The sequence below is a fragment of the Saimiri boliviensis genome, chromosome 17, assembly GCF_048565385.1.
Source record: "Saimiri boliviensis isolate mSaiBol1 chromosome 17, mSaiBol1.pri, whole genome shotgun sequence".
In the NCBI taxonomy this organism is placed as follows: Eukaryota; Metazoa; Chordata; class Mammalia; order Primates; family Cebidae; genus Saimiri; species Saimiri boliviensis.
In genome coordinates, this window is record NC_133465.1 from 49,600,953 (window position 1) to 49,809,878 (window position 208,926).

At 46.3% G+C, this 208,926-nt stretch overlaps 7 protein-coding genes, 1 non-coding gene and 1 pseudogene across 29 annotated transcripts; 4 read left to right on the forward strand and 5 right to left on the reverse strand.

Moving 5' to 3' along the window:
* Positions 1–2,997: 2,997 nt before the first annotated feature.
* On the reverse strand, positions 2,998–3,805 carry LOC120366910 (small ribosomal subunit protein uS5). Its single transcript, XM_039476954.2, has one exon. The coding sequence runs from the start codon at positions 3,750–3,752 to the stop codon at positions 3,051–3,053; it is 702 nt and encodes a 233-aa protein (XP_039332888.1). The 5' UTR covers positions 3,753–3,805; the 3' UTR covers positions 2,998–3,050.
* A 4,250-nt stretch (positions 3,806–8,055) lies between these two features.
* LOC120366931 (small nucleolar RNA U3) lies at positions 8,056–8,248 on the forward strand (annotated as a pseudogene).
* A 2,210-nt stretch (positions 8,249–10,458) lies between these two features.
* Positions 10,459–10,563, forward strand: LOC120366991 (U6 spliceosomal RNA). The gene has a single exon (XR_005581498.1). It is a non-coding gene; the product is annotated as a U6 spliceosomal RNA (small nuclear RNA).
* Positions 10,564–12,559: 1,996 nt separating this feature from the next.
* RUNDC3A (RUN domain containing 3A) lies at positions 12,560–22,343 on the forward strand. 5 transcript variants are annotated; one of them, XM_039476955.2, is made up of 11 exons: positions 12,560–12,937; positions 16,629–16,744; positions 17,098–17,246; positions 17,409–17,494; positions 18,392–18,481; positions 18,586–18,666; positions 18,812–18,977; positions 19,110–19,267; positions 20,043–20,180; positions 20,276–20,382; positions 21,760–22,343. In XM_039476955.2, exons 1-11 carry the CDS (start codon positions 12,831–12,833, stop codon positions 21,900–21,902), a joined length of 1,341 nt encoding a protein of 446 aa, XP_039332889.1. In that variant the 5' UTR covers positions 12,560–12,830; the 3' UTR covers positions 21,903–22,343. The 5 variants fall into 5 exon arrangements, with proteins under 5 accessions (XP_039332889.1, XP_039332892.1, XP_039332893.1 ...); XM_039476958.2 differs by lacking the exon at positions 21,760–22,343 and adding an exon at positions 21,138–21,522 and having other exon boundaries at positions 12,602–12,937; XM_039476959.2 differs by lacking the exon at positions 21,760–22,343 and adding an exon at positions 21,138–21,522 and having other exon boundaries at positions 12,602–12,937; positions 17,113–17,246.
* Positions 22,344–22,985: 642 nt separating this feature from the next.
* On the reverse strand, positions 22,986–28,090 carry SLC25A39 (solute carrier family 25 member 39). Of its 4 annotated transcripts, none has more exons than XM_003943622.4 (12): positions 27,958–28,090; positions 26,739–26,838; positions 26,560–26,619; positions 26,083–26,127; positions 25,696–25,805; positions 24,995–25,062; positions 24,729–24,853; positions 24,397–24,570; positions 23,986–24,095; positions 23,718–23,799; positions 23,559–23,639; positions 22,986–23,472 (listed from the first exon to the last, which is right to left on the reverse strand). In XM_003943622.4, the coding sequence occupies exons 2-12, from the start codon at positions 26,821–26,823 to the stop codon at positions 23,357–23,359; spliced, it is 1,056 nt and encodes a 351-aa protein (XP_003943671.1). In that variant the 5' UTR covers positions 26,824–26,838; positions 27,958–28,090; the 3' UTR covers positions 22,986–23,356. The 4 variants fall into 4 exon arrangements, with proteins under 4 accessions (XP_003943671.1, XP_003943672.1, XP_074244847.1 ...); XM_003943623.4 differs by having other exon boundaries at positions 25,696–25,829; XM_074388746.1 differs by having other exon boundaries at positions 25,696–25,829; positions 26,739–26,884.
* Positions 28,091–47,472: 19,382 nt separating this feature from the next.
* Positions 47,473–55,108, forward strand: GRN (granulin precursor). 4 transcript variants are annotated; one of them, XM_010331484.2, is made up of 13 exons: positions 47,473–47,570; positions 51,190–51,334; positions 51,458–51,583; positions 51,699–51,783; positions 52,254–52,366; positions 52,469–52,604; positions 52,717–52,826; positions 53,051–53,183; positions 53,372–53,469; positions 53,557–53,802; positions 54,019–54,252; positions 54,343–54,573; positions 54,663–55,108. In XM_010331484.2, the coding sequence occupies exons 2-13, from the start codon at positions 51,197–51,199 to the stop codon at positions 54,798–54,800; spliced, it is 1,788 nt and encodes a 595-aa protein (XP_010329786.1). In that variant the 5' UTR covers positions 47,473–47,570; positions 51,190–51,196; the 3' UTR covers positions 54,801–55,108. The 4 variants fall into 4 exon arrangements, with proteins under 4 accessions (XP_010329786.1, XP_003943670.1, XP_074244849.1 ...); XM_003943621.4 differs by having other exon boundaries at positions 53,051–53,174; XM_074388748.1 differs by lacking the exon at positions 47,473–47,570 and adding an exon at positions 47,598–47,861.
* A 107-nt stretch (positions 55,109–55,215) lies between these two features.
* On the reverse strand, positions 55,216–65,544 carry FAM171A2 (family with sequence similarity 171 member A2). Of its 2 annotated transcripts, XM_039476961.2 has the most exons (8): positions 65,286–65,544; positions 61,620–61,847; positions 61,295–61,387; positions 58,406–58,564; positions 58,149–58,328; positions 57,934–58,050; positions 57,692–57,818; positions 55,216–57,173 (listed from the first exon to the last, which is right to left on the reverse strand). In XM_039476961.2, exons 1-8 carry the CDS (start codon positions 65,401–65,403, stop codon positions 55,715–55,717), a joined length of 2,481 nt encoding a protein of 826 aa, XP_039332895.1. In that variant the 5' UTR covers positions 65,404–65,544; the 3' UTR covers positions 55,216–55,714. The 2 variants fall into 2 exon arrangements, with proteins under 2 accessions (XP_039332895.1, XP_074244848.1); XM_074388747.1 differs by lacking the exon at positions 65,286–65,544 and having other exon boundaries at positions 61,620–64,791.
* Positions 65,545–72,859: 7,315 nt separating this feature from the next.
* On the reverse strand, positions 72,860–91,090 carry ITGA2B (integrin subunit alpha 2b). The gene is made up of 30 exons (XM_003943620.4): positions 88,894–91,090; positions 86,102–86,223; positions 85,916–86,013; positions 85,641–85,806; positions 85,367–85,416; positions 85,245–85,290; positions 85,024–85,152; positions 84,650–84,697; positions 84,420–84,463; positions 84,242–84,295; positions 84,051–84,103; positions 83,659–83,870; positions 81,341–81,523; positions 81,060–81,105; positions 80,848–80,952; positions 80,708–80,763; positions 80,469–80,620; positions 80,157–80,282; positions 79,394–79,461; positions 79,112–79,259; positions 78,453–78,545; positions 77,768–77,847; positions 77,087–77,167; positions 76,868–76,964; positions 76,618–76,770; positions 76,379–76,504; positions 75,782–75,895; positions 75,433–75,534; positions 75,136–75,252; positions 72,860–73,098 (listed from the first exon to the last, which is right to left on the reverse strand). Exons 1-30 carry the CDS (start codon positions 89,286–89,288, stop codon positions 73,039–73,041), a joined length of 3,324 nt encoding a protein of 1,107 aa, XP_003943669.4. The 5' UTR covers positions 89,289–91,090; the 3' UTR covers positions 72,860–73,038.
* A 5,695-nt stretch (positions 91,091–96,785) lies between these two features.
* Positions 96,786–204,658, reverse strand: GPATCH8 (G-patch domain containing 8). Of its 11 annotated transcripts, XM_074388754.1 has the most exons (11): positions 204,423–204,438; positions 175,393–175,467; positions 174,299–174,333; positions 168,770–168,787; positions 140,701–166,222; positions 139,637–139,723; positions 127,589–127,732; positions 122,909–122,945; positions 109,511–109,560; positions 108,244–108,374; positions 96,786–103,027 (listed from the first exon to the last, which is right to left on the reverse strand). In XM_074388754.1, exons 5-11 carry the CDS (start codon positions 140,725–140,727, stop codon positions 99,142–99,144), a joined length of 4,362 nt encoding a protein of 1,453 aa, XP_074244855.1. In that variant the 5' UTR covers positions 140,728–166,222; positions 168,770–168,787; positions 174,299–174,333; positions 175,393–175,467; positions 204,423–204,438; the 3' UTR covers positions 96,786–99,141. The 11 variants fall into 11 exon arrangements, with proteins under 11 accessions (XP_074244855.1, XP_074244851.1, XP_074244853.1 ...); XM_074388750.1 differs by lacking the exons at positions 168,770–168,787; positions 174,299–174,333 and having other exon boundaries at positions 140,701–140,768; positions 166,150–166,222; positions 204,423–204,658; XM_074388752.1 differs by having other exon boundaries at positions 168,770–174,333.
* Positions 204,659–208,926: the final 4,268 nt, after the last annotated feature.

Genomic DNA, 208,926 nt, shown 5'->3' on the forward strand with positions numbered 1-208,926 from the left:
GAGCCCAAGTGGCAGAGAACTTTGCATTTCGGCCTGGACCAAAAAAACCTCTCGTTGTGGGCCCCACTCAAAACCACCAGCTTTTGGAGTTCCCTGAAAATCACTGGAGCAGTATTTCCAAGTGTGTAGTGTGCCATCTTCCGTATCTGAAGGGGTCTGCCAGGCTTTGTGCATATTTCCTAGGGATACGACACACATGGGGGTGCCAGCGCACTGGATCCCAACACATTTTGCAAAGATCCTTGAGTCTTTGTAGGATTTGTCCTCCAACCTCTGGCAAGCAGGTGCCTTGCCACTTTCTGTTCACCAGGTTCCATTAGCTCAATGTCATCAGTACAGAGGATCATGGGATGTTGTGTGGAATCCAAGATGATCAAGGTCCCCCGTTCTACCGTGACAGAAAGCAGGAGAGTTAACATAGCCCTGGGGAAAGGGGAAAGACTGTGAATGTGCACTTTTGTCTGTCCCCAGGGAAAGGAATCCTTTTTTTTTTTTTCGAGGGTGTGTTTCACTCTATTGCCTAGGCTGGAGTGCAGTGGCGCGATCTTCGCTCACCGCAACCTCCACCTTCCCGAGTGAAGTGATTCTCCTGCCTCAGCCTTCTGAGTAGCTGGGACTACAGGCATGCATCACTCCTGGCTAATTTTATATTTTTAGTAGAGACAGGGTTTTTCCATGTTGGTCAGGCTGGTCTCAAACTCCCGACCTCAGGTGATCTGCCCACTTCGGCCTCCCAAAGTGCTGGGATTACATAGGTGAGCCACTGTGCCTGGCCTTTTTTTTTTTTTTTTTTTTTTTTTTGACACTGAGTCTTACTCTATCACCCAGGCTGGAGTGCAGTCACATAATCTCAGCTTCCTGGGTTGAAGTGATTCTTGTGCCTCAGCCTCCCAAGTAGCTGGGATTACAGGTGCCCACCACCACACCTGGCTAATTTCTGTATTTTTAGTAGAGATGGGGTTCACTATCTTGGTCAGGCTGGCCTTGAACTCCTGACCTCAAGTGATCTGCCTGCCTCAACCTCTCAAAGTGCCGGGATTACAGCTCACCCGGCAGGAATCTGCTTCTAATCTTACTTCCTTCATCAAACTAACAGCCATGGACTAACTGGTGGGGATTTGCTCTAAGAAAGCTAGCACGTCTGGCACAGCACTCAATTAGGGCGCCTCTTGGTTACGTTCACCCTCATTTACAATGATCCGTCTGGTTTTTGCAAGAGCCAGATTGATGAGTTAAATGGGGAGATCCCGGGAACCACCACGCCTGTATCCTTTACGATTGATTCCAACCACTGCCACTCCACCTGGGCTGGGGAATTGCTTCGGATTTACTCTCTTGGGAGGGGGATGAGGAAGCAGTTTCTATTTGGCTTTTCCTATCCTAATTACTCTTATTTCATTCTTTTTTTGGAGACGGGTTCATTCTGTCACGTAAGCTGGAATGCAGTGGTACAAGCTCAGCTCACTGCAATCTTAACTTGCCGGGTTCAAGCAAACCTCCCCTCTCAGCGTCCTGAGTAGCTGGAACTACAGGAGTGTGCCATGATACCCAGCTAATTTTAAAAGAAAATTGTAGAGATGAGGTTTCACTATGTTGCCCAGGCTGGTCTCAAAGTCCTGGGCTCAAGCAATCCTCCCACCTTGACCTCCTAAAGGGCTGGGATTACAGGTTTGGCAATGGCTCTCATTTCAGGAAACCAATTGAGAGATCTGCTATCTGCTAAGTACATCTGTTCCACTGTGTATTCAGGGACCCTGGCAATAACCATCAGGCAGACCCACAGGCCAGATCCTTTTCTCTCCTGGCCTCTGTATGTCCCACCCTAATACATGTCCCTAATATTAGTGTCAGCTCCGACTCTGTATCCAAAAGCCTTAAAAGATCTGAGTATTTTCCTTTCCCCAGGATGCCGTTGCTCTGATAAGCAGCTGTAAGTACCTTTGGGGGAATTCAAGACCAGCCTGATTAATACGGAGAAACTCCATCTCTACTAAAAAATACAAAATTAGCCAGGTGTAGTGGCACGTGCCTGTAATCTCAGCTACTCGGGAGGCTGAGGCAATTGCTTGAACCCAGGAGGCAGAGGTTGCGGTGAGCTCGCGGTGAGCTGAGATCTCGCCACTGCACTCCAGCCTGGGCAACAAGAGCGAAACTCCATCTTTAGTAAAAGGCGATAGATTTATACTATTTGAAGAGAAACCAGAATATCGAAACTCCATCTTTTTTTTTTTTTTTTGAGATGGAATGTCTCAGTGGAGTTTAGGAAACTGGTTTGCAGAGTCCCAGCCCACTTCCAACATCCCATTGCTGTAGAGACTTCGCATCTCCGCTTTTGGGGGAGGGGCCCCGCGCGTCTTCTTTTGAGCAAAGGATGATTGCATTTATTAGGCAAAGGCATGAAGCTGTTATTATTAAAATATGATAGAAAGATGTGTAACTGCTGAGTAGAAAAAAGTGGTAGGCTCTGCCATTTATTTGCTTATTGACTTTCAGCTTCAAATTCACTCGTTTTCTCTGCTCTCTGACGTTGGAAGGGGGCTGGCACTCTGCAAACTCCTAAACTCCATTGCTGTCCTTCTGTTAGGTTCTGCTCATAGGGGCACTTGACGGAGACTGGGAGGCCAGAAGAAGGGAATAACTTCCCATTATTTTTGGATTTGTTCAGAGTCACTCTATCATGAGAATTTGGCTCCAGCCTTCAGCTTTTTTCTGCATTCGAAGAACCTGCCTTGAAGATGGCTCTTCAGAGGAATGAGCAGCATTCCCGGTGGCGCTTCACTGAGTCTGAGCCTCAACTCTGCAGGGCCCCACCTCCCGGCTCACAGGTCAAGGTAATCCCAGCTCTTCCCTTTTGTCCCTCAGCCCTCCTTGCTTCTTGTTACTAGTTCTGCCTTGTCTCAGGGTTCTCTTTCCCTTTTTCCTCTTTTGGTCCTCCAACTCCCGTGTAACCAAGTTCCTGTATGAAATTTCCTCCATTTGTTAGTGTTTTTGTTTTTGTTTTGTTTTTGTTTTTGCAATGTAATTCACTTTATTTTTCTTGTATAAAAACCCTATGTTGTAGCCACAACTGGAGCTTGGGTCCTCTGTATGGAGACTCTGGTGTGGGTCTTGATGAGGTGGTCCGTGAATTCCTGGTAGGGAGACTTGGTGAATACAGTCTCCTTCCAGAGATCAGGGGTCAGGTAGCTGTAAGTCTTAGAGATGGCATCAAACGTAGCCTTGGCAAAGTTGCCCAAGGTGGCAGTGCAACCCCTAGCTGAGGTGTAGCAGTCATCGATACCAGCCATCATGAGCAGCTTCTTGGGCACAGGTGCTGAGACGATGCCAGTGCCCCTGGGCGCAGGGATGAGGCGCACCAGCACAGAACCACAGCGGCCTGTCACCTTGCAAGGGACGGTGTGGGGCTTGCCAATCTTGTTCCCCCAGTAGCCTCTGCGCACAGGGACAATGGAGAGCTTGGCTAGGATGATGGCCCCACGGATGGCAGTGGCCACCTCCTTGGAACACTTAACACCCAGACCGATGTGACCATTATAGTCCCCAATAGCAACACACGCCTTGAACCTGGTGTGCTGGCCAGCACGGGTCTGCTTCTGCACCGGCATAATCTTCAAAATCTCATCCTTGAGAGAGGCCCCCAGGAAAAAGTCAATGATCTCAGATTCCTTAATGGGCAGAGAGAAGAGATAGATCTCTTCCAGAGATTTGATCTTCATGTCTTTGACCAGGCGGCCCAACTTGGTGACAGGCATCCACTCCTTATCCTCGGCTTTGCCTCCACGAGCTCCGTGGCCTCGGCCCCTGCCCCGTCCACGGCTGCGACCCCGGCCCCGGATACCACTGCCGAAACCTCTCTGTTGCCAAGGCTGGAGTGCTGCGGTGTGATCTTGGCTCACTGCAGCCTCTGTCTCCTGGGTTTAAATTGTTCTCCTGCCTCAGCCTCCCGAGTAGCTAGGATTACAGGTGCATGCCACCATGCCCAGCTAATTTTTGTATTTTTTTAGTAGAGACAGGGTTACACCATGTTGGCCACGCTGGTCTCAAACTCCTGACCTCAAGTGATCCACCCTCCTCGGCCTCCCAAATTGCTGGTATTACAGGCATGAGTCACTGAACCACACCCTAATTTTTGTATTCTTAGTAGAGATGGGGTTTCACGTTGGTCAGGCTGGTCTTGAACTCCTGACCTCAGATGATCTACCTGCCTCGGCCTCTCAAAATGCTGGAACTACAGGTGTGAGCCACCACACCTGGCCAGCCACTGCAACTGGCCTCTATTTGAAATATATAATGTGGTTTCTGTTTTCTTGACTAAGCCCTATCTGATCCACAAAATTATCATCAGTGGTAGAACAGATAAACTATGATATAGACGTACATTGAGATAGTATACAAAGAAAAGGAATCTCCAAATGTAATAGTGAATTCACATCTGAATTCATGCAGCATGACTTCACTTCTATAAAGCTTAAACACTGGCAACATTAACGTATATTTGTACACATTGGTGATAAAAATATTTTAAAAAGCAAGGAAATTATTATCACAAAAGTTGAAACATGAACAAGGAACAAAGCTGTAGGACTTATACTTCCTGATTTTAAAACTTACTACAAAGCTACAGTCATCAAACTAGAATGGTACTGGCATAAAAACAGACTTATTGACCAATGAAATAGAACAGAGGCCCAGATATAAATTCTCACTCTCTATAAACTCTCACATATATGAGCATGATTTCTTACTTTCTTTTTCTTTTCTTTCTTTCTTTCTTTCTTTTTTTTGAGAAGGGGGTCTCATTCTGTCATCCAGGCTGGAGTGAAGCGATGCAATCTCAGCTCACTGCAATCTCTGCCTCCTGGACTCAAGCAATCCTCCCACTTCGGCCTCCTGAGTAGCTGGGGCCACAGGTGCAACCCACGACCACGTCTGTCTAATTTTTTGTATTCTTGGTAGAGATGGGGTTTCACCATGTTGCCCAGGCTGGTCTCGAACTCCTGAGTTCAAAATAGCTGCCCACGCCGGGCGCGGTGGCTCAAGCCTGTAATCCCAGCACTTTGGGAGGCCGAGGCGGGTGGATCACAAGGTCGAGAGATCGAGACCAACCTGGTCGACATGGTGAAACCCCGTCTCTACTAAAAATACAAAAAATTAGCTGGGCATGGTGGCACGTGCCTGTAATCCCAGCTACTCAGGAGGCTGAGGCAGGAGAATTGCCTGAACCCGGGAGGCGGAGGTTGCGGTGAGCCGAGATCGTGCCATTGCACTCCAGCCTGGGTAACAAGAGCGAAACTCCGTCTCAAAAAAAAAAAAAAAAAAAAATAGCTGCCCACCTCGGCCTCTCAAAGGGCTGGGATTACAGGCGTGAGTCACTGTGCCTGATCTGCAAGTGATTTCTTAAATTTTTTTTTTTTTTTTTTTTTTGAGATGGAGTTTCACTCTTGTTGCCCAGGCTGGAGTGCAATGGCACCATCATGGCTGACTGCAACCTCCATCTCCCAGGTTCAAGCAATTCTCTGCCTCAGCCTCCCAAGTAGCTGGGATTATAGGCATGTGCCACCATGCCCGGCTAATTTTTGTATTTTTAGTAGAGATGGAGTTTCACTATGTTGGCCAGAATTGTCTCGATCTCCTGACCTTGTGATCTGCCCGCCTCGGCCTCCCAAAGTGCTTGGATTACAGATGTGAGCCACCGCGCCCGGCCTCAATTTTTAAATTTATCTTATTTTCTTAGAGATCGGTCTTGCTATGTTGCCCAGGATGGACTCAAATTCCTGGACTCAAGTGATCTTCCCACCACACCTTCCTGAGTAGCTGATATCACAAGCACATACCATCATGCCTGGCCTATAATCACATTATTATTATTATTTTTTGAGGTGGAGTTTCGCTCTTGTTTTCCAGGCTGGAGTGCAATGGCGTGATCTTGGCTCACCACAACCTCCGCCTCCCAGGTTCCAGTGATTCTCTTGCCTCACTCTCCAGATTAGCTGGGATTATAGGGGTGCACCATCACACCCAGCTAATTTTGTCTTTTTAATAGAGACGGGGTTTCTCCATGCCGGTCAGGCTGGTCTCAAGCTCCTGACCGTAGGTGATCCACCTACCTTGGCCTCCCAAAGTGCTGGGATTACAGGCATAAGCCACGTCGCCAAGCGATTTTCTTTTCTTTTCTTTTTTTTTTTTAATAGATAGGGTCTTGCTCTGTTGTCAAGTCTGTAGTGCTGTAGTGCAATGCAGCCTTAAACTTGATCAGGTTGGGTGTAGTGACTCATGCCTGTAATCACAGCACTTTGGGAGGCTGAGGCATGTGGATCACCTGAGGTCAGGAGTTTGAGACCAGCTTGGTCAACAGGGTGAAACTCCATCTCTACTAAAAATACAAAAATTAGCCGGGCATGGTGGCACACACCTGTAGTCCGTCTACTTGGGAGACTGAGGCAGGAGAATAGCTTGAACCCAGGAGGCGGAGGTTGTAGTGAGCTGAGATTGTGCTAATGCACTCCAGCCTCGGTGACAGCAAGACTCCATGTCAAAAAAACAAAACAAAACAAAACACTTGATCAAATGATCTTTGCCAAGAGTGCTAAGATCATTTAATGGGGAAAGGACAGGTTTTTGTTTGTTTGATTGATTTTTGCTTTTTAAACAAATAGTGCTGGGAAAACTGGATATCCACATGTAAGAGAATAAAGAGAATAAAGTTATATATAATATATATATTATATATATAATACTATATCTAAAAATTAACTCAAAATGGATCAAAATACTAAATGTAAGATCTAAACCTTTAAAACTCTTAGAAGAAAGCATGCAGTAACAGCTTCCCAACATTGGATTTGAAAATAATATTTTTGAATTTGACACCAAAGGCAAGGGCACCACCACCACCAACAAAACAGACAAATTAACCTTGATGAAAATTTAAGAATTTTGTGCATCAAGAAACAATATCAGCAAATTCAAAAGGAAATTGACAGAATGGGAGAAAACATTTGCAAGTCATATGTCTGATAAGGGATTGATATCCAGGATATATAGAGAGCTCCTAAAACTCAACACCAACAACAAAAACCGAGCAACCCAGAGATGAACAAAGGACCTGAATATGTGTTTCTCAAAAAAAAAAAAAAAAAAAAAAAAAAAAGACAAGCACACGCAAAGGTTTTCAACATTACTAATCATTAGCAAAATGCCAATAAAAACTACAATGAAAGAGTATACTTTCAGGGATCATTTCCCTTTTTCTGTTTTTTGAGACTGAATCTCACTCTTGCTCAAACTGGAATATGGTGGCGTGATCTCGGCTCACTGCAACCTCCGACTCCCAGGTTCAAGTGATTCTCCCCTCAGTCTCCTGAGTAGCTGGGATTACAGGTGGCCACCATCACACTTGGCTCATTTTTATATTTTTGGTAGAGATGGGGTTTCATCATATTGGCCAGGCTGGTCTCAAACTCCTGACCTCAAGCAATCCACCTGCCTCGGCCTCCCAAAGTGCTGGGATTACAGACATGAACCACCGTGCCCAGCCCATTTCTCTTCTTTTTTTGAAACAGGATCTCACTTTGTCTCTGGGGCTGGAGTACAGTGGTGTGATCACAGCTCACTGTAGCCTCAACCTCTGGAGCGCAAGTGATCTTCCCATCTCAGCCTTCCCAGTGGTTGGGGACTGCAGGTGTGCACCACCTGCTATTTTTTTTTTTTTTTTTTTTTTTTTTTTTTTTTTTTTTGAGATGGAGTTTTGCTCTTGTTGCCCAGGCTGGAGTAAAATGGCGTGATCTTGGCTCACCACAACCTCTGCCTCCTGGGTTCAAGCAATTCTTCTGCCTCAGCCTCCCTAGTAGCTGGGATTACAGGCATGTGCCACCACGCCTGGCTGATTTTTGTATTTTTAGTAGAGACGGGGTTTCACTATGTTGGCCTGGTTGGTCTTGAACCCCTGATCTCGTGATCCGCCTGCCTTGGCTTCCCCATGTGCTGGGATTACAGGCATGAGCCACCACGCCTGGCCAATTTTTGTATGTTTTGTAGACACAGGGTCTCGCCATGTTGCCCAGTCTCATTGTTTCTATAGTTAATTTTAAGAAAAGTTTCTCTGAATGTGTAGAGCACAGGAAACCATGAAGAGATGGCACAGCATTCTCCCCTGGGCATCAAGCTGGCTGTTGGTGGTGCTTCGCTATAACCGCTATTTGCCATTGTCTTCCTCTAGGAGAGTGAGAGAGGACACAGTCTGGGTGGTTTCCCTGGAAAAAAAACAAAACAAAACTACAATGAGATACCACCTCCCACTTGTTCACACTTGGGATGACTACCATCAAACAAGCAAACAGAAAATAACAAGGGTTGACAAGGCTGTAGAGAAACTGGAACCCTTGTGCTCTGTTGGCAGGAATGTAAAATGCTGCAGCCGTCATGCAAAACGGGATGGCAGCTCCTCAAAAAATTAAAACAGAATTACCATGCAATCCAGCAATTCCACCTCTGGGTATATACCCCAAAGAATTGAAAACAAGGTCTCAAAGAGATATTTGTACACCATGTGCATAGCAGCATTATTGGAAACAGTGCAAGTGTCCACGGATGGACGAATGGATAAGTGTCTTGATTGCTTTGTGCTGCTCTAACAGAATACCTGGGACTGGATAATTTATAAAGAAGAGAGATTTATCTCTTACAGTTCTGGGGGCTAGCTGGGAAGTCCAAGATTGAGGGACCCACCTCTGGCAAGGGTCTTCTTGCTGCATCATCTGATGGTGGTAGGCAGAAGGGCCGGAGAGCATGAGGGAGAGAGAAAGGGGCCTGATCCTCATCCTCTTATTAGGAACCCACTATCAAAACAATAGTATTCATCCATTCATGCAGGCGGAGCTCTTATGATCTAATCATCTCTTGAAGGTCCCTCCTTTCAACACCATTGAATTGGGGATTAAGTTTCTTATACATGGCCATATGTGGTGGCTCACATCCATAATCCCAACATTTTGTGAGGCTAAGGAGGAAGGATCATTTGTGCCCTGGAGTTCAAGGTCAGCCTGGGTAACATAGTGATACCTCATCTCTACAAAATAAATGAATAAATAATAAACTAATAAAAACAAAAATTAGCCAGGCATGGTAGCATGTGACTGTAGTTCCAGCTGCCTGGGAAGTTGAGGTGGGAGGATCGCCTGAGCCTAGGAGATCGAAGCTGCAGTGAGCCATGAATGAACCACTGCTCTCCAGCCTGAGCAACAGAGCGAGATCGTGTCTCAAAAAGTAAGAAAGAGCTGGGCATGATGATTTACGCCTGTAATCCCAGCATTTTGGGAGGCCAAGGCAGGTGGATTGCCTGAGGCCAGGAGTTCCAGACCAGCCTGGCCAACATAGCCAAACCCTATCTCTACTAAAAATATAAAATTTAGCTATACATGTGGGCACCTGTAATCCCAGCTACTCAGGATGTTGAGGCACAAGAATCACTTCAACCTGGGAGGCAGAGTTTGCAGTGAGCCAAGATCACGCCACTGCACTCCAGTCTGGGCAACAGAGCAAGACTTTGTCTAAAAAATTAATTAATTAATTAATTAATTAAACAGAAAAGTTTCCAACACATGAACTTTGGGGGACACAGTCAAGCCACAGCAATAAGCAAAATGTGGCAAACCCCTACAAAAGAATATTAGTCTGTCTTTAAAAGGAGAGAAATTCTGCAATGTGTTAAAACATGGATGAACTTTAAGGACTTTATGCTAAGTGAAATAAGTCAGTTACATAAAAAATAAACACTATATGACTCCACTTATATGAAGTACTTAGAGTAGTCAAAATCATAGAGACAAAAAGTAGAGTAGTAGCTGCCAGGGGGTTAAGGGAGTAGGGGATGGGTAATAATTGTTTAATGAATAGTTTCAGTTTTTCAAGATGAAGAGTTAAGAAGTTGGATAATGGTGATAATTGCACAAAATTATGAATGTATTTAGTACTACTACATTGTACACTTAAGAATGGTTAAGATAGGCCAGGTGTGGTGGCTCACACCAGTAACCCCAGCACTTTGGGAGGCCAAGGTGGGTGGATCACTTGAGGTCAGGAGTTCAAGACCAGCGTTGCCAACATGGTGAAACACCTGTCTACTAAAAATACAAAAATTAGCCAGGTGTGGTGGTGCACACCTGTAATCCCAGCTGCTTGGGAGGGTGAGGCAGAAGAATTGCTTGAACCCAAGAGGCAGAGGTTGCAGTAAGCCAAGATTGTGCCACAGCACTCAAGTGTGAGCGACAGAGCACAACTCCGTCTCAAGAACATAAACCCCTGAAGAACATCATCTGCCCTAATTTGGAAAAAGAGCAAAAAACCCATCATGACTGCCCCTGGCAGCCTGGAGGCAGAAGAATGGTAAGCAGGACGGCTACATGTGAGGCAAGAGCAAGATGACGGAGGAGGGACTGAAAAGCCCGAGGTTATACTAGAATTGGAATATGCTAATATGCTAAAAACTTGAAACAATACAGAGAAGATTAGCATGGCCACTGCGTAAGGATGACACACACACACACACACGCACACACACACACACACACACACACACACACAAATAGTAGGCCGGGCGCAGTGGCTCACGCCTGTAATCCCAGCACTTTGGGAGGCCGAGGCGGGTGGATCACGAGGTCGAGAGATCGAGACCATCCTGGTCAACATGGTGAAACCCCGTCTCTACTAAAAATACAAAAAAGTAGCTGGGCATGGTGGCACGTGCCTGTAATCCCAGCTACTCAGGAGGCTGAGGCAGGAGAATTGCCTGAACCCAGGAAGCGGCGGTTGCGGTGAGCCGAGATCGCGCCATTGCACTCCAGCCTCGGTAACAAGAGCAAAACTCCGTCTCAAAAAAAAAAAAAAAAAAAAAAAATTAGTAAAAATAAAAAGACCAAGGTTGAGGTCCCAGCGGCCAGTAGCTGAGGCTGAGGCTGTGTAAACATGACATCCCATGCTAGGATTCAGGACCTCTCACCGGTCTCCAGGGAGTCAGACCCTGCTCTTTTTTGTTGTTTTTTAGATGGAGTTTCGCTTTTGTCACCCAGGCTGGAGTGCAATGGTGAGATCTCAGTTCACTGCAACCGTTGCCTCCTGGGTTCAAACGATTCTTCTGCTTCAGCCTCCCGAGCAGCTGGGATTACAGGTGCTCAGCACCATATCAGGCTAATTTTTTATATTTGTAGTAGAGATGGGGTTTCCCTTCCCCAGGTTGGCCAGGCTGGTCTCGAACCCCTGGCCTCAGGTGATCCACCTGCCTCGGCCTCCCAAAGTGCTGGGATTACAGGCATGAGCCACCATGCCCAGCAGACCAGCATCTTTCATCTCCTCCTCCTCCACTTGTGCTAACAGAGGGTTCCTGCCTGCTGATCATTTTCAGATGTGGGTGCAAATCTGAATCAATGTAGAGACATCAGCAATCCACTGGCAGAGGTGAATTGAGAGGGTAGGCAGAGTTGGAGAATAGGTGCGGTGAGTCCTGGAAGGGACGTTCCTAAGGGCAGGTGGAGAAATTGGGTAGAGGCCCTTTAATAAACACAAAAAGGCTTTATGTGGGAGTTGCAGATTGCAGCGGGTGAAGGGGAACCCCCGCTGAAAATCCTGGAACAGGTTGAATAGAGGAACTGAGCAGGTGGGAGCAGGGATGTGAGAGAGGAATAGGAGGCCAAGGGCAGGAGGGACATCACACTGCCTGCATTTCCCCCCATCCCTGTGGAGCGCTGCAACCAGTTTTACAGGACACTCCTGGCTTTGCCTGAGATCAATGACCCCATTCAGAGAGGTTTGATGGCACCATGCGGCAATGCTGGCAGCCAAGGGGTTAACCTTAGGCCAGCTGGCTCTGGGGTGGTGTGAGGGGGTGGGCCGCCACCCCCTCCGGTTGCCTTGGCACCAGTGTAGGCGCCTGCTCTGCTGCTGGGAACCTCCGCAGAGCCCAGGGCCCTTCGTTGCCAGTCTGCTCCCCGCTCTCGGTCCCGAGTGGTTCCAGGCGCCGGGCCCTTAGGCTTGGTCTGGATTCCCATCCTCCACCCCAGGAGAGGTTGGCTCAGCCCGGCTGGTGCAGGCGAGTCCAGCCCAGGCACAGACAGACACGCAGATGCGCAGTCTCTAGGGCTGCTCCTTAGCCTCCTGGGTTAGCAGCCGGGGGCCACCTGCGCTCTCTGCACGCAGCCCTCGCCTCCCGGAGAAAGCCGAGGCTGAATGGGTGGGGGGCGGGGCAGGGACGAGGGTCCCTGAAGTGAGAACCTCCTTTCTTCAGGCGGCAGGGGAGATCAGAGACCCCACGGAGCTCAGGTCAGAAACAAGGGAGTAGAGAGGTCGGAGCCAGACTCGAGGCCAGGCGAGGCGAAGCGAGGAATCTCGGGCCCTGAGTGTGGGGGTGGAGGACAGGCCCCCTGCTTCTCCTTCCAATCTCTGCTTCTCCTGGGGACCCCCTCCGCCCTCCCGGGGACCCCGGCTCTTCCCCCTCCCCCAAGACGCTGCACCCTCTGCGGATTGGTCCTCAGATAGCTGGGGGCGGGGCCCGGGGCCCTGACGTCACTGGCTGAGGTGGGGCGGGCGGCTGGAGGAGGGGGTGACGGGGCCCGGCTCAGCACCTCGGAGAGCTCCCTCCCCGGCCTTGTTTTGCTCTGGCATCGCCGCCGGGGGAGGGAACGAGGGGACTGGACACCGGGCGCAGAGGCAGAGGGATGGCCATGGAAGGGTCGAGGGGCACCGGTGGGCAGAGGGCCCAGCCGTGATCCAGCGACGGGTTTGGGGCTCCGGGCGGGGTGGGGGGCAGCGGGCGGCGGCAGCAGTGGCCGCACATCTGGATGGAAGCGAGCTTTGTCCAGACCACCATGGCTCTGGGGCTGTCCTCCAAGAAAGCGTCCTCCCGCAACGTGGCCGTGGAGCGTAAGAACCTGATCACCGTGTGCAGGTGGGCACCGCTGGCGGGAGGGGGCTGGGTGGTCAGGGAGCGGGGTTGGGGTGGACTGCGGAAACCCAGACTGAGCGCTGCCGCGGAGAAAAGGGAGGGGAGCAAAGGGTCCAGAAGAATGCGTCCACTGTCCCTCCCAGGCCCAGAACCCAAAGTGGGGCTGCAGTCTGGTCCCTACCCTTCTAGGCCAAGCCAGGCCTACGTTGGGGCCTGGCCCTTGGCGGGGGAGGTGGTGAGGGGTGTTTAATTGGCACTGCAGCTTCCTGTGAGAACCAGGAAGTGACACTGTGTGAAGGGGGAGGGGTGGGGATGCCTGGCTCCCTTGTTGGGAGTGGAGCAGGATGGGCACAGGGGACCCAGTGGGGGGATAAATGTCCTCCAAGCATACCCTCATTGCTACCCCTGTCAAACTGGCCTCTTTGGGGTGGGGCTCTCCAATGCTCAGATTCTGGAGCAGGGATGGCTCGGGTCAACTGGGTATGAGGGCAGAGCCCATGAATCCCTCCAGGGAAGGGTGAGGGGCACCACCCAAGACATGGGAAGGACAAGAGCCTGGGTTCCAGGTTCAAGGGGAGAATATTGGGAGGGCAGGCCCATTGATCTTTGAGGGTGGAACGGTTGAAGGGTTGGAAAGATTCTCCACGTTTATGGGGCCCAGGAAGTGATCCTGTCCACTTCAGCCCTGCAGTGACTCACCCTCCCTGCCCTGCCCCAAAACCTGGGCATGGCCAGCTGCTCAGCCACTCCCCCTGCAGCCCACACCTGCACTCTTCTCTGGCGCTGGGATCATTTGCAAGCTGCAGCCTTACCTGGCCCCCATGCCTACCAGGTATTGCCCTCTCAGGGCAGGGTGCTTCTGGGGGCAGGGCTCAGTCTTCTCTCACCAGCCCTACCTGCCTACACATAGGCCTCAGCAGAGCTGAAGCCCACCTAATGCCCTGAGGCCCATTAGTGCCCACCTGATATCCTGACTCCTGGCTCCCATAGCTCCTTCCAGGTTCCTGGGCACACACCCAGCCATGCTGCATCTGTCTCCCAGCATCTTATTCCTAGTGCCCAGCACAGTGCTGGGCACATCAGACCCCCTGCAGAAATGCCTGGAACATTAAGGAAGGAGAGAGTGCAGCAATGGCCCAGCCCACAGTGCAGGGCACTGCCGTACCCCTGATTCCTCACAACCCCTGCCAGTGTGCTGTAAAACAAAGATTTCTGTCTTTGGGGCCACATGGTCCTAAGTTCAAGCTCTTACTCTGTCAGCTTTAGCTGTGCAACCTTGGGGAGGTCTCTTAACCACTCTGGGCCTCGGGTGCCCTGTTATCCCCATTTTAGATGTCACAGCCACACCAAAGAATGGTAACGGCATCATCCATGTAAAGCCTAGCTCAGTGTCTGGCACACAGAAAGAGCCCTGTCCTAATGACATGCTTCCTGTCCCTCTCTGCTCTTCACTTGCTAGGCTCCTCTTTTTTCTCTTGCCTGTCAAGGTAGCTGAGCCTCTTGAGTACGTGGGGAGAATGAGGGAACTCTCCTTGGCCTAGACGGGAGAAGTTTGAGTGGGCTGAAGATGGCTTAGGGCTGGGGGAAGGATAGAGTTTTGGGGGATCAGGGATGTGACAAAGACTCAGCAATCCCCAGGCCCCTCCTGCCTCATCACCGTCACATGGTTTGCCTCCAGCTCCCAGAACAGTTCCCTTTAGCAGGCCGTGGGCTCCCCTGGGCCCTGGCCTCCCTGTCTCCATGGTAACCTGCAGCAGCCACTGCATCTTCTATCAGAAAGCATGCCATGGGGCTCCCAGGGCCAATGACCACCTCTGTGGCACCCCTGAAGACAGATACCAGATGGCTGCCACACTGAACCCAGTCCAGGCCCCATCAAGGTCTGACCCAGATGACCAGGAGAAATCAAGCTGCAGGAGGGTGGGCATAGTGAAGCTGGGATAATGCCCCAAACACAGGCTGGCTCTCAGCAGGGCCAACCTTCCCAGCCACGGCCCTGTTCCTCACCATCTCTGCCCAGCAGCCTGTAGGCGCCTACCTACCTTCTCCCAGCCCTGCCTGGGCTCTCAACCAAAATTCAACAAGGCAGGTATGATTGTTCCCATTTGCATTTGGCAAGAGGGGCCTCAGAGAGGGGCCCAAGGCCATGTCAGTGTCACAGGGGAACAGGATTTGAATCCAGCAGGCTGCCTCCCTTCAGTGCAACCCCAAGACTGACCTGGCTCTGATCTGAGGCCAGATCAACTCCAAGTCCAACAGGAAGGAGGGCAAGGGCTCAGCTTTGCAATTGGCCTGATAGCTGCAGAGGTCAGTGCTCGGGGGCTGGAGACTTGCAGAGTAGAGGATGAAGGGCAGTGGATCAGGGGCTGTTCCAGGCCTTGGTCATCATGACAGCTGCCAAGAGGCCACAGATGTAGCAGAAAGAGCAGGGGCTTCAGAATCAGAATCAGACATACCTGCTTGAGTCCTCATAAGCCTGAACAGATCAGTGAACCTCTTGGACCATCAGTTTCATGTGACTCTGAACAGATCAGTCAACCTCTTGGACCGTCAGTTTCTTTACCTGTAAAATGGGGATGAGAGTGATAATAACGGGACCTACCTCTCAGGGCTGTGGTGAGCATGGGCAAGGTAATGCATGCAAAGTACTGTGCTTGGCATATTATAGGGCTTGATAAATATAAGAAGAAAAAGCCATTTCCAAGCAGCTCCCATATCCCTGGACACCCCACCCCTGCTCTGCCACCCACAACAGGGAAGTCATGGGATGTTAGAAACTGTGTCCTCTTCCCTGCTCCACTCCACTGCAGGGATGGCAGGTGGAGATTGCAGGGGTAGTAACTGCAGAGGGAGTCTGAGGTTTAGACAGGATTGGAGAAGGGGGCGCTGCATGGCTTCAGTCCTTCAGCCCCACAGGCTTCCCTTGGCTCCCTTCCTCCCTGAGAAGCCAGGCCCCCAAGCCCCTTCCAGGGATCTGCTGCCAGTGCCCCCTCCTGCCCAGTGTCTGTGTCAGGCCCACACCCTGCACCTCCCTGCCCCGCCCCCGCCCAGCTCTGCACTGCCTGGTTCTGGGCAGCTGGTGTGTGGGAGGCCAAGCTGGGAAGGAAAAGGGGGAAGGGGGTATCTGTGTGCTGGGAGCCCACCTGGCCACCTGCACATGCCCACACTCCACGTGCACAGTGCCAACTCACATGCCCTGGCACAGGTGACCCCATCCCCAAAAGGGACTGAAGGTTGTTCCAGCAATCACAGAAGACAGCTCAGGGTGGGGCACACACTGGCTTCTAACATGTAGTTGACCCTGGCCTCAAACACACAGACTCTGAAGGGCAGTCCAGGGGCAAGGGGCTCGGGGACTGCCCCCAGCTTGTGGTACCTCCTCTTCCTATTGTTTCAGCCCCTCTCACCCCTTGCTCCTGAAGCTTCCTTTCTCTGGCTGTCACCTCTCCTGTCACTCATTTTGTCACTCAGTCTCCCACCTGTCACCCTCCCTCCCCACCAGCCACCCTCTCACTCCACATGACCCAGTACCTCTGCGGTCACTGTAGCCTCACCTGTCTCCCCGCTCCCTCTACCCACCCCCACATCCATGCCCTTCCTGACCTCTGCTTTGCTGATGCTCCCTTCCTCTGCCTCCATCACCTGTCTCCTCACCTGATGCCCCACTGCCCTGTCTCCCTACCTTGCCACCCAGGTTCTCTGTGAAAACACTGCTGGAGAAGTACACAGCGGAGCCCATCGATGACTCATCAGAGGAGTTTGTCAATTTTGCAGCCATTTTAGAGCAGATCCTCAGCCACCGCTTCAAAGGTGGGTCCAGGTTCCCTCCCCCTGTGGTCCAGCCCCCCCAACTCCCAGCCTTTAGCTCCCAGCTGCCCCACTCTGATATACTCCATGGACTCTGAACCCCCTGATTGACCCTGGCCCCCACCTGGGCCATGCAGAGAAGCTCATGTACAGATGTGGGAAGAGGGAGAGGCCTTTGGCCTACAATCCCCATCAGTGGGCAAGCTATGTGCTGGGGTGCCCGCTGCATATACGCATGTGAGTGTATATACCTTTGTGCGGGGAGGCTGCTTATACTTATGCATGGGAGTCCCCCAATACACGGACCCTCTCCAAACTCCCTGGTCTTGCTGAGCCCCCTCCCTGCCCTGGCTCAGCCTGTGCCCCAGCAGGTCCAGTGAGCTGGTTCAGCTCAGATGGGCAGCGGGGCTTCTGGGACTATATCCGGCTGGCCTGCAGCAAAGTGCCCAACAACTGTGTGAGCAGCATCGAGAACATGGAGAACATCAGCACAGCCCGGGCCAAGGTGAGGGGCCTGGAGCAGGCAGCTGCTATCTGCTCTGGACACGGGGCCTGCCTGTTTCTTGGTCTTCACCCTCTGTCCACAGCCCAGGGGAGAAGGGCCACACCTGAGGCTGGATACACGAGTCCCTCTGGGGCAGCAAGTAAAGGTGAACATACTTTCTAGGGCCGGGCATGGATCCGGGTGGCACTGATGGAGAAACGCATGTCAGAATACATCACCACGGCTCTGCGGGACACCCGGACCACCAGGTCAGATTTCCCAGGCAGCTCGGACCACAGGTCTCAGGGTGCATCTGCATTGCCCAAACACAGCTGATCCTTAAGTTCCTGCAGCATCCTTCAGTTCCTGGACTACAAGTCCCAGCACCAGCCTGTACAGCTGATTTCCCTCTTCCAGGCTGGCCTGCAGTCCCAGGGCAAACTTTACTCACCACCACCATCACTTGCAAGTCAAATCTGGTGGCCATTATCCACCATCACTGCCCAGAACACTCCACCCTGGCATGCCTCTGGATTAGCCTCAGCCATGCGCCATCACATGCGCTGGCTTGCTCCATGACCTACAACACAGCCCTTCTGGCTCTCTGAACAATGGCAGCAGTTCTGTACTTGCTATCCACCGACATGGAGTCCCTGCGTGGGGAGTTCAACTCCTGCATTGTGGGTTCAAAGGGAGGTTGAGTGCCTGAGGCAGGGGTGAAATGTGCCTGTGTGTCCAGGTGCATCTGAAGCTGTCTGGGTATGGCGAGGGGCCCCTCCCAACTGGCCACACCCAGCCTGAAGTTTTTGCTGCATTTGATTCCTCAGTCTACACATTTCAGGGCTCAAGTCAACACGTTTTTTTTAGGTACCTACTATATACCAAGCACTAAGATTAAGACTCACTTCCAGATGTGAAGGGTCTGGGTAACCCTGTACTTGATGAGGACAAGGTAGCTCAGGGGGAGGAGTAGACTCAGGGAACACCCATTCTAGGTGATGGGGCCACAGCTGGAGCCCCAGGCTGAGTGGGGAGAGAGGCTCCAGGCTTGCAGGCTGATCAGGAAGGAGAATCAGCCTTCCTTCAAGAGGGGGTGGCAGTAAGCCAACAGCAGCAGCCCTGAGGGGGCTCCAGTGCCTGCTGCACCATCCTCTGCCTCCCCACAGACGGTTCTATGACTCTGGAGCCATCATGCTGCGGGACGAAGCCACCATCCTCACGGGAATGCTGATCGGACTCAGCGCCATCGACTTCAGGTGGGGTCTGCCTGGCGGCGGTGGTGGAGGGGGCTGTTTCCCCCGCAAATCTCCTACCCCAACCCCTCATACCCACTTCCAATCCTGTGGCTCCTCTGCCCCAGCTTCTGTCTAAAGGGGGAAGTCCTGGACGGGAAGACCCCGGTAGTTATCGATTACACACCCTACCTGAAGTTCACACAGAGGTGAGCGGCTCCACGACTGCGACGGGGCGGGAACGGGCCCCCGGGGACATCCTGGGGACGTCCTGGTCCCACCGCCCTCGGGGACCAGCGCGGATGCGCGGGGGGAGGGGAGGGACCGCCCGTGCCCACTGCTCCCTCCCCCAAGCTACGACTACCTGACCGACGAGGAGGAGCGGCAGAGCGCGGAGAGCAGCACGAGCGAGGACAACTCGCCCGAGCACCCGTACCTGCCGCTCGTCACCGACGAGGACAGCTGGTACAGCAAGTGGCACAAGATGGAACAGAAGTTCCGCATCGTCTACGCGCAGAAGGTGCGCGACGCCGGCGGGCCTTGGGGGTTGGCGGGGCGGGGCGGGGGAGCCGGGCGGCCCAGGGCGGGGCGGGGACGAGGGCCGCGGCCGGGACGTCCTCCCAGCCGCCCGAGCTGAGCCGGCGCCTCGCAGGGCTACTTGGAAGAGCTGGTGCGTCTGCGCGAGTCGCAGCTGAAGGACCTGGAGGCGGAGAACCGGCGGCTGCAGCTGCAGCTGGAGGAGGCGGCGGCGCAGAACCAGCGCGAGAAGCGGGAGCTGGAAGGAGTGATCCTGGAGCTGCAGGAGCAGCTGTGAGCTCACCGCCTGCCCTGACCCCTGACCCCTGATCCCGGCCGCCCCGACCACAGCACCGGGTGAACCCCATCTTCATCTCCATCGACTCTAACGTCACCCGACACAAGCACCCACCTCTTCAGCATCGACCCACTGATCCAGCCAGCTCCACCCCGAGATGCCCACAATGACTTAACATTGCCCATAGCATAAGATCCAGTGACACCAACAGCCAGCGTTCCATTTCACCCTCAGTTACCCTTTAGCTAGAGTGGCCATCTACCCTTACTGCAGGGATCCCGACGTCACTCACCAGGACTTGCAGTGTTGCTCTGCAACCTTCAACGCGACTGCACACTGCACACGTCCCGGAGTTAGCGCTTCACTCACCTGCACCACAGGCTCACTGATCGTCATCACCCACTGTGACCCCCGGCCTCACTTCTCCTCTAAGCCTTTCTATCACCCTGATCTTGTGGCATGATCCCCAAGGCAACCTTACCCTTCAGGGATTCCCACACTATTCAACACTGACACCCGCAGCACCCCAACTGACCCTACAACACTGCACCATTCCCTCCAACTCCCAATATTTGTGCAAGAATCCTTGTTATCCCTCCACTCCAGTACCACCTCCACTTCCTCCCAGGATCTGCCCCACTGACCCCAACACTGTATTCCCATTTTTGCCACTCAGAATTCATTCCTTACCCCTCTTTCATCCCCTTGCTGAATCTCCCTTCCTCACTTCTCCTACTTCCAGCCAGGCCTGACTCCTCCTCCCCCTCCCAGGACAGGTCTGATCCCCAGTGACCACGCCCCCCTGGCTCAGGGTTCCAAGGAGCTCACTACACCCCTGGTCAACCAATGGCCTTCACTGGGAACACTCAATGGGGCCGAGGGTGCCAGCAACTCCAAGCCCTACCGGAGGTAAGCCCCAGTCAGGTGCAATAGGGCCTGAGAGCGGGTCGGCCCCGGGAGGAAGGGCTTCCTCTACCAGTGCACCAGCTCTCCCTCTGCCGCAGACACAGCTTCATGAGCACGGAGCCGCTGTCAGCTGAAGCCAGTCTGAGCTCGGACTCCCAGCGCCTGGGAGAGGGCACGCGGGACGAAGAGCCCTGGGGTCCCATCGGTGAGCTCCCCAACCCAACACCCAGTACTTCTCCAGGAAGGGCTAAGGCAAGGCCCTGGGGCCTGGAGGCAGGTCCTAGCCCATTCCCTCATTCACTCTCTCAGCCTTACTTTTCTTTTTTTGAGATGGCATTTCACTGTTGTCCAGGCTGGAGTGCAGTGGCACAATCTCAGTTCATTCCAACCTCCACCTCCTGGGTTCAAGCAATTCCCTTGCCTCAGCCTCCCAAGTAGCTGGGATTAAAAGTGCTCACCACCACACCCAGCTAATTTTTATAATTTTAGTAGAGGCATTTCACCATGTTGGCCAGGCTGGTCTCAAACTCCCGACCTCAAGTGATCCACCCATTCAGGGTGATCACTTCCCAAAGTGCCTCAGCTTCCCAAAGTGCTGGGATTGATTACAGGTGTGAGCCACTGCACCCAGCCTCACTGAGCCGTTCTTGAGGGATTAGCACAGCAATTAAGAGCTTGCTTTGGGGTGTCATGCAGAACCCAGCACAAATCCTGGCTGTGCCTCCTTTGACCATGTGAGCTTGGTCAATCACTTTACCTCAATGAGTCCATTCTTTGTAAAATGGGGATGTTGGTAATCACCAGTGTTGTATGATGAGGGCTCAGTGGCTTTTTGGTGTCATGACATCCTCAGGGGGCTCATAAACTCTTGGGGAACTCCTCAGACTAATTTGCTCTTATCTCATGCACACTGTGAACTACTTGCCTGACCCTTGTTTCCCCCTTCTCTTTGGCTGCCAGGAAGCTCAGAGCCAAATTAGTGGCTTCCTTCGAGCGAATGCCCAGGACTTCAACGCATGCACTTTGTGTTGACCTCATCCCTGGCTTCACCTTGGTTTTTCCCATCCTAGTTTTCTCTGTGCCTGAATTGCCCGTCTTTTCTTTTTTTTTTTTTTTTTATAAGCAACCACACTGTATTGGATGACCCTAGATCTTCTTTGAGACAAGGCAGGCTGTGGCCATGTAGCCCCATCACACTGTGTTTGTGATTGTCTGTGTGTCTGTCTCCCCCACCAGACTGTGAGCTCCATGAGGGCAGGGACCGTGTCTTGTCCGTTCTCTGTATCCCCAGTGCTTGGAACAGAGCAAGTGCTCACTGCGTATTTAATAAATGGACAAAGAGAGAGGATGACCCTCAGGGGGAGACAGAGACATCCAGTGACAATTGCAATACAGTGTCCCCAGCACCACCCCTGGTACAGGCAGGTGCTTAACCATGATGTACCTGAAAATGGCAAATGCTCCGGAATAGATCAAGGCTTCTTGGGGGGTGACTTGAGGGCTGCCCCTCCACTGCCCATCCCTCTACCAACTCGCACACATGCAGACTGGCTGCCCGGCCTCACCCGCCCTCTCTCCCCAGGAAAGGACCCCACGCCCTCCATGCTGGGCCTCTGCGGCTCCCTGGCCTCCATCCCCAGCTGCAAGTCCCTGGCGAGCTTCAAATCCAACGAGTGCCTGGTGAGCGACAGTCCTGAGGGCAGTCCAGCACTGAGCCCCAGCTGAGGAACGGCATGGGCAGTGCCAGCCCCACCTGCCAGGGGCCATGGACACCTGCCACCTTTCTTCAACAAGAGTCCCCCAGTCCAGGCTACCCTTCCCGAGAACGCTGCCCGCCCAGCCAGGGCTCTCGGGGAATATCCCCTCTGCTTGCCTTAGCTTCCTGCCTGTGGTGGCAGGGGCTGCGGAGGGAAGCCAGCTGGGCTAGGAGGCAGGGGTGCCCAAGCCACAGAAAGCCCCTGGGGAAGTCTGCTCCATTCTTCTGGTGACCCTGGCACTCCTTCACTCTCCTCCCCAACCCCTCGGCCCCAAGTCTGGTTGACCAGCTTCCACACCCCCGTCTCCCAGTCCCTAGCCTCTCCGTCTGTGTATGCTCTGGAGTCACTCCTTCCTAGCCCCCTGGCAAGAGCTCTTCGGGGATCAGGCAAATAAAAACCAGAGGACTGAGGGCAGCCTTGTATGTGGGGGGCTGAGGCTGGGGCAGGGCCCAGTCCTGAGTTCCGAAGGAAGTACAGCCACTGCCTGGCCCACAAGCAAGGTCAGGCAGCATAGCATGTCCTGTGGGGGCAGGCAGGCCAGCACTCAGGGAGTGGGTGGCTTCTGTGTTGTGTCTGAAATATTAGATCTGCCCAGGGCAGGCCCAAGACATGCAAGTGCCCCAAAACCCAACAGCCTTTAAGAAATCAATTAACCCCAGGCTGAGAAGAGACAGAGCCCACCAGGGGCAGGATGGAGGCACACCCTGGTGGCGCCAGTGCCCTGTGCTGGCCTCAGCAACGGCACTTTGGCCCAAAGCTGCAGACCCCTTGGTTAAGCCAGAGCCTGGCAGTTAAGCAACACTCACTCCTCTGCTGTCGCTTAAGGTTCCCTTAAGGAGAGGTGCCATCATCCCCCATTCTAACCCTAACATGGTCCCCAGGATGTCTACCTGTGGTCCCCCACACTCTAGGTCTTCACCCTGACTGACTCTCGTTACGTTGGAGGGGTCTTCTTTATGGGTGCCACCCTGGGCAGCCAAACCAGCACCAGGGTCCCTCCCAGGCCTCCCTCACCAGCCACCCCAGGCCCCAGAGGCACAGGCACCAGGCAGAAGTTCATCATCTTTAGACTTAGGAATTAACAAGGGTCAGGGAGACTACACCAGGCTGCGGGTTTCTTGGCTCCTGGAGACAGGCCCAGCTACAGCAAACACAGAGAAACATGAAGGGGGCAGCTGAAAGACTTGGTCTTGAACTTTCGGGGTGGGAAAGCCATGATCCCCACAACTGGAACAGCAGGAAGAAGCTGCATCTGAGGAAGGCCAGGGCCGCCCAGAGGGGCAGCCCTGCCCTTGGGCTTGTCGCCAGGAGGGAAGAGAAACAAGCCCACTCCCTCAGTGCTGGGGAAAAGGCACTTGGCTGGGTCTCCTCCTGCCCTCTCCCCATCCGTGGAAAGCTGGGGTCCTTGCTTCCCTGCCCCTTTCAGGCGCCCAGAAGCCGGTCCTGGTTGAGCCTCTGGAAGAAGCTTTTGCTGAACTCATAGGTGCTGATCATGATGGCGCAGGAGGGGGCAGCCTTGATGATCCGAGGAAGGAAGCCTGAGGTGGGAGGGAGCCCGGGTCAGGGGTCAGGTGACAGGGTCACAGCCCCTGCCCCACCCCCAACCCCAACCCCACACACTGACCTGCAAAGAGTCCCCTGGTGCCCGACTCGGCCCGGATCCTCCGCAGCAGCAGCCAGGTGGAGTCCATGCGCAGGGGTGTCACTGCAGACATGAGGCTGGCTCAGTGAGACGACATTCGGGACTCTGCCTACCCCCTGCCACACCAGCCTGGGCCCTCACCTCTCACAGCCTCCATCGCTCCCAGTGCAACCTGGCGTTGGGTCTTCACCACGTCAAAGGGTAGAGTCAGCACGGCAGCCACCTGGTCGGGGGGCAGGGGGAAGGCTCAGCTCCACTCCCAGGACCCCAGCCCTGCCTCCCAGGTGGCTCCTGCGGCTGGGAGGGACAAAGGCCTCATAGGGTCTGCTTCTGGCATCTCCAAAAACCCTCAGGCTCCCCCTCCCAAGAGAGACCTCTGCTGCCCTCACCTCCAGCCCAGTTCACTCACCGTCCCTGAGATGCCACCAGCCACAAAGCTCATGCCTACAGAAGTCTGGTCCTTTGGCCTGAGCCCATTCAGCCATCTCTTCACCAGCTCATAGTTGAACCAGTATAGGGCTTGGGGTGGGGGTGCATTGATTAGAGATAGGGAGGGCAAGGAGGTGGGCCCAGACCTTCCATATTCCACTGCCACCACTCCCTCCCAGCTGAGTCTCGTCTGCTACATGCAGCTTGGGAGCAGGCTCTCTGTAGGAATTGCCTCCTCACAGCCTGGGCAAATACTCACAGATAAGAAATGCACAGCTCAGAAAAGCTAAGTGACTTCACGGTCACCAGTCACAAAGCTGGGACTTGGCCGTAGACCCTCTGTGCCTCACTCCAGGGTTCCCTTACCCACCCGCTACACCCCGGTGCATACCTGAGAAGGGCACATCTCGAAGGGCAGTGGGGCCCCAGCCCAGCCACAGCGAGCGCCAGCCACCCTGAGCCACGGCAGTTCGAACACAGGCACCCAGCTCCCGGTATGACACGTGCTGAGCCTGCAGCTTTGTCCGCATGAGCTCCAGGGGGCTGATCACAGTCACAGTGCCCACTGTGGGGGGCATGGGAGTGACAGTGGGGAGAAGTCAGGTCACCTAGAATATTCCTCCCACCCCTAGGCTGGCAGAGGTTGGGGCTGAGAGCTGGGACTGACTGGGCTTGGGCAGAGGTGGGGACAGAGGGAGGTCAAAGGCCCAAGAGTATGCTTACAGCGGGCCAGCGCACCAGCCACCATGGGTGCGTAGAGGTCAGAGGTCAGGGCTCGACCACACAGGAGGGCCTTGAGTTGGTCATAAGCAGTGAAGTAGATGGCAGTAGCTGGCACAGTCATCACCCTGGGGATATGGAGAGAGGTTAGCAGGAACTCTCAAGGGGACCCAAACTTTTGAGGCATCGCCTGCCCCACCCAGCCATTCAGCAGGGAGCAAGGGGTCAGGAGCTACCAGAAGAGAGTGGTGTGGGACCCGGCTACTCACAGAGTGGCAGGGAGGCCGCTCCAGAGGGTCCGGGTGCCCTCGTGCCTCACGATCTTCACAAAGGCGTCCTGGCCAAGTAGGCACCAGCCCAGGGGAAGAGAAGGGACACAAGTGAGATGTCTGCGATGGGGCTGGCCTGGGCTGGGCCTCTGCCTGATGCCCTCAGCCTCTGCCCACAGCCCTCAGGCCTCCCTGCCTGTACACATGCAGTACCCCAGTTGGGTCCAGGTGGACACGTGGTCACTCTTCAAAAACCTCATGGAGCCCAGTGATGGTGGCTCACACAGGTAATCCCAGCCAGCACTTTGGGAGGTTACAGCGGATAGATCACTTCAGGCCAGGAGTTGGAGACCAGCCTGGCCAACATGGCAAAACCCTGTCTCTACTAAAAATACAAAAATTAGCAGTGGGTGGTGGTGCATGCCTGTAATCCCAGCTACTTGGGAGGCTGAGGCAGGAGAATCACTTGAACCTGGGAGGCGGAGGTTACAGTGAGCCGAGATTAAGCCACCGCACTCCAGCCTCGCTGACAGAGCGAGCCGCTGTTTAAAAAGGAAAAAAAAAACCTCACGGAGGTAACTGCCTTCTCCCGAAGCCCTTCCTGACTGACGGGCTACCTCTGTGTGCCTTGCCCTACCCCTTCTTTCCTGGGTCTGCTGCCCAGCCAGATTCAACTCCTCAGGGACCCAGCTGCTTCTCACCATGGTGCCAGTGAAGCGGGTAGGGTCTTGAAACCAGGTGGCACAGCGGGCACCATTTGGGCACAGGTACAAGGGCTCCAGGACACCATTGCAGTACAGGAGGCACTTCCCTGTGGATTGCAGAGAGGAGGGCACTGGGGAAAGGCAAGGGGGCATTACGAAAACAGGACCCTAGAACCTTGCAAGGAGGCGGTGGGCCCCCATCCCTGGAAGGCAGTAGACGCCAGGTCCCCGTGTGGATGTTCTGGTACAGGTCACAGGACTCGCTGGCATGACTTGGGGGTGTGTGTTAGTCCATGGCTCTGGAGCCCACTGGTGCCCTGGGGACAGGGACAGGAACTCTCTCCCTTGCACCCTCCCAGGCTCCCTGTGGCTTGGGGCACTCACATTTGGTATAGGAGAGGCTCCACAGTCTGGAGGAAGGCGTCAGCTCTAAAACACAAGGCAGTCCCTCAAGTCAGGAGAGCCCCCACCTATCCCAGGGGCCCCATCTCTGGGAGATCCTTTTATTTTTTTTGAGATGGAATCTTGTTCTGTCGCCCAGGCTGGAGCACAGTGGCACAATCTCAGCTCACTGCTATCTCCATCTCCTGGTCCAAGCAATTCTCCTGCCTCAGCCTCCCGAGTAGCTGGGACTACAGGTATATGCCACCATGCCCAGCTAATTTTTGTAGTTTTAGTAGTGACGGGGTTTCACCATGTTGGCCAGGCTGGTCTTGAACTCCTGACCTCTGGTGATCTGCCCGCCTCAGCCTCCCAGACACAGTGCTAGGATTACAGGCATGAGCTACCTCGCCGGGCCTCTGGGAGATCTTTCTTTTGCCTAGGCACCACCCCTCACTAGCTCTGGGTTCAGGTACTCACCGTTGGCCATGGAAGGCCGCTGAGACTGCAGGCGAACCTTCACCACGTCCAGGGGTGTCACTGAGGGAGGAAGTGGGTCTGAAGGCTCCTTTCAGGACCCCACCCCCAAGACCACACTGCCTCCAATCTCGGGTCTGCACCATCCCCACCTGCCCACACCCCACCTCCCCAGGTCTTACTGAAGAGGGAGGTGACCACCGCCCCAGCGCCTGAGGCCACCATTTGCTGGAAGGGGCTGATGCCCCCAGGATCCTGGTCAGTCATTTTGAAGCTTCAATCCTGAAAACCAAACCTTAGTCAAATGAAGCATCACTCCAGGGACGCCCTGGAAAGGAGACGGGACCACCATGAGACCTTTCTTTTCTTTTCTTTCTTTCTTTTTTTTTTTTTGAGACGGAGTCTCGCTCTGTCCCAGGCCAACCTCAGCCTCGTGGATTCAAGCGATTCTCCTGCCTCAGCCTCCTGAGTAGCTGGAACTATAAGCGCGCCACCATGCCCAGCTAATTTTTGTATTTTTAGTAGAGACGGGGTTTCACCATGTTGGCCAAGATCGTCTCAATCTCTCGACCTCGAGATCCGCCCGCCTCGGCCTCCCAAAGTGCTGGGATTACAGGCGCATGCCACTGCGCCCGGCCCACTACGAGACTTAAACCCGACTTTCACCCACCGCCCTCAGAACATGCGCTGCCTCAACAACCCTGGCAATGACCTCTAAAGCAGAGACTGTCTGCCCCCATCAGCAGGGAAAAAAACCAAGGCTCGGGGAGAGGAGGTGGCCTAGCCCAAGGTCACTCGGGGGTGGTTCCGAAGGAAGCTGGGGTTTCAGATCTATTACTCGAAGGCAATGGGGGCCAGGGACGTTCCCTGGTCCGCCTCGCACGTGTTCACTGCCCACCTCCTAAGTGCAGGGGCGGGTTGGGCCCTCGTGGCCCCAAAATTAAAGTACCTGGGCCGCCCCACTCCAGCACAAAGGCCCCGGGCGGGCACCTGCGAGCCGAAGTCACCGGGCGTGGAGGGACGGCCGGGCACCGAGAGTGACGTGTAAACAAATCTGATGATCACGAAGGGCCCGTCGCCTCCTCGGGACGGGGCTGGGGTGCTAGGCCCTCCCCGCACGGCCGGACGGGCCAGGCCCGGGGCCATGAAAAGAAGAGCAGTCTCCGGCCTTCCGCCACAAAATGCAGGCCGGAGGCGCAGCCGGGAGAACGGGAAGCAGGGTCAGGGAGCCAGGATCTCCCCTCGACCCTCAGCTACGCTCCCGGCCCTGGACCGCGCAGAGCCGCCGGGTGAGGAAAATCACCGCAGCCCGACAGCCCCCAGCACCCGCCCTGGCACGCAAGGCCGCCCAAAGACCCTCGCTCCCGTCTCCGCCCTCAGCCCCGGCCCAGCGCCGCCTACCTGGCTCTAGGCCGGTGCTCGTGAGGCGCGGCACCCAGGGCCGGGCGGGCCCATACCGGCTCCGCCGACTGTGCGGAGTCCGCGCGCGCTGGCCCGCACCGAAGTGGGCCCCGCCCCCACACCTTGCCGCGAGGCCCCGCCCCCCGCGGGCCGACCAGCCGCACGTCCGGAGTATCTCCGGCTCCTCCCATTCGCGCCTCCGCGGCAGTCCCGCCCCCTTGCTGGGGCCGCGCGGGCAGGTTCCAGCCTATCCAGCGCTGAGGCCTGCGGGCCAAGGTTGCGGTCTCCACGTCGCGCTTAACCAGGCAGCAGCAGGCACTTACAGCATCTTTTTTTAGACAGCATCTTTTTCAGCCTTACCCTGTCGCCCAGGCTGCAGTGCAGTGGCGCGATCTACGCTCACTGCAGCCTCGACCTCCCGGGTTCAAGCGATCCTCCCGGCTCAGCCTCCCGAGTAGCTGGGACCACAGGCGCGCGCCGCCATGCCCGGCTGATTTGTTAGTTTTATTTTTGTATCTCTATATTGTCCAGGCTGGTCTGGAACTCCTGGGATCCAGCGATCCGTCCACCTCGGCCTCGGAAAGTGCTGGGATTCCAGGCATTTTCATCAGCCCCGCCCCGGCCGCGCGCGGCACTGGGGACCCCAGCGCCTTCCGGACGGCGAGGGAAACGCACTAGCCCCTTCCTCGGGGTCTTCAGGTGCGTGGCGGCGGCAGTGAGGGTGAATTCTTCGAGATCGCAGGGAGAACGCACAGTAACGACGAAGTTACTTGCCGGGCTACCCGCCGAGACTTTACAGCTTCTCCCGCCCGCCTTCGCATCGCCCGCATTTTGCAGGTTAAGCCTGCAACTGCAAAACGGCGTTGTAAACCGCGGGGCCCCGCGCGCGTGTGGGCCCCTGGGTTGGCCGAGCTACAGCCCGGGCCGGGCGGGCCGGGACGGGAGCAGGTGCGGGGAGCCCAGGGAGCCGTGGGGAGCGGGGTCCCACCTCCGCGTGACCTTGGGCAAATCACAACCCGCCTCGGTCCGGGAAGACTCCTGCGCAGGATGAGCACAGAGAGGGCACCGACGTTTTGGTGTTGGTTGCTCTCGCGCTATGATTTCTTCTGAGCCTCAGAACTCTTTGCAGTAGGTTATTGTTGAAATAGATTACCCTAGGCCGGGCGCAGTGGCTCACGCCTGTAGTCCCAGAACTTTAGGAGGCAGAGGCGGGCGGATCACCTGAGGTCAGGAGTTCTAGACTAGCCTGGCCAACATGGTGAAACCCCGTCTTTATTAAAAATATAAAATTAGCCGGGCGTGGTGGCGCATGCCTGTAGTCCCAGCTACTCGGGAGGCTGAGGCAGGAGAGGAGAATCGCTTGAACCCGGGAGGCGGAGGTTGCGGTAAGCCGACATCGCGCCATTGCACTTCAGCCTGGGCAACACGAACGAAACTCCGTCTCAAAAAAGAAAAAAAGAAAGGAAGGAAAAAAAGAAAGGAAGACAGACTGACAGATTGCAGAAGGTGAAACTGAGGATCGACGTGAGGAGCCCGGGATTCGAACCGGCGGGTGCTTTTTCCACGGTCCCACACTGCCTCCCCGTGAGACAGACGGGCTTAAATCCAGCGCTGCCGTCTCCGGTCCCGCTTGTTAGGGAGACATTTTCTCCAGGCCAGCCCCGTACTCCAGGCCCTACCACACACCTCGTGTTTAGAACTTTTGCGCCACCGTGCTTACTTGTCCTAACAGAAAGCTGCACGGGGTCCTAGCCTGCGCCTTTAAGAAGGGTAGGCCGCGGCTTTGACGTCACCGCCTTCCCCGCCCCTCAGGCTCCCACTGGTCGCGTCCGGCGCTGGAACCGCCCAGTCAGCCTGCGCGGGCAGGGTTAGCACGTGGACGCCGAGGGGCCAACTATCAGCTTTCCCTGAGACAATGCCTTTGGCCTCCCCCACAGCTCGGAAACCCCAGCTTGGGGGCGGGGACAGTGCAATCTGTGGCGGGTAAAGGGGACGCTGGGCAAAAGGGCCCTAGAGCAGGCCTCCTTTCCATTCCCTTCCTACCTCAAACTGAGTTCAGAAATGACACGACATAGTTTTAAAAACTATAGATTAAGGCCGCGCGCCGTGGCTCACTCCAGCACTTTGTGAGGCCGAGGTGGGCGGATCACCTGAGGTCAGGAGTTCGAGACCAGCCTGACCAACATGGCGAAACCCCATCTCTACTAAATATACAAAAATTAGCCGGGCGTGGTAGTCTGTGCTTGTAATCCTAGTTACTCGAGAGACTGAGGCTGGAGAATCGCTTGAGCCGGAGAGGTCCAGGCTGCAGTGAGCAGAGAACGTACCACTGCACTCCAGCCTGCATGACAGAGGCAGACTCCGTCTCAAAAAATAATAAATATGTAAATAAATAGGTCGAGGTGAGAACCTACTCTCCACCAAGGCTCTTTACAACTTTGAAGTTTTGGTTTACTGAACAGAGGAGGAAACTGAGGGCCCTTGTGTGTAGTGACTTCTTGTGTAGAGTAGAACCCGGACCTTCCGCACCACAGTCTCCCGTTTTACACATGGGAAAAGAGAGGTCCCAGAGGTCAAATCGCCCCAAGGTCACTCAAAAAAAGAGTCAGCATTAGACTGCCCGGGTTCCTGAGCCAGATGGGCTTCCTCCCACCCTGTCCAGCCCAGATACTCTATCCCAGCAGCGCCCTAACCTGGCTTTCCATCTCGCCTGCCTCTTACTAGCAAATGTCTTAAGGCCTCTAAGCCTTAGTCTCCCCATTTACGAAACGAACTAACGGTGATGATAACCCACCTTCCTCTAGGGATTATCTGAGGATTTAATGCATTAATAGCTGTGAAGTGCATAGAGCCCTGACACGTGGCAAGCATTCTATGACGACTACTACTGTTGCTGTTACTGTATTGTTTTTGTTTTGAGACAGAGTTTCGCTCTTGTTGCCCAGGCTGGAGTGCAATGGCGCGATCTCGGCTCACCGCAACCTCCACCTCCTGGGTTCAGACAATTCTCCTGCCTCAGCCTCCGGAGTAGCTGGGATTACAAGTGCCTGTCACCATGCCCGACTAATTTTTATATTTTCAATAGAGATGAGGTTTCACCATATTGGCCAGACTGGTCTCAAACTACTAACCTCAGATGATCTGCCCACCTCGGCCTCCCAAAGTTCTGGAATTACAGCTGTAAGCCACAGTGCCTGTCCAATATTACTTGGACAGTGTTAAAATCTCTGGAGTGTCATAACTCCAATATTACTTGGTCAGTGTTAAAATCTCTGGAGTGTGATAACGATACCGTGATTTTGTAGGAGAATGCCCTGTTCTTAGGAAACACAGGAAACTGTAGTGTTTAGGAGTGAATAAAGTGTTATCATGTCTGTAACTTAGTCTTAAATGGCTCAGCAAAGAAAGAAGTCAGGCATAGTAGCTTACACGTGTAAGGGAGGCCGTGGCAGGAGGACTGCTTGAGCCCACAAGTTTGACACCAGCCTGGGCAACTTGGGGAGACCCTGTCTCTTACAAAAAATAAAAAAATTAGTTGGATGTGGTGTTAGGCACCTGTAGTCTCAGCTACTTAGGAGGCTGAGCTGGGAGGATTGCTAGAGCCCATGAGGTGGAGGCTGCAGTGAGCAGTGATTGTGCCACTGCACTCCATACTGGGTGACAAAGCAAGATCTTATCTCAAAAAAAAAAAAAAAAAAAAAAAAGAAAAGAAAAGAAAAGCCAATGTAGCAAAACGTTAAATCTGTCTCTACTAAAAATACAAAATTAGGCATGGTTGCGGGTGCCTGTAATCCCAGCTACTCAGGAGGCTGAGGCAGGAGAATCACTTGAACCTGGTAGGTGGTGGTCGCAGTGAGCTGAGATTGCAGCACCACTGCACTCCAGCTTGGGTGACAGATCGAGCCTCTGTCTCAAAAAAAAGAAAAAAAGAAAAAAAGAAGAGGGCCAGGCGCGGTGGCTCATGCCTGTAATCCCAGCACTTTGGGAGGCCGAGGCGGGCAGATCACCTGAAGTCAGGAGTTCAAGACCAGCCTGACCAACATGGTGAAACCCCCGTCTTTAAAAAAGAAAAAAGAAGAAGATATATATATATGCGCACGCGTGTGTGTATGTGTGTGCATGTATATATGTATATAGGATATGTGTGTGCATATACGTATATATATATATATATATAAAATAGCCAAGATTAGCCCAATTTTGGAAAGTCCTCCCTGTCTCCCCCTGCCTCTGTGGCCTGAGAAGATGGCCTGGGAGAGTCTGGACACCCAAGGCTTTATTAGGGGGGCCCTGGGTGTGGTCTGAGGAGGTGGGCCCCTAAAGGGAGAGGGTCCTGGCTAAGACTTTCCAGAATGTTACCCAGCCTGGGTCCCAGAGCTCTGCTCTGCTGGGGGAGCATGGATTAATATGGAAGGTAGTTTTAGCCATAGCTATGAAAATTCTAAACCCTTGACCCAGCCAGCCCACGCCTAAGCGTTTCTCTAGTCATCGGCTCGTACAAGTGCTAACCGATGGCATCAGCTCAGCCTTGATGGCAGCCTTGATTGTAACAGCAGAACAACCCTTGAAAGGGAACTGTTAAGTGCATGACAGTATCTCCATGTGACAAATCCACACAGCCTCAAAAGGGCAGCATTCCTTGACCTATCCGGGTGGGGTTGGGGTGAGGGCTGCAGATCTCTATATCATGATGTAAAACAATCTCAAAGATGGTTAAACAGCCAGCATGGACAGCGTGCCGGACAGTTGTCCAACCAGCAGCGTCACTGCCCCCTAGGGGACATTTTTTGAAATTTATGAGGCCACCGTCATTTCTGGTTGTCACAAGATTGGGGCTTCTGGCATTTGTTAGATGGCAGGTCAGGGACGATAAATGCCCTGGAAAGTGTAGGATGTTCTGATAGATACAACAGAGAATTTCCAACACGAAGACATCTCTCAATTTCCCTCTGCCTTTCTGGGCAGTTACATGCATGGCGAATGTTTGCAATTCTCAGACCTGGAAGATGGTTCTGTTTTACCCCACTACCCACACCGTTTGTTTGTTTTTGTTTGTTTGTTTGTTTGTTTCTGAGACAGAGTCTCTCACTCTGTCACTCAGGTTGGAGTGCAGTGGCACGATCATGGCTCACTGCAGCCTCAACTTCCCCAGCTCAAGAGATCCTCCCACCTCAGCCTCCCAAGTAGCACGCCACCACGCCCTACTAATTTGTTTGTATTTTTTGTAGAGTCAGGGCTTTTCTACATTGCCCCGGTTGTAACCATACCTCTTTGGAATACTGACATTCTGCTGTGGATTGAGTTTTCCAGGAATAAAACCACCCTGCAATCCTAGGGAAGACTGAGTTTTGTCTTTAAGAACTTTTCCAAACGTCATTTGCCATTCCATTTTTTGTTTTTTCTTGTTTTGTTTCTTTTTTTTTTTTTTTAGTTGTTCCTCCTCACATTTATTCAGTATAGCTTTAATAACAGAGGTTCCAAGCGAACACGCTTCTGGATAATTAACATGATTTAAAAAGTGGTTTTACAAATGATAAAAGCTCAGGTTCCAATACTGAAAGTAAATACCATTAACGGGTACTCTCCCTGGTTGAACTCTTTTTTTTTTTTTTTTGAGACCGAGTTTCGCTCTTGTTACCCAGGCTGGAGTGCAATGGCGCGATCTCGGCTCACCGCAACCTCCGCCTCCTGGGTTCAAGCAATTCTCCTGCCTCAGCCTCCCTAGTAGCTGGGATTACAGGCACGCACCACCACGCCTGGCTAACTTTTGTATTTTTAGTAAAGATGGGGTTTCACCATGTTGGCCAGGCAGGTCTCAAACTCCCAACCTCAGGTGATCCGACCTCCTCGGCCTCCCAAAGTGCAGGGATTATAGGCGTGAGCCCCTGCCCAGCCTGAGTGTATTTTCTTTTCTTTTCTTTTCTTTTTTTTGAGACGGAGTTTCGCTCTTGTTACCCAGGCTGGAGTGCAATGGCGCGATCTCGGCTCACCGCAACCTCCGCCTCCTGGGTTCAGGCAATTCTCCTGCCTCAGCCTCCTGAGTAGCTGGGATTACAGGCACACGCCACCATGCCCAGCTAATTTTTTGCACTTTTAGTAGAGACGGGGTTTCACCATGTTGACCAGGATGGTCTCGATCTCTTGACCTCGTGATCCACCCGCCTCGGCCTCCCAAAGTGCTGGGATTACAGGTGTAAGCCACTGCGCCCGGCCCCAGTGTATTTTCTTTTGTGTGGCTAAGCCTGACCTTTTGTATTCACATATATATTATTTTATTATAAATTACTTTCTTTTTATTCTTCCTCTACATGGCAGACTTAACTTTATACAGATGTCTAAAAATGTATGTAGGACAATTATATTACCTAGGAATTTCATTTTTGAATCTTAGAGGAGGGCTACAAAACAGGTATTACCGAAAGCACATCTTGAATCTGATCTTGTTAAGAATCTTGCAGAGGCCAGGTGTGGTGGCTCACACCTGTAATCCCAACACTTTGGGAGGCCAAGGCGGGCAGATCACTTGAGGTCAGGTGTTCGAGACCATCCGGCTAACACAGTGAAACCCTGTCTCTACTAAAAATACAAAAAATTAGCCGGGCGTGGTGGCGCACACATGTAGTCTCAGCTACTCAGCTGAGGCTAGAGGTTGATGGAGCCCACTGCACTCCAGCCTGGGTGTGATCTCACCTCACTGCAACCTCCACCTCCCAGGTTCTAGTAATTCTCCTGCCTCAGTCTCCCGAGTAGCTGGGACTACAGGCGTGTGCCACCACACCTGGGTAATTTTTTGTATTTTTAGTAGAGACAAGATTTCACCATGTTAGGCAGAATGGTTTTGATCTCCTGACCTCGTGATCCACCTGCCTTGGCCTCCCAAAGTGCTGGGATTACAGGCGTGAACCACCGCGCCTGGCCACCCAAAAAAATTTTTTTAAGTGTTTGTCATGAGCCAAATACTGTCGTTGGCCCTGGGACACAGCAGAAAGAAAGCCAAACAAGCCACATAAAGTCCACACTCACACTGTCTAGTGCAGGGACCCAAACAAATGAGTAAATAAAGAAGACAATTTCAGACAGCAAGACGTGTTGGGGCAATAAAACAGGGTCATGTGATAGAATATCTGTGGGGGGTGGTTAGAAAAGGGGCAGCTAGGGAGTCCAGGAACACAATGGAGATTAACCAGTGGTGAGGGCCAAGGGAGGGTGGAGCAGGCTGGGAGGAGGGGAGCACTCACCTTAGAGGTGGAGTATGTCACATGAGCTTACATTGGAAAAGCCTTCTGAGGCTGGGGAGATGGCTAACATCTGTAATCCCCACACAAGGCAGGAGGATAGCTTGAGCCCAGGAGGTGATGACCAGCCTGAGCAGCAATTAAGAGCCCCATCTCTACAAAAAATTTAAAATTTAGCCTGGTGAGGAGTCTGAGGCAGAGGATCACCTTGAGCGCAGGAGTCTGAGGTTACAGTGAGCTAATTTCACACCACTGCAGTCCAGCCAGTGACACAGCAAGACCTTGTCAAAAAGAAAAAGAAGAGAAATTTAAAAAAGGAAGGAAAGAGAAAGCATAAAGAAAGAGAGAGAGAAAGAAGAGAGGGAAAGAAAAAAATAAAGGAAATAAAGAGAAGGAAGGAAAGAAGAAACGGAAGGAAGAAAGAAAGAAGGAAATGAAATGAAAGGAAAAGTATGTGGTAGGTGGTGATTACAAATTCAGGATCTGGGCCAGACGTGGATTCATTTCAGCTGTGGGACCTGAGGTCACACAGGTTGCCTAACTTCCCTCAGGGGCTTTTTTTTTTTTTTTTCATATGGGGGTCTCACTGTTGCTCAGGCCGGGCTGCAGTGGTGTGATCATAGCTCACTGCAGCCTTGAATTCCTGGGCTTAAGTGATCCCCCTGCTTCAGCTTCTCAAGTAGCTGGGACTATAGGAGTGTGCCTGGCTAATACATACATATATATTTTGAGTTGGGGTCTCTTACTCTGTTGCCCAGGCTAGAGCGCAGTGGCACAATCACAGCTCACTGCAGCCTCTATCTCGTGGTAAAGCGATTCTCCCACCTTGGACACCTCCCCCACTCCCTGCTCCAGTCGCTGGGACTACAGTCATGAACCACCACGCCCAGCTAATTTTGTTTATTTTTTATAGAGATGGGGTGTCACTATATTGCCCAGGCTGATCTCAAACTCCTGGGCTCAAGTGATCCTCCTGCATCCACCTCCCGAAGTGCCAGGATTATACCACAGTGCTTAGCCTTAGTTACTTCACTGTAAGATGGGAATAAAAATTGTACCTACCTCAAAGGATTGTGTTAAAGATGAAAGAGCCTGGCACAATGCAAATCTCAATACAGAACCTGGTACAATATGAATCTCAATAAACATTAACAGGACCTACCTTTTAAAAACACTGAAACCAAGTATGCCAGCTATCAACCTAGCAGAAGAGATTAAATTAAAGTTTCCTGATATACATTTGAGTACAGGTTTCTCTGCTAATTCATCAGGGGACCTTGTCTCCATCCTGGGTCTCAGTTTCTTCATCTTTAAAACGGAAAGCTGGGTGTGGTAGCTCATGCTTGCAATCCCAGCACTTTGGGAGGCCAAGGTGGGTGGATCATGAGGTCAGGAGTTCAAGACCAGCCTGACCACCATGGTGAAACCCTCTCAAAATACAAAAATTAGCCGGGTGTGGTGGTGCGCCCTGTAATCCCAGCTACTTGGGAAGTGGAGGCATGAGAATTGCTTGAACCTGGGACACGGAGGTTGCCATGAGCTGAGATGGCACCACTGCACTCCAGCCCGGGTGACAGAGCGAGACTCTGTCTCAAAAATAAATAAATAACCAAATAAAAAATAAATGAATTAAATTAAATGGAAAGGATAGTACTCCTGGCCCCACTTCCTTCCTAGGGCTGCCAAAGTTTAAGGTGAGAGATGAGGAGTGTGACGACAGTGCGTGACAACAGCGGCCCGAGGCGGGCTGCTCCTTCTCCCTTCCTGTCCGCTGTGCAGCTGACTTCTCTCTGCCCTTCTCTGAGCTCTCGGGGATGACTCTGACCCGACCTCGCTGAGCTCCCTGGGCAGGGCTGTTTCATGTAACCCAGCCCTTTAATGTGCCAGTTTACAAGATGTTTTCACATCCATCATCCCGTTTGAACCTCACATGACTGTGTGAAGGGCGTGAGGGGGTTGTTGCGTACACATTTTACAGATGAGGAGACCGAGCCTTAGAGGAGTTGAGTAATCTATCCAGGTCAGTTGGAGCAGATACCTCCTGACTCACAAGGGGCCCACCTGGAGAAAGGCGAGGGGAGCTCAAGTGGGCTGGGAGGGAGGATGTGGGAAGTAGAAAAGTTCCTTTTTAAAGTTTCCTTTCTTGTTAAAAAATAAGTGTGCTAATAACTTTGTTAAGCCCTATCCTATGTAGCTGTTAGACATGCCGTGCTTACAGGCACATGGTACATTCTGTGTCCTTGTACTTTAACCAAGATATCTGTGCTGGATGTGCTCACAGGCATGTATATCCCAGCTCTCCGTTGCTTCTACCTGTTTAGAAAAGTTTTACGTTATTAGCCAATCGGGTTTTACTTTAAGTTGTGAGGTTTGGCTCCAGCCAACGGAGATCAGACATAGCAGCAAGGATGGCCCCAGATGTGTAAGGGCTACATTTGTCTGTTTTACTTTGTCCATTGTATTCTCGTGGCACGATGGCTAGTGAGAGTGCCCTTCCTGCCGTCCAGGAAGTAAAAATTGCATTGCTAAAAGAGCCTTTGTCTCAGTGCTGATTTTTCTTTGCGGCACAGCTGAGCTTCCATTTCCAACAGAGAATGAGGGCCATCAGCTGAGCTGGCATCGACATCCAGTTGAGCTGGTGAAGTGGACAAACTCTGGGCTCTGATTGATTTGCACTCAGACACCGACGCCACTGCTTCCTAGCTAATGACTCTGGATAAGACTTTAGCATCTCACATGCCTGTGAATGAGATCATTCTCCACGGTGTTATAGGAACTCTGCATCTGAAACACAGGCCTGATTCTTGTCGTCTCCACTCCTGCTCCCAGCTCTCACTGCCAAAGAGTCAACAGTGCCCACAACTCAAGCTGTTCTTCCATTGCCACCACCCAAACTGTCCACTTGCTGCCCTTGACAACAGCTGGGCTCCAACTCCTAGAGTCCCCAGGCAATTCAGGGACCACTCAGAGGTGAAACAACCCCAACCATCCTCAACCTCAGAAAAAGGAACAGCGTGGTGAAGGGTACTCCACATACCCAGGGACACAGGGCACTGGTCAGACCACCAAATGGGGCCTGGCCCCTCCTGGGCCTTCCTGACCCGGTAGCCACCCCCTCCCAGGGGAAGGACACAGTGTCCTTAGATGTGGGCTCAGGGGCTGTGTCATGGAGGAGCTGGGGACGGTTTAGGAGACCTGGGGTTCTGTCTTTGGTTTGCTCAGGGTTTTTTTCTTTCCACTCTAGTAGGAACAGATTTTATATCATTGTGAATTTGTGTTGAATAAATGCAATTTGCTTGTCAAAATTCATTCAAACATAGGAGTGAAAGAGAAGGAAGTAGCTGTTTATTGAGGAACTGTGATGTGCCAGGCAATTCACAAGGATGTTTTGCTACATCCAGGCCTCCTAAGCACCCTGGGAGGTAGGCATTCCAATAAGCCTTTTTCACAGATGAAGGCATTTAGGGTCAAAAAAATAAGCCAAAGTCACCCAACTGGCAAGAGGCCACACTGGAATCCAAGCTCAGTGGGCAGTGAAGAGGCCTGTCTACTCTGCTCCCGGACTGTCCTCTTGGCTTGCAGAAAAGCACTGACTCTTGTCCTCTGGCACCTGCCACCTGCCTGTCTGGGGTGGGAAAGGGGAGGACAAGGGTGCTGCTTTGGGTTATAATTTGATTAAAATGCATTTGTGGGTGGTATGGTGGCTCATGCCTGCAATCCCAGCACTTTGGGAGGCTGAGGCAGGTGGATCACTTAAGCTCAAGAGTTTGAGACCAGCCTGGTCTCAAACCACGGAGTGAAACTCTGTCTCTACCAAAAATACAAAAAATTAGTGGGGCATGGTGGCATGCACCTGTGGTCCCAGCTACTAAGGAAGCTGAGGCAGGAGGATCATTTGAACCTGGAAGGTGGAGGTTGCAGTGAGCTGAGATCACACCACTGCACTCCCAGCCTGGGTAAGTGAGACCTCTCAAAAAAAAAAAAAAAACATTTGCACATGACACTGTGTTAAAACAGTTATTGAGGCTGGGTGCCATGGCTCACGCTTGTAAGCCCAGCATCTTAGTAGGAGGATTGCTTGATCCCCTTTGATTTTTATAATGAAGAAGGAATTCTCTGTGAATTTGCATTGTATTTTATTTAGTTAATTAATTTATTTGTTTTGAGACAGAGTCTTGCTCTGTCACCCAGGCTGGAGTGCAGTGGCATGATCTCGGCTCACTGCAACCTCCGCCTCCTGGCTTAAGCAATTCCCATGCCTCAGCCTCTCAAGTAGCTGAGATTATAGGGGTATACCACCATGCCCAGCTAATTTTTTTATTTTTATTTATTTATTTATTTTGAGATGGAGTCTTGCTCTGTTGCCCAGGTTGGAGTGCAGTGGCAGTTTCTCGGTTTGCTGTAACCTCCGTCTCTTGGGTTCAAGTGATTCTCTCACCTCAACCTCCCAAGTAGCTGGGATTACAGGTCCTGACATTATACCTGGCTGATTTTTGTATTTTTAGTAGAGATGGGGTTTCACCATGTTGGCCAGGCTGGTCTCGAACGCCTCACCTCAAGTGATCTGCCTGCCTTGGTCTCCCTGCATTGCATTTTAAATCTGAGAGACAGGCTGACAGTGACCTGTGTCTAGAACCTGTCCTGACAGGGTATACAGTTTGGAGGTCCAGTGCAAATGAAAATTCTGAGTTCCTTGCTCAAAAAGTATTATGACTCTGGCAGGACAGGTGGTTCACACCTGTAATCCCAGTACTTTGTGAGGCTGAGGTGGTTGGATCACGTGAGGTCAGAAGTTCAAGACCAGCCTGAACAACATGGTGAAATCCCATCTTTACTAAAACTAAAAAATTAGGCCAGGCGTGGTGGCTCACGCCCGTAATCCCAGCAGTTTGGGAGGCCGAGATGGGTGGATCACCTGAGGTCAGGAATTTGAGACCAGCTTGGCCAACATGGCGAAACCCCATCTCTATTAAAAATAGAAAAATGAGCTGGGTGTGGTGGCAGTGCCTATAATCCCAGCTACTCAGGAGACTTAGGCAGGAGAATTGCTTGAACCCAGGAAGCAGAGGTTGCAGGGCTGCAGTGAGCCGAGATCATGCCACTGCACTCTAGCCTGGGTGACAGAGCAAGACCCTATCTCCAAAAAAAAAAAAAAAAAAAAAAAAAAAAATACTCTGGCCAGGCACAGTGGCTCACACCCGTAATCCCAGCACTTTGGGAGGCTGAATCAGGCAGGTCACCTGAGGTCTGGAGTTCAAGACTAGCCTGACCAATGTAGTGAAACCCTGTCTCTTCTAAAAATACAAAAATTAGTTGGGTGTGGTGGCAGGCACCTCTAATCCTAGCTACTTGGGAGGCTGAGGCAGGAGAATCACTTGAACCTGGGTGGCAGAGGTTGCAGTGAACCGAGATCATGCCATTGTACTGTAGCCTGGTGACAAGAGCAAAACTCGTCTCAAAAACAAAAGTATTAATAATTTCAAGACAGTGACATCAGAACTTAAAATTTTTTTTTTTTTCTAGAGGCAGAGCCTTGCTCTCTTGCCCAGGCTGGAGTGCAGTGTTGCAATCATAGATCACTGCAGGCTTGAGCTCCTGGGCTCACGTGATCATCCCACCTTGGCCTCCCAAAGTGCTGGGATTACAGGCATGAGTCACCGCGCCCAGCCTGTAGAGCTTTAAACAAAGCACAGGTCCCTCATCACGTGGCCATGAAGCCAGACCTGCCTGGAGCCAGAACCCTGGTGTGGGCACTATATAAGTCCTCCAGTCAGGAGGCCTCAGCCTGAGCCTCCCTGAGCCTCAGTTTCCTCTCCTGTAGTGTGTGAAAGCACTGAGTACCAATCTCCCTTCCAGGCTAGCTTTCTACAGCAACTGAAAGCTCCCATTGCAAGATCTCTCCAAGTGTCCTCTTTCCCAGTCCCTGCTCCCAGCCTGGCTTCCTGGTCCCCATCCCTCTGCCCTCTCCCCTCTCCCACCCTTCCAAAGCCCAGAAAGGACAGATGACTGAGTGACTGTCTCTGGGCTCTTACAGTGGGGGCGGTTTCCTGTGACAGGCTAGGGCTTCATGGTATGGCTCAGCCTATCCCTCACACCTCCTTGGGGCCTCCCTGGGGCAGAGCGCCCAGGCGGGCCCCAGCATGCACACCAATCAGGTGCCTGATGATGAGGGCAGGCACCTCGGAAACTGGTTCCACAGTCATTCACACAGAGATGACTCAGGCAGTGAGGGGAAGAAGAGGTGGGGGCGGGGAGGCAGCTGTTTCTGTGCCCTCGCTTTAGCCTCAGGCCTCAGGGTTGCCAGATTTATTTTTATTTTTAGTTTTGAGATGGAGTCTCACTCTGCCTCCCAGGCTGGAGTGCATTGGAACAATCTCAGCTCACTGCAAACTGTACCTTCCGGGTTCAAGCAATTCTTGTGCCTCAGCCTCCCAAGTAGCTGGGATTACAGATGTGCACCATCATGCCTGGCTAATTTTTGTATTTTTAGTAGAGACAGGGTTTCACCACGTTGCCCAGGCTGGTTTCCAACTTCCAACCTCAGGTGATCCACCCACCTCAGCCTCCCAAAGTGCTGGAATTACAGGCATGAGCCACTGTGCCTGGCCACCTTCAAATTTTTTGATGATTTTTTTTTAAGTGATGGGGTCTCCCTGTGTTGCCCAGGCTGGTCTCAAATTCCTAGGCTCAAGTAATCCTTTCACTTTGGCCTGGGCCTCCCAAAGTGCTGGGATTACAGGCATGAGCCACCGTGCCTGCCTGGTATGTAATCTTTTTTTTTTTGAGACATAGTCTCACTCTGTCACTCACGCTGGCGTGCAGTCGTGCCATCTTGGCTCACTGTAGTCTCTGCCTCCGAAGTTCAAGTGATTCTTGTGCCTTGGCCTCCCAAGTAGTTGGGATTACAGGTGCGCACCACCACAGAGAGCTAATTTTTGTATTTTTAGTAGAGACAGGGTTTTGCTATGTTGGCCAGGCTGGTCTTGAACTCCTGGCTTCAAGTGATTTGCCGGCCTTGGCCTCCCAAAGTTCTGGGATTACAGACGTAAGCCACTGTGCCTGTCTGGCCTGTAACTTCTTAAGCAAAGGAGGGGGTGATGGGAAGCAGAAGCCACAAAGGAAGATTGACCAATAGTTTTCAGATGACCTAACAACATGTAAGACAAATGAGAGACAGATTGGGAGGAAACAGCTGCAACATGGCAGCATATACAATACCCAAAATATATAAACAGCTCCCACAGTTCAACAAGAAGGATAACACTATCAAAAAATCAACAAATAGGGAGGCCGAGGCGGGTGGATCACGAGGTCAAGAGATCGAGATCATCCTGGTCAACATGGTGAAACCCCGTCTCTACTAAAAATACAAAAAATTAGCTGGGCATGGTGGCACACGCCTGTAATCCCAGCTACTCAGGAGGTTGAGGCAGGAGAATTGCCTGAACCCAGGAGGCGGAGGTTGCGGTGAGCCGAGATCGTGCCATTGCACTCCAGCCTGGGTAACAAGAGCGAAACTCCGTCTCAAAAAAAAAAAAAAAAAAAAAAATCAACAAATAATACTGTGATGGTAGAACAATGTATCTCCATTGGTGCTACAATGGATGGTGCTCTTGGATGAGATTAACATTTGAATCAGCGAACTTTGGGTAAAGCAAATTGCCCTCCATAATGCGGATGGGCCTGAATAAAACAGAAAGACAGGCCTTCCCAAGCTGGAGGAGATTCTCCAGCAGGCAGGCTATCCTCAGATTTCAACAATCAGCTCTCCTGGGTCTCCAGCCTGCTAGCCCACACTGAAGACTTAGGATGGTTATGATAAGGAAGTCAGGTGATAACAGAAGATAACTATGTGTGAAGCTGTAGCTTCTAGGGCTTCTGATAAAGAAAAGTAAAAAAGGGCCGGGCGCGGTGGTTTACACCTGTAATCCCAGCACTTTGGGAGGCTGAGGCGGGTGGATCACGAGGTCAAGAGATCGAGACCATCCTGGTTAACATGGTGAAACCCCGTCTCTACTAAAAATACAAAAAATTAGCTGGGCATGGTGGCACGTGCCTGTAATCCCAGCTACTCAGGAGGCTGAGGCAGGAGAATTGCCTGAACCCAGGAGGCGGAGGTTGCGGTGAGCTGAGATCACGCCATTGCACTCCAGCCTGGGTAACAAGAGCGGGTAACAAGAGCGAAACTCCGTCTCAAAAAAAAAAGTAAAAATAAATTTTCAAAAACTGTGGGTGAGGCTAAAGAGAAACTGAAGGCCTCATACATCACTGGTGGGAAATGTAAAATGGTGCAGGTGCTTTGGAAAACAGGCTGGTAGTTACACAAAAAACTAAACATAGAATTACTATAAAATCCACTAATTCCACTCCTAGGTATATACCCAAGAGAAATGAAAACATATGTCCACACAAAACCTTGTATAGGCCAGGCAAGGTGGCTCACTCCTGTAATCCCAGCACTTTGGGAGGGTGAGACGGGAGGATCTCTTGAGTTCAGAAGTTTGAGACCAGCCTGAGCAACATGGCAAGATCCTGTCTCTACAAAAACAATACAAAAATCAGCGGGCATGGTGATATATGCCTGTAGTCCCGGCTATTTGGGAGGCCAAGGTGGAAGGATCGCTTGAGGCTGGGAGGCAGAGGCAGAAATGGCACCACTGCACTTCAACCTGGGTGACAGAGCAAGACCCTGTCTCAAAAAAAATTAAAAAAAAAAAAAAAAAAAAAAAGGAATGATGAAGCCAGGCCCAGTGCTCAAGCCTGTAATCTGTAATCTCAGCATTTTGGGAGGCTGAGGCAGCAGGATTACTTGAGGCCAGATGCTCGAGACCACCCTAGGCAACATATTAATACAAAAAAAAAAAATTTAGCTGGGAATGGTGGCATGTGCCTGTAGCTTCAGCTACTCAGGAGGCTGAGTTAGGAGGGTCTGAGGCTACAGGACAAGCCAGCACCACTGTAATCCAGTTTGGGCAGCAGAGGAAGGCTCTGTCTCAAAAACAAAGAAACAAACAAAAAAAGGCCAGATGCTGTGGCTCACACTTGTAGTCCCAGAAATTTGGGAGGCTGAGGTGGGTGGATTACTTGAGGTCAGGAGTTTGAGACCAGACTGGTCAACATGGTAAAACCCTGTCTCTACTAAAAATATAAAAATTAGCTGGATGTCGTGACACATGCTTATAATCCCAGCTATCCAGGAGGCTGAGGCAGGAGAATTGCTTAAATCCAGGAAGGAGAGTTTGCTGTGAGCTGAGATTGTGCCACTGCACTCCAGCTTGAGTGTCGGAGTGAGACTGTCTCAAACAAACAAACAAAAAGAAGCAAATAAAAAAGAAATGAGATACTGATACATGCTATGTGATAAGCTCTGAAAACATTATGCTAAGTGAAAGAAGCCAGTTGCAGATCACATATTATAAAATTTCATTTATATGGAATGTCCAAAATAGGCAAATCTCTAGAGGTAGAGAGTAGATCCGTGGTTGTCTAGAGTTAGGGAGGGTGGGGGGAATAGTGACAGCTAAACGGTACAAGGCTGCGTTTTGCAGTGATAGAAATGGTCTTAAACTGATTGTAGCAATGCTGCATAACTCTGAAGACACTAAACACCACTGAGTTGTACACTTTATTTATCTTTAATTTTTTTTTTGTTCGATACAGAGTCTCGCTCTGTTGCCCAGGCTGGAGTGCAGTGGCATGATCTCAGCTCACTGCAACCTCCACCTCCTGGGTTCAAGTGATTCTCCTGCCTCCCGAGTAGGGATTACAGACCTTGTTATCATGGTAGCCCTCTGATGTTAAAAAAAAAATAAAATAAAAAAGAGAGAAAAACGTTTGTGAAGTAGGTTTCTGAGTCTCAGCACTATTGACCTTTCGAGCAGGAGACTTCTTTGTTGTGGGGGATTGTTCTGTGTTGAGTGATGTTTACAGGATTGCTGGCCCTACCCACCGGATGCCAATGCCCCTCCACCCTGAGTTGTGACAATCCAGATTGTCTCCAGACACTCCCAGATGTCCCTGGTCAGTAAAATCGCTGCTGCTCAAGAATCACTACTTTGACGATTAGACTTTGTAATATTTGTTTCAGTCAGTTTAGCTGTTTTATTTATTTATTTATTTATGAGACAGTCTTACACTGTTGCCCAGGCTGGAGTGCAGTGGCACAATCTCGGCTCACTGCAACCTCCGCCTCCCGGGTTCATGCAATTCTCTTGCCTCAGCTTCCCAAGTAGCTGGATTATAGGCGCCTGACACCACGTTCAGCTAATTTTTTATATTTTTAGTAGAGGTGAGGTTCCACTATGTTGGCCAGACAGGTCTCGAACTCCTGACCTTGTGTTCCACCCACCTCAGCCTCCCAAAGTGCTGGGACTACGGGTGTGAGCCACTGAGCCCAACTTTTTTTTTTCTACCTGTATCTTTTTCTGGTTCTGGGTGGTTATAATTAATAGGTTCACTGATTGGTTCACCTACTATTTCATGATAGTTTTTTGCGTATTTCAACAGAAGCATAAACTATACTCCCTTGCCTCAAGATACACAGTAAGGAAAATCAGCACAAAGGTGTCACCAGGGCACAGACTAGTCCTAGGTCCTCAGCAGGCCAGGTGTCATATTTGCCGTCTAGAACCATTCTAGCTCCAGGCTTAGAATCTCTGCCACAGGATTCCACAGCTCGGCCCCCTTTCCCTGCTCAGACTCCTGCCGCCTGGAGCTTGGCTAGCTGTGCCTCTGCCCCTGCCTCATCCTCAGCTCCAGTTCCTTGCTCAGGCTGCAGCAGTCTCCACCCCCTGTGCAGACGCTGGCCCTTCCTCCATGGCCCAGCACAGGCTTTCCCTAGTGCTCTCCTCTTTCCTGGCCCATCTCCCATCACCCATCTCTGCCTGGCCCAGGCCCTTTGGCACGGAGCAGCCTGACTCTTGTCGCTGGCTAATCCGTTCTGTGGTACATTTTCTCTCCTCACTCCTTCGTATCAATTCCTCGAAGACGGGACCATGGAGACTAGGAAGCCACTTCCCCTTTGACAGCCCCCGCTGCAACCCAGCCTGTGCCAGGCACCCAGCAGCGCCTCAAGCCCCTGGCATTGAACGTGGCATTCAATCCCTGCCAAGCCTGCCCTTCCCATCTGGTTTCCCAGGGCTCTTCCAAAAATCTCTCCCTCCACCTGCCAGTTAAAATCTTCCCAGACTCGGCTCAAGGAGACGACCCTAAAGTTGAATTAAACCTCTTCTTCCGGCCCGGCGCGGTGGCTCACGCTTGTAATCCCAGCACTTTGGGAGGCCGAGGTGGGTGGATCATGAGGTCAGAAGTTCGAGACCAGCTATGGCCAACATCGTGAAACCCTGTCTCTACTAAAAATAGCAATTAATCAATCAATCAATAAGCAAGCTGGGCGTGGTGGCAGGCGCCTGTAATCCCAGCTACTCGGGAGCCTGAGGCAGGAGTATAGCTTGCCGGGAAGCGGAGGTTGAAGTGAGTGGAGATCGAGCCACTGCACTCCAGCCTGGGCGACAGAGCTAGACTCTGTCTCAAAAAAAAAAAAAACAACAAACAAACAACAACAAAAAAAACCCACTTTTTCCTCACCTGGAGCCAACCTACTCCCTATACCTGGCACCTGCGCACAATGTTGCATCTTAAATTAGATCCAGCTTGAGCCTGTCTCCTACCAACCCCTGGCCCCGCTCCTGCGCCGCTGAGCACCTTGAGGAAAGGGCTTGGGGTCTGTTTATCTTTGTCTTCAAATCCATCCTTCAACTCCCTCTGGGGCCTGCCTAGCATGCCATCCAAGTTTGCAGAATAGGGCAGGACGGGACAGGGCAGGGCAGCGCAGGATAGGATAGGAGCGAGCGAGCCAGCCTGGTAGCTCAGGCCTGTAATCCCAGCGCCTTGAGGGGCTGCAGTAGGAAGATTGCTTTGGGATCAGGTGTTGCAGGCTGTAGTAAGCTAGGATCAGCTAGGGCAACCATCACTCTAAAAAATAGAAAAGGGAGCACAAACATTCCCAATGCCCCCCACACGCGCTATCATCTCTAGCAAACTCCCCCAGGCGCCTGCAGGATGGGTGAAGGAAGGCAGCAAGGCGAGCACCAGCTGCCCTCTTGAAGCTGGCCCGGCGTCACATGATTCTCCAATCACATGATCCCTAGACATGGGGTGTGGGGCGAAAGGAAGCCGGGAGGTGAGTGATTTGAGTAGAAAAGAAACACAGCTTTCCAGGCTGGCCTCGCCTCTAGTCGACAAGTAGCCAATGGGAGCGTGGCATCCCGGACCCCTGGCCAATGGAAACTGAGGTGGGCGGGTCATCGCGCTGGGGTTTGCAGTCCGCGAGCTGCCTGGCTGGCTGCTGCTACCCAGGGACCGCGGACCCGAACGCAGGTAGGAGGGCGGCCGCGCAGACCTCTCGCCTGCTCCTACCCAGGGGCCCGGCCAGGGCCATGTGGGCTTCAGGTTCCCCTGGAGCATGAGCCGGAGACAACAGAATACCCGCTTATTGAAACTCCTTCGGGGGTTCCTGTACACTGGAGGGAGCTCTATGGGGGAGAGGAAGCAGTAATTGCAGTGACCCCCGTTAGAAGGGGGCTCTCCCTCCCCAGCATTCCTCGAAGCTGAAGCCCTTCCCCTCAAAGCAGGGACCATGCCACTCTTGAGCCAGAGCTACCCCTATCGGTAGGTGCCGGCTTCTTCCCCTCTCGTGGTGGTGCTGGGTGGTCCCCGCGGCGGCCTGGAGCCAGAGGGGCACGCGACCCTGAGCTGGGAGCTCCGAGGGCGTGCGAACGGGACCTGAGACCTTGGCTTCTCTAAGGTAGTAGGGACTTGGGAGTGGTGACCGAACCTGGTCTGGCTCCTCCTTACTTCCTCTTGTAGAGGGTGGGACGAGCTAACTTCCGCCTCTCCCAGCCACTTTTTCCTGCTCATTTGTAGCGAGGTTGGTTCCCTTTTTGGGAATTTCCTCTCCCCTTGGCACTCGGAGTTGGGGGGTGCCACCTAGTGGAAGATAGCAGAGCTAGGGCTTGAAGAGGCTGCTGTCCCCTCTGTCTGTTTTGGCGGTGTAGGGTGTCGGTGAGAGGGTGTGTGTGGCCCGCCTCCTCATCCCTGCTTCTGTATGCGCGTGCCATGTCTTGAGTAGAAACATACACTATACTCCTTCAACTCAGTGTAAACAGGAGGGGACACATACACAGGTAACTCACCAGGGAGCCGAACAGTCCTGTGCAGACAGGCTCCCCTTCCCAGCAAGCCAGGGCTGCAGACAGCCTGCTGAGAACACCCAGGGAGCATGTGGTCCCAGCTGCAGGTGCTTTGCCCAGGAGCTGTGAGGCTGAGAGGGTTCCCTCTCCAGGACCAGTCAACTTTATCCTTATCCGGCCAGGAGGTGGCCTCTTGGGGATGTCGAGTTAGGGGAGGGGCACTTGAGGAAAGCCAGGTGGAGCAGAGAGTGTGAGTGACTGGGTGGGGAGATTTCCTGCCCCTCCCCCACAGTGGTGTCCACACATAGACTCGTGGGGGAACTGAGGCACAGACAGGGAGCAACTTCTCAGGCCATCACAGTTGGCAATTTTAGGATTAGGACCCAAGTGCGATTTCCAGGCAGTCCCTGTACCGTTTCTGTCCTACCTGATGCACCTATCCCCCTGGGGCTTAGGGCCCATTCCCAGGCACCGCCTATCGTGCCGATAATGATAGGAACCCAGGTCCAATATGTTCTGGGCCCATCAAAGCCTGTTGTCACAATGACCTGATGTGTGACATGTTATAGGTGTCCCTTCATGGAACTGGTTTCAGGACCCCAAAATCTGCAGATGCTCAAGTCCCTTATATAAAATGGTGTGGTAGCTGGGTGCAGTGGCTCATGCCTGTAATCCCAGCACTTTGGGAGGTTGAGGCAGGCAGATCACTGGGTCAAGAGATCGAGACCATCCTGGCTAACATGGTGAAACCCCATCTCTACTAAAAATACAAAAATTAGCTGTATATAGTGTCATGTGCCTATAGTCCTAGCTACTCGGGAGGCTGAGGCAGGAGAATCTCTTGAACCCAGGAGGCAGAGGTTGCAGTGAGCCGACATTGAGCCATTGCACTCTAGCCTGGGCAACAGAGCGAGTCCGTCTCCAAAAAAAAAAGAAAAAAAAAAATAGGCACAGTGGCTTATGTCTGTAATTCCAGCATTTTGGGAGGCCATGGCGGGCAGATCACCTGGGTTCAGGAGTTCGAGACCAGCCTGACCAACATGGCAAAACCCCATCTCTACTAAAAATATAAAAATTAGCCAGGCATGGTGACACATGCCTGTAATCCCAGCTACTCAGGAGGCTGAGGCAGGAGAATTGCTTGAACATGGGAGGCAGAGGTTGCTGTGAGCCAAGATCATGCCATTGCACTCCAGCCTGAGCAACAAGAGCAAAACTCTGTCTCCAAAATAAATGAATAAATAAATAATTAATTAAATAAAATGGTGTAGTATTTGCATATAACCTATGCATACTTTAAATAATCTCTAGATTACTTATACCAAAGTAATGTCAGCTGGGCACGGTGGCTCACTCCTGTAATCCCAGTACTTTGGGAGGCCATGGCGGGTGGATCACTTGAGGTCAGGAGTTCAAGACCAGCCTGGCCAACATGGTGAAACCCCATCTCTACTAAAAATACAAAAATTAGCCAGGTGTGGTAGTGCCTATAATCCCAGTTACTGGGAAGGGACTGAGGCAGTAGAATCACTTGAATCCAGAAGGCAGAGGTTGCAGTGAGCCGAGATCATGCCATTGCACTCCAGCATGGGTGACAGAGCAAAACTTCTCAAAAAAAAAAAAAGTGAGCAGGTGTGGTGGCATGCACCGGAACTCCCAGCTACTTGGGAGGCTGAGGTGGGAGGATTGCTTGATCCCAGGAGTTTGAGTCCAGCCTGGGTAACATAGCAATACCTCATCTCTAAAATAAAAGTAAAGATGTTAATTACTACTTTGGATGGTCATTGCACGAAGTAAAACATGGAGAGTCTTGTAACTAGCTTAGGAGCCAATTACAAGACTGTTTTCACTCCCTCAGGCTGTGTAACCTCTCTGGCCACCTCACTGAGCTAGCTGGGCTAGCTGAGCCTGGGAGAAAAGTTGTTTATGAAGTGATAGGCTGCTCCCCACAGAGACTCAAGGCTCAGTTCCTCCTGGTGACTCAGATGGGCAGCCCAGTGGGCACACATGGTCTCTCTCCACATGTGGCTGAGTTTCACTTCCAGAACAGAGTGAGAGGCAGGGGTGGGGGTTAGCATGCTTGGGGAATCTCAGAGGGCCCTAGAGGTGTGGGGGACCCTCAGAACACAGGTGTCTCAAAGGCTGACCCAGCCTCTGTGTTCCCTTCCCTGGGTGAGGAGGGGACATTAGTGGCAGGTGGTGACTGGCCTCTGGGGAGGGCAGCCCAGACTCTGCTAGCCATCATACTTCCTTTTTCACAACCTTCTCACCCCTGTGGTTTCTCATGTCCTCATGTGGCCACTTCCCACAAGCCTTAGTGGGGTGCAGATATGAACATGGTGTCAGGCAAGGAGGCATCTGGAGGGGAACCCTGGTTTTCTCTGGGGGGACTCCCTCCCTGCACTCCAGCCCTGTCCTCTCCTATGGCTACCGATGCCTTCCCTTCACCTCAGAAGCATCCCACATCTGCACAGATCAGACCCACAAAAATCACATCTTCCTGACTCGTAAGCCTGCCCAGCGAGGCTCAGCTGTTAGACCATGTGTTGGGGATTCAGATGCACATGTATACACGTCAGCATTCGTGCTCACGGGTCTGCATGCGCTGGGGCATGTGTCACACACAGGGCGCTGTAGTCAGCTGACTCAGCCCCTGCAGCTTTTTGCCTGCCTGGACAGGGAGGTGTTGAGGAGGCTCGGGCAGCCCCAGGCCAGGACCTTGGCCTGGGGCTGGGGGACTGAGTGGCCTCCGAATCAAGGGTGGCACGGGCTTAAGCAGTTGCCAGATGCTCCTTGGTACTTTGCAGGCAGACCATGTGGACCCTGGTGAGCTGGGTGGCCTTAACAGCAGGGCTGGTGGCTGGAACTCGGTGCCCAGATGGTCAGTTCTGCCCTGTGGCCTGCTGCCTGGACCCCGGAGGAGCCAGCTACAGCTGCTGCAGTCCCCTTCTGGTGAGTGCCCTTCAGCCTAGGCAAGAGCTGGCAGCCTGGATTTTCCCAAAGGGTCATCTTGGATTGGCCAGAGGAGGATGCCAGGCACCAGTCTGTGGTTTATCATCTCCCCTGTCTTTCCAGGACAAATGGCCCACAACACTGAGCAGGCCTCTGGGTGGCCCCTGCCAGGCTGATGCCCACTGCTCTGCCAGCCACTCTTGCCTCCTCACTGTCTCAGGGACTTCCAGTTGCTGCCCCTTCCCAGAGGTAAGTGTGCCATCAGCCTGATGGAGGGACTCATGTCTGCATTTATGCTTTTCCTGTACTCTCCCACCTGCAGATAAAAGGGACTTGCTAATGCAGGCTTCTCTGTGTCCCACAGGCCGTGGCATGCGGGGATGGCCATCACTGCTGCCCACGGGGCTTCCACTGCAGTGCAGATGGGCAATCCTGCTTCCAAAGATCAGGTGCAGCCAGGGTGCGGGTGCAGGGCAGACAGACGGGCAGCATGTAGAGCCTGGAACCCAGGAGCCCAGCTGGCCGGGCAGCCCCGATTCCTGTCCTTGTGCCTTCATTCATGTGGCATCTGTACTAAGCAACACCCCTGCTGTGGATAGAGGGGCAGCACTGGGGATAGGAGGGGGCAGGAGAAAGTGCAAGACTCCAGGCCTAGGCGTTATGGGGGTACAGGAGGTTGGGCTGGGCCGGTCTAATGCCAACATGGTCAATGGATGCCCCTGCCCCATGCCATCTTGCTGAGGGAGGGGCTGGATCATGAGGAGGGTGAGTTAGGCATGCCTAGGAGATCACTGAGCCCTAGTGTCACCTCCAAGCCCCTGTAGCTGGGCCTGCAGACTCTGGTGCCACTAGCTCTTGTTTGAAGGGGAGTCACCTTCCCTGAGTGGATTGGTAGAATCCTGGGTCATCTGGTCCACAGGTAACAACTCCGTGGGTGCTGTCCAGTGCCCTGATAGCCAGTTCGAATGCCCTGACTCCTCCACATGCTGCATTATGGTTGATGGCTCCTGGGGGTGCTGTCCCATGCCCCAGGTACAAATCTGGGGAGATGGGGGTATGTGGAGGGAGGTAGGGGCAGAGGGTGGGGGCTAGGGGCACGGGGGTGAAGACGGAGTCAGGACTATCTTTCCTCAGGCTTCCTGCTGTGAAGACAGGGTGCACTGCTGTCCGCATGGTGCCTCCTGCGACCTGGTTCACATCCGCTGCGTCACACCCACGGGCACCCATCCTCTGGCAAAGAAGATCCCTGCACAGAGGACTAATAGGGCAGGTGAGGAAGTGAGAGAGCATCAGTTTGGGGCTGGGATGGCACCTCACTGACTCCAAGTGTGGGAAAAAGTCCCCTCCACCCTGGGTGCCCCTCATGCTTGCTCCTCTTCCAGTGGCTTTGTCCAGCTCGGTCATGTGTCCGGATGCACGGTCCCAGTGCCCTGATGGTTCTACCTGCTGTGAGCTGCCCAGTGGGAAGTATGGCTGCTGCCCAATGCCCAATGTGAGTGAGGGGCTGGAGCCAGCTTGGCTGTGTGCTCCCAGCCACCTGGCCGTGACATGCACCTTACTGGGGCTCTGGGTCCTGGGGCTGGCTGGCTGCTTGCTGGGAGCCTGGCTGATGCTGGACTCATGCCACCCCCTAGTGGGGGATTGGGGCAGTGCCAGCCATCAGACTGGCTGCTCCCTGAGCCTGGAAGTGACAAAAACCCACCTCGTCCCACTTAGGCCACCTGCTGCTCCGACCACCTGCACTGTTGCCCCCAAAACACTGTGTGTGACCTGATCCAGAATAAGTGCCTCTCCAAGGAGCACACTACGGACCTCCTCACCAAGCTGCCTGCGCACACGGGTACCAGAGGCAGGCACAGATTCAGGGAAGGGGCCCATTTCCTCCATTTTGGGCCTGGCAGTAAGATCACTGCATGATGGCGTAAATGGTACCCTCCATCTTCAACACCGGGTTCCAGCTGTGGAGCTGGCAAAGGGTGGATACCCCTGAGGGTCCCCAGTGCCACTTCTGACCTGTCCTCTCTGCCTTCCTCACAGTGGGTGATGTGAAATGTGACATGGAGGTGAGCTGCCCAGATGGTTACACCTGCTGCCGCCTACAGTCGGGGGCCTGGGGCTGCTGCCCTTTTACGCAGGTACTCAGGGGTGGTGGGTGGGTGGGCTGAGCACTGTGGCAGCCAGCTGGACCCCAGTGCCCACTGGCCCTTCCCTATCCACCCTAGGCTGTGTGCTGTGAGGACCACATACACTGCTGCCCCTCGGGGTTTACGTGTGACACACAGAAGGGTACCTGTGAACAGGGGACCCACCAGGTACCCTGGATGGAGAAGGCCCCGGCTCACCTCAGCCTGCCAGACCCACAAGCCTTGAAGAGAGATGTCCCCTGTGATAACGTCACCAGCTGTCCCCCCTCCAATACCTGCTGCCAACTCATGTCTGGAGAGTGGGGCTGCTGTCCAGCCCCAGAGGTACATGGGAGGGGACAGCACCTTGGCCTGGGCAGGTGGTGGCCAGACTCCTATTGCTTTCTGCCCTCTGCTTCACCCATAGGTGGCACCCAGCTCTGTCAGATTCATCCCCAGCTGGAGGCGCTATGAGCAGGAGAGGTGGGCTGGAGGAGGTAGGGGCTCGGCGCTGTGCCCGACATGTTGCTACCTAGAACGACCTTTTCTGCCCACCCCCAGGCTGTCTGCTGCTCGGACCACCAGCACTGCTGCCCCCAGGGCTATATGTGTGTCGCTGAGGGGCGGTGTCAGCGGGGACCCAAGATCGTGGCTGGGCTGAAGAAGATGCCTGCCCGCCGGGCTTCCGGATCCCACCCCAGAGACATCGGCTGCGACCAGCACACCAGCTGCCCAGTTGGGCAGACCTGCTGCCCGAGCCTGGGCGGGGGCTGGGCCTGCTGCCAGCTGCCCCATGTGAGTGCCTCCCTGCCTGGCCCTGGATAAGGGAGCTAAGCCTGGCGACGGGCTGGAACATAATGCCATTCTGCACCCCCTTCCCGCCAGGCTGTGTGCTGTGAGGATCGCCAGCACTGCTGCCCAGCTGGCTACACCTGCAACGTGAAGGCCCGATCCTGCGAGAAGGAAGTGGTCTCTGCCCAGCCTGCCACTTTCCTGGCCCGTGGCCCTCACGTGAGCATGAGGGATGTGGAATGTGGGGCAGGGCACTTCTGCCATGATGACCAGACCTGCTGCAGAGACAGCCAAGGGGGCTGGGCCTGCTGTCCCTACCGCAAGGTCAGTGCCACCCCCCACCCTGGGGCTGGGTATGGCCAGGGACCCGGTCTCACCATGTCCAACCCTCTTGCCCCCCTCTGACCATCCAGGGCGTCTGTTGTGCCGATCAGCGTCACTGCTGTCCTGCCGGCTTCCGCTGCTCAGCCAAGGGCACCAAGTGTTTGCGCAGGGAGACCCTGCGCTGGGACACCCCTTTGAGGGACCCAGCCTTGAGACAGCTGCTGTGAGGGACAGGACTGAAGACTCTGCAGCCCTCGGGACCCCACTTGGAGGGTGCCCTCTGCTCAGGCCTCCCTAGCTCCTCTCCCCAACCAAATTCTCCCTGGCCCCCATTCTGAGCTCCTCATCACCACGGGAGGTGGGGCCTCAATCTAAGGCTTTGCCTGTTAGAAGGGGGTTGTGGCAAAAGCCACATTACAAGCTGCCATCCCCTCCCCGTTTCTGCGGACCCTGTGGCCAGGTGCTTTTCCCTATCCACAGGGGTGTGTGTGTGCGCGCGCGCGCGCGTTCCAGTAAAGTTTGTACACTTTCTTAACAGCGTCTGATTTGCCGCCCTGCCTGCCCTCTCCAGGGCCCCAGGGCAAGAGTTCGCTCCACTGCCAGCACTCCCCTCCCCTTCCCCACAGAAAGACACACACGGCCTTCACCTCACCAGTTTATATTTGCTGCTGCCCGCAACGGCCATATCACATTACCCCTAGTCCCCAGAGCTGCCCCAGCCACCAGCCCTGTGCCGTCGTAGCCCAGAGGTGGGCTAGTCAGCAAGCAGCACTCCCTCCCCTCCCAGGGGGCCATAGAGAACGCCCCCTCCCTTCCCAGCCCTCACACTAGTAGCTGAAGCTGGGTCACCCCTCCTGTTTTCCCACAATAGAACTTTCTATATACAGCCACGCTACACAGGCACTGCTTCCCCCCAGCCCTCCTCCCCGGCACCTCCCCGTGGGGGCTGGACCCCCCTCCTCCCCGGCTTGGAGGCAGACACAGGGTCCCTTGTAAGACACAACCCGGCACCTACCACGGAACCGTTCCGAGGCCCCTGGGCCCCTCTCCGGCCTAGGGCTGGGGGCAACGCAGGCCCCCAGGGTGCTCACACCGGGTGCGGGCCCGCGCAGGAGGGGCGGTGCCAGGCCCCGCGCGGGCGCTACTTGACATTGAATACCATCAACGGCCGCTCCTCCCGCCGCTGCCAAGGGCTCTTTTTGTCTCCCGCCTCGTCGCCCACCTCCGCCCCCAGCTCGTCCTCCGGGCTGGTGAGCGAGTCGCGCCGCAGCTCACTGGCGCTGCTGCGAGAGCTGTCCCCGCGGCTGCGGCCCCGCCCCCGGGGTACCGTGGCCGCCCGGCCCTCGGGCGCCGCCACCTCGTCCAGCAGCGGCGTCAGCGAGTTGTCTTCGGGAGAGCAGAGGCCCGTGCGACTCTCGCTGCTGCTGGGCTCCGTGTCCTCGCTGAGCGCCAGGCGCGGGGGCGCGGGCGGCGGCGGCGGCGCGGCGGGCGGGGCGCGCTCCCGCTCCTCCCTCGGGGGCCGGCGGCGCGCGGGCCGCGCGTCGTGCACGTCGACGCCCGAGTCCAGGCTGGCGTCGGTGCTGCGGCCCCCGCCGCCCGCTTGCAGGTCGATGTAAGAGTGACGCACTTGCGAGTTGGAGCGCCCGTCGAGGGACACGAACCAGGCTCGCGGGTGCGGCTTGACGCCCAGTTCCAGCAGCTTCTTCTCGGTCAGCGCCTGCAGCTCCCCGTTGAGCTGCGCCATGGTGGACTCGTTGAACAGCACCGGGATGGTGACCGAGCCGCTGACGGGCGCTGCGCGCCCGCCCCCCCAGCCCTCGCCGCCGCCCCCGCCGCCCTCGCCCCCCGCGCCCGAGTGGCCCTGCATCTGCGGGCGCTGGGGGTCGGGCTGGGGAAAAGCGCGCGCCGGGCCGGGGGCCGCGCCCTCAGGCGGGGCCGGCTCGTCGCCCAGGCCCGCGGCGCCCGCTTCGCCGCCGAGGCGCACATAGTGCGCGGGGATCACCAGTGTGGGCATGACGTTGCGGTAGACGTTGTCCTTGAGGTGGTCGATGGAGCCGCAGAAGATCAGCTGCCCCGCCTGGCCCAGCGACGGCGGCCGCGCTAGCTGGTCCACCGACTGCGACAGCAGGAAGTCGGGGGTCTTGCTCTCGGCCGCCCCCTTGTGGCCCAGGTAGTGGTCGAAGGGCGGCGGCGGCGAGGGCGGCTCCGGCAGGAAAGCGGCGGCCCCCGAGGGCCCCCGCCGGTACTCCTCCAGGCCGGGCTCCAGCCCGCCAGGGCCCTCGGCCGAGCGCGCGCCCTTGAGCCCGGCGCTCTCGCTCCCACGGGCACTCGAAGGCTCGGCGGCCGGGCGGCTGGCAGAGCGCGGCTTGGCGCGGAAGAAGTCGTCCCGGGAGGAGGCCAAGTCCCGGGAGCTGGAGAAGGCCGAGTGGAGGGGGCCTGGAGGCGGAGCCTCGGGGTCCCCCGACGGGGCGGGCTCCAGGGGTCCCCCACAGATGAGGTGGAGCTGGGACATCGAGGTGGCCTGGTCTCGTTTGTTACCGTCTGAGGGCCCCGAGAGTTGCAGCTTGCGGTGCTGTTGCCTCGGCTTCAGGCAGCGCCTCCTGGAAGAGAGGGAGCAGAGGGGGACTCAGGAAAGGGTGAGGGCCAGAGCAGGCCTCGAACCCCCTCAGATGCAAGACAAGGGATGAATAAGTGTAAGAGGTGGGGAGAATGCCTGGGTGCTCAGGAGAGATGGCGGGGGGGCGTGTCCGTTTGGGGTTCCCCTGGAGGTAAACTCTGCACTCCTTTGCATGTAGGACGTGCTGTGAGAACCGGGAGGAGCACCGAAGCTGTCTGTGGGTGTGTGCGGACTGGAGGCCTCTGGGAGCGAGAGCAGGGCTGGTAGGGGCAGTGGCAGATCTCTCTGGAGGGTCCATACCTCCCCTCCCACCTCCCCGCGGTCTTCAGCCACCAGCACCAGCCTTTCAGGTCCTTCATGTGCGCTGGAAGTTTTCCTAGCTGCCCTTTGAGGACCAGAAGTGGATGTTGTGCATTTTGGGGGCCCCAGGGCCTTGTGCAGGTGCAGGCCACAGTCAGAGGAAAAGAGAGGAGAGGAAGGTGGGGGAAGCCTGGTGCTCACCGGCAATAGTAGATGAGCAGACAGAGCAGGATGAGCACCAGCAGGGCCAGGGCTGCCAGGATGGTGAGCAGGAAGATGGTGTGGTAGGTGCCAATGTCCTGGATGCCCGACGTGATGGTGACCAGCCCTGTGCCAGGTGAGGGCTTAGCATCCAGGTGTGGATGCCCTTCCTGCCTTGCGGAAGTCCAGCCTCCCAGCCCTTTCCCCCATGGCTTGTACCCCCACTGCCCCACCACTCTTACCAGCCGTGGAGGAGGCCATGGCGGCCACCCAGTACCCCAGCTGGGGGGAGACGAAGGTCCAGTAGAGCTGCCGGCCTTCCTTCCGGATTACACCAGTGCCATTGCGCACCCACAGCCCTGGGAGAGGTAGGGGTTTTGTCACACTTGAGTCCCTCCCACTCAGGTCCCACTTTCCGCCCTCAGCTCCAGCACCTGCAACCCCCTGAGGCACTTACCACTCTTGGGGTCGAATCTCCAGGCTGGAATGCTGGTGCCCACGGTCAGGGCACGAGTCTCGGAGGGCACAGGCAGGGACAGGTGAATGGGGCCTGAGAGTGGCACCTCTGTCCCATTACCTGTCAGCAGGTGCACGCTCACAGCAGCCAGGGGCATCAGCTCCAGCCAGGAGCCATTGCCTGAGGGATGAGGGCACAGGGCTGAGGGCTGATCCTGGGCTCAGGGAGACCCCGTCCATGCTGGGCACCCAGGTTACCTGAGCTGGAGGCCTCAGTGCCCAGGAAGGCAGGGAAAGCCCGCATTTCCTGCTGGGTGCTGGCAGGCGTGAGCGAGGCCCAGAGCTGGCTGTAGGTGGAGCTGACAGGCAGGCGGGCAGCGCGGCGCTGGAACTGCACCAAGGGTTGGGAGCGGGCCCCTGGAGGGAGAGAAGGGCTGCAGTGACCTGACTAGGAACAGGGATCCCCAGGAACCAGAGCAGAAAGCCAGTATCCAAGGAGAAGGGGGACACTGGGTCAGGCCACTTCGGAAGGAATGCCAGGGAGGGAGATACCTTGGGGAGAAAGCTGGGCAGTCATAGAATGTTCACTTGGAAGGGACATGGACCTGAAATCTCTGTGTGACCCTCAGCAATTTACTTGCTTTCTCAGAAAGCTTCCTTACAGAACCTATAAAATGATGTGATCCAGATACTCATACAGTATGGTCTGCTATGTGGCAGGCACAAGGTTAGACACTGGGGGCCCAAAGATGAGTGACAGAATTCCCTGCCTTCAAGTTCACAGTCTAGTGGGATGCTTCCTTTAGGGTACCCACTGGAACTGTCTGCTGTGATGGGAATGTTTTCTAGCTGTGCTGCCCATTATGGTACCCACTGGACTCACGTGGCTGTTAAGCATTTGAAATGTGGCTAGTGTGACTAAGGAACTGGATTTTTAATTTTTAAAAACTTACTGAGGCCAGGCGCGGTGGCTCACGCCTGTAATTCCAGCACTTTGGGAGGCTGAGGCGGGCTGATCATCTGAGGTCAGGAGTTCGAGACCAGCCTGACCAACATGGAGAAACTCCGTCTTTACTACAAAATACAAAATTAGCTAGGCGCAGTGGCGCACACCTGTAATCCAAGCTACTAGGGAGGCTGAGGCAGAATCGCTTGAACCCAGGAGGTGGAGGTTATGGTGAGCCGAGATTGTGCCATTGCACTCCAGCCTGGGCAATGAGTGAAACTCCATCTCAAAAAAAAAAAATTAATTTTAAATTTAATTTACTTCAATTTAATATGTGGATAGCGGCTACTGGAGTAGACAGTTTAGGTTGTGTGTGTGTGTGTGTGTGTGTGTGTGTGTGTGTGTGTGTGTGTTGGGGTGGAGGGGACAGATGTATAAGCAATTCCAATACCATATGGCCACAGCTAACATTTATTAAGCTTTAAGCTATCCTGGGCACTGTTCTAAGCAGGTTACCTATATTAACCCCTTCAGTTAGGAAAATAGCCCCTGAGGGAGGTGGCTTTATTATCAGCCTCGTTTCAGAGGTGCAGAAATGGAGGCAGGCAGGGGTTCAGTAGCTTGCCGGAGGTCACAATCCTCAAGCCCGGATTGAAGCCCCAGCTCCAGGGTCCATCTGTTGACGTGCCATTCCTCCTGGGTTGCTATTCAAATAGAGGGATGCAGAGGACTAGGGGAGCTGGGCTCACCTCGCTCAGGGGAGGCCCTGTGGAGTCTTGCAGGATGTGGAAGACTGAGCCAGGCAAGAAAGAGGGAAAGGACACCCAGGAGGACAGGCATGGGAAAAGCCCGGGCTCTGGAGGGCGCTGTCAGCTCTGAGACGGCACCTGGGCTTTGTATTAAAAGCAGTGGGCGCCATGTGGGGACTTCAAGCTAGGGGGCCACAAAGGGTCCACTGGCATCTTAGAAACGTGCAGGGGTACTTGTAAGCCTCTGGTTTGGGATCAGAGTGACAAAGATGAGCAAAAGAGTAGCTCAGTGAGGCCAGGCGTGGTGGCTCATGCCTGTAATCCCAGTACTTTGGGAGGCCAAGGCAGGTGGATCACCTGAGGTCAGGAGTTTGAGACCAGCCTGGCCAACTTGGCAAAACTCCATCTCTACTAAAAATACAAAAATTAGCCAGCTGTGGTGACACGTGCCTGTAATCCCAACTACTTGGGAGGCTGAGGCAGGAGAATTGCTTGAACCCAGAAAGCAGAGATTGCAGTGAGCCAAGATTGTGCCACTTCAGTCTAACAGAGCGAGACTCTTAACTCAAAAAAAAAAAAGAAAAAAAGAACAAAAGGAGCTCAGTGACAAAGGCTCAAGCTGAGACTACAAACTGGGAAGGGGCTCCTCACACTCCGAAACCCACCTTGGCTAAGTGGAATGGAGCCCCCGCACCCTCACTGTCCTCTACTGCCCTGCACCCCGATGTTCCCCCCGGCCTTCCTCCCCAGTGGAGGAGCCTCTGCTTCCCCTTCACTCGAGTCCACAAGAGCCGACCACTCCATTCCACAAGCTCTCACCCAGCTGGGTCCCCTCGCAGGTTAGGGCCGTCTCAGCACTGAAAGCAGCTGCCCTCCACTCCACTGTCCTGCCTTCTCTGGAACTATTTCAGGGCTTGCAATGATCTGTCTTCCTACTTGTCTGTGAATGTCCAAAGGCAAGGAGCGGGTCTTCTTCCTCACCGTGGTTCCCAGCACCGGCCACAGTGCCTGGCATGGCCTAGGAGCTGAAGTAAGTACTAGCTGAGTGAGCCTGGGGGTAGGCAAGGACTGCTGCAGGCTCGCTCTGGGCCTTGCACTTCCTGTGCACCCGGGGCACCCAGCAGGTGCGCAACAAATCCGTGTAGACCCATGAATATAAAGGTGGCAGGGGAGGTAGGAATAGATGGAGAATAGAAACCACGAGAAGCCCCAATAACTAGAAACATTTATTGAACATCTTTGTACTGTTTTTGCGTGTTTGATGTGACTTAATTCTCACTCCAATTTGATGATGTAGGCACTATCTTTCCACGTCTTACAAAGGAACAAATTATGGCTCAGAGAGCTTATGTGACTTGCTCAAGGACACCCGGCTAATGAGGGAGCATGGAGGTCTGTACACCCAGGTCAGGGGAAGGAAGAAGAGTTGGCATGGGTGAGGGGAAGCCTTACCCGGAGAGCCTAGGAGGATGTGCACCAGGTCCTCATAGAGGATGAGTGTGGCCGGCCGCTCGGGGAGCAGGTAGAGGCTGACGGATGCGTACACTGTGGGAGGAGTAGCTGGTCAGCTCCAGGAAAGGCTGGCCCCCCACTCCCTGGCCAGGCGCCCGTTCCATCTGAGTCCCAGCGGCTTCACCCTCCCTCAGCCCCCTCTGCATACCCCAACCCAGGCAGCAGCTGCTGGAAAGCCTCCCCCTCCACCCCCAAGGAAACTATTTTGGGAAGGGGCTGATGGTGGGTCAGCTGCTGTCCCCACTCCACCTGCCCCTGCACTCACAGGGCAGCTTGTCAACACGCCAGGGCACAGAGTTGGTGAGAAAGCCAGGGCGGGCAGCAGTGACCAGCACCCAGGTGCCCAAGCGATAACTGAGGGGCAGGGTGGCTACGCCTTCTGAGTCTGTGGTGCCAGCTGCCAGCAGAGTCCGGTTCCCAAACACATCCACTGAGGCCCGGGCCAGGGGCACCAGCTCCCCGCTCACATACACCTGCACCTTGATCAGGATCTCTGTAGGCAAGATGGAATGAAGGGAGTGAGGATGAAGGAGGGAGAAAGAACTGGGGGGAGCCCCAAGATCAGAGGAAGGGGCTGTGTTTGTGAGAGTCCTTGGGGCTGAGGCTAGAGAAGGCATGATCGAAGAGCCAGCATTCACAGAGCACTCACTGAAACCTCCTATCAGCCCGTGAGGGAGGTGGGACTCTTCCCACATTTCATCGTCTAACACATGCGCTGTGTCACATTTTCACATTTCTAAGCTCAGGCTATGCCATCATCATAACTGGCAGCACTGTTTCCTTTCTTACTGGTACCTGAACTAATGGGGCATCTTACAGTCCGTGGTGTATTAGATTAGATAAAATATGCTCTTAGTCCATTTTACAGATAAGGAAACTGAGGCTTAAGAGTTTAGATACTTGGACTACAGTTAAGTGGAGATCTGGGATCCAAACCTGGCAGTCTGCCTCTAGAAGTGACATTCTTAACCCTGGGCCTGGAGAGAGGAGAACGGACGGGAGGGCTGGGAAAGGCTAAGTAAAGCTGGGTCCACAGGCAGAGAGGGGAAGGGGATTGAGCAGTTTGAAAGGGAGGATGGAGGCTAGGGCAGAGTTTGGGGTCTTGGGGAAAAAATTGAGGGGACACTAGGAAACTGGTCATTCCCATTATTCGTCCTTTTCCCAGAATCCTTTGCATAAGCCTATTTCCCTTCAGATTTAGGGATTCACCCCAACCCGATGCCCAGACAAATAACTCCTGCCCCCTCCCAGCTGGTCAGCTACAGTCAGTCACCATGACAACGCCCTCATTCCTCCTAGGAGATCAGGCAGGGAGCTGGGGCCCTGGCAAGGGGAAGGAGATCTGGGAGGGGGCAACCCAGGCCCAGGGGAAACTCTTGTGGAGGGGGCTGGGGAGGGAAGCCCCGGTCTTTTGCTTTCCAAGGATGCCTCTGCCCCCAGCCCCAGGAGAGTCTGGCCAGGCCATCAGGCAGGCATCCTACCCTCAGATGGGGTGATGGGGAGGAAGCAAGCCTCGAGTTGTTCACATGGATTTCCCAGGCAGTCTCTCTGATCCGGGGCACCCGTTCCCACGCAGCACAGCCCCTCACTCAAGAACACACATCTCGACCCTCCCTTCCTGCTAACAAGATGTGTCACGCTTGTGTGGACGCCTCAGTGGGGGGCCCGGGAGGCAGGTAGGGAGTGGGCTGAGTGCAGAAGGAAGAGGCTGACGCTGAGAGCAGCACGACCCGGGGAGGTCAGGGCGCTGCGGAGACGTCGAGACTTCGAGGAGAGAAAGACTTAAAGTGGAGCCCGACACTCGGCAGTGACAGGTGTCTTAGCTCAGGTTCCCAACCCAACGCCACGCCTGCCCTAGGCATCCCATCCAGCTGTTCCCCTGAGTCCCCCTCCCCTCCCAGGCCAGAGCCCAACCCTGCAGGGTGGGTGCACACACTCCACCCACTCTCACTCCGTGGTCCTCCAGGAGGCTGGCGCCCCTCTACTGTTTTTTTGCACATTTGCTATGATTTAATTCTTACTTCAGTTTGAATCCTATCCTTCCATGTCTTACAAAGGAGCAAATTATGGCTCAGAGAGGTTAAGTGACTTGCCCAAGGGAACCCAGCTAATACGGGAGAGTGGAGGTCTGTGTGCCCATGTAGGGGAAGGGAAGAGCCTCGGAGGAGGTGCCCAAAGTCTTCATCCACCTCCCCCACCACCGCCAAGTAGGAATTCTGAGAAGCCAGAAGGGCCTGGCTACTCCCACCCCCATCCTGGGCTTAGGAGCAGCTGGATAGAGCAGCTGGGGAGAGGGACCCCAGTCTGAGATAACGGTCATTTAAGGGAATGCCTTGGGTTCAAGAGTCAGAGCCTCAGAAGCGGGAGGGGGCTGGGGAAACAAAATTGGGTGGGCAGGTAAGGCCTGAAGGAAGCATCTGTGCCAACCTTGGGGGTGGTGGGGAAGGGGGCAGGTGCCTAGCAGATTCACTTCCTCCTTCCCCTCAACCTGGGCTCCCCGCCAGCTGCCCCAGAGAACCCCTTATCCTGGCTCTATTCCAGCCAATTCCCTGGGCCCTTTCCCCTGGGGTGCAGGGACTTGAGGGGAGGGGCGTCCTAAGAAACTAGGGCTTCTTCCTGCTAGGCAAAACCTCATCTCCTCCCCCAGAGAGCTGGGGAGACCGAGGCAGAGAGTGACCCCCCTCCCCATTCCTCAAAGCCTGACATTCCATACAGTATCCACTGTATCCAGTATCCAGCGCTGCCTCAACCCAAGAGGAAATCCGAACCCTCCCTTCATTGGGACCCCACTTCCCTCATCCAGACTCCCCCACCCTGCTTTTCCTGCCAGGTCCTTCGGGTCGGGGGTGAGGAGTGAATACTGCTTCAGGCGGAGATGGGGCCCACAGGCAGGGGAGGGAGAGCAGGAGCCGGGAGGTGGGCACAGGGCTGGAGTGGGTGGAGGCCCCTAAGCATCCAGGCCTGCCGGTGGGGTGCGGAGTCAGGGTCTCGCTCCCCCATCCTTTCCTGCTGCAGGAGCCAGCCCCACCCCCACCTCACACACCCACCTGGGCCTGGTGTGTGGCTGGGGAGGGTCTCCTCCACTGCGAAGGAGATGTGAGATGAGGAAGGGGTGATCTGGGGGTGGGCAGGGGACAGGAGTGCCAGGAGGCCTGCTGAACGGGGACCCAGGCACCTGCCCTCCCAGCCGGCACTGCCCAAAGCCAGCCAGCTCAGCATGGCTCCCCGACCGCAAGCCTGCCATGCGCCCTGAGCTGGGAATCACAATGTACCCCCTTTTCTCAGAGCCCCACAACTGCCGCTCGTCCTCCGTCATAGGCTTACCAGCATTTATTTGGTGTACCCCAAATTCTAAATCGGGGGGCTGGCTGGGAGCTGTCAGGCTCCAGGGCGAAGAACCCCATTAGCAGCAGTCAATCCCGCCCACAGCCTCACCCACTCCCCTTTCTCCCCTCCCCCCTTCAAACCCAGCTCCAGGCGCCCAGCCTCCGGTCCCGGCCTAGGGTGGCACCCGATGCGGGCGCCCCCACCCAGCCGGGGTCGGGAGCGACGAACCCGCAGGGGGCTGCGGAGCGGGCGCCCGCCCCAGCCCGCCCCTGGGCGGGTGACTTGGGTAGACAATGGCTCAGGCAGTAGCGCCTCGCGGACCAGGAGGGAGAAAAACAAATCGGGAGGGGGCGGTGGCGCCGAGCCTGGGGACCCTCGCCCTCCCCATTGTGTCTCCCCGAGACCCCCGCGCCGGCCAGCCTCCCTCTCCCCGCCTCCACTTTCCCCCAGAAGCGGCGACCCGAGATCGCTCAGCTCCCCCCACACGAATCCAGGGAACAGAATAGCCCCCAGTTCACTAGTGTCGCGAAGTGGGGGCTTACGGGAGGGAGCCTGATCAGGGGGCGCAGGCCCGCCATCGCGGCCCCTCCCGGCGGAGACTCACCCTGCGGGCTGGGGGGCTCCGGCGGCGACTTGCCCGGAGCCCGGGAGGCGCCGCCGAGCAGCAGCCCCAGCAGCGGCAACAGCCGCGCGAGGACGCTGGGGCCACTCGGCGGCGGCATCGCGGGGCTCGGCCGGGCCCTAGCGGTCCATGGCTCCCGCCTGGTCCCGCTCGCCCGGCCCCGCGCAGCCCCAGCTCTGCGCAGCTCCGGCTCCCGCTCCGGCTGCGGCGCCCGCTCAGCGCGATTGTCTCCGCCCGGAGCCGCCGCCGGCGCCCCCTGCAGGCCGCGCGCCACACCGCGGACCCCCTGGCACCGCCCCCTCCAGGCCCCGCTCCGCCCACCGCCCCCCAGTACTGCCTACCTTCGGCCCACCCAGTAGCCCCGGCTCTGTGCTCCCAGACTCTGGGCTGCAAGGGAGTGTTGGGATTAGGATCCCATCATTAGGGTTCTTGGGGTTCGAGAGTCCCCAGAATTTGGTGCAAAAAATTTTGTGTGTGTAGGTGGGGAGTGGCTATTGCTTACAACACACTCTCAAGGGGCACGGTCATGAAAGTCTCAGAAAAGTCTAAGAACTCCCTGCTCGATGGCCCCCTTCTCCGGGCAAAACACCCAGGCAGTGCTAAGGAGATAGCATGACCTCCTATTCCCCCTAAGTGTCTTCTTTCTTTCTATTTTTTTATTTTTTACCGCTACAGTAACCCTTTTTTTTTTTTTTTTTTTTTTTTTTTTTTTGCAGCGACAAGTGATCATTTATTTTTGGGCCTTTCTTCCTATGTGTATTTCAGGTCTTTTTCAGAACAAGGCCCCAGGAATCTCCAGATTCAATTATGTCCCTGGGCTTGGTCGACTGCTGCAGGAGTCTTAGGGGGCCATGTACAAATGCTAGAGTTACTCATTTATAAACATGAAACCCTAGGATAGAAAATGCAACAAAGCAGGACTCCTTCCTCCATGGAATGTGCTGATTTCAGATGAGGCGGCAGCCAATGTAGAAAAGGCTGTCCAGCCCGGCCAACATGGTGAAAACCTGTCTGTCCTAAAAATACAAAAATTAGCTGAGTGTGATGGTGGGTGCCTGTAATCCCAGCTACTTGGGAGGCTGAGGCAGGAGATTCACTTGAACCTGGGAGGTGGAGGTTGCAGTTGAGCTGGGATGCTGCCACTGCACTCCAGCCTGGAGACAGAGGGAGGAGATTCTGTCTCAAAAAAAAGAAAAGAAAAAACTGATATTTTTCCTTGGAACTGGACTGTGATGAGAGGTGCTTACTATAAACATAAGCTACTTTCTTTTCTTTTACCCTTTCCAGTTTTTGAAGATAAAGTAGGAAATAATCTTCTCTGAAGATACTTGATAAAAATTCCCCAGAAAACAAAAACATATGCTTCCACTTCATTGATAAAAACTTACTGCAGTTTGGCACCTGGATCTAGTTCAGCTGTCGGATGAGCTAATTGATGCGCTCACCTGGATCCCCAGGTGTGCCAATCTCCTTGAGGAAACCCACTCTATTTTTTGTAGCTTGATGGGCCACTGGAGGAGGAAAAGGTGCAAGAACCATGAGATCCCCTGGAAATGCTTCCCTGGGGAGGCAATTTCATGAATGAGGTCTTCCAAGCAAATGACACCAAACTTCCCTAGGTGGTGCTCCTCATCATTGTGTTATCTGTCAGAGGGATGGTCTCATTCTTGATCTTGGCTTGTCCACGTTTCAGAATGAGTCCCCGGACAGACTTTCGATTTGGAAATGGCCAGGTCATGTAAAGTTCCACGATACGCAGTGTTTTAGGTTCTGGGGGGTGACATTTACAAAGACACCACTAAAAAAAGTTTTTAGGCAAAGTCTTGCAAGGGTTCTCTGCACCAGAAAACTCTCGCCATCAATTTCGATGCAACAAAGGCCAAGGAATGTTCATCTGGCAATTCCAAGGCATGAGGTTTCACTTCTAGTCGTCTGAGTCATACCTTGTGATGTTTCTGCCTCCAGGAATCATGTAGGAATGATTCCAGTCACTTAAACCTGGGTCCTCCTCCTTTCCCCTGCTCCTTTGCCAAAAGTGCCTGCTTTGCCTGGGTGGCTTTGAGGGCTTGATGGGCCTTCCTCTTTGTCAGGAGATTTTCTGGAGCCAAAGAAATTTTTCTTTGCTCTTGGTCTGCTATCTTCCTAGTGTTGTAGCTACTCATCATCGAGATAGAATCTTTTGCTGTCAGCCAGGCTGGAGTGCAATGGTACGATCTTGGCTCACTGCAACCTCCACCTCCCAGGTTCAAGAGATTCTCATGCCTCTGCCTTCCAAGAAGCTGGGATTACAGGCGGCTGCCACCATGCTTGGCTAATTTTTGTATTTTTAGTAGAGACGGGGTTCCACTGTGTTGGCCAGGCTGATCTCGAACTTGTGACCTCAGGTGTTCCGAATGCCTCAGCCTCCTAAAGTGCTTGGATTATAGGCATGAGCCACTGTGCCTGGCCCTAAGTCTCTTATTAAGCCATTGGCAAGTTACTCAGCCTTCTGGTCCTCAGTCTTCCTTTAAAATGAGAGTTGTCATAATCTCTACCTCATAGGGTTGCTATAACGACTAAATGAGGTGTAATGACCAAATAATGATGTAAAGAGTCTAGCACAAGCCTGACAGGAGCAGGGGTGTAATAAAAGCTGCTACTGTTGGCCCAGGGTGAGGTGGGAATTCACCTGTGCCCAGGCAATGTGATCCATTGCTGGGCAGGACTAAGGGCTAAGGAGTGTTTCCAGGGCTGGCAGCAGCCTTTCTCTTCCACCAGTTGGTGATTCTCCATGGTTCTGGTTCTGGCTTCATGAATGATGAACTGGGTCTCTCCTTCATCCTCAGCCATTTAACCCCATATTTGAGGATGGCTATTGGCTTGCCCTAGTCCCAGCCAAGCTCTCTTTCCTTCCAGTTCAATATTTATGGTTATCATCAATCAGTTTCCACCTGGCCAAATCCTTATCTGGTGTCCCTTCCCTGGTTCTGTCTAGTTTGTCACCTTCTCTTTCTCACAGTATGGTGGCCAGGAGGGGACTGGATACTTAAGACAAGGACTTCATTTCCCAGAAAACAGCAGGCTCCCCTCCTGGTTGGGTCTTCTGATTTAGGGGGAAATGATTATAAGCTTTTGGACAGAATGAAAACTGCCAGTGTATCTGTCTCCTTTCTATCTTTCCCCCTTCCTTCTCCCTTTCATTTCTCTATTTCTCTCTTTTCAACAGAAAATTTCCATCTCGCCAGATTTCCCAGTATGATTCTTATGTAACCAATATTTTGGAACCTCAACACAGGACTTAGCACTCATCCCTGGTGAATTTCATGTTGCTGGTTTCCACCCAACTTTACAATCTGTCAAGGCTGCCTTGAATCTGCTCCAGTCACCCATTGTATCGGAGCTCCCTCCCAGGCAGTAGCCATCTGCCAGGTGAAGAGTGGCTTCCTCTGCCTCCATTCAAGGGACTCACGACAACGCTGGGCAGCCCAGGGCCAGGATGGAGCTTCCTAGAGATCTCCTTCAGCTTCATCAGAATTGTTCAGTTCTAAATCCGACTCTCTATGATCCAGCTCACATTTACGTCTTATCTATAAGGACAAATGCCAAACGCGTGGCTGGATCAAGATAAGTTGTCTGAAGCCACCCAATTGCAGTGACGGAACGAGGAGGCAATTTGACTGGTGTTCAAGGATCAAGGCTTAATCTTTTCTTAAATGCATACAATCACCCAAATAGAAACCTGTTCCTGAAACTTGCCACGCATGGATGTCAAAATATGCTTTTCAGAATTTGCTATTTACACCTTTGGGTAAAATCAAACACCAATGGCTCCTGCTGTTGTATTGTTCATCAATGGCTTCCCCCGGCACTTCGTGTCCAGTCCAAAGTCCTCCCCATGGCCTCAGGGTGTTCCTGCTCCCATTCCCCATCTCCTGGATCCTCACCCACCTGCTTCCAGCCACATGGGGCTTCTTGCTTTTTTTGAACACACTAAGCCAGCTCCTACCTCAGGGCCTTTTCACTGGCAGCTGCATGGCTCAGTCATTCATCTCCCTGCTTATCTCATCAGAGAGGCCTTCCCTGACCAACCTACCTAAAATGTCAGCACCCCTCCAAACACCCACATACTTTTTTTTTTTTTGAGATGGAGTCACGCTCTGTTGCCAAGCTGGAGTGCAGCGGTGTGATCTTGGCTCACTGCAGCCTTCACCTCCTGGGTTCAAGTGATTCTCTTGTCTCAGCCTCCCAAGAGCTGGGATTACAGGCATGTGCCACCACCATGCCCAGCTAATTTTTGTATTTTTAGTGGAGATGTGGTTTCTCCATGTTGGCTAGGTTGGTCTCCAACTCCTGACCTCAGGTGATCACATGCCTCAACCTCCCAGATGCTGCGATTACAGGCGTGAGCCACGGCGTCTGGCCACCACTTACAATCTATCACTCTCTCCTCACCTTTATTGTCACTCACAGCACTGACTGCCACTGACCATACATTTATTTATTTGTTCACTTTTTCCCTCTGAAATGTAAGTTCCGGGAGGACAGGGACTTTGCTCTGTCCACTGCTGCATCCCAGTACTGGAATAGGCACGTGGTAAGGTGCTCCATGAATATTTATCTCTTTTTTTAATTCTTTTTTTTTCTTTTTGAGACAAAGTCTCACACTGTCACCCAGGCTGGAGTCCAGTGGCACGATCTCGGCTCACTGCAACCTCCAACTCCTGGGTTCAAGTGATTCTCCTGCCTCAGCCTCCCAAGTAGCTGGGATTACAGGCACCTGCCACCATGCCCAGCTAATTTTTTTTTTTTTTTTTGGTAGAGACAAGGTTTCACCATGTTGGCCAGGATGTCTCAAACTCCTAACCTCATGATCCGCCAGGCTTGGCCTCCCAAAGTGCTGGGATTACAGCCATGAGCTACCGCACCCGGCCAAATGTTTATATATATATATATTTATATATATATAAATATATATATTTATTATAAATAATAAATATAAATAATTATAAAAATTATAAATAATAATATATATAAATAATATATATATATATATATATATTTTTTTTTAGGAGTTTCATTCTTGTTACCCAGGCTGGAGTGCAATGGTGCAATCTCAGCTCACCGAAACCTCCGCCTCCTGGCTTCAGGCAATTCTCCTGCCTCAGCCTCCTGAGTAGCTGGGATTACAGGCACACGCCACCATGCCCAGCTAATTTTTTTGTATTTTTAGTAGAGATGGGGTTTCAACATGTTGACCAGGATGGTCTTGATCTCTTGACCTCGTGATCCACCTGCCTTGGCCTCCCAAAATGCTGGGATTACAGGCGTGAATGTTTATATTTTTAATTAAAAAAAACTTGAGCCAGTGTCTCAGTCTGTCACCCAGGCTGGAGTATAGGTCAAGACTCTAGGCAGCCTGGACGTCCAGGTCTCCAGCGATCCACCTGCCTCAGCCTCCTGAGTACCTGGGTCTACAGGCACATACCGCCACACCTAGCTAGTAACTTTTAATTTTTAAGGCAGAGTTTGGCTCTTGTTCCCCAGGCTGGAGTGCAATGGCGCAATCACAGCTGACTGCAACCTCCACCTCCCGGGTTCAATTGATTCTCCTGTCTCAGCCTCCCGAGTAGCTGGGATTATAGGCACCTGCTACCACGTCCAGCTAATTTTTTGTATTTTTAGTAGAGAGGGGGTTTCACTATGTTGGCCAGGCTAGTCTCGAACTCCTGACTCAGGTGATCCGCCCACCTTGGCCTCCCAAAGTGCTGGGATTACAGGTGTGAGCTACTGTGCCCAGCCAATTTTTATTTTTTAGAGACAGGGTCTTTCTCTGTTGCTCAGGCTGGAGTGCAATGGTGTGATCACAGCTCAATGCAGCCAAAAACTCCTGGGCTCAAGCGATCCTCCTGCCTCAGCCTCCCAAAGTGCTAGGAATACAGGCATGAACCACCATGCCTGGCCAAAAAATATTTATTGAACCTGGGAATGAACAAACCCTGCAGGACCCCAGGGAGACCTCCGCACCTCCGCCGCTCAGCTCCACTCCCTCACCGCAGCTGGAGAGCTGTCCATCCTTATCCTCTTTCCTGGCTGAAGGCCCTTCTTGGTGGGGAGGAGGGGACATCAGCAACGAAGCATGCTTTCTCCTTCCTGGCATGACACTGCCTTCCTCAGGCAACAGCTGAGCCAGCCTCCCTCTGCCCCTCTCACTCCAAACAGCTTTAAAGGCTTTTTTTTTAAAAAAAAAAAAAAAAAAAAAAAAAAAAAAGAAGGCAGGGAGAACGTGTTATTTTTCCAAGCCTCAGGTCGTTGTGAAGTTTACCCCTCTGAAACTGTAACAAATATAATATTTAAAGCTGCCCTGGCCGGGCGGGGTGGCTCACACCTGTAATCCCAGCACTTTGGGAGGCTAAGGTGGGTGGATCACCTGAGGCCAGGAGTTCAAGACCAGCCTGGCCAACATGGTGAAACCCCATCTCTACTAAAAATACAAAAATTAGCTGGGCTTGGTGGTGTGCCTGTAATCCCAGCTACTCGGGAGGCTGAGGCAGGAGAATTGCTTGAAGCTGCGAGGTGGAGATTGCAGTGAGCCAATATTGCACCACAACACTCCAGCCTGGGCAAGAGTGAGACTCTGTCTCAGAAATAAATAAATAAGGCTGGGCATGGTGGGTGTAATCCCAGCACTTTGGGAGACTGAGGCGGATGGATCATCTGAGGTTAGTAGTTTGAGACCAGCCTGGCCAACGTGATCAAACCCTGTCTCTACTAAAAATCCAAAAATTGGTTGGGCAGGCTGGGCGTGGTGGCTCAAGCCTGTAATCCCAGCACTTTGGGAGGCTGAGGCAGGTGGATCACAAGGTCGAGAGATCGCGACCATCCTGGTCAACATGGTGAAACCCTGTCTCTACTAAAAATACAAAAAATTAGCTGGGCATGGTGGCACGTGCCTGTAATCCCAGCTACTCAGGAGGCTGAGGCAGGAGAATTGCCTGAACCCAGGAGGCGGAGGTTGCGGTGAGCCGAGATCGCGCCATTGCACTCCAGCCTGGGTAACAAGAGTGAAACTCCGTCTCAAAAAAAAAAAAAAAAAAAAAATTAGTTGGGCATGGTGGTGGGCACCTGTAATCCCAGCTACTTGGGAGGCTGAGGTAGGAGAATGTCTTGAACCTGGGAGGCAGAGGTTGTAGTGAGCCAAGATCGAGCCACTGCACTGCAGCCTGGGCGACAGAGCGAGACTCTGTCTCAGAAAATATAAACAATCAATCAATCAAGCTGCCCACCAGGGACACAGCCTGCCTTCTCTGACGCTCCTACCCCCATCTCACCCCCACCCCAGACATGTTCATCCCCGTCCCATCTTCCTTGAGGTCCTGCCACACTTTCTCCCTGTTTTCCCTTACACCTGCCACCTCAACTCCATATTCCCCGACACTCCCCAAACAGTGATTTGCAAACTTTTCTGTAGAAGAGACCCTCTCTGCTCATGCTTCCACCAGCCCTAGGTCCCTGTCCGAAACATTCCTTTGGTCCCCTCTCCTCTGGCCCCAAAAGGAAGCAGCCCTGCATCGGCAATGGGGCTCAGCCTCTTTATTAGGTAGCAGGAGGGGGTGGCCCAGCTTCGTTGGGAGTGGAATGACACCAAGGGGCCCTCCAGAACAGCTCCAACCGAAAGCTTGGAGGCAACTTATACGAGAAGCAGGGGTGCCGGTCGCACGCCCAGCCTTCCTGCCAGAACAGAGGGCAGGCTGCACAATCACTCCTCCTCTTCATCATCTTCTTCCAGGGGTGGCCGTTTCCGCTTGAAGAAGCCGACCTGGGGGTGCACGGGGCCAGGGTCAGGGTATAGAGATAATCTGTAGGCCCCAGAGCACGTGTGAGGAACTATGCTAGCCACAAGGACCTCCCTGGACCAGCGCAGAACACGAACCCCACTGTACTCACAAATGGATGCCTTTTGACATTTAGAGATAATGCATGGAACAAATTGTTCAATTTTTTTTCCCCCTGAGTTTTTTCTTTTTCTCTCTTTTTTTTTTAGACGTAGTCTCGCTCTGTTACCAATGCTGGGGTGCAGTGGTTCAATCTCGGCTCACTGCAGCCTCCACCTCCTGAGTTCAAACAATTCTCATGCCTCAGCCTCCTGAGGGTTTACAGGCGTGTGCCACCATGCCCGGCTAATTTTTAGTAAAGACAGAGTTTCAGGAGGTTTCACCATGTTGGCCAGGCTGGTCTCAAAACTCCTGACCTCAGGTGATCTGCCTGTCTTGGTCTCCCAAAGTGCTGGGATTACAGGCAGGAACAACTATGCCCGGCCTCTGAAATTTTATTTTTTATTTTATTTTTAGAGACAGGGTCTTGCTCTCTCGCCCAGGCAATTCTCTCACCCCTTAGCCTCCCAAGTGCTGGGACTACAGGTGTGGACTACCACACCTAATTAAAATTTTTTTTGTATAGATGGGGTCTCAGCTGGGCTCGGTGGCTCACGCCTATATCCCAGCACTTTGAGAGGCTGAGGCGGGTGGATCACCTGAGGTAAGGAGTTTGAAACCAGCCTGACCAATATAGTGAAACCCGGTCTTTAAAAAAAAAAAAAGAAAGCCGGGCGCGGTGGCTCAAGCCTGTAATCCCAGCATTTTGGAAGGTCGAGGCGGGTGGATCACGAGGTCAAGAGATTGAGACCATCCTGGTCAACATGGTGAAACCCCGTCTCTACTAAAAATACAAAAAATTAGCTGGGCATGGTGGCGCGTGCCTGTAATCCCAGCTACTCAGGAGGTTGAGGCAGGAGAATTGCCTGAACCCAGGAGGCAGAGGTTGCGGTGAGCCGAGATCGCACCATTGCACTCCAGCCTGGGTAACGAGTGAAACTCCGTCTCAAAAAACAAAAACGAAAAAAACAAAAAAAAAAAAAGAGGAAGAAAAGAGATGGGGTCTTGCTATATTGCCCAGACTGGTCCCAAACTCCTGGCCTCAAATGCTCCACTGCGCCTGGCCCCCACCTGGAATTTTTCTTATACTGAAGTTTGTGTCTCCATGGCTCAATCCTATGATGATGATATGCATTTGATTACTGTAGGTTCAGTATGTGATTTCCCTAAAAGCACCATGTCTCCCCAGGGCTTGAGCATGTCTCCAGGTGCAGAGGAGCAAGCGACCCTCCAGCGCCACATAGGAAGGGAGGAGTAGGGTCTAGACCAGTCCTTGGGCCTCTTGCCTCACTTAAGGGGAAGGACAGGGCTAGGAGGACATGTGTCTTGTCCTCGGGAGCAGCCAGATTTTCCTGAAGGCAGGACTTACACCCTCTCTATCCTCTAAACTCTCTGACTCTTCTTGGTGGTGGGGGTGTCTAAAGCCTTCAGAATTTCAGGTGCTATCCTTTCCAGGGGTATGTGTCTGTAAGGGTTCCCTGGAGAATGACATTTTTGTTTATTTTATCTTTTTTGGTCTTTTTTGTTGTTGTTGTTGAGATGGAGGCTTGCTCTGTCGCCCAGGCTGGAGTGCAGTCGAGTGATCTTGGCTCACTGTAACCTCCGCCTCTCAGGTTCATGTGATTCTACTGCCTCAGCCTATCAAGTAACTAAGATTTACAGGCATTTATTACCATGCTTGGCTAATTTTGGTATTTTTAGTAGAGACAGGGTTTAGCCATGTTGGCCAGGCTGGTCTCGAATTTCTGACCTCAGGTGATCTGCCCACCTCAGCCTCCCAACGTGCTGGGATTACAGATGTGGGCCACCGCACCCAGCCGAGACATAGATCCCTGGTCCCTGGATCATGCACTTCGGTGGGCCACCCTCTCTCCTTGACTCCCTGTGCCCCACTGGGGACTCCACCAGCCTTCACACCTCACCTTCCACATGGCCAGAACCAGGAGGGTGAGCAGCAGCAGGCCGCCCAGCACGCCCACCAGCACCCACCAGATCGGAATGGCCCTCTCCTCCAAGGCCCGGAGCAGCTGAGTCCGCACCTGGAGGCAAACCCACGAGTCTCCTCAGTCACCTTGACACCTGCCCTTGACAAAGACCCAAACCTTGGGCTAGTGACCTCCAGCCACACCCGACCACCCCTCAGACCCTCCTGGCTGGGCACTGACTAGGGGACAATCGGTCCTGCAGGTCTGGTCTCTGCTCCATACCCCCACACTCACCTGAGCTTCCCCTTGGGGCAGGCTGAGCGGGGGCACAGTGTAGGGGAGGGAGGACACGTTGAACCATGCGTGTGACTGCAGCACAAACTGATCCAGTGGCTTCTGGACGGGTTGGGGTTGAAAGCTGTTTACACCCACACGAGGCCTATTGGTTGCAGGAGTCCAGGCCCCAAATTCCCGGCGGGGAAGCCCTGCCTCTGGCCTAATCCCGCTGCAATCCCCCAGAGTAAAAACTCCCCAAAGTAAACCTTTGCTCTCCTCCTGCCCTCCCACACCAAGCCCCGCCCCTCCCCAGAGCAAAGTGGCCCCTACCCAGAAGGCCCGGCCGCGCCCCCCATGCATGCCCCACCTGGCGGAGGCTGGGGAGCCACAGGAAGGCCAGCATGGTGACCATGGCCCGCTGCCCGCGCACCATCTCCTGCAGGTCACACTCCACCACAGTACAGGGCACTGAGTCGCAGCTCTGAGGAGAGGCGTCGTCAGTCCCCAGCTTGTCCTGGCCCATCACCCCATTATCCCATCACCCCCTCATCCCCTTACCCCCTGGACCCAAAGCAGAGGGGGCTGGGGTTTCAGGAAGCGGTGGCCTTCCCATCAGGAAGGGCCTTGGATCCAAGCTTTGCATGCCATCTCTCCACGGGCTTGCTCAGGTAGTCCCAGAGATGCAGGGAGGGGTCATCCCCCCCTAGCGCAATGCCCAGATCTATGATGACCTCTCATTGTTTTTATTTTCCTTAACGTACTGGAAAGCTTTAAAAAAGTGCTGCTGTCTCCCAGCTCCCCGCAGACACAAGCCGGCATGCTCCTCCACTTTCACTTGAAGTGCTCCCTGGGACCAAGCATGACCCACAGAGGCTCACACATACCCGGACCCCTCGCCCTCCTCCCATCCCCTCTGCCCCTTGGCCCCGGGGAGGCCCTGCTGGAGACCAGAGAGCCTGCTCACCACGGTAACGGGATCCTGAAGCCTCGAGGGCTGCCCGGGCTCCGGCACGAGGATCTGTCTGCGATCCCGCTTGTGATGGGCCGGGTGGATGGGGGAGGGGCTGGCGGTGGGCAACCCCCAGTCCACCTGGTGGGGCAAAGGAGCGTCAGGCCCAGTTCTCCCCCAGACCCCAGCCCACAGAGGTGCCTGGTGGCTAGTCTGGGCCCCCCTCACAGCTCTTTCTTCCACCCAGCTCTCACCTGGAGGGGGTTGATGGGAGGCTGTGCGGAGCACTGAAGGCCCCCCTGGGGCTGTAGATCCACGACGTAGAGCAGGTCGGAGGGCTGGGACTGCCCGGGGAGGTGGATGCGGAGGTGAAGGCCGTTCACAGTCCCAGGGCCATTGTTGTGGAGCTGGCGGTTGGTGGTGACAGGGTGCAGGAGCTGGGCGCCTCACCCGAGGCTCTGAGGACCCGCGCAGCCCAGCCCAGGACGCGAGGCGCTTCCCTACCTCATAGGTGTGCTCCACTTTGGGTCCCCAGCTGACCAAGCTGTTCTGCTCCCTGTCACCTTCTGCTGCCACCACCAGGGAGGCTGGAAACGAGTTCCTACAGGTGCCCAAGACCCCCAGAGAGAGTGTGATGGCCTGACTGGCCTGTGGGGGACCCCAGCGCCCCCTGGAGTTTAGAGGCCTGTCTGCCACCTCCCTTCTCCACCCCTGGCCTCTCACCCTCGAAGCTCCACTTGGGCCTCTGCCCGGACTGGTACCTCTAGCAGCACCATCTTGCTGTTTGGATTCTGGCTGTTCTTGCTAGAGGGGAGGGGATGAGAAGAAACAGGGCCACGGACACCAGCCCAGTGACTCTCTGGGGATGAGGACAGAATTTTAGAGTTCAGAGAGAACTAATTATACAAACAGCATGCCACACTGAAATGAGACTTGACAAAGAACTTCCTGTAGGGCTCTAAGACTCAGACACAGTCTCTGAGGAAGAAAGGGAACCAGGCTTTCTCGAAAGACTTTTTTTTTTGAGATGGAGTCTCACTCTGTCACCCAGGCTGGAGTGCAGTAGCCCAGTCTTGGCTCACTGCAACCTCTGCCTCCTGGGTTCATTTCAAGTGATTCTCCTGCCTCAGCCTCCTGAGTAGCTGGGATTGTAGGCACACACCACCACGCCATGCTAATTTTTGTATTTTTAGTAGAGATGGGGTTCCACCATGTTGGCCAGGCTGGTCTCCAGCTCCTGATCTCCAGTGATCCAGCCTCGGCCTCTCAAAGTGCTGGGATTACAGGTGTGAGTCACTGCGCCCATCCTCAAAAGACCCTTCTGTATGGAAGGGACCTGAGGGGTCCTGCATGGGGGTCAGACAGGGGAAGGGTGGTGGGTAGACGTGCTCGCCAGGTCAGTACCTCCGGATCTGCAGCTGGAAGGACACAGACTCTCCAGCCTCTTCCAGATTCCCCACGCTCACCAACATCGCGATTCCTATCTGAGAGACAAGGAGGGCCAAGATCACTGCCCAAATGCCAACTTCAGGCAGCCCTGCACTGAACATGGACTCCAGTCCTCACCCTCCAACATCACCATGAGTATTTTTTTTTTTTCAAGATGGAGTCTCACACTGTCACCCAAGCTGGAGTGCAGTGGCGTGATCTTGGCTCACTGCAACCTCCACCTCCCAGGTTCAAGCGATTCTCTTGCCTCAGCCTCCCAAGTAGCTGGAATTACAGGCGCCTCCCACCACACCCAGTTAATTTTTGTATTTTTAGTAGAGACGGAGGGTTTCACCATATTGGCCAGGCTGGTCTCGAACTCCCGACCCCAGGTGATCCGCCCACCTCGGCCTCCCAAAGTGCTGGGATTACAGGAATGAGCCACTGCACCCAGCAGGTCACCATTATTTCTATTTTACTTGGAAGTGCACTGGGTAAAGGGGCTCAGAGAGGGAAAGTCACTCACCCAAGGACATGTGGCCAGGGAGTGTGAGGACCAAGGTTCTGGCCCAGAACTATGTGGCTCTAAAACCTCACCCCTAAAATCTGGTTGTTCACGAGTCCCCGGTGGAGACTTGGCACCATGATCCAGTGGCCTCACCTGAGCGTTCTTCTTCATGGGGTTGCCCAGCTCACACAGCACCACGCTGGTCTCATTCTCCTTCTTCTGATTACAAATGAGTCTCTCAAAGCCCTTCAGGGAGGCAGTCCCAAGAAAGAAGTTGGTTACAGAGCATCATATATATATTTAAGCTCCCTTGGAAGGCCTGGAGAGATTTGTATGCCAAGGTAGGGAGGCAGGTCTCTTGGGGTGAGATCTCAAGGGACTGTCACATGTTAGTGTGTGCATTGCTGTAGCACTATTATTTTCATGAATTTTCATTTTGGAAATGAAAAACACAAAACATTAGAGTATAACCCCACTATTATAAACTTCATTAACAAACATAAAAAATCAATATATCTTATGTGACTGCCAGTCAATATTGAGAAAAAGACTGGAAGGAAATCCACCACATGTGAACAGAGGTTCCTGTTAACATTTGGTTCCTAAGCCTTTTTTGTTTTTCTGGTTTTTATAGTAGAGTTTTGGAATTCTATGCCATTAGCAAGGATTCCTCTTCCAAATTAAAAAAATAATAATATATTACATCTTTGACAGCAAAGCAAGAGAGAAGAGGGACTCTCGGGGAGGGAGATGAGAGAGCCGAGGCGGCAGCACCCCCAGGTCCCGGGTACTGCTCAGGGTGAGGGCCTCACCTCCACGTTGCTGAGGGCCCGCATGTAGTGGGCCCCCTGGGGCAGGTGCACAGCGAGCTCTGCTTCGTAGGCCCCCTCGCCCTTGTTGGCTGTGTCCATTTGCAGCTCCAGGACATTATCTGCTCCAACTAGGAGCGGGGAGCCGGTCCTGTGGGGAAAGAGGAATGAAGCCAGGGACCCTGGGTCCGGGCCCAGGGCCTGGGAGGAGAGGGGGACTCAGGTGGGGAACGGGTATGACGGGCAGAAAGGGCCAGGGTCGGGCAGAGCGGGAGGCCTCCTCACACGTTGGCAGTGAGCTGAAGCTGCGGCACGCACACGTCATCTTCCCCGCAGTCCAGGATGATTCTCGTCTGGAGGGGCACGTTGGGGTGTGTGGGTGAACTGGGGACGTGTGAGGTTTGGGGATTACATCAGGATTAGGAAAACAGTGGGCTTGGGGGTTCACATAGGGGCTTAGGGAGTAAGAAGATCTGAGGCCGAAAAGGAGTTTGGAGATGATATCGGGGCTCTGGGGTTTATTTGGAGGTTTGGGATAATTTTGGCGTTCATCAGTTTACATCTGAGCTTAGGAGATACTGGGATTTTGAGGGTTTTTTTTCTTTTCTTTTTTTTTTGAGACCGCCTCACTCTGACACCTAGGCTGGAATGCAGTGGCGCAATCTCAGCTCACTGCAAGCCTCCCGGGTTCAAGCAATTCTCCTGCCTCAGCCTCCCAAGTAGCTGGAATTTCAGGCATGCATCACCACACCTGGCTATTTTTTTTTTTTTTTTTTTTTGTCTTTTTAGTAGAGATGGGGTTTCACCATGTTGGCCAGGCTGGTCTTGAACTTCTGACCTCAGGTGATCTGCCTTTCTCGGCCTCCTTAAGTTCTGGGATTACAGGTGTGAGCCACTGTGACTGGCTGGATTTTGAGGTTTTCATTAGGATTTGGAATGACATTGAGGTTTTGGGGTTCACAGTACGACATGGCACTAACCCTAATCCTGACTTGCTGTCAGGGGTCCTGCACCTCCCTTGCCTATCCCCACCTGTCCCTGTCCCTACCTGCTCCTGCACATGGGTGTGTCCATGTAGCATGACAGCAGGGGCTATTCCAGCCTCCTTGGGGGTCAGGGACACGTTGAGGCTGAGCACAATGGGGCTCAGCTTGTCCCGGAAGTCTGCCTCATCCTAGGATGGGAGCAAGAGTCAGGCCATTTTGCTGCCATGCACATCCCACCTTCTCCTGGCCAATAGGCGCGGTGTCCTGACCACCCCCGGACTCCCAGCACCCAGCTCAATGCCCCAGGGCTGGAAGAACAAGTCCAGCAGGCGACCTCTACACACCCAGCCCTGCCAATCCCTGCCTGGGCGTACTCGAAGGAAGGCCATGGTGGTTTGGCAGATGGGGCTGTGCCTTCCGCTCAGGTCCAGGTTCAGGGTGGTGCCCGCCTGCTGAGAGTCCAGCAGTAGCACCCGCCGGCCCTGGCGGGGCTTCTGCCGGTCCAGCTGCAGCTCAGCATTTAGGTCTGACCGGGCAAATGGAAGAGTCAGGAGCTCCCTGGCCAGCCTCTGGGGAAGTCCAAGCCCCCCTCCTCCCTCTCCACGCCACTCACACAGCTTCTGAGGAATGTTGTGTCCGGTGGCTCCAACACACATCTGGATGTTGAAGCTGCAAAGACGTAAGTGGGGCTCAGGGGCTGGGGCCTTTCTGAGGTCCCAGATCTGTCAAGGCCCACGCCCTCCGCCTCCTCACCAGCTCACGGGTGTCTTAGTCTGGGGTAGGACACAGCTCTTCACAGCAGGATTCAGCGAATCTTGCACCAGTAGCTGGACAGAGGCTTTCACCACTGGCTGGGCTCTGATGGGATGGGGTGGTGGGGTAGTCTTGGCACTGTGGCTCCTCCCGGCCTGGCCTCCTCTGATGGCATGGGCCTTCCCCATCCCGCCCCTGGAGCCAGCGCTCACCTGTACACAGCCACCTGGCTGACCCCGTAAGCTCCCACGATCAGGTCTACAGACATCAGGGAAGGGGTCAGAATTGGCCATTAGAGAGGACATGGGATCCTCATCTCCTTCCCAGGGGTTCCCCATGCCACCTCCCTCACTGGAGCTTTGACCTGGCTCCTCTGGCATCCTGTAGTGGGATGCCAGGCCAGGCATGAGCCCCCAGCCGTGTCTCTCAACACTTCCAGCGAATGTCCAAGGGCCTTTCTTGGGCATTTCTAGCTGGAGGCAGTCCAGGGTACCTGGGTATCCATTGTCATCGATGTCTACGGCACCTCGAAGGGAGAAGCCAAAGGCAGAGCCTGTGGGGAAGGGGCTGTCCAGGACCTGGGAGGGACGTGAGCTCAGCCCCTCACTCTGACCCAGGAACACCAGCACTTGGCCACGGCCCCTGGGACCTCCATAGGGGACAGCCACTGCAATGTCTGGAAACAGTAACAGAAAGGGAGTGGCTGCTTGTTATTCGGTCTCCCTAGATGACTGTAAAACTTTCCTGAGCTTTTCTGAGCACATCCCAGGAGACCAGGAAAGGGATGCAAAGTCTGGGTGAAGAAGACACTGCCCTGCCCTCCAGGAGGTAACAATCAGGTGGGAGAGAAACCTGCCAAGTAGGATTGTTATTAAAACAGCGACAACTCTCACTGTCTATTGAGGAACGTATATTCACAATATTTCATTTAATCCTGAAAATTAAGCATCATTATGCCCTTTTCTAATTTTTTTTTTTTTTTAATCGAGTCTCACTCTGTAGCCCAGGCTGGAGTGCAGTGGTGCGATCTCGGCTCACTACAACTTTTTTCTCCCCCGTTCAAGTGATTCTCCTGCCTCAGCCTCTCCAGTAGCTGGGATTACAGGTGTGAACCACCACATGCGGCTAATTTCTGTATTTTTAGCAGAGGCGGGGTTTTACCACGTTGGCCAGGCTGGTCTCGAACTCCTGACCGCAAGTGATTTGCCCACCTTGGCCTCCCAAAGTGCTGGGATTACAGGTGTGAGCCACCGTGCCTGGCCATCTAGTATCTATTTCTAACCTTCTCCATTCTGTCAAGCTCCCAGCCGCCCACTCCCTTCAGCAGGTGACATCATCTTACTTCAGGAAGAAAGGCAGCCCACTATTATGCTATAATCCCACACCGACTTTATTTCCCCTTTCCCCATTTGACCCTGGAAGAGGTTTCCTTCCTTAACCCTGACACCCGGCCAGTCACCCTCCCACCCCTGAGGCATCACAGGGACCCTCCGCCAGCTCAACCCCCCATTTCCCCACAATATCATTTTCCTCCACATTCAACCTACTCCACACTCTTCCACATTGAAATAATCTTCCTTTGACCTGCACCCCTTTTCTATGATCACCTTTTCTTTTTCCTCTCATAGTCAGACATGTTCTTTTTTTTCTTTCTATTCCTCAAATTCCTCTTTGCCACAAACCTGTTGAAAGAGCTGTCTACATTAGCTGCCTCCAAGTTTTCACTTCCATTCATACCTTAATCAGTTGCATTCTGGCTTCTGACCCTACCTTGGCCTGAATCAGTTTATGTCACTGTCACCAATACCTGCCCCTACCCCCCATTTTTTTCTTTCTTTTTTTTTTTTTTAGACAGAGTTTGGCTCTGTTGCTTTGTTGCCTAGGCTGGAGTGCAGTAGTGGCGTGATCTTGGCCACCTCCACCTCCCAGGTTCAAGCGATTCTCCTGCTTCAATTTCCCAAGTAGCTGGAATTACAGGCCTGACTCGTCTTGCCCAGCGTCCCCTCGCTAAAGCCCATGGACTCTTCTCCAGCCCCATCTAATTGCACCTTGCAGCAGCTGCAGGAGCCAAAGCACGCACTTCCTCCTGCGCATGCTCTTTAATGCACCTCTTTCTTGAGTCCCGGGACATCAGACCCCTGGGTTCCCTCCTCCCTCTCCAGATGCTCCTCCATCTCCTCAGACTCACCTCCAGTAGGAGTCACCTAAATGCTTTTGCTCCTTGGGCTCTATCCTGGGCCTCTTCTCATTTCGCAGGCTCCCAGGACCTCATCCACCCTCATCGACCCACCATCCAAACCCCTGCCTCCCATTTACATCTCTCTTGTGGAAGCGGGGGAGGCCACTCCCAACTGTTCTTTGGATATTTCTACCTAAAGCACCCAAGCCTTTCAAGCTCAACAAGTCCAGAGCTAAACTGCTGATCCCCCACCTCTCCTCAACACCGGCTGCACGGCCTGAGTTCCAGACAGTGGAGGGCATCACACGCACCCAACTCCAACCTCTCCCTCTGCCCCACATCCAGTCTCCCAGCAAGTCCTGAGAATCCAAGTTCTAAATATCTGTGAAGTCACTCCCATCTCTAACTCCACCACCAAAATAAATCCACATCCAGGTGGTGGTTGTCTCTTGCCTGGATTAAGTCTCCTTCATATCTCCCACATGCTCTCCCTCAGCGGGCCATGTGTCTAAGCCACATACATACTTATATGCTGAAAGCCCATCCTGATTCTGGCTGCCCTAGGCCAACTCCATGCTTTATGTGTGGCTGTTAATCCCTCTGCAGCAAGTATGCTTCCTCTCTTCCCTCACCATTGTAGCCATCCCGGTCGAGGTCGCCCAGGGGTGCGATGGCAGAGCCGAATCGCCCATAGAGCTGTGTGCCAGTCAGCAGGAGGCTGGGGGCACCCAGCGCGTGGGAGCCTCGGGGCTGCAGGTACAAATACACACGCCCCACTTCTGCCAGTTTTCGGTCTGCTCGGCTCTCCATGTACAGTGGAGCGCCCACCAGCAGGTCATGCCTCCTGTTGGCCAGATGGGTGGTTACATGGGACTGGACTAGGGCCATGTTGGGGCCAGGGCCAAGTCTCCCCCACCCTTGCTCTCCTGTTCCCCCGGTGGGCACGTGAGAGTAGGGGCTAGGAAAGGGCAGCTCTGGGAACTGACGACCCAACTGGGTTGTAGTGGGGCATGTCCCTCCTCACCCATCCCCGTTGACGTCAGTGACAGCCACTGAGTGCCCAAAATACGAAGCCATCTGCAAGATGAGGAGCACCATCATTCACGCCTCTGGACCAGCATCCTCTCTAAGAAATGGGCCCTCATCTCCTGTGAAATAGTCTGAAGTCTCAGTTCCCCCTCCACCCAGCCACTCCCACTGGGACCTGGCCCCCACCTGCTCGCCGTGCAGCAGGTGCAGCCTCTGGTAGTAGGAGTCCAAAATTTCCACCTGCAGGGACAGCGAAGGTGAGAGCATCATTCCTGTTCCCAAAGCAGCCTCCATTCCAGGTGAGACAGGGCGGTCAGGGGACTGGGATAAGGGGCTTCAGGATGCCCAGTGGGTGGGCACTCACGGCTCCCAGGGTCCAGCTTCTAGTAGGGGCACCGACGACATACTCTGGGGAGAGGGAGAGCCAGGCTCAGGGAATGAGAGCCTTAGAATCCACACCCTTCCCGCTCCCCGTTCTGCACCCAGGGAAGATTTATATGCAGGAAGATTTCCCTACACAGGGGAGATTTCAGGGAGGGGCTCTTCCCCGGGCTGGGCTCCCTAGCCCCCGCCCTGACTACGTGGATTTCTTGCCTGTAGTGTTGAGATCCCCGTCGAAGTCGCCCACGGCCACCGAGTACCCTGAGGACAAGGCCCAAATTAGTCTTTCCAGGGGGAGGAAGAAGGGAGGGGGCGGAGGGCAACGAAGGAGGAGGTTAAGGCCACTCAGCTCCAACTCTGCAACGTGCAGATGGAAAAACGGAGGCCAGCGAGCGAGCCAAGCCCGGCCCAGTCCGGGGCGGAAGCGGGCAGTGGGCGCAGGGGAAGAGGGCGGTCTGCGGGGAAGCGACCTAGGCGGTGGGCCAGCAAGCCGGGGTGGGCACGGAGACTCCCGCAGGGGCAGGACCTGACTGTCTGTGGTGGGCGGTGGCCCTTGGGGTGCTGGAAGTCTGGAAGGGCGGTGTTACCCCAGTAGCCGTCGAAGTACTCTGGGTTGCTGGAGTCGAAGGAGAAGCTCTGGGAGGACACGTGCCACAAAAGGGTCCCCGGGCGGTAACTCGAGAAAATATTCGCAATTGGAGCCTGGGCCAGGAGACCTGGTGCGGGAGGGACAGAGAGTGTGGGGCCCAGACACCGGGGGTCTCCTCGGGCCGCCAGAAGGGAGGGAGATGTACGGATGGGCACGTACCTAAGAAATAATAGCCGCCAGGAGCCCCAAGCACCAGCTCCCCAGCCTGGAAGGGAAGCCCTGACGGTGAGAGGGGGCCCTGTTTGCGGGCCACCCCCACTCCACTTTTGTTCCCTACTTGCCTGAGTGACCACCGAGCTGAAGCCCGCTTCACAGTAACGCCTGTCCCAGCCTGCGGGAGGCAAGGAGGAGGGGTCAGTCAGCGCAGGGGTGGAAGGAGGCGCGCGAGTCTGGAGGAGGGCGGGAGGGATCCTGCAGGGGCGGGGCCTGGAGCCGGCAGGGCCCCGGGGCGAGGCCAGATCCAAAGCCCGGGCTGCGGCGCCGGGGGCGGGATCCGATGGAGGGCGGGGCTAAGGCGCCGCGAGTGGGCGGGGCCAGGTCGTGGCGGGCGCTTACTAAAGTCGTTTTCCAAGTAAACGCGGCTCAGGGTGTTTCCGCGACACGGGGAGTACTCGGCGCGGCGGCCGCTCTGCGGCTGAGCCAGAAAGCAGCCGCCTACGGGCGTCTTTTCAGCTTCTTCGGTCTTTTCTAGGACGTTCCAGTGCTGCCAGGGGGCGCAGGCCTGGAGAAAGGCCACAGAAGAGTGGGGACGGGCGCGAGACTTGGGCTCATCCCGGCCCCACGTGTCCCTGCCCCCGACCGTTCCCTGTGCCCTGTACCGCGGGGCCCACCACAATGGTGTCGCTCCAGCTGACGACCGACGCCCCCAGTCCCTGGCGGGCCTTGAAGGTTTGTAAAGTCTGGGCGCCTACATATCGGGTCTCATCACCTGGAGGGCACAAGAAGGGGTGGGGCGCTGAAGCCAGACAGTCCACGTCCCTCTGGCTCCTCCCTTGCCCGCCTTGCCTGGGACTCACGGAGGTCAAAGAGCAGCGAGGAGCACTGGCCGCCCTCGGCCCTCCAGGGGCACAGGAACACGCCGCCCGTCTCCTCCTGGCTGGGGCCCAGGGTCCGCGGGGCGCCCACCACGATGGCCACTCTGCACAGGAAAGCTGGGTGAGCGCCGCGCAGATTCCGGCGTATCCCAGGCCCTGGTGCCTGCGCTGGGGGCACGGCCCTGAAGGCGATGTGGCATGGGGGCCACATCTTTCCTCAGTGACACTTCACAGACCACCGAGACATACTTCTTCATCTTATGGACAGTGAAACTGACTCTCAGCGAGGGTACTCACGTGCCTAAAGTAAGCCGTGAGTTGAGAGTAAAGCTGGGACTATTATATAACCGTTTGGTTTGAACACCGGGGGTTTGAGATCGTTGCTGAAAAAGACCTAAATTCTGTACACTATCTCCATCATTCCACCCACAAGAAGAACCAGGGGTTCACATGATCCCCTGAACGCCTGTCTAGCCTGTTACCAGATCCCCTCTTCAGAGCTGGTTTTAATGAGGGAAGGTAGAGTGTACCTCTAAAGTGGGGGTTACTTGTGTGTGTTGACAGAGATGAGGACTACCAGATCTAGGTTTAAATCACAATTCTGCCATACCTGAAATAGGAATACCAATTTCACAACCAATGACTGGTTTTCACAACCAATCAGTGCTGCCAGAAGTAAATGTAATAAATATGAGTGACGGCATGGTCCCAGACAAATACATAGCAAGCGCTCTTGAAACAATGTTATAATTTTTAAAAATAATTTTGTCGTTTTGTTTTGAGACAGGGTCTCATTCTGTTGCCCAGCTGGAGTGCAGTAGCATAATCATGGCTGATTGTGGCCTTGACTTTCAGGGCTCAAGCGATCCTTTCCCCTCAGCCACCCGAGTAGCTGGGCCTGCAGGTCTGTAACACCATGCTTGGCTAATTAAAAACAATATTTTTGTAGGCTGGGCACGGTGGCTCACGCCTGTAATCCTAGCACTTTGGGAGGCCAAGGTGGGCAGATCACTTGAGGCCAGGAGTTCGAGACCAGCCTGGCCAACATGGTGAAATCCTGTTTCTACGAAAAATATTTTTAAAATTAGCCTAGCATGCTAGAGACTTTATGGCAGGATGTTAAAAAAAAGAAAAGAAAAGAAAAGAAAAAAACCAAAATTAGTCTGGTGTGGTGGTGCATGCCTGTAGCCCCAGCCACTCAGGAGACTGAGGCAGGAGAACAGAGCAAGACTGTCTCAAAAAATATATATATATATATGTGTGTGTGTGTGTGTGTGTGTGTATATATATATTTTAGAAATAAGGTCTCACTGTGTCACCCAGGCTGGTCTTGAACTCCTGAGCTCAAGTGGTCCTCCTACCTTGCTCTCCTAATGTGTTGGGATTATAGGCGTGAGCCTCTGTGCCTGGCCTATGATATTTTTTTAGCCTGCAGGATGTTTAAGTAGTGCCAATGGGATCACTACTTACAGGAGGGGAAAGAAGCAGGAGTGGGCACAGGAAGAAGTTGAGCTGATTCAGGCCCAATGACAATATTCGCCAACACCCCGCGAGCTCTGGAGCTAGGATGATGCTTCAGAATTGTCAGAGTTGGCTGGGCATGGTGGCTCATGCCTGTAATCCCAGCACTTTGGGAGGCCAAGGTGGGCGGATCACCTGAGGTCAGGAGTTTGAGACCAGCCTGACCAACAGGATAAAACCCCATCTCTACTAAAAATATAAAAACTAGCCAGTCATGGTGGCACATGCCTGTAATCCTAGCTACTCAGGAGGCTGAGACAAGAGAATTGCTTGAATCTGGGAGGTGGAGGTTGCAGTGAGCTGAGATTGAGCCATTGCACTCCAGCCTGGGCAACAAGAGCAAAACTCTGCCTTAAAAAAAGAAAAGAAAACATGAAAAAAATAGTAAGAATAAAGAAGAAGGACTGGAAAATATAGTAAACCAATGAACGAGGAGAGATTTAAATAGTAGTTTCCTATTTATTACAGAAGGAGCAGAATTGAAAAAAAAAAGGATTGTCAGAGTTGATGAAAGAGGGCTGGACCCTTATCAAACGCCTCCCCCACCCCCGCCTCCACCCTCCCCACTCGCCCACTTCGCATTGATCAGTCATTGTATGTGGGCCAACTTGGGAGCCGACTTTGAGGGAACGGGCTCTCTTCAGCAGAGGAAATCTCCTAAGTGGCTGACACTTGAAGGCTATCTGCCATTGCCACTCCCTGAAGCTGGGCACAGTGTTTTCTACAGTAAGTAGCTCAGGATACATGCTGTGAAGAGGAGGAGCCAAGACTCTAATCTTGGCACTCTTGATTCTGAAGCCTGATCAATACTAACCATTAATGATCTATTGCTTCTTTTCAAATACCTATAACCTTGATGGAGATGAGGGAAATGGAATAGAAAAGCAAGGTGGGGGAGGGTAGACAACTTTGATTCTGCAAATTAATTTAGGACATGTGCTCCTCTCTGCATTTCAAGGTGCTGAAGGTGGAGTGGTTCATACAACTGACCCTTGGGGAAAATAAGGCATCTTGCCTTCCCTTTGTTCTTGCTGTAGTTTCAGTGCCCATTGCCCCACCTGTGTTCCGCCCTTACACCTTCACCTGAGCCAGTCCCCTCAACCCCATTATTCTTGACAAGAAATCAACCTGAATAGGCCCCAGAAGTCACCTGCCTCAACTGCTATCACAAATGGGAAAGTTGGAGACCCAGCAGAAGTGACGGAGAGGGGTCCTGCTCTATCCCAATACCCGAACTGCCCTCAACGGCTCACCTCCCATGGCTGTCCTTGTGGAAGTCCAGTGAAAATCCAAAGTGGCTGCCATTGGGGCCTGCATAGAAGGTGAGCTGCACTGGGTCCAGGTTCAAGGCCCAGGCTGGAGGGGCAGCACAAGGTCCCAAGAGCAGCAGCACCCACTCTAGAAGCCAGAGGGCTTGCAGTGGACACAAAGCCCTGGCCATCTTCCTTCTTCCACAACCTCCTAGGCAAGAATGGGCCAGCTCCTCCTTCTTCCTTTCAGATTCCTCCACAGGAAGTCTTTTCTTATCGAACTGGAACCTGAAGTAACTTGCTGAGAAGTGGGCAGAGCAAAGGGCTATAGCCGCTGGACTCATGGTTGCTAGGATCACCAGGAAGTGGGTGAGGCCACCCAGAGTGTGGGTGCCCATGGCTGAAAGCCATGACTCCTCCCTTTTCCTGAGAATAGTTTATTACCAAGTCCTATTGGTTCTGTCTCTCAATGATGTCTCTTGAGTCTTTACCCCATCTCTACCACCACCATGCTAGTCCAAGCCACCGTCACCTTCTGCTTGGAATAGCATGACTGAGAACTAGTCTGTATCTGTCTAGAATAGCCTACAGTTCTAATCTCTTCCCTTCCCCCATCTGGCTGTACAGCTGCGGTGCTTTGTGACTTGACCAGAGGTTGGGGAAGGAGCCGGAAACTGCTGCCCCTGATAAAACCTGAGGCTGCTGTATCTTTTTAGATACGGCGTTTACCCACTTCCTCCTTCTAGGACCTTGGGCAGCCCCAACTGGCCATTTTGGCACAGTAGCTTTCTCCTCCTCCATTTTGAGCCAAGCCTTAGTGCGGTCACAGCAGTGCAGTCAGTGCTGGGGACAGGGTGGTGAATGGACCTTGGTAGAGGCGGCAAGGAGACTGGGGATAAAGTGGAGTCATTCCAGGGAATTTTGACTCACAAGCTCTGAGATTATGCATTAGTTGTTCAGTAGGCCCTCTCTCCTTTTTGGGTGATGGAGTTCTTGTTCAACCATTAAGACTTGATTCTGGTTGGGGTCTTTGCCTAGGGGCGCCTTTCCTGACTCCTCAGGCTGGTCATGAGGGCCCACACACTTAGGCACAGCATTGAGCCACTGTTTACGCATAGTCTGTTCACAGGATTGTGTAAATGAGTCCCTTGAGAGCAAGGCTCCTTGCTACAGCCCTAGAGACTACCCAAGAGTCCAACCTGTCGTACGTGTATTGCTGAAATACTGGACAGAAACACGCACTAAGGATGGAAGATGCAAACATAGGGTGACAAAGAGAAGAGATGACTTTTGAGCAGAAAGGCAAAGTCATTTTCTATGGGTAAGCGGAAGAGGAGGAGTGCCAAGTCGTACTGGCACTCATGCCTTCCCAAAAAAGCAGGTTCTCAGGAAGATTTAAGAGGTCTGCTAGGGGTAAGGGACCATAGCCACATTTTCCTTTTGATTTCTATTTTCTGAACAAACTTAACCATTGCCATATCGTGCTCAACCAACCTGTGCCTTTTTTTTTTTTTTTTTTGAGATGGAGTTTTGCTCTTGTTACCCAGGCTGGAGTGCAATGGCGCGATCTCGGCTCACCACAACCTCCGCCTCCTGGGTTCAGGCAATTCTCCTGCCTCAGCCTCCTGAGTAGCTGGGATTACAGGCATGTGCCACCATGCCCAGCTAATGTTTTGTATTTTTAGTAGAGACGGGGTTTCACCACGTTGACCAGGATGGTCTCAATCTCTTGACCTCGTGATCCACCTGCCTCAGCCTCCCAAAGTGCTGGGATTACAGGCTTGAGCCACTGCACCCAGCCCAACCTGTGCCATTTTGAAGTCTCCTCATACTTCACTGCCTCAGCATAGAGCTAAGAATCTTTTTTTTTTTTTTTTTTTTTTTTTTGAGACGGGGTTTCGCTCTTGTTACCCAGGCTGGAGTGCAATGGCGCGATCTCGGCTCACCGCAACCTCCGCCTCCTGGGTTCAGGCAATTCTCCTGCCTCAGCCTCCTGAGTAGCTGGGATTACAGGCACACGCCACCATGCCCAGCTAATTTTTTGTATTTTTAGTAGAGACGGGGTTTCACCAAGTTGACCAGGATGGTCTCGATCTCTCGACCTTGTGATCCACCCGCCTCGGCCTCCCAGTGCTGGGATTACAGGCTTGAGCCACTATGCCTGGCCAGAGCTAAGAATCTTAACTTTTTTTTTTTTTTTTTTTTTTTTAGACGGAGTTCTGCTCTTGTTACCCAGGCTGGAGTGCAATGGCGCGATCTCGGCTCACCGCAACCTCCGCCTCCTGGGTTCAGGCAATTCCCCTGTCTCAGCCTCCTGAGTAGCTGGGATTACAGGCATGTGCCACCATGCCCAGCTAACTTTTTGTATTTTTAGTAGAGACGGGGTTTCACCATGTTGACCGGGACGGTCTCGATCTCTTGACCTCGTGATCCACCCGCCTTGGCCTCCCAAAGTGCTGAGATTACAGGCTTGAGCCACCACGCCCGGCCGAATCTTAACCTTTATAGGACAGGAAGCTAAAACCCTGAACTTTGGTCTGGGCCTTCTTCATTGCTGAGTACCCAGTGTCAAGTTCATGGCGGGCATGTAATGTATTTGCTAGACTATACCAGTCCTCTACTTATCCTCCATCCTCCCACTATCCTCAAGTGAGTAACTGCTGTATTACTGGTGTATTCTATGAGCCCATATATTAACTCACATGTCACTCAAGTTTTCAATCAGTATTTACTCTGTTTAAGGCACTGTGTAGATAAAGGATACAAAGATAACCATCAGGCCAGGTGCGGTGGCTCTTGCCTGTAATCTCAGCACTTTGGGAGGCTGAGGCGGGAGGATGGCTTGAGCTCAGCAATACAGTGAGACCTTGTATCTATTTTAAAATTGTAAAAATAAAATTAAAAAACTCTGGGCCAGGTGCAGTGGTTCATACCTGTAATCTCAGCCCTTTGGGAAGCCAAGGCAGACAGATCACGAGGTCAGGAATTTGAGACCAGTCTAACCAATATTGCAAAACTACGTCTCTACTAAAAATACAAAAATTAGCCGGGTGTGGTGGTGCATGTCTGTAATCCCAGCTACTCCAGAGGCTGAGGCAGGGGAATAACTTGAACCTGGGAGGCGGAGGTGGCAGTGAGCCGAGATCTCACCACTGCACTCCAGCCTGGGCAACAGAGCCAAACTCCATCTCAAAAACCAACCAACCAACCAAACAACCGAAAGATAACTATCAAGGAGTCTTAACAAATAACCCGGAAAGAGTTAAGACATGAACACACATAACTGCAGCAAAAGGACAGTAAAACATGCCTTGAAAAATATACAGATTACCAAAGTCACGTATCATTGTCCTCATAACAACCCTAGGAAAAAAGGACTATTTTGTCTATTTTATGACACAAAAACTGTGGCATAAGAGTTTTCTTTTTTTTTTTTTTTTTTTTTGAGACGGAGTTTCGCTCCTGTTACCCAGGCTAGAGTGCAATGGCGTGATCTCGGCTCACCGCAACCTCCACCTCCTGGGTTCAGGCAATTCTCCTGCCTCAGCCTCCCGAGTAGCTGGGATTACAGGCACGTGCCACCATGCCCAGCTGATTTTTTGTATTTTTAGTAGAGACGGGGTTTCACCATGTTGACCAGGATGGTCTCGATCTCTTGACCTTGTGATCCACCCGCCTCGGCCTCCCAAAGTGCTGGGATTATAGGCGTGAGCCACCGCGCCCAGCCCGGCACAAGAGTTTTTAGGTAAATTGCCCATGTTTACACAACCAACAGCTGGCAAAACTAGGATTCAAACCCGGGTTGCACTTGAACCCATGTTCAAGTTGCCTTTTGTCAGAGAATGAACAGGTTTTTAGGCATAGAGAATATATGAGAGCAGCAAAGGAACACAGAGGTCAATTATGGGGAAGGACAAGTAGTTGACTCAGTGTAGTAGAGTGCTTAAAGGGGTGGACTGAGGTGCAAGGGGGAAAGGAAGGCTTGGGAGTTCAAATCACTGGAGGTCCTTGAATGCCATATTAAGGAATCCGAACTTTAATCCATGGGAGCCGGGCGCGGTGGCTCAAGCCTGTAATCCCAGCACTTTGGGAGGCCGAGGCGGGTGGATCACGAGGTCAAGAGATCGAGACCATCCTGGTCAACATGGTGAAACCCCGTCTCTACTAAAAATACAAAAAAATCAACTGGGCATGGTGGCGCGTGCCTGTAATCCCAGCTACTCAGGAGGCTGAGGCAGAATTGCCTGAACCCAGGAGGTGGAGGTTGCGGTGAGCCGAGATCGCGCCATTGCACTCCAGCCTGGGTGACAAGAGCAAAACTCCGTCTCAAAAAAAAAAAAAAAAAAAAAAAAATCCATGGGAGATGGAAAATTATCATAAAGATTTTGGCTAGGCACGGTGGCTCATGCCTGTAATCCCAACACTTTCGGAGGCCAAGGCGGGCGGACCATGAGGTAAGGAGTTGAAGACCAACCTGGCCAACATAGTGAAACCCCGTTTCTACTAAAAATACAAAAATTAGCCAGGTGTGGTGGTGCCTGCCTGTAATCCCAGCTACTCCAGAGGCTGAGGCAGGGGAATCACTTGAACCCGGGAGATGGAGGTTACAGTGAGCCAAGATTAGGCCACTGCCCTCTAGCCTGAGCGACAGGCACTCGGTCTCAAAGAAAAAAAAAATTTTAATGTCACGGAGTAAGAGATTTAATGACCAATTACGCTCCAATGTGGAAGATTACAGTGGCTGCCTGTCTGTGGATAGAACAAACTAGAAAAGGAAGGACTTAGTGGGAAGACCAGATGGGTAATGACTGCAGTTCTCTGGTTTAAAGGTGATGAGGCCAGGGGTACTGGTGGCAAGAACAAGACAGCAGAGATTATGGAATCAGTAAATAGATTTAGAAGGAAGGTGGCAAAGGTAATTTGAAGCTTTGGTGCCTGGCTGGCAGGACAGTGGTACCATAAACAACAATTGGAAACAGGTGGAGGGAGGATCAGATTTGGGAAGGGAAACGAGTTTGCTACTCAATACGAATTGTGTTCTTTTGTTGTCAGAGCTGTGTTGATCTCCCTCCTGAGACTGGGCAGAGGAGTGCTGACAGAATCCTATAATTCTACAGTGAATTCAGGTAAGGCTTCATCCAGTCAACAATTAGTGAGCTTCTATGATATGCCTGGCACTGAGCTAAGTGATGTGAAGGTTAAATTTTTAAAAATAATTAAAAAATTTTTTTTGCCTCAATCCTGAAGCACAATCTTCAGTTAATGGTATTTGACTTGGCTTATGTTCTTTTTTTTTGAGACAGGGTCTCTGTCTGTCACCCAGGCTGCAATGCATTGACCTGATCACAGCTCACTACAGACATGACCCCTGGGCTTAAACAATCCTTCCACCTCAGCTTCATGAATAGCTGGGACCACAGGCATGCATCTCCATGCCTGGCTAATTTTTTTTTTTTTTTTTTTAAGACAGGCTTTCACCATGTTGGTCAGACTAGTCTTGAACTCCCGACCTCAGGTGATCCGCCTGCCTTGGCCTCCAAAGTGCTTGGATTGCAGGCGTGAGCCACCACACCCAGTTGCTAATTTTAAAAATTTTTTGTAGAGACGGGGTCTTGCTATGTTACCCAGGTTGGCCTCGAATTCCTGAGCTCTAATGATCCTCCCACCTTGGCCTCCCAAAGTCCTGGGATTATAGGCATGAGCCTGGCCACTTTGTTCATATTCTTGAACATACAATCAAATGTTTATCATTTACTCAGTGTGAGATACTCTGGGGAGGGTTTGGGGAGGAATATAAGAATCACTCCCAGCTGGGTTCGGTGGCTCAAGCCTGTAATCCCAGCACTTTGGGAGGCCAAGGCGGGAGGATCACAAGATCCGAGGTCAAGAGATGGAGACCATCATGGCCAACATGGTGAAACCCCCTCTCTACTAAAAATACAAAAAAAATTTAGCTGGGCGTGGTGGCGTGCGCCTGTTGTCCCAGCTACCCAGGAGACTGAGGCAGGAGAATTACTTGAACTCAGGAGGTGGAGGTTGCAGTGAGCCGAGATTGAACCACTGCACAGCCTGGCTCCTAGCGACAGAGCAAGACTCTGCCTCAAAAAAAAAAAAAAAAAAAAAAAAAAAAAAAAAAAACACACACACACACACACACACACACACACTCAAAAAAACACTCCCTATTCTCCGAGATCACAATTTTACTGGGAAGCAGTGAATACAAAATGAGTTGCATTCAGATTCTGAAAAGCCAGTAGGCTTACACAGAACAGGGAATTAGGTCCTAGTCAGGGAAGCCACCCAGAAAAATGCGGCAATCATTGAGATATGAGTTGGTAGAAGTGAGTGAAGCTATCTCTGGCAAATAAGAACGGAAATGGCTGACGAGGCCTGAATTAGTTAAGGATGTAGAAGAGGGAGTACTTCACGTTTCAGGCCAAGGTGGCTGAGGCCTTGTCAGAAGGCAATTGCACATACCTTCACATAACACTCTAATACAGTCCAGTCTGCCTCTGACTTGTCACCTCCCCTGCTCCCAATCATTCTTTTTTTTTGAGACAGAGTCTCACTCTGTCACCCAGGCTGGATGTGCAGTGGCATGATCTCAGCTAACTGTAACCTCCACCTCCCACATTCAAGTGATTCTCCTGCCTCAGCCTCCTGAGTAGCTGGAATTATAGGCATGCACCACCATGCCTGGTCAATTTCTTTTTTTAAAAATTTTTAGTAGAGACGTGGTTTCACCATGTTGGCCAGGCTGATCTCAAACTTCTGACCTCAAGTGATAAACCCGCCTTGGCCTTCCAAAGTGCTGGGATTAGTAGACATGAGCCACCACCACTGGCCTCATTTTTCATTTTCTATCATTTTGTGTGTATGTGTGTGTGTGTGTGTGAGAGAGAGAGAGAGAGAGACAGGGTCTTGCTCTGCTGCCCACGCTGGAGTTCAGTGGTGTGATCCTGGCTCAACCTCCGCCTCCTGGGTTCAAGCAATTCTCCTGCCTCAGCCTCTCAAGTAACTGGGATTACAGGTGTGCACCACCATGCCTGGCTAATTTTTGTATGTCTAACGTCACTTATTTCTGGGTAAGGATCTTTGCTATTTTAGGAATACAGGCAGATCTGAGCATTCAACCCCCAGGTTCAAGTTGGAGAACACAGGTGTAACAGAGAGTAGGAAAGAAATGTATCAAAATAGAGAAGGAAAGAAAGCCTTTCCTTCTTGAAAGGCTGAAGTTGAGAGGGAAAACTCATTTATCACTACAAATCTATGGTAGATTTCCACGCTAAATTTTCCCTCTTTTGTGATTTTTTTGATATGGAAGAGTAGGGGCTTTATCTTCTTAGTAACAATTAGGCCATATTTCTTCTCACCAGATAGAGGTGCTCTAACATTGTAGTGGTATTAAAAGGCTGAGGAGAGTAATTGAAGACTGGCTTACAGAACTCCACCTGGAGAACAAAATCCTGGCAGATGATTCTTGTAATCTCAGTGCTCTTAAAGTAGTCCAAAATTCTAAAATTCAAAGCCAGAAATTCCACACCCATTTAGTAAGCACCTATATATACACTACTACACACAGATTACATATCTAAAATGGAAGGAAATGGAAGAAAACTCTTGTGGGAAAGATGAAGCGGAAAGGAGGTGTACATTCCAATACATCTACCTACAACTGAGATAAATTAACTACTATTACCTCCTCCCACACCAAGGTCTTTCCTCTCTCTTTGCGTAGCCTGAGCTTTCAGAAGCACAACTGCAAACAACTCAAACTGGTTCACAGGATCTGTTCCTTGGTCACTTCAAACAAGATGTTATTTATGACCCACACTTCCAACCCTACCCAACGCTGAGTGGACGGCGCAACAATTACGATAGACACTGCCAAGTTTCCACAAATCATTGGTTTATTAGAAAGTTCATTTCCCTCATTTTACAGCATATATATCTCTATCATATGTGATAAAGTTAAATACAATCTGTTATGCTTGTAAGTAAGGATAGGTTATTTTGTTTGTTTTTTTAAGTTTTAAAATCACTATTCTGGAAGTTAAGGAAAATGCCCCTAGGAAGGCAAACAGGCAGCCAGAGTATGGCTCAATCTACAAGCTAATGGGAAGCAGCACAAAATGTTAATACTGTATTATTTAAATATTTACATGGGCTGAAAGCAAAGAAAAATGAGTCCCTTCACTTGCACAGATGATTTTGTTTTTCCAGTGCTAGTTATCCAAGAAGTGATGCTTCTGAATCAGACGAGGAGCACTGAATAGGTAGGAGGGTGGGAGGGCAGTCAAGAGTTGTGTTTGCCTGGCACTTTCTTCTCATAAACTCAAAACTTTTCTCTTTTGAGAATTTGAGAAGGCAGGAACACAGAGCCTTGGCCCAGTAAGTAAAGTTTTTCTTGTCAAGTGACCACCTAGCCAGGAATAGTTAGGAAAATGCCACAGAGGGAATTGTTAACCTCATCAAAGGAGACGGAACCTGCAATACAAGCACCTTTGGGTCAGTATGTTAATTAGGGCTGAGGGCCTGGATGAAAGGCAAGAAGAGGGGTGAAGGAGGCTTAGGTGGTAATTCCGCTGGTCAGTGTCATGGGAGAAAAGAAACAAGGAACGTTTACTGCTTAAACTGAACTGGGCAGAAAGTATGGAAACTATGAAGCAAAATAATTTGAAGTATCTATAAATGTGCTCACCTCCCAATAAACGACTGTCCCAACTCATCCTTCAGTCTACTTCTACTTCAGTTTCTAACAACCCGAAAGGCACATTTAAAAAAAAAAAAAACAAAAAAACAACAAAAAACTGTCAGAGGAGGCTAAGTACTAGGAAGGCAAACAGACTGACTGCCTGGAACAAGGTACCCAGGGAAACCCAGGATCCCCCCAGAAAATCGCTGCATGTCACTGCTTTGAGATTCAGTCAATAAAGCTGTTGAGTCCCCTCCTTCTCTTCTGTGGGGTCCACCAGTTTCTCTGTGTAAAACAACAAAAGTACCCAAGGGAGACTGTCAAAGATGAGCATCCCTCGGAAGCCCCGAGCTGACTGCTGCCCATTAGCTCAAAAATCCCAATACTGGGGGCACTACTTACTGCAAATTACTTAACATTTTGTCCCAGCAAAAAATGTTTTAACATTTTATAGTTCATAACTTCAAAAAATACAGGAGCTTGGTAAAATATACATGCTTAGTCAGTTTTGCACCTAGCAGAAAACAAATACTTTATTTTTTGTTTTCATTTTATAACCTTTAAAGTTTCTTAATTCAACTAAGGCAAACATATTTACACAAAGCCACCAGAACGAGGATCACTTAAAGAGCTGGATGTAAAAAATATTATTGCAGTATACTACAAATATGGAACCTTTTTTATGAGCTACAAAAAGCAGCATTTACGTTTAGAGAGTTCAGTGCAATTTTTTACATTTAAAAATCCTATAAATTAAAAAGGAAACATCAACACAACAGGAGAAAATATACCCTTCACTTCAGACACATGAACTCCTCTCTGGTAAAGCACATGGGCAACTGTATACTCCGCAGAGCTTCTATTCATGATAGGATCTTCTTTTCTGGGATATGGAGATGCCTCCTCTGGGGTGAGGGACATCAGGATAACAGAGCCAAGTGTGTGGCTCCGTTTATGTGGGGCCGGATTGAATTGCAGCCTGAGCTGCATCAGGTTCCAGGTCAGACTCCTTTTCCACCTCACCTGGGATAACATAAGGTCACCAAGGATGGTCAAAGATACTATCCCAAAGTGGTGGCACTTCCACCACGAGAACAGCTTGGCCTTCCTTGTGGCACTGAGAAGGCAAGACCAGATGGGCCCACAGCAAGTGCTTTGGTGACAACCCACTGCCCAGAGAGGAGGAAAATGTTTAAAAATTTATAGAAGGGAAGAGCAGAGGATAAAAAGCAGAGGGAGGAAGGAATTATCTAAACTTGACAGTTAGGAGATGTTGCTGCAGAGGGGTGGGTAGCACTTACTGGTGTTCCCTAGCTTAGAAACACAGGAGAGGGAGGGACAAATTGAGAGGAGGACAGGAAAAAAGAAATCCCTGATAGTAAACTCAAAGCAAACTTCAAATCTAAACCCACCCCTGCAAGCCAAAACTCAATTCTTTGGCTGCCAGACACTGCCCATCCCAGCTTCTATTTGCTGGTAATAATGGCTCAACACCCCCAAGGGAACATGTATGGTTCTCCTTCCCTGGCCCTACATAGGATCCCATCCCCAACTCATGTGCCATGGCTGGGAGGATGCTGCAGGTCCTGACCTGAGAAGATGGGGTGAAGTAGTGGGTGAAGGTGGAGGGCGGTGGCAGCTGCTGCAGCAGGCCGTGGGGCAAGTAGGGTGGGGTAGAGGGCAGCATGTGGGACAGGGTGAAAGGTGAACGGCCCAGGATGGATGGCTGAGGCAGGAATGATGTGGATGGGATGGCTAGTGAGAAAGGTGGCAGGGTGGCCAGGGATGATTGAGTGAGTGAGGTGAGACAAGGAAATGGGGGTCAGATGGGGCTGGGGAATATGATGCACCTGGGCAAGTGGCTGGGGATGGGGGTGGGGGTGAATGCCAATAGCGGCAGCAGCTGCTGCAGCATGATGCTGTAGGATGGCATGCTGAACAGTTGTGATGGAGGTGGCAGAGGCCGTAGCTGGCTGCTGAATGTGGATGGGCTGCAGGGCTGGTGTGGCTGGGGCCAGGGCAGCTGAGGCTGGAAAGGCCTTTACTTGCTTGGCCAGAAGCTGCTGCTGGATGTGTTGCTGTGCAGCCTGCTGGAGCTTGCTGTACTTCTCCATCTCCTCAGGGGTGAAGGTGATGGGCTGGCTCTCCAGGGGGGCCAGTGAAGCATCCTCAGCCCCATCTGTTGACTCAATACTAGGATCTCCACTGGGAGGCGCATAACTGGCAAAATGCTCAAGGTCTGGTGCTATAGGCAGCAAGCTGGATTCCACAGGGCCTGGTTGACTGCTGCTATCCAGGGACTCCAGGGTGTCCCCGTCACTGGGGTCGGGGAGGTAGTTATGGGAGATGGCTGGGTCCCCAGGGTAGCAGTCAGAGTGTGCCGGGGTGCCTAGCGGAGCCACAGGGTGATCAGCAGTAGCTTCTTCAGACTTTGGCTCTTCTGGGGGTGGCTCTGGTAAAGGGCCAGTTGTTTCCTCTGAAGGGAACTGATGCCCAAAAAGGGCATCACTACTCCCTGGGGGCCCTTCTTCCGTCTCTGACTGTTCTTGCTCTTCCCCCCTTTCCAAGCCAGACTCTTCACATTTCTTGTTGGGCTTTCGGGTAGCTGGGAGCTTCCCTATCAGTGGAAGGACAGGCTTATTGCCAAGAGATGGGGGGAGCTTGGGCCCAAAGTAACCTTGTGGGGGGTCTTTGAGCTTGGGCCCAGCTTTATTAGGGGTGGCCTGCACCTCCTCACTCACACTAGGTTTCCTCTCCACTTTCCTTGACTGGATCTTCTCCAGTAGCAGTTTGGCAGTGACAGAGTTCTTGTCTTCAGGACTGCAGTCGCTTTCTAACCCTCTTCCTGTGCCAATGTTGCTGTTCTGGGTAGGTGGACCTGTCCCTTTACTGTCATCTCCTCTGCCATCATCTTTCTTCCCGGGACCTTCTCCCCGGCCTGATCGGAAATAGTGGGGGGACTGGGAGCGGTAGATCTTAGAACGAATGAAGTCCCGACGCCCAGAATGCCTTTCCTCAGGGCTCTCGTGACCCCACGATCCCTTCCTGGAGCCTGATCTCTGGGAAGGGCTCCTGGTGCTGCGGCTGCGGTCCCGGCTATAGCTCCGGCTCCGTTGCCAGCTGTGGGCTGTAGTGCTACGGCTTCTCCGCTTGCTCCGACTACGACTACAACTGCTGCTGCGGCTGCGGCCCCGGGATCTTGAGCGCTCTCTGGTATGACTCCGAGATCGGCTTCGGGACTGGCTGCAACTGAGGCTATAGTCATCATCAGAAGATGAATATTTGTGCCGTTTGGATCGGTGTTTGGAGCTGGCATAGTCCGAGTCATCTGAGTCATGGGAACGTTTGGAGTGCCTTCGTGATCGGTCACTATAGTCACTGTAGCTGTCATCAGAGTAACTGCGCTGTCTACTATAGCAGCTCTGGTCTGACGAGGCATCTGAGCTACTTGAATAAGAACGCCGGGAGGAACGATGTGAGGAATGGCGCCGGCCAGACCTTGAGCGGCTGCGGGAATGCTCACTGCCTGAATCTTCCTCTTCTTCTTCCTCACTGTACTGTGATGGAGACTTCTGGTGTAGCCGGTGTGATGAAGCATCATCACTGTCCTCTTCTCCACTACTGGGTTGGCTCCGATGGCTAGATCGGCTGCTCCGTTTGGTGCCTGCTCTTCGTTGGCAGGATGAAGGTGGAAGTTCACCTTTGTGTTTCCTCCCACCATGGTCTTGGGAGCTGCTACCGCCCCCACCTTCATCCTTTTTGCCACTGCTCCCCTCTTCAGCTGGGAGGGATCTTCGCTGGGAGTCATCTTGAGCTCGCCGCCGTCTTCTTGGTGGTGCAGGACTGCCACTACCAGGGGGTTCTGGTTTGGGTCCTCGTTCAGAATCGGCTGGGGCTGATGACTTATTCTTCTTTCGTTTTCGTTTCTTGCGCTTCTTAGATTTCTCCCCTGACTCTGCCTTAGAGCTTTTCTCTTCTGTGTCAGCCTTGTGTTTACGTTTGTGCTTGCTGGATTTTTTGTGCTTCTTTTTCTTTTTGTGCCGGTGGGACTTCCCGGATCGTTCTTTCTTGCTGGGAAGGCTTCTCCCTGTGTCTTCTGTCTCAGACCCATGGCTACCCACAGGCTCCTGCTTGTTCAGGCTGCTACAGGAGGACCCTGAAGCAGGTGCATCCATTCTGCCTCCTGAGGAACGTACTATTTTCTCTCCACCCCCTTCCTTGTTTTTATTTGGCTCACCAGGATCTAGGCCTTGGAGATGATCCTTGGAGGAGCTTCCTATATCCTTTGGCTTTTCTGTCCCTTTAGTTCTGGCATCTTTGTTCCTTGAAAGTTTAAAGTCAAAATATAAAGGGTTACAACTGTATGAAATGGATGGTTCTGCCTTGGTGAAAATTAATAGTTCTGATGGCCATTGGAGGGCAGTGCTTTCATCTTTGCTCAAAACTGGGAAAAAGGGACCAGTAGGATGTTTGGGTCCTTCTTGGCTTTCTTTCCCTGCTGGGGTGGCCAGAGAAGTTTCTTTGGAAGAGTTGGACTCACACATTTGGGTCTCTGAAACCTTCTGACTATGACTCTCTGAACTCTGATCACTTACATCCCCTCCTAAGGCTTTCTTTGCCTCAGCTTTGCTTCCTGGTTCTGAGGGCTCAGTCATGTTGGCTTCCTTTGGCTGCTCAGAGACTTCACTAATAGTCTTTTCTGCTCCTTGGCTTGCTGCCACCTTGATGCAGCTTTTAGGCTTGGGAGAACTGCCTTTTTTACTCTCTGGGACATTCTTTGGGTGTGTACTATTATCACCTTCCATTTGTTCACTGGCTCTCATAAAAAGCAGGAAGGGAAAATTAGGTTTTACTTTGCAGTGTGCTGGGGGGATGTAGTGGTAATACTCGGGCTCTGTAGCCCCAGCTCCTTCTTCTCGCTTCATCCTTTTTAATTTAGATAATGTTGAGGCAAGGGACCCTCCATCCTGAGGGTCTTCATCCTCTTTTTTACCATCAAGATTACTGCTACCATCAGAGTCTCCTACCTTCTGCAGTCCTTGGTCAGAACCCTTCTCATCAGGTTTTGTTCCATCTTCAGAGGTCCCTTCCTCCGCGTGGTCCTTGAAAACTGATGCTATTGATTCAAGTTTGACAGGAGCCTTCTTGGCAAAAGAAAATGACACTCCCAGTTTTTGCAATGGGGTCCCCGGATTATTCTTAATGCCAAAGCTGATGCCTTGGGAGGCTGACCCAGGAGGCTGTGCCAGTCCAGTGGTATTAGTGATTTGTACTGCAGTGAAAGGGCCTCCTTTATCTGTGGAAAATTCAGATCCCAGGCCACAAGAGGCAGTGGCACCTGTGCCACTATTTGTAGCTGATTCATCCTTATCATCTTCTCCACCTTCTTCATCTACAGCCACTGTGGTTGGTCTGAACATGGGACCACTTCCAGGTGCACTACACGATGATTTATAAAAATAAAAAACAAACAAAAAACAGGCTTAGGAGTACATTTCATAAACCTTATAAAATACTCATCTCTAATATCCTTTTTTTTTTTTTTTTTTACGGAGTTTCGCTCTTGTTACCCAGGCTGGAGTGCAATGGCATGATCTCGGCTCACCGCAACCTCCGCCTCCTGGGTTCAGGCAATTCTCCTGCCTCAGCCTCCTGAGTAGCTGGGATTACAGACACGCACCACCATGCCCAGCTACTTTTTGTATTTTTAGTAGAGACGGGGTTTCACCATGTTGACCAGGATGGTCTCGATCCCTTGACCTCGTGATCCGCCTGCCTCGGCCTCCCAAAGTGCTGGGATTACAGGCTTGAGCCACCGCGCCCGGCTCTTATATCCTATCATTCATTAGAGGTAGATCTCAAAGACAGTGAGCGGTGGTTATATTCCCAAGCCCTATACTAACAAATGCGATTTTTCTCAGAGAAGGTTAGGCAAAGACTCATTCTGTTAATCTACCAAACTAAATTCCCAGGGCGAGCCAGTTATTGCTGTTTCATCTTAAGCTGTCGAATGTACAAAAAGCTGGGTTTAGTGGCTCACGCCTATAATCCCATTACTTTGGGAGGCCAAGGTGGGCAGATTGCTTGAGGTCAGGAGTTCGAGACCAGCATGGCCAACATAGTGAAACCCTGTTTCTACTAAAAATACAAAAATTAGGCCAGGAGCAGTGGCTCACGTTTGTAATCCCAGAACTTTGGGAGGCTCAGGTGGGCAGATCACTTGAGATCAGGAGTTTGTAATCAGACTGGTTAAAATGGTGAAACTCTGTCTTTACTAAATATACAGAATTGGCCGGGCGTGGTGGCACACACCTGTAATCCCAGCCACTCGGGAGGCTGAGGTAGGAGAACTGCTTGAACCTAGGAGATGGAAGTTGCATTGAGCCAAAAACATGCCACTGCACTCCAGGCTGGGCGACAGAGTGGGACTCTGTCTCAAAAAAAAAAAAAAAAGTACAAAAAGACTTACATCACGACTCAAATAGCCCATCATTACTATGTTTCTGATCTCATTTCTTATTCTATCGTCCTATCCATCAGTATGTTACCTAATGTATGGCTGTACATGTATTCACAAAGGTTTTATTTCATTCAATTAAGGAAAAAATGTTGCTGGGCAAGGGTGGCTCACATCTGTAATCTCTGATTTAGGAGCCTGAGGTGGGAGGATTGCCTCAGGCCAGGAGGTCAAGACCAATCTGGGCAACACAGTGAGATCCCACCTCTAAAAATAACAAAAATCAATAAAAATTTCTCTATACTTTCAAATTTCAGTTTTTAAAAATGTGCATATTTCTGAGTTAAGGGTAGAAATGTCCACTGTGCTACTTATGGCAGGTCTGTGTGTCTGTCAGAGAAACTAAAAAGTCCATGACTATCTCCTGGGTATCATAACAAGCATTTGGTTTGGTTTTGTGGCAGTTTCTGAGCATTCAGTACTGTGGTCACAATGTCACTGAGCACTTTCATCTTTGAAAAAAGGAACATCAAGGAGCCTCAATAGCTTTAAACTGCTGTTCTTGCCTGAAAGTTTTATTTTTTTGAGATGGAGTTTAACTGTGTTGCCCAGGCTGGAGTGAGGTGGCATGATCATAGCTCACTGTAATCTCAAACTCTTTATCCCATCTCAGCCTCTTGAGAAGCTAGGACTACAGGTGGACATCACCATACTGGCTAATTTTATTTATTTACAGATAGTATCACTCTGTTGTCCAGGCTGGAGTGCAGTGGTGAGATCTCAGCTCACTCCTACCTTTGCCTCCAGGGTTCAGGTGATTATTCTGCCTCAGCCTCCCAAGTAGCTGGGATTATAGGAGCCCATGCCACCATGCCTGGCTAATTTTTGTATTTTTTTTTTTTTTTTGAGACAGAGTTTCGCTCTTGTTACCCAGGCTGGAGTGCAATGGCGCGATCTTGGCTCACCGCAACCTCCGCCTCCTGGGCTCAGGCAATTCTCCTGCCTCAGCCTCCTAAGTAGCTGGGATTACAGGCACGCGCCACCACGCCCAGCTAGTTTTTTGTATTTTTAGTAGAGACGGGGTTTCACTATGTTGACTAGGATGGTCTCGATCTCTCGACCTCGTGATCCACCCGCCTCGGCCTCCCAAAGTGCTGGGATTACAGGCTTGAGCCACCGCGCCCGGCTAATTTTTGTATTTTAAGTAGAGATGGGGTTTTGTCATATTGGTCAGGCTGGTCTTGAACTCCTGGCTTCAAGTGATCTGCCCACCTCGTGCTCCCAAAGTGCTGGGATTACAGGTGTGAGCCATCGTGGCTGGACCATGGTGGCTAATTTAAAAAAATTTTTGGTAGAGACAGAGTCTTGCTATGTTGACCAGATTGGTCTTGAATACCTGGCCTCAAGAGATCCTCCTGCCTCTGCCTCCCAGAGTGCTGGGATTAGAGGTGTAAGTCACTGTCCATCTGGCCTACATTTCTTTCTTTCTTTTTTTTTTTTTTCCAGATGGAGTTTTGCTCTTGTTACCCAGGCTAGAGTGCAATGGTGCGATCTCGGCTCACCGCAATCTCTGCCTCCTAGGTTCCGGCAATTCTCCTGCCTCAGCCTCCTGAGTAGCTGGGATTACAGGCACGTGCCACCATGCCCAGCTAATTTTTCGTATTTTTAGTAGAGACGGGGTTTCACCTTGTTGACCAGGATGGTCTCGATCTCTTGACCTCATGATCCACCCGCCTCGGCCTCCCAAAGTGCTGGGATTACAGGCTTGAGCCACTGCGCCCGGCCTCTTTTGTTTTTTTGTTTTTTTTTAAAACAGTCTTGCCGGGCGCTATGGCTCAAGCCTGTAATCCCAGCACTTTGGGAGGCTGAGGCAGGTGGATCACGAGGTCAAGAGATCGAGACCATCCTGGTCAACATGGTGAAACCCCGTCTCTACCAAAAATACAAAAAAAAAAAAAAAATTAGCTGGGCATGGTAGCACGTGCCTGTAATCCCAGCTACTCAGGAGGCTGAGGCATGAGAATTGCCTGAACCCAAGAGGCGGAGGTTGCGGTGAGCCGAGATCGTGCCATTGCACTCCAGCCTGGGTAACGAGAGTGAAACTCCGCATCAAAAAAAAAAAAAAAAAAAAAACCAGTCTTGCTTTGTCACCAGGCTGAAGTACAGTGGCACGATCTTGGCTCACTGCAACCTCTGCCTCCCAGGTTCAAGCAATTCCCCTGTCTCAGCCTCCTGAGAGCTGGGACTAGAAGCACGCACCACCAAGCCCAGCTAATTTTTTATATTTTAGTCTAAGGGGTTTCACCATGTTGGCCAGGACAGTCTCGCTCTCCTGACCTCGTGTTCTGCCTGCCTTGGCCTCCCAAAGTACTGGGATTACAGATGTGAGACACTGTGCCAGGCCTTTATTGCAATTTTTATAGTGTGTACACTACACAATGCACACTATACCCTTAAATTCCAAATAAAGAACTAAATAGCATTAGATACCTATTTGTATGATGTCCTTGTTATCTGAACCCCAGCTACTAGCTGTCCTCAACTCAGGGAAAAGTATATTCAGACAATGTGTAATCTCTTGCTATCTAAACTGTTACTACTAGAAAATGGGAACTCAACAGATTTGGAGAGCAAGAGATACACTTATGAAACCTACTCCACAGCAAACAAACAAAAAACAACCCTTCCCTTAAACTGAATAAAAAGGGGATTCTGTTTTTTGAGACAGGGTCTTGCTCTATCAGGCTGGACTGCAATGGTGTGATCACAGCTCACTGCAGCCTTGATTTCCCAGGCTCAAGTGATTCTTCCACCTTAGCCTCCTCAGTAGCTGGGACTACAGGCATGTGCCACCATGCCCGGCTAATTTTTAAGATTTTGTTTTTAGAGATAGGGTCTTTCCTATGTTGGCCTGGCTGGTCTTGAGCTCCTGGATTCAAGTGATCCTCTTGCTTTGGCCTCCCAAAGTGCTGGGATTATAGGTGTGAGTCACTACGCCCAGCATGTGCTTTTTATTATAAATGTTAAAAAATGGGAATAATTGTAACAGTGTCTTTATTTATTTATTGAGTATCTCTGATGTGCTAGGCATTCCTTCAAGCATTTCCAAATTAATAACTCAATCACTCCTCACAACAACTGTTAAGTTGTTTTTATCTCTATCTTACAGACATGGAAACTGAGGCATAGTTTAGATATAACTTTATTAAGTCAAACAGTAAGAAGAAAATGGCCTCAAAAATATACATACTTAATCAGTACATTATACTGCAAGTATATAGATATGCTTTTAGTTTGAAAGAAGGATCAATTAAACATTTTAAGGAACTAGAGAACATTATTTTAAGTAAAATAACCCAGAAACAGAAAATTAAACACTGTAGGTTCTCACTCATATGTGGAAGCTTTAAAAAAAAAAAAAAAAAAAGGTTGATCTCATAGAAGTAAAAAGTAGAAGAAAGGATACTAGAAGCTGGGAAGGGTGGGAGAGGGAGAGATTTATTACAAAATTACAGCTAACTAGGAAGAGTAAGTTCTAGTGTTCTATACCACTGTAGGATGACTAGAGTTAACAATACTATGTCGTTTTGGCTGGAGGGTGGTGGCTCACGCCTCTAATCCCAGTACTTTGGGAGGCTGAGGAGTATGGATCAAGAAGTCAGGAATTCGAGACCAGCCTGACCAACATGGTGAAACCCTGTCTCTACTAAAAATACAAAATTTAGCCAGATGTGGCGGTATGCACCTATAATCCCAGCTACTTGGGAGGTTGAGAAAGGAGAATTGCTTGAACTCAGGAGGCAGAGGTTGCAGTGAGCTGAGATCGTACCATTTCACTCCAGCCTGGGAGACACAGTGAGACTGTCTCAAAAAAACAAAAACAAAAACAAACCCAAACAAACAATACTATGTAGTTTCAAATAGCTAGAAAGAGGATACTAAATGTTCCTGCACGAAGAAATGATAACTGTTTGAGGCGATGGATATGGTCATTACCCTGATCTGATCACTATACATTATATGTACTGAAACATTACTAGGTAACCTGTGAATATGTACAATTATTATTTGTCAATTAAAAAAAATTTAAGGTTTATAATTCTTAATCTTAATTTAATTCTTAAATTATAATCTTAAATCTATAAAATTTTAAGGATCATAATTATCTGTACAACTCTCTGAGAAAAAATACACTCACCATTCAGCTTGTTTTCTTTGCTCTGCCAGCTCATGGAGCCGCCGAAGGGCTTTTTCCTGTTTTTTCTCATCCTTGCGGGATCTTGAAGAGACATTTCGAGCAAACTCTCTCTGCTTGAGATCTTTTAATCTCTGGGTTAAAAGAAAGAAAGATATAGAGGGTGGATGATTTAGAGTAACTTAGGAATCTGAAAGCAAAGCCTTAGGACATGACCCTCAACCAATAGTTACAGTATTAGTGTAGAATACATTATCATATTCTCTTATGGCAATTGAAAACACAATGGCTGATTACTTTGGGTATAGCACTTGCAGTATCTGCATTTCTAATTAGGACAACGTATCATTTGCTTTATTAGGCAAAATAAAATGATCTCAAATGCAACAAGCAAATTTTAGAACACTGGGAGGAAAGAAAAGGGACTATTTAATCACCTGCTCCTCCAGGATGCAAAACTAGACAAACAGAACATGAGATAAATTGCAATACCACAAGCCAAAGAGAACAGAAAGGGGTTAGGCTAGTACAGAAAATTACCCAGGTGTAAGATCTTGAAAAGCAATGTACAGCTTACATGGGGGGTTATTAAAATTAGAACAAATAGAAAGCATACTTTTATTTCACCATAAAAAGGTGGTGTATTTTTTTTCAGCATGAATAGAGGTTTCCTGTAACTACTGAATAAACCCAAGAGAGGTCTTCCAGTGCTAGCATGTTTGGAGCTCACCAGTCTGACCACTTTTATCTGGTCAGCCTGCTGAAAGTAGTATGTGATCCTTCATGGCCCTGAGAGGAATGTCCAGGGGATGAGGAGGGAGAGCAGAGGTAAGTCAAAGATTTTATTACTTAAAATCCAGATAACAGAATGGGTCTTTTATTTTCAGAAGCTATTGTATAATTTTCCTTAAAACAAAACAAACTACAACCAAAAAAGAACAGTGTTATGACACACTGGTGACAGAACCCAGACATATCTATCTGCAATGAAGACACAACTAAAATTATTTTCAAGACATTAGATAACACAAGAAACAAACAAACATATACATTAGCCTATGCTTTTACAACAGCATTGGGAAAAGGAATTTGACCCAGTATAAAGTGGACATTGCTTTGTGGAAAGGCATGATGTTTAACAGACAGAGGAATTTTCTTACCTAATATTTATGAAATGTGTTTTGAATCTTTTTAAATTGGAAGAGGGGAAGGGTAGAAAGACACACACAATAAAAGATATACAGCTAAAGACACTAGTAGAAAAACTCACTCTTGTGATCTGGGCTCCCAAATTAGAAGGATTTGCTTTCAATACATCAGCTGAAAATGTCACATCACAAAGAAAAAAAAGTAAAAAATAAAACAAGAGTGGAAGAGAAAAAAAAAATAAAGCAAGCATTACTACACAAGCTCTCTTAGTGAATCTGTAAACTATTATACTGAACAATCAGGGACAAAGCCATCAACTCTAAAAGGGCTGGGGAGAAGGGAAGCACCTGTACAACATATATATGTGTACATACACACGGACTGACATAGTAAGCCCACCTAGAAAAATGAAACTCCCTGTATTTCTTCCAGAAAAATGGTTCCAGAACTTTGGAAAAGACCATTGTGGCATAAAAAGCAGTCTTGTTTCCATTAGCCCTTATTTTGGGGAAGTCGAAGCAATGAACAGCTGGCAAAACTATTAGTGCCCATAATTAAGATTTCTTTTTTCTTTTTTTTTGAGACACAGTCTCTCTCTGTCGCCCAGGCTGGAGTGCAGTGGCATGATCCTGGCTCATTGCAGCCTCCACCTCCCAGGTTCAAGCAATTCTCATGCCTCAGCTTCCCAAGTAGCTGGGATTACAGGCATGCACCCCCATGCCTGGCCCATTTTTGTATTTTTAGTAGAGATGGAGTTTCATTATGGTGGCCAGGGTGGTCTCAAACTCCTGGCCTCAAGTGATCTAACTGCCTCGGCCTCTCAAAGTGCTGGGATTAAAGGCATGAGCCACCATGCCTAGCCCACAAATAAGATTTTTATAATACCACTTCAAGTTAAAGGATCAACTATTTTAAATAAATATGAATTCCAATTTCCTCTTCCTGAGGTGAATGGGGCAGAAATAAAAGGCTTATCAGGCCTATTATATGATTACCTTTGGCCACAAACCTAGTTTTTTCTTCCCCAAACACATAACAGGCTCTCTAGCCAAGATTTGGATAGAATGTATCTTCTTCTCATATGTGCCATTTTCTCCCTCTCTCCTCTCAGCTCAATGCAACCTCCGCCTCCTGGGTCCAAGCAATTCTTCTGTCTCAGCCTCCTAAGTAGCTGAGACTACAGGTCCCCGTCACCATGTCTGGCTGATTTTCTGTATTTTTAGTAGAGACAGGGTTTCATCTGGCTGGCCAGGACAGTCTCGAATTCCTGACCTCAAGTGATCCACCCACCTTGGGTTCCCAAAGTGCTGGGATTACAGGCATGAACCACCGTGCCTGGCCTGCCATCTTCTCTCTAGCTACCTGCTAAGACTAGAAAATCTCCCCATGCCATTTCTCCCCCTCTTACAAATATTTCATTACTTTTAGGAAGCATTTTTCAAACTACATGACATTGTCCAAAAGAACAATCATTTTGTCAAAGTATGGAGTCTCCAGGTTGAGTTGAGATTAAGCTTTCCATTTAGCAGCCACTCTGTACAACCTCGAAGTTGAAGGAACAGAACCATGTCCACATCATGCTGAAGACATCCTATCTCAAATTCCCACCACAGAAATATGGTTGGAGGTAGAGAAGGAAGAAAATGGGATGATGTAATAAAAGAATCTAAATTGCAGGCTCCCTTTGGGCATATCTATCCTAATTAATACACCTATAAGGCTTAGAAAGGCTCCCAACATCATATTTTCACACTACAAACTTTACAGTTAAGTCTGCAGTCCCAAATGCAGAATTGAGAACCCCAGAATTCTAACCCCAACCTGAAGAGGCAGGACTTGGCAAACCCTTTCTAACTCAGTATGTATACTTGAGGTTTCTCTCAGATGAGGACATTTTGGTGACTTCTAAGAGAAAAGTCTCACTTTGTTGCCCAGGCTGAAGTGCTGGGGCTATTCACATGTGTGATTCCACTACTGATCGGCATGGGAGTTTTGACCTGCTCTGTTTCTGACCTGCACCAGTTCACTTCTCCTTAGGAAACTTGGGTTGGTCCCCTGCTCCTGGGAGTTTGATGTCTACTTAGTGCAGACACCCAGTCAGCATAGCACACTATAGCCCAGAACTCCTGGGCTCAAGTGATCCCCTAGTCTCAGCCTCCCTATAAGTCAGGACTACAGGATGCGCCACCAGACCTAGCCAAAACATGGGTTATAAGGTTCATATTTTCCTTTACCTAGAATGAATGCCTAACTCCAAGGGTCTCCTGCCTACTCAAGGTCAAACTAAATTCTCACAAAGTCTCTACTGATCCTTCAAAAGAGGGAACTGTTCTTTCTGAACTGTCCTTAGTTATGCTTTGTCATTATCACTCACCTAGCAGCTATGGTATTTTGTTCTTTGACCAGTTATTCTTCTCTTTTAAATCGGCAGTATGTGTAGAGCTTCAGAGTCAGGAAGCCTGGGTTCAAATCCATTAATTACTAGCCAATCCACTTATTACTAGGTGATTTCACCTGAGTTCCAGTTCCCTTACTAAAAAACAGAGCTATCCACCTATAGATTTACAAGATTAAATGTCAGAATAAATGTAAAGCATTAAATAAGTCACAACGGTTCAATACTGCTTTTCCTCTGTGTGGGGCAGGGACTACAGCTTATCTTTATAATCAACCTTGCAGTGCATCAAACAGTATTAAGTCTAGAGAGGACATACGATAAATGTCCAGTGAATAATTCAGTTTAAACATTAGATCCTTCATTTTCCCCCAAATAAATTTTTCTACCATTTGTAGGAAGGGTTGATATAAAGTATTCTTATATTTCTATTAGGGACATATTAAGGTTATACAGTACGGTCCACCTAGCTACCACTGTGGGTAGCCCTTATTTTTAGACAGAATTAGGCTAAATGACGAAAGATACTGGCCAGAAACTTCTCAGCTTCCTACCTAAAAAGTTAATTTTTATAAAGGCAAAAGGCCCTAATCAGAGTCAGGTTTTCCAAAATTGCCTATTTTATTTCAAAAGGCTACCAAGGTCTGGCTTATTTGCCACGGAATGCCCATGTGATATTCTGTGAATTATACCTGTACCTTTCTCTTAAATTCTTTTTTTTTTTTTTTTTTTTTTTTTTTTTTTTTTTTTTTTTTTGAGACAGAGTTTCGCTCTTGTTACCCAGGCTGGAGTGCAATGGCGCGATCTCGGCTCACCGCAACCTCCGCCTCCTGGGTTCAGGCAATTCTCCTGCCTCAGCCTCCTAAGTAGCTGGGATTACAGGCACGTGCCACCATGCCCAGCTAACTTTTTGTATTTTCAGTAGAGACGGGGTTTCACCTTGTTGACCAGGATGGTCTCGATCTCTCGACCTCGTGATCCACCCGCCTCGGCCTCCCAAAGTGCTGGGATTACAGGCTTGAGCCACCGCGCCCGGCTCTTTTCTCTTAAATTCTAAAGAGGAACACAACTTTAGATAATTTCTTCTGGTGAGACTAGAGCAACATGCCTGCCTACCAAAGTAAAGGCAGAGTTCACAAAAAGATAAAAAAATTGCAGATACGTTATCAATCTGTTGTGAAAGTCTGAGCAAATTTTCTATCATACACAAAAATTCAAGTTAGATTCCAAATTGGGACATTCTCATTTGAATGGATTTAATTATCCATTTAAGCTGACTCAAAAGCTATGAGACTATATCCTTATATCTGAAAATTATACAATATGCTTTCTGAAGAGCTGCTAATAAATTAGCTTATTTTATTGAACTACTAATGCCTAGTAACAAAAACTTAAGCCATGTAACACATTTTTAGTTGGGAAATATCTTGATTCAAGAAAAGGAGACTGAACCCCACTGAAAATAAAAAGATATGAAGATCCTGTTTTCCTGAAAAATCAATAGCATTTTCCCAAAACCACATACATTTGTAGCACAGCACAGAATGGAAGAAACATTTCCCACATATCCTTAATCACATGGTGGCTGGGATTTCCATTAAACTTTCCAGAAGACCAGAAGAAAGGCAATACCTTAACAAATGATCCAGTACTTGAAGTACCCATCCACATTAAACGCTGAAAGATTAAGCCAAAGAAATGAGAATCAGGTAAATCTGAAGGTAGACTATAAATGTGCAGAAAAGGTTCACCCCAACAGCCACCCACTTATCTTTAAATGTAGACTTCAAGAGCATAAACATTCTGCCTCACAGTGTCTATTAAAACAAGCTAACTATGGCAATCGGGCTTTGTAGAACATCCGTAAAGTGGCTGTCAAGAAATATGGCTTCTTCACACAGCAAAGAGCAATAGTGTTCCTGCTCAACACTGACTGAGTTTAATAAGACACATATTTCTGTACAGTGTTCCCTAACAACAAAATACAAAGGTTTAATAAAATCTTTTCTGTATATTTTAGTATTATGCTTCTTTCTTCTATCAAAATAAAATTTGACACTAGCAGTTTATATCTGGAGTATACTAAGAATAATTCTGACTACTATCTTTCTCAAGTATTTCAAATTGATTATCTAAATTTAAAGAACAAAACCTGTTTTTATCATGTGAAAGGAATTTCAGGCATCAGAAAACAGGCAGAATTTAAGGCAGAGTATTTCCTATTGCCACTAAAGACCCATGTTCTACATTTACTCAGCTCTGAAGAAACTTGATTTTGTCTCTTTAGGGTCAAAAAACTATCCACAGTTTCTTTCTCTCACCAGATAGCAACTCTGCTCTCCCAACAGGGACTGAGGCTTAGTCTTCCTTTGTAACTATGCAATGCAAACATAGTTGTCTATGGCACGAAAGAGATGCTCAGTATTTAACAAACTGGGTTGTGGCTTACACCTGTACTCCCAACATTTTGGGAGGCTGAGGTAGAAGGACTGCTTGAGGACAGGAGTTCAAGACCAGTCTGGGCAACATAGTAAGACTGTCTCTCAAAAAAAAATTTTTTAAAATTATCTGGGCACAGTGGTGTGCGCTTTGTAGTTCCAGCTATATGGGAGGCTGAGGTAGGAGGACTGCTTGAGTCCAGGAGTAAAAGGGCACAGTGAACTATGATTATGCCACTATACTCCAGCCTTGGTGACAGAGCAAGAATCTGTCCTTTTTCTTTTGAGACAGTCTCCCTCTGTCACCCAGGCTGAAGTGCAGTGGTGCAATTTTGGCTCAACACAACCTCTGTCTCCTGAGTTCAAGCGATTCTCATGCCTCAGCCTCCCAAGTAGCTGGGACTACAGATGCGTGCCACCATGCCTGGCTAATTTATATTTTTAGTAGAGACAGGGGTTTCACCATGTTAGCCAGGACGGTCTTGAACTCCTGACCTCAGATGATCTGCCTGCCTTGGCTTCCCAAAGTGCTGGGATTACAGGTATCAGCCACTGAACCAGGCTGAACCTGTCAAAAAACAACAACAAAAAAACAAACCCACAAGAATGTGTTGTATCTTGACCACTATTTCTGGCTAAGAATAATCTGGCCTTCTTCAAATCTCAACCACTTCTTTTCCTCTTATGTGAATGATCCTGTATACCAAAACCACAGCCTCTGTTGAAATCCCCACTGTTTAAAAAAAAAAAAAAAAAAAAAAAAAAAAACAAAACATTAACAAAACCTTAACGTGGGTCTCCTCTCCCCTTCCTAACTGAAGCAATCATGCTGTTGTTTTTGTTGCCTAGGTAAGCCTAATTCATGTCTCAGAGTTTGATGTTTATGGATAAGATCACCCAAGATATCACCAGGTGGTGGGTGAGAGAAAAGATCAGGAGGGACTATAGAATGTTTCAGTATTAAACTACCCAGGAAAGGAAGATTATATATGAATGGTTAGGAAAAGCCAAGTTACTGAACATTAGATGCAAATTATTCCGTTTAGCATATGCCTATTAGTGATGAAAATTAATTTTATTCAGTAACAGAGAAAAACAAATATTTGGTAATAAAGAAAACTAGATACTAATGCCAATTACAGATAGTAAAAAAAAATAAAAATTATTTTTATTTTTACTGAGATACAGTATCCCTCTGTCACCTAGGCTGGAGTGCAGTGATTTCGGCTCCCTGCAACCTCCACCTGCCACTTTCAAGCGATTCTCCTGCCTCAGCCTCCCAACAGCTGGGATTATAGGTGCCCACCACCTCGCCCACTAATTTTTTGTGTTGGGATTACAGGCATGAGCCACTGTACCTGGCCCCAATTTTTTTTCTTCTTGAGACAAGAGCCTCATTCTGTTGCCCAGGCTGGTGTACAGTGGTGTGATACTGGCTCACTGTAACCTCTGCCTCCCAGGTTGAAGCGATTCTACTGCCTCAGCCTCTTGAGGACCACAGGCCTGTGCCACCACACCGGGCTAATTATTTTTGAGATGGAATCTTGCTCTGTCCACCCAGGCTGGAGTGCAGTGGTGATCTCAGCTCACTGCAGCCTCCGCCTCCTAGGTTCCAGTAATTCTCCTGCCTCAGCCTCCCAGGTAGCTGAGATTACAAGCATGTGCCACCATGCCCGGCTAGGCTAATTTTTGTATTTTTAGTAGACATGGGGTTTCACATGTTGGCCAGAATGGTCTCGATCTCTTGACCTTGTGATCTGCTCGCCTTGGCCTCCCAAAGTGCTGGGATTACAGGTGTGAGCCACTGTGCCTGATGTATGGTATATTCTTTTTTTTTAAATTACTTTTTGTTCTTCCAAATTCATGTTGAAATCCTATGGTATATTCTTTAACAGCACCAAATGTGCCTGCTTTAAGGCATTTATATATAATCAACATATACATACACACATGTACATATGTATATGCAGTATATATTTTCACCACCACCACCATGAAAATTTAAACTGGTTAATGAGGTTTTAAAAACAACTTTTGAGATAGAATTCATATACCCTAAAATTTACCCCCCACCATTTTTTTTTTTTACCCCCCACCTTTTTTTGAGACAGGGTTTTGCTTGTCACTGCACTGGAGAGCAGTGGCACAATCATAGCTCACTGCAGCCTCGACCTCCCAGGCTCAAGTGATCCTTCCCATCTCAGCGTCGTCTTCTTTTTTTTTTTTTAATTTCTTTTTTTTAAAATTTCATTTTTTAAAAATTAAAATTTTTTTTTAGATGGGGTTTCACCATGTTGGCCTGGCTGGTCTCAAACTCCTGACCTCAGGTGATCCGCCCACCTTGGTCTCCCAAAGTGCTAGGATTACAGGCTTGAGCCACCTCATCGCAGCTTCTCAAGTTGTTGGGACCACAGATGCACTCCATCATGCCCGGCTAATTTATTTTTATTTTTTGTAGAGACAGGATCTCCATATGTTGCCCAAGATAGTCTCAAACTCCTTGGATCAAGGGATCCTCCTGCCTTGGCCTCCCAAAGAGTTGATATTACAGGTGTGAGCCTGTAATCTGCTTCTGGCCCAAATTCACACATCTGAAGTGTCAAATTTAGTGGGTTTTAGTATATTCTTAGAATTGTGCAAGTATCACCACTACCTAATTTTGGAACATTTTCATTTCTCCCAAAAGAAACTTCATACCCATAAGCAGTTACTCCCCATTTCCCCTCTGCTAAGCCCCAGGAAACTACAAATCTGCTTTTTGTCTCTATGTATTTGTTTATCTTAGACTTTTTATAGAAATGAAATCGTACAATATGGGGTCTTTTACAATCAGCTTCTTTCACTTAGCATACAATTTTCAAGATTCATGCATGTTGCATATATTAAGTCCTTCCTTTTTATTGCTTAATAATATTCCATTGTACAGATGTATCACATTTTATCCATTTACCAGTTGATGGACATTGGGGTTATTTCCCTTTTTGGCTATTATTAACATTTTAATGCAAGTTTTTATGTGGACATGTTTACATTTCCCTTGGGTATATATTAGTAATATGGTAACTTTGTATTTAATGTTTTGAGGAAGTGTCAAAAACTTTTCCAGAAGTGCTCTATCATTTCACTATCTCATCAGTAATGTAGGAGGGCTCCAATTTCTTGGTATCTTCTCCAATACTTTGCTAGTGTATCATTTTTGTTTTAGCCATCCTAGTGGGCATGAAATGGTATATATAATATTGTGGTTTTTGTAGGTAATGAGTTTTATGTATACAGGTTAAGTATCTCTTACATTAAATACTTAGAACCAGAAGTATTTTAGATCTTGGGCTTTTTTAGATTTTAAAATATCTGCATTGTATATTTACTGCTTGAGCATCCCACATCTGAAAACCCAAAATGCTCCAATAAGCATTTCCTTTGAGTGTCATGTTGGCACTCACAAACTTTTGAATTTTGGAGCATTTTGGATTTAAATTTTTTGAATTTAGGATGCTCAATCTGCATTTACATGGCACCCCAGAACATATCTGGGGACAAAGATTTGCCCCATAAGTAAAACTTGAAGGTGCATAAGTCATTAGAGCTGTTTGGTCCAAAGAAAACGGGGGCCCGGCATGGTGGCTCAAGCCTGTAATCCCAGCACTTTGGGAGGCCAAGGCGGGTGGATCACGAGGTCGAGAGATCGAGACCATCCTGGTCAACATTATGAAACCCCGTCTCTACTAAAAATACAAAACATTAGCTGGGCATGGTGGCATGTGCCTGTAATCCCAGCTACTCAAGAGGCTGAGGCAGGAGAATTGCCTGAACCCAGGAGGCGGAGGTTGCGGTGAGCCGAGATCGCGCCATTGCACTCCAGCCTGGGTAACAAGAGCGAAACTCCGTCTCAAAAAAAAGAAAAGAAAATGGAACAACAACAACCCAGTTCAGAGCTCTCTTTACAGTGCTGTCACTAAATAACTTATTATTACTTAGGTTGTTTTAATCTTTCAGACTACAATAGAACAAAGAGTCTAATCCCAGAATCTCTACCATAGTGTATCACTGTGATGAACTAAGTGTAAGAGGCAGACAGGTTGAAACTGTAGAGCAAAAGTAAGGCAGAATCATTTTTAGTCAACTGGGATTGTATGCCAAGATGAAGAACAGTTAGAAATACATAACAAGAGAATGCCTGGTTTACCTGGCAACATTAGGTCCTGAAGGGTGTGTTTGAAGTCACCCCTCCTCACAAAAGCAGAGAGCTCCCCTAAGCAGAGGGGATTTTTTTCAAGATTTTTTTTTTTTTTTTTTTAAGATGGAGTCTCATTCTGTCACCCAGACTGGAGCAGTGGCATGATCTCCGCTCATTGCAACCTCTGCCTCCCAGGTTCAAGCAATTCTCCTGCCTCAGCCTCCTGAGTAGCTGGGATTACAGGTGTGTGCCACTACACCCGGCTAATTTTTTTTTTTTGTATTTTTAGTAGAGAAGAGGTTTCACTATGTTGGCCAGGCTGGTCTTGAACTCCTGACCTCAGGTGATCCACCTGCCTTGGCATCCCGAAGTGCTGGGATTACGGGTGTGAGCCACAATGCCTGGCCTTCAACAGATTTATTTCAAGGTTACCTATGTTGTGATTGCTAGGTCTAAAACGTTTACTCCCAACATAAGCAGAGGGGGTGAGTAAATAAGACTTAAGAAACATGCTAAATTTTTGGAGGACTAGCCAAATGATGTCAATTTTCTTATTAAGCAAAACAGACCCCAAGAAAATGGAATAAAGAACCACTGAACCCAACATTTTCACCCTGCTGCTATAAGTTATTAAAATAAAACTACAACATGTTCATGTGCTGAGAAGCATTCCTTTCTTCAAACCTGTGTTGTTTCTTAAAGCATAATCTCTTAACAGAGCTATGCTAAGTCGACATTTATAAAGCCATGACATTCATGATACTTTCTAATTTCCCAAATGGATTTCACATCTTTGCCAATAATCACTTTTTAATTTTCTCTCTCTCTCTCTTCTTTTTTTTTGGGAACAAGTTTCACCCTTGTTGCTCAGGATGGAGTGCAGTGGCGTAATCTCGGCTCACTGCAACGTCTGCCTCCCAGGTTCAAGTGATTCTCCTGCCTCAGCCTCCTGAGTAGCTGGGATTACAGGCACGTGCCACCACACATGGCTAATTTTGTATTTTTACTAGAGATGGGCTTTCTCCATGTTGGTCAGACTGGTCTTCAACTCCTGACCTTGTGATCCACCTGCCTTGGCCTCCTGAAGTGCTGGGATTACAGGTGTGAGTCACTGCACCCGGCCTACTTTTTGATTTTCTAAGGATAAAACATTCTGTAAACACCCAAAATATTGAGTACCTAGGGAGTATTCTCATGAGTATATATCTTATCTGGATGATTTCACTTCTTAGAAGTGTCATTCTTTTTATGTTAGCCCTAGAATTATCTTTTCTCACTTTCCTTTTTTTTTGAGACTGAGTTTCGCTCTTGTTACCCAGGCTGGAGTGCAATGGCGCGATCTCGGCTCACCGCAACCTCCGCCTCCTGGGTTCAGGCAATTCTCCTGCCTCAGCCTCTTGAGTAGCTGGGATTACAGGCACGTGCCACCATGCCCAGCTAATGTTTTGTATTTTTAGTAGAGACGGGGTTTCACCATGTTGGCCAGGATGGTCTCGATCTCTCGACCTCGTGATCCACCCGCCTCGGCCTCCCAAAGTGCTGGGATTACAGGTTTGAGCCACCGCGCCCGGCCTTCACTTTCCTTTTTTATACACTTCTATGTTTTTTTCCCACTGACTAACAACACTGCACTGAAAAAGGAACCCAGTATGCATTTATTCAAATATGTATTGGCTTGGGAGAGGTCTAACTGATTTGATGTTCTTACTGTCCTGATGCCGTATGTATCAAGTTTACAGAGGGAGGATCACATGCTGTAAAATATCTTGACAGGCAAAAAATCTAATCAGTAAACAGTGAAAAATTCAAGTGGAAAGTGGCCACGCCAAACTTCAATTAAGTCCTTGTGAAGTCTAAAAATGATCATTCCTTTCATCGCCAAGGAAATTCTCAGAGAATACTTCAATTTAGAACCTGTTTCATTTTTGAATAATGAGAAATAATCTAAAATTTCTGTTCCTTGGTAATACATGTTATCGGGTAATGAAACAGTCAACTAAGAGTAAGTAATCCTGTCAAAAAGGAGTTGCAAACAGTTTAGTTAATGTTAACTAAATCATGTATTAACAGAGTCTATTCTGTACAAATCAGAATAGTCACTGGTGGCTGCTGGAGGCTTCACTGTTTTAGTTTAGCTACTTAAAGCTCAGGGAACTACTGCTTTTGTTCACAACTGAAACAGACCTTGGAATTAAATAAGAGTTCAGTCCTTTCAGAAAATGTAAAAAGTACAGTTTTCATATGAAGGGTATTTTAGCAGAAAAAAGAGGAAGGCTCAAAGTATCTTCCTCTGACTGAGACACTGATTCTTTCTACAGTTAAAGAATTCTTTTTTTTCTTTTTTTTTTTTTTTTGAGACAGGGCCTTGCTCAATATATTGCCCAGGCTTGAGTGCAGTGGCATGATCTTGGCTCACTGCAATGTCCACCCCCTGGGCTCAAGTGATCCTCCTACCTCAGCCCCTCCAGTACCTGGGACCACAAGAAACTGCCACCACATCCAGCTAATTTTGTGGGGGGATTTTCTGTAGAGACTGAGTTTTGCCACGTTGCCCAGGCTGGTCTCGCACTCCTGGGCTCAAGTGGTCTGTCTGCCTCAGTATCCTAAAGTGCTGGGATTACAGGTATGAGCCACTGCATTGGCCTAAAGAATTTTGATAATCTGGATCAGACTACCAGAGATTGAAATTGCAAGGAAGTTGGTCCCAACACTATTAGCAAGGAGGCAGCTTTTCAATGTGCCAGTTTCCCATCATCAGTCAGAATCCATGGGAACTTGTGTGGGAAGAAGGGTAAAACATAGGCCTGACTCACAAATTCAAATGTTTAGAGGAGTTCACCAGGTAACATAATGAGTCCACAGATTTGTGTAAGAGAAAAGATGAAGTGAAGATCACAGCTTAGTTGGAGAGTGAGCAAACAGATAGCAACTGTTCACCTTTAGTCCACTGTTATGTTGAAATGTAGGCCCAAAGTTGTCAGATAATTTTAATTTTTCAAGATAAACCAAAGTCTAAATTTTGTAAAATCCAATTTTTTAAATTTGGGAATCAACTGAAATTAAAAAGGGGAAAACTAATAACATGGAGGCTAGATAAGATACATCTGTGAGATAACTGGTGACCTCTAGCTTATGTACTAGAAAGACCTTTAGTGGCACAAACAAGAGGGTAAGATTAGAAAAAAAATCCCAAGTAGGTAACAAAGTATAAAGGAAGCCGCCAGAGAGTAAGAGAGAGAGAGAAAGAGAAAGAGAGAGAGAGAAAGAGAGAGAGAGAGAGAGAGACAGCGAGCGTGCGCACAAGAGAGAGAGCAAGAGAGAGACAGGAGAGAGGAGAGGGAGGGAGGGAGGAAAGGAGGGGAAAAGGAAAGGAAGAAAGAAAAAGGGGAAGGAAGGAAAGAAGGAAGGGAAAAAGGGAAGGAAGATTACTAAGGTGCTGCTATTAATTTACTTTTGAGGAAGAGAATGTTCTTTGGAGTCCAAATTTTAGGCCCTTGAAATGCTAAAGAAAATGACTTCCACTGTGATATCCATTAGCAGACAAATTTTTAAAAAAGATATATAAAATAATTAAGGAGGCAAGGAAGTAGGAATAGAAAAATCTTTAGTTTCAGGCCGGGCGCGGTGGCTCAAGCCTGTAATCCCAGCACTTTGGGAGGCCGAGGCGGGTGGATCACGAGGTCAAGAGATCGAGACCATCCTGGTCAACATGGTGAAACCCCATCTCTACTAAAAATACAAAAAATTAGCTGGGCATGGTGGCGCGTGCCTATAATCCCAGCTACTCAGGAGGCTGAGGCAGGAGAATTGCCTGAACCCAGGAGGCGGAGGTTGCGGTGAGCCGAGATCGTGCCATTGCACTCCAGCCTGGGTAACAAGAGCGAAACTCCATCTCAAAAAAAAAAAAAAAAAAAAAAAAAAAAAAAGAAAAATCTTTAGTTTCAAATTTGTCTGTAACTTATACTAAGCCAACAAAGGTAGGAGATGATCAGTACTAATGTCTACTGAGCAGTCAGGTGTATCAAAATTAACTCATTTAAAAAGGAATCATCTTTGGGTTTCTTCAGAAATAGAAAGACCTACTCCTGGAGATTTCAAAATGTATTAACACTGATCACTTGAAAACTAGGGTTAAACTACTGAAAAGAGCCAAAATATCTAATCAGCTTCTGTATCTCTGAAGTTAATTAAGCTGGGTCTTAATATTTTGTGTTAATGACTCTTCATAAAATATTGGAAAATATGAGAAAAATGAATGAATAGGGAGAGACATATAACACCCCCGCATCCTGTCAGGAAAAAAAACAACCTAAACTTTGAATAAAAGTGACCATATAGCTCCTTTTTGAGATTATTTGTGCTTATTAAAGGTAAGGGTATGTTTAAGATCCTGCCTCTACTATAGTTTACCACTAACATAATACATTATTTCCCTGAAAAATCTTAATTGTGAAAATCTGATAGAAGATGGAAACTAGGAACTGCTAATACAGGGTTCAAAGTACTTACCTATTATCTCAGATTCATAATAATCCTGTGTGCCTTCCTGGAAGACAAGACAGGGTGTCTTTATGATTTTAGAACACGAATTTGGAAAAATGGTAGGTCCGTTTGTACGGTAAGTTCATGTCCATCAAAGAGGAATGAAAAATATATCCTTCTTCCTGGTAGGGGCTATTTAGCTGTGTTGTACCAAGGTCAATTAAAGATTCCTTAGAAATTATTTGTTTTTTTTCTTTTCCAAGACAGGGTCTTGCTCTGTCACCCAGACAAGGGTACAAAGGTATGATCACAGCTCACTGCAGCCTCAAACTCCTGGGCTCAAGCAATCCTCCTGCTCAGCCTCACAAGTAGCTGAGACTTACACTACACTGTGTATGTCACCACAACAGAGTATTTAATTTTTTTTTTTTTTAAGAGAGACACGAGTATTGCTCTGTCACGCAGGCTCAGGGGCAGTGGCACAATTATAGCTCACTGCAGCCTTGAACTCCTGGCCTCAAGAGATCTTCCTGCCTCAGCCTCCTAAGTAGCTGGGATTACAGGCACGAGCCACTGAACCCAGCAGGTTCCTCAGAAATTCCAAGTTCAGGGAAGAGATGAACTATGAAAAATTTAGTGCTGTGCTTCTTTTGTTTATATATTTATAACATTCTGTTTTGAGATTTTACTGTTTATATTAAAACAGCAGTATGAAGAAAGGTGAAAAAGCCTACCTTTCAAGCAAATGAACAACATTCCACCAAAAAACAAGCTTGTAATATATATATATTTTTTAATACCTAAGATGAGCTTTGGTTAAGATTAAGAAATAAACTCACATGCATTCATTAATCATACCAGCTAAAGATTTTTCTCAGACCAGGGATCACAGATATATACTCTTTATTAGTGAACAGGCAGTCCATGAGTTCTTCATGAGTAATCTTAATTTTGTATTTTTATTTTAATGATACTCTAAAAAAGAATAAGTGAATATTCTAGATCTAGATGAACACTTTATAAATGTTTACAACATAACAGATGACGTAACATGATAATAATTTGTTTGTACTAAGAAAGGCCAAATGACTATCTATCTATCTATCTATGAAAGTTTTTTGTTAATTCTGATAGAACAGGGTTTTCAGCCTCAGCAATATTAACTGCCATTTTGCCTCTGTTTCAAGGGGCTTTCCTGTGCACTGCAAGATGTTACCAGCATCCTTGGCCTCTAACTACTAGATGTCAGTAGTATCACACCCTTAAGTTGGGACAACCAAAAATGTCCAGAGTCATTGCCAAGTGCCTCCTGGGTGACAAAATCTCCCTAGATTGAGAATGGCTGCAATATAGAAAAGTGGGAAGAACTGAGGTAACACAAGGTGTGCAGGAGCATAAATATGTCAAATTCAAATGAACCAAAGATGTAACAATTTCTACTACATTCAGGTTGAAGACACTGTCACTAAAACATTATCATAGATCACATTAATGTTGTCAATGTCAATTTTATTAAATTGTAAATCTGTTTTGCTTTGATATAATTTTTTCCCTTAAAAGGCAAGTCTATACATTATTCCAGTTTGAATTATACTTTTTCCTGGTTTATGTTTTCTATTTTTTTTTGAGATAGAGTCTTGTTCTGTCACTCAGGCTGAGTGCAGCGGTGCCATCTCGGTTCACCACAACAACCTCCACCTCCTGAGCTTAAACAATTCTCTCGCCTACAGTAGCTGGGATTACAGAAACATGCCACCAAGCTTGGCTAATTTTTTTCTTATTTTTAGTAGAGATGGGTTTCACCATGTTGGACAGGCTAGTCTTGAACTCCTGACCTCAAGTGATCTGCCCACCTTGGCCTTCCAAAGTGTTGGGATTACAGGTGTAAGCTACCACGCCCAGTCTTTTTTCTAGTTAAAACTAGACTCAGAAGTCATCCATCAACTAGTGTGTAATCTTTCCTTTTTTTTTTTTAAGGGAGAGTCTTGCTCTGTCGCCCAGTCTGGAGTGCCATGGCATGATTTTGCCTCACTGCAACCTCCACCTCCCAGGTTCAAGCGATTCTCATGCCTCAACCCCTCAAATAGCTGGGATTACAGGCATGTGCCATCATGCCTGATAATTTTTTTTTTTTTTTTTTTTTGAGACGGAGTTTCGCTCTTGTTACCCAGGCTGGAGTGCAATGGCGCGATCTCGGCTCACCGCAACCTCCACCTCCTGGGTTCAGGCAATTCTCTTGCCTCGCCTCCTGAGTAGCTCGGATTACAGGCATGTGCCACCATGCCCAGCTAATTTTTTGTATTTTTAGTAGAGACGGGGTTTCACCATATTGACCAGGATGGTCTCGATCTCTTGACCTCGTGATCCACCCGCCTCGGCCTCCCAAAGTGCTGGGATTACAGGCTTGAGCCACCGCGCCCGGCTATGCCTGTTAATTTTTGTAGTTTTAGTAGAGACAAGGTTTCATTGTGTTGGCCAGGATGGTCTCGAACTGACCTCAGTTCGAGATAACTGATTAAAAAATTGTATCAAAGCAAAACAGTGATTCTGTATGCCTTGACCTCCCTAAGTGCTAGGATTATAGGTGTGAGCCACCGTGCCTGGCAACCCTTTCTAAATATCCTTTTTCTGCCTAAGGTATCTTCTGTTAATATATCGCAGATATTTCTTAATTGAAAACATTCTCAAGAGCCCAAAAACTTGGGTATATACTTACATACTCAATGTCTGTCGTTAATTAAATAAAAATAAGTAACCTAAGAAAGTTTTTTGTTTTTTTTGAGATGGAGTTTCGCTCTTGTTACCCAGGCTGGAGTGCAATGGCACGATCTCAGCTCACCGCAACCTCTGCCTCCCGGGTTCAGGCAATTCTCCTGCCTCAGCCTCCTGAGTAGCTGGGATTACAGGCACGTGCCACCATGCCCAGCTAATTTTTTGTATTTTTAGTAGAGACGGGGTTTCACCATGTTGACCAGGATGGTCTCAATCTCTTGACCTTGTGATCCACCCGCCTCGGCCTCCCAAAGTGCTGGGATTACAGGCTTGAGCCACCGAGCCCAGCCTGTTTTGTTTTTTTGAGTCAAGGTCTTGCTCTGTCGCCTGGTGTGAAGTGCAGTGGCATGATCATGGCTCACTGCAACCACAAACTCCTGGGCTCAAGTGATTCTCCCACCTCAGCCTCTGGAGTAGCTGGGGTCACAGACATGCGCCACCACACCCAGCTAATTATATTTTATGTAGAAACTGAGGGAGGGAGTGAGCCTTGCTGCATTGCTCAGGGCGGTCTTGAACTCCTGGGCTCAAGTGATCTCCCTGCCCTGGCCTTGCAAAGTGGTGCGATTACAGGCGTGAGCCACTGTGCCTGGCCTGAAATTTTTAAATTATAAATACACTGAAAAACTGGAAAAGGTCCTGGATAGGAAGTACTCACTGCTGCATTTTTCTTTCCTGAAAAATGAGTCTTTGAAAGAGTAAAAAAGTAACTGTCAATACAGCTTGTGTATGTACACACACACACACACACACACACACACACACATTCACTCTCTCTCTCTCTCTCTCAATTTCTCTTCTTTGAATCAAGCAAAGCTGACAATATATTAAAAGAATGTCCAAAGGTATACAGTAAGTTGAAAAGCTGTCTTGAATACAAGTCCATCAGTGGAAGAATCTTAAATTGGTTAGTTGTAGTTAAATGTGGGAGACTGTTCCAAAAGAGTATATCACAACCAACTTATAATTTCTCCCCATTCTAGTAAGAGTAAAACTTGGTCAAAGATTGCCTTTTACTTGTGAATGAGGTATGGTTGGCTGGAAGATGAAGGTTAAAAAAAATCTTAGTTCAACAAATCTAGTTTAAGAGATATCATTCCGATGCTCATAAATTTACAAGTTTAACAAATATGACTATTGTACCCCCCAAAGACCTAGTAAGTTATGCTAAAGTCACCCAAGATCAAATAGCTTGAAATTCTTTAATAAGCCAGAACTGTCCTATAGGTTGTAACAATTTATTTTCCCCTTCTAATCTCCCAGGGAGATTATTGCCATCTCCTATATATCAGTAACTAGTTAGGTATAATTTTCTTTTCTAAACTGATGGGGTGGCGGCCAGGGGATGAAGGCAAAGACTGCAAATAAAGTGTAATTCATTTGTCAACTCTTCAACATGCAGCATCAGAGTTTTTTGTTAAAGTTAACATAGCATCTAATTTTATTTTCCTTCTCAAGATTTATCTAACTTCCAAGGTACACTGAATAACAAAATGACTTAATAATAGAAAACAGTAGCCAATAAAGCATGAACTCTTACATAGGGAAGTTCAAAAAAACACAGTCTGCTGAATAACTCTTAGAAGTTTAACATGTTAAGAGCAGAAACGGAAACAAAGCTCCCAGTGACCCTCAGCTGAATTACAAAATTAAATAAAAATTTAGAAATCAATCAAAGGCAAAAACATTATGTAAGATTTAAGAAACACAATTCATCAAATAATAGTCTATATGTGGGGGTGGTGGGCTGGAGGGGGTGTCTATGTCAGGATTTCTGCTACTAAAAAAATGAAGTATGTCAGATAACTGCAGATAAAGACTGGGAGACACAAGAAATCACAGACACCAAGCTTTTGGGGGTATACTCATAAAATTCAATCGTTGTAACAATAGATAAGGTACCTTATTCTCTGTTAGCAAGTAACCATAACTCACCTGCTTGTGTGCATGATCATAGGAGTTGATATGGTTATCAAATTCCTGATGTTTTTGATACTGCTTATCACAGAGTTCACAGTAAAAGTTGGCTCTGAGGTCTTCCAAGGCTTTGGCAATTGCCTTCTCTTTGTCAACATAATCCTGCAAGAATCACAAAATACAAAGAAACAAAAAAATGAACTTGGTAAAACTTTAAGTGAACGTTATAATATTCCAAAACCCGAAAAAATCTGAAATCTGAAATACCTTTGGTCTCAACCAGTTTGGATAAGGGATACTCAATCTGTATTAATACTCTAGTTTTTAGACACTAAGGCAAAAAGCATTACCTAGTCTGTAGCCAATGATGGAGTTAAATATTCTATGGTCATTCTCCATATAAGCTGCACTGGTTGGAAAGCCAGTCCACAGATACGTATTATCTGCTGGTCTTAGTGAGATTTAAAACTGTGGGATGCTTACATGTGAGAAGAGGGTGGAGAAAAACAACAACAACAACAACAACAATTGTGGGACTGACTCAAAGGCAGTCCAATTTGCCTCAGCAGTTCCACTTAAAAACTAGACATCGAAAGATACCTCAAGTGAAACACGTTCTGTTTTGGGGGCAGGAAAAATAAAAAGAAAGAAAAAAAAAGATACCTTAAAAAGAAAAAATTGAAAAGATACCTCAAAGCAAGTTGAGTATATTCATTTGCTAATGTTGCACAGAAGGATGAGAAAGGGAGAGGAATGCTAGGTGACTACTTGCTAGACTTTTAGAGCATGGCAGATACATTACTTTCATAATGAGCAACTCCTTCTAGCAGACTGATCTAAGAAAAATAAGTGTTATCTCGAAGACCACATCTACAGAACTATATCTATAGTTTCAAAGTAGCTCTATCATCTCCCAAAGGAACTACTTAATCAGTAAGCAAGAACAGGTTGTATTTTCTTGAGTGGCAGCACTGAACTAATTTGGATAGACTTATTACAACTGAAAAGTGAGTATGTATAGCATATTGCTATTTTTGCCCTATCTAATCCTTCACAATAATTTTCTCTGAGAGTCCTGGACAGTTTCATGTTGTCTGGCTATTAAACAACTTATGGCTTTTTTTTTTTTTTTTTTTAAGACAGGGTCTCTCTCTGTTGCCCAGACTGGAATGCAGTACAGATCATGGCCCACTGCAGCCTCCACATCCTGGGCTCAAGCAATCTTCCCATCTCAGCCTCCTAAGTAGCTGGGACTATAGGCATGTATCAGCAAACATAGCTAACTTTTGTATTTTTTGGGAGATGAGGTCTCACTATGTTGCCAAAGCTGGTCACAAACTCCTGGACTCAACTGATCCTCCCACCTTGGCCTCTCAAAGTACTGACATTATGGGTGTCTGCTCCCACACCTGGCTGCAAATTTACTTTAAACAACAGAACTAGAGTTCCTAGTATGAATGTAGCAGTATAGGAAAACAGCTTTGATTTTCTTTTTGAGTATCATGTAAAAACAAAATTGTGAATAAAAAAAAAAACCCCACCAATTGCATTTTCAGAAGAACTGGGCAACAGATATAATCTGGAGAATGAATAACACACAGAAAGTAAGTTAAGCTCTTTATAGAACCCAAATGAGGGAAATGTAGCAGAAGCCACATAAAGCAAAATTAAGCAGTATCAAAAAAGCCAAAAGTGGCAATTTCAGAAAATAGCCAAACACATATACTATACATAAAAGGGTCCTCTGAAGTAATATACCTGTATCTTTTGCACTCATCAAGAACTTCTGAGATCTGAGAAGAGCAAAGAGATGAGCTTGGGTTGAGGGCGATGAGGAAACATTTGCAGTTCAAAGAACGCACATAGACAAAAGCAAAAAGTTCTGCCCAATTGTGGCAAATCTAAGAAAAGGCTGGGACTGGGTGCGGTGGCTCACGCTTGTATCTCAGCACTTTGGGAAGCCAAGGCAGGCAGATGGCTTGAACTCAAGAGTTCAAGACCAGCCTGGGCAACACAGTGAAACCCTGTCTCTACCAAAAATACAAAAAATTAGCCAGGCATGGTGTCATGTGCCTTTGGTCCCAGCTACTTGGGAGGCTGAAGTGGGAGTATCACTTGAGCCTGGGAGGTGGAGGTTGCAGTCAGCTGAGATCACGCCACTGCACTCCAGCCTGGGTGCCAGAGTGAAACCTTGTCTCATAAAAAAATAAAAGGCCGAGCACGGTGGCTCCTGCCTGTAATCCCAGCACTTTGGGAGGCTGAGCTGGGTGGATTACAAGGTCAAGAGATCAAGACCATCCTGGCCAACATGGTGAAACCCCGACTCTACTAAAAATAGAAAAATTAGCTGGGCATGGTGGCAGGCACCTGTAGTCCCAGCTACTCAGGAGGCTGAGGCAGGAGAACTGCTTGAACTTGGGAAGCAGAGGTTGCAGTGAGCCAAGATCGCTCCACTGCATTCCAGCCTGGCAACAGAGAGAGACTCTGTCTCAAATAAAAAAGAAAGGGCACAACACAGTGTGCCAATGAATATAGTCCCAGAATAGTCAGTGACAATCAATAGTGTAGTAAAGTTATTGAATCTTGAAGATGGACTCCTTTCAGCAGCTAGGCAAAAACCATCAAGGAAGAGAACATCAGGCCAGTCTTTGATCTCTTCAGCAACACACAAACACTCAAACTCACACACTCTCAATTCCTGAAGACAGTGGTACAATAAATACTACAAGATACCTAAGGAAAGTATTAACTGAGGCTTTTATATGTATCTTTCAAATATAAGGGATACACACATGTATATATGGAGTTATATGTATGTGTACATATATACACACATACACATATGTTAATATATATTTGTAATTGCCTAAATTAATATTACTATTCTTATTTTTTTGAGATAGGGTCTTGCTTTTTTGGCCAGGCTAGAGTGCAGTGGCACAATTACAGCTCACTGCAACTCGGACTTCCCGGGTTTAATTAATCCTCCCACCTCAGCCTTCTGAGTTGGCAGAACTGTAAGGGCATGCCGCCATGCCTAGCTAATTTTTGTATTTTTCATAGAGACAGGATTTCATCACAGTGTCCAGGCTGGATTGGAATGATTTTTATAGGCTTAAGGTTATATAAAATACACATAAATAATTCAAGAAATACTGTTTGCACAACCCCCTTTTAAATAATAGGGTACAAACTTCAGAAATGATTGGAAAAAACTCAGCAAAAGGACTGGCAGACTGCTTCAAACCTATTTACTCCTGTAGCTGAGGTTAAATAGGGCTACTGTAGTATATACATATATACATATAACTAACATATACATATAATTGTGTATGTTATATGGTCTCAGAAAATAGAAATGATCCAAATAATAAAAAAAACTGGGTGGGCAGGCAGAAGCAAATAGGAATTTGAGTTTGTTTACTGCTGCAAACTCAACAGAAGTAAAAAAAGAAAAAAATCTTTACAATGAAAATCAAGGTTGGGTGCCATGGCTTACGCCTGTAATCCTAGCACTTTGGGAGGCTGAGGCGGGCAGAATGCCTGAGCTCAGGAGTTTGAAAACAGCCTGGGCAACACGCCATCTCTACTAAAAATACAAAATTCTGGGTGTAGTGTCACGTGCCTGTAATCTCAGCTACTCGGGAGGCTGAGGTACAATAATTGCTTGAACTCAGAAGGTTAAAGCTATAGTGAGCTGAGATCGTGCCACTGCACCCCAACCTGGGTGATAGAGTGAGAATCTGTGTTAAAAAAAAAAATTAGCAGGATGTCGTAGCACACGCATGTAATCCCAGCTATTTGGGTGGCTGAGGCATGAGAATCACCTGAACCTGGGAGGCATCTGTTATCATGGTAGTGAACCATGATCGTGCCACTGCACTCCAGCCTGGACAACAGAGCAAGACTGTCTCAAAACCAGCCAACCTACCACCATGTAAAACTAAGCGATACATGTTTAAAATGAAAAACACATTAAAAAACCATTTTAAAATGCAAGGGAAAACAGAAGAGGAAGGAACACTTCCTAATTTATTCTGAGTATTACCCTGATACAAAGACATCACAAGAAAACTACAGACTAATATCTTTTCTGTGGACAGATGCAAAAATGCTCAACAAAATGCTATCAAACCAAATTCAATAGCATATTAAAGGGCAAAGTGGGATTTATCCCAGGAACTCAATGTTGGTTCAACATACAAAAATCAATCAACGTAATACACCATTACAATGTAACCATTACAATGTAATACACCATTGTTAACAGAATATAAAAGGAAAAAACCCACAAGATTATCTCAATAGATGTAAAATAAGCATTTGACAAAATCCACACCCTCTTTTATGGTAAAAACACTAAACAAATTAGGAATTTCTAGGAACTAGGAACTTCTTCTGCCTGACAAAAATAAAAAACTCCCAGCTAACATCATAATGGTGAAAGATTGAAAGCGTATTAAGATCAGAAAGGAGACAGGAATGTTCGCTCTTGTATTTCTTTTTTTGAGACGGAGTCTCACTCTGTCTTTTGCCCAGGCTGGAGTGCAGTGGCGTGATCTCAGCTCACTGCAACTTCTGCGTCGTAGGTTCAAGCAATTCTCCTGCCTCAGCCTCCCGAGCAGCTCAGATTACAGGCATGTGACACCATGCCTGGAGTGTTTATTTTTTTTTGTTTTCTTTGTCTTTTCCAGTATAGATGAGGTTTCACCATTTTGGCCAGAGTGGTCTGGAACTCCTGACCTCAAATGATCCACCTGCCTTGGCCTCCCAAAGTGCTGGGATTATAGGTGTGAGCCACCATGCCCGGCCACAGTGGTAATTTTACAACACTGTAAATATGCTAAAAATTATTAAATTGTAGTACTGCTATAAAATGATTAAAACGGTAAATTTATGTTACGTGAATTTTACCTCAGCAACAATTTTACCTAAAAAAAGTTGTGAGGGGGCCGAATCACTTGAGGTCAGGACTTTTAGACCAGTCAACAGGGCGAAACCCCATCTCCACTAAAAATACAAAAATAATTGGCCAGGTGATATTGCGCACTTGTAGTTCCAGCTACTCGGAAGGCTCAGGGAAGAGAATTGCTTGAACCCAGGGGGCAGAGGTTGCAGTGAGCTGAAATCACGCCACTGTATTCCAGCCTGGGTGAAAGAGTAAGGCTCCATCTCAAAAAAAAAAAAAAAAAAAAAAAAAAAGTGATAAACACAAAATTCAGAAGTGTTTATCTCTAAAGGAGAAAGAAATGGGATCGAATAATAAAGTTATTGATAGTGCTCTTTTTCTTAAATTGAGAAGATACCTAAATGCTTATAGTTTGTCTTTATACCTCACACATATTTAATAAAATAACAAGATTGTCAAATGAGATTGCAGTTTTTGTTTTTCCTTTTAAAAGTCTGGTAGCACTATTTACCTCTAACATTATACACAAGTATAACTTTAATAAAAATGAAAATTAAAAAATAAAAGATGGGAGGCTGAGGTAGGGGGATCACTTGAGGTCAGAAGTTTGAGACCAGCCTGGGCAACATAGTGAAACCCCATTTCTTTAAAAAAAAAAAAAAAAAAAAAAAAAAAGATTAGCCAGGCATAGGCATAGTGGTGTACATCTATAGTCTCAGTTATGTGGGAGGATTGTATGAGCCCAGGAGTTTGAGGCTGTAGTGAGCTATGACAGCACCACAGAACTCCAGCATGGATGACAGAGTGAGATCCCATCTCTATAAAACTAAAGAAGAGACAGCAATTAAAAAGAAGCAGTCAGAGTAGTGACTAAGAATTTTGGTTCTAAAGACAAATAAAAAGAGAAGATGGTAGCTATATGGAGAGTAAATCAGAGTGTTTTTTGTTTTCGTTTTTAAAAATTTTAGGATTCCCTCTCCCAACAAATGTTCAAGTATGTTTACTGCTGATAGAAAAATAATAAAGAGAAAGGTTGCCCATATAGGAAAGAAGTGAAAGGTCCTTGATAAGACAGGGAGAACTAGGATCCAGAATTCAGATGTATGTACAAATTATCATTTGACAGATGGTGAAATAAAAGGGAAATATTTAAGTATGAGAGCAGGTGAACCCTGGTTTGATGTAGGAGATTATATGTAGATGAAGGCATTCCCACCTGATGGTCTAAATTCTCTTTGTTAACTAAGAACATAAGGGAAGGCAGAGATAAGACATGGGTAGTTAAGGAAAGATGGAGGCTGAGAACCAACATTTGAGAATGACAGCCGAGAGGACTAAGAGGGAGATGAAACATGAGAGGATTAACTGGCAACTCTGAGGGCCCAGTGAGGTTGGTACAAACGGTATAGAAATGAAGAATGCAAGTAATGCATTTTGTACTAACTGCGGATAGGCTTTTGGTGAGTAGGTACAACTAAAGGACTAGGAGAAAAGGGAGTTGGGATCAAAGTGCTGTGAGAGGTAAACATGATTATGTGGTGCTAGAGAGGAAAAGTACAAATTAAGGAGGCACTAAGTTACTGAGGTCAAGGTTCCAAAATCATGTGAAGTTGAAGAAAAAATATAGTAGAATAAAGGAGTGAAAGCAGGAAGGAAAAGAGGTTATTGTCATATAATAGGATATTTAAGAATTTAGAAAGTGTAGTTCAGACTTGACAAGGTTTCAGAGTAAATATTTTGATCAATAAAATGGGGAAAGTAATTCTTGCTCTCGCCTAGGCTGTAGTGCAGTGGTATGATCATAGCTCACTGCAGTCTTCAACTCCTGGGCCCAAGTGATCCTCCCACCTCAGCTTCCCTGGGTAGCTGAGATTTATAGGCATGTACCACCAACACTTGGCCATTTTTTTTTCTTTTTGTAGAGACAGATTCTTGCTACAATGTCCATGCTGGTCTCAAACTCCTGGACTTAAGCAATCCTCCCAAAGCACAGGCATGGCCCACCGCACCTGGCTGAGGAATAATTTCATTAGGAGAGAGTGTCTCAAAATACTATGTGCAATCTTACGAGGCTGTGAATTACTGAGGTATTTCTTTTTTTTCACTTGATAGTGTAACTTTTACTTGAAAAATAAAAATGTATTCTTTACAATATTTGTATTTCAGACAATATATAAAATTAACCTGGCTCTTCCCATTATTTCAAAATATTTATTCATTCAACTAATATTTACTGAGTATTTCTGTGCTGGGTACTGTGCTGGATGCAGGATATATATTGGCAGACAAATAGACATTCTCTCCTCAATGCCCTTTCTGACTAGTATAGTAAGCAGACTATAAATTAGTGAATAAAAATTTATAATTACAAATTATAAACGAGGTTGCTGCAAGAGGGTAAGGCAGAGTGGTTATTTAAATGAGCTGATTAGGGAAGGTCTACAATGAGGTAATGTTTAAGCTAAAATCTAAAGGATAGTAATTTAACCAACTGAAAGATGATGAAACATGGTGTCAGGACCATTCTTGTGCCTAGAGAGAGAATGTAGGCAGAAAAAGAGGGCCCAGGTCTGAAGCTGAGGAATTCCAATATCTTCAGTTCAGGCAGAAGAAACAGCAGCCAGCAAAGGAATCTACATAGAAGCAGCGAGACAGACAAGAGGCAGCAATCTAGGAAAGTGTAAACTCTTCAAAACCAAGAGAAACAACATGTTTTAAAGAGAAAGAGTGGGCCAGGTGCAGTGGCTCACGCTTGTAATCTCAGCACTTGGGGAGACTGTCATGGGCAGATCACCTGAGGTCAGGAGTTTGAGACCAGCCCAGCCAACATGGTGAAACCCCATCTCTACTCAAAATTCAAAAAAATTAGCCAGGTGTGGTGGCTCACACCTGTAGTCCCACCATGCGAATCACTTGAACCCGGAAGGGGGAGGTTGCAGTAAGCTTAGATTATGCTACTGCACTCTAGCCTGAGCAAAAGAGTAAGTCTTGATCTTAAAAAAATTAAATAAAAAATAAATGAATAAAAGATTTGCTGGATTTAGCAAACAGAAGTGTTTGGTGGCCTTGAATAAAGTGGTTCGGTGAAAACTGCTAAAGTCAGTGTAAATAGACTGAAGAATGAATAAAGAGAGAAGAAAGGAAAAGAAAAAGGGGAAGGAAAAAAGAGCAGGAAAAGATGAGTTAGTTGTATTATAGCTCTGGATAAAATGAAACACAAAAAAATTTAATATATAGCTAAGTTCAAAAACAAGAAAGGGGGCCAAGTGCAGTGACTTACACCTGCAATCTCAGAAAATCGGGAGGCCAAAGCTGGTGGAGGCAGCTTCGAGACCAACCTGGCCAACATGGTAAAACCCCATCTCTACTAAAAATGAAAAAATTAGCCAAACATGGAGGTCCGTAGCCCATGCCTGTAATTCCAGCTACTTGGGAGGCTGAGGCAGAACTGCTTGAACCCAGATGGTAGAGGCTGCAGTGAGCTGAGATCGAGCCACTGGCTCTCCAATCTAGGTGACAGAGCAAGTCTCTGTCTCAAAAAACAAAAACAAAATGCCAAAAATCCCCAAAACTGAAAAACAAGAAAGGACAATCTAGAGCCTGAAGATAAGGAAGGCCTCAAGACCTTGAATGATAGAAAGCTAACTAATAAGCTCTCCCTCAAAAAAGCTCAGAGATATTTAACACCTTCCTTGAAATGGGGACTAGAAAAACTGGACTCTATCACCCTCCTCTGCTTCTTGAAAGCATTAAGAAATTTGCCATATATTGTACCAGCACATCAGTGGATTCATGTTTAGCAAGTTAGAATTTCACACCAGTTACTTGTGGACCTAACGAATTTATGCTTTCCACTCATAGCAGAAATCCTTGGCTTAGATATCAACAATGTGAAACCAGTCTATATGAAGAAAGAGACCTGAGGTTCTGGGGAAAAACATACAAAACTGAACCATAAGGACTTCTTCCAAAATACAGGATATGAGGAATTTCCACAGAGAATGAGATGACAATCAAAAATTATTATACAGGCTGGGCTCGGTGGCTCACACCTGTAATCTCAGCACTTTGGGAGGCCAAGGTGGGCAGATCACCTGAGGTCAAGAGTTTGAGACCAGCCTGGCCAACATGGTGAAACCCTGTCTTTACTAAAAATACAACAATTAGCCAGGCATGGTGGTGGGCACCTGTAATCCCAACTACTCAGGAAGCTGAGGTGGAAGAATCCCTTGAACCTGGGAGGCAGAGGCTGCAGAGAGCTTAGACCACACCACTGCACTCCAGCCTGGACCACACCAGTGCACTCCAGCCTGGGCGACAGAGATACTGTCTCAGAAAAAAAAACAAATTATTATACAAACCACAAAGGAGGAAAAACCACTTGAGGAAGTCAGGAGAAGGAAGAGTCTTGATATAAAACATATATCTAGCACTACCTCTGCCTCCTGGGTTCAAGCAATTCTCTTGCCTCAGCCTCCAAGTAGCTGGGACTACAGGTGCCTGCCACCACACCCAGCTAATTTTTTTTGTATTTTTAGTAGAGACGGGGTTTCACTATGTTGGCCAGGCTTGTCTTGAACTCCTAACCTCGTGATCCTCCCACCTCGGCCTCCCAAAGTGCTGGGATTACAGGTGTGAGCTACCGTGATTGGCTGACAACTGTTTTTTTTTTTTTTTTTTTTTCCTTCTTCGCATGTCCTTGAATTAACTGCTTGACAACTGATTTTTATAACCCAGGTTGGCACATCACTCTTTTCCTTCTTCCTTATCAATTTAGGAATTTCAAGATACTGAAGCTAAGTTTATAGACAGTTCAAAGTAGTTGTGAAACTTTATAAGGCCCCAATATATTCCTGGGTCACTCACACAACTGACAGGCTACAGCTTCGCTTCTCCTCTTCCTTTTTATGGTAGAACAGATTTTAAAAAATAATCTCTTTTCTCTTTTTCCACCTTAAGTACCATCACCAAAATCTGTTTCTAAATGATAATCTTAACTATGCCTGTTTCTTATCTTCAAATTTACCTATTTAATGGAAGAGATTGGTCACATACTGTAACACTTTGAAAGGCATGTTCCCTGGCCAGCCTTTTTGAAAGCTAACTTACTACATGTTCTAAACTACAGTTTTTCCCTTTTGGCCTCTGTGCCAGGTGTGTTGTTAAATGCTCTAAGTACTGTCTTCTAGTGACTGAAGTCTGTTGCTTGTTTTCGTTTTTCGTAATTCCAATACAAGGGAGAGGTTCAGAAGAATGTATTTTTGGTCAGGTGCAGTGGCTCACACCTGTGTTTCCAGCACTTTGGGAGGCTGAGGTTGGTGGATCACGAGGTCAGGAGTTCCAGACCAGCCTTGCTAACATAGTGAAACCCCATCTCTACTAAAAACACAAAAATTAGCCAGGTGTGGTGGTGGGTGTCTGTAATCCCAGCTACTCAGGAGGCTGAGACAGGGGAATCACTTGAACCCGAGAGGGAGAGGTTACAGTTAGCTGAGACTGCACCACTTCATTCCAGCGTGGACAACAGAGTGAGATTCTGTCTCAAAAAAAAAAAAAAAAAAAAAAGGAAAAGAAGAATGTATTTTTGAAACATTTCATAATAATATGTCAAGGACATTTTAAACCTGCAGTTTCTAGTGATTAATTATTTAAAAACCCAATTATAATGTATTAGAATATATTATTATTCTGCATATTATGCTTGCTTATGAATATAAAATAATTCTATTATAATTTCAAAAACAAAAAAAGGAAGAAAACACTGAAAGAATAAATTCAACTTGATACCTCTACAGGACAAGATGAATAAAATCTCTGCTTTAGAATTAAGTTTAATTAACAATGAACAACAAAAAAAAATAGTTCTCAATGTGTTCTTAAAATACCTCATCTATTTAAAAAAACAAAAAGGAGGGCCAAATGTGGTGGCTCATGCCTGTAATCCCAGCACTTTGGGAGGCTGAGGTGGAAAGATCACAAAGTCAAGAGTTTAAGACCAGCCTGGCCAACATGGTAAAAAAAAAACCCTGTCGGCCGGGCGCGGTGGCTCAAGCCTGTAATCCCAGCACTTTGGGAGGCCGAGGCGGGTGGATCACGAGGTCAAGAGATCAAGACCATCCTGGTCAACATGGTGAAACCCCGTCTCTACTAAAAATACTAAAAATTAGCTGGGCATGGTGGTGGGTGCCTGTAATCCCAGCTACTCAGGAGGCTGAGGCAGGAGAATTGCCTGAACCCAGGAGGCGGAGGTTGCGGTGAGCCGAGATCGTGCCATTGCACTCCAGCCTGGGCAACAAGAGCGAAACTCCGTCTCAAAAAAAATAAAAAAAATAAAAAAAAAAAAAAAAACCCTGTCTCCACTAATAATACAATTAGCTGGGTGTGGTGATGTGTGCCTTTAATCCCAGCTACTCTGGAGGCTGAGGCAGGAGAATTGCTTGAACCCTAGAGGTAGAGGTTGCAGTGAGCTGAGATTGTGCCACTGCACTCCAACCTGGGCAACAGAGCAAGGCTCCAAAAGAAAAAAAAAAAGGGAAAGCCTTATCAACTGGTATCAAGCTCTCAAAGGCACACCCCCAACCAAGTTTATTTTTTATTTTTTTAAGAAAGAGTCTTGCTGTTGCCCAGGCTGGAGTGATGCAGTGCTATGATTTGCAGCCTCAACCTCTCAGGCTCAAGTGATGTTCCTGCCTCAGCTGCTCAAGTAGCTGGGATCACAGGCCATGACTGACTAATTTTGTGGAGATAGGGTCTTCTTATGTTGCCCAGGCTGGTCTTGAACTCCTGGGATCAAGCAATCCTTCCGCCTCAACCTCTGCAAGTGCTGGGGTTACAAGTGTGAGCCACCATGTCCGGCCTCAAAGGACTTTTAACAATTTTTACTGCTACCACTACTTGATTATCTACTGTTGACAGGCACTGTGCTTTCAAACACTAACTAATGTAATCTTCCTAACAGACTTTTGGAATAGATATTATGTCTATAGTTTTAAAAAAGCCAATAAATAGGAATGTAATAGAAATCTGAGATCTACTACTAATTACCACCAAATGTCAAACAAATGCTATCAACAGTGATACTCTTCAAAAAAATTTGAGTTCTTTCTTCTTCAGTGAGCACCTCCCCACCTGCCCAATGAATAGCTTTGTTTAAATACCTTGTACTTTTGTCTCAGCTCTTCTGTGTCTTCTTTTTCCACTTCTAGGACACGGCGCCGTTCGGTAGCATCTTCAGCATAATCAAGCTTGACAAAAATAGATGATTAGACTTAATTCCTAACGTACCCCCAAGATTAGCTATGAAAAAGTTATTTATATAACTACAGTATCATCTGAAAACAAAAAAACTCTGTATTTTGCTCAGCTTGCTTTATTGTCATCCCACAGAGAAAATCACATGCAAAATAGTTCGTTAATCCTTACATGCTGGCAGTTTCTAAAAGGCACATTTGTTGAAAATAGACTTTACTTCAATGCTAATTTTTTTTCTTTTTTCTGAGATAGGGTTTCACTCTTGTTGCCCAGGCTGGAGTGCAATGGTGTGATCTTGGCTCACTGCAACCTCCACCTCCTGAGTTCAAGCAATTCTCCTGCCTCAGCCTCCCAAGTAGCCACGATTACAGTGCCTGCTGTCACCCCCAGCTAATTTTTTTTTTTCTATTTTTAGTACAGATGGGGTTTCACCATGTTGGCCAGGCTGGTCTCGAACTCCTGACTTCAGTGATCCACCCACCTCGGCCTGCTAAAGTGCATATTATAGTCGTGAGCCACTGCGCCCAACCTCAATGTTAATTTTCAAATAATTAGGAGTCAATGAAGAAAATATTTGAGGCAAGGCAAAGCAGGTATTACAGATGGCAGCTGTACCCAATTCTACAAGGGCAAAGCTTTTATCACAGCAACATTTTAAGAGCTGAGCAACACTGCCTACTGAAACAAGCACAATGGTCTGGATCTAAGTTGAAAATTGCCTTGCTATATAACCCTGAGCAAACCACTTAACTTCTTTATGTGCCAGTTAAAACAAGGGCATTGTTTATATTCTGTTAGTCTCAAAAGTAGCACTAAATGAAAATGTAAAATATATTTTTTAGCTGTCCAAAGAAAAATATTAAAACTACATTTCATCTGATAAATGTATTCTTGCATGGATATCTAAATTTGGGATTGGTATCATTTAAAAATATCCTATAAAAATCAGAAGTTAATGAGACAAATTTACCTCCATTTCCATGCGACCCATGCCCATGACATCATACTTGACAACGATTGGAATGGGATCTGTTCTCCCTGTAATAGGAACACATAATCAAGGTAAGGTGCAAAGCCAAGCCAACAGCTCATTTTACACATTGGGTTTGGGTGGTTAGAGATCTTGCCTTGGAGTGCAGAGACCAGAAAGCTACAGTGAACCAAACACAAGCCATTCTCACAGCTTACACTCAAGACCTTCCTTTCCTAGTTGAAACCCAACTAACCACCTTGGCTGACCTTCCAGTTGGGATTAATTTCAAATTACTATGGCAAAATTTCATTAATAAGTAATGCAAAGCACTTTTAAGCAATGGCATCAGGAGGTTTAAATTTTAAAGCTTTAAAAATGTTTTTTAAGATCCCCAAATAACTTCCCATCAAAAATCACTTCACTCTGTCCACTGATAATCCTCTTACGTAACTTTTTAAAACTGGTTAAAAAAAAATTTCAACTGGTATGGTTAAACAGAAGTACATTTTCAAACATGATGCAGTAAAATTTTATAATGACAACTCAGGATATTAAAATTTGTTTTCAAAAGATGCTTTACAATTTTTTTTTTTTTGGATGATCCTCATAGACAAGGAGATGCTTTACAATTTAATGGGGCTGTGAAAAATTTAAAGAAGAAGCAACAATTAGTTGCCCTTAGAGACAAAGAATAGTTTTCCTTTTAATCTGGTGCTCTAAAGTCCCCATTTCCTAGGGTGGATTTAACACTGACTGCAGGGTTAACTGGTAAGCTGTGAAAAGGACTAGTTGCGAAGAAAATTGACTTTAAACTAATTGATCTATGCTGGAGAATTTTTTTTAATAAATATATATTTAATCCACTCATAACCAGCCAAACAAAGCAAAATGGGGCAGACAAGCACTTTACTACCACAGCTGTTTTACATCACAACTTGCGCTTTTTATTGTGATGTAAGCCCACTGAAAAGAGGACTTACCTTATCCGTTGTACACCTTTAGTGAAAAAACACAATGTTTACTTCCCTCATCATTTCACTCAGGCTGGTGTAAACAATTGGTTTTTTTTGGTTGTATTGTTGTTGTTGTTATACACACATATATATATTATACCTTTGGGCTAAAAATGGAGTTTTCTTAGGCTAAATCTGAGGCATTACCCCCCCAACCCCAAAAAAAACTTTAAAAAAAAAAAAAAAAGGCCATGACCATGACTGGTTTTGGTCCTGCAAAATAAAGAAGAAACCATATTCAAAATGACCACAACCACTTGTATTCAGTGGCTCTGTATCTGTGGAATTAATTTTTGCCTTTAAGATGTAATGAAAAATTCATAAGTTTAACTACTTATGTATCCTATTGTTTTTAAACAATAAATAGGAAGCATTAGAATTATCACAGTACAAAACAAAACTGTTAAAGAACATCTTATGTCAGAAAAAAAAAGTAAAACTTCTAGAATACAGCCTTCTTTTAGATACAAAGACTGCCAGTAAAGCAAAATGAAAATGCATTACTACCTTATGCCCAATGGTATAATAAATAAGCAGTGACTGCAATCTTTAGCAAAAGGACCAAATTAAAGACAGGTTATAAAAATGACTTCCTAGGTGCAGTATCACTTTCATAACGTCTCAATCAGGGATTTACTGGTAAAAAACAAATGGTCCAATGAAAGAATTAAAAAGAAATGTCAAAGGAATTTATTTTGGTATATTTTTTGATCTTTCAGAATTTGTTTTGCAAGAATCAAGAAGTTTTGGTACAAATTCATTACCTCTGTAAACCCCTGTTTATAAACTCTGCATTAGTACTTTTGCCTTCTAAGGCAGTCAAAGTTTGTTTTAATTTATTTATAAATTGCAGTAGCAAGTGCTAGTGCCCATTACATTGTGGGGAAATCAAGTTTTTGACAGTATTAGAATTTAATGTTTTAACTGATTTTGTTGGCAGTTCTAACACAAACAGATACATCCCTTCTTAACATTACCCTTTAATGAACAAGGATCAGACAAGTTGCATAAGGAAAGGAAAGGAAAATGAAAAAGACCAAGCAGAAGGATGAAGGCTACAACAGAGAAAGTAAGCCTAACATATTGGTGCACTGATGACAAAAGGAGTAATTCAGTCTGAAAATAAAAAATTACCACTGCTAAGTTTACCATCACCACAACAAGTCCAGGATCATAATGCTGTAAAAAAGAAACACCATTTGTTAGGCAGAAACCATTAGGGTAGGAAACAGGCCTTCTAGCAGGCAGACAGGATGGGGTAAAGTAACAGTTGGGCTTTGTCCCTCCCCCAATCTCAGCTGGGGACAGAAGAAGGACATTTTGTGCTATAGCAGCTGTTTTCACACTGGTCAGACTAAGGTGTGAGATTTTTGTACTGCTACTTGAGAACATGAACAACATCCTCTTGAATAAGGCAGTGGGGTACGGTGTCAGTTTAAAGTGAGAGAACTAGCTCTAGCTTCCAATCTTTCATTTAACTATTAATTCTGGTAAATCAGTATTCAAGGCCCAAGGTGGGACTTTTAAAAGAAATGACATCTAAGACTCAATCAGATCAACTAACTGGACAGTAATAAAGTCATTTACTTCACCAAAAGAATTCTAGGAGGCTTGGAGTATGGGTGAGATGTCCTCAAGACTTCTCTAGAAATAGATATATACATATATCTAACAATTAAGAGATCTAGAAAATAATCTTAGATCTTCAGTGCTTGAAGAACTTTGTGCATTTCAGTTCTGTTATGAATGAATACAACTCTTTAAGTGGCTCTCCTCAGAACTTTCCTTCCTGTTAACTAAGACTGTCCGGGCCGCCCAGTATCTTTCTTTCAGCACAGAACAAAACCAATCTTTCAAGGAGAGCTCCAGAGAAACTGACATCAAAAGAGCTGTCACACTGAAAATTACTCCACTCAGAGTTAACTCACAGAAAATAAATAGCATGACTTTCAAAGCAATCTTGAAGGTGACATTATTGCCTGGGCCAAGTAGCAATTTCTTAACATTATTAAAGAGGCTACAGACCAAGGAAAAATCCCAGTGGGAAAAGACACCAAAAACTACATACAAGAAGAGGTTGCAGCATTAAAAAACAAAAACAAAAAATCCTCAATTTATTCGGTTGCTATCAATGATAAAGCTGAATGAACATTACTTAGAATACCTGATTGCCAATTTGTAGTGATGACTTCAAAAGGTAGGTAGCAACAGAGTGTCTGCTAATATGCATTTCTAGAAAACTCAACTTGTTTTGAGATGGAGTTTCACTCTTGTTGTCCAGGCTAGAGTGCAATGGTGGGATCTCAGCTCACCACAACCACTGCCTCCCAGGTTCAAGCGATTCTCCTGCCTCAGCCTCCTGAGTAGCTGGGATTACAGGCATGTGCCACCATGCCCGGCTAATTTTATATTTTTGTAGAGACAGGGTTTCTCCACGTTGGTCAGGCTGGTCTCGAACTCCTGACCTCAGGTGATCCACCCTCCTCAGTCTCCTAAAGTGCTGGGATTACAGATGTGAGCCACCGTGCCTGGCCTCAACTTGTTTTAAAAATAAAAGCCAGGTTCTCTACTTCTTGGTTTCTTTTAAAATAGGGCAAATATTATTTAAAATATATTAAATTAGTGAGAACATTTTTTGTTGCTTGACTCTAAAGGAGGCAATTTCAACCAGAACCCTAAATAACCTCCTTAAAAGAAATTGTTGCTCGGCATGGTGGTTCACGGCTGCAATCCCAGCACTTTAGGAGGCTGAGGTGGGCAGATCACGAGGTCAAGAGATGGAGACCATCCTGGCCAACATGGTGAAACCCCGTCTCTACTAAAAATACAAAAATTAGCTGGGTGTGGTGGTGCGTGTCTATAGTTCCAGCTATTTGCAAGGCTGAGGCAGGAGGATTGCTTGAATCCAGGAGGAAGAGGTTGCAGTAAGCTGAGGTCGTGTCACACTGCATTCCAGCCTGGAGACAGAGTGAGACTCCGTCTCAGGAAAAAAAAAAAAAAAAAGAAATCATCTTCCTCAGGAAAAGATCTATAGACACTTGCTGTACTTTGGCTAAGTGGGGAAGGAAAAGGAAACACATCCAAAATCAAGAATGTGCCAATATCAATGTATTCATCTGATGGAAAAAAACGGACACTCCTATTTTCTAAATCAAAACTTTAAATGATGTTTCACTAACTGGAATTATATACATATTTTTTAGAGACAGGGTCACTTAGGCTGGAGTACAGTAGCGCAATCAGTTCACTGCACACCATACCTCTCTGCAGCCTATACCTCGCAGACTCAAGTGATCCTCTTGCCTCAGCCTCCCAAAGCTCTGGGATTATAGGTGTGAGCTGCAAACCAGCCTACTGTTTATTTTAAAAGGTAGTTTTACTTCTGCAAAAACAAATTTCTAAATGCTCTCATATATATGCAGGTCTTACTAAAATGTGAAGGCATTATGACATAACTAAAGAGAGAATAAAATCAAATACAAAAACCCATTGATTATCAGAGTTACCCTGTCACTGAGAACAATCCTTCAGGAATCAGTTTTGATTTTAAAATGGTTAAGGATACACCAATCTACAAAAGTTTTCCAAAGACTTTAACTACAGAGAAATAACTCTTTTGTTGCTTTTTGGGAAACACTATTTTTAAAGAAACAAACTCTAGGAACAGAACAACTGGGGACAACCATAATCTAGTAATCAGCCATATTTTAGAAACAGAAGATATAGGACTTGCTTGCAGAAATAAATTAGCAATAAAGAAGCTTCTGCAGTGATTAAAATACTGGTTGAATTGTCAACAGATGTAAGAACACCACAGTGTATCTCTGCTGCTTTTCCCCTTAGAGATTCAACACAAATATTTACAACAAATACTGAGTTTTGGCTGGGAGCAGTGGCTCACGTTTGTAATCCCAGCACTGGAGGAGGCTCAGGCAGACAGATCACTTGAGGTCAGGAGTTCGAGACCAGCCTGTCGAACACGGTGAAACACTACCTCTACTAAAAATACAAAAATTAATTGGGCGTTGTGGCAGGCGCCTGTAATCCCAGATACTCCAGAGGCTGAGGCAGAATAGCTTGAACCCGGGAGGCAGAAGTTGCAGTTAGCTGAGATTACACCACTGCACTCTAGCCTGGGTGACACAACGACACTCCGTCCCCCCAAAAAACCAAAAGCAATCATTCAGGTAGGCTTGCATATGAAAGAAAGAAAAAAAAAAGCAAAAGGCTAGGAGCTGAGGCAGGTGGATCACTTCAGGTCAGGAGTTCAAGACCAGCCTGGCCAACACGGTGAAACCCCGTCTCTACTAAAAATACAAAATTAATCAGGCATGGTGGTGCATGCCTGTAATCCCAGCTACTCAAGAGGCTGAGGCAGGAGAATCGCCTGAACCTGGGAGGCAAAGGTTGCAGTGAGCAGAGATCATGCCATTGCACTCCAGCCTGGGCAACAAGAACAAAATTCCATCTCAGGGAAAAAAAATTTAGTTTCTACCATATTCAAGGCGCTGTTCTGGGCACTGCATATAGCGATGATGTAAAAAAACCCACCACCAGCCAGGTATGGTGGCTCATGGCTGTAATCCCAGCACTTTGGCAGGCTGAGGCGGGTGGATCATGAGGTTAGGAGTTCAAGACCAGTCTGGTCAAGATAGTGAAACCCTCTACTAAAAATACAAAAATGAGACAGGCGTGGTGGCAGGCACCTGTAATGCCAGCTACTTAGGAGGCTGAGGCAGAGAAATGCTTGAATCCGGGAGGTGGAGACTGTAGTGAGCCAAGATTGTGCCTGCACTCCAGCCTGGACGACAGGGTGAGACTTCATCCCCCCGCCACACACACAAAAAAACCACCACCACAGAATTACCAATAAATAGGCAAAATAATCTGACCAGCTTGAACTTCAGCTGAGTTCAGCATGACAATGAGAGAAAAGAGAATTTGTGGAGCTAATGTGTAAGTAGTCAAAAAGCTTAAAAATGTCTGAAATAGGCCGGGCGCGGTGGCTCAAGCCTGTAATCCCAGCACTTTGGGAGGCCGAGGCGGGTGGATCACGAGGTCAAGAGATCGAGACCATCCTGGTCAACATGGTGAAACCCCGTCTCTACTAAAAATACAAAAAATTAGCTGGGCATGGTGGCATGTGCCTGTAATCCCAGCTACTCAGGAGGCTGAGGCAGGAGAATTGCTTGAACCCAGGAGGCGGAGGTTGCGGTGAGCCAAGATTGCACCATTGCACTCCAGCCTGGGTAACAAGAGCTAAACTCCGTCTCAAAAAAAAAAAAAAAAAAAAAAAGAAATTTCCATCTGATTCTTTACATCTAGGATAAAATAGTTCAATATAAACAGCAACAAAGGTAGGGCAAAAGGCAACACTTTAGTGAAAGTGTTGTTAAATCAAAATGTTAAGCCTGGAAAGGATATCTCATCCAGGAATAACATGATATTCTCAAACCCTTAGAAGAGATAATAAAGAAAATTCATGAGTTACTTTTAATTAAAACAACAAAAAAAAAACCTAAAGAAAATCATACTTTTACTTGAGATACAACGATTTTAGCTAAAATTATATTGACTCACTCACCAAGCTAAGATAAATTTATTTTTTAAATGGGAAAGTCAATTTAATAAATGCAATTTTGGGATAAAATTGGGGGTTTTACAATTCAGTCTAAAACAGAGGGCTTAGGAGATATGGGAAAAAATGGTTAAGTCTTTAGTTTAAAAAAAAAAAAAAGGCCAAGTAAGGTGGCTCATGCCTGTAATCCCAACAATTTGGGAGGCCGAGATGGGCAGATCACCTGAGGTCAGTAATTCAAGATTAGCCTGGTCAACAGAGCGAAACCCCACCTATACTAAAAATACAGAAAATAGCTAGGCGTGGTGGCACGTGTCTGTAATCACAGCTACTTGGGAGGCTGAGGCAGGAGAATCACTTGAACCCAGGATGCAGAAGTTGCAGTCAGCCGAGATCGTGCCGTTGTACTCTAGCCTGGGCAACAAGAGTAAAACTCTGTCTAAGGAAAAAAAAAATAAAAACGTGGTAGCACTTTTGTGCCCTGAGTTTTACTTATGTTTGTATCCATATCTGACACTGTATGCAGGTCAGAGGAGCATTTAGTTAAAAACCATTTGTTGACCGAGAGAATGAAGATGTTTATAGTGGACCTGAAACTTGTTCAACTGTAAATACTTAGCTACAATGATGTGCTCCACTTAATATCACAAAATACTAATGATTTGACTCTCATAATCAAGAAATTATTTCATCAAGTAGAACATATCACTGTATTAGGTCTCCATCTATCAAAAATATGCAAACTTTTATAATGAAATATTTGAGTTTTACATTACTGGTCATTAGAGGCTTAAGGCTTGTTCAGTTTTGTTTTTTTATCACTCAGGAGTTAAGGAGAAGGAGGCATCAAATGTTTAAGAAAAAAATACGAAATAAATTACATTCAGTATCTATTGACAAACTTTTTAAAAACAGAATTGGAAAGTTGGCGTAGCCAATTTCAGCGAATAAAAACGTCGAGTTAGCCTTCAGAATGATGGTGTTTTCCAGGAAATTAGCTTAGGGTAAGTGGTCTATTAGAAATTCTGAAAACATTTTTCCTCTTTCTAAAAAACAGGTCCAAGTAAAAATTAATTGCTTCCTTCAAGTACCCAGTACACTCCTATACATGTAGGTAGATCAAAAATTACCAGTGGACTCCAATCTATGTGATTATTTCTTTTTCATTTTTTCTTTCTTAAATTCTGAGATGGAGTTTTGTTCTTGTTGCCTAGGCTGGAGTACAATGACACGATCTTAGCTCACTGCAATGCTTCCCAGGTTCAAGTGATTCTCCTGCCTCAGCCTTCTAAATAGCTGGGATTACACCTGGCTAATTTTTTGTATTTTTAGTAGAGATGGAGTTTCACTATCTTGGCCAGGCTGGTCTCAAACTCCTGACCTCAGGTGATCTGCCTGCCTCGGCCTCCCAAAATGCTGGGATTAGAGGCATGAGCCACTGCGCCCAGCCTATATGAATACTTCTTGACCAACAAATTCCAAAAGAAAAAATATACTTGTAAAGAGTGGCAACATGAAACTCAGGGGATCTGAATTACAGTTCTGTAATTAATTGGGCATGTGACCCACTGTTAGCTATTAGTTTCCTTTTATTTTTAGAGACAGTCTCACCCTGTTGCCCAGGCAGGATGGAGAGCAGTGAAGTCATCATAACTTACTGTAACACTGAACTCCTGGGCTCAAGTAATCCTCCCACCTCAGCCTCCTAAGTAGCTAGGACTACAGGGACTCACTACCATGTGTGGCTAATCAAAAAAAAAAAAAAAAAAAAAAAAAAAAATTGTAGAGATGGTGTCTCACTATGTTGCCTAGGCTGGTTTCAAACTTCTGGCCTCAACTTATCCTTCTGCCTCAATCTGCCAAAGTGCTAGGATTATAAGTGTGAATCACTACGCCACTATGTTAGTATAATCCAAAAATAAAGGAGTTAGACAAGTCTATAAGGTTCACTTCAATTCTAAAGTTTGAAGACTGGAAAATATTTGAGTAGAAAATATCTGGGAAAATTATGTAGATAGTAGCCAGTCTTGTGATAATATAATAAGCCAACGATCAAATGCCTTCTCAGACTTACTATTGTTTCTCCATAGCTACACTGAAAATTTTACTATTCCAGCATTGCTCTATAACCCCCCCAAAAAACTTTACAGCCTCATTTAAACTTTCCATTTTTAACTCCATTTCATCTTTTTTTTTTTTTTCCTTAGAGTCTCACTCTGTCCCAAGGCTGAAGTGCAGGGGCACAATCTCGGCTGACTGCCACTGTGCCTGGCCTCCATTTCATCTATAACAAATTACTTTTATTTTTCAGACAAAGTCTCAAAAAAAGTTTGGAAAATTTTTTGGGGTTAGTGATCCTGGAATAGTAAAATTTTCAGGTGCCCAAGCTGGAGTGCAGTGGCATGATCTTGATTCACTGCAACCTCCACCTCCCAGATTCAAGTGATTCTCCTGCTTCAGCCTCACGAGTAGCTGGGACTACAGCCACGTGGCACCATGCCTGGCTAATTTTTGTATTTCAGGAGAGACAAGGTTTCACTATGTTGGCCAGGCTGGTCTTGAACCCCTGACCTCATGATCCACCTGCCTTGGCCTCCCAAAGTGCTGGGATTGCAAGTGTGAGCCACCTCACCCAGCCAATAAATTTCTTTCTGTATTTTTCTGGGTAATCCCTAAAACAGACTGGGCTGCAAATCTTGGCTCTCTAATAAGAGAATATCTAAACACTTGTGTGACTTTTGGCAACCAGAGCCTGAGTCTCAGCAGCCTCCCCTGCGAAATGAAAATATTATCACCACCTTTTTTTTTTTTTTTTTTTTTTTAAATTTAAACAGACAGAGTCTAGCTCTATGGCTCAGGCTGGAGGTTAGAGTGCAGTTGCACAATCATAATTCACTTGTAGCCTCAAACTCCTGGGCTCAAGCAATCCTCCTGACTTAGCCTCCCAAGTAGCTAGGATTACAGGCATAAGCCACCACACCACCCCCAACCCTATTCCCCTTTCTAGGACTGCCATACAGACCAAAAGAGACAACAAATGGAAGATGCTTTGTAAACTATGAATCACTATACAGAATGCTCAAGGGTTCAGAAAATAAAGAAAGAAATCAGTCTTCCTTTTATTTCCAAATTTGGCATTTCTGGAGTGTTTGTTTTTGAGACAGGTTCTCAGTCACTCTGTTGCCCCAGCTGAAGTGCAGTGGGGTGATCTCAGCTCACTGCAACCTCTGCCTCCTGGGTTCAGGTGATTCTCCTGCCTCAGCCTCCTGAGTAGCTGCGATTAGAGATGCCCACCACCATGCCTGGCTAATTTAAATTTGGCATTTTTGAAAGTAATACCTTAAAATGAAAAGATACTCTAAAAAAGAATCTGTGATAAATTCTAAATGTTTTACATACAATTTGATGATAATGAAACAACCCCATTTACAGATGAAGAAAATTATTATTTATGATCAATAATCAAAGTATTACTGTGGCTCACACCTATAATCACAGGCTGAGCCTTGGGAGGCTGAAGCAGGATGATAGCTTGAGCTCAGGAGTTCAAGACCAACCTAGGCAACACAGGGAGACCCTGTCTCTATAAAAAAAATTTAAAAATTGGCCAGGCATGGTGGCAAATGCCCACATTCTCAGCTACACAGGATGCTCAGGTGGGAGGATCACATGAGCCCCCCACCCCCCCAAAAAACCAAACAAACCCCAAAACAAACAAAAAACAAAGAAAAACCACTATCACTATATACTCTTTTGGTCACTTAAGAAGCTTCCTGAACACTCCATTCTCTTACCTAAGTATTCTACTAAACCAGTGCCATTTTAAGAAACCAAATTAACCTAGGTCCAAAAGTCTATAAATAATAAGGTAGGAAACAATGTAAATCAGGCTAAGGCTATTAAAGAAATAGCACTATACTACTTCAGTATAATCAACACATTTTGGATAAATAAATAAAAATAAAACTGTCCACCCTACTTATTATAATAAAGGTAATTTTCTTAGAAGTCTGTTTTATTCATATGGTCCAAAAGAATGGTTTTCTAGCCATGGTCCATTCTATTTGCATTAAAAATGGGGCAAGGAGGTAACTAAAATATCACTTCCTGGCCAGGTCAAGCAGCTCACGGCTGTAATCCTAGCACTTTGGGAGGCTGAGGCGGGTGGATCACCCAAGGTCAGGAGTTCAAGACCAACCTGGCCAACATGGTAAAACCCCATCCCTACTAAAAAATACAAAAATTAGCTGGGCGTGGTGGCATATGCCTGTAATCCCAGCTACTTGGAAGGCTGAGGCAGCAGAATCACTTGAACCCAGGAGGCAGAAGTTGCAGTGAGCAGAGACTGCGTCACTGCATTCCAGCCTGGGCAACAAGAGCAAAACTCTGTCTCAAATAAATAAATAAATATTTCCTGAACCCTAACCCAGACCTGATGATTTATGCTGATCAGAATCTACGTTAACTTTGTTTTGCTTTTCAGTAGAGACGAGGTCTTGCTATGTGGCTCAGGCTGGTCTTGAGCTCCTGAACTCAAGTGATCCTCCCACCTCAGCCTCCCAAAGTCCTGGGGTTATAGGTGTGAGTCCCTTGCCCAGCCTCAGAATCTAGATTTTTAACAAGTACCCAAGGTAATTCTGCTGAAAGCCATAAGACTAATAATGGAAAAAGCACTGGGGTAGAAGTTAGAAGATTTGTACAGTAAAGTTAGCTCCTATCCTTAGCAGTTTCACCTGAGATAAACACTTAAGTTTCTCATTTAAGTGGCATTATGTCTCATTCTACATACTGGAGAGAAAAATGAGAAATACATAAGCATATAAAAGATATTTGCCATATTTAATTCCTGACATCCCCAAATCTTTCAAAAATTGGCTATACGGAGGGTATAGCAAGGTCACACTGCTTACTGAGCTAGAATTGAACCCAGGTGAAATTTCAAATGTAATAACCTGTGGTTCAAATACAGCATTGTATATTTGTTTAATTTTGTTATTTTAGACTTCAAGCCAACATTTATCAATTAGAACATTTCACAGAAATCTGAATTTCTGGCTTCTTTTAAAAATTTTAGAAGATTCTGCAACACTGAGACTATAATATTAGGTGGCAACAATCAGCCTCTCTGAACACAGCACAACTCACACTACTTGCTATTGTCTCACACTCAGTCAATTACAACTACGTATGCTATCACCAAGCCCCAACTCCTAAGTCAGATCTACATTCTTTACTCCCTCTTTTTGAACCAAATGGGAGTTACAAGAAAATCCTGTGGGAGTTCTATCTACTGCTTTGGGAAGATTTAGTGAGAAAGGAAGAACTGGATTTAAAACTAATAAACTACATTTGAAAAGATATTATTTACATGAAAAGATATCATACTTTTGCTCTCTTTTCCAAGTGTTTAAGTGCCATTACTTTGAATTTTGGTGGTAAATTTTAAATGAACTGTTAAAAGACTGCTTTTAATAAAATAGATTTCTTATAAAACACTTTATACTTTGTGTTCTTATCATTTTCAGATTTCACCCCACTTTAAAATACCAATGCTTCTCATAGAAGAATAAAGAGATTCCACTAACTCACAGACACCTGTGCTCCATGTATCTATCAGCAAGTATAGATGCACAGACAGGAAATAGTTGCTTGCTTCTTTATTCTCACAATCTGAGGCTTTTCACTTGTTGATTATTACAAAAAATAAATCAGAATTCTAAGTTACATTGCTCAATTCTCTATTAAGCCTCTACTGTACCTTTAAGTTCACAATTACAACAGTCATTATACTGTATTAAATTTGTTACATCATTTGTCTCCCTATTAGAAATAAACCTCTGGAAGGCAGAGGTTATATCTTATTCACTCTTAAAGACTTAGTACGTATCTAGCACATTCTTTTTTTTTCTCTTTTTTGGAGACAGAGTCTCGTTCAGTTGCCCAGGTGGTTAACTGTAAACTCCACCTCCTGGGTTCAAATAATTCTCACGCTTCAGCCTTCCAAGTAGCTGGGATTACAGGTGTGTGCCAACATGGCCAGCCGATTTTTGTATATTTTGGTAGAGAGGGTTTCGCCATGTTGGCTAGGCTGGTCTTGAACTGCTGGCCTCAAGTGATCCACCTGCCTCGGCCTCCCAAAGAGCTGGGATTACAGTTGTGAGCCACCACATCCAACCCAGATATGGCACATTTTAAGCATGCAATAAACATATGCAGAATACAAAACAAGAAAAGCAACAATAGAGAATACATATATGCACAGTAATTGCTATCCTTTAGGAATTATAGTCTACTGAGGGTAAAAGAGACACATCAACAAAAAATATAGAATATTTAAAATGCCACAGGAGAGAAATATAAAGTACAAGAAGAAATCAGGTACTGATTTATATAGTACTATATAGAAATATAGTATGAGACATAAGTTACAATATTTTTTTTCCCTGGACACCAATTTCCATCCCTAAATTTTGGCAAAAGTTCTTACCACTCAATTTTAGCCTCAGGTTTCTAGTGAATTTATACTCATCATGAAGAATATATATGAGCACTTCAAGTACCCTAAGAAAATATGTAACATTCAGAATTATCTCTACTTTTTCTGGCCTGAATAACTACTGTGTATTTTAATTCCGTTGCACTGTATTACCACCATCCTATCTCTCCAGGATAAAGAAGTAAGTCAGCACCTACAGTTTAGGTACATTACAGCATATTGGTTAAAAGTATAGGTTTTGGCACCACGATTCTACCACTTAACTGCTGTTAAGATCGTGGGCAAAGTAATGCCCAGAATGTCAATCTCCTCACCTGTAAAATGGGAATATCTACCTCAAAGAAGATTTAAGTTAGATAATACATGTGCAACACTCCGTAAACACCTAATAAAATGATAGCTATTAGAAAAGATTAACACTAAATGTAGTGAACAGGGGCTTGCTAGTCAAACACATGCATAAACTGACCATATATTGTGCTTTATAGTTGACTTGTTTTATCAACCTTCATAGTTACACCTTCCTTTCCATTTCCAGTGCTATTACTCTTTCAAGTCCTTATCTATACTCAGACCCAGACAACTTCTTAAATGGTTTTCCATCTCCATCCTCAGACATACTTCGACCAGACTATTATTTTATTTCCACCATTACTGCCTGGCTGGAGTAATGAAAAGAGCTTTAGATTGCAAATCAAATAATTTGGGTTTGGGTTTCAGCACTATCACTAAAACATTATAGAACCCTAAAATAAACTTATCAACTGTATAATGAGTTTTAGATTAAACTATCTTTAATCTCTTTTTCCTTTTGAGACAGGGTCTCACTTCATCACTCAGGCTGGAGTACAGTGGCATGATCTCAGCTCACTGCAACCTCCACCTTCTGGGCTCAAGTAATCCTCCCGCCTCAGTCTCCCAGGTAGCTGGGACTACAGGTGCATGCCACCATGCCCAGCTATTTTTTTTTTTTTTTGGTATTTTAAGTAGAGACAGGGTTTCGCCATGATGCCCAGGCTGGTCTCAAACTCCTGAGCTCAAGTCACCCACCCACCAGGGCCTCCCAAAGTGCTAGGATTACAGGAGTGAGCCACCATAACTCAGTATCTCTTCTTGCTGTAAGTCTAAACCTCTCCTCTGATCAAAGTGTCTCTGGCTTACAAAATATAATTCCAGATTGGAGGAGCATTAAAGCCTTCCTTATTCAATGTGGTATGAGTTTTGGAGGCAGAAGGACCAAGATCTGAATACTGACTCTATAATTTACTGGTTGCTTATCCTTGAGCAACTTAGACTTCTCGAAGACTCAATTTCTTCCACAAAATGGGAACAACAGTAATTCTCTCAAGGGCTTATTATAAGATTTAAATGAGGTATTTATTAAGTGCTTACAACATAGCAAACAATAAATATGAAATTTGTGCCTATTCTAATATTTCCCATCTCTGCCTTCTAGTTGTGTGTGTGTGTGTGTGTGTGTGTGTGTGTGTGTGTGTGTTTTTGAGACACGGTCTCACTCTCTCATCCAGGCTGGAGTACACTGGCACTGACAGGGCTCCCTGCAGCCTCAACTTCATGGCCTCACATGATCCTCCCACCTAAGCCACCCAAGTAGTTGGGACTAAGGGTGTATACCACCATGGCAGGCTAATATATTTTTTTTTTTTAAAGAGATGGGGTCTCACTATGTTGCCCAGGCTAGTCTCAAACTCCTGATTTCAAGAGATCTTCCCATTCCAGCTTCTCAAAGTGTTGGGGATTACAGGTGTGGGCCATCATGTCCAGCCTAGTTACAGTTTTTAAACTGTTCCGGGAGACCTAGAACTCTGCTTCAACCCAAACAGCTGGTGGGTTCCCCCCTCTTTCATATACTGAAGTTTAACATTTAAAATAAATATATTTGAGGTGGTTTATTCTGTTAAAAAATGCATAAAATCCACTACACCATGGACACAATCTGCTCCAGTTAGGAGCAGAATGCCACGCCTACTCTTTGTCAACTGCAATTACCTTAAACACATTAATATCTCTGTTTTTGGCAATACCTATCCCACCCTCCTCAGGACTTCTTAGTGAAGTCATCCCTAGCTATTCTTTTTTTGAACCCTTATAGCATTTTATTTTTATTATTATTTAGAGACAGGGTCTTGTTCTATTGCCCAGGCTGAAGCGCGGTGGCACAATCATAGCTCACTGTAACCTTCAAATCCTAGACTCAAGCAATCCTCCCACCTCAGCCTCCCAAGTAGCTAGGACTATTAAGTGTTCACCACCTTGCCTGGCTAACTTTTTCTTTTTTGAGACAGAGTCTCATTCTGCTACCGAGGCTGGAGTGTAGTGGCGGCAACCTCGGTTCACTGCAACCTCTGCCTCTTGGGTTCCAGGGATTCTCCTGCTTCAGCCTCCTGAGTAGCTGGGACTACAGGCATGCGCCACCACACCCGGCTAATTGTTTATATTTTTAGTACAGCTGGGGTTTCACCATCTTAGCCAGGATGGTCTCCATCTCCTGACCTCGTTATCCATCGCCTCAGCCTCCTAAAGTGCTGGGATTACAGGCCTGAGCCACTGTGCTTGGTTGCCTGGCTAATTTTTAGATGGAGTCTCACTGTGTTGCCCAGGCTGAACTCAAACTCCCAGGCTCAACTGATCCTTCTGCCTTAAGCTTTTGAGTAGCTAGGACTAAAGATACATGCCACTGGAACTGTAACTTCTTTTCTGATTTTCATTTTGTCATGACTTAACTCACATTTAAGGTCTTTTCATTTATCCTTTAAATGCGATGATCTCCGTACTGAGAAACAAGTAGTCCCTTTCTAGACAGCATGCAAATTCACCATTCTCATTCCATCTCCTCTCCTGTGATCCCTTTCATCTTTATATTTATTTTAATTTTTGTAGAGACAGGGTCTCACTATGTTGCCCAGGCTAGTCTGGAACTCCTGGCCTCAAATGATCCTTCTGCTTTGGTCTCCCACAGTGCTGGGACTGCAGGTGTGAACTACCACATCCAACCCCTTCCTCTTCTATTTTATCCCTAAAACCTAATCTCTTACTGTAGACTGCAAATTCTGATTTGTTTATTATCTGGGCCTCTTATCTAGTTTATATTTATTACATTAAAAAAGTCAAAGGCTCTATATTCTAACTTATTATTAGAAGGTCAAAGGCTCTATAGGTTCTATATTTTCCGCTTGCCTTGGCCTCCCAAAGTGCTGGGATTACAGGCGTGAGCCACCATGCCTGGCTGCTCATTTTATAAACTGAAAGTTTTAGAAAGATTATACAGCTACTGAGTGTGCAGCTATTCACGATCCATTGCACTCCAGCCTGGGTATCAAGAGTGAAACTTCCGTCTCCAAAAAAAAACCAACAACAACAACAAAAAACATACTAATACCTATTTCATTAAATGAGATAGCACAAAACATCTAGACTCTAGATCAGTATTTGGCACATAATAAATACTAAGTGTTATTTCCTTTTTACAAAGGAAAACATGAAAAGGGAAAGTAAGACACACAACTTAGCTTTTGGAAAGACTATTCAGAAAAATGTATCTATGTCACTATAATATTAGTGAATGAAAATATTTTCTCAAAAAAATATTTTTCTTTTTCTTTTCTTTTGAGACAGAGTCTTGCTCTGTCACCAGGCACCAAGCTGGAGTGCAGTGGTACAATCTTGGCTCACTGGAACCTCTGCCTCCCAGGTTCAAGCAATTCTCCTGCCTCAGCCTCCTGAGTAGCTGGGACTACAGGTGTGTGCCACCACACCCAGCTAATTTTTGTATTTTTTTAAGTAGAGACAGGGTTTCACCGTGTTAGCCAGGATGGTCATGATCTCTTGACCTCGTGATCCGCCCGCCTTGGCCTCCCAAAGTGCTGGGATTACAGGTGTGAGCCACCACGTTCAGCCAAAAAATGACTTTTCTCAAAAAAGTAAAATATTTGTATGACTGATTGAGATAGGTCTTGCTTATTTATTTACAGAGACGAGTCTAGCTCTGTTGCCCAAGCTGGAGTGCAGGAAGTTCGGTGGCACATCACAGCTCACTATAACCTCCAACACAAGGGCTCAAGCAATTCTCTCGCCTCAGCCTCCCAAGTAACTAGACTACAGGCACGTGCCATCACACCTGGCTAATGTTTCTATTTCTGTTAAGATGGGGTCTTGTTATGTTGTCTAGACTGATCTTAAATTCCTGGTCCCAAGCTACCTCCTGCCTCAGCCTCCCAGAGTGCTGAAATTATAGGCATGAGCCACCACACCAGGCCAGAAGTTAGTGCATTATTAATTCATATTCTAATAATAAAGCCTAAATTGTAACATTACACATTTCTATTCTATTTTATTAAATTCAAATCTAGCTTTGTGCCTGTGATCCTAGCATTTGTGAGGCTGAGGTGGGAAGATTGTGTGAGGCCAGGAGTTTGAGAACCGCCTGTGCAACACAGAAAGACCTCATCTCCAATGGAAAAAAAAGTCTAACTTTCCTTTAGTTATAAAATGTAGTCTAAACATAGTTGAGACTTACGTAATGCAGGCCTTATCCTACTGTATTCACCATTTATTTCCTAAAGGAAACAAGACTGGGAAGGAGGTATACATAAATAAAACAAAAGAAATATCCCCAACCCTACTCTGCTTTCATTCTGCCTTCCTTAGGTCTTTTCTAAAACAATTATATTTTTTGAATAGCAATACAAGTACATGATAATCAATTTTTTTTCTTTTTGAGACAGGGTCTCACTATGTTGCCCAGGCTGGATATGCAGTGGTGCAATCTCAGCTCACTGCAACCTCTGCCTCCCAGGTTCAAGCAATTTCCTGCCTCAGCCTCCCAAGTAGCTGGGACTACAGGCACACACCACCACGATGGCTAATTTTTTGTATTTTTAGTAGAGATGGGGTTTCACCATATTGGTCAGGATGGTCTTGACCTCCTGACCTTGTAATCTGCCAGCCTTGGCCTCCCAAAGTGCTGGGATTACAGGCATGAGTTACCAGGCCTGGCCAATTTTTTTCTTTTCTTTTCTTTTTTTTTTTAAAGACACAGCCTCACCGTGTCACTCAGGCTGGAGTGCAGTGGCGTAATCTTAGCTCATTGCAACCTCCACCTCCCAGGTTCAAGTTATTCTCCTGTCTCAGCCTCCAGAATAGCTGGGATTATAGGTATGTGCTTCCATGTCCAGCTTATTTTTGTATTTTTAGTAGAGAAGGGGTTTCAGCATGTTGGCTAGGCTGGTCTCGAACTCCTGACCTCAGGTGGTCTGCCCACCTCCGCCTCCCAAAGTGCTAGCATTACAGGTGTAAGCCACCACACCTGGCCCAAATTTTTAAAATACAGTAAAATGCAACTTAGTTTCCCTTCAGAGATCTGTCTTTACAAAAAATTTTATCCTCATAGTCAAGCAAATACAAACATAAATATACAGGCACACTCCTGTATACCCACAGAATGTACCATTTCACAAGAAAATGCCTGTTTTACTATCCAAGCTACAGAGAATGTTCATCTCTCTCAACACCTTTTTTTGATAATGATTTTATAAGGTAAAACATTCACATTTATTTATTTCAATCCCAAAACTTAATATATTGTTCTTGAAGAGATGTGTGAGATGTTTGGAGATACGTTCCAAATAAAACTAGCAAAACTTTGAAAAAGCTGCTTGAGTATCAACAAAAGGAATGTACATGTTATTACACAGGAAGCAACTATGTGTTAAAAATCATATTAATTATTTAGTAACCAGGAAAAAAGGCTTAAAAATTTTATATCCTAAAAATTTTGTTAATTACATGAATAGGTCAGGCATGATGGATCACACCTGTAATCCCAGCACTGTGGGAGTCCAAGGTGGGAGGATCACATAAGCCCAGGAGTTTGAGGCCACCAGAATGGGCAACATAGTGAGATCTCGTCTCTACAAAAAATATCTTAAAAATCAGCCAGGCGTGGCATGACTAATTTTAGTGGTGGCATGCACCTGTATTCCCCACTACTCATGAGTCTAAGGCAGGAGGATCACTTGAGCCCACAAGATCAAGGCTGCAGTGAGCTGTGATTATGCCACTGTACTCCAGCCTGGGCAACAAAGCAAGACTCTGTCTCAAAAAAAAAAAAAAAAAGCTGGATTCAAGAATACACCCATTTTAACTTTTAAGTAATCCAACTTGTTCTCTGTAGTGGTTTTCACCAATTTATACTCTCATGGCTATGATGTAAGTACTTATTTCCCCGTAATCTTACCAAGCTAACTCTGTTCTTTCTCAAACTGATAAATACCTGAAGGAAAGTTGTTCTTTGCCTAAAATGAGATATTGCAGATATTTTCCCCAGCAGGTTTGTTGACTTTGTTTATGATGAAATATAGCCAAATTTATCCTTTCCTTTTTTGAGACAGGCTTGCTCTGTTGCCCAGGCTGGAGTACAGTGGCACGATCACAGTTCACTGCAACTTCAACCTCCTGGAGCCAAAGGATCCTCCTGCTTCAGCCTTCCAAATAGCTAGTAATACAGGTGCATGCCACCATGCCTGGCTAATTTATTTTTTAATTTTTTTGTAGAGATGGGGTCTTCTTGTTGCCCAAGCTGGTCTTGAACTCCTGGCCTCAAGTGATCCTCCCACCTTGGCTTCCCAAAGTCCTGGGATTACAGGTGTAAGCCCCTGCGCCTGGCCTTATCCTTTACTTAATGGCTTCTAAGTTGTGGCTTAAGCTTAGAAAAGCTTTTCTTACTCAAATATTATTTTTAAGATAATAATTCTACCATTGTTCATCCTAATAATTTTATGATTTCATTTTTTACATTTAACCCTCTCATTCATCGGGAATCTATGTGGGGTAAGGAACAACAATGGGGATCCAACTTTTAAATTTCTGGGTTGTTATTCAGTTGTCCCAACGCCACTACTGAGTGAGGCTCTTTCTAGATGTTAGATTTTTCAGAAGTTAGACTTAAAAGTAGAGATGACTTAGTGAGCTCAGAATTAGTGAAACAGACACCAAAATTAGGAATTTAGGGGCCCTAAAACACATATAACATCAAAAGCACAGATCCTGAAGTCCAGCATCTATCACATATAAAGCATATTGACGACTACTACTGTTAATCTTGGAAGTCCTAAGGATGGATTATCTCTAATTCAGTTAAAATAACTATGTACTACAAATAGGTGTTAATAAACAAGCATATATGGCATATTTACAGCTTGTATAATGTGAGTTCGCTTACTTTGTCTTCATAACTACTCTTTAAGAAGACAAGCAGAAATTATAATTGCCATTTATTGCTGAGGAAAATAATTCAGTAATGGGACCTTCTCCCTTATAGGAAATGATAGTGCCAAACTCAAACCGAGATCTTCTATTTCCAAATGTTAACAAAATGCCATTATGCCCTGTACCAAGCACTTTCACACAAAAATTAGTGAGACTCCCTACTCACAAGGAGGTTGAAAACAATTTTTAATTCAATATTTAGACTGATCGCATACTTAATTTAAGCATGAAAGGAGTACACAGAAGTAGAAAACATCATCCTTGGCTTTGAGGAAACCTCAAAGGTTTACAGCAGTTAAAAAAAGCAAGACTTAAGGCAATAGAAAGTAAGCCTGAAGGTCAGGAGCCATGTCTTATCATGTCTTATGGTATTTACAGCTGGTACAACTAGAATGTAATGTTCCGTCAGTAAATATTTGTTGGTTGACTAAATGTACTGATCGAACCCTCTAGATAGGAAACAATATTAGATCCCATTCATTTTCCCCAGGAGCTAAACTTTTGTCTGTGACCAAAGAATCAGCCAAATCATCAAATAGCTCTTATACAATGTAACCAAGAAAAGTTCAGGCACCACTTCTGGGCTACACCTATGACGTATTTCACAGAAAAATAAAAATTTTGAACTACATTCTATTACAAAGCTGCCAAAAGGTTATGAAACAATTTTCAGAACTGAATCCAATCCAAATGCTACAAAATATAACTATCATTCACTCTTGCTTTATTCTGAATTGAACACATCCTCTGCTTCTATAATAAATAATTGTTCATAAAATTTCTCATCGGTAGCGCTTTTTTGTGTGTGTTGTTTCCTTTAGCTAACTTGTCAGTATTAACTTTTCTTAAGGTCTTTTATTTTAATTTTTAATTTTTTTAAGTATCATTCTTGACTTTGAGGTGTTTTATTTTTTAATACTAACAATCACTTATCTGTCACATATAACACTAAGGGAGAACAAAATGCGAATAAGAGAGTACAAAAATAAACTCAGTTTACAAAATACAATTCTATAACCTGCCACAGACAACTTCATTCCAGAGTCTGCATGCCCTATTGTCCAATCTATTCAGTGACAAGACATTAGCATTGGAGCCCCAAGGACTGCAACTTTTGTTGGCAAAAGCCATGCATGGGTCAAAATAATTTTTCAACCTGTGATTTAAAAAAGCCCAAAAGGACCAAGCTTAAAATTTTAGTGGGTGGTTGCATGTTAGATATGTTTAGACCTAAACTCAAATAAAAAGGGAAGCTGACAGTAAACTAGTCAATGCAAAGAACTTACAAAAGCATAATCCCAGAAATTACATGCAATGCCTAGTCTATAAAATACCAAGGAGGCATTACTGTTTACACCAGAGCGACAGGGCTTTCCTGAGTAGTTATATATACCAAAGATTTAGTACAGTTAAAGAAGTCTGTCATAAATTGCCTCAATATGCCATAAATGTGGATATATTCTAGGTTAAATTATGTGGGTACTACAGAAAGAGACATGTGAGACCAGCACAATGCCTGCACATTGTCAAATCTGACAGTAGGAAATAAACAGCCAGTTATGAAACAAACTCAATTCTTAATGCTGGAAACAGAATAAGGCTCCATTCTTTTTGGAGAATAAAGACACTAATCATTTAAAACAGATGGACTTTGCACCAACAATGTGACTATGCTTTACAGAACTGTACGCTTAAAAATGGTTAAGATGCTAAATTTTATGTTCTATGTTTTGGAAAGGGTGAATTGTTGGGTTTTTTGTTTTTTAAACAGAGACAGTATCACCTAGGCTGGAGTGCAATGGCCCAATCATAGCTCGCTGCATCCTTCAACTCTTGGGCTCAAGTGATCCTCTCACCTCAGCCTTCCTAGTATCTGGGACTACAGGTGTGTGCCACCACACCCAGAAAATTAAAAAAAATTTTTTTGGTAGAGATGGGGTCTTGCTGTATTTCCCAAGCTGGTCTCAACTCCTGGCCTCAGGTAATTCTTCTGCCTCAGCTTCCCAAAGTGCTGCGATTACAGATGCAAGCCACTGTACCCAGCTATGTTATCCGTTTTTTAACAATTAAAAAGAAAAAAAAAAAACCCTTTAAATTAGCTTTGAATTTCCCTTGAATTTTTAAATGAATAGATATATGAGTTATTGACTACTTACTATATATACCTGTTACCATGGAGATGGAGATAAAATATGCATAAGACCTAATTCCTCTTTTCAAGAAGCTCAAAGTTTAAAGATAACCAAAATTCTAAACTTTTTTTTTTTTGAGACAGGGCCTCACTCTGTCACCCAGGCTGGAGTGCAAGGTGCGATCACAGCTGACTGCAGCCTCGACCTTCTGGGCTCAGCAATCCTCCTATCTCAAACCTCTTGAGTAACTGGGACCACAGGCATGGACAACCACACCTATTATTTTTCTTTTTTGGCAAGGGGTGCAGGGAAAGACAGAGATCATGTCTATGTTGCCTAGGCTGGTCTCAAACTCCTGGGTTCAAGTGATCCTCCTGCCTCAACCTCCCAAAGTGCTAAGATTACAGGCATGAGTCACAGCACCCTACCTAAAATCTCCTTAAAAACAAAAACTGATAATTTTGGATCACCCAAAGTAGGTGAGTAAGCAGCCATTTACCTATCCTTTCTTAAACACATTACCTATCTCTTCCCCCTCCTTTCTCTCTGCAGGTTCTAGTTGTATTTTACTTTATTATTTTTTTCTTCTCTTCTTCTTTTTTTTTTTTTGAGATGGAGTCTTGCTCTGTCATCCAGGCTGGAGTGCAGTGTTGTGATCTCGACTCACCACAAACTCCGCCTCCCAGATTCAAGCAATTCTCCTGCCTCAGCCTCCTGAGTAGCTGGGATTACAGATTCGTGCCACACCCATAATTTTTGTATTTATGGTAGAGATGGCAGTTGCGGGGGTGGGGGGAGGCGGGGAGGCAGTTCACCATGTAGGCCAGGCTGGTCTCGAACTCCTAATCTTGCGATCCGCCCTCCTGAGCCTCCCAAAGTGCTGGGATTACAGGCATGAGCCGCTGTGCCAGGCCTCTTGTTGTACTTTAAAGTTTCTGATGCTTAACTTGAAAAATTCTGGGATTCAAACAGATTTGCTAGCCACTATCAAATGGCCACACTTTGCGTGCCTGAACAATTGCTTCTGGGCATCCTTGAACAGAAGAGGTATTTCAAATTGGAGGGAAGAGCAAACGGAGTCTTCTGGACGCCTTCTAAAGCAATTACCTCCATTCAATTCAAACCAACACTTAAAACTATGCAAACCACTGGGACAAATTCTGTCAAAAAGCCATCTCAGTTTCAGTCCTGATTATCTTCTCTTTTCTGGGCTCTTATAAAACCTGTGGTCTATGCCCTATGAATTACTCTTAATCAGAGTATTCTTTGTACTGTTTGCAAAGAGTTCTTTCTTGTGCCACTAGAAAAAAAGTTTAAAAATAATCAAATCTTCCTATTTGCCCAAAAGAACAGGTTAATGTTTAGTAATTCTGCTACTGAATGAAATATATTTCATTAAAATACATTAATTGAGCATCTCCCATGTGTCACCAATGAACAGATTTGTAGAAGCAGAATTTAAAAAGGAAAGGTTTTAATAATGGAATCATCCTATTTCAAGCCCTGTCCTCTCGGTTTCGCTCTCTTTTATTAACTAATTTATTCTTTTTTAAAAAAAACTGAGATGGGGTATCACTATGTCACCCAGGCTAATCTTGAACAACTGGCATCAAACAATCCTATAGCCTTAACCTCCCAAACTGCTGGGATTACAGGAATGAGCCATTATACCTGTCATTGTGTTCCTCTCCACACAATCGAACTGATCAGACTTTGGCATTCAAACTATGAAAATCCATTTCCAAAATTCAAAGAATTAGTTAACAGTAGCACACATCTCCCCAAAGATGCCCTTATACAATAAGCTCCTGCATGATCAGATGTAGAGGCACGATGATTCCTATTTCTTTTCTTTTTTCTTTTTTAGACGGAGTCTCACTCTGTCACCCAGGCTGGAGTGCAGTGGTGCAATCTCAGTTCACTGCAACCTCCGCCTCCCGGGTTCAAGCAATTCTCTCCCTCAGCCCCAAGCTGGGACTACAAGCATGCGTCACCACATCCAGCTAATTTTTTTATTTTTAGTTCCGACAGGGTTTCGCCATCTTGGCCAGGCTGGTCTTGAACTCCTGACCTCATGATCCACTTGCCTTGGCCTCCCAAAAGTGCTGGGATTACAGGCATGAGCCACAGTGCCTGACCAATTCCCATAATTTCTGAGGTAGCATTCACATAACATCTTCAAAGAACAAGCAGTAGCTCTTGAATCTGAGAGAGCTAAAAAAATGAACGCAGTTGGTTGGTTTCCAACTAGCGAGAACTCAGAAGACAAAATATTAGCATTTTCTTTTTAATCCAAATAACTGGTATAAATAGAGTACAAATGCAATGGAAACTTTAAACCATACATTTTCTATACCTTTATAGGAACTGAGAACCGTTCTGCTCAGAGAGCCCTCAGAAACCTCTGCTTTCATTTTATGTTTCACGGGGGTTAATTTTTCTTTCTACCATTACATAGATTTCTTATCACACAGCAAGAGCCAGGGCAATCATCAACTTCAGGGTGAATTTAAAAGGACAAAAATTAAATTCTGTTACTGAATGATTCTCTTTATAATACTGAAGCTACAATACAACATTACTAAATAGCACAAAGAAAGCACACTCTGATATTCTGCATTCCTTTTACTCCACCCACCCATCACCTCCACCAAAAAAAAAAAAAAAAAAAAAAAAAAAAATTAAACAGTCTGAGCCACACACAGTATGTTTGACTTGAAAGTTTCGATGACATAGCAGCTTACTCTTGCAAATTATTGGCATATACAGAGGCTTAACAGTGACTTAAAATACAGATATAGGAAAAATAGACTATTCTAAGGGGAAAGGCGGGGGGGAAACCCAAGCACTTTTTAAAAAAACATAACAAATATATTCAGGTACAAGACCCGCATCAGAAACGATTTTCTTTCTTTTTCTTTGGTAAATGTAAACACTTACCCTGAAGAGATTTTCCCAATCCCTGGCCCAGCTTCCACCCATGTTTCTGGAGTAAGCGGTGTCCAATATTATCCTGACAGATAGAACAGAGAGACAAACCAAAAATATTCCAATAATATATTCTTCCCTTCCTAGAGACATTAAAACAGATGATGAGCAAGAGATAATTCTACATATACGCATGCAAAAAGGTGCTAATAATAGAGTAAATGTGCCCAATAAGAGGGACATTAATGTAAAAAGAAAAGCTGGCTAGTATTTTATATGGGAAAACATGGGGTACGGGTCCTTTCTGATGGTGTGTTGGGCAACTTTTGCACATAACATTTTAAAATGGAGAAAAAGGGGAAAGGGAAAAGGGGAAGAATACATTTATGAAGTTTTAAAATAACATTAAAAAGCATAAAATCAAGGTACTTATACAGTCATATCCACCACCTAAACAGCAACACTTCAAGTTTTTTGTTTTTTGTTTTTTTTTTTTAAGAAAATCTACATTCTGTTTAGTTGTTTTGTTTATGTGTCAGGCTTTCATGATACAAAGTAAGTTGTAAGTGTAAGACTGCCCCACCACTAGAAATGAAAAAACAATCAGAGCAAAATCCAGGCTAGACTTGATTGGTTTAAAAAATAATAATAATATATATAATATAAATATTTAACTAGCATGCAGCCAATATTAAACTGAAAAAACAGTGAAGTTAGTAAAACAAGAAATTAAGTTGATTAAACAGAAAAATAAAATGAGCTCAAGCACAGACTGAGTGATGCATTTCAACATGTAGTCTAACAAAAATGCTAAGATGTTAGAATGAAACAGGCCTAGCAATAAGTTAACAGTAAAGAACCATTAGTGCATGTAGGGGGAGAAACCAATATACATAATGTCTCATCTTCTCAGGAACACACTGGAAAAGGTATTTCAATGTAAACTGCATGAAAAAAATGCTAGAAACAACAATTAAATGTCAGCTTTTGTTTAAGGGGTCAAGTTATTGGAAACAGCTGCAGCTTTGTCCAGTTCTTTACTTTTTACAGTTACTGTGAAGTACTAAGACAAGGCTAAAATAAACACTAACTGTACCTGAAAAAATGATGCTATTCATCCAAAGCACAACACTGAAAAATTCTAAACACAAAGTATTCTATATGTATTAAAATGTAATTTATAGTAATTAATCTAGAAAAGATTCAAAGTTGCAATATAAGTAATGTTAGCAGAAGACAAAGGTAAATCATTTGAAAATCTTGATTTTTGAAATCAATTTATTTCTTGAAATCAATTTATAAAGCTTACCAAACCACAAACTTCTGCATTAAAACCAAATATTGCACATTAAACTGTCTTATATCGCCACATTCAATGATAAAATGCTCTGTGGACTCACAACAGTAAAAAAAAAAGTTTTTCTTTCCTGTATCTTCTCTAACTAGAAGTTAGAAGAAGATTAAGGCTTCCAAATGCTCTGGGTTTTTTTTTTTTTTTTTTAAGGACAATTTTCTTCTACAAGTATATGATAGCATGCAACCTGGAAAACTGGGTTAAGCAGCTGATTATTTCATTGATGGGGCAAAACCAGAACTTTTTTTTTTTTTTAAATACAGGGTCTTACTCTGTTGCCCAGGCTGGTATACAGTGGTAAAATTCTCTGGGGCTCAGGCAATCCTCCTACCTCAGCCTCACAAGTAGCTGGGACTATGGGCACACACCACTGTGCCTGGATAATTTTTTTATTTTTTGTAGAGACAAGGTTTCACTATGTTGCCTAGGATGATCTAGAACTCCTGGGCTCAAGCAATCCTCCCTCCTCTGACTTCCAGAGTCCTGGGATTACAGGCATCAACCCAGGAGAGTTTTTTAAAAACAAAAACTAGAGGCAAATTATAATGAAAAATTTGTTTGCAAAACAAAACATACATTGTTTTAAATATACATACAAAATCATTACGGTGTACAAAGTTTGCAGCAAGTTATTTTTGTGTCATACGATCTGAAAGAATTAGAAACACTACTGATTCCAAGGGATGACTTCCACATTACTACACATCACAAAAGCTTAATACAACACTACTGCTGCTGAGGCTTCTTCCCTTCTCCCTGCTAACTGAACTGCCAGGAAAAGCATTCCCTTACCCAGTGCTCAATGTCTATTTATAACTTTATTACCCCCTAAAAAAGAAAAGATTAAAAATCTCAAAATAAGTAATGTTAGCAAAAAACAAAGGTAACCACGCCCTTATATTACTACTAACTTACCTGTGCAGAAAATCCTTATTTCATATCATAATTCCTACAACTTAATAATTCTATAAAGGACAACAATGGCAGAATGACTCTGAGAGTATATGGTTTATTAAGTAATTGTTTAATCTTTTAATACATGCATGTTGTAACTATATTTGGCACCAAGATTTAGGTATTAAACAATGCTGACAAAATTGTTGCCCCCCACCCACCCATTTTGTTGTTTTTTAAAGAAAACTCAATCTTTGGCTAAGTGGAGATGAGACATTATGCTGACTGTGTTATATTATGAATGCACTAAAATAAACAGACAGATGAAGCAGTATGCTATTTCCAAAAGCAGTGCAAGTGGAGTGAAAGCATTTCCATACGAACCTGGCTTTAAAAACTGGGCTGTCAAAAGAACAGTTAAATGTAACACAAAGTAAGAAACTGTCCAATCACTAATGGTCGTTTTTTTTTTTTTTTTTTTTTGTCTTGTTTTCAATTCACTGCTTGCAAGTAATGTATTTATTAAAGAGTGAAAGCATAAGTAAATTCACGAGTCAAGACCAGCTGAGAGATTCAAGAGCAGCGTGTTGTGACTGACAACAGTGAAAGGAAAAGCAAATGTTAAAGGGAGAGGGAGAAAAAAAGAAAAAATTAAGGTTATACACATTAGCACCACTTTTACAAAACCACTCAAGAGGATGGCTGTCACCTTCTCAGAAAAAAATTATTGACAGAATATGGTAGTGGCATTTCTCTTCTAAAACTTGAGGTTAAAACTGTTCTTTAATTAAATCCACTTTCTCGGGGACTATAATAAAATATTTAACACACTGCTTTTAAGTCCTTCCAATCACAACAAAGGCAACAGAAACAATAGACACAACTCTCAGACTCTCCTTCCCCTCACCAACCTCCTGGGGTAAATAAATGACCAACACAGAAAATCTGGACCCTTCCTATCATTTCAAACTATCTGTTTTTGTAGGAAAAAAGGCAGCTCTGTGACTCTGCAGAATGGGCTAGCATTCAATATGGTCCCGCTTCCTAAGAAAAAGGTTTTATAAACACTCATCAAAAATCCAATAGGCTTAAGGATGATGGGTAACACAAGGGGGCACAACAAAATAATTTGTAACAAAGTAAAACAAACCAGACTTGTCTGCCTTTGAAATGATCAAAACTTTCTCTGTGAAAAGAACAAGAAATCCAATAACCAGTCTGTGGGAAACAAGCAATCTATTCTCTCTGTTTAGGACTATGATTTTTGCCAATTATTATTTTTTTTTTCCTTTTTTCTTTTTTTTTGAGACGGAGTCTTACTCTGTAGCTCAGGCTGGAATGCACTGATGCAATCGTAGCTCACTGTAACTTCTACCTCCTGACTAGCTGGGACTATAGGTGTGCACCACCACACCAGGCCATTTTTTTTTTTTTTGTATTTTTAGTACAGACAGGGTTTCACCATGTTGGCCAGGCTGGTCTCAAACTCCTGACCTCAAGTGATCTGCCTGCCTTGGCCTCCCAAAGTGTTGGGATTACAGGCACAGGCCACCATGCCTGGTCCATGAATGCTATTTATAACATTACGAGTAGCTTATGGCTGAAACAGGTAATCTAGATAGAACAAGAGAAATGAACACTAAATTTTTTTGTTCCTTTTCTTTTTTTTTTTTTTTTTTGAGACAGGGTCTCACTCTGTTACCCAGGCTGGGGTGCAGTGGGCTCACTGGATCCTTGACCTGCAGGCTCAAGTGATAGTCCCACCATGGCCTCCCAAAGTGCTGGGATTACAGGTGTGAGCCACCATGCCCAGCCAATTTATTTCCAAAGTAATTATTTTTAAAAATAATTTTTTAAAAAGTAACTCTTTAATTTCAATTACTATAATAATGACTAAAAATATTTTGACTTTTGTTTTTTAAATAAAATACATAATTTTGGATTTAATTATAATCTCATAGAACCAAAAATAAATTACAGACATTTTTTTCTTTGTAAAAACTCTGGTTAACAACTAACAAAGTTGCATGATAGAGGTAGGCTGCTTATATATTTTTTTCTTCTCAAGTCAACTTGATATAATTTAAATGTTCATGGGAGAATTGCAAATAACTTATTTATCATGTAGAAAAGCTGGTTTTCTACATAATTATGCATTCTCACAAACCACCTATTTGTTTTCTTTCTCTGCTCAAGACTCCAAAATGGTGGTTGTGTGGCTTGTTCTTCGGTTGGAAATGAAGTTATTCTAATTCTGATTAAACCATGAAGCTAAGCTGAAAATGCAAACTTTATCACCTTTTCTCCTCCTTTTTCTACACATAAATATATCATTAAAATGCTGCATTTTTATCATTTGTTCTTCTCTAATAAACATGAGAAAAGGGATACAATTTTTAAATGGCAAGATCTTTGAAAATGAGAAATCTGTATTATAAACAACTACCAATATGCTAAAAACACAATACCAGCAATTTAAAAATACTTCACTATTAACTGTTTTAGACATTCCTCAACATTTTTATTTGTTAATTAAATAACATGTAGAAACTTTCTGCTCCATGAAGCTGTATGCCACCACGGTCATTTTGGCAACAGCACCACCAATGTACATGATTGGAGGCTGCCAAAATACAAGAAAAAATTTACTTTTTTGTATAAAGCTGGCTGCAAGTTTTAGAGTGGGAAACAGCCTATTATGTCTCAAGAGAAAACTATGCTACAGGTATGTCCATGACTGGATGAATATTAATTCTACACTCAATTTTGTTTTAGTTGACAGCCACATTTAATTTATATCATTTAGCCCAATTTCAACAGTGACAAAATAGTAAGTCTCTTGAGTGGAATGTAAGCTTTGCTGATTGTGTATTAAAGACTATAAGCAAGAACCAATGCTACTAGGTGAACCCATGCAAACAAGTTGTAAAAATTCCCAAAACAAAAAAATCTATAGCTCACTACAGATGACACAATGAAGACTAGAGAGAAAAGCTATAATAGTAATGCTACACCATTCAGCTCCAAGAAGCACATTATTTATAGTGCAGTCCACATATGGTCACTGCTAAATGTCAAATCAGCAGTCTTATAGAGTTACAGTTTGGAACTAGTGGAGTCCACAGATCTAGACAGATATGCAACATGACAAAACCCAATTATACATATACTTCTAAATCCTTAAGATGTACAAATGAAACATCAGCAACTGGAGCTTGAAGCTTACACTAATTTTTAAACCTGTTAGGTCATCCTGACAACCATAAAGAAAGAATTTTAATCAGTCAGGTAGAGCAAGGACTGACTAACGGCTGATGGGTAGTTGCACTTCCAATCACAACAGTAACAGCATGTTTTAAGTCTATGATGCAGGCACTTTGCCTTCTATATAGCTTAAGGTCACTCTCCAGTCTGATTCCTCATATTCTTCTTTTTTTTTTTTTGAGATAGTGTCTCGCTCTGTTTCCCAGGCTGAAGTGCAATGGCACAATCTTGGCTTACTGCAACCTCTGCTTCTCCAGTTGAAGCAAATTCTCCTGCCTCAGTCTCCTGAGTAGCTGGGATTGCAGGCACATGCTACCACGCTGGGCTAACTTTTGTATTTTTGGTAGAGACAGGGTTTTACCATGTTGGTCAGGCTGGTCTTGAACTCCTGACCTCGTGATCCGCCCCCACAGGCCTCCCAAAGTATGGGATTACAGGTGTGAGCCACCATGCCTGGCCTGATTCCTCAGCTTCTAACTATGATAAAGGCCACAAAGGACCATATATCCTAAATAACACCAACTAATTCTTCTGTGATAGAATCCTAGACAGAGCTATGGCTATAGATCAAGTTTTATTTTCTAAATATTTTGTCTTTAAATATGTGGAGGTTATAACATTTGGGACCTAAATATCTCATAAAGCAATAACAATTTTTAAAACTCAAATTCAAAAAATTTTTCATAATAAAAATAAAATGTTAACACTTTTCAACTTGTTTTTAATAGAGATAATCAAGTTGTTTAGCAATTCTTCCATAATTTTCTTTAAAAAATGTTTTTTTTCATGAGGAAAAACTTCATTGAAAGGTATGTGACTGAAGTAAAAAAGAGAAGACAAACTTTTCAAAAAACATGATGAAACGCTTTACAAATGCTGGATTTTGATGTACTTTCAACATTTACCTATTAAAACTGAAATACCAATATCTCACTAACAAATCTAGGCTTCAGAAATTCACTAAAAGCATAATACATTATTGCATCTTCATATCTCATTTCCCATCTTGCTGGTTTGCATCAAATTCAGCCTACTATAAAATAAAAAGTCCTTAATCCTATACTCACAATAACCTTCACATAGGCATATTCTTGGCACAAACCTGTGCAGAGACTTCCATGGTTACCAGCTGCTGCAGATTACCTTTGGTTAAAAAAAAATGACTAGACCTTTAGCTCCTGCAATGATCTGTAGACTCCCAAAGCTGCATATTTCCAGCCACTTTTGAGTTGCATGCTGTAGCAAAACAGTCAGCACCTCTCAATAGATATTGCTGCAGAGAAAGATTTTAATTCAGCACTCTTTCTGTGTTAGAAGCAACACCATTTCCCCCTAAAAACAAAACCACTTAACAGAGCCAGCCAGCCATGTAATTAAATATTCACTTATTATTTGGTGGGTATTCCTTAGATGATAGGGGGCTTCTTTTGCTTGGTGGGAGGGAGGGAACACTACCTACTTTGATGCCAATCACTTAGGAGTTTCTCTTAAAACTTTAAATTTTCTGTGACCAAAAAAAGTTCAAAAAAAAAAAAATGTTCAAGAAAGAGAAGAACACTTAAAATGTTACTCCCAAATGATCAGGCAACAGAAATAAGATCCCTCTTATCTTATGTGTCCTACTTCTTTTTTTTCTTACATCTTTGTTTATTCTCCCAGATCCTGTGTCCCACTTCTATCTAACACAATGTAGGCTATGAAGCTTTCTCCTACAAACTAAACTACCATATCACAAATAATGCATATTTATCTTTCAGAAGTAAATTTTCATTAGAAGTGTAATGGTTAATATACATTTCTAAACATGCATTTATTTATTTTAAAAAATTAAATATCAACCCTGAGTACAATATACTATTTGCTATTTTAAGTGCAGAAGGTAGCTCTATTTAATAAATAAGGCATATATCAATTCTACTCCTACTTAAGGAAATTATTCAACAACAATTACTCAATTAGACTGCCGCTGATAGTGTTCTCCCTAGGATATGTGCTAGAAAAAGTCCTGGACATTGTTGAGAGGTAAAGTAGCATTAGCCTCATGTGCCACAGGAACAAATTTTTGAAAAATCAGTAATAATGAATACTAGGTTGCAAATTTCATCTAATTCAATTTCCTGCTACTGTTGAGTATCCACAGAATTATAGCTTGCATAAGAATATTAACCAACCATGCACCTTGTAGAATATGGTAATGGGGAGTTGATTCTGATAGCTCTGTTCTTAAACTGTGACCTTTCAATTTTTTTAATTAAAATGAAAAAATTATTTTTCAAATATAAGATACTGTCTAGCCTACAGATTTCATTACAAAATTTTGCCTTTTTTGTGATAATCCCCAAAATAATACAGAACAAGGCACAAACCACTGATTTTTAACTTAGCAAAGTGGGCTTGGCATTTTATCATTATGTCAAAACATAAGACTAGGCTTTCAGTGAAAATCAGATGAGAATTCTCCCTCTGCAGCATTATCACATGCGTCATCAATTACTGCCATGCCTAAGTCTAGCATCATGCCAGCACATTAAGACAGAAGGTACTATATGCAGTGTTCACTGGACCAGAAAGACAGAAATAAGAAAGGGAGGTGGGGAGAAAGAAACCCTAGAGAAGAAATTAAAAAAAGGCAGACCGTGCAATACAAACCAGATCATGGCTGCTTAGCTAATATGGGCCAACTGCTGTGGAAGAAAAATGTCGAACACCCCAAGTTGTGTAAATTTCTGTAAACATCTAAACACACATACAAACACACACAACACCAACCTAATTAGGAACATAAATATATGTTGATCCTTTACTATGTTACAGTTTTGAAAATAAAGGCTAAAGTTAAAATATCTATATTCTCTAAATTGCCTTCTTATTTTCCCGAGAAAGAAGCTAGTATTTCTTAAGGAGAAGGGGGCTTGACATGATGGTTATAAAGATTGATTCCCTTTTTGACTTTTTTTTTCCCCACTCAAGTTTTACCAATAACTTACTGAAACCCTTATTAAATATGTACACTTAAGCACAAACAGTAAATGCTGACAATGACAAGTTTAGACATTTTTAACAATGGACTGTGTTATTTAAAAATAATGGGTTTCTCAAAATGAAAATAATGTTCAAAAATTAAGAAGTTTTTTTTAAAAACTAAGAGGCCAGTAAATAAATCTCCTTGTTCTATTACTTGATATTATCAGTGCCCAAAACTAAGCAGTATGAAAAGATAGAAAAAAATCAGCTATTGACGAAAGCCAGACATTTCTTAAGCTACAGAGACCAAACTTGCCATGTTTCACAAGAGTCTGGTAAATAAAATGCATAATTCCTTAACTGTTTCTAATATAACTGAAAAAAATTTTTTTCCATACATATTCTATTTATGTAGGAACGTTTCATACATAATTACACTGCCTGAGAAAGGTGAAGCTATAAAAGGATCAAAATACATTTTACTCCTTTATTCAATTCACAAAATGCTAAACTTTAACTTGCTACCTTCAAAGAAGTATCAGTATGGGCCAAAAAGATATCTTTCCATCAAAATTCTAATGTGTTTCTACATTTTTCTGGACTGATTTCCCAACATATTAAATATCAGATTATATCCTAAACTCTATTTGGCATGCAATAAAACAACTCTAAACTGTACTACTGGTTATTAATAAGTTTAACTTCATTCACATCAAGTGTCACACGAACACTACCTAACTAACTGGCTAAGACCCGAAGTTAAGCACTGATTATCTTACCGATTCTATAGGCTTGTCAAGTGATGCTTGTTCAATTTCCAAGTGTCCTTCCTCATATTGATCAAAGTGATTACCCTGAAAAAAGATGATTACAGTTATTTTTCAAAAGCAGTAAGTGTCAAATTTATTAATAGCCTAACCAAACTAAGCATTACTTTTAACGTTTATTTATTTATTTATTTATTTATTTACTAACTAAAAGGACACTACCATCATTCTTTTCCAGTAGACAATCAAAACCACAAATTCCAACTTGTAAAAAATTTATTTATTTATTTATTTTTTTTTGAGATGGAGTTTCGCTCTTGTTACCCAGGCTGGAGTGCAATGGCGCGATCTCGGCTCACCGCAACCTCCGCCTCCTGGGTTCAGGCAATTCTCCTGCCTCAGCCTCCTGAGTAGCTGGGATTACAGGCACGAGCCACCATGCCCAGCTAATTTTTTGTATTTTTAGTAGAGACGGGGTTTCACCATGTCGACCAGGATGGTCTCGAACTCTCGACCTCATGATCCACCCGCCTCGGCCTCCCAAAGTGCTGGGATTACAGGCTTGAGCCACCGCGCCCGACCTCCTTTCCTTTTCTTTTTCTTTTTTTATTTTATTGCACTTTAGTAGACAATCAAAACCACACCACAAATTCCAACTTGTAAAAAATTTATAAAAATAAGCCAGGTGCAGTGGCTCACATCTGTAATCCCAACACTGGGAGGCCAAGGCAGGTGTATTACCTGAGGTCAGGAGTTCGAGACCACCCTGGCCAATATAATGAAATCCTGTCTCTACAACAAATATAAAAAATTAGCTGGGCATAGTGGCATGAGCCTGTAGTCCCAGCTACCTGGGAGGCCAACGCAGGAGAATCACTTGAACCCAGCAGGCGGAGGTTGCAGTGAGCCGAGATCAGGCCACTGCACTCCAGCCTGGGTGACGAAGCGAGACTGTGTCTCAAAAAAAAAAAAAAGGAAAGAAAAAAATTATAAAAATGTATTAGGGCCAGACACAGTGGCCCGCACCTTCAATCCCAGCACTTTGGGAGGCTGAGGACAAGAGTTCAAGACCAGCCTGGGCAATACAGTGAGACACTGTTTCTACAAAAAAAATTTTTTTTAATTAGCCATACATTGTGGTATGAACCTGCAGTTCCAGCTACTCAAAAGGCTGAGGTGAGAGGATCACTTAAGTCCAGGATGTTGAGACTACAGTGAGCTGTGATCAAGCCACTGCACTCCAATCCTGGGTGACAGAATGAGACCTTATTTCAAACAAAACAAAACACAACATATTAGGAATCTAGGCCTAGTAATCTGAACTTTTATTCTCCTGACAAGTGTTGAGATTGTAAACTAAAACACTATCAACCATTTGGGACACCAACTCTTTTAGACTGACTACATTAGGAAGACTACACAATCTTATAAACAAAGAGCCATGCTGTTTTACCTTTTTTTTTTTTTTTGAGACGGAATCTCACTCTCTGTAGCCCAAGCTAGAGTGCAGTGGCATGATCTCAGCAATCTGCAACCTCTGCCTCTCAGGCTCAAGTGATTCTTGTGCCTCAGCTTCCTGAGTTGCTGAAACTACAGGTACGTGCCAATATGCCCGGCTAATTTTTGTATTTTAGTAGACATGGGGTTTCACCATGTTGCCCAGGGTGGTCTCTAACTACTGAACTCAGGTGATTCGCCCACCTCAGCCTCCCAAAGTGCTGCAATTATAGGTATGAGCCACTGCACCCAGCCTGTTTTACTTTCATAAGCAATATTGCATTATGATGAAGAAATGATGAAGAAAACAAGTCATTGTGATAAAAATAAAACCTATATACTGCTCAATCTGCTAACATTAAACTAAACTGCTAAGACATTAAACTTTAAATCAAGTGATACCTCCCCGCTTTTCAAGGAATTAAAAATAAGCTCTTGACAGTTTCAAAAGCAACTATTCCTCAAGATAATCTGCCAAGAGAGATAAACATGCCTGTACAATGCTGTATTTGATCATAATCAAGCAAGGTGTCACTGCAACTAAAAATAATAATAGTTTCAACAAAATAGTAGTTGAAGACAACTAAGTTCTCTCTAATCATAGTTTTCACAGATCTCCCTGCTTCATTAGGAAGGAATAGCTCATAATTTGGTTTTAAATCAAAATATCAACTTTCTAGTTCCCTTCTTGTCGTAAAGTATAGGGCATGAGGATTTGTGAGTCCCACAATGACCTAAATCAAAAAGACTAAAGACTTTGATCTAGCCTAAATGAATTCAGTGTGTGGAATGATATGACAACTTCAATGTTAACCTAACAAAAAGCTACTTTGCTTTTTCAAGATAAAATTAAAATACTAATTGAATAAATGAAATTAAATGATGGGGAGCTCTAACACGTAATTTGCCACACTGTAATTATAAATATTAGGTTTCTCTCACCAGACTGTGAAGTCTTTGAGGACAAGAACTGAGTCAGTCTTGTTTATCTCTTACAAACCTAATATTTAATACGCAGCTGAACACTAGGGAACAATTAGGTGCTAAAGTTGTGTGGCAGTAATGAATAAGTTCTAGAACAAGATGGTGGCGGTGATGGTTATACAATATAGTTAATGTACTTAATGCCACTGAGCTGTATATTTTTATTAAGAGAAGGGGGTCTCGCTATGTTGCCCAGGCTGCCTTCAAAGTCCTGGGCTCAAGGAGCACAGCATCAGCCTCTTGACCAGCTGGAACTACAGGCGCCACACCACTACACTTGGCTTGAACCATATGCTTTAAAATAGTTAAAGTGATCAATTTTATGTTACATATATTTTACCACAATAAAAATAATAAAATTAAAATTATATGGCAATGTCTACCCAAATAAAGAAAGGAGGGGGAAAAAGGAGAAAATGGAATAGCAAGGGACAGGAATACGTTTTCCAAAGCCAAAAAAAAAAAAAAAAAAAAAAAAAGACTTAAGTGTGGGTATTTCAGGAATAAGAAAAAGCGGTCAACAAACAATTTAAAAAAATTTTGAAGCAGGTATTAATCCTGAAAGTCTGTCCTTTGTTTTGTTTTGTTTTGTTGAGTCGTAGTCTTGGTCTGCCACTCAGGCTAGAGAGCAGTGGTATGATCTTGGCTCACTGCAAACTCTACCTCCCGGATTCAAGGGATTCTCCCACCTCAGCCTCATGGGATTACAGGCACATGCCACCACATCTGGCTAATTTCTGTATTTTTAATACAGACAGGGTCTACCATGTTAGCCAGGCTGGTCTCAAACTCCTAACCTCAAGTGAGCCGCCCGCCTTGGCCTCACAAAGTGCTGGGAATACAGGCGTAAACCATGAGGCCCAGCCTGAAAATTTGTCTTAAATTAGCCTCCAAACACCTGCTTCCTGGCATTTTAATTTCTACTGTAACATTTAAAATTTTAAGTTACTTTAAAGGTGCTAATTGCAAAGTACTTCTAAATTAATAAATAATAAATATCCAAATACTGAGATTAACTCAAATCTCATATTACAGAACACCAATGTACAGCCAAATAGCAACTATTTCACTCTACAGGGAAAGATAAAAAATAGACCAGGCACAGTGGCTCATGCCTGTAATTCCAGCACTTTGGGAGGCTGAAGTAGGAGCATTGTCAGAAGCCAGGAAGTTGGATATCAGCCTGAGCGACACAGTGAGATCCTGTCTCCCCCCTCAAAAAAATTAGATGGGCGTGATGGCGTGTGCCTGTCATCCTAGTCCTACAGTCCTCACTACTTGGGAGGCTGAAGCAGGAGGATCACTTCAGCCCAGGGGTTCAAGACTGCAGCGAGCTGACTGAGCCACTGTATTCAGGCCTGTGTAGCAAACCAAGAGTCTACCTCAAAAAAAAAAAAAGAAGTCGTCACCCTAACAATATTGATTGTGTATTACTTTTTTAAAGTAATTAAACCTTTAGTGAGCTACCAAGTAGTTCTACAAAAAAGAAAATGGGCACCTTCTAGGAAAAACCATTTTGGCTCATCCTTGATGCATGAAAAACCACACAAGTTCTTCTAAACAGATATTGAATCATTAGCACAATCTTTTTTAATCTTAGGCTTCAAGTTATTTTAGAGAACCCTTCTGTATGATTACAAACTACTGTCAGCAAATGCCAGGTTCCAAATAAGACACTTAACACATTTCTAAATACAGTAAGCTAATTAATTTTTCAAATCATTCTGGACTTGTCAGATGCAATACAAATCAGGATTAATAATGTAGACAATTCAACAGAGAAATTATAGCGTTTTCAACAAATGGTCTGGAACTAGGTGTCCATATGCAAAACAAAAAAAAAAGAGCCTCAATCCATACTTTCAATAATAAAAAAATGGACTCATAATGCACTGCAGACCTAAATATAAAGCTGAAAATGATATATTTTAGAAGAAAAAATACAGGAGACACTCTTTGTGCCCAAAGCTAGACAAATATTTTCTTAGAGACAACCTAAAAGCACAATCAATATATGAAATAAGAAATTGATAAGCTGGACTGGGAGAAAATATTTACAAATCATATTCCTTCTTTTTTAAAAAAATCAGAAACCAATGAATGCTGAACAAACCCATACCTGATTAAAAAAAAAAACTTGTATCCAGAAAATATACAGAATACTCAAGTGGGGGAAAAACCCCAATTTTTAAAGTGGGCATAAGATTTAAATACACACTTCATCAGATATAGAGGCGGCAAGTATAAACATGAAAACACATTCAAGAACATTAACCATTAAGGAAATACAAACTAGAACCACACAGTATTACCACCACATGCCTATTAAAATGGCATTAAAAAAAAAAAAGTGGCCCAACATGGTGGCTCACATCTGTAACCCCAGCACTTTGGGAGGCCGAGGCGGGTGGATCATGAGGTCAGGTGTTCAAGACCAGCCTAACCAACCTGGTGAAATCTCGTTTCTACTAAAAATTACAAAAGTTAGCCAAATGTGAAGGCAGACACCTGTAATCCCAGCTGCTCAAGAGGCTGAGGCAGGAGAATCGCTTGAACCCGGGCAGCAGAGGTTGCAGTGAGTTGAGATTGTGCCACTGCTTCCAGCCTGGGTGACAGAATGAGACTCTGTTTCCAAAAAAAAAAAAAAAAAAGCTAATGCTACTTCTTTTTTATTTGTTTGGAGACAAGGTCTCCCTCAGCTACCCAGGCGGGAGTGCAGTGGCACCATCACGGCTCACTCCAGCCTCAACCCTCCAGGGCTTAAGTGATCTTCCTACCTCAGGCTCCCAAGTAGCTGGGACTAGAGGTGCATACCACCACACCAAGCTAATTTTTGGTAGAGACTGGGTTTTGCCATACTGCCCAGGCTGGTCTCAAACTCCTGGGCTCAAATGATCTGCCCACCTTATCCTCCCAAAGTGCTGAGATCACAGGCTTGAGCCCTCCTCTGATAAATTTCAGATGAGCAACTTTCATACATTGCTGGTGAGAATGTAAAACTTTTTAAAGCTTTAAATCACAGACTATCTAATTTTCTTACCTGTCTTCTTAAAATATGACACCAAACAGTCACCCTTTTGCTGCTGAAAATTTGGCTATAAAAAACATGGGCAGAAAAACAAAAACAAAAGCAAAAACACATGGGCAGGCTAGGTGTGGTGGGTAGTTCATACCTGTAATCCCAGCACTTTGGGAGGCCAACTCTGATACATTATTATTAACTAAAGTCCACGCTATATTCAGATTATCTTAAGAGTTCCCCTAATGACCTTTTTCTGTTCTAGGATCCCATAGAGAATACCATATTACATTTTGTTGTCATGTCACTTTAAGCATCTCTTGGCTATGACAGTTTCAAAAAACTTTCAGAAAGTGAAAACTTAGTATTGTCACGTTAAATTTCGGCCTAATTAAATATTTCAATTTACCATAAATGCTATGATGTGTCCTGTAGCATAGTGGGACCCTTTATCTAATTTTTATCATGTATTTGATTTTTGTTTCTTTTTTTTTTTTTGAGACGGAGTTTCGCTCTTGTTACCCAGGTTGGAGTGCAATGGCGCGATCTCGGCTCACTGCAACCTTCGCCTCCTGGGCTCAGGAAATTCTCCTGCCTCAGCCTCCTGAGTAGCTGGGATTACAGGCACGCACCACCATGCCCAGCTAATTTTTTGTATTTTTAGTAGAGACGGGGTTTCACTATGTTGACCAGGATGGTCTCGATCTCTTGACCTCGTGATCCACCCGCCTCGGCCTCCCAAAGGGTTGGGATTACAGGTTTGAGCCACCGCGCACCCGGCGATTTTTGTTTCTTTTTACAAACTCAGAAGTTCTATTGTCTTGTTTTTATATTTACTTATTTTTTTTGAAACAGGGGCTCACTTTGTCATCCAGGCTGGAGTGCAGTGACTCAATCTCAGCTCACTGAAGACTCAACCTTCCAAGGCTCAAGCAATCTTCCCACCTCAGCCTCCCAGGTGCTGGGACCACAGGCACATGCCACCATGCCTTGCTGATTTTTTTTGTATTTTTTTGTAGAGATTGGGTTCCACCATGTAGCCCAGGATGATCTCTAATTCCTGAGCTCAAGAGATTGCCCACCTCAGCCTCCCCAAGTGCTGGGATTACAGGTGTGAGCCTCCATGCCCAGTCTGTTTTTATTTCATTTTATTTTCTGACACAGGGTCTCACTCTGTCATCCATGCTGGCGTACACTGATACAATCTTGGCTCACTATAACCTCTGCCTCCTGGGCTCAAGCAATCCTCCCACCTCAGCCCCCACAAAAAGCTGCGACTACAGGCTTGAGGGACCACTAGAAGCTAATGTTTTTATTTATTTATTTATTTTTTGTAGACTTGGGTGTCTTGCCATGTTCCCAGCATGGTTTCAAACCCCTGGCCTCTGGTGATCCCCCTGCTTTGCCCTCTCAAAGTGCTAGGATTACAGTCTTGTGCCACAGTCCCTGTCCTTTACTAATGCTTGATTTTTTGTTTTTGAGATGGGGGCTCTCTCTGTCACCCAGGTTGGAATGCAGTGGCACAATCTCGACTCACTGCAGCCTCCGTCTCCTGGGCTCAAACGATCCTCCTGCCTTGGCCTCCCAAAGTGCTGGGATTGCAGGTGTGAGCCATCCCGATGAGCCTCTAATAAAGTTTTTAAAAGCAAATCTGGCCGGACTATCATTCTCTCAATGAGACTGTCCGCAGCCCCCATTCTCTCAATGAGAATGTCCCCTATCATTCTTCCCATGCCCCCAGCCCTAAGACCAACTCACTTTTACTTTGAAGTCTTACCTGACACTCCTACTTTTTGCTCCTTTAGCTTTATGTTTATACCTTTGTTATGGTACTTGTATTGTGATTCCCTGTTTACTTATCTTCTTTACCATAAAGCATGTTCTTTAAGTCCAGGTACTCTCTTCATCTATGTGCCCCATATAAGAACAGTGTCTAGTAGATTAGTGAATATTATGTGTTGATTTAGAATAACTAAGGGTCTCCCTGTGACCCAGGCCACAGGATAGCGGCACAATCACAGCTCAATGCAGTCTCTACTTCCTGGGCTCAATTGATTCTCCCACCTCAGCCTCCCAGGTAGCTGGGACTACAGATGTATACTAACATGCCTGGCTAATTTTTGGGTTTTTAGTTGTGTTTTTTTTTTTCCTCTTTTTTGATAGAGATGGGATCTCATCATGTTGCATATGTAAATAAAATGAAGGGCTGGTTCTTATTTTATTCAAGTTAACCACGGTAAAGACTCAGTTCTTTCACATTCTTGCTCTTGCCCACTCCCCTCTCACCATTTTTTCAATTTTTTTCTTTTCTTTTCCCCCCTGTAACAGCCTGTGTTGCTCAGACTGTTTTCAAACTCTTCGGCCCAAGCAGTCCTGCGGCCTCAGCCTCCAGAATAGCTGGGATCACAGGCACACAGTCTTTTGAAAGTGATTTCTGCTGTTAAAATAATGCTTGCTAAGGGCATTTTTTGGTAAAATGCTTTCTCAAGACACTTTGTTAGACTGAATTCACAGGTAGAACTTAAAAATTGAGGGTTTTTTTTGTTTTGTTTTGTTTTTACAATTTCTATAGTAATTTTAATCTTACCTCTAGATATGCTATCTAGTCTGAGAGCTGGTCACAGGTGAGGAAAGGTTGTGCAAGCAATGTTTTTAATTTTTTAATACATTGTGGCCCTCTATATCAAAATATATGACTCAACACAAATAATACAAATGTAAAATGGATATTGTTAGAAGTTCAGGCTACACTGTAACAAGTAGAAAAGTGAAAGAAAGCCTTCCTTTCTCCTCTGTTTCATTTCTTAGAGGTAACCATTGTTTTCAATTTGTTACCTTTCAGTTTTTTAGTAAAGTTTTAAAATACACATGCTCTTTGGAAAAAGTGCTTTAGAAATACTGAATATGAGTTTATTATAATGTGTTTACTTTTAGATAGACTTTTTTCAAGTAGTTTTAGGTTCACAGCAAAGTTGACCTGCAAGTATAAACACAACCTCCTGAAAATTTATTATAATACATTTGCTAAAATAGATGAACCAACATTGACACATCATTATCAGCTGAAGTCCATAGTTTACATTAAGGTTCACTCTTGGTGTAGTTCTATTTTTGACAAATGTACAGTGACATTTATCTACCTTTATAGTATTACAGAGAATAATTTCACTGCTCAAAAAATCCCTGGTGACTACATGTTCATCCCTTTACTTTCTTCCCCTCAAACTCCTGGCAACCACTGATCTTTTTACTGTTTCCACAATTTTGCCTTTTCCATGATGTCATATATTTGCCATCATTGTGTAGCCTTTTCAGATTGGCTTCTTTCACATATTCTTGAATATGTATCCAAGGTTCTTCCATGTCTTTTCCTGGTTTGATGGCTCATTTCTTTTTAGTGTTGAATAATATTCCACTGTCTTGTATATCACAGTTTACTTATTCATTCATCTACTGAAGGATATCTGGACTGCTGCCAAGTTTTGGCAATTACAAATAAATAATGCTATAAACATGATGTTTTGGTTTTTTGTGTAAACTTAAATTTTCAGCTCCTTTGGTTAAGCAGTAAGGAATGTGATTGCGGGATTGAATAGTACAGATAGGTTTAGGTTTGTAAGAAATTGCCAAACTGTCTTTTCTCTTTCTCTTGATGGTGTCTTCTGCAGAACAGAAATTTTAAACTTTAATAAAGTCTAACCTACCAATTATTTTCTTCATGGGTGTGCCTTTGGTTTTCCATCTGAAAAGTTATCACCAACCCCAGTGACATTCAGTATTTTGTTTACTTTCACTTGGTGTTCCTGTCATTGTGATGAGACTACATTTATTTTGGGGGTAGGTGAAAAATGTTTTGCACTTCACTGCCAGGGATCACTGTGGTTGTTGTGAATACCTTACTTTTGTGGGAATTGACGGTGTTTATGTTTTTGTGTTAACATTAAAGAAACAGCCTTTTTAAATAGGGTAATTTTAATTCAGCTTAAATCTGCAAATTTGTGAAATTTTAGACCAAGAAATGACATGAAAGACTGTCTAGTTAAAGTTCTTCATTTTCCAAATGAAGGTACAAAGAATGAGAAATATGACACGATCTGCATGAGGTCATACAGTGAATTATTAATGAAGACAGAACTTAGAATTGCTAACCATGTTAAAGAACTGAGATAGGCCGGGTGTGGTGGCTCATGCCTGTAATCCCAGCACTTTGGGAGGCCGAGGTGGGCGGACTGCGAGGTCAAGAGATCGAGACCATCCTGGCCAACATGGTGAAACTCCGTCTCTATTAGAAATACAAAAATTATCTGGGCGTGGTGGTGCGCACTTGTAGTCCCAGCTGCTCGGGAGGCTGAGGCAGGAGAATTGCTTGAACCTGGGAGGCAGAGGTTGCAGTGAGCCAAGATTGCGCCAAAAAAAAAAAAAAAAAGAAAAAGAAAGAAAAGAGCCGAGATAAAAGATGTATTGATAATTTTTTCTTGTATAATAAATACTTTTGAAGATAGATGTTTATTTATTATTCTTTTAGACTTGGTGTGTGGCTCCTAATTTTTAAGAGAGTAAGTTTTAAAACAGTGAAAAATATAAACCGTTTTTACACTTTTCCAATGTTGCAGCTAATTGACAGGTTTGTTTATTATGGCAAATCAAACAAATAAATGTTGAGAAGTACTCAATTCACTAAGTTATTTGTGGAACATTTCTTTTCAGGGTTTTTTTTTTTTTTAGACGAAGCCTCACTCTGTCACCCAGGCTGGAGTTCGGTGGCGCAATCTCAGCTCACTGCAACTTCCACCTTCCGAGAAGCTAGGACTACAGGTGTGCACCAGTACGCCCAACCGGGTTTTTTTTTTTGTATTTTTATTTACTTTTTTTTTTTTTGAGACAGATTCTTGCTGTCACCCAGGCTGGAATGCAGTGGCATGATCTCAGCTCACTGCAACCTTCACCTCCTAGGTTCGAGTGTTTCTCCTACCTCAGCCTCCCTAGTAGCTGGGATTACAGGCATGCGCCACCACACCCAGCTAATTTTTTGTATTTTTAATAGAGATGGGGTTTCACCATGTTGAACAAACTAGTCTCGAACTCCTGACCTCAGGTGATCCACTCGTCTTGGCCTCCCAAAGTCCTAGGATTACAGGTATGAGCCACCACACAAGGCCCATGACAACCGTATTATAGTTATTGTATGGATACTGTGGAAGGGAATATAGAACACAGGTGAGTGATATGCCAAAATTATCTGTACTATTTTTGCAACTATTCTATAAACCTAAAATTACTTTAAAATAAAACAAAAAACGGGACTGGCGTGGTAGCTCACGCCTGTAATCCTAGCTCTTTGGGAGGTCAAGGCGGGTAGATCACCTGAGGTCAGGAGTTCGTGACCAGCCTAGCCAACATGGTGAAGCCCTATTTCTACAAAAATACAAAAATTAGCCATACACAATGATGGGTGCCTGTAATCAAATAGCTTGATCCCAGGAAGCAGAGGTTACAGTAACCCAAGATCATGCCATTGCACTTCAGACGGAACAGAGGAGACTCCGTCTCAAACAAACAAAACAAAAAACCTTCTAGTTATGGAATAATTTCCAAGACATACAATTAAGAAGAAAAAAATGAAACTGCTAGAAAATGTGCTTGCATGCTACCCTTAGGGAAGGTTAAGAGCACAGAATGCTTAGTATATGGGTAATATAAAGAGTGCAAAATGCTTATTATATGGGTAATATATTATATGGGAAAGAACTGTCACACAATTGGAAATAGTGGGGTTGTCTTTGAGACGGTTAACTAAGTGGTTTTCTTTTTACTCTGAATCCTTTTGTCCTTTTTTTTTTTTTTCTTTTGGAGACAGAGTTTCTCTGTCACCCAGGCTGGAGTGCAATGGTACCATCACGGCTCACTGCAACCTCCCCCTCCCGGGTTCATGCAATTCTCCAACTTCAGCCTCCCAAGTAGCTGGAATTACAGGTACCCACCATCATGCCCAGCTAATTTGTATGTTTCACCATGCTAGCCAGGCTGATCTTGAACTCCTGACCTGAGGTGATTTGCCCACCTTGGCCTTCCAAAGTGCTGGGATTACAGGCATGAGCCAGGTGCCCAGCCACCTTTTGTCTCTTTTGAATGTTATACTAGCAAAACAAAAAGAGGAAGGAGGAAAAATATGATTTCAAGCCCCTAGGACACAACTATAGTAGTAGTATTATTAGTAGCAGTAGTAGCAGTAGCAGTAGCAGTAGTAGTAGTAGTAGTAGTGGTGATAACAATAATGGTGGTATTTTATTTTTGCCTCTCAACCCACCTGAGTCATTCTGATGAACTTAGACTCATCAAGGCTCATTCTTTCTAAAAACAGTCAGTATGGCATCTAATTATCTGAAGGCATCAACAGGACTTGAAAAGTATTTTTTGCTGCTGTACCTTTCCTTCAAAACCTCACTTAGATCTCTGAAATTCCTTTAGATCTAGATGATCATGTAACATACACAAACCAGAGCACTTTGAGAATAAAAAAAGGTGCTAAGGCTGGGTGCAGTGGTTCACACCTATAATTTCAGCACTTTGGGAAGCCAAGGTGGGAGGATTGCATGAGTGCAGGAGTTCACGATCAGCCCAGGCAACACAGTGACACCCCATCTTTACAAAAAAATTTTTTAAATTTTTGTGAAAATTTCTCTTCTTTTTTTTTAAAGATATTTTATACTTAATGTGATGGTTAATACTGAGTAAATATTTCTTTAAATGACGGTGTGCACCTGTAGTCCCAGCTACTCAAGAGGCTGAAGGAGGAGGATCTCTTGAGTCCAGGAGTTGGAGGCTGCAGTAAGCTATGATCTTGCCACTTCAGTCCAGCCTGGGTGACAGAGCAAGACCCTGTCTCAGAAAAAAACAACAAACAAAAGGTGCTAACAGCAATTACTCTAAGACAAAAGGTATAAATAAATACTCGTGGTCATCCTAGTAAAAATTCACAGGTCCTATATTACAGTATTCCTAAAATTTAGTTTCAATGACTGCTTGTAGGTATGAGCTAAGCAAGGTAAAAAAGAAAATTAAATTTTTAAAAATGATGACTGCTTGGAACACTTACATCTAAGTAACCTCTTCCTTTCTCGATACTGTATGCTTTCAAAGTTGAAAAATAACTTTTCATTTATGCCGATCAGAAATTCAAGTTCAAAAGGGCCAGACTGGAAGCAATCTAGCTTTTCTTTGAGGGAAAAAAAAAAAAAAAAAGTATTAGTTTTGGTGTTTTTTTTTTTTTTTTTTTTTCTGAGATTGTTGCACAGTCTGGAGTGTAATGGCACAATCTCAGCTCACTGCAACCTCCACCTCCGGGATTCAAGTGATTCTCCTGCCTCAGCCTCCTGTAGCTGGGATTACAGGCGCAGGCCACCCACACCCAGCTAATTTTTGTATTTTTAGTAGAGACGGGGTTTCGCCATGTTTGTCAGGCTGGTCTTGAATTCCTGATCTCATGATCTGCCCGCCTTGGCCTCCCAAAGTGCTAGGATTACAGGCGTGAGTCACCACGCCTAGCCAAAAGTATTAGATTTTAAACTACATGTACACACCCAACTGACTTTCCTTCAACTGCCTCCACTCACCAAAAAAAACTTCAACTTGTGCTAGGTCTAATGGCAAATGAATACAACCTGGCTGACCTGCTCTGAATGTTATTAAAACACACAGTGGCTCTAGTTCCTTACAGGGTAAGGATTCTACTTTGAAACACAGGGCAAATGTGGAAACTTCTCTCTTACAAATTTGATTGTGGTGATCATTTAAGTATAAATAAAGACAGGAATTGCCTTAAATGTATCCAGATAAATGAAATCTTATTATTTGCTAACTGGTGCTGATTCTGGCATCCACATAATCCCACAGCTGTACCCTTTACGTGATTAAACTATACAGTAATTAGTAGAGAGAAATTAGAGCTGGAGAAGAAGGAATTACTAGGACAAGTCAAAGATCACAGTCAACAGCCTATAATCTCAAAAAGCAAAACACAATAGTGAAACTCTAAAGAGTTGTTCTTATGCTCTTCCCTCTTCCTGTAACTATTAAAATTTAATACAACTTATTTCAAAAACATTTGTAAATGAATTATTACTCAAAGTTGGTAGAACCTGGCTGGGCATGGTAGCTCACACTTGTAATCCCAACACTCTGGAAGGCAGGAAGATCACAAGAGGTCAGGAGTTCAAGACCTGCTTGGGTCAAAAAGGAAGACCTGCCCCCATCTCTAAAAAAAAAAAAAAAATTAACTGAGTGTGGTGGTACACACCTGTAGTCCCACCTGCTCAGGAGGCTGAAGTGGGAGGATCGCCTGAGTCCAGGAAGTCAAGGCTATAGTAAGCAGTGATCACACCACTGTACTCCATCCTGGGCAAAAGAGTGAAATCCTGTCTCAATAAGTAAACGTAGGTATGTGCCTTTAAAAATGGAATTTAAAAAGAAAATGTCCCAGTAGAAAAAGCCTATCCAAAAAGAAACGGACACCCTGAAGATTATTAGTGTCATTTCACTAGTATATTTAAATTTTATTTCAATTCACGGCTGGGTGCAGTAGCTAATGCCTGTAATCCCAGCACTTTGGGAGGCAGAGGTGGGTGGATCACCTGAGGTCAGGAGTTAGAGACCAGCCTGGCCAACGTGGTGAAACCCCGTATCTACTAAAAATATAGAAAATGGCCAGGTGTGGTGGTGAGTGCCTGCAGTCCCAGATGCTAGGGAGGCGGAGGCAAGAAAATTGCTTGAAACTGGGAAGCAGAGACTTCAGTGAGCCAAGATCACGCCACTGCACTCCAGCCTGGGCAGCTGGAGTGAGACTGTCTCAAAAAAAGAAAAAAAATTACTTCAATTTATGAGGTAGATAGAAACACCAATGTGATCAATTCCTAATGAACCTAATTCTTCACTGTTGCTTCCATAATCATATAATCTGATTTACAACAATTTCCAGTATATTATTATAAAAAACAAAGCTCTCTGAAGTCAGAGACACCAGAAATCAAGTCATTACCATCTGCTAATTGTATAACCTTGGGCAAACTACCAAACCTCTCTCTAAGCCCATTTCCCCTGCTGTAAAATCCATATTATTACACTGTAGTATTGTTGTACACATTGTGAGGTTTAAAGAGGCACAAAGCAATAGGTTATTATTTTAAAACACTGCTGAGGTTGGTCAATAACCCAGAGGAATACATTTCACTTACTACATAAATTTAATTCTATGTTCATTGGTAGGAAAGATAACTGGCCAGCAATCTCAGCAAATAACTAAAAACTTGAAAACACATCACACTGGGTCAAGGGTATAGGAATATCACATTCTCATCTAAAAATACATGTACACCTGTTTGACATATCCAATTTTTCTGGATAATTTGATTAGGACAAGAAAGAACTGATTTCCCAGAAAGGCACTATGCCAAAAAAAATTTTTACTTTATTTTTGATTTATTAATTAATTTTTGAGACAGAGTCTCAATCTGTCACCCAGGCTGGAGTGCAGTGGGGTGATGTTGGCTCAGTGTAACCTATGCTTCCCAGGTGTAACAGGTTTAAAAAGTTCTCATGCCTCAGCCTCCCAAGTAGCTGGGATTATAGGCACCAGCCACCATGCCTGGTTAACCTTCATAAATTTTTTTTTTGAGACAGAGTCTTGATCTGTCACCAAGGCTGGAATACAAAGGCATGATCTTGGCTCACTGCAACCTTTACCTTCTAAGTTCAAGTGATTCTCCTGCCTCAGCCTCCCGAGTAACTGGGATTATAGGCATGTGCTACCACACCCAGCTAATTTTTGTATTTTCAGTAGAGACGGGGGTTTCACCATGTTGGCCAGGCCTGTCTTCAACTCCTGACCTCAAATTATCTGCCCTTCTCGGCCTCCCAAAGTGCTGGGATTACAGGCATAAGCCATTGAAACTAGCCTAATTTTTGTATTTTTAGTAGCAGATGGGGTTTCACCATATGGGCCAGACTGGTCTTGAATGCCTGACCCTCAAGTGATCTGCCCACCTCAACCTCCCAAAATGCTGAGAGTACAGGCATAAGCCACTGTGCCTGGCCAGAAAAATTTTTAGCCAGGAGCAGCAGCATATGCCTGTAGTCCCAACTACTCAACAGACTGAGGTGGAAGAATCACTTAAGTTCAAGTTCAGCCTGGGCAACATAGCAAGACCCTGTCTCTATTAAAAAAAAGAAGAAGAAAAGTATTAACTTTTTAAAACGTCACAGAAGACCAGCCTGGGCAACAGGACAAAATCTTGTCTCTACGAATACACGGTGTGTGCCTGTGGTCCCAGGTGTGCAGGAGGGTAAGGTGGGAGGATCATGTGAACCCTGGGAAGGCAGAGGCTGCAGTGAGCCATGATCACATCACTGTAGTCTAGTATGGGCAAGAGTGAGACTTTGTCATTTTTCGGACTCTCTTTTTTTTGACTCTGTTTCCAAAAAATAAAATAATTTTTTAAATTAAAATAATATATAGGGCCGGGCGCGGTGGCTCACACCTGTAATCCCAGCACCTTGGGAGGCCGAGGTGGGTGGATCACGAGGTCAAGAGATCGAGACCATCCTGGCCAACATAGTGAAACCCCGTCTCTATTAAAAATACAAAAAAATTAGCTGGGCATGGTGGCTCGTGCCTGTAATCCCAGCTACTCAGGAGGCTGAGGCAGGAGAATTGCCTGAACCCAGGAGGCGGAGGTTGCGGTGAGCCGAGATCGCGCCATTGCACTCCAGCCTGGGTAACAAGAGAGAAACTCTGTCTCAAAAAAAAAAAAATAATAATAATAATATATAAACTCCATAGGAGAAATCTCTGTTTTTCAGAAATCCATGCAAAATACAGCAAACAATTCTGGAGGCATTCAAAAAAGTAGGGAGGCCAGGAGCAGTAGCTCACAACACTTCGGGAGGCCAGGGCAGGATCATTTGAGGCCAGGAGTTAAGACACCAACCAAGGCAATAGAGACCCCATCTCTATCTTTTAAAAAAAAAAAAAAAAAAAAGTAGGTCAATAACAACTCCTCCAAGTAAGAGCTCTGGGCTCTATTAGCTGCACTACTGCTAAGAAAAAAAAAAAAAAAAAAAAAAAAATTGCTGGGTGGGCGTGGTTGCTCACACCTATAATCCCAGCACTTTGGCAGGCTGAGGCAGGGTGGATCATCTGAGGTCAGGAGTTCGAGACCAGCCTGGCTAACATGGTGAAACCCCATTTCTACTAAAAATTAGCTGGGCGTGGTGGCACACGCCTGTAATCCCAGCTACTTGGGAGGCTGAGGCAAGAGAATCACTTGAACCCGCGAGGCAGAGATTGCAGTGAGCTGAGATTGCGCATTGCACTCCAGCTGGGCAATAAGAGCAAAACTCTGTCCCAAAAAAAAAAAAAAAAAAAAAAAAAAAAAATTCCTTTGGTACTCATTGTAATGACCTATTATTTATTTCACCACTGGCTGGTATGCTAGATTCTTGTCTATTTAGATGTTTTGACAAAATTCTGCTCTAGTCCACAGAAAAACAAGTATATGTGCAATGTGTCACACAAAAGGAAACTCACAACTAAAGGTGACTGTTGTAATTTTACACAATAAAGTGTGATTATAACTATTCGTAACACAACATCCATATTTGAAATATACCTTAAGTGGTTTTATAAGGTATCACAGAAACTAATAATTCAACCTAGATATTCCACAGCATAGCAGAGAGCTGAGCTCCCAAGTCCGGACATTCTTCCTCAGACTCTCTCAAGCCTCTGCTTCCTATGTACTTGCTTTTATTCAACCACTAACTCAAACATCCAAGCAACTTCTATGTGTCAGACACTGACTCAATACTGGAAAAATGAATACAACAAGAAAGACTTTGTATTCAAGGAATTCTAAGTCCAGTTAGATAAGACAAATTATAAGTAGTTTACAATACGAGAGGAAGAACAGCACAATGGTTAAAGGTTGAGACTGGTCCAAATGACCTAAAAGCTAGCTTTTTTATTTGCTAGCTGTGTGACCTTGGATAATTTTCTTGATTTGCAAAATTGGAATAATTATAAAACTTACTTTCTGAGGTTACTGGGGGATTATGAGCAAACAGTGCATAACGCAGTGTAGGCAGAGTAACAGAGTAAGTGCTGTGTGCTCTGTTAGCTAGTAAAGTGCTGTTACTGAAATATGACCAAAGCGCTGTGGGAGCACAGGAAATAAAGCAATTAGCTATGCCTAGGGAAGATGTCAGAGGTAACATCAAATTGAGTCTGGGATGAGTAGGGATTTGTTAGAGAGAAGAGCATTCTAGACAGGTAAAACCATGAAAATACAAGAATAATGAGGAAGCCTAAGATTTCCAGGTAACTACAGAAACCACATAACAGCAAGATTATGTGGAAAAATAAAAAGAGATGGAACTGTTACAAGGGTACCAGATGGTTAAGAGTTTTACAAGCCAAGTTAGTGAGTCTGGATCTTGAGACAGGAACCACAGGGAAAGTCACATCTTGGGAGAGACCCAAGGTTCAAATCTGAGTTTACTAAGTGTGTGGCCTCAATTTCTCTAAACTTGGGTTTTTCATCTTTAAAATGGGAGAAGCTGGGTGTGGTGGCTCACACCTGTAATTCCAGCACTTTAGGAGGCCAAGGTTGGGAGAACCCCATCTCTACCAAAAAAAAAGTAAGGAAAAAAAAAAAAACCTTTAAGGAAAAAAAAGGGAGATAACCACTACCTTGTTTGGAGAGTTATACGGATTAGATAAATATCTCCAAAATGTCTTGGCACCAGTCCTGGTATTAATATAGCTGGCAACAAACAGTAGCTGATACTACCCTCACCATATATCACAGTAGTCAACTTTTAAAGGTGTAATGTTCAAGAAGCAGCTTGTAGTACCCTAACTTAAGAGTGTCCAGTAGAAATATCATTCTCCTCTCCAATCTATTCCTTTACTGGAACAAATAAACCAAATGGACTTTTGTCTTATTTTCTTATCCTTTTATGATGCCAAGATAACAAACAGGTACTCACTAACATTTGGAGAATGGAATGGGATTACCTGCTAGACCCACAGACAGTGAAAACGAGCAAGAAGTCATAAATGACCAATTAAACCACTGGTTTAGAACCAATTAAACCAATGGTGGTAAGCCATTGGTTTTTTGTTTTGTTTTTTTAGACAGAGTCTCACTCTGTTACCCAGGCTGGAGTAAGTGGTGCAATCTTGGCTCACAACAACTTCTGTCTCCTGGGTTCAAGCAATTCTCCTGACTCAGGAGCCTTCCCTCCCCAGTAGGTGAGACTACAGGCATGTGCCACTATACTTGGCTAATTTTTGTACTTTTAGTAAAGACAGGGTTTTGCCATGTTAGCCAGGCTGGTCATGAACACCTGACTTCAGGTTATCCACCTACCTCGGCCTCCTAAAGTGCTGGGATTACAGGCATGAACCACCATGCCTAACAACTATTTGTTTTTAATACTGAGATGTTTCTGAAATTATAATGTTTAAGATGTTTCTTAAATTATAATTATAATTTAAGATGTTTCTTAAATTATAATATTTAATAAGCATATCAACTATTTCCTACCAGTTTTATTAACTGGTACAAAACACTGCCGTGTATTAAAGAACAATGTTTTGAATACTGGAGATAACACCAACACTCTGTATACCACCATCTATATATCACAGCATATATACCTTAAAGAGAAGCCAATCTATATATCACAGTAAACACAATACTATACAAGGAATCAGCCAGGCGCAATGGCGTGCACCAGTAGTATCAACTACTACGGAAGCAGAGGTGGGAGGATGATATACACCCAGGAGTTCAAGTCCAGCTTGGGCAATGTAACAAAATTCCATCTCTTTTATTTAAAAAGAAAAGAACAAGGGCTGGGCACGGTGGCTCACGCCTGTAATCCAAGCATTTTGGAGGCCAAGGCAGGCGGATGACCTGAGGTTGGGAGTTCAAGACCAGCCTGACCAACATGATGAAACCCCCGTCTTTAGGGGGAAAAAAAAAAAACAAAAAAAAAAACAAAAGAAGTCAAAAGATCAAAGTTCAAACTTCAGTTCTGCAGTAGGCAAAATAATTTATCTGGGCCTCAGTTTCCTCATCTACCAAATAAGGTTAGTACCTCTTCTATTTACCTCACTAAATTATTAGAAGAGCCAGAAAGAACATCATATAAAAGGCATTTATTGAACCATGACAGTATATAACTGTATCATATTACCATTCTCATAACCAGGTCAGATTATCTTGTAACATCCTGGTGCCTCAGTTCCTTAATATTCTTTCCTATAACGATCCTGCTCTCCATTCTGCCTTAATCATGTACTCTCATGGTCATTAACAGTAATCTCAACTTGCTTCTATTAATATAACTGCTATATCAAACATTGTGTTCTACAACCACCACCTTCTATCTTTCTAGCTCATTTCCTCCAGTAATCCCACTCTTACAAGTCTTAAACCCTATAAAAATCTACAACCCATTCATCCTACCAATTTTTCATCCTCTCACTACCTTCACTGCTGCTCCACCCTCACTCCCAAAAGTCCTCATTCATGTCTTTACCAAGCTTAAAATCACATGGTTCATTATTGCAATCGCTCCTTGTATACATCCTCTACTCCTTTGCCCCTATTCACATGCAATCACACCCTTCATGATCCAGCTTAAATGCTAACTTCTTCATAAAAGCATGCCCAGGTGGCGCAGTGGCTCATGCCTGTAATCCCAGCACCTTGGGAGGCCAAGGCAGGCGGATCACTTGAGGTACGAGTTCAAGACCAGCCTGACCAACACGGTGAAACCCCGTATCTACTAAAAATACAAAAATTAGCAGGGCATGGTAGTGGGCACCTATAATCCCAGCTACTCAGAAGGCTGAGGCATGAGAATCATTTGAATCCAGGAGGTGGAGGTTGCAGTAAGCTGACATCATACCACTGCATTCCAGCCTGGGTGACAGAGAAAGACTCTGTCTGAAAAAAAAAATAAAATAAATAAAATACAATAAAAAATCAAAGCATGCCCAATCATCCCACTTTAATGGTTCTTTCCTAGAGTTTTGCATTTATTAGCTATACCGTTCTTCTGATAATCATCCTGGTCTTATTGAATAAGAAACTAAACCTTATTACTTTTATTATCTCTCCAATTAAAGCAAAAACTCCTTGAAACCAAAAACACTTGTTAACCAACTACCCACAAAGAAATATTGATACTATAATACATACTACTTAGTATAACCACTATTCGAACACTGTTTTATTTAACTGTTTTCAAAAACGAGTCTATATTCTAGAAACTATTCTCAAGGTAAATATATCCCTTGTTATTGCTTGCACAGATAACCTAGCACGCTATTAAGCCAATTAAACTTTCAACCACTTTTGCCCTTTCTTTAAAGACACCTCAGCCAGGCGCCGTGGCTCACGCTGGTAATCCCAGCACTTTGGGAGGCCAAGACCGGCAGATCCAAGGTCAATAGATCAAAACCATCCTGGCCAACACGGTGAAACCCTGTCTTTACTAAAAAATACAACAAAAATTAGCTGGGCATGGTGGCACGCGCCTGTAGTCCCAGCTACTAGGGAGGCTGAGGCAGGAGAATTGCTTGAAACCGGGAGGCGGAGGTTGCAGTGAGCCGAGATCACACCACTGCACTCCAGCCTGGCGCCTGGCAACGGAGCGAGACTCTGTCTCAAAAAAACAAAAAAAAGACACCTCATAATTTTACTCATAGCTCTATTCACAGTAACAAGGGAAATTACTGACACTACAGCATACAATCCACAAGCATTAGACTTAACTGCTTTTTTTGTTTTGTTTGCCATGGAGTCTCACTCTGTTGCCCAGGCTAGAGGGCAATGCTGTCATCTTGGCTCACTGCAAAGTCCACCACCCGAGTAGCTGGGACTATAGGAGCGCACCACCACACCCAGCTAATTTTTATATTTTTAGTAGAGATGGGGTTTTTGCCATGTTGGCCAGACTGGTCTCAAACTCCTGATCTCAGGTGATCCACCTGCCTCAGCCTCCCAAAGTGTTGGGGTTACAGGTGTGAGCCACTGTGTCCAGCCTACCTTTAACTTCTTCTATATCAGGACTTACAGTATCAAAATAATTTCTTGATTTGATCAGCACTGCCAACAAAAAAAGGATGAAAAATTAAGCTCCGCTTTTCTCGTTAACTACACAATAAGAATGTTATGTGAGCTATAAGACAAGTACTGACTTTTCCAACAATGTCATTATTAAAACATCAGAAAACTCTATGACTTTTTCTTATCATAAGTTTAAACCTGTAAAGCTATTTTGTGTTTCAATTCTATGAAACACTAAGATGAATCAGAATTCCTTTTTGAGATCAATGTAATTGCCAAAGAGTGGCAAGGATGATAAAAAATTGGAACTTCATGAGATGAAAACCAAAGCATATTACAAAAACACTTTCTGGCTGCTTGAGTGGCATGCACACAGGATTGATCGTACCTCAAAGCTATCACAAAAAGAATGAAAGCAAATGGCAGGATACTTCTGTTTTCCTCATTAACAACTTTAATTCCTTACTCTCTATAGTGATTACTAAATAACAGAGTTATGTTCTACTAATCTATGTACAATGTCAGAAATCATTAGCTGCTTTTTCTTCCTAGATTAGGAATAAAATACTAAACACATTTGTTTAAATTCCAAAGAAATCATCTGGCATAGGAATGACCATACAGTATATGCCTTCTTTCAGCCTGGGCATATTCAACTTTTTGCATTGACTAATACAATACACATTAAGTACATTTGCTTAGACTTCTACAGTTAAATGAACAATTCACTTTTTATAAGTGGAAAATCATTACAACCTCTGGTATTCACTGCAATATCAAATCAATGACTTCTTTCAGTATTTGTGGTGGCCATTTGTAATTCTTTTGTTAATTACCATGAATCTGCTTTCACTTAATGCTAAACGGCAACGCTAATATGAAAAGAAAATTAATGCCAGGCACACAAGCAAAAGTACCAAGTTGTTTCAGGGAAGGAATTTTAATAGAACTCATGAACTGAAATGTACATCAAGCTAGAAACCATTTTCTTTAATAAAATACCAGAAACTAAGTCACAAGAACAAAAATGAAACCTTTACATGGATTTCAGATTCATATTCAAAATCTCATGAACTTCTACTACTGCTTTTCAGAAAATGGTAAACTTGGCCAGATGCAGTGGCATATGCCTGTATCTGAGTACTTTGGGAGGCTGAGATGGGAGGATAGCTTGAGCTCCAGAATTCAAGACCAGCCTGGGCAACATGACAAAACCTCATCTTTATAAAAATGCAAAAAGAAAAAAAAAATGGCTGAGCACAGTGACTCATGCTTGTAATCGCAGCACTTTGGGAGGCCAAGGCAGGCAGATCACAAGGTCAGGAGTTCAAGACCAGCCTGGACAATATGGTGAAACCTTGTCTCTACTAAAAATACAAAAATTAGCCTGGCGTGGTAGGGCACGCCTGTAGTCCCAGCTATTCAGGAAACTGAGGCAGAAGAATTGCTTGAGTCTGGGAGGCAGAGGTTGCAGTGAGCCGAGATTGTGTCACTGTACTCTAGCCTGGCAACAGAGCAAAACTTTGTCTCAGAAATAAATAAATAAATAAATAAATAAAATAGCAGGGAGTAGTGACATGCCTCCAGCTACTCAGGAGGCTGACGTGAGAGGATCACTTGAAGCTGGGAGGTCGAGGCTGCAGGGAGCCATGATCTTGTCACTGCACTCCAGCCTGAGTGGCAAAGGGAGACCTTGTCTCAAAAAAAATTTCTTTTTTTTTAAATTGAAAAAATTAAGGCTGGGCGCAGTGGCTCACGCCTATAATCCCAGCACTTTGGGAGGCTGAGGCAGGCAGATCACAAGGTCAAGAGATTGAGACCATCCTGGTCAACATGGTGAAACCCTGTCTCTACTAAAAATACAAAAATTAGCTGGGCATGGTGGTGCACGCCTGTAGTCCCAGCTACTCGGGAGGCTGAGGCAGGAGAATTGCCTGAACCCAGGAGGCGGAGGTTGCGGTGAGCCGAGATCGCACCATTGCACTCCAGCCTGGGTAACGAGAGCAAAACTCCATCTCAAAAAAAAAAAAAAATTAAATCTTGACCACATCAAAAAAACAGACTGTCAGCTGGGTATAGTGGTGAATGCCTATAATCCTAGCACTTTGGGAGGCTGAGGTGGGAGGACTGCTTGAGCCCAGGAATTCAAGGCTGGCCTGGGCAACAAGGTGAAACCCTGTCTCTAAAAAAAAGTACAAAAATTAGAAAGGCGTGGTGGTACATTCCTGTAGTCCCAGCTACTCAGGAGGCTGAAGTGAGAGGATTGCTTGAGCCCAGGAGGTGGAGACTGCAGTAATCCAAGATCCCACAACTTTACTCCAGCCTGGGCAACAGAGCCAGACACTGTCTCCAAAAAAAAAAGAAAAGAAAAGAAAAGGAAACAGACTGTCCTTTTAAAATTTTTTATCATGTGCCCAGATATACAGAAATCACATGGAAATGTATCTTGGTTATGAAGCAGCACAATCAGGATAGCTTATTCTATATGTGTCTTAAAATATTTTTACGTCACAAATTTTAGCTTTGGTTATACAATTTATCATAAAGACACGAGAAAATGCGATGAAAGAATCCCTTTGCAGTACTCTAACGAGAATGAGTTACATGTATATAAGAAAAGGATACAACAGAGATACCTGTCTTTCTATCATTTTGACTGTAGTATAAGAGCTCTGAAATAATACTCAGCCTAATAGTATACTTGTCCAGATCTGTTTCTTCCTGCCTCCCATGCCTACTTTGAAAACAAATAATGAACAAAAAAAAAAAGAAAGAAAACAAATAATGAAACACATCATCACATAAAGCCCTATGATCACAATTCTTCCCAACCCCAATCTTTCCTATTTGCAACTTAAGTCTTTCTCTGTGATGTTACTCCTTGATAAGTCACATACTTAAAAAGTGATTATATACCCTTTACCCTTCAAATCACCTCCAGGGAAACTTTACTCTTATGCTGACTTTACTTTGGTCACTCTTGATCTCCTGAGAATATATTAACTAATAACAACATCACTTTGCATTTGCTAATAATCATGTCACTTCAGCATCAGTATTCTGAAACTAGTACAGCCCTGATTCTAATCCTTTTCACCTATCATACTATGAGACAGGGAAGAGTAATGATTTTGCATTAGTTTCGGTATCCCAAGCCAAACTGATATGAATTTTCATAGCTTGTGGCATTTCTTCCAGATTACAGAAAAGAGACACAGGAAAAAACATTTAGAACACTTACCCATATGTCATATCTGACATACCTGCACTACAATGCCAACTCGATTACATACAGAAAATATACTAATATGGCCAGGTGTGGTGGCTCATGTCTGTAATCCCAGCACTTTGGGAGGCCGAGGTGGGTGGATCATGAGGTCAGAAGATTGAGACCATCCTGGCCAACATGGTGAAACCCCATCTCTACAAAAATTATCTGGGTGTGGTGGCACTTGCCTGTAGTCCCAGCTACTTGGGAGGCTAAGGCAGGAGAATGGCTTGAACCGGGGAGGTGGAGGCTGCAGCGAGCCAAGATCATGCCACTGTACTCCAGCCTGGCAACAGATCAAGATTCTGTCTCTTTAAAAAAAAAAAAAAAAGTTAACATATTAACATGCTTCTGTGACCTAAATATCTTAAAATTTAAAACTACCAACCTCTTCACTTAATAGTCTCAACTAAGAATTTCCTAAGAGTCACATTCTGGTTCATATAGGAAACACAAAGAGGAATCCTACAAACACACTGCATAAATGTAATACATGACTAGCTTATTGCTATTTACCATTATGATTACTTACACAGATTACAGAAAGTTCTTGGGCAATTTCTGTATTTTTGTTATGACCTTTTAAGATAGCATGTCTTGTTTCTCTTATCAACTTACCACTCACTGATCTATTACTATAGTTCCTATTCATTAGAAATAAAATGCAGAGAATATTCGGAACACAAATCATCAGTCCTCTGCAGGTACATATACTAAAGAACATTTCCTCACTAGCATTCAGCTGCATCACCAATAATAGCTGCACAACCATAAAATGCTAAGCATTATATCTTAATGGCATCATATAGCTAGCTGTACATCACTGAACAAACAAAACTTTCTTTAATGAACCTGCAATTCAAATGCTGATTATCTTAAGCTACATATTTTCCATTAGTTTGTCTAACACTTCAGTCATGAACAAATATATTTAATCTGGTAAATACCGGCAGAAGTAGTATCCCATTCAGAAATTGAGGTCAGATTGTTAAAGTAGTTAAAACTCTTAAAACATTTTTTAAATAAATGCATCAGCTTAGATTACAAAGATTTGCAAAGATTAAAAAAAAAAAAAGGCTAGACAAAAGAATGTCTAAACTAAGACAGTTAACAATCTATTCTCTATAACACAATGTAATTTATCACTGTTGAAAGCCTTCCTAGAAGTCCTTGGGAGACCAGAAAGAAACAGATCTGGACAAAACTGAACAGACTAAAAATTGGAATTGTACCACCTTTCTAAAAGCTCCCTTGTTCTTTGTCACCTATAAATTTATCCTCCACATTTGATGACTCAATTACAGCTATATAAAATATATAATTGCCAGCAGCAAACAGAATGGTCATGAGCTCAAGTTCAAGAGTCCAAAAGCCAGTATGAATCTAGGCTCTGCCGTTTAACAGATGTATGTACGTGGCTAAGTTACTTAATTCTGTGTCTCAGCTGAACACACCAGTAACAACAATACCTACCTCCTAGGGTTATAGTGAAGACAATAAGATAAGACTCATAAAGCCTGTGGAATAGGACCTATTTGTTATTATAATAAAGCTACCAATTTAAAAAAAAAGTTAGGTCCCTGATAATGATTAATCTCTATATTTATGAGTGCTTCAGGAGGCATCCACTGTTAAATATAACTTTTCACATTATACAAAATATCTTTGAAACTTCAGATATTCACAAATTGTAATAGCCCAACTCCCTGACTCCATATTAATTTCAAGAGACATCAAACTCTCCAAAATTTGCACTTGATGAACTGGTAAACAGTGAAGTTCTACAACTTTAAATCACCCTGCCAAATTAAAGACAAAGAAAATGACAGTCATCTTGAACATACCAAAAAAGATGAACAGAGAAATGTCTAGTGCTACAAGATCTGTTGAAAGCAACAAGATCTAGCCACTAGGTTTGGAAACCTACTACGGATTTGTTTTCAAGTATAGTCAGTGGCTTCACCTCGTTTATCACTTAAAACCTTAAAAGGAGGTCACGTTTAACTTTGTTTCAGATACATTATTCACAGGAGCATCCAATTACATTACATTCATTCACCAATAACTTTGAATCAAAAGAAATCATTAATGAAAATCAATCTGTATTTTTCCCTTTATGAAAACATCCAGAAAAATATCACTTTATTTTTAAATAAATGTGTTTCAGAAATCTTAACACAATTTATAAAAGTTTTAACATCTTACAACTGTCTAAAAAGGTTTACATTCTTAACACCCTATTTACCCAAAATTCTAGGACACCTGAATTTTAAAAACCAACATTTTCCTGGATGACCCAATTTAACAGGGGTTGGTTCTTTCAACACATAAGCAGAAAATAAAGTTGAAGTATATGTATCATCTTCAAACAACTACCATGAAACCAAAATCGGGTCTTGCAATACCCAACTAAAGCATCAAGAGAGGGTCATCTTACTTAGGAACTGACTATTGAAACAGTAGAGGCTAAGTCCCTCAATTTTTTTCAGAAAACAGCATTCACACTCTGCTATCCACAATTTCCAAAATCTTCATTAAAGGCCCTGAAAATCCTGTTTGTTAAGCCTGCTGGAATTCTGTGGTTCACAGTCATCTTTCCTCAAAACTTAATTGTCCATATTATCCATTTTCAATTTTATTAGGTCACCTTGAGATTCTCTCCTCTGAAAAGCATTTGCGGGCTTTAGCTATCAATATGTCTCTACTGGTAATTTCAAAATCAATAAAACTCATACACCTTTGTAGCCTACTCGTATTTTATGGTGCTTGCTAAAATATACATATATTTCTCAGGGATCAAAAGGCTAACATGAACTGCTTCCAAACTTCGGTGAATCTGCATTACATTCTTACACCACCTTGAGATTCTTCTGTATTGTGCTGCAGCTATACAGCAGGCGCATGATCACAAGGCTTTTCAACAGCCCCCAGATCCTTTACTGCTGCAAAACTTCTCACAAGCCTACTAGGTACTAGATAGACTTAACAGTGCTGGGTTAAAATTGCTAAACTGCTTTACCTATTTATTTACCAATCCTACCATCTCAGGGAATCCAAACCCTTTAAACTGCCTTCTAAAATACAGCTGGAGTGCTTTCGTATTGCTTTGAGTAGGATCTGCAGCGGGATAAAAACTTGAGTTCTGAGATTCATCCCTTGACCCAAATTGCAGTTGCCAGGATATGCGGTAGTAATGCAGTGGTTTCTTTGAGACTCTACGGATGTATTTTACCTACGAATAGCCAATCTCTACTACATCCCTTTTACTCTTCGAGATTTCCGCGGTAACAATTTCAACAGCAAAGTATTTTAAGCAAAGAAAAAACGAGCTATACTAATTTGACCTTTATTTTTCACTCAGTAGAGCTTGCCATCATAAGGACATTTTCCCAACTAACATTTGCAACTGGAGAAAGAAAAAGCAAGCTTTTGGCTATTATCATTACGGAAGGCCCATTACCATTACGGAAGGCCCATCATCATTATGCTTCTTACAAATCTTCTTTCGAGATAGGATTTGAGGTTAAGCTTACATCGGACCACAGTCCAGTAACTTACCGTTTTCCAAGCTCAATTAACCGGCTAATACCAACAGCAACACTTACGCCCTGGGAAATCTCAATGTTTCACTAACCAATAAGGCGTCTGATAGCGAAGGCAGCCAGTGAAACATCGAGATTCTTCTTGTTGTTCTTCCTCACAGTGAAGGAAGACGAGAGAAGGACCCCAAAAGGGTCCGTGAGAGCAAAACCCCGGGATTCGGAAGCCCTGGCCTCAGCGACACCGGCCCCGAAACCCTCCCAGCCCAACCCAACCACCCCTCTCATCCCCTGGGAGCCAGCCCTTCGCTGGCATAGGCGGGGCAGACCCCGAGGGCACAGACCCCCACACAACGCCCAGGCCGGGGTTCCGAAATCCGACGCCAACAGGTGGAAACCCCAAGCCCCGCGGCCTGAGTTTCAGAGGTAAGAGAATGCGGGTGAGAGGAGATGCGGCCTCCCTCACGCCAGACGGCCCCTTGAGAAAGCAGAGACGCGAGAAGAGCGAGCCGGTTCGCAAGTTGGAGCAAAGCCTGGAAGGAAGGACATCTGGGTTCGACCAGCGCCTTCCCCGCGTCCTCGGCGACGCCCGTGTTTACCTGAAAGTCTCGGTCCTCGTTAAACCGGGAGAAGCGGTCCGCCATTTTGCCGCCTTCACTCCTCTCAGGACGACGCTCTCCGGTTCGCTCTTCCCTCCTGCGACACCCGCCCCTCCCCGGTTCCCCGCCTCCTCCCACGCCCGCCGGGCGCGCGCGGCTGAGGGAGGGTGCGAGAATGCGCGTCCTGACTGGAGCCCCGCGGCGCAGGCGCCGGCCGCCTTGGAGGCGGACCCTTCCCTCCAGCCACTGCTCGGCGCTCGACCCGGGGCCACCCCCAGAGGCCGCGCGTGCGCACTCGCACCTGAGAGCGGCGAGTGCTTCCGGAGGGAAAGGTCAAAGGGGCCACCCTGGGGATGGATCTGAATGGTTTGCTGTCGCTCACTTCCGGGTATCTTTCGTCACTGTTGCTTCCCGTGTGCTCAGAAGTCCGTCGTCTTCACTAAATAGCACCATAATGTTGGGCTAAAATCGCGACTTTAGATCCAGGCTACTTAACTTCGAATCTCGGTGCACCCTGAGGATTCAACGGTGAACGAGACAGAAAGGATCTCCTCTCAGGGGGCTTTCATTCCGGTGGAAGTCACATAACTCGTAAAATAATTAAATATATTTAAAATTCAACAAGTGCCACAAAAAGGTAAAGGTGGCCGCGGTGTCGACAGGGACAGGCTCTGAAAGCACCTTTGACCTGAGGCACAGCATTGGGGCCTAGGGAACGTTAGACCCAAAGGCCCAAAGACTGCAAGGAGCTTGATATTGAGCCACCTTTTGAGAGAAGTATTTCTCAAGGGACAAAAGTTGATTCGAGTCGACTAAAGCTCTCTGAGCTTCAGTTTCCTTTTTATACAATAAGGAAATTGGATTCCATAATCTCTGCTGCTCCTGCCTAGTGCTGACTGTGAGAGTCAAGAATCGGATTTTTCCATCCCTTCTAAGGACCTCCCCCAGCGCTCCAGCACTCCTAGCCAAGGTACAGAAAACAGAAGGGTGGCAGGACTTTTTTACTTTTGAAAAGAGTAGTTGACAGAAATCACACGATAGAAAAATGGCTGTTACCCTGCCCTGAAAGAGTCAAATGGAATGTAATTTTTTTGGAGGAAGGGTGTGTATTTTCTATTTGTTACCCTTTGCCCCACCCATGCTTCAGCCTATGCTTCCATCTAAGGGGAGGCAGGGCACACAGAATTCAAACGTTGTGAAGAGACTTTAGGGTAATGTGGCAGATTGAATCACAGGGATACACACCACATTGACCTCCCTCTCAAAAGCCCACTGAAATGACAGTAAAAGAATAAGAAGCGCATCAGTTCACATGGACAAAGAGACCTGGAGAAGGGACAAGGGCAGACAGCAGATGTCAACATTTTGGAGGCCGGTGAGCCTAGAGAAATGGAAATGACTTTAGTAGAGTGGAGAAAAAGAAGTCATGGAGTAGGAGAAGACAGGAAAGAAATTGATGAATGCTGAAGTGCACCAGCAAGGCTCAGGAAGTGGAAGCACCTGGTGCTACTGAAGACTCGACATCTCTTTTCCCACCCAGGTAGCAAACTGGAGGTTTTCCCTCTGGAAAGGCTGAACCAGAGAGACTGGACTTTAACATACCTAGCATAGGTGAGAAGGAGCAACCCATGCTGAAAGTGGGAGACTATGGTAAAGCCTCCATTCTGGTCAGAGTCTGACTTCTGCAACAAAAGACCATAGGAATCCTCTTTAGAAAACTGTCTAGCTTAGGGAAGAGAAACCTTCATGTACCAACAATGGGAGTGAGACTAGGGAGGTGTCTTCCTACATAAAGATCATGTTCCTGCCCAAATACCCCGCAGAGAAGTTCATCATTCAGGAAGCCCCATCCACTCAGTATTTGAGTGCCTTGTTATGAATGGATAGCCAAAGATTACCAGACATTTGAAGGGAACCCCTAACAAGAAATATAGAAACACCCCCAGCCTGGGCATCGTAGTAAGACCCTGTCTCTATAAAAGAATTTAAAGCCGGGCGCGGTGGCTCAAGCCTGTAATCCCAGCACTTTGGGAGGCCGAGGCGGGTGGATCACAAGGTCAAGAGATCGAGACCATCCTGGTCAACATGGTGAAACCCCGTCTCTACTAAAGATACAAAAAATTAGCTGGGCATGGTGGCACGTGCCTGTAATCCTAGCTACTCAGGAGGCTGAGGCAGGAGAATTGCCTGAACCCAGGAGGCGGAGGTTACGGTGAGCCGAGATCGCGCCATTGCACTCCAGTCTGGGTAACAAGAGCGAAACTCCGTCTCCAAAAAAAAAAAAAAAAAAAAAAGAATTTAAAAATTGGCTAGGTGTGGTGTTAAGCCCCTGGGGTCCCAGTTACTTGAGAGAATGAGGCAAAAGGATTGCTTGAACCCAGAAGTTGGAGGCTGCAGTGAGCTATGATGACAGCAACAGCCCCCTCCTCCAAAAAAAGGAATTCAGAGGAACCAGAGATAATGAAAGGAACAGAAGAAACCATCAAAAGAATTACCAATATCCACAGAAACATTAGATCACATCAGCATACAAGGGGATGCATCAGGAAATAGGAGACTACATCAAGGGGCATGGGGTGCCAAAAAAGCAAAAAATTGAGGTTAAGAAAGAACTTTTGGAGTTGGGTGCGGTGGCTCACATCTGTAATCCCAGCACTTTGGGAGGCTAAGGCAGGCAGATCACTTAGGGTCAGGAGCCTGGCCAACATAGTGAAACCCCATCTCTGCTAAAAAAAAAAAAAACCATTAGCCAAGTGTGGTGGCGGGCACCTGTAATCCCAGCTACTCGGGAGGCTGAGGCAGGAGAATCACTTGAACCTGGGAGGCGGAGGTTGCCGTGAGCCGAGACGGTACCGCTTGTACTCCAGCCTGGGCTACAAGAGTGACAATCCATCTCCAATAAACAAACAAATAAATAAATAAAAACATTATCTGGATGGGGTGGTACACACCTGTAGTCCCAGCTACTCAGGAAATCACCCAGAAAACAGAGTAAAAAGACACCCTGATCTAAACCACCTCTACTTTCCCCTGAATTATTGCAGTAGCTACTAAGTGTTCTGCTTCTACCCTGGCAGCATACGTGCTACAAAGGAGCTCTGGTGATCTTAAAGGTCAGTCAGATCACATTTATTGTCTCCTGATTCAACGCTCAGTGGCGTACTATGTCACTCACAATATAAAGTTTACCTCTCGCCACCTCACCTCTCAGACCTCATCTTCCTCTCTGCACCCCTGTTTCCCTTCTCTCTGGACATACCTCCTGGCTGTACCTTGATCCTATCAGGCCTGTTCCTGCCTCAGGCTGGCCCACCTATGGGCTTATGTATTTGCTATTCTTTCTGCTTATCATTCTTTCTCATGTATCTCCATGGCTTGCTCCTTCATCTTCTGGTCTTTACTCAAAAAGTACATTCTTTTTTTCTTCTTTCTTTCTTTCTTTTTTTTTTTTTTGAGATGGAGTTTCGCTCTTGTTGCCCAGGCTGGAGTGCAGTAGTGTGATCTTGGCTCACTGCAACTTCTACCTCCTGGGTTCACCTGCCTCAGTCCCCAAGTAGCTGGGTTTACAAGTCAACACCACTATGCCTGGCTAATTTTTGTACTTTTAGTAGAGATGGGCTTTTGCCATCTTGGCCAGAATAGTCTTGAACTCCTGACCTTAGTTGATTCACCACACGCAGCCTCCCAAAGTGCTGGAATTACAGATGTGAGCCAGAGCACCAGGCCATACAACTACATTCTCATTAAGATCTTCCCTGATTGGCCCATCTCGGTGGCTCATGCCTGTAATCTCAGCACTGTGGGAGGCTGAAGCAGGCAGATCAGGAGGTCCAGAGATTGAGAGCATCCTGGCCTACATGATGAAACCCTGTCTCTACTAAAAACACAAAAATTAGCTGGGCGTGGTGGCACGTACCTGTAGTCCCAGCTACTCGGGAGGTTGAGGCAGGAGAATCGCTTGAACCTGGTAGGTGGAAGCTGCAGTAAGCTGAGATTGTGCCACTGCACTCCAGCCTAGTGAGAGAGCACCTAGACTAATGACTGGCACATAGTAGGCACTAAATATTCACTGAATGGATGAAGTGGAAAATAGAAAAGAATGGATAAGAACATGTCAGCATCAATTCAATATCTGAATAGTAGGACTTACAGAGATAACAAAGGGAAAATGGAAGAAAAGCGTATTAAAAAGCTGGGCATGGGCCGGGGACGGTGACTGACCTCTGTAATCCCAGCACTTTGGGAGGCCGAGGCAGGGGAATCACCTGAGGTTGGGAGTTTGAGACCAGCCTGACCAATATGGAGAAACCAGTTAAAGAGTAGGGGTGTGTGTGTGTGTGTGTGTTTCTTTTTTGTTGTTGTTGTTTGAGACAGTCTGTCACCCAGGCTGGAGTGCAGTGGCGGGATCTTGGCTCACTGCAACATCAGCCTCCTGGGTTCAAGTGATTCTTCTACCTCAGCCTCCCAAGTAGCTGGGACGACAGGCATGTGCCACAATGCTCAG

Bases quoted from the DNA above. Each gene is read 5' to 3' on its own strand.
- FAM171A2 (XM_074388747.1), bottom strand. From the start codon at position 62,049: ATGTGGGAAGAGTCCCACCTCCCTCACGGGCTGATAGGAGGTTTCAGT. The intron at 61,388-61,619 runs GTGAGTGCAGGG...CTCCTCCCACAG, and splicing joins GCGTGTTGACAAGCTGCCCT to TGTACGCATCCGTCAGCCTC. The intron at 58,329-58,405 runs GTAACCTGGGTG...CTCATCCCTCAG, and splicing joins CACTGAGGCCTCCAGCTCAG to GCAATGGCTCCTGGCTGGAG.
- GRN (XM_074388748.1), top strand. From the start codon at position 47,830: ATGCCACTCTTGAGCCAGAGCTACCCCTATCG. The intron at 52,367-52,468 runs GTACAAATCTGG...ATCTTTCCTCAG, and splicing joins GGTGCTGTCCCATGCCCCAG to GCTTCCTGCTGTGAAGACAG. The intron at 53,184-53,371 runs GCAGGCACAGAT...CCTTCCTCACAG, and splicing joins TGCGCACACGGGTACCAGAG to TGGGTGATGTGAAATGTGAC.
- GPATCH8 (XM_074388750.1), bottom strand. From the start codon at position 204,467: ATGGCGGACCGCTTCTCCCGGTTTAACGAGGACCGAGACTTTCAG. The intron at 109,561-122,908 runs GTAAGTACTTTG...TGACATTTTCAG, and splicing joins TTATGAATCTGAGATAATAG to CTGATGTATTGAAAGCAAAT. The intron at 108,375-109,510 runs GTGAGTTTTTCT...CTTTTAACCCAG, and splicing joins TGGGAGCCCAGATCACAAGA to AGATTAAAAGATCTCAAGCA.
- RUNDC3A (XM_039476955.2), top strand. From the start codon at position 12,831: ATGGAAGCGAGCTTTGTCCAGACCACCATGGCTCTGGGGCTGTCCTCC. The intron at 16,745-17,097 runs GTGGGTCCAGGT...GCCCTGGCTCAG, and splicing joins CCTCAGCCACCGCTTCAAAG to CCTGTGCCCCAGCAGGTCCA. The intron at 19,268-20,042 runs GTGAGCTCACCG...TCCCCCTCCCAG, and splicing joins CTGGAGCTGCAGGAGCAGCT to GACAGGTCTGATCCCCAGTG.
- SLC25A39 (XM_003943623.4), bottom strand. From the start codon at position 26,823: ATGACTGACCAGGATCCTGGGGGCATCAGCCCCTTCCAGCAAATGGTG. The intron at 26,128-26,559 runs GTGAGTACCTGA...CTTGTGTTTTAG, and splicing joins GCGGCCTTCCATGGCCAACG to AGCTGACGCCTTCCTCCAGA. The intron at 23,473-23,558 runs GTCAGTGTGTGG...CTCCCACCTCAG, and splicing joins CACCAGGGGACTCTTTGCAG to GCTTCCTTCCTCGGATCATC.
- LOC120366910 (XM_039476954.2), bottom strand. From the start codon at position 3,752: ATGCCTGTCACCAAGTTGGGCCGCCTGGTCAAAGACATGAAGATCAAA.
- ITGA2B (XM_003943620.4), bottom strand. From the start codon at position 89,288: ATGGGCACCCACACTCTGGGTGGCCTCACCCACTTCCTGGTGATCCTA. The intron at 81,106-81,340 runs GTACCCTGGACT...TGATGTCTGTAG, and splicing joins CGATGACAATGGATACCCAG to ACCTGATCGTGGGAGCTTAC. The intron at 79,260-79,393 runs GTGAGGAGGCCT...CTTTCCCCACAG, and splicing joins CTTCAGCTCACTGCCAACGT to GACCGGCTCCCCGCTCCTAG.